This window comes from Pelobates fuscus, chromosome 2, assembly GCF_036172605.1.
Source record: "Pelobates fuscus isolate aPelFus1 chromosome 2, aPelFus1.pri, whole genome shotgun sequence".
NCBI classification, from domain to species: Eukaryota; Metazoa; Chordata; class Amphibia; order Anura; family Pelobatidae; genus Pelobates; species Pelobates fuscus.
In genome coordinates, this window is record NC_086318.1 from 154585783 (window position 1) to 154821328 (window position 235546).

A 235546-nucleotide genomic window follows, 5' to 3' on the forward strand; every position below is an offset into this window, starting at 1 on the left:
CATTACTGGGATTATTATTGCTAGAACGCTCTGGAGTACCCTTATACACATCACAAATTACTAGGAACTTTGCTTTGGAGCGTTTCAATATGTGTAAACATTAAATATAACCCCTTTCATCCTCAGATGCAGTATTTTATGGTTCATCTCCATGCCATATTTTAATGTCCTCTACCTAACACATTTTGTCACTCACTTTGCATATTCACATTTTACGTCCACAGACATTATCCTGCCATAGCTTACCTCCTATATGACCCTTTCCTAAACCCATACATCTTCTCCATTACACACCTCACTACTTGCTTTTTCTAGTCCAAATACAGTCCTTGGACGAGAATTATGGCTTCCTACACAGATCTCCGGTAAGGAAAGGGTTACTGAATAAAGGAACACTATAGAGTTGGAGTAACAGTTAGGTATCTCAGAGTAGAGTTAAAATGAGCTCAAATTTACCTTTTCTCCATCGCTACGCCTGTTTTGAAGTGGCTGGTCCCTCCTCCATGGCTGAGATCGTCAGTCTTGACAATCTTAGCCAATTCTATTGCACATGCGTGGCAAAATGCCAGTTTGAGCCAATCAGCATTTCCTCATAGAGTTGCATTGAAATGCATCTCTCAGGGCTGTGTTCAACTTCCCCATGCAGAAAGTGGAGATGTTGAACATAGGTAAATAGGAAACACCTCTAGTGGTCGTATGAGTGACTGCACCTAAAGGTGTTACTAGGCAGAAATGTAAACCCTGCATTTTCTCTAAAAAGGCAGTGTTTTCATTGAAAAGCATGAAGAGACATGCTATAGACACCAGACCCACTACAATAAGCTGTAGTGGATCTTGTGACTATAATCTCCATTTATGGGTGGATTTAATGAGGGCATAGAATAAAAGGAGAGGACATGGGAGGGCAGAATGTTTGTTACATATGGATTCTGTACCAAATACTATAGCCAGTGCATACAATTAGAGTTGTGATGGCCATTGTTGCCATATATTCACAGGTCTGTTCAACTATGCCTCTGCTTTGAGTTATTGCCACAGATCATTCAAGGTGCTTAAGTAGAAGATAATTGTGTGTGAGCCCCCATGACCACATCCTTATGTGTTGCATATTCAGAAGTAAATGCTCTCCCATGACCAGCCAGGGTAGGTGTCACAATCCAGCAACATTCAGGACCAGATCTTAGACATTCACCAATGATGCCTTTTAGGTAATCTGGTTCTCCTTAATCCACACGTAAAACTCACAGAGTACCTGCAAGTCTTTTTCAGTCTATATGCACCAGTCTATGTATACCCACAGAGTACCAACAAGTCTTTGCTCTGTATGTACATTCCCACAGAGTACTTACATGGTAATGTTTTGTGCAAGTATTGAGATTTGCCTGTTTATGAAGATAGACTTGTGATTAAAATTAATCAGAACCTGACAAGCAGGTTTTTTAGTTAACTGAGTGCGTGCCCTAAACAAAACAATTTTAATATCATTATCTGCAAATACAAATGCAGTCTGTCATCAGTTTGTCTAAGGAGAGGCTTGATATTATCATCATTATTTACAAAATGCCAACATGCTCTGCTGTGCCGTACAACTAAGTAACTGCCAAAGCAGTTTAGAGGTGTTACTTGCCCTGCCCAAATAAGCTTACAATTTAAAGGAAGTAGGGTTTATTTAGAGAAAAGGTGGGGTCCCCTGTAACTTTAGCTTGCTGGCTCAACATCAGAACAAGTGGGTCTCTGTCTGGTGTCCAGAAGAGGTATCCCAATTTCTCCAGTGCTTAGAGCTACCACCAATGGTATCCTAGTTTTCCCAGTTTCCATGAGATATTGCAAGGGAACTTTTTATTTTTCTTTATATAACATTTCTCAAGAAGGAAAAATATAAAATATTTATGCATATTTATAATTCATGTCTTGTGAGTGGTTGTAGACACTGGGAAAGTCGCACTTACTAATCTTTTTAGCACCTTTTCACCTTGTTTCGCACTTGTGTGCATTATTTTGCATTCCTCAAGATGAGTTTGATGCATCAAGTACAGGTAGGACGCAGAGAATTGCACTTGCTGAGTTTCTGCCTGCAGTAGTCTCGGCCAAAGAGGCTGAGGTGCTGGAGTCTTCTTTTACTGAAGAGGAAATCCAGGCGGTGATTAAGGCAGCAAAAATGTGGAAAGGCAGCTTCACACTAGGCTACTACAAAAATTAGGACACTTGCTTGTTCCTAAATTGACAAGAGGTCTTAACGGATTGACACGGAGGGGAAGTTAAACCCGGAATCGCTGGCAGCAACAATCACTATCATCCCTAAGCTGGGTAAAGACCAAGATGTCTGTGGGAGCTATAGATCAATCTTTCTTCTCACTGTCGATATCAGGCTTTTCTTCAAAAGTCCTATCGAGTAGACTACAGTCACTTCTGCTAAAACTGGTCCACCCGGATCAATAGGTTTATCCTAGGGAGGGAGGTTAAAGATAGTACTCTCAGAGTATTCTCACTCTAACATATATTCATATATTGCTTGGAAGGTTGGGTACTCTTTGCTCCTCCTCTCGTCTGACGCTGAAAAAGCTTTTGACCAGGTGGATTGGTCTTTCATGCTTGCCACAATTCAGAAAATGGTATTCAGTCAAAAACTGTTAAAATGGATTTAGGCACTGTACGGTTGTCTGAATGCTTGTGTCAGAGTGGACCGGAATTAACAGAAACATTCACAATGTACAACGGTATGAGACAATGGTGCCCTCTTTCGTGCCTACTTTTCGCCTTACCATTGGAGCCATTCTTAAAAGCTGTCAGATGTAACACGGATATCACAGGTTACTGCTGGAAAGGGCCTGAGCACATGTTTGCAGCATATGCGGATGACCTGTCATTTTTGTAGTGAACCTGAAGATCACTCTGCCATGTTTGATGAGAGAATTGGGGTTTATGGAGCCTTATCTCATCTCAAACTAAATCTCTTTAAATGTGAAGTGTTGAACATATCAGTGCCCAAAGAGGAATGTGCTGCACTCCAGTCTCAAGTCCCCTTTAGCTGGTGCAGGGAACAAATGTGGCACCTAGAGTATTTGGCACCCGGGGCAGATGCTGTGATTGGCATCATCGCTTCCCCTTTAAAATGTAAAGAAAAAGCTGACATTGTATTTTGATATTAATATATATATATATTAGGGATGCACCGATATTTCCAGACGAAAATGGGCCTATCCCATTTCGGCACAGAGACTCTTTCAAAGAGAGCCGAAAGAGTGGGAGGGGCTTCTGCCTCGTCACGTGACTTGAGTGCGCCGGATCCAGAGCTGCTTTGGTGCCAGCCAGCGGGGTTGAAGGCTGTGCAGGGAGTCTGGTCAGGAGAATCCAGTCATGTGTCTGACGGTCGGTGCTTCAATTTAGACGAACGCCGCTCAATTTGGACGAACGTAATTGTCTGCACGAACGGTATGGAAGTCCAGCAGTGTTCGCGAGGTCGAGTAGCCGATTTTAGTTCCATGCACTCGATGACCAAACACAGCTGGGCGTTCGTGCGCCAAGATGGCCAACGCCACATGTTCATTCATACGAACGTCGACCACCCTATGTTGCCAATTCTTAAATGGAGACACACGACTCCGTTGTGTGGTCCTCCATTCGGTACTTTGTTCGGCTCTACGAACTGTATGTTCATGTTCTGTTCGTGGAGCCAAATTAAATGAATGGACATAGTCTTTACAGATGGAATTAAACGAATGAACAGTTCTTGGTACAATGAAGTGGCTAGTTTTGCCACAGGAGGCATTTTACTCCATTGTCTAATATTGTGTATTTTGTGCAGGAATGGCCCTTCTCTGACAACCATATTCATTAAGGGAGAACATATGCTATTTACCATGGTAACAGACTGGGGGTTCTGTAAAAAAAAAAAATATTCTGAGGCAAACGTCTAAAGATTAAAAATCAGCATCAGGGACATTAATTTAAATTACATAGTGACAGCTCCATTTTCTGAACTCTTCCCTGGAATTGCTTTTCCACAACTCCCAGTGTACATAGAACATTCTGCCTCAGAATATTAGTAACGTTGTGTGAAGTTCTATGTCAGAATGTTCAACATGTCTGCCTGTTGAATACACCTGTATAGACAGAGCATGTGCCATGCATTTTGAATGAGAAATGCATTTTGTTTAACGTCATTCCGGCCGCCGGCATACTAAACAGCGGGTGGGAGGAGTGAGGAGCTGCTCCACACTGGACCCCAGGAAGGTGTTTGTCAGTGAGTGAGTTTCTGTGAGTGTATATCTGTCAGTATGTGTCTGTGTGTGTGTGCGTGTCTGTCAGTGAGTGTCTGTGTGTGTGTGTGTGTGTGTGTGTCAGTGAGTATGTCAGTGAATTTGTGTGTGTCTGTCTGTCATTGAGTGTATGTCTGTCAGTGAGTGTGAATGGGTGTATCTGTCAGTCAGTGAGTGTCTGTGTGAGTGTATGTATGTGTGTGTATGTCTCAGTGAATGTGTGTCTGTCTGTCATTGAGTAAGTGTATGTCTGTCAGTGAGTGTGAGTGAGTGTATGTCTCTCAGTGAGTGTATGTGTGTGTGTGTGTGTCAGTGAGTGTCTGTGTGTGTGTATCTGTCAGTGATTGAGTGTATGTCTGTCAGTGAGTTTCTGTGTGTATGTGTGTCAGCATTTGTGTGTCTGTCAGTGAGTGAGTGAGTGAGATGAAGTGGCAGCAAAATGGTTCTTTGCCTAGGGCGTCAAAAATCCTTGCACCGGCCCTGCTCATAAGTATATTATTACTGTGTGTTATTTTATTTTGTTATAAAATAATTAATGAAAAAGTCTAATATTAATAAAATTATAGAAAAAATATATTTTTAAATCATTTGGGGAAAATAGTCATTTTCGGTTTCGGTTTTCGGCCAAGGGCATCCTGAATTTTCAGTTTCGGCCCAGAATTTTCATTTCAATGCATCCCTAATATATATGTATATATATCTCAAAATACATGAAGAATGAAAATCTGCTGACCCCCTGCCCCGTCTCTAAAAACACCCCTCCCCACAAAACCCCTGTGCAGTGTGGGTGGTGGCTGAACAGATAGCACTCCACCAAAGAAATGTCATGCCCTTGTTAAGTCCAATTCAGGCAGATCTGAAGCAGTGGAACTACCTGCATATATTCTGGCATGGCCGCATAGCCGTTGTGAAGATAGATATCCTACCCAAGCTCCTATATTTATTTCAGACAATCCCTCTGGCCTGCCGAAAGTGTTTTTTACTTTGAGAACTTCAGTGCTTCAATATCTCTGGAAGGTGGAGAGGTCTCGGTTAGGATATGATTTATTGTGATTACCAAGGCAATTGGGAGGACTGGCTTTGCCAGACTTCCTTAAGTACCATCAAGCGGCGGCACTCCAGAGGTTATGGAATAGCATATTGCTCCTGCACATTAACAATGGGTCACCTTATATAGAGAGGGACTTGAGACATCTTGGCCCTTGGTGGTTTGGAACTCAGTGAACAATATGTTCGATAAAAGCAGGAGAGATTCCTCGGTGGCCCAGATGTTACGGGTGTGGTGGCAATTTGTGTGGTGGCACATCTCTCCCCAATGCTGAGCCCACTGTTACCATTGAAACACTGTGTGAGTTTAGGGCAGGGACTTCCACCGCAAGCTTGGGTCTTCCTTTGAGGGGAGGAGTTAATTCTGCTCCACAAAGTGCTGGGGAAGGCAGGACCACAGGGACTGAGCGAGCTGTTGGGTAACGTTGCTCCATTCCCCATACATGTATATCGCTACACATAATTGCAACACTTTTATAACCACTTGCCAAACAGATTGTCCATGCATCGAGAATTAAAGGATCACTATAGGGTCAGGAACACAAACATGTATTTCTGACCCTATAGTGATAAACCCACCATATAGGTGGCTTGCCCCCCTTTAGCCCCCCTATAGCCCCCCTATAAAAGTTTAAAACTCACTTTATTTCCAGCGCCCAGCGGGTCTGCTGGCGCTGGCTCCTCCCCCTTTGGACCAGGTGCTTCAGGCCTATTCTAAGCCTCTTGATTTCTAAATACAAGACTAAATTAAAAAATATACTTAATGCCACAAAGTCACTGATGCCTGCGCTCTGGAAGCAAACTGGTCTGGAACCCCCAACGATGAAACAGTAGTTTAGTAGAGTGGAGGAAATTTAGGCTGCGGAGGAGTTATGCAGTGGAACAATAGTATCCCTGGATAGAGTGGGTGGTACACAGAACATCAGAGTAATGAACATCTATGTGTAATCATGGAAGTATGTGTTTTCCAAAGCCACCCTGTCTCTAAAGCAGTCTAGACCTACTCCTAACCTATCCACCCTAACTGGTCACTTCTTACAGAATGTTCTGGTATAGCTAGGGGGATGAGATCATAGGAAAACAAGCTTGTTTAAAGACAATACAGTTCTGGAAAAGGGGGGTTGGGATGAACCACTTTTTGAGAGGAATTCTGGGATATATAGTCAGGGCTGCAAAATAATTAGTCTTGTTTTGGGGAGAGGAGCGCAGCAAGCCGAAATGCCTTGGAGATACTGGTGTCCCAAGTGAAATCGGAAGGAGAAAATCTTAATTTAAATGTTGCTCTTTTTTTGTATATCTATTTATTATGGATTGGATACGTTTATATGGGGCTCCCTATTAGTGGGCCACTGTAATTTTAAAAATGTCCAGGCCGAATTTTCTTCCCAATACGGCCCTGTGTATGATGATACCGTCATGGTGTAATCTAGTTAATTGTTCACTACTGTGGGATGGGAAGTGTGGTTGTCACCTATTGCACCCCTTCTGGGGAAGCTCTCATATAGCTTGGGAAGCACCCAGAGACCAGAGTTAGTGTATATATTGATATAAGTTCCCATTAATATGTGGCATTACAAGGAAGAATCAAAAATGTATGTACAACAATGTACAATATTGACTGCATAACTAATTATGTTGCCTCTGGTATATGTAGCACTATTTGTTTGTGAACGTTAGGATAACCATTTTCAAACCCATTTTTCATTGTTAACTTCCATACAAAGGATATGACTGCTGTAACAATACATATAAAAGCTGGAACAGAAACATACTGTTGCCCATGTTTAATGGGTTTTTCGAGTCACGTGACAATTTTATTTTGTTTTTTGGGTCCTGGGCGAGTCCAGATATACTTCCCATACTCAGAGACCTGTGTGTCTCACTGTGTTCCAAATAGACATCTTTTGAAAAAAGAAAACTCCAATAAAAACAGATTTACTAAAATAGATATATCAGGAGAAGCATGGCACATCCAAATGTCAGCTTAAAGGTAATACTAGAAGCCAATGGTAATAGTTCAGTAGGACAGAAGGTATAAATTAAACGGGATGTGGATAGAATTTTGGGGTTCTGTCCACACAGAGGATGTGAAAGAACACAAGGGAGAACCATGAAAACACAGAATCACATAAAATGAGGTTATGAAGGGTGAGAAGAATGCCAAGAACTGAAACCAGTATGACGTGGGTCTAGTAGAGTTGCATTAGAAATAGTTAATCTTGAATTCACAAGTCTTCCAAAAAGAATGCAAATATTTCAAAAACTGTAACTGATGTTATGAGTTAGGAAATGGCTAATAGACAGTCAGTAGAGTTAAATAATAGTGCAAAACTGGGGCACTCTTGTATTGTAGTTAAAAAGCTGTACTTTTCTGTCAGATAACACCCAATGGGGTCGTGGGGGGGAGGGGAGGGGGGCATTTCTAATCAAAAACATTTACATGGTTCAATTTAAATTATAATGAAGTAAATCTTGCACTGGCCCACTGTGCTGTAATGACAATTACATTACAGCACAGACAGAGAAGGATGATCTACCTCATGTGTTTCGTGCCTGTAATGCTAATCGTAGACTACTCTGTGATACTACTGCTGTGGAGATAAAATTTTTGGGAATAATATTTTCTAATACTGTTATAGTTAGCGTTTCCAAAATCAAGATCTTGGGGTTTTTTTCCATTGGAATGTACAAGAGCACATAGGTAGGACTGAGACTAACTGGAAGGAGGCTTTTAATCATAAGGTTAGAAGAGTTGTTTGCATTGTGAATTTGTTAGCGATTCTTTTTGATTTAACTTATGCAAAACACTAAGGGTGCTGGAACATCATTCACTGTAATGATGGTTAGTGTGAAACAAAAATGTATTTTAAAATCTATTACATATGTTGCCTTGAGGTATACTTCACTAGGGAACCTGCCCATTTCTCTGGATTTAAACATTGTATAAAAAACAAGATTCGGAGAGATGAGGAGTGTTACTGCTAAATTACTCTCCTTATTGTTTACCGTAACCCTGTTTTTCTATAACACAAGTTGTGCCTTTTTCCCGGAAATGATCTTGGTTTATGTCTACACTGATTTCTACTATCTTGGCTTGGGCAAGTTACAAGTTCACATCGACCTCTATAACCTTGGCCTGGGTTAGCCACCTTTTGGTGCGCTTTGGAGAACAGGCAATATATCTATTGCTTTCCCTTTCTTTTTTTCTGTACTTCTTGATAGCTTTTTAGCACATTCCAAGAAAATAGAATTTCAAAGTAGTGCATTAAACAGTGAACTAAACAATACTATACATTATATGTGACACCCATCTCTTTTCAACATTATTATAAATATACAAGTGTACATCATTCACCTATGATAAACATATGTTAATAAGCCTGCTCTCTGAATATAAGCTCAAAAAGATTGTATTTCTAATAATGAGAGTGTAATGCAAAATATGTAAATAATCAACACAGCATTGTTGCTCTTTGATATCAAGCCCATGTTTCTGAAGTTTATCGTAGCAACAGTTGCTATGCTACAGACAGTATGCAAACATTGTGGTTGTGCCAATACACTGTTTAGGAACTAAACTGATCAATGTGTAGCTATTGTAACTTGGTCCACTGCTGGAAATCTCTCTGAGATGAAGTTGAACATTAACTCTTTAAGAACCAAATGCAACAACCAGGTTCCTGAAAAAACTATGTTAGTTTTGTTTACCCTGCTTATTTAGCTTTATACGCCAGGTCAAGGATGGAAAAAGGAGGATTAAAGGACCACTATAAGCACCCAGACCACTTCAGCTTAATGAAGTGGTCTGGGTGCCAGGTCCATCTAGGATTAACCCTGCCTGCTGTAAACATAGCAGTTTCAGAGAAACTGCTATGTTTACAAATGGGTTAATCCAGCCTCTAGTGGCTGTCTCATTGACAGCCGCTAGAGGCGCTTCAGCACTTCTCACTGTGATTTTCACAGTGAGAAGACGCCAGCATCCATAGAAAAGCATTGAGCCGATGACGGGAAAGGAGGAGGAGAGCCCCCAGTGCCGAGGGAGCCTGGGCGCTGGAAAAAAGGTAAGGGATTAACCCCTTCCTCCCCCTTAAGCCCGGCGAGTATATTTTCCTGGCACTATAGTGGTCCTTTAAGGAAAGAATTGATGAGAATAGGGGGGTGGTTTCGAATTATTTCAAAACACAATTTTTCAATGCACTATGTCAAAGTTTCCAGATGGGTTGAACTATACCAAGCTGCTGCTGCATCATCACAGTTATCAGAAAAACAATATTCGCAATTAAAAAGGTCCTTGAATGTTATAGTGTCATGAAGATATGGTAATTACACACATTTCTGATTATACACCTATTTGATTTAAGGAGTGTATGCTTATAAATAACTCCCTAGTAATAAAACTAGTTGAAGAGACAACTATTTACATGCATATTTGGCTTTTTCTAATACATTATCCCTTTGGGATGAAAAGAGCTTTAGCTATCTAAAATCATAGTGACATTGCCATTCGCTATTCACATTGCTCTACAACAGGGGTGTCCAAAAGGTAGATCCACAGATGTTTTAAACCAATAACTTTCATGATGCCTTGCCATTCTCAAGTCATGCAAAGACACACAAAGCATCATGGGAGTTGTAGTTCTACAACATCTGAGGATCTACCTTGTGGGTACCCCAGCTCAAGTAGTTCCAAGAAAAATCAGAAAAGGGTTTATGTTTACTTTACTGTGAACCATCGACACATGAGATTAATTCTCTAAGTAGATAAATCTGCAAAGATAAAATCTGACCACTGAGCATGGATAGATCTATTATCTACTATTGCAACTCGTTAAATTCCATGCTAATCCATGCTACATTGATCGTGCCTGCTAAACATTACAGGCTTTTTAGTCCAGACAAAAATTAAACACCTCTGATTTTTAAAAGCAAGACATAAAACACAATGGTGAAAATTCTAAAATTGATATTTATTAAATGTATCAGTACAAAAATCAGTGTGATCTATATACATTCATGCAAGCCTATTTCACAGCACCCCAACAAATAAATAAATACATAAATAAACACCTCCCACCAAACCAGAGACGCCGTTTATGGCATATTAACGAGGCAACAAACCTAAAAATCTTGCGTTCTCCAGTACCATCCTGCAAGCGCTGGAAGGATCTATTCAGCTGTTCTGTGTACACGGGATTTTGGAAGTATCCACATAAAAATGATGCAACAGTCACAGACATTCAGAAACCTTTCTTAATTCTATTCAGGAACCCTATAGAGTATTTATAAATCCTGTGTCACATAATAACAAATGGTTTACCAATGTTCAGTCTCCTTTTGCAGGATATTTGATTTGTACAGAGAGGGTGAGACAAACCAATTAGGTGAAATAAAAAGAATCTACAAAAATCTTACGCAGCCATACTATATGCCATCATACCATACCACCAACTATATTGGTAGATTAGGAAGGTGTGTTGGCTGCAACTGTGATTTAATTAAAGAAATGAACTGCCACAGTAAGGGATTGATCATGTGAGAAGAACTGCTAAAATGCAGCAAAGAAAGAAATAAAATGAAACAACTATGGCACATAACAAAAGGAATTATTTGTAGAGAGAGAGTGTGCATCAACAGGAACGGTAGTGAACAGATCCATACAATATATTAAGAGATCAGATTAGCATTAGAAGTTATGTAAAGGAGGAACGCTCGGGAGGTGCAGAGGCACACTTATACTGATTAAAGGAAAGAGGAGTTATGAAGAATGGTAGCATGACCCCCACATAGCAGGTGAATGGAACAACAAGATTATTGTCGGGCTTTTGTTTTATAAATAAATTATATAAGAGGATTTACTGGAAAGTGATTATGAATCCACTGAAAATATCTATCATGATTGTGCTATTTCTGTAAAATGATCCAAAAATCATGATGTATGAGTTGCAAAATGTTTAAATTTATATTCATAATTTAAAATTGTCTCCACCAACCAAGATGATCAGAAAAACCTGCACAACAGATAACTGAAATGTTTCATTTTAGTGCATATACTAATTTTCCAGTCTTTATTGTGCTGGCATAGATTTTGGTCCAACGAGAGGCAGACAGGTCAGGGTATATTCTAGGTGAGCTTGATTAGGTTAAAGATCCAACTGGATCACTCTGCTGTTTTAGCCAGTGCATCGGACACAGAGGGTGTGCTTACAGGGAGCCTTCCAGGCTGCTGATCCTAGGGAGATGACCTGTCCTCATTTTCTAAAGGACTGGCTGCCTGCAAGAGAAAAGAATTCAGGGATGAACAGAAATGGAAATAATAAGAACATAGTTTATACACTGGTCCCTGGTGCTAGAAAGAGCTTGAAGTAATGTCACAGTGAATGAATTAGCAGGATCTCCTTGCACTTACAAGCCAATGTTTACAATGAACACATAGTGCATGCAATATCAGTTATACCACTGTCTCCCCTAAAGCAATCAAAACAGGAGTATATTATGCATAACATGGCTATCAGTGAAATATACTTTTTTTTTTTAAATTAACATTATATATGAAAATTAACATAATACATATTTAACACTTTGTAATTTTTTTTACAGTAAGCCGAAAAAGACACACATAGATATTCACTAAAGTGGGAATTCAAAGTGGATTTCAAATTTAAAGTCAAAGGAACCAAAGTGGAAAAATTCTTTTTATCACCTATGCTTTCATTTCGGTTACTTTGGCCTTACATTTTAGATTCAATTAGAATTCACTCAGAATTCCCAACAATCCTCACTTTATTGACTAACCCGGTCACTAGTAATGCAATGGCATATTTTGGTACTGTTGAAGGAAGAGCCTATTGATCTTGTCCACCAAGATTGAGATGTCCAAGGATTCTTGCATTGATATTGTATATGACTGAATTAGTGGTACATGGGCTGTACTGTCATGCACAACCAGCTTCAAAGGTGTTTGCTTTACCCATTACCATGTTGTGATTGTATTATAACTTTTTGGCTTGGGCTTTGATTTTTACCACTTTATGTACAGGAACACTCAAAGAACTAAAGATGACATAAAAGGAAAGCAGTCCTTACACAACTCAATTTCTTTGAAAGATTATGCCAAATTAAGGCCAAATCATATCACAAAGGCCTAATCACTATGTTATATTCCCATCTATGCTCCACCATAACAGACTGGGTAGACTACACTATACCGATCAGTGGGAAGAAAAGTTGAATAAGTTACTTGAAGGTACAGACTGGCGGGCTTTATGAGAGGCAAATAGCCAAAATTCCATTTGCATAACAAGGCAGGAACAATCTTACGAAACAATGTTTAGATGGTACACCACACCTTTTAAATTGTATCATATGCACACAAAAAAAACTGACACATTTGTGTTGGAGAATATGTGGGACTAGGGGAATGCATAGCCACATGTGGTGGAGTTGCACGCAGGTGACTGTATTTTGGAGGTAAATTAGGGATCTCGCTTCCTAGTTTTTTCATAAACAGATAGACCTACACCCATGGGTTTTTCTATTATCTAAGCCTCTAGATAACAGGATGAAGACAGAATGGCTTTTCTCCACAAACTAGCCCTAGCGGCCAGAAGGCCACTCGCTCAGTTCTGGATTCAGCATAGCATGCCTCTCATAGCAAATATTCTACTAAAATTAAAATATACCTATTTAATGGATAGGTATAAAACATAGCAAATCACACAAACATGTATAGGTATAAAAACATAGCAAACCACTCAAAAAACATCCTAACATCTAGTTCATAAAATAAATAAATAATATATAAGAATTATTTGTGCAAGTGAGTGGAAGCACTTGCCTTTTTCCAATTAATTGTACAGGCACATTTGACAAGTGGAGAGCAGTCTATTAGTTACTCTACTGCATGCTGTACATATCATGTGTAGGGGAGAGGTAGTATAATCCACAGTATCTCCGCTGGGTAACAGGAACAACATAAAATAATCCAGGCAAATAAATACAGCATACAATAAGTCCGGTAGCGTTGTAAGAATCCTTCCTTCCCAAGAACTAGATGACACATAGGCTGGGAGTCAACTAAGCTTTCAATCACAGGTCACAGTATTTGCAAGGGGTTTCCCTACTGACATTACAGGGGTTGTACAGTAGGGGACTACATGGGGAACTTAACAACCTGGACATTTCCCCCATCATGCACTGCTGTACGTGAGGGATACTCCCACTAGAATATAAAGTTAAGTGGATTATCCCACCGTACAGCAGAACTGACATTTTACATGAAAATACATAACTTTTACAATATTCATTATATTTAAACAAATGGAGGTCGGGTAGATAGCTGGGGTCTGAGCGCACATTTCGTGAAAGTATCGCTCAGATCCCAGCACAACTAACTGAACGCCGACGAAATACACATTATTTTCAAGGTACCTTCAAACTACCGATTGACCTTAGGGAAACCAACTACCGAAGGACCGGGGCTCCCGAACGGCTTGGAAGTCCAGCGGTATTCGTGCCGTCGAGTAGACGACCAAATACCGCTGGGCTAACAAAGGATCCAAGATGGCCGACCGCCGCGTGGTCGGTAGCCGAACGGCGGCCACCCTGAATCTCGCTAATTGCCGATGGAAACATTGTTGCAATATTTAATGGGAGCCACACAACCTCCTGTGTGTGGTCTCCCATTCGGTAGTTTGTTTGTTTCACGAACAGTGTTGAAATTCACTGTTCGTGAAACTACTGTATAAATGCTGGTGGCTTTCATACCGCCAGCATACGAATGCTTTTGTTCGCATGAAATACATATATATGAATACACTTGGTTCTAACAACCTTAAAGCTACAGAAACACATTATGCAAAGACATGTCTCAAGTGGCTAGTTTTGCCACATCATGTATTTAAACCCTGGTGTATAGCTGTGGTTTCTAACTCAGTCCTCAATGCACACCAACAGTCCTGGATATAGCCAATTCACATTTATTGCCCACTGGGGCTACTGACAAAAATTGGACCTTCAATGTTCCCTGAAGACTGGATTGGGTGCAGCTTTCCGAGAGGTATTGTGGCACTATGATTAATGTAATTTATTAAATATAATATAATCCATTTCTTGCAGAAGCAGCAGATCCTGGGTATTTATTGAGCAGCCACCTGTCATTGTAGTTGCTCAGTTAAACACAGGGAATACATTACATTAAATGACCCACGCCTGTATTTTGTCTGTACTTACTTTGTCTGCTACGAGTGGAAGATCCGGCTGAGGTAGGACGACTGGTTTGCTGCGGGCCAGACTGAGAAAACTGTGGAGCAATGGTAGGGGTCTTGGCTTTTCGAGGGCTGTTACTGTGTACCTCTGGGCTGCGTGCTTGCCAGGTTCTGCTGTTTAAGGGAAGAAAGAGCTATGGTTATCAATGTGACCTGAAGACATACGTTTGCTAAATAATTGACCAGACAAAACTGTTTCCCAGGATCACTGTCAGCATTTCAGCAACTCAAATCTATACTACACAAACATTTTGTCACACTCTCCATGCTTTCAAAACATTTGTAGAAACATGGAAACTTGGTGGCTCCAGAGAAATAGACCATGGTAGTTCTCATAAAATGTTGTATTGTGGTAGAATGCCATTCATATTAAGTATTTTTCAACATGTGATAGGACTTTGCATATCCTCTAAAGAGTGACATGTGTTTTCTTCTACACTGCGATCAGCTGTACAAGAGCATGTTACGTGGTATATGGAAATATATTAAGTAGTAGAGCCTTGACCTGCTGGCATGTCCATTACTCTTCTCCAAGCCTAAGTCCAAGATGCGAGGTGAAGATGGGGACATTGTCCCACGCTGGTCTGACCGACTTGTTGGTGAGAAGAGCTGAGATGATTCTGATTCAACAGCTTTGAAGAAAAGGAGAAAGAGTGTGGTAATCAAATTTAATGTATCAAAATCACAAGTTTATACGTCACTACTCAAGAAGGAACTAGATCACAAGCATGACTTCAGAACGTAAGCTTGCAGGTAGAAATATCAGTAGCTAATACTAGTTTGTATGTGTAGAGCTTAGTTTTGCTATGCCCTTCACTCAATGTATTTAAGTCTGAAGAATATGTTGGTTTATACATATAATCCAATGATGGCATATGTAAGAAAAATAAGTGGAAATGTGGAATAGAACGAACACACACACAAAAACACACACACACACACACACACACACACACATTGGCGATGGCCTTGGCTATTTTTGCAATCTGATTTTCAATTCAAGGTTTACTTAATATGTGCATTTCCCACAATCAGAGGCTCTTTTAGAATTGGACAACTGAAGTATAGCAGCATTGTGCAAAGAATATAAATAGGGATGCATCGAAATTTCCGTCCGAAAACGGGCCTATTTTATTTCGTCCGAAAAAGGGTCAAATCTTCCAAAAATTATACCCCCTTCTTCCCCTGCCTGTGCAGACATCCCATCTCTCCCGGCACGTTTGTCTCGCCAAATGCTCCTCTCTAATGTGGAAGTAAAACTCGGGAGTTATGGAAGACGCGGATGGTGGAGTCACGAAGAGAAGAAGCGCTGCGTGTGCGTGTGTCAGGGAGGACGCGGAACCGGGAGCTTTACCCAGTTGCGCGTGTTGCTGTCTGGCGAGTGAGGTAGGACTGCGTGTGAGGGATCGGCATGGCAGGGTGTCCGTGGTGAGCTTTGCCCGGGTTTGTCCAGCTTACAGGCGGGTTCGAAGGTAGTACAGGGTCCCTGGGCCCTGTGTGTGGGATGTATTGGGCTGTGAAGAATTATTCTCTAGAAATCCATCCTGATGTATCTGGAGAGGTCAGAATATATTTTACAGGAGACGAGAGATGTACCAGAATCGGCTATGTCAGCTGAGGACTCCCATAGACCGGGGATTGATTGTACTAAAGCTGGAGTATCTTTATACTGTGAACATATTCATGAGGAAGGACAACTAGAACCAGAGCAGTGTAGGGCAATCTGTAAATAATATTATATATGTGAGATGTAAAAAGTGTTCTGTAGTGGAGACATTGATTTATTAATTAATTTTACACCGGCTGTGTGTTGCCACCATGGCTCATTAGGTACTGTCCTCAAGTTGCCACTTTGCCACTGTACCACTTTTGGTCAACATCAGCAGGTTGCCACCCTTCCCCTTTGCCACCTGCATGTTTGCCACCCTGCCCCTTTGCCGGCCGCAGGTTGCCACCCTGCCCTTTTCACGCACTACCTGTGGGTTGCCACTCTACTGCTGTCGCACAGTATTAGTGTTTGTTTTGGTCTGCATTTGGCATGATGCTCAGGCAAGGGACCAATTGAAACTTATTGGCCCACAGCAATAGAGTTACATATGTAAAATGAATAAAATTATAGAAAAACTATTTTAAAATCATTTGGGGAAAAAAGTTATTTTCGGTTTTCGGCCAAGGGCAACCTGAATTTTCGGTTTCGGCCCAGAATTTTCATTTCGGTGCATCCCTAAATATAAATGCAGTTTTCTTGTAATGTTTTTGAATCCTTTCCCTAATTTTTTTTAAACTTTCAACAAACTTCAATATGAAATAAAAAAAAAAAAAAAAAAAAAAAGATTCCATCATGCAAATTAGAACAAAGTCTCAGAGGTGTGATACAGAATCTTCTACATATATGTGCCAATATGTTTGTATGCTTTAAAATGTTAACATGCCTCTTGACAGTTGACAAAAGATTAAAAAAAAAAACTCCCCATATTAAGGGATTTTGTTTTTCTAATAGAAAAATATCATAAGAATAATAAAGTTAAATCAAGCTGTTCCCTTTCCTTACACAAAGCGTTTTGACACTACATCTATTTGAAGAGTAATTCCCACATAGATTTGATACAATGAAGAAAAAGTTACCATTTTGCTACAGTATTTGTTCTATGGATATTACCCAGTTTCCTGCTAAAGATACAGGAAGCATGATTTCCTGTCTGATCAAGAGCATATTTTGTCAAACTGAAATTTCTCCTAGTTAAGTGCCACCTGTTCCAAGGTCACAGTGCGGACACTATAATATTGGACAGTTGACTTTCAAAATTTTACACCAGCACAAGAGGGAAACTGGAATATATGCCACGTGAAAGCCTGGAGAAAGCTCCTTTTTCTTTCAACATTGTGCAATAAAACAGAAAAAGAGAACTCGTATTCAGATTCATCAGCATGGAAAACTAAGTCCCCTGAACCGCTTTGGAATAGGAGTCATGACTGCTAGCCAATGATAGCAATGTTACTAAACAAGAAGTTGGAGTGTTTATCCATATCCAAATTTCAGTGTCCACCTCTGTGTCCGTAATAGAATTCAAGCTCTTGGGCAATAAGCGTTTATTGCTTTAGTTCAACAAGGCAGCAGATTGTAACAAGGGTGTCTTTTAGATATTGAGCCCGCATTTAAAGGACAATCTCATGTGTTGCATTGTATAGATATAGCACAGACTGTATACCTTTTTTTTTTACCAGGCAGTTAATGTCCTAACGTTTAATAAAGCTGTGCCCATCAATCTTTGCCAAAATTAATATTTTATGTGTGCAACAGGGGCCCCTTTTGTATTTTACTGTTGAGATGGAATTCAGTAGTTTAGTCGCTTTAAGAGAGGCCGTATTTGGAGAAAATGTACCCTGTCTTTCCTCCTACAGAGATATATGTTTTAACGGTGCTTGTAATTACTGCCAAATGACTCTTCTGCAGAATACATATAACAATCCTCATAAGAGGGTCCAAAGTTCCACAAAAGGATCAAGTGCATATTTTTCAACAGTTGATTTATACTGACCCTGGCTATGAATAAGTGACACCAAGAATTTGTTCAAAACTACATAAGATAAGTGGCAACTTTGCTTGTCCCGCTCTTAGCATTTCAGTTAGCCTGTAGCATTCAACTTTACAATTTTGAATTATGCTACACTTTGTCTTGTCTGAGCAACAGAACAGTGCTACAAACAAAAACTAAGTTATGCAAACCTATAAATTAATTTGTTTATAGTTCTTTGTTCATTAGCAGGACATTAGGAGCAAGTGCAATACATCATGGTAAACACACAGTGGTACAATCATAACGGGCCTGCAATCTTAGAAGTGAAACCTGGCTGTGTGCCCAGAAAAAAAATAAGAATGAAACAAAAAAGGGCATACTATAAAGGGGTGCCTGCCAAGGGATATTATGAGAACTCATTATACAATAGGCAATAGTAAGGAATGAATAAGTCATCAATGTTAATATTCCTCATTTAATCTCCACACTTTAGAACAGCTTTCTGTTGTGTTTTTGGCCTCAGCAGTTACTTGGTACATTAGTTGGCTGTCTGATCTTCATTTTGACCTCATCCAAAAAAGGGATAAAGTCTCTCAGCCATTTCACAGCTTTTGTGAATTTATTAATTTCATTTTGATCTGTGTTGTCACAGTCCACAGTAGGGGAATTGTATCCCTGAGATAGAAAGGTAGAACTGGTCCCAGAAAGCCTAGACACCACCACCTCCTTCCAGCTCCTCCTATCAGGAACACCCCGGTTAGATATTTACCCTACACCCTAAGAAAAAATAATACCAGGGATGGACCTTCCTGCACTAACGCTGAAAAAGCACTTGCGGGGTATGTCCTTGGACCAAAGACCTTGCTTAAAGTGAAACAATTAAAAATGCTACATAAAGTTCAACCACCTCAGAAAAAAGAGGAACAATAATAGGGGAATTTCTAAGGGAAGGATAAGATGTCTACAATACTTTCTCGGACCGGTTCTATATCTCCAGTTGTTTGATGCAATATTCCACAAGTAACACATTTTAGCAGACTGAAACCACAATAAAATTAAAAGTATCAAATAAACTTAGATTTCTAACTTAAAGGGACTCTCCAGGCAGAGTTTTTTACTCACTCATTTTAATACGTCTGACGTGTATAGGGCCTTTTTAGGGCCCTGCATGATAGGAAGTCCCTCTGGTGGCCGTCTGAGTGACGGCCACTGGAGGTATTCCTATCAATCAATGTAAACACTGTATTTTCTCTGAAAATACAGTGTTTACATTAGATTGCCTGCAGGGAGCTATAGATCTTACCTGAACAACTACATTAAGCTGTAGTTGTTCAGGTGACTATAGTGTCCCTTTAAGCAAGAGAAACTCAATATGTTCCTTAAAATAACGTGCCATTCAAAGCAGATCCACAGGAGCGTTAGGACAAAGTATGTTCTGCACGTAGTTCATGCTATGTGTGTTACATAAGCACATTATTCACAAATTGTTTGCTTAAGTATGGTGGCAGCTCACCAAACCTGTATTTATTATGTGTACAGATCAATGGTAGAAGGTATGTGTCTTTCAGGATGAATGGCAGAGATATATGTGAGTATGTTCACGGTGCCGCAACAAAGCACCAACTTAAAAGTTGCAAAGATAAATGGCTTTGCTTCATAATGCAACCCTTGCTTACAGGATGATGAGACACAGTAATCAGAGCTGCTAGGTCGACTGCCGCTGCGGGTTGGAGGTCTTGGGCTGGAACCAGAAGAATTTTTACTAATTCTGAAGGAACTTGAAGGAATTAAAGGTAAAATTACATTTTCTGACCTGGAAATAAAACAGAAAATGATAATAATAAAACATGGAAGCTGAAACAGATAAAATCTGATACATGTAAAAATATTAAAGTGCAACCACATCACTTTGAAAAAACAACAACACATGGCAAAATAATGAAAATCCCAAAGATCCTGTGTTAAAGTTTTCACATAAAGCTAAAATTTCTTTTAACTGTATATCAAAGATTCAGTGAGTTACATCACAATCAAATGACACGTTGCATTGGAGGTGAAAAACAGTAATATTTCTCTGTCTCTCTCAATGATGACTGGCAGCTCTAAAGAACAGAGCTTATTAGCAGTGAGCCAGAGTAGAGCAGCTGGGCGCCACAGCACAGTCAAATACATTGGTGTGGACTTCTCCAATTCATTTTACAGACCTCACAAACACATAATTGTTAAATATAGCAGGAAAGTAAAACAATTACATGTAAGAGCAACTAACCTAAAACAACATATTGCCTCTTTTCTAAAACAGATCATTCAGTACTGGTATCTACTGCCAATGATAGCTATAGTTCCAAGGGTAGCTATTAGTTTATTAACAGTGTTGGATCAGAGTGCACATTCACACAAAATCAATGGCAAAACACTTCTAGCATTATAAAGAGGGGCTGTCAAGGGATATTATTAGAACTAATTAAACAATAGGCAATAGTAAAGAATGAATAAGTCATCAATGTTAATATTCCTCCTTTAATCTCCACACTTTAGAACAGCTTTCTGTGGCGTTTTTGGCCTCAGCAGTTACTTTGTACATTAGTTGGCTTTCTGATCTTCAATTTTACCTAATTTAAAAAAAGGGATAAAGTCTCTCAGCCATTTCACAGGTTTTGTGAATTTATCAATTTCATTTTGATTTGTGTTGTCACAGTCCACAGTGGGGGAATGGTATCCCCGAGATAGAAAATGTAGAACTGGTCCCAGAAAGCCTAGACAACACCGCCTCCTTCCAGCTACTCCCACCGGGAACACCCCAGTTAGAGATTTGTTTGCAAATATGTGTAGCAAACAATGATATGGCCAAAAGGGAGAAAACCAGCTGTAGAAAAACACCCATGATGCTTTGCCAGTTTTAAAGAGTTAATCTATTTATCAAAATACTGTTCATGCACAGTGTACTTATCACCATGTTACTTGTATGGAATCAGTTCTGCACCCACAGGCCTAATACTGCATGCTGGAAGTGAGCTCTACACTATTACCCGTGCTGTGTATACAACTTCAAGTGCACAGAATATGGACACAAACACTGGATGTGCTGTTAGACATATAACAAACATGGCCCACATTCTGATTACAGGACATATTAACAGAGTACTCCATGGATCATGTGTCTGCATTTTACAACAATTATTAATATTATGTACAGGCACAGGCACAGAGAGAGACAAACACTCACATTGTATGCACAGTTCTGTGACTGCTGGGTGTTACAGGTCTCTGTAAGGGTTCATCAACACTTTGCAAAACTGCAGGGAACATCTTCTTCTTTACCTTTAGTGTATGAGTCAATATCTGCAAGAGAAGAAAAATGTAATCCTCAATCAATCATTACTCTGCATATCATCTAAAATCTGAACAATGTATCCATTTAAAACAGGGATGTAAGATCACAGACAAAAAGGTAATAAAGATAATCATTATGTGGATTCACAGAGAGGATGATTATAATATGGGATTGCAGGTAGAATGTTTATAATATAGCTTGGTTGCTTCATCTAAGTGTTGCTTCTAAGTGTGTGGTTGGAGATATTCTGGAGAGTTTTACAGAAGCTTCAACTGTCTAAGAGTTGTGCTAAGAGTTTTCTTTTTTACTGTTACAGGTAAGATTCATCTGTAGGAAAGGGTTACTGACTGCACAAGGTTTGATTTCCTGTTGGTAATTATAAGGCATTTGATTTGATTAGTTAGCTACTTGCTATTGATTGCTGTTCAAATTAGCTATTGTTTGCAAATAAGCAGAGGCCTACCCAGGTGTTAAACATTCCTAGTGGGTGGTGATTTTAGGAGTTATATAAGGGTTGTTGTAATTAGCTTGGCTAATAGAGCTTGGTTGCTTCATCTAAGTGTGTGGTTGGAGATATTCTGGAGAGAACCTGGAGGTAATCTGAGGTATTCAGGAGGATAAATAAAAAGTTAAGATTTGTTTGATTTAAATTAGTCACCTCATTGGAATGGCAGACTTAGTTCAATGTAATAGTTGCTATGCATTTGTTTCACGTTCCACTTTTTGGAGGTTTGGTTGTTGTCTAATCTGTAGACAGTTCTCTATCTTGCGTCAGGAGATTGTATTTTTGAAGACTGAGATTTGTAAATTATCTGGTAAACAAACTCAGGCTGGAACTGCTGCAAAGCCACTGCCGCAGAGACATACTAGAAATGGCAGATGGATCACTGTAGGATCTGGTAGACTTAGAGTTGTGGATAAAAGGCATATTGCACAGTCTGTTGCTCTACATAATTCATTTTCTGCACTTTCAGAGTGTAATGGTGTGTTGGAGAGAGGCATTGAGGCTAGTGGTGTTGTGGAGAGAGGCACTGAGGCTAGTGGTGTTGTGGAGAGAGGCACTGAGGCTAGTGGTGTTGTGGAGAGAGGCATTGAGGCTAGTGGTGTTGTGGAGAGAGGCATTGAGGCTAGTGGTGTTGTGTGGAGAGAGGCATTGAGGCTAGTGGTGTTGTGGAGAGAGGCACTGAGGCTAGTGGTGTTGTGGAGAGAGGCACTGAGGCTAGTGGTGTTGTGGAGAGAGGCATTGAGGCTAGTGGTGTTGTGGAGAGAGGCATTGAGGCTAGTGGTGTTGTGGAGAGAGGCATTGAGGCTAGTGGTGTTGTGGAGAGAGGCACTGAGGCTAGTGGTGTTGTGGCTTGGAGACTATGGTGAGGCCTAATAGAAAGCAGTTGTTGTTAGGGGATTCCATCATAAGAGGTGTGGAGATGGACAATGGTGGTCTTGTGAGGTGTCTTCCCGGAGACGTATCTGTAATATTGTTAAGCGAGCAAAGCAGGAAGGCGAATTGGATGTACTTGTCCATCTAGGGACAAATTACTTGGCTTGCAATGAGGTTTCAGAGGTTAAGGAAGTTTTTAGTGTTTTTGCCAGTGATATACGGCAGGTTGCTTCCACACTGTCATTCTCTGAAGTTCTGCCTGTGCATAACACTCAGAAGGACAGGCGGATGCGTATTAGGGACTTTAACTTGTGGCTTGGTGAATGGTGTCGGGAGCAAGGATTTGGCTTTATTTCTCATGGTAGCTCTGTTTGGAATGGAAATAAACTGTACAAAAAAGATGGTTTGCATCTTTCTCAAAAGGGAACAAATGTTCTCAGTGAGCAGTTCAGAGGTTTTGCTAGGATGTATTTAAACTAGATGGGGGGGGGGGGGGGGCAAAAGGGTGATAAAACATCAATCCAATTGTTCCCCAAAACAAGGACAGAAGGTGCCTGTAGCAAGTGTGTTAAAAAAATGATAAGCTTAGAGTCATGTCTACAAATGCTCGCAGTTTAGGGAATAATATCCATGAACTTGTGGCAATAATGGCAACTGATAGTGTAGATTTAGTCGCTGTTACTGAGACATGGTATAATGAGAAAAATGACTGGGACATAGCAATACCAGGGTACTCTTTATATAGAAAAGACGGGGAAGGCAGGAAAGGGGGAGGGGTGGCCCTGTATGTGAAGGATAGCATAAAATCTAGCCTAATAAAAGTTAGTGAGGCTAACATAGAGTCCGTTTGGGTTACGTTAGCTTTTGGTAATCACACAGTAACTCGTGTAGGTGTGATAGGTGTGATTTATAGGCCCCCAGGACAAATGGAAGAGTTAGATAATCTACTAGTTGAGGAAATAGCTAAAATGACAATGAAGGGGGAAGTTATCATCATGGGTGACTTTAATCTTCCTGATGTGAATTGGAAAACAAAAATAGCTGCTTGTGCCAGGAGCACACATATTCTAAACTTCCTACTGGGATTGTCTCTAAAACAAGTCGCTGAGGAGCCAACTCGTAAAGAGGCCATACTAGATTTAGTGTTAACAAATGGAGATTTGGTATCCGATATTACTGTAGGTGAAAGTTTAGGATGCGGTGATCATCAGTCCGTGTGGTTTAATATAAGAACAGTGACTGAGTCACACCACACAAAAACAAAAGTTTTAGACTTTAGAAAAACAGACTTTTCTAAAATTAGAATATGTGTAAAGAATAAAAAAAAAAAACAAAAAAAAAAAAAGAATATGTGTAAAGGAGTCATTATCAGACTGGAGCAATTGAAATTGAGTCCAAGAGAAATGGGATTATTTAAAAGTTGCACTACTGAAGGCAACAGAAAATTGCATTAGGCTTGTCAGTAAAAGCAAAAAATTCAAGAAACCACTGTGGTACTCCGCAGATGTGGCCAAAATAGTAAAAAACAAAAAGTTAGCATTTAGTAATTATAAAAAAAAAACCAGAGTGAGGAAGACAGAATGATCTATAAGATTAGGCAGAAAGAGGCTAAGCAAGTTATAAGAGCTTCCAAATCACACACAGAAGAGAAAATAGCACAGTCAGTAAAATAGGGGGACAAAAAACTTTTTTTAGATACATAGATGAGAAGAGAAAAGTAAAACAAGGATTAGTTAGCTTAAAAACAAAAGAAGGAAGGTATGTAGAAGAGGATAAAGGTCTAGCTGACTGCCTCAATGAATATTTTTGTTCGGTATTTACAGATGAAAATGAAGGAAAGGGACCTCAGTTAAGAAAAAGGATAAATGAGTCATTTATTACACGTGAGTTTACAGAGGAAGAGGTTCTATTTCAACTGTCAAAAGTAAAGACAAATAAGTCAATGAGACCTGATGGAATACACCCAAAGCTATTAAAAGAGCTTAGTGGTGTACTAGCAAAACCATTAACAGATTTATTTAACCAATCATTGATAACAGGAGTAGTCCCAGAAGATTGGAAGTTAGCGAATGTTGTGCCCATTCACAAGAAAGGTAATAGGGAGGAGTCGGGCAACTATAGGCCAGTAAGCCTTACTTCAGTAGTGGGGAAAGTGATGGAAACCATGTTAAAGGATAGGATGGTTGAACATCTAAAAACACATGGATTTCAAGATCAGAGACAACATGGATTTACTTCAGGGAGATCATGCCAAACTAATCTTATTGATTTTTTTGATTGGGTAACTAAAATTATAGATCAGGGTGGTGCAGTAGATATTGCTTACCTAGATTTCAGTAAGGCTTCTGACACTGTTGCACATAGAAGGCTTATCAATAAACTGCAATATTTAAGTTTGGATTCCAATATTGTTTAATGGGTAAGGCAGGCAACAGAGGGTTGTAGTCAATGGAGTATATTCGAAGCTTGGGCTTGTCACCAGTGGGGTACCTCTGGGATCTGTACTTGGACCCATTCTCTTTAATATTTTTATTAGTGATATTGCAGAAGGTCTTGATGGTAAGGTATGTCTTTTTGCTGATGATACTAAGCTATGTAACAGGGTTGATGTTCCAGGAGGGATAAGCCAAATGGCCAATGATTTAGGTAAACTAGAAAAATGGTCAGAGTTGTGGCAACTGACATTTAATGTGGATAAGTGCAAGATAATGCATCTTGGACGTAAAAACCCAAGGGCATATTACAGAATATTTGATAAAGTCCTAACCTCAACATCTGAGGAAATGGATTTAGGGGTGATTATTTCTGATGACTTAAAGGTAGGCAGACAATATAATAGAGCAGCAGGAAATGCTAGCAGAATGCTTGGTTGTATAGGGAGAGGATTTAGCAGTAGAAAGGGGGAAGTGCTCATGCCATTGTACAGAACACTGGTGAGACCTCACTTGGAGTATTGTACGCAGTACTGGAAACGTATCTTCAGAAAGATATTGATACCTTAGAGAGTTCAGAGAAGGGCTACTAAACTGGTTCATGGATTGCAGGATAAAACTTACCAGGAAAGGTTAAAGGATCTTAACATGTATAGCTTGGAGGAAAGACAAGACAGGGGGGATATGATAGAAACATTTAAATACATAAAGGGAATCAACACAGTAAAAGAGGAGACTATATTTAAAAGAAGAAAAACTACCACAACAAGAGGACATAGTCTTAAATTAGAGGGACAAAGGTTTAAAAATACTATCAGGAAGTATTACTTTACTGAGAGGGTAGTGGATGCATTGAATAGCCTTCCAGCTGAAGTGGTAGAGGTTAACACAGTAAAGGAGTTTAAGCATGCATGGGATAGGCATAAGGCTATCCTAACTATAAGATAAGGCCAGGGACTAATGAAAGTATTTAGAAAACTGGGCAGACTAGATGGGCCGAATGGTTCTTATCTGCCGTCACATTCTATGTTTCTATGTGGAATTATGGGTTGCAGGCAGTTCTGTTGAAGGGGAGTTGTAGATGCTGACAGACATGTAGTGTGGATACAGTAGCAGTAGGAGAAAATAATTTGTTCTAATTGGATGATAAGATTACATGGGGTAGATTTAGGTAGGGGTGGTAAAGAAAAGTATGAAATATCACTGAAATATTGAGATAGATGACTGTTCCCTGTGACATTAGGTCTATGAAGAATTAGACATACTGCCAGGTATTCTGTAGTCAGAAGCTTTTCTCCAGAAAGCTCTCCAGCTTGAGAAACGATCACTTCATCCTTGTCCAGATCAGCTTCCAGGACATCATCCCCATCCTAAACAGGAAGAAATGGCATGGACATACTGTAATTGTTGCTTTGTATTCAGTAAATACAAACAAGGTAGGTGTGGCTAAAGCTGCATAAAAAAGTGACCTAAATCCTAACTGGCAGATAATTGAGCAGCAAAACTGCAGAGGCATGATCTATACACCAAAGATGCTTCATTAAGCTAACGTTTTGTTGGTGTTTAAAGTGTACGTTACAATTACGAAATTATCATAGTGAAAAATAAATATATATTTTTATTCTGCAATTTGTTCAGGAGGCTCCTTCAGTCCTAAAAAAACTAAACAAAAACAAAATGTGTGGTTGCATAAAATGAGAGAGACAGAAAGAATATACAAAATGATTCTGGTTCTTAACATATCAACACTAAAAATCTCTAAGTGAGGGTGTGGCTTGGAGGGAGCAGAGAGCGGTTGCATACACACGGAGCTAAAGCAATATCTCGACTTACACAAGCTAAATACTGCAACTCAGCATCCCGACCTTGCGATTATCCCGGATATTGGAGAAAACCATGGGGAAGCGCTCCAAAAAGCTTAAAACTCAGTCTGATAAGAGAAATAAGAGCATCGGGGAATTTTTCACCATGCGGCCTAAATCTAAATTGCTGCTGCTGCTGCCGACATTTCCTGCTCCTCCTGCTCCTTAATGGATGCCCCTGACCCCATACCAGAGGCAATAGGGCCGGCACCTAACATGCAGAATGAGGACCGTGGTGCACCGTTGATATAATGGACCTCATGGTCAATATCAGGGTCTTCTTCTGCAAAGATCTGGCGGTGGTCCAGGAGGAGGTGTCAGCCGTTACAGATAGAGTCAAGGTGACGGAGGAAGACATATCCACCCTCTACGTGCACCAAGCTGACTCAACTGATCAGATAGAACGCTTACAGACCTCACACACAGCCATGCAGACACGGCTAGACGCACTGGACGATGCCCGCCGGCCTACTAATCTAAGGGTCAGGGGCATAGTGGAATCCTTTAAGGAGGGTGAATTACCCAACGGCGCACAAAACATGCTCTCTCTAATGGTTTCATTGACTCCCTAAGTCCCCAAGGGCACCGGTTGCAGCTCCCTGAGACAAACTGCTCTGCTTTTTAACATTCCAGGACAAGCAGGTGATACAAGACATGCTCAAATCCAGCTGCCTTCCTACAGGACCTATGTAGGGCCACATTGGAGTGGAGGCGCTTAGTCCAAGGAGTCAAGCAAGAATTAACTACAGATGGGGACCATCACATACTTTAATTGCCACCAAAGAGGGCACTACACACCGGCTTACAACATTGGAGGCTTCCACCTCATTCCTCACGGAGCAGGGCCTCATACAGCACCAGGCTCCCATGCCTGCTACACACACACACACACCACCTGGGACGTACAGAACATCGCCTCCTTTGTACATCAACCAATAGTGGACACTGGCTGAAAGGCATGTTCCAGGGTGGATCCCTCTCCCGAGACTAAGTGCAGTTCCCTGGACTCCACAGTCATCTGCAAGTTTTAAGTGTCTCCAATAGTTGCTTGAATTACGTTTATCAGTATATGTGCTGGCATTCTCCTTTTTATCTATTTAAGTTTATGTTATCTTACTTTATCTAATTTTACAAAATTCTGGTGTATATGTCATATATTTGACTCCTGTTTCCCACTAAGACTAAATTGTAACTCAGTAAATCTGTCAATCCCACCCCCTCTTCCCCCGGGGTGCCCAGGGGATATTGGGCACTGCAGCTGTAACTACTGTGGCCCCAAGAGTAATACCGCACACTGATGCACCACATTCTGACATGCATTTACTATTCATGCCCTTAACCCCTTAAGGACCAAACTTCTGGAATAAAATGGAATCATGACATGTCACACATGTCATGTGTCCTTAAGGGGTTAAGGGCGCATCCACTCCGCAAAGTCGGGTCAATGGCCAGTACCATGACGACCACCACTAAAAAGCTATTACAGCCAGAGGGGTCCTAAGCACCTGTTTTCAGGTAGTTACACTCTAGCTATATTTCTGTTTTACGGTTATAAACAGTCTATTATTTGTAATATTCATTTTATTTACGATGTAATATCACTGACTCTGACATGTTATAACCCGTCCACTCTATTAATGCGCTATCATACCAATGTAATTGTCCATTGGTAAAACTGTGCCAGATCATCACGATGCTGACCAAGTTTTTCAAAATGCTGTCTTATTTGCCTGTATATGCTGTTGGGGCATTGCATGCTACCTTGTCATGGTTCTATGCACACCAAAAATAAGCTCGAAAGTGGTTAAAGGAAACACTCCAGTCATACTCTGAGCACAAACATAACTTAAAAAGTCACTCCAACCACTGTGACCACTTCAGTGATTTGAAGTGATCATAGTGGTAGGAATCTGTACGTGCAGTATTTCTGTTTGAAATGTTGCACATTCAGAGATATATTACCTTTGGTGCCAAGAGCTTGTTATACACCCAGCACAGATGGTGGCTTATGTTTTGCAATTGTAGAACCACGTAAAGATCTAAAGTGAAAAAATAAATGGCTACATGAACAATGCATAAGGAAATAGTCCCTCATTATATTGGTCCCTATGCATTAGAAAATTATTCCTTTCCTTATGAGTCTGGAGACCTGTTATAATTCTTGCCCTACAGGAGATTATATCCACCGAAAAGGTGCTATAAATTAACCAACCAATTATAGTGCTTAGTATTATTACCAACAAGTCTTGTGAGAGCGGAGACTTGCCTGTCAGAGCCCGGCCTGCCTAGTTCCAAGTTGTAGTAGCAGTGAGCAGCTTAAGGCTGCACACTGTTTAGTTTATATGCCCCACCAGGTGAGGTATAAGACAGATTTAGAAACTGCTCTATAATTAGATCAGGGTCATATTGACCTTAACAGGCATTTAAAAACAAACAAACATTTTTTACACTTTTTACTGTGTGTTTACTGTGCCACATCAGCAGGCAAAACGTTCTGACATTTAAAATACAGGTTCAGAGTTTAGCAATCTAGACCTGTATTTTAATGTTTGAATCAGGATTTCAGCCATTAAGTCAGGCTAATTATGGACATTGAGACCATTCAGACAGCAAAATCGAAACATTGTTGATGCTATTTAACAAAAAGAAATGGATGGTTTTGCCCCACTCAAACTCTAAATAGAACTGTTTATGTGTCAGTTTCAGTTATGGAAAGGATTGCCTATATGTACACTGAACAAAATTATCAACGCAACACTTTTGTTTTTGCCCTCATTTTTCATGAGCTGAACTAAAAGATCTAAGACTTTTTCCATGTACACAAAGGGCCTATTTCTCTCAAATATTGTTCACAAATCTGTCTAAGTCTGTGTTAGTGAGCACTTCTCCTTTGCTGAGATAATCAATCCACCTCACAGGTGTGGCACATCAAGATGCTGATTAGACAGCATGATTATAGCACAGGTGAGCCTTAAGCTAGCCACAATAAAAGGCCACTCTAAAATGTGCAGTTTTATCATACAGCACAATGCCACAGATGTCGCAAGTTTTGAGGGAGCGTGCACTTGGCATGCTGACTGCAGGAATGTCCACCAGAACTGTTGTCCGTGAATTTAATGTTAATTTCTCTACCAAAAGACGTCTCCAAAGGCGTTTCAGAGAATTTGGCAGTACATCCAACCAGCCTCACAACCACAGACCACGTGTAACCACACAAGCCCAGGACCTCCACATACAGCATCTTTCTTTCCAAGACAGTCTGAGACCAGCCACCCGGACAGCTGCTGCAACAATCGGTTTGCATAACCAAAGAATTTTTGCACAAACTGTCAGAAACCGTCTCAGGAAAGCTCATCTGCATGCTCGTCGTTCATCTGCATGCTCGTTGGCCTGAGTGCAGTTCGTCGTCATAATCGACTTGAGTGGGCAAATGCTCAGATTCGATGGCATCTGGCACTTTGGAGAGGTTCTCTTCACGGATAAATCCCGGTTTTCACTGTACAGGGCAGATGGCAAACAGTGTGTTTGGTATCGTGTGGCTGTGCGGTTTGCGGATGTCAATGTTGTGGATCGAGTGGCCCATGGTGGCGGTGGTGTTATGGTATGGGCAGGCGTATGTTATGGACAACGAACACAAGTGCATTTTATTGATGGTATTTTGAATGCGCAGAGATACCGATACAGAGATGAAGATTTCCTGAGGCCCATTGTTGTGCCATTCATCCACGACCATCACCTCATGTTGCAGCCTGATAATGCATGGCCCCATGTTGCAAGAATCTGTACACAATTAGTGGAAGCTGAAAACATCCCAGTTTTTGCATGGCCAGCATATTCACCGGACATGTCACCCATTGAGCATGTTTGGGACGCTCTGGATCAGCATATACGACAGCGTGTTCCAGGTCCTGCCAATATCCAGCAACTTTGCACAGCCATTGAAAAGGAGTGGATCAACATTCCACAGGCCACAATCAACAACCTGATCAACTCTATGCGAAGGAGATGTGTAGCACTGCATGAGGCAAATGGTGGTCACACCAGATACTGACTGGTTTTCAGACCTCCCTAATACAGTAAAAATGCACATTTGAGAGTGGACGTTCATTGTGGCCAGCCTAAGGCACAGATTTAGGCAGATTTGTGAACAATATTTGTAAAAAATATTGTAAATAGGAAAAATCTTAGAGTTTTGAGTTCAGCTCATGAAAAATGGGGGCAAAAACAAAAGTGTTGCGTTTATAATTTTGTTCAGTGTATATATGCCAGTTTTTCACTAGAGTAAATGTGGTGTTTTGTGTCTCATTTATTAAGTTTCTTTTTTCTAACAAAAGTTTCTTTAGAGAATAAAAAGAAAAATACTTGGAGTTTCTTTGATGCATAACAATAAACATTGTAACTGAATTTTCAAAAGCCTATTATTAAAAAAGAAAATGAAACCTGGGGTGCACATACCTGTTTAAGGTAACACATCTAATGTATGTAATATATCACCCACAAACACAATGCAAATATGAAAGTATAACGTATAAACAAATAATAGATTATGATATTTCTGTCTAAATACTAATGAAGCCTTTTAAATATATATAATATGAATTCAGCTTGATTAAATCTATACTATTTCTTGTTCTCCTTGTATTCACTAAGGTTCCGTAAAGAATAATGTGCAAGAAAGGTATGTGTCACCCCTCCTCGTTCCTAATCTCACTGCCTCAGGTATGCAAAGGCCACAGGAGTTGCTTTGTTCCAAACAAATAATCCCCAAAACCAATACCCCACTCAGGTGGCACACATGAAGGGGGTGGGGAACCAAATTGACCATAATACACAAAGGTTTTTTATGTGTCTACAAACACTGTATAGATGGGAACATTTGGAACAAGACCTAAATTAGTAGATTTGGAACATTTCCATTAACCCCCACCCCACCCCTCTCTCTCTTTTCAATTCCTTTTCCTAGAGATACAAAATACACTATTGCCTACATATATGTTACATATATACATATCAGTACAGTGATGGAAAGTACACAGAGAAAGGGTCACTAAACATCAATCTTAGTGAATAAAAGCGGCACGGTTTTTATGGCTGAAATTCCAACACAGCAAAAGATATACTAAGGCATAGAAGGGACTACTTTGTATTTGCATTTTTCCTATGCTTGACAAAATGCAGGGCTACCTTTGCCAAGTTTTGTCATATCCCCCGAGCCGTCACTAGTGATGGCTAAAGGGGAAAAAAGGCTTTGTCTATGGAGGGTCCTTCTGTCTTGCAGCATCCTCCATAGACCTTATTGTTATACTGTTGCACGTTAGCAATAGTACAACACTGACATGCGCTTCTGGCAGATGATGCACCAGGAGCTCACCGGCAGGAAGACCATGGCTGCAGCCGCGAGGGACATGTTCAGGAAGCATCTTACCCTGCACCAAGTGATCACTGGACATTGAGTAGAGGAATCACAGTCAGGGGTTTCTGCAAATTATGCTAAAGACTCAGATGGCGACAGGGCAGATTTAAAAATGAATCCCAAAATAGGCTAAAAAAATTACGGACATGAAAAAATCCTCCAATTTAGCCATTATTGTTACAGTTTACTATCTTAGCCTCAATTTTGCCATTAAGGTATTATTTTTCTTTTCACGTATACTAACGTCATCACAGCTAGATAGGATTTTGAAGGAGAGATTAGGAAACGCAGGTCATCATCCATGAATTAGCTATACCATAGATGATTAAAAGGTAAATCATTTCCTGTTTTACGACTACATATCCCATAATACTCTGCCAGCCCTAAAGGGGAACCGTTACTTCTCCAGAATTTATACCATTAAATAAAACATTAAAAATCACGTTTTCCATGAGAAGCTCTGTTTTCTTTTAAATTTTTATTAAACATTTAGCAAATGACACCATAATCTATTTCAGACAAGCCAAAGCCAGGGCAAACATTGCAACATCTTCTTTCTGTACTTTCTCTCTGCTAACTACCAGGCGTAAAAGACATATCATATAACAATAGCTGACAGAGAGCTAAGATGGAGGCACCAGGTGCAGAATAAACTAGTGAGGATTTCTACATTTTTTCTTCCACTTCATAAATACATGTGTTAAATGCATAGATAAGTAAACTTTATAGTATAAAAATAGTGGGAGACACTGGAAGCATGATTACTACTTCATTTAATTAAAGTGGTTATGGTGTCTGGAATATCCAGACGCTGTCCTTCTATTCAGCATTATACATTTTTCTATGTTTTAATGCTAAACAAGATCCCCCATCCACCCTGTGCTGCCTAGTTTAACAAGGAAGCACTACTCTGAGCAACACTGGGCAGCTGTGATTGGCTGAATGCAGTCAGCTGACACACAGCCAATCACAGTGCCATTGTTAGTATAAATCAGTAAGTAATCTCTACCTTAGCTACTCCTCCAGGTGGCGAGAGCTCAGTAAGAAGCTAAAATTCCTGCTTTGAAAGTCTCTAACTCAATGATACAATATTAATTATCTGTTAAAGAAAAAAGGCTATTTTAACATTTACGTAAAATATATACGCTTTAGCAACACCACAAGTCAACAGCAGTCAGAACTTACTTCTTCATCTTCTAATTCATCATCATCTTCCTTATCATCAAACTTTTCTTCTGTAATAGAGTATAACAAAGAATTAATTTGTCTTAATTTCTGGCTTAATGTCTTAATTTCTGGCTGCTTTAGAAATTTAGGTAAGTGTGTCAGTTCCAATGGAACACAGACAGGTTCAGCTTCTAAAACACACAGTTTTGCAATATATGGGTTGATTTAACATATTATTCTAAAAACCTAGCTGAAAATTTGGCTGGTCAAATTAGTATTCAAACTTTATTGGACACAGCCTAAATATATATATCAGAATCAGGAATAGGTGCAATATTTGGCTATCAAGACATTGGGCATTCCTTCTCTTGTGTAGAAACCCCTCTTCACCGTATGCCAGCTTTCATTGATCGAGAAAAATAAAATTTACATCTGACAGTGAACCCAAAGGGCAGATAGGAAAAGTCCAAGCAAACCGGAAAAGGTGGACTGAAATAAACGATTCACAACACCCTCAGTCCTTTGGAAACTAACAGAAACAAGGAAATGTATTTAACTTAACATCTGCATCAACCCTGGTACTGCCCTATGCGTCTGGGACAATAGTTCAAAGTCATCCTTGAGAATGCAATACAATCTCAGGTAACATGTATGGGTTAAGTGATACCTCTCCACTATTTCCACATCTCTCAAGAATCCCAATAAAACTTTTTGGAGTATGATGTTAAGTGCCCTCCGTAGCAAGTCAGCCATGTCTTGCTGTCTCTGATGCTACTGAGGTTGCATGATAAAATAGCTTCTCTCCTCAATAAAATGTCAAAAATTAATTCCTTAACCCCTTAAGGACCAAACTTCTGGAATAAAAGGGAATCATGACATGTCACGCATGTCATGTGTCCTTAAGGGGTTAAATTGGGTATTGGTGATCTCAACGAGTGACGTGTGTGTTTCAATAAGACAAATTTGTAGTTTTCTTTTGTGTATATGGGCAGTTATTGTATGAATTAGTATTTTTATGTTACCAATTAACGTCCTTGGGCAAGACACTCAACGATATAAATCATCCTATCTCAAATCCTCTTAGACTGTAAACTCGTTTGAACAGGGCCTTCAAATATCCTCTTTCTTTAATTTAAGGTACTGTAAAATATGTTGGTGAAATATAAATGTTAATAATAATTCTCGCAATTATGAATGTGTAGATTTTTTATTTTTAGTTGTTTTTCAGTTAAAAAGACACTATAGGCGGTTTTATCTCAATTAAGTGGTTTGAGTGCTATGTCCCTGTCTGCTTAATCGTGCAATGTAAACATCGCTGTTCTGCAGGAATATCAATCCTTACATTGCAGGGTTTAATTGCCTCTGCAGTCTCTCTGACAGCCACACTTGATGTATCTTCCAACATAGGCCAAGTAAAACTCTTTTTCTGTCGGAGGGTCTGATACAGTCCATTTGATAGGCATAGCAATGCATTTTGCTGCGCATGCGCACTAGCCTCATAACACTTTCCAATGGGAAAGCATTGGATTGACGGAGATAATCAGTCTTGATGATTGGCAAAGATAAAATGTCACCATTAACATATATTGCACCTGCCATGGTCTGCACCACGTTTATTTAGATTACTGAGCATGCTGGGGGATCTCTGTGCAGCAATGGCTGCCTAGTCACTAGTTTTTAATTACTGCAGCTGCTGGCTGCTCATTGTTTAGTAGACACGATTTAAAGGGACACTCCAGGCACCCAGACCACTTCTGCTCATTGGAGTGGTCTGGGTGCCAACTCCCACTACTCCTAACCCTGCAAGTGTAATTATTGCAGTTTTTTCATAAACTGCAATAATTACCTTGCAGGGTTAACTCCACCTCTAGTGGCTGTCTACTAGACAGCCACTAGAGGGAACTTCCTGCTCTATAGCACAGGAAACCTGTGCTAGAGCGTCGCTGGACGTCCTCACGCTGTGTGAGGACCTCCAGCGTCGCTCAAATCCCCATAGGAAAGCATTGAAATTCGTTTTCAATGCTTTCCTATGGGGAGCGCTAATGCGCATGCGCGGCCTTGCTGCGCATGCGCATTAGGTCTCCTCGGCCGGTGGGCGGGATCAGTCTCTCCCACCGGCCGACGGAAGCACAGGGAGAAGCGGCGCAGAGGAGGAGGCAGCGACGAGGGACATCGCCGCTGCCTCAGGTAAGTGACTGAAGGGGTTTTCACCCATTCAGTAACTGGGGATTGGTGGGTGGGAGGGAGAGGGACCCTCCAGTGCCAGGAAAACTGATTGTTTTCCTGGCACTGGAGTTTCCCTTTAACACGGTTGAACACACAATTTAGTAGACATGCCCTCACTGTTTTGTAGACATGCATTAAATGTTTGGTAGACATGCTCCCACTGTTTAGTGGAGTTTTTATGTATGACATCCCCATTTATCAATGTTTTTTGCTATTGAATTTGATAAGCATTTCAGAGTCAGTAAAAGCTTGATGAATGATATTGAATCTCCGAATTCAATATTTTAAATGGATAAGAAACGAGAGATTTAGAAAATTTTCAAAATGTTATTAAAGTTGAAGTTACTCGAACCAAAATTTATTGGCTCCTGATAAGCCTTAAATTGCTTATATTAAATCGTTCTAAATGGTTAAAGGACCACTATAGGCACCCAGACCACTTCAGCTTAATGAAGTGGTCTGGGTGTTAGGTCCATATAGGATTAACCCTTTCTGCTGTTTCTCTGAAACTGCTATGTTTACCTATGGGTTAATCCAGTCTCTAGTGGCTGTCTCATTGACAGCCGCTAGAGGCGCTTCTGCGTTTTTCACTGATTTTCACAGTGAGAAGACGCCAGCGTCCGTAGGAAAGCATTGAGAATGCTTTCCTATGGACTGGCTGAATGCGCGCGTGGCTCTTGCCGCACATGCGCATTCAGCTGATGACGGGGAAAGGAGGCGGAGAGTCCCCACAGCCGAGGGAGCCCGGCGGTGGAGAAAAGGTATGTGTTTAACCCCTTCCTCACCCTAGAGCCCGGTGGGAGGGGGACCCTAAGGGTGGGGGGACCTAGAGACCCTATAGTGCCAGGAAAACAAGTATGTTTTCCTGGCACTATAGTGGTCCTTTAAAGGGCTTATTGGGAGCTGTAAAGCAGTCATTTTCAGCTATCAATTAATGCAAAATCAAACCCATAGCATTCAAATGTAATTAAAACTGTATTTTTTTATTTTTTTGTATTTTTCGAAAAGCATTTGTGTAAAAACGGCTACACAAAGAGCTGCATTTGTGTAAAAACTGCTACACAGAGAGCTAACTCTTGCTTTATGGCTTATATTTGACACATGGAAACAGAGGACTGAATTTTTCAAGCGGACTCATAGTCCTGAAATAGTTACTTCAACCATCATAACCACTACAGCCCACTGCAGTGGTTATAGCGAAAGGAGTATCCTGGTGTCATTTCTCTCTAATGGGGCAAATGGTTTTACAGCGGTTTGCCCTCTTATCTGGTCTTGCTGGGCATAGAGGGTCCTATGAAGTAGGGTTTATGACATTTGGCTTTTTTTTTTCAGCTGCAGAAGCTTGATGACGATCCTACATCGTCATCCTGTACATTTTGAGATTCTAGAAAGAGGATTTATCTGTCGGTCACCAAAATATGGTGGCAAACTGTATTTTAGATATACCCCTAATATGAGCAAACGCTGCACTTTTCTTGTCTGGCTCTTCTCTAACAGAGCTCACACTATATGTGGCTGTCCAATCACAGTCTTCCCAATGCAGCTCAATGAGAAGTATTTGCAAGGTCTAGGTAATAGCCTGCCTCCTGAGTTTAGCTCCACTGAGCTAAACTGCCAGGGTATAACAGTATGTCTGCTTGAAAGTCAGTTGGTTGTAACAAGGTTCCTTTATAAAAGTGCCAGTTTCTACTGAAATCTGCACTTTTTGTCAAATGGAAAAAAAAAAGAGGTCACAGCTGACATTCTTACACTTTGTGTACATGTTCAAAACAATCCATTCCAGTTAGTGATACAGTACCTGAACGACCTTGTTCCGGTTTTATTTCACATAGTCATGAGTCCTAAAGTGCTTCCATGTTACAGCAATTAGCAACAAAGGCTCAAAAGTTTTAAAACCCCCAGGGTTCAACCTTGACTGTTGTGGGTGAAAAATTCACACCTATTTCACAATCCTTTCAATGTAGATCAAGTTTTTCCAGGTGGATTTTATTTCTAACAGATACACAAGTATGCGACTTTGGTGACACACCAGGTAAACTTAATTGTGTTTTGGCTAAAACCATTTTTTGCAAAGGTTAAATAGCTGAGCATACAGACGGAAGAAAAATACCAGTATTGTGCAATGCATATAGAAGATAAATATATGTCCAACTACATTGCTACTGCCTGGTAAAAACAAACTCTCTCAAAGTGCTCACGGTGTACACAACAAAGGATAAAATAAACAATAGATGCTGAAATACATCAGGAGTTTGTATGGTATCACAATGGTTTTCCTCTTAATAAAAAAAGAGAGGCATTTAGTGTAATATATCTTCTTTTTAATTGTATGGGGACAGGTGATTACTGCCAATAACATGTAATGCAAACCTATAGCCATTCTGTTAGAAAACACTTGAATGCACTTAACAGCTAAAACACTTGCAAAACAGTTGGCTTAGCGACAAAACCAAGTGTACGTGCATATGTTAATTAAAAAAAGAAATGCTTGTTGAAAGTCCAGCAACAAATCCTGAAATTGCAGAAAGTCGTCTTAACCATGTTTGACCTTTTACGTGCTTTTCCTGGTTGCAATGGTTTTGTAAGTATTTTACACAGAATTACACTATAGATTTTGTCTTTGTTTTTTAGTACCACGTTGTCATTAATTACTTGACACTTTATTTTATTTCTGTACGTAGTTTACTTATTTCATATACAAATATTTATACTATTTATGTGTGTTTTATTTGATTGCTTGTTTAGTTTTGACAATGGTTTATCAGTCATTATATATATATGCCAATGTTTTATGATATATTATATTATTTTACAGCATTAATAAAAAATATTTGACCAGATTTTGCCTTATGTGCTTCTAAATAAGAAAGATTTTGAGTACCACTGCAATGGCTATTAGATGGTAAACTCAGATGCCAACGTCTAGGCAAATCTCGTAAACCCTATGCCAATATACTTTGCTGCTTTTGGCTTCAAGAAAAAAATTGCTAATGAGACAGACATTGTATTAGAGATGGCATACCTGAAACCTTAAAAAGGAACACAGTGCCCTGGTGTCATCCCACAGTTCGAGGTCAAACAGTTCTAGTATGGTTTGCACACTCACGGGGTTCCTCGCTGGGTGCCCATGCCAACAGGAGAACCTGGTTGCCAATGCTTCGAGCTAAGTGAGCTAAATGCCCTCAGCCAATGTGTGTCTTCCTGCATCAGAACTCTTTCCTCTACACAGCTACCTAGTTTCTCTTTTTCAAAAAGGAGACAGCACCTGGACAATGAAGGCACAATAATCACTACAGCTGACTTGTGCTTGGAATGTTCCTTTAAATTAAGCTCCTACATAATTTGCCACACGCTTATTGTGAGAAACTCCCCTTTTCCTGTGAGTTTGCCACGGGATTTTGGAGGGGCCTGTTTGCCAGCCTCCGACCCTGTGACTATGGCCCCTGCAATAGACCTGGCTAAAATACTTTAAAATGCTCTGTTCATGTGAAGTATGTACTTTTGTACTCCAGACAGAAAGACCGACCGTTAGCACTAATTCTCTGGAACTGTTTTGGGCACTGGACCATGTGCACGGTCGGTCAAAAATAAGGCTTCCAGGAATTTCCTGAACCCCTGCTCTGATCTGTTTTTTTTTTTCTTTTTTTGATTTTTGAATATGTTGTTCACCCAGATCAGGGCTATCAGGGGATGTAATTTATGGGGATAAGTTGTGTTTTGGGGTACTTATGAGACTTTATAAAATATGTGGTTTTTCTGCCTAGGGATAATCGAGTTACATAATGTACATTACTCAATTATTTCCCATGCAGAGGGGAGGGATTGTGTGCTGTGTGTGGGAGTGTCATACATTTAATTACGGTTTGTAGAGGAATGCAGTAAGCCTGTCCTGTAACATGCCTGTGTGATTGTATTCGGTATATTTTTCCTGTGTTAATTTTCCTATTCGTATGTTTTCTGTGTGAATTGTATGCTATTCGGTAGTTTCCATCCGTACCATATGCATATGGAAACTACCGAACGGAGGGACCACCCCAGAGAGAAGTGTGTTAGCAATTAAGGTTCACATATTTCCTAAACCGCAAGTTAACAAGCTCGTTAGAATTGTATCTGGGTGGCCGCCATTCGGCATGCGTACACGTGGCGGCGGCCATCTTACGCATGAAAATCTCAGCGGTGTTTGGTCGTCGAGTGTCTGGAACTCAAATCGGACACTCAAACAACCGAACACCGCTGAGACCTCCAGAGCTCCGTAACTACCGAACGGAGAGTCCTAACGAATCCCCATTCGGTAGAAACAAAGTACCGAATGAGGGAACCAATATCTAGGCGGATGGAAGTATGGATGGCAATTGTAAGAGTATGTTTTAACTGCCGAACGGAGACCGACCGCAGGGCCCAATCTTATGGAACCCTTTTCGGATACCAACTCGTGTGCGGTCGGTCAAACTTCACCTCCACGTAACTACCGAACCACTGGTCCGATCTGGGTGAATTTTTGATATAATAGTCACCCAGATCAGGGCTACCTAGCGGTACCCTAATATTAATGTTATGTGATGGTTTAGGGGTACATCCAGGTTTGGGGTAAATTACTGTGCAAGTTAAGGGGATTATGAGTCACTCTGAGGGGAGGAGATGTGTGGGAGGTAACAAGCACTGTATTGGTTACTGTCCTAATTAATGTGAATCCCTCCCTTGCATGGGAGCAGGCTTTATAAGAAACCCTGGAATAAACGATTGTGAGTTCTACTCCTGAAACTGTGTGTCGTCCAGTTATTGGGAGTGCTGTGGGGATATTGCTGTACCTTTTTACCTGCTGGAAACTCTGCTGTGGATTTACTAATGACTTGTTCCTGAGCCTCCCGAGGATCTTAAGTGGAGAATAGCTGCGAGAACTCAGCTCTCCGCTACACTGTTCTTATTAGTTTGTAAGCTTTGAGTCCCTGTCCCACACAAGGTACATGTGGGCATATACCTTGCTTGGGGACTTGCATAAAAGGCCAGCTGTGGCTTCCATTAAACACACTTGTTTTACCCTTCATGAAGTCTAGGCTCATGTTTGGGTGATTGGATAACTATATACACTCTGGGGATTGCTAGATCACAATACTCCCCTGAGTATAATCACTAGCTGTTTTAAGAGCTGTTCCTGCTACGCTCTCTGGACTAGGAGAGGTCTACCCACTGGAAGCTGGATCCTGGTCTTTGGTCCAGGGTGGGTGGAGGACGGCGGTTCGTGGGGTTTACGGTGGTTATGGTGTTCCAGTGCCGTTCTTATGGTACTCGCAAGTACTAGGAAGCAGCGATTGATGGAGGTACCCGGTCGGGGTGCAAGGCGGTCCGTCACACTTATAAATTGCAGATTTAACCAACTTCTCAGTGTACCAGAACACATTAACAAAATCAATCTAAAAATAAAAGGTTAAGAAATAATAGTTCATCCGGTATCTGACCTGAATTGAGTTGTCGTATGATAAACTCAAACTGGCGATTCATATATGAATTTCCTTCTTTGATATAGCATTTCAAAACTTCCTGCATTCCCTGAAGGTAAGAAATACATATCACAACAGTGTACAGCAGATATACAGGACATGCCATGATCATAATAACCACAGAAACATTTTTGAATTTTTTTTTTTACCGATATGGAAGATCTAGGTTTTTTAGTTCAATCGGCTTTTATTTGTGTCATCGAAAATGTACAACAGTACGATGGGATATCAAAATAGGAGACACGCAGGTCTCGCAAAATCGGGAACAGCAATATGATTATAAATTAATGTAAACCTAAACAATATTAACAGTTAGAAGGTATTACAGTATCAGTATCGGTAAACTCGTCATGTTACGTGCATTCAGTATGCAGACTTCTGCATCCTATGGTCGTACAGTAAGGGGTGAGTGTGTCACCTCTGGGTGAGCCAGGTAGTGACTGTGTAGTACGTGGCCAAGATTTGCCTGTTATCATAATGATTGCATATAGCCTAGGAGTATCTTCTAGGCGGGTAGGGGCCACTATAGCGTATGTGGTGTAGCTAACCTGAAAGTTTAATTCGTAGGGGGGACTCGTCGTCCCACACAATATTGATAAATAGTGGGTTTCCATTGGGTCTTATTTCCTTTGACCGTGCAGGCCCTGTTTTGTCGTACGGGTGGTATAATCAGTTGGGTCAGTCTATAATAGTGGGCAGTAGCGAGTTAGCAGAGCATCTGTATAACACCTGAGGCCCAAGCCTGCCATACCCTCCTGTTTGGCTGCGGTTGAGACTAGTGCGCATGGTCAGTGAGGTCAGACTCTTGCGCGAGGGCAGGGAAAGAGAGCAAGCGGTGTAGAAAGGAGAACACAAAGGCAGAAGAGGATGGGGAACAGAGAGGAAAGATAAGAGCGAAAAATAAAAAGGGGGAGGGAGGGGGGTCTCGAGGAGCACCAGCGTTGTGCCCGTGGTATTCTTGGATCTGTGGTGTTCCGTGCAGTTTAGTGTCACCAGCCCTGGGGGGGGAAGATCTAGGTTTTAACCATAACCAAGAGAGGCAGTTGGTATGGGGAGGTGCTGTCCAATAAATATGCAATATTATGATAATACATGGAGAGATCTGTATCTTGAGTGGTCTGTTAATAATCCTTTTTGCGAAATTAGATTTTACTGCTGAACACTGAACACATGGTTTCTGCTCCTATGAAGAACTTACAATCTTTATACGCTATTATGAACAGGACAATAGATTCTTAAGCTGCAGTTAACAACAAACATATATTCCTCATACATGGTATTTGGTTTTGAATGAAGCAATTCATTAATATAGGTAATTTACATCCATCAATTCCATTCAGAGTTGCTATATGATCTGGGTGATACAAGTTATATATTTGTGAAAGAGCAACAAAAGACTAAATATTGAGAATTATTTCAACACAATGAATAGCGATAAATGGAATGACTCACCATGGCTCTGGCCTCTTCACGTATGGAAGGCACCGAAAGGACGCTATAGAGAGCTCCATTAACATAGGAGCGGATCTATGATAAATAAAGACATGATACTTCAGTGGAGACCACTAAATGTTTGGGAACTAAGCGTTTTTCATGCTCTGCCACCACTTTAAAATATTTATTAAATAGTTATGTTTGAATTTCACTGAAATTTAAAAAGCAATCAAAAGATATCATAAGACATACCAAGCACTCAATAAACCCTTCTCTAACAAACTATTTAATTCCCCTACTTAACCCTTTGTGTCACTATACCCCACTCCCTCTAGCATGTAAGCTCATCGAGCAGGGCCCTCAACCCTCTCTGTTCCTGTACGTCCAGTGGTCTGATCTCAATTATGTGTCTGTTAGTCCACCCATTGTACAGCGCTAAGGAATTTGTTGACGCTATATAAATAATAATAATAATAATAATAATAATAATAAGACAAAGTATGGTTTGTCCAGGTTGACAAGAATTGACAAAAGACAGAGTTTCAGCTACCAACTTTTGTCAATTCCTACAGCCATTGTTGGTGATGGCTGTGGAAAAGAGGCATCTTCTTGCGTATTGTACGACTTGTTGCAAGGAGTATCCTGCAATCTTGTAGGATCCTCCATAACCTCGGTGTTATACTCTTGAGAATGCAACATCATCCCAAAATGCCACATACAAACGCATCTTATGAATTTAGCAGGGGAAACTATCAGTGGGATAGAAGTTGACAAGAAAAGCAAGCGCCACAGTACGATTACACTAGAAAGAATGGAACAGGTGAGTGGAAAGAGACAATACTGCAAACATCGTTATTTAACGAATATATATTTATATAGATTGGTTAAAATGTAATCAATATACAGCATCATGAAATGTGTTTCCAATTCTGAATAAAATAATAATGTATCAGTTTGCTGTGTGTTGCAGTAATATCCAACACACACACTTCAGAATATAGAGAGTTTTAAAGGTTAAATACACACCTCATGGTTCTCATGGCCAAGCAAGTCAGAAAGGACTCTCAGCACAAGACCTGGAGCCTTAGCACACATTCTCTTTCCTGGGAAAAAAAGCACATTGCCAGTTCTTTATCTTATTACTTTAAAGAGGCAAAGCACATGCAATATATATCAACCCATACGGACACCAACCCAAAGCCACTGACAACAGTTTATGTATTTGGATGATAAACAAATAGATCTATAACATTCAGGTAATTTTGCCCAGCAACATCTGAGGGCGCCAAATGAATTTCTACAGATCTTCAAAAAAAAAAAATATTAAAAAATAATAATAATAATAATGACAAAACACATATATACAAAAAAAAATCTGTAATTTTTATGAGATGGAAAGGAAAAACCCTGTTCTAGACTTGAACATCATACAGTCTCTGCCAAATGTGACAAATCTATAATATGTAAAGTTAGCAGCAAATATGTGAAATTAGCAGCAACAATATTACTTCGTTTGCATAATTAGCCAAAATTATAACAACATTGGCAGTATATTCACCTATACGATATTTATAATATTTTTTTGTTTTATTTTTTATGCTTATTGTACATTATATACCAATAAAAACAATATATATATATATATATATATATATATATATATGAGAATCAAATCATTTCACTATGTGAGATTTGTATTTTATGACACACTTTTTTTCTATTTACATATCGGGAAACTTGTATATGAATATTTAAACATATCAAAACAACTTTAGCTTAATGAAGCAGTTTTAGTGTAGATCATGCCCCTGCAGTCTACAATTCTCTGCAGTTTAGTAGTTAAATCATTTTTGATTATGTTTAGCCAGCCCTAGCCACGCCTCCCTTGGCTGTGAATGGCAGTCTGCATGCCAAAAATGGTTACAACTTGTTTTAGAATGGTTTATCTCCAGCTTTGTAAATTGAACTTTAATCACATACAGTAAGCTCCTTTAGGGTCTAGAAGGCTACCAACAGAGCAGGAGATAAGAAAGGTTCTATTAAGCAGAATGTACAAAAAATGAGTTTTAAGGGCTACTCCAAACTAAATTTTTATTTTATATTTAAAAATCGTTGTTTAGTAGTTGGTTTTCATGCATGCATTCCTTGGAGTAGATTTTTAAAGAGTTTGTAAAAGCTGCAGTTCTTATGAACCTCACCTTTGCACGCCATCCCCTTTTTTGATGGAAGCAGCTAACACTCTTCTTGAGGAAAGAGCCAAAGGCTTCTCATTTGGAAGCCTCTGAATCTGTAAGCAAGGGTGTGCTGTGAAGGAGGTAGTTTGAAGCCTGAAGTTCCGAAAAGGCTGGTTTGAAGTCTATGGGGACGGAGGCAGGTGCGCTCAAGTAGGGCACGCCTGTAACTTCTGTTCGCTCAGGGGAGCTAACAGAAGGAGGCAGCAAACCTCCCTGGCTGTTTGACAGCCTGGGGGATGTTCCATAGTTAAGGGCTCAACAAATCCTAAGGGACAGATCGCTATGGTAAATAGCAATTTTGTCCTGACACTTGGGTATTTGTCAGCCCATTCTTTCAGGCTCAGCTATTTTTGTTGTTTCAATTAGTATTGTGCCCAATCTGGCTTCACATAGAAATCAAATTATTTGTTGTATTGTGCTGTCCTTTAGATTAGTGCCTAATCTGGCATCTGAAGGTAGCTTTTTTCCTTTTTTTCTCAAAGTCAGACTGTGCTGGGTAAACGTGTGCTGCTGAAAATATATGTATATCTCACTTTTGCCCTAACTTAGTTGTTTATTTTGCTCCTAAGTACTACAATCGGTTTTCTATCTGTAGAAATCAATGTATGTATCACAAAAAACACACCCAAAAAATCCCCATTACATTAAAAGGTTTGTGCTATGGCGCAAAGAAAATATTTTGGGGTTCCACGTTGTTGGTACATTATGTCAAAGAGTTCCACAGGAAAAAATAATTGGGAACCAAAGATCTTCATGCAACAATGTGTACAATCCCACACACCTGCATTTCGAAGGCAAAGATTCATGAGCAGTGCTACTGCATACTCCACAGTGTAGTCGGAGAGGGAGTCTATATCTTCTAACTCTTGAACCAGCCAATAGATGAGGCCATCCTGGATCATGGCAGATTGCATACAGCTTCTGAAAAGAGGACATACCAAAGTTAGCTGTGGTTGTTGATTATCTGCTTTATACTGCAAGTATATTCTATTCCATGACACACTGTCCGACTTGGTGAAACCATTACTCTAGGAGTAGGTAGGAATGGTCAAAAGGTATAAAAGACTGTTGTATGTGTGAATTTACATGTAGCCATACTTGCTGGAAGTCTTCACCAAACTTAAACACCACTTCAGCGGTTTATTTATTAAATAAACATTGGAAGTGTACAGGACAACTAGAACTCATATTATCCCATCACTGTATGCATATTAACTGCATCCAATAACATTTCTTATTATTTTACAATTTTTAAGTACATTATATATAAAACCCATGGCTTGATGTAGCTCAGCTTTAATGTATTGTACATGCTGATTTCTCCATAGATTTAGATAACTACACAAATACTTTAACCCCTTAAGGACCAAACTTCTGGAATAAAATGGAATCATGACATGTCACACATGTCATGTGTCCTTAAGGGGTTAAAGTAAATGTACGACAGAAATACCTGGATAAAAAGGATGCCATGCTCCCATTTACCAATTGGTTATTTTACACAGACCTCCGAGCAGGATTTGTACACTAAAAAGGATCAAAGCGGGGAAAGTACCCAGCCAAGCTCTCCTTTAATATATTTTTAAACCATCAGAGAAAGATAGGGCTGCAGGGAGTGTTCAGTACTGTGCTGTTCTCCTGTACACCCCTGATATAACAAGAATACCTGGCTGTATTTGCAACTATTCCACTCTTATCTATATACCAGAATTTCTGACCATATGGAATAGTAATTGAGAGACAACTGATTTCACCAGACAAGAGACATTGCTCTCATAAGATTAGCCCCACCTTTCTAGTCTTATATTAAAATAACAGAATGATACATTTAGGCACAAAACTCTAGTACTCTGGACTGTCTTGAAAAAAGCCTGCCTGTGCCAATTGAGGAGTAGTCTACTCAATCAGATATGGTATAGTCCTACTCAATCAGCTAAAGGAGAGTCTTGCTCAATGAAATATGGGATAGTCCTACTTAATGAGATATGGGATACTCTTACTCAATCAGATAAGAGACAGCCCTACTTAATGAGATTTAGGATAGTCCTACTCAATCAGAAAAGGGGTAGTCCTACTAAATCAGGTAAGTGATAGTACTAATAAATCATGACCTACTGGCCTAGCAGCTTATCTTAAGGCATCAGGATTTTATGGGATTTAAGAATTACAAGTATCTTGTTTTGTTCACATTTAGTGCAGTAGAAGCAGTCGTGTTGTGTCGGCATTTTATTTTATGGGGCTATAAGAAAGAAGGAAACAAAAAAAAAAGGAAATGGTAAAAGAGAAAACCAGATGACTTTACATGGAGAAAAAAAAAAACGTTTTCTAGAATGCCAAGTAATTATTTTCATATTTTGTTATTTTTTGTTTGATCCTCAGACTTGGTTTAAAATAAAGTATAAAGCATAAGCAGCTGTCAGGCATATTCTTCTGGGTGTCTTAGGTTTTAGGAGTCTGCTATGAAATAAAACCTTGAAGACATATGAAAGGGACATGACTGTTGAGCAGTTGCTCTTGAAGGGTTAGTCCAAGATCCAAGACCCCAAAAAGTAATCTGAAGTGGCCATGGTGCTGGGAGTCTGTATGTGCAGCATTTTGCAATGCTGCATTTAGAAGCTGCTGGAGGTATAACACCACTTTCAACAAAGTCATTAGCCTTAGTTCTGGGATGACTAATGTCCATTCTGTGAAAACAAAACTGGCATCTGACGCCAGCAAGCATAGTATACTGTCGCCAGACAGCCAATGATGGCACAGTCCCACCCTTCGTGCCACCCCTGTCCTTCCCTCAGTCCATCCTTCTCGCCCCCTGAGTGACATCAGACAAGGAGGATCAGGCAGAGGGGAGAATTTGGACTTGGCAATGCAGGTGCACTAGTAGACATATGAGCTAGAATATAAAGAAAGCAACACCTAAAAAATGGAGACCTCGGTGAGAGAAAGAAAAGAAAAAACAAACTTTATTTATAACTCAGTTAAGGACAGACAAATGTTGCAAGAAGCCAAATCACAGATAATTTTATATGCACCAGACCATCTACAAAGCCAGAAATAAGTGTCAGGACTTTTGTTCTTTGCTTTGTAACACTGGAGCCTGGTTGTAAGGAGAAGGCTAATACAAACAGGTGGAATGCAGAACAAAACAACAAGGTTTGGAGATCTGGAACTAGGACTGGAGATTCATATTAGACAGAGAACACGCCAACAATCATATCAGGCTTAGTCTGATGACTGGTACAAATCAGAGAAGAATAGCAGTCTAAGAGGTCCAGCATTAACTCAGATATCTGAAGGTATACACAGTACAACAGAAGAAAGGACACAGGAACAAAAAAGCAAAAATTGTCAGACAAAAAAGATTGCTAGGTTTAGTATCCCAAGAAACACAACCTCCCTATTCCACCTCATTATTTATTTATTTATTTTTAAAGGGCCTGTTTCAGTGTCTCTAATAATCAGTAGTCACAGTTGGAAAGAAATTCTTAATACAGGAATCAGAAAATGATAACTTAACTGGACATGTATTTAAACAATTTTATCATGCATTCAATCCGATATGTAGAACCTTATAATTCTAGGAAACCATGTAATACAGTTAAGCAATACTCAATCCAGCTTGATATGTTTTTCCCCACATTTCCAGTTCAATGTATTCAGTAATTTATTACAATTCTTAATTTATCAAAACTTCAAAAGAGGTTTATTTATACAAGTGTTTGTGCATCTATACATTTATTTTATGCTATTTATGACAAATGCTATTATCTTAAGGATTCCAACTGCAAATATGTACTTTATAACTGTGTCACTTTAACGTAATTTATTTTTTTCCACAACAAAACTGTGAACTTACCATTTCATTAAATATTTCTGTGTGGTCATTCCATTGAACATTAAATATTTATGTTCAGCATTTCATCATATGATCAAAAATAGCTACATGTTTAATGAGCAGCACCTATTAACCTGGCTTCTCCCATCAAATAAATTAAATATCAATAGCAGTAACCTAAAGATTGACTGCAGCCAACACCTATTTGCTTAAGAGTGTAAAGCCATTCCAGATTTAGTGTTAAAAGTGCAATGAGCTAGGAAAAAATAAAACATTAAGACAAAGGTTATCAATCCATACACAACATTTTTTTAAGGTAAATAGAGAAAATCGGTTTCATGGATTGATCTAGAATGTACGTCATAGATTATATTGTGGACATGAACATGTGCTAAAAATAAGCAGGGTTTGATTACGGAAAATTGCGCATTAAGGAGAGAACAAATGATGCCACAACCAGCTTCTGTTTAAAAGAATTCCTTGGGCATTTTTGCTTTAGCATCAAGTGTAAATTGGTTTGTCCTACCTGAGGCTAAGTTTCTGAAGAGTGCCCAGAACATTTTCTCTTGTAGCAGAATCTTTCTCTTCAGATTTAAGGGAGTCTTCTAAAGTGTGCAGAAGACGAGGATTCTGGGAGAGGTAAATCCGCCCTGCAACACAAAATGGATTTACAAAAAGCATAGTTTAGTATAGAGTATAGATGTAATTAGCAAACACATGTGGACATATTTATTAAAATGTTCAAATTGGTGACTCCTTCCTTTTACATCTTTGCACCACATTTCTAAAAACAACATTTGTTAAAGGTTTAATCCAAATGCCATGACCACTTCAGTGATTTGAAGTGGTCATGGTGCCTGGAGTCTGTATGAGCATGGCTTTGTTGTTAAACGTCCAATGATAAACATCCAATGGTGGTACGCCCACTCTCTGTGCCGCTACAAGTCTTCCATTGCATTGAATGAAGGTACATTTCAGCTTTATTTAAAAAAAAAAAAAAAATTAATTAGGGAGGCGGGGGGGGGAGCCAACGCAACAAGGGTTGCTCTAACTAAAAACATTGCTTTTTGGTTGCAGTTACTCTTTAAATAGCTTGAAATATAAAGATGGTGCAGGCACTCCAAGGATCAGAAATGGCAAATTTATTGAAATCCAAAGTAACACAACGTTTCGACCTTGCGGTCTGTGTCACAAAAAAAGCCTTAAGATTATGCCAATTTTTTTATAGTTCAAATCAATTTGCCATTTCTGGAGTGCCTGAACCATCTCTATATTTCACGCTGTTGCCATTGGAACTTGGTGCTTAGTCCTGGTTTGGTTGCACGCTGGTTTAAATTGATGGGATTGAGTGCAGTTCCTTTTTGGGGTTTTTGGAAACTCTTTAAATCTCAGAAGTTTTTGGATAATACATTCTTCATCCCACAATAAAACTTTAAAAATACCATTATCATTGTCGTCCCTCAAGAATTTCATATGATAACTGCGCAAGCACATTAATGGAGAGTCAATGGCACTTTCAGGTTTTATTTTTGGATAATGTGTGGTGCAAGTTATTACATCTGTTTTTCTCCACCCATCCATTGAGCTTTTTGCTCCCTAACAATCATTTTTGAATATACACTAATTTTTAAACAACTGTTTTCTCTGCAATATGTTTCAAAGAAAACAGCATGTGTAAAAAAAATAAATAAAAAAAAAATACAATTTTAAATTGTCATCTGTCTCAGATAACATGTAGTGTTAAAAATAGCAATGTGGATATAAGTTCATACAACATAGCCTATTCATATCAGCAAGAAAATGTCATTCTAAAACACACACATTGATTTATAGCTTTGACAGATATGATTTATACCATAGAAAAGGCTTCCAATAGTCTCAACAAAAATCTATACATGACGGATAGTGCATTGGCATCATAACAAATGTGTGTAATACAACGTCAAGGAAAGTAAGTATTCTACATCTGGGAAAAAATCGTGGTAATTTTGGTGTGAGCAACTTGGATGTGGAAATGGATTTTCAGAACTCGGTACCAATTAGCACTTTTTACATATGTCCTGGATTTAGCATTAGGGTTAGCAAAGGGCAAATCTTTACAATACAAAGTAGAAGAGTCAGTCGAAGCATCATTACCACTAAATTCTCATTGTAATAGTTAAGGTGATAGGAGTCACCTGGTGTCATCCCACAGTAAGTAGTTCAACCATTTTTGAATGGTTTGACATTTACTTGGATCTTTTAGGCACCTCCGGTCAAGCCCCCTTCTGATATATCTGAAGCAGAGGTTTTACTTCCGCTAAAGATATATAAATATTGTCGCGATCTGTAAATAATTTATTGGCTGAGTGTTTCACATAATTAAGGCCTCACAGTAAAAACACGGTTTGTTATTTTAAACCACTTTGTGTTTTGTAATATCCATAATAAATTGAGCCTATGGTCTGCTTTTTACTGTATCGTGCGAGGGAATAATAGTACCTGCTCATGTAGCTTATTTTGATTTAATATTTTCCCGAGTGCAATACTACCTCCTGTATTTTGGATCATTTGTATAATTGATAACTACATTTTGTGATCAACGTTTTGGCTTCACCTTGGGCCTTTCAAAAGAACCTGAGAAATGCCCAAAGATGGGCCGAAACTATCTCAAAATGTAATTATCAAGATCTGCCAATTAAAAAAAAAAATGTAGTTTTTTCACAAAAAAAACCTTAAGATCACGCCAAATTTGTATAGCTCAAATTAAATACACACACAAACATACTGCATCCACTATACACACACACACCAGATGCCCTGTGCACATACACTACATTCCCTAAACACACACTACATACCCTATCTCAGTTCTAAGTGCCTGCCAAACGGCAGTGGAATGTGGAGGCGAGCAGGCCCCATGGGTGGAGTTGGGGGAAGGCCCTGTGGCCAGGTTTAGGGCAGCCCTCCCACCCACATCATCATACAAAGCTACACACATACATGCCCCACACCGCCTCCCACAATCTTTAACCCACATATATTCCAGACCAAGCACACTGCTAGTAAGAAAAAGACTACTTAAGAGGGAAATAGCAAATAAGAGACAGAAAAGTTGAAAAGCACGAATCTGAAGGTAGATGCAGGATAGTCAAGAAGAAAGGAGGCGGAACAATCTATTTTGCCTATGGTACCTACATTGCTTTTAATTAACCCTAAATGTGATGCATTCACCTGGAACCTGCAGACACACACACAAAGACAGTCACTCACAGATACACACGTATAGAAACAAATTATCAAAAAACCATCGCATAATCACACGCACATAGATACAAACATATAGGCACACAGTCACAAAGGCTGACCCAGAGATACAAGCACAGAGAGGTAAAGTCCGTGAGGCTATATACGCAAGTTGACTCTCCACCTTCTTTGCACTTCTTCAGCCTCATCTCCTCTTCCTCCTCCCCCCAAGGTAGCAATGGTGTTTTGAGAGTGAAGGCTTTTCATTTGACAGGAGGCTTCAGTTTGGTGCAAAGTGTGTAAACATGGAGCAGGGACATGATTTTGCCCTTTGTTCTCACCCACTTCACTCTTACAAGGTTATTCACTAAACTCAATATTGTAACAAACTGAAATCTGAATGGCAAGATTTAGGTACAGGAAGCTGATCTTGAAAGATTATCCAACTCTGCTATTTTAGCCTGGATTTTGCCATTCAGATTCTAATTCTCTACAATTTAATGAATAAATCCCATAATAATCAATACCAGGACACTGGATTATCAGTGCTATATTAAAAGGGTGGAGTGGGAGCTTCCTAGAGCTGGGTCAAGTCAGACATTAGACACCTTACAGCCTACATGCAGACAGGGTAATCAGGGGACAGGATATGGGCCCGCAAGAAGGCAGTTTGACACCCCTGCATTATTGCAATATATTTGATTGAAAGCACAAGCCCCCTATTTGATCAATATCTATCACTTACCATTGGTTAAGGATGCAAACGCATTTATCAGACGAGCTGTGTACTGTCTGACCACCTCATTGCTGGAGCTCAGAAGTTTCAGGACATTTCTCTTTGGGAGTCAAAAAAAAAAAATAGTAAGAAAATGTATATGAAAGTACAATGCATAACAGATTAGTCACAATTCATTTGCAATGCAAGCAGTAAACTATAAGAGAACACTTGAAGTTTATTTATTCTGCTTTTCAATCCACAGATTTACACAAACAATACCAAAATACAAATGTCTTTTTACAGCTGCTTACCTGTTCATTGTGACTGCAGTCCAGCAGGTCATTGCTAATGTATGCCTGGAGAATGGTGTCCCTTTGCTCTCCAGACTGTGAGCGAGTAAGACGCTGAAAATGAATTAAAATACTTGTGATCGACTTTCTGAAGTAGAGTAATAACTGAATTGAGTAAAACAGGGTTACAGGGAAAGCAATCTTATTTTGTAGCAGAATAGAGAGTTCATGGTACCTTTAAAGGATTACTCCAAGCACTGTGACCAATTCAGTAATTTGAAGTGGTTATGGTGCTTTAATTCTGTAAACGCTGCACATACAGAGATATATCCTTTTGCGTCCAGAGGTGTAACTCCATCACTGGTGGCGTCATTAAAGTATTAACAATTATTGTCAATAAGTAGTATTGAGCTACCTGGACAACTTGGCCTCAGAACTGTATTACTGGTAAATTTGATCTATAGTCTCATTGTTTTTTTGCCCACTTTTAAGGGTTAACCAGGACAGTAAGGGTTACTCCGGTCAAAAACAGTATTTTATTAAAACACATTTTTTTAGGTCACTAATCGACCAGCTATAAAAGATACTCCTGGGGAGTATTGAGTAATTAAAAAGTCATAGTTATTAAGTTATTTATTAATAATCAATTAGTTTGCGATGCTACATAGACTCTCCCGATTTTCTGTAAAATGGAAAACCAGGAAATTTTCGCTAAAGAGCAGTTCTAGTTATAAAACGATTTTATTGGTTTGATTTGTTTTAGTTAGTGGTGTCAAATTTCCTGGCTTAACACTACGACTCATGAAAATGCTTTGAGTTTGAGACAAGTAAAGTAATCAGATTATCCCTCAGGTATTACAAATCTTCTATATTATCTCAGATATGCAAAAAGCTGCTGCTTTGCCCATGAACCTGAAGAACAGGTTAGTTCTCAATACCGGTCAATGATAAATGTTTAGGTAGGCAGCAAGTAAATTTCTGACACATACTGTGTTCCTTTGAAACTTGAAATAGAAAACAGAAATCTAGGTGTTGGTGAGGATTATAATAGCATTTAGACCTCGGAGCACTGTACCTAGGGCTGGCAAACCCCTATTCCATACAGTGAAGACAATGTAGTCCAGGCACGGTGGAAAAACACGTCAAACACAGCAATGTTTCGATCCACACTCGGATCAATGTTTACATTGCAATGTCAATTTCATTGCATATTAATGTTTACATTGCAGGGCTAAGACAACTTCTAGTGGCTGTCATTCAGTATCTTCCCATAGGAAAGCACTGATTTAATGGTTCCGTTTCGGTAGGATATTATGTGCGCGGCGCTTGTTGTGCACGCGGTTCCTCCATCGGAGGGACGTCGCTGGACCAGTCCAGCGCCAAGCAACCTCGGTGCTGGAAAGAGGTAAATTAAAAAGGGTTTTAGCCCTTTAATTACTGGGTGGGCTGGCCTCGGAGGCAGGGGGATACTATTGGGTTAGGAATACAGTTTTGTATTCCTAACACTAAAAGTATTCTATTAATTGCATTGAAATGCACCAGGAAGAAATGCATATATTCTGCTTAGTTTGTGGAACATGCAGGGCTAATAAAGATGATGTGTAATATCAGTGCAAGAAACAGTTATAGTTTTATATTGCAAAAGTAAAGAAAATTAAAAACCCACACACAACATTATTTAATAAATAAAATATTGTCTGTGCAGCTTACAGAATACTGGTAGGCTCATTAAAGAAATCTAAATATATAACTGCATATAATGTGAGTTAGTAGCCCTTCATTAGTGACATAGGAATTTTCTATACATTTCTAAATCTTACCTCCCAATTTATGGAGCATTGTTCTTGCTCTGTAACATCTACTTTTTAAGGCAGATCTACTGCACCCCTGTTTGCTTTGCTTTTGCTTTGTTTGCTTTGTTATCTGGTCCTCACATACACTGTAGATAATAGGTTCTGGACACAAAACATGTATTTAAACACATTTAAATGTAAAAATTTACATTTACAATTAAAACTTGTGTAACTAATCATATGTACACACGTTATACCATTTCTCAGGTGCAAAACAAGTTTCTGCATTCAGTAGCTCTTATATCTGGTATTCCTAACACTAGTGTTAAATTAACTATTTAGGTCTCCAGTCCCCCTCCGATCGCATGAGAAAGATGAGTTTACTCACCTTTTTCCCCACACTGCGCCTAGCCACGCCTCCATGATCTCAGCCAATCCAATGCTTTTGTATAGAAAAGCATTAGGAAGCTATTCGCTGTGTCAATCAGCATCTCCTGAACTCCTTGAACCAATAAATCTCTGTGGGGAACGTTCAGTGCCTCCATGCTGAGCGTTGAGATGCTGAGTATACGTGCTGCATACTGTGCAGCACTGAGAAAGGAGGCATCTCTAGAGACCGTCTGAGTGACTCCCTCTAGAGGTGTTACTAGGCAGCAATGTAAACATTGCCTCTTCTCTTAAAATGCAGTGTTTACATAAAAAGCCTGTAGTTACAGGCTACAGACACAAGAACCACTACATTAAGCTGTAGTGGTTTTGGTGACCAAAGTGTGCTTTTAAGCGGTCCTCTTCGTTTTTCCCCACAACTCACTATGCGTTACTGTTGCCGGCTAACATTGGATATCAATCAAAATTCCCAGTACTGTATACTAAATACTACACCAGAAAGAAAAGCAGAACAAAGCACTGCGGGCTTCTTACCCAACGCAAGGCTTGTAGGAGCAGTGCTTTACGACGATCATTACCAAATAACAGGTCCTTTTTTAGCTTTTCATAATCCAAAGAAGGCAATAAAGGTACTTCTAGCAGCTTCCTAGGACAGAGCAAAACAGATAATATGAAAATGAAAGATGACAACAATAAGAAGAATAAGTAGAGATACTCCGTCGTATTCACTAAAGTGAGAATGTTGGGGAATTCAAAGTAAATTTCAGATGCAAGTCCAAAACAGAAAAACTGGAAACGTTCACCAAGTCAGCTTTGCTTACAGTTTGTTTTTTTGTCCTTAAAAATGTAAAAGTCACTTTGAATTCCTGACAAGTCTCCTTTAACGAGCAGCCCTTATAGTAAGCATTCCTCCATAATAATATAAGTACAACCCATTACACTGATTTTGTAATATGACAGATCAATCAAGATGACATATGCTTTTATTTCATATTTCAACGTATAAGTTAAGATAATGGATGACTCCAGAGGGTGTAAGAAGTAAGGTGATGTTGAAATTACCTATGCCATGGCAGCCAAGATTGTACATGAAAAAAAAGTGATAATTTCTTGAGAATCAGATGAACATAACCATGTGCAATATTTCTTGTTGGGGGCCTAAGGACAAAACAGTAGCATTGTAGGGGTTTGAGAATACCGCTTGTTATCAGAGATCTTCAAATCAGTGCTGTCAGAGGGGGTGTTGTCTCGTCTTGTAGTTGTCAGTATGCCCCTCCTGGCTGGCATCCCCTAGAGTATTTATAGCCATTCCACTTGTAGATCTGGTCCTTTTTGTAATCATCCGCATCCCTTATAAATATCCTGGTTTCAATATTTGCTTTAAGTGTTTCCATCAGTATATTTAGATCAGCGTTCAGTTTGTTTAGGTTTTCCAACGTCATGGCAGTTTTGAATGTAATTTTCAATTTTCAGCAGTTCAGTTTCCTGAGTGCAACACTACCTTTGGATTTTGATAACCATGCATTTCTTAATTGAGCCAATATTATTTTTCTGCTACAATCTCATGTTGATAATGGCAAGGTAATAGCTTGATAAAGGCCCTGTTGGGGGCCAAAATGTTGCTTTTGATCTGCTCCAATAAACCTGCTCACTGGATTTACATTGAGTGTCTGGACCATCATTTATTTTCTTTACTACAGATAGACATATAAATAAAATAAATATAAACCTGTACTTGAAGAGAATATTCATTTTGAACCTTTTCTCCCTTAATAATATGTATTTTAAATAATGTAAAAAAATTTGGTTAAAAAAATGTAAAATGCTAAATGGAAATTGTAACGGATCACCTGGCACCCCGACTGGGTACCTCCGTTGAAGGATGCTCCTAGCGCTTCCTGAGGACTCCAAGCACTACAGCAGACACCACAACCACCGCAGACTCCACAACCGCCGTAGCTTAACTGGAGTCTCGCCGTCTTCCTTCCACCCTGGATCAGCTTCTGTCCTCCAGGACCGTGTGGGGAAGACCTCTCCTCCAAGAAGAGCGTAACAGGAACAGCTCTTAAAAGAGCTAAGTGATTAAGGCTCAGGAGAGTAGGCAGAGCATAGCAATCCCCTGTGTGAATATAGCTGTCCCCTCCAATCACGAGACAAGACTACGTGTTGAGGGTCAAGAAGAACTGAGGTTTAATGACACACACTCTGCTTTTATGCAATTCTCCCATGCAAGGGAGACGACCACAGACAATTATGAATTACCAAATCACACAATGGTTACATCCCACACATCTCCTCCCCTTAGCCTGAGAGGTAACCCAATTATCCGTACCGTTTAAAGCATACTTTTTACCCAACTTTCATAACTAAAACTATACATACAATATTAATAAAAGTCACATATTATTAATCTACATACAATATAAGGTGGATTATCTTCTTATTTAAAACAAATAGTAGTATTGCCAATAAATATTATTGTGTATCATCCAACATATCAATCACACTGTGCAGTCTTAGTCCTGTTTCTGATTTTGTCTTGGTATTTTTGCCCTGCATACAGCCAACACCAAGCCTAGGGCCTAGCCGCATGGAATAAGTCCTCTATACGCCTTTCAGTTATTCTCTTTTCTAAATGTGTAGAGATGTGAGGTGTCCTAGTTTAAGTCAGCAGCCACATCGATATTTACTAAAGTGACGACTTTTCTCGCGAACGCTTATAGAGGACTTATTCCATGCGGCTAGGCCCTAGGCTTGATGTTGGCTGTATGCAGGGCAAAAATACCAAGACAAAATCAGAAACAGGACTAAGACTGCACAGTGTGATTGATATGTTGGATAATACACAATAATATTTATTGGCAATACTACTATTTGTTTTAAATAAGAAGATACTCCACCTTATATTGTATGTATATTCTGTTTTATGTGAGGGTAAAGGGTACTCACTAAGGTGTCTTAGAGCATCTCTTATTTATACTTTTTTTGAGTGTGTTTCACTGGTAATACTGTACTTTCTTTCACATATTATTAATCAGCACATTCCAAATACAAACATTCGAATCCGTTCAGCCAGGAGATAGGTATAAGTCACTTTTGACCTACCGCAAGCACATTTTCATGCCCAAAACAGTTCCATGGATTTGTGCTGTGCGGTCGGTCTATTTTACACCGAGAAAATGACTAAGTCCCATTCGAACAAGCGTTCGAATCTTTGAACGGGACTTAGCCTCCAGCCGCGGTGTCGAAGTAGAGTAGAAGGTACCGGCCAGCGGTGTTCGTGCAATTGGGTAGCCGAAAACAGTTCCATAGATTTGGCTGCACACACCGCTGACCGCGTTCAAATAAATTAAAATGCCCGCCACCACGTGTTCGGTATTTGAATGTCGGCCACTTCGACGACTTCGGCACTTCGACTGCATCCGAAGTGCCAGTTCAAACGTACCCATTCTTTGTACAACACAGTTAAAGGGCCAGAAACAGCATAATATAAGTCCATAAGCCCCAACTCAGTTCCTTAAAGGGCTATACATCCCAGGGCCATAGTCGCAGGGCAGGAGGCTGGCAGTCAGTCCTCTCCAATGCACAGTGGCAAATGGCAGTTTGTCACAGAAATTAAAGAACACATCAGCTTATTGTAGGAATTATGGTGCCAGGAGTATCCTAAATCACCCTATTATAAGTAATCCGTTTATTTTTTTATTTTTTTTTATTTAAAATGGGGTCCACCAGATATGGCTCCCTAAGTCCACTACTTCAGACAGAGGTTCTGCCTCGCTGTCTGAGCAAAGCACAGCTGTGCATGGCTTAGATCATTGGTTAAGAGACAATGTACAATGAAGGGGGTTCTTGGAGTGTTCCTTTAAAAACAGACCATACATTAACTATGCAACTGACAGAAAAAAAAAGTTTCAGTACACAAACATCTAACTAGTGAAAAAATAAGAATTTACTCTCTTGCTACCGTGGCTTTATTTTAAATTAATAATTTATGACAGCTGCAGAATACGTATTGTATTTTATTTGAATACTAAACTTATCACAAGTGATATAGAAGGGTGTATGCACTGTATTAATCCAGCTGTCAAATGCAGACCTCTAAAATTTTATTTCTCCTTATCTCAGTCTAGCTGGCACGGCAAACACAACATTGTTTTTACGTACGTGGGGGCGATTGACGCTCTCAGCATAGAAGAAGCCTGCAAAACATGAAAAAAAATTTAAAAAATTAAACAAACAATAAAAAAAGTAATTTTTTTCACATTTCAAAGAAAATATCAGAAATAGGTGAGCATATATTCTCTTGTGGTTAGAAAGCAACAGAGGGAATGTTCGTTATGCATGTAAATCGGTAAGGACAGAACAGTCTACTCAATAACTTGTTATAACCAGTCTTCCACCTACTGGAAAACCAAACAAACAATAGTGCTTTATATGGCTCTTATCACAGTTATTGTGGATCTGTCATCCATAAAATGTATGTTAGACAAAATTAGCTTAATTTAAAGGGATTATATAGTGTTAGGAATACAAAGTTTTATTACAAAGTTGTATTTCTCATACTATAGTACCCTCTAGTCCCCCCATTGATGACCAGCGCTGGGTTGTTGCTCCGTCTCCTCCAACATCAAACAAGGGGTGGGGGAGGAACTAAGGTGCATTAGGCCCTCCCCATAGAAGAGCATTGCCTCAATGCTTTGCAAATGGGATTTTACCAATGCTGGATGTCCTCATACAGAGCGTGAGGACGTCCAGCGTTGTTTAAGGGACCCAAAGTCTGGTAAACTCCCGGAAGCGCCTCTAGTGGCTGTCTGGTAGGCAGAAGCAAATGATCTATTACTTCCCACTGTCCAATGTACAGCTAGATTAGGACCCACCAATTTTAGGGTATTGCTAAACCCTAGGGTAAAAACAAATAGTTGTTGTTTTTGTTCTTCCTTTCTTGATACAGGTGATGTTTAATAGCCTTGAAAGATCTGAAACCGTGCCTTTTTTTGTACAATGTGATTGAGTGGGGTGCCTGTGACCAGCTGCTTTGTAGTGTTTTATGTAGGTGTCTGTATGCACCATGTGAAATGCCCTGGGGTATTCACATTTCAAATAATATCATTTTGTGGGGCTAATTTGAAAAGAGGAAGTTACACAAAATACAATCTGAGTTTAGCCAAGTTTGAAAACAGTAATACACATGTCGCAAATGGCATTGTGAGTGTGAAACCCCCTCCCCCACAACCAAATCTTAGAAACTACATTTAAATGAACCATGGACACAGCTAATCAATAATCTGTAACTACGAATTTGTTTGGTGATGAAATTGGCTACACAAAAAGTGTCAAATACAGTCATATTCCCTTGTGAACCAATGCATAAAAAGAAATAATCATAAATAATATATTTCCTGGCTAATCATGGCAGCATATACACATGGGTTAGCTCCTCCCCTACAGCCGATAGGACAGGAAAACCACCAAGGTTTTAAAAGGAGGCTCCATCCCTAAGGTCCTCAGTCTTTTTCCTGTCCTACAGCTCTTAGGATGTGAGCGATTTGCTCCCTTTACTTACGGACATGTATGTTTTTTTCATCTTCATTACTTTATTTGCCTGTTTTACTGTAGTACATTATGCAGTTGTGCTTTTATGCTGTGATGCATTTAAGCATTGATATCTTTAAACTAGTGCATTATACAGCTGTACCTTATTTTTAAGATTGTGGTACATTATGCGGTTGTGCTTTTGCTAGGAAGCATTTAAGCTGTGTGGCATTTAAAACAGTTTCATTTAAATTTGCATTTAATACTGTTGCATGTAATACCGCAAGTCATTGGAAACTGCAGTACATTTGGAAAACTGCAGTGCATTTGAAGACTGATATATTTTAAAAACTGTGATACATTTTGGAAACTGTGTTACCTTTTATACCTTGAGGCCTTTAGACTGTGGTGCCTTTAAACTTTGACTTTTTGCACCTGGTTGCCTTTTAAACTTCCTTGCACGCACTTTTGTTATCTATTGTGCTTCCCCTCGGTCCCAGTGATTTATTCCTGGTTCCCTGGGTGTTTAGGGGCCATGTAGGCTTCAGACAGAGTCCTTTCCCTGGTCTCTAAACAGCAAACACCCTCGGATTAGGCCCACATGTGTGCAGTTTGTGCCTTATTGGGCCTAATATAGATGACTTGTATTATGGGAATACAAGTTGTGGCAGCCATCTTAGATAAGGGTGATTGCCAGAAAGTTCCTAAAATAAAGGGAAAATTACAGTAAACATCCCAAACTTATTTGGTAAGTATTTGCAGGGTCTCCAGACATGGATAAGTGCTGTCTTCAGCCTGTTTTAAAGCTGTTTCGCTACACCACCTAAGTTGCACACTTATGGATCATTGGTGGACGCAGACCTGTCCAAAATTTTACGCCTACCATTGGAGGAGGCCAGCCAGCTGTGACTTCCGCTGCTGTTTCTACAAACATGAAATATGTGATTAAAGATCTAAAGGCTACTATGGAGAGAGATATTAAAAGCCAAGATTGAAGAGGCAGTCTGAAGTCTTCAGGTTACAACTGACTTCTTCACAGAAACTTCCCTAGATGTAAATAGGATATTCTATGGATCAAATGGCTTTATCTATAGCAGCTAAGAAAGCACTATGGTTCTGTTTCTGGGATGATGACTCACCCTCCAAGTCTGCCCTCTACACCATTCTATTTGAAGGGGTGGTGCTGTTTGGGAAAACTTTAGATAATTCCATTGAAAAGGCGAATGAGGGCAGCAAGATATTGGTACCTCAGGATGGAAGTTCAAAGGATCCCAGCTCCTCATAGTCTGACCGGAGAACCTCCAGTGACCAGTATTTCTGAGTTACATGGAGCTACTGGCCCTGCAGAAATACCCCAGAGTTCTCCAGGCCCTGCAGGGAATACGCATGTCAGTTGGTAAACCTGCCTTTCAAGGTTTCAATGGAGCTATAAAGCAGTTGTTTGCTCTTCAGCAATGAACATATCTCGTCTAGTACTAGGAGCCTCATTTTTCTGATCACACATACCTGGGCTCATCATACTCTGGAGGCTTGAGTGGTATCCATGGTCCAGATTGATATAGACTTGAGTTTTTTCTTCAGGCATAGGAGTCTCCATACCAACAGGAGTATTAAGGCCAATGAATCAAAAGGTAAAGCACTGAAGGAAGAAGCCTTCTGGACGAATAGGTGATTTTTTTTTTAGGTCCCCGAACAAGAGCAGTTCCAGGGACAAGTTTTGCCTCTCTTCTGGTGCCAAGAGGAAAAGCACATGAAAGCCTACACTGGACCTAAGAGGGTCCAACAAGAGGCTGAATGTCAGAGGATATCTCAAGCAATCTGGAAGGATAATTTCCTTACCTCTATATATCTCAAGGATGCTTACTTTCAGTCTAATCTGCAGAAGAAATCTTCGGCATTAGCTCAGAAGAGAACTTCCATGTTAGTGCCCTACCATTTGGCCTCAATGCGGCCCCAAGAATCTTTATTTGTGCTCATAGTGTTATTGAGAGTCCAGAACTCCACCTGGTTCCATTATCTGTAGGATCTACTTCTGATAGCCTTAGACCCTCAGAAGGCAGGCACACAGAGGTATATAGTTCTTTCATAACTCCTAAAGTTTGGCTGCTTGATGAATATCAAGAAAAGCAGTTTCAGACGACCTCCGTGGTTGACATTCCCGAATGGAAATTTCTATGCTCTGCTTTTCCCTATCTCGGGTACAGTTCCACAGATTGTAAAGGTTTTCTCTCCCAGATTCTTCATTTCTGCTTGGTAACAGCAAGAAAATAGATGCAACTACTAGGAATCCTGACTTCCACCAGCAGACTTGTCAGACGGGCCCAATGGCATCTCTGGATTCCTTACAGATCCTTCCTATCTTGGTCTAACAAGAGAGAGATTATTGGAGCCAGCCACTCACTATGTCCCCATCAGTGGAGTTACATCTCACCCTGGCAGCTGAAAGAGGGATTAGATCTCTGAGTTTCCAGTGAACAGAACCTCATTGGTCAATTATTAGCTCGAATTCCACTTTTTATAAGATTGGTTGCACAGTGTTTGGACCATGTTGCACAATATTTCCATTCATTTGTATGGAATTAAGAGTCATTTTCAAGGCTCTTCTTCACTTCAGATGCTTGCTGAAGAACGAGTGGGTCCAAATTTGCTCAAATATCAATGCACCTGCATCCTATATCTATCAAGATGGGTCTCACAGATACGTATTGTTGGAATTCCAGCCCATAATGATCAGGGCACAGAAGAACAAACAGTGGCTCAGAATACAATGGCTGTTTGCTGGAGCCAAATAACTGTGGACAAGGTGGATTGGCAACCATGTCCTGAGGTATCCTCAGGGTTGACGCAGATTGTCTGATACCCTACATAGATCTGATGGCCATTTCCTGGAACTACCAGGTCCAGAAGTATTTTTTACATGCTAGGACCAGAATGCTCAGGTTCAGGATACACTGACTCAAATTTAGAATTTTCGACTTTCCTAAAAAGGCAATGCAAAAGGTGACAGTGGAAGACCGTGTCGACTCTAATTTCTATGATGAATAAGATGATTCTGGAACCTCCAAGGGAAATTCCAGTACGTCCAGACCTATTACAAGGCCCCATGACACACCAGAATCCTCAAGTTCTGGTGTTGCTGTGGGAGTCCATATTAGTATGGGCATCCCTGAGACGGTCATTGAGATCCTCTTACAATCCTATACAGGCTTTACTAAGCTTGACATACTTTTGTCTGTTGGAATTACTCCTTGTTCAGGCCTTGAAAGGCCTTGTTATAACACTCTAGAGGAGCACTTAGCTGCACTTTGCTTCATATAGGCATTGATTGAAATCATGCCTCCACTGAGTGTGGTGAAGCAAATATGTGACGTACCACTGGTCTCACAGGCCCTGACTGAACTATTATTCGAACCTCTAGAAGGAGCTTCCATGGTGGTAGCACAGAAAGTGCTGGTGGCTGGTACCCCAGTTAGGAGAATGGGTGAACTCCGGGCTTGATCCTGTGAACCCCCTTTCACTACTTTTCAACAGATATGGTCGTCTTGCATTTGGCACCTGAAGATCCTGCCTATGGTGAATGCTTATCTATGTCATTCTCTACCTGTACTGAAGGGTACCGATTGAGCGTTGATGCCCCTGGTGCTTTGCTTCATGTAAGCAACAAATGAACTCAAGCCTCCGCTGAGGTTGTTGAAACCAATATGTGACGTACCACTGGTCTCACGGACTCTGACTGAACCTCTAGCAGGGGCTTCCATGATGTTGGCACAGACGTTGCTGGTGACTGGTACCTCAGAAAGGTGAATGTGTGAACTCCAGGCTTGATCCTGTGTACCCCCATTCACCCATTTCACATTTTATTAAATTAAAAAAAAAAAACATTAAAAAAGCCCCACATCCTTATCACACACATACCCTACAAACACACACATACACTGCCCCCCACACACTGTCCCCCAACTACATAGACTGCCCCCATACACACATATTGCCCCACATACATACACTGCCCCCATACACACATTGCCCACCATACACATACACTACTGATCCCACACACATACACTGCCCACATACACACACATACACTTCCACCATACACACACATTGCCCACATACACTGCCCCCAATACACACACACACACACACCCTACACACACATTGACCCCCCACACACATACACTGCCTCATACACACAAACTTCCCCCCCATACACACATTGTCCCCCCACTCACACTGCAACGCACACACACACACTGCCGTCCTCATGTACACACTGCAACTTTCACACACACACCCTGCTCACACAGTCCTTCTTACACAAACACACACACACTGCATCTCTATGGGGAACCTTCAGCGTCTCCAAAGCGTGGAGGACCTGAATGTAGGTGCTGCACACTGTGCAGCACTGACACAGGAAGCACCTCTAGTGACTGTCTGAGTGGCTGTCACTAGAGGTGTCACTTGGAAGCAATGTGAACACTGCCTTTTCTCTGAAAAGTCAGTGTTTACATTGAAAAGCCTGCAGGAACAGGCTATAGACACCAGAACCACTACATTAAGCTGTGTGTGTGTGTGTGTGTGTGTGTGCGCGCGCCTGCTAGTGAGCTTGCTTGCTTGCATGTGTGTGTGTGTCTGCTACTGAGTGAGCTTGTGTTTTTATGTCAATGAGCTTATGTATATCAGTGAGATTGTTTGTCTATGAGGCTGTGTATCAATGAATGTGTGTGTGTCAGTGACATTGTCTGTGTCTGCATGTGAGTATGCTTACTGTATAATTAAACGTTTTACTATGAAAGGACCAATATTTTATATTAGAAAAAGCAATATATATATTTACTCAATCATCTGGGGTGGCAAGACATAGCCTTACATATTACATGCGACAATATATGGCGCATTGACTTATGGGGCTGGCATATATTTTTTTTCCAGGGCTGCTTTGTATTCCCAGTCCGGCCCTGCCTACATGCCATTGCTTAACAGATAAATTAATTGTATAGTTTATATTATGACACTTAGGTCATACTAAATGTTTATTTTTTATTTTTTGAATTCTTTATTTTTGTGGTGCGACCATTCCTAAATGTTGTAATATATTTAAATATAACAGATAAAGTAAAAACCATCAGATGGAATACAAAAAATGTAATACATAAAATCAGAGGGGGATGTATATAATTCCTAAACCTATAACTGCTCAGCACCATGAGGTAATATGTTATATATTTTTTTTTTTTTTATAAAGCAACAGTATCATAAATATTTGCTGGATAGGTATTTATTGATAGAAAATGGTTTTACACAATCAGAAGAAAAAAAAACACTGTGGAGAAAGCAATTTAACATAAATGTGTGTGTGGATGGGTGTTCATAATTTGTAACAGGGACATAAAGGGTTAGAGAAAGTTGTGGGCGTGTTAAAGGACCACTATAGTGCCAGGAAAACATACTTGTTTTCCTGGCACTATAGTGCCTTTAGGGTGCCCCCACCCTCAGAGTCCCACTCCCGTGGCGCTGAGGGGGGAGGAAGGGGTTAAACACTCACCTTTCTCCAGCGCCAGGCTACCTCGGCGCTGGGGACTCTCCTCCCTCTTCTTCCATCATTGGCTGAATGCGCATGCGCGGCAAGAGCCACGCGCGCATTCAGCCCGTCCATAGGAAAGCATTCTCAATGCTTTCCTATGGACGCTGGCGTCTTCTCACTGTGAAAATCACAGTGGGAAGCGCCTCTAGTGGCTGTCAATGAGACAGCCACTAGAGGCTGGATTAACCCATAGGTAAACATAGCAGTTTCTCTGAAACTGCTATGTTTACAGCAAAAAGGGTGAAACCTAGATGGACCTGGCACCCAGACCACTTCATTAAGCTGAAGTGGTCTGGGTGCCTATAGTGGTCCTTTAAGGAGCATGTAGTCTAGCTATACAAACAATTTGCCAATGTCATAGCAACCAAATCAGATAGATTGAAATGCACAGGTTATAAAATTAAATAACAGTTTGTATTGTTTCCCGGTGGGGTTACCCAACAAATACTAAAGAGTGGGTTTACATCAGGTAGATATACAGAGTGGGTCTACATCAGGGAGCTCTACAAAAGGTAGATCCCAGGGATATATTAAAACTACAGCTTCCATGATGCTTTGTCATTCTAAAAGCATTCAAAGCATCACAGGAGATCTACAACATCTGGGGATCTACCTTTTGAGCACCCCTGGTCTACATGTTAAAGGACAATTTAACAGGCAGCAAGGAAGACCCTAGGTTTCTGGGCTGTCGGATTTCCAGGGGAGGTAGAGATCAGCAATAGGGGTCTAACTGTGATGATCGCTCAGGGCTACATAGCATATTCTATTGAGCTTCAGACGCTAATTTAAAGCTCTAGCTCTCTCATTTGATTATGTTCCAAAGAGAAGTGGTGGAAGGTTGTAGGATAGGACCTAGTGAGCAACAAGTTGTAAATATATGGGAAATATTAGGCAGTGATAAGGTGATTATTATTTCAAGAACTATGATAATATTCTGGTAAAGAAAAAAAAAAGCAGAGGTTACAATACTGTTTTTTTTATCCTTTAAATATTAGCCATAAGTTTTGGACACAAAATATTAATTACGCAAGAATTACTTGCTTAAGCAAGGAGAACTCTATATCTTTTATTTCTAATTCATTGATAGAAACAAAGCATCATTCAAGTTAATATTTAAACAGGATGAATTAAACACACACACTTTTTTTTTTTTTTTTTTAAATACTTAGTCAATATTACAGGAAACAGAGGAATGCGCTTTATCTCATTGGCATTAGCTGGGCAATTTAAACAGTACTGCTGACGTAGTATGCATATGAAAAATATTGAATGATTATGACATGAAGATAAATAGTCTATTCTTTACATAAAGTCCTTATATAAACAGATTTTAATACTACAAACACTCTGTATTTCTAACAAATCATCATTTAACACCTTAACCCCTTCAGGACGGAGTCAATAGTGCACGTTCTGATCAAAACAAAACGTAAACAAAAACTAGAATTTACGCTATATGTCTGTTCACCCGTAGTTCCCCTCTTTCAAATGATATGCACCCACACTTATTATATATCATTCTGTTCAGGGGAAACAGGGCTTTAATTTATCATTAACTATTCATATATGGAACATAATTTATTATGAATACAATTTTAAAAAAATGTGAGAAAATAAGATTTTTTTTTTTTCAATTTGCATTTCCGTCTGACATTTTAACTGTGAATGTCATAATACTGAAAAAAGCAAAAAACTAATATTTGGCTAGTGTTTGTGACTAAGTGGCTACTAAGAAAGACTGGACATACCCCACTTGCAATACCTCGGGTTGTCTACTTTTGCAAATGGTATGCCATCATGGGGGTAATTCTCATTCCTGGGCTAGCATACGCTCTCAAAGGCAACATAACCAATCTGGCAAATTTCAATGTCAAAAAAATGAAATGCAAGCCTTATATGTGACTCTCTAACTTTCCAAAACACCATAAAACCTGTACATGGGGGGTACTGTTTTTCTCGGGAGACTTCACTAAACACAAATATTAGTGTTTTAAAACAGTAAAACATATTACAACAATAATATAGACCATAAAAGTGCTGTTCGTTTGTAAAAAAAATGCGAAAAACGTCACTTTTACTTAAAATATCATCGTTGTAATACAATTTACCAGTTTGAAACACTAATATTTGAGTTCAGCGAAGTCTCCCGAGTAAAACAGTACCCCCTATGTACAGGTTTTATGGTGTCTTGGAGAGTTACAGGGTCAAATATAGTGCTTGCAAATTAAATTCTCTGCACTTTCTCCCTGTGTTGTCAGGCATGTCAATCAAATTTTAATTAATCAAATCACATAATTATGTTAAAAGATTATTTAAATATACACGTAGAATTTTAATATATATGCATTTATAGGTATTTAAATTCTACGTGTATACTAATGTAATCTTTTATGTAATTATATGTATTTATCTATATATATATATTTGCGGTTATTTGTATTTTATATATAGATAGATATATATAGAATGTCATTCTAAGCGTATTTTGTTACCGATATATATATATATATATATAAATAACAAAATACAGTTAGAATGAAATTACATATGCATATATAATTTATATAAAATTTTGGAGCAACCGGGGCAGATACACCATGTGAGAAAAGAACCTCAGGAAGAGCGCACCAGCGGAGCAGCCCGACTAAAAAACACGTACCTATCGTCAGGGACAGTTTGGACACTCCATAGCGATTTCTACTAGACAGACTATAAGCTAATTCGGATGACCTATATGGTAAATCGCTACACCTAACCTATGGACCAATGCTATTGTTTTTGACCGACGCCTTCCATTTGTCCTTTGTCCCTTTCATTTGTCCCTTGTCCATGTTCTTCATCTCTTGCTGGCATTAATGTGTTTGCTGGACCATATTGAACCTTATACTCTCTATTTGTTTATTCCTCGCATATAATGGCACAGAGATATACATGCATATAACTCTCTAATAAAATAGAAATAAATAATAAAAAAAATAGTTAGAACGAATTTACACATACATATATATTTTTTTTTACGTATTTACATATTTATTTTATATTATATATAAATATATATAATGAAAATTATATATATTTAATCAATATCATTGTACGTGTATTTTGATTATATATTTAGAATTATATATAAATATTAAAATACACTTAGTGTATGTGTATATAAATACTTAGATCATATATGTAATAAATATATACATGATCTAAGTATATATTTTATTTTATACTGTAACTTTAACTTTTTTTTTTTTACTATTTTCAGGCAGCAGGGGGAGCACCTGTCATTACAGGCACTCCCCCCTGCTGGCATTGCTAAGGACGGCTATGCCGAGAGGAAGGAGGGGGCCGAGAGGAAGGAGGTGAACTCCCTTGGCTCTCAGGTGAGTCCCCACACCGCGATCGCCGACGTGGGATCGCCGGCGACCGGGTATGCCTGACAGCATTTAGAGCCGAGTCCCCAAGGACGGCATAGAACGCCCACCGTCCTTAAGGAGTTAAATTCGGGTGTTATTTTTAAAACACAAATAATTTAAATATAAAAGGTTTGCTCACAACGAATTTCTCAAATTAATCGATTGAAAATGTCAGTTACATAGTTACATGGGTTGAAAAGAGACATGTGTAAATCAAGTTCAACTTCCCTCACATCTTTTTTTGCTGTTAATCCAAAAGAAGGCAAAAAAAACAGTTTGAAGCACTTACAATTTTGCAACAAACTATGAAAAAATTCCCTCTTGACCCAAGAATGGCAGTCAGATTTATCCTTGGATCAAGAAGTTATTACCAAACAATGTAAAAATTCTAATCTTGAATATGTGTTTGCAAGTATTCATCCAGTTAAATATCTGTACATGCTCTCATAAAACCACTTCTTCAGGCAGAGAATTCCACATCCAGTGGTGTACATACCGGGCCTGTCTCTCCAGGGGGCCTGGCCGCTCTGCAGACCCCTGCGATTGGGTGCCTGCCGCCATGTATTGCGGCACCAGCCCGTGCAGTGTGACCGCCAGGGCGCACATTGAAGGGGCTCATCGGGGGGCCCATGCTGCAGGTGTGCAGCTCCACTTTCACCGCGGGCAGAGCCATTTTAGTCCTCTTAATTAGGTTAGTTAAAGATATGCAAGATGCAAAATAAGTTCACAGTTTTAAGTGAATCACTGGAGTGAAACCCCCCCTTCACATACCCCTTTTGTTTCTATTAAACCTTTCTATCTTAGCGGTTAACCAGAGCTGAGGTACAAATTACACCTCCTTAGGAGAAGGACGAAAGCAGGGGTGTGCAGGCCTTTCATGGCACAAATCCTAAAATTGTAGTATTAAATGGAGCTACACCTAAAACGCAGTTAAACCTGATATATCTACTACATGCACAATGAATACACAATGTAAAATAATAACACATAAGCTAAATACGCAATGTGTACTAAAAATTGTACCCTGCTAATGTGGTGGAATCTCGGTAAAAATAAATTTAGTAGGCCGAGATTACCACGTGGCATGTGTACGTGCATATGCTGACGTATCGATCAGTTGGTTGCACGAGGCAAGATACGATCAGTAGTGTACGGAGCATGTGCAAGAAACAGGATGTAGTATTCCCCCTCCTCCATTGTGCTGGACAAGCCATGCGGTCAAGCAGGAAGTTAATTCTTATTTGTATTGATTGGTCAAGAGAATGTGCGGGTGGAGCTTAATATGGGAGGAGTTATGTGCCTATATAAGGAGCCTGCACTATTGTCCGGGGCTCAGAACTTGTGGTATTTTGGTGACGCTAGTCCCTCTGAGTCCCGATCGGTGATCCAATAAAGAATCTCTTCCTTCCTGAAGCAACCTGTGTCCATCTCTCTGTGCTTCGCTTCCGTCAGTTTCTCCGGTATCATTTGGTGCATTGGCCGGGAAACTCATCGTTCAACGGTAGCTGAGAGGCAGAGGCGTGAGACGGTCTATCTTTGCCCACGTTCTCTACGGCTGCACCCCTGAACTTCTGCGTGGACCTCCCTTCGTCTCGGCGCCACTGGTCTGTTGTCCAGGAGATCATCGGCCTCTACGTGAGAAGTGCTGGGGTGTCCCCGTCGATGAGTGTGAACTCAGGTTCAGGAACGAGGAGGTAAGACAACTGCTGTTTTAGACGGCAGACCCACTAGGGGTATACCGATTGTGCGGTAGGCCCATAAGGGGTTATTTGTGTATGGAATCTGCCCCCTCTGTCGGAGGGAAGGAGCGAAGGCGCACCGCTCAATCGAACGCTCTTTAGTCAGACCGTTTGATTTGGTTAGTCAGGCGGGGTCCTGTGTAAATAGCCCTAGCCGGACACCGGTGTCTTGTCTAGACTAGCGTTCTAGGGTGTATATTACATTCGCTAGGTCGGAGGGACCGGGAGACTAAGCGGCGCCTGTGTAAATTCGGTTCGCTAGCTCTCAACCTATCTTGGCTAAGTGGGAAGGCGTGTAAATTTGGAACCCACTAGATTTTTGATAGTAATCGACTAAGAGGCGCCTGTGTAAATTCGGTCCTCTAGCTCGCTATATGTGGTGCTTGGGCAGTGTGGCTAACCAAAACGGGTGTATATAGTTTTAGGTAGTCCATCAAGGTACTGGCCAATAGTTTAGTTGGGAATTGTAAATGTGATAAAGATTGTTTAGTAAAGTGTATATCTTGTTAGATAGCGCAAGCTCAGCCGTCTAGCGAGAGTGTTAATAGTGTGTTGCTGTATTATAGTGCACGGTACCATAACCCTGTATATTTACTGACACTGTATATAAGTACTAATCATTGTCGTCCATTGCATGTTTAACACCATAACCACTAATAATTGTATTGTGACCTTAACTTGTGCTTTGACCTATGCTAACCGTACTGTAACCGCTATTTGTAAAAGACGATGTTACTGGGGTGTGTTATAGACGGGTAATTCATATATAGAGAATTATAGCGTGGGTGACTGTATAGTTACGCCAAAGGGCATAATATTGATTATTTAGTGACTGGTGTAACAGCTGTGTGTGTACGGGAATTCCCTGAGTGTTTATTGTGTTATTGTATACGTTTCACTTGGTAATCGTACCACGTGGTGCTGTTGCCAGAGGAAACGGGTGTGACTGTTGAATAGTACGCGTGCATAGTATTCGTTGTCAACGACGTTCCATTGATAAGTATGGGCGCGTCGCAGTCAACGATTCCGGATCCCTTAGGTTGTATGGTGAAGAATTTTAAAAAGGGATTCAAGACATGTGATTTTGGGGTTAAAATGTCTCCTGTACGTTTGGTCACTTTGTGTACTAGGGAGTGGCCTACTTTGGTTGCGGCATGGCCGCCACGTGGCAGTTTGGATCCAACTCTGGTACAGCGCTTACACGTGGCTGTATCGGGTAGGCCTGAACTTTACGGCCAGTTTCCTTATATTGATTGTTGGAGACAGGCCGTAAATGACTCGCCAAAATGGCTTCAGACATGCCACGAGGAGCAATGTCGCCTCATGGTAGCTAGGACTTGTTTGTCCACTAGGACTGGTGTTAGGCCCATTTTGGACACGCCCCCTGAGTCCGAGATCCCTTTGCCGCCCCCTTACTTTCCGTTAAGAGGAAGTGACGCAAATGCAGGAAGTCCTGCACCCCTTCCCTCATTACCCTCATCCACTTCCGCTTCCTCCTCCAGTACAGAATCCACCCCCTCTCGTACTAAATCTCCCCTTCCGGAATCAGAACCAACCCCCATTAAATCCGAATATCCTGATTTGGCGCCACTTCAGACTTCCGGTCAAGCTTCATCTAGCTCGACTCGAAGTGTTTTATTTACAACCTTTTCCCAAAACCAAGCTCCCACATCCCCATACCCTATTTCTCCCCGACTGGAACCTATGACTGACGCCCCTCAACGTAGCCCCATACAGACCCGACAACTGACCGGTGCCCAACAATTAAAACACTATCAGATGCCTCTTCGTCTGAATCCTGGGCCAGCCTATATCGATGCCGCAGGCCAAATGGCACATGCTGACCCAGTCTTCGTATATGTCCCGTTCACGACAACCGATCTCTTAAATTGGAAGACCCACAATTCCTCGTATACTGAGAAACCACAAGCTATGACTGATCTGTTCACCTCAATAGTACAGACACATAACCCGACATGGGCTGATTGCCAGCAGTTATTAATGACTTTATTCAACAATGAGGAAAGGACAAGAATTAATCAAGCGGCCATTAAAGCACTAGAGGATAAAGCCCGTACTTTAAACCAAGCCAATCCATCAGCATGGGCCGCAACACATTATCCCAACACCGATCCCGATTGGAATGTAAATGGTGCTGATATGGTTCAACTCAGAGCCTATAGAGACGCTATAATTGCTGGCATGAAAGCCGGAGGAAAGAAAGCCATTAATATGTCGAAGACAGTTGAGGTGATTCAGAAAAGTGATGAAGCGCCCAGTGTCTTTTATGACCGATTATTGGAGGCATACCGCTTGTATACCCCCTTTAATCCGGAAGACGCAGATAATTCCCGAATGGTGAACTCCGCCTTTGTCAGCCAAGCTTACGGAGATATTAAGCGCAAGCTACAGAAGTTAGAAGGGTTTGCGGGTATGTCCATCACCCAACTAATGGAGGTAGCGAATAAGGTATATATGAATAGGGAAACAGAAAGTAAGAAAGAGGAAGAGCGCAAGATGCGTAGAAAGGCAGACATGCTAGCGGTAGCGATCGCAGGCGTAGATAGACGGGGCCCAGATAGAGGCGATAGTAGATGGAGTAGGGAGCCCTTGAGTAGGAATCAGTGCGCGTATTGCAAGGAAGAAGGGCATTGGAGGAACGAATGTCCACAAAGAGAGCAGTACCAGAGAGACCAACCCAGGGCAGGTTACGGAAACTTTAGAGGCAGAGCGAGAGGTAGAGGAGGCCCCGGAGGGAGTAATGGTAATAGAGGGAGCAATGGGAGCAGAGGCAGTGTTAGGGAAGATAGGTATTTCCCAGCAGCGCAAAGGTCCCGCGATAGAGAAGGCAGGGACTTTGTGGGATTGGCTGACACGGTCATGGAGGACTATTGATACCGACCGGGCTCCATCCCCCTTGGTCGAGCGGAGCCTATGGTCGATGTATCAATAGGGGGAAAAAGGAGTGCGTTCATGATCGACACTGGTGCTGAACATTCAGTGGTGACAAATCTAGTTGCTCCTCCATCTGGAAGGACTATTACTGTAATAGGAGCAACTGGAAGAAGTGCTGAAAAACCGGTTCTTAAAAGTCGACTCTGTACATTGGGAGGCCACGTAGTAAAACATCAATTCCTTTATATGCCTGAATGTCCAGTCCAATTGCTGGGACGTGATACGCTATCAAAATTACAAGCGCAGATTACGTTCCTACCAAATGGAACAACATCCGTAAAGTTTAACGGACCTTCAGGTATTATGACATTATCCGTACCAAAGGAAGAAGAGTGGCGACTTTATACAGCGTTGACTAGCCAAAACCCTAGGAGTGATGAGTCCTTATTCAACATACCAGGAGTTTGGGCAGAGAACAACCCACCAGGACTGGCCCGCAATATTCCACCTATTAAAATTGAACTAAAACTTGGGGTTTATCCAGTGAGCCTGAGACAATATCACATCCCGCAGAAGGCTAAGAAGAACATACAATCTTATCTGGATAAGTTCATACGGTATGGTAACCAAAAATTCTGTACTTCCCCCTGGAACACCCCATTGCTGCCTGTTCAAAAGCCCGGTACAGATGAGTATCGACCTGTGCAGGACTTGAGAGCAGTCAATGATGCGGTTGTTAGTATACATCCAGTTGTACCCAATCCATATAACCTGCCTGCTTTAATTCCGGGCGGGGCTACTTACTTTACAGTCTTAGACCTCAAAGACGCCTTCTTTTGCCTCCGAATTGCCGCAGAAAGTCAATGTATTTTCGCTTTCCAATGGGAGAACGCTGTAACGGGCTCAAAACGCCAAATGACCTGGACAAGACTGCCCCAAGGGTTTAAAAATTCACCTACCCTATTTGGTTCAGCTCTAAGTCAAGATCTACTGGATTTCGAGTCCATCCCAGGAGAGTGTGTATTGTTACAGTATGTAGATGACTTGTTGATAGCAGCAGTTACAAAAGAAATCTGTCAGCAAGCAACGCACGATCTACTACACATTCTCTGGAAGGCAGGATACAAGGTGTCTAGAAAGAAGGCTCAGTTGTGTTTGCCAACTGTCAAATATCTGGGATTCCATATCTCTGAAGGTCAAAGAATTATGGGGCCAGAGAGAAAAGAAGCTGTGTGCCAAATACCGATACCCAAGAATAGAAGACAAGTGCGAGAATTCTTGGGGGCAGCAGGCTTCTGTAGGATATGGATTCCCAGCTACGCGATACTGGCAAAACCTCTGTATGCAGCTATCAAAGGTACAGAGCACGACCCCTTCTTATGGACCCAAGAACAGCAAACGGCATTTGAAGATGTGAAGAAGGCTTTGATGAGTGCCCCAGCATTAGGTCTACCTGATCACACACGACCATTCTACCTGTATGTACATGAGCAAAGAAGAATGGCTGTGGGAGTATTGACACAGTACTTGGGATCATGGCAAAGACCTGTTGCCTACATGTCTAAGCAATTGGATGCAGTGGCCAGCGGACTTCCACCTTGTCTAAGAGCCGTAGCTGCAGCCGCCCTGCTAGTAGCTGAAGCTGATAAACTCACTCTGGGTCAAGAACTTTATGTACGAGTCCCACATGCAGTACAGACGTTGTTGGATTACAAAGGAAATCATTGGTTTAGTAACAGCCATATGACCAAGTATCAAGCAATGTTGTGTGAAAACCCAAGAGTGCATTTAGAGACTGTAAACACCTTAAATCCAGCTACCCTTTTGCCACAACCTACTGAAAGTCAACATGATTGTTTGGAAGTAATGGATGAAGTATTCTCAAGTAGACCAGATCTTCGTGATTTTCCCATCCAGAACCCCGATGTTCAATATTATACAGACGGCAGTAGTTATGTGAAAGAAGGGATCCGCTATGCAGGATATGCAGTAACAACAATAGACAAGGTGATAGAAGCTCGGCCACTGGCGAAAGGAACATCAGCACAAAAGGCAGAATTGATAGCACTGACACGAGCGTTACAATTGGCTGAAGGTTTAAGAGTGAACATCTACACGGACTCCAAATATGCGTTTTTAACCACTCATGCCCACGGAGCTTTGTATAAAGAAAGAGGACTACTGAATTCAGAAGGCAAAGAAATCAAGTACGCAGCTGAAATCCTACAACTATTGGAAGCAGTGTGGGAGCCGAAAGAAGTCGGTATCATACATTGTCGAGCGCATCTGAGAGGAGATGGTGATGTAACCAAGGGAAATCGGATGGCAGATAGTGCAGCTAAGCGTGCTGCTGAATCAGGAAGACAGGAATATGTGGGGCATATAGCTGCTCTTATACCAACTCCACTGTCCCAATGGACTCCAGTTTATACAGCTCAAGAAGAGGAGTGGTTAAAGACTGAACCAGGAAAGTATTTGGAGAACAAGTGGTATCAGCTAGAAGATGGAAGAATAGTCATACCAGCATCACTAGCGGTAGAAATTGTCCAAAATTATCACAACGGGACACATTCTGGGAGAGACAGCACAGAAGAATCTCTCAGAAAACATTTCTACATACCAAGATTGTCCAACTTGACTCAGGCCATTGTACGAAGATGTGTAACGTGTGCTAAAAATAATGCAAGACAAGGACCAGTAAAGCCACCAGGAGTCCAGTTTATGGGGGGACTCCCCATGTCCGATTTACAAATTGACTTTACAGTGATGCCTAAATCGGGTGGACATCGTTACCTGCTGGTAATTGTGTGCACCTATTCAGGCTGGGTAGAAGCATGTCCTACTCGTACAGAGAAAGCAGGAGAAGTTGTGAGATTCCTGCTACGAGAAATAATACCCCGATATGGACTACCCTGTTCTATAGGATCGGACAATGGTCCAGCTTTTGTTCATCAGTGCCTACAACAACTGACTCATATGCTTGGTATAAAGTGGAGGCTTCATACAGCATATAGACCCCAGAGTTCTGGTAAGGTAGAGAGAATGAATAGAACTATTAAGAATCAGTTGGCTAAAATGTGTCAGGAAACCCAACTTAAGTGGAACGTTCTCTTACCCATAGCTTTATTGCGAATCCGCAGTACCCCTACCAGAAGGATGGGCCTCTCTCCTTTTGAAATCATGTATGGGCGACCACCTCCCGTACTTGGTAACTTAAGGGGGGACTTGAGTCAGTTGGGAGAAGGAATTACCCGGCAGCAGGTTGTAGAGTTGGGTAAGACTATGGAGGAGGTACAGAAATGGGTACAAGATAGATTACCTGTGAATATTTATCCCCCAGTTCATAGTTACCATCCAGGAGACCAAGTGTGGATTAAAGAGTGGAATAATGTACCGTTAGGGCCCAAGTGGAGAGGTCCTTATGTTGTTCTTTTGTCTACCCCTACAGCGATAAAAGTAGCCGAAGTGACTCCGTGGATACATCACTCCAGGGTTAAACCAGCAGCAGTCGATTCTTGGCAAGTTACAGCAGATCCAGAGAATCCCTGCAAGATCCGGTTAAACCGCACGACTCAGTCGGAGTAACGAGGAACTATTGTGGATTACAAATTTTATTATTTTTGGGATTTGGTGCGTGAGTGAGAAGGCCATAATAAAGCCTGTCCGCCCACCGACGTATAGTTTATAAGCCAGGGAAAGTCTCGAAGGGACTCCTGTGAAGACGAGCAGAACTCCATTCCCTGCAGCCCTTACATCCTGGAAGCTGAGGTGCCTTCGCACGGACGAAGTCTGAGGATGACGGCGAAAGATGTGTTGATGATAATGTTTATTTATGTGTATTTTTATATTCAGGAAGGTAGAGGTACCGACACTCCTAGCTGTGAGGTATGCATTAAGACTACAAGAACAGGTAACCATATTTCCCAAACCCTAATTTGGCATTCACAATACGAGTGTAAAGGAGATGTATCAAGATGTAGATACCTAAATATAGACTATAGTGTGTGCCATTTAGGAATAGGAGAACCTAAGTGCTTCAGTCCAGAGTATCAACCCCGTACAATTTGGTTGACTCTCAGGAATGGAGATCCTCAGGGGACCCTAATTAATAAGACAGTGTTAGAATCCGTACATTCTTCGGGTGTTCTGCTATTTGATGCGTGTAAGGCGATATCAAGTGGTAGAAAGCCGTGGAATGTATGTGGGGATCTTAGATGGGAGAGGACGTATGGGTCTAATGATAAATATATTTGTCCCAGTAGTAAAAATAAATATGTGAGTCCTAGATGCCCAAATAAAGACTATAACTTTTGCCCATATTGGTCTTGTGTGGGGTGGGCGACTTGGGGACAGACAGTAGACAAAGACATGATAGTGACTAAGTTGCCTACCAGCCCATATTGTAAGTCTATGGAATGCAACCCAGTCCATATACTTATAAATAACCCCGATAAGTTCTTAGACAAATATGGCAATTTATTTGGGTTTCAAATATACGGGACGGGTTTAGATCCTGGGACAGTATTGTTTATAGGGATGGAGACTGATACGGTATCCTCCCAAACTCATCAAGTATACCATTCCTTTTATGAAGAGATGAGTATAGATAATAAGATCCCCCATAATGCTAAAAACCTGTTCATTGACTTAGCTGAAAGTATTGCCGGTAGTCTTAATGTTACCAACTGCTATGTGTGTGGAGGTACTAACATGGGAGACCAATGGCCTTGGGAAGCAAAGGAGGTAATGTCCGGTTCTGAGGCAGTTGACCAACTAATATCTACACAAGCCGATTATCATATGAGTGTTAGAGGTAAATCTGAGTGGAGATTAAAGACCTCCATCATAGGTTATGTTTGCATAGCAAGGAAATGAATAATGTATAACACTTCTGTAGGAGAATTAACTTGTCTAGGGCAAAAAGCTTATGATGATGATACAAAGAATACAACTTGGTGGTCGGCTTCAAATGTCTCAGAACCATCTAACCCGTTTGCTAGATACGCCAATTTAAAGGATGTGTGGTTTGATTTATCCATCACATCTACCTGGAGAGCCCCAGCAAATTTGTACTGGATCTGTGGTAAGAAAGCCTATTCGGAGTTGCCACAGGACTGGGAAGGGGCATGTGTGTTGGGTATGCTCAAACCATCCTTCTTCTTGTTACCGATTGAAACAGGTGAGACTTTAGGTGTTAAAGTGTATGATGTGAATCATAGGAAGAAAAGGGGACCCATAGAGATAGGCACCTGGGAAGATGATGAATGGCCTCCCCAGCGTATTATAGATTATTATGGGCCAGCCACGTGGGCAGAAGATGGTACCTTTGGTTATAGAACCCCTATTTATATGCTCAACCGTATTATAAGATTACAGGCGGTGGTTGAGATTATTACTAACGAGACATCACAAGCGCTCAATCTTCTAGCGAAGCATAATACCAGGATGAGGACAGCAGTCTACCAAAATAGATTAGCCTTGGATTACCTTTTGGCAGTAGAGGGAGGTGTATGTGGGAAGTTTAACCTGAGCAATTGCTGTCTTCAAATAGATGACGAAGGGCAAGCAATAGCTGAGCTTACTAGCCATATGGTTAAACTAGCGCATGTGCCTACTCAGGTATGGAAAGGGTATAATCCAAGTAGTTGGTTTGGTAGCTGGTATGAGTGGTTTGGAGGGCTTAAGGCAGTGGTAGGTGGAGTCCTACTGATTTTAATGTTGTGTCTACTCCTGCCGTGTCTTATACCCTTAGTAGTTAGGTCTGTGCAAAGCCTGATAGAAAATATAGCAGAGAGGAAGGCTGCTGCACAGATAATGGCAATTTATAAGTATAAGGCTCTAGATCAGGGAGAACCAATGCAGGAAGATGAGTGTTGAAGATTCACATCATAAGTTAAGTCTGGTCTGGTTCAAGGTAACTTGCGGTGTATGCAAACCAAGGTTAAGTGATGCCTCAAGTAATTGTGAAATATCAAGAGGCATCAAAGGGGGGAATGTGGTGGAATCTCGGTAAAAATAAATTTAGTAGGCCGAGATTACCACGTGGCATGTGTACGTGCATATGCTGACGTATCGATCAGTTGGTTGCACGAGGCAAGATACGATCAGTAGTGTACGGAGCATGTGCAAGAATACAGGATGTAGTATTCCCCCTCCTCCATTGTGCTGGACAAGCCATGCGGTCAAGCAGGAAGTTAATTCTTACTTGTATTGATTGGTCAAGAGAATGTGCGGGTGGAGCTTAATATGGGAGGAGTTATGTGCCTATATAAGGAGCCTGCACTATTGTCCGGGGCTCAGAACTTGGGGTATTTTGGTGACGCTAGTCCCTCTGAGTCCCGATCAGTGATCCAATAAAGAATCTCTTCCTTCCTGAAGCAACCTGTGTCCATCTCTCTGTGCTTCGCTTCCGTCAGTTTCTCCGGTATCACTATAACTTGTAATCATTGTTGTACCTTTACCATGCAAAATATTGCACTTGCTGGTACTAAATGTGTACGATGTTTAGCACATGTGATACTTACTAACATGTACCTTGCTTTTCTGTAACCGCTACGCTTTTTTTAACAAAGAATTCAATATCAAAACGTATTTTAATGGCTTTCACTTCCCACATACTGTCACCCTCACCTCCCACATACTGTCACCATCACCTCCCACATACTGTCACCCTAACCTAACTCCCACACTGTAACCCTCACCTCTCTCCCACATACTGTCACCCTAACCCCCCTCACCTCCACCCCCAATGTCACACTCATCTCCCTCCCACACTGTCACCCTCACCCCTCCCCGCCCCCCCACTGTCACCCTCATCTACCTCCCACACTGTAACCCTTACATCCCCCCACACTGTCAACCTCACCTCCGTCCCAATCCTGCAACGGTGCGCAAATGGTAGATCCCCAGCTGGTATAGCACTGTTGGAGTTCTCCGACAGATAAGGATCTACCACTGGGATACTCAACGTGAGAAAGAGAGGGGCACAGCACTTCGGAGTCTGTGAGTAACCAGTTGTATGCCTATAAAAATGATTCCCATGATGTGCCAAGTTTATGCCTCTAAACTGCCATGACATAATAAAAATCATGCCTCAAAAACTGCCATGAGGTCCCAGAATTATGACTCTAAAACGGTCATAATATGCCAAGTTTCTGCCTCTAAAAATGCCACGATATACCAAAATGATGCCTCTAAATTTTCCATGATATGCCTCTTTCATGCATCTAAAACTGGCTGCCATAAAGTGCCAAGTTTAGGCATCTAAAACGGATTGCCTTGATGTGCCAATTTTATGCCTCTAAAACAGATTGCCATGGTGTGCCAATTTTATCCATCTAAAGCGGATTGCAATGGTGTGCCAAATGTATGCCTCTAAAGCGGATTGCCATGGTGTGCCAATTTTATGCATTTAAAACTGGTTGCGTTGTTGTGCCAATTGTATGCCTCTATAGCTGTGTGCCAATTGTAAGCTGATTGCCATGGTGACAATTTTATGCTTCTATAACTGATAGCCATTGTGTGCCAATGTTATGTATCTAAAGCTGATTACCATGGTCTGCCAATTGTATGCCTCTAGAACTGCTTGCCATGCTGTGCCAATTTTATGCATCTAAAAATGATTGCCATGGTTTGCCAATTTTGTGCCTCTAAAGCTGATTTTGGTGATGTGACAATTTTATGCATCTAAAATGGATTGCCATGGTGTCAATTTATGCCTCTAAAGTAGATTGCCATGTTGTGCCATTTTTTTGCCTCTAAAGCTGCCATGGTGTGCCAAGTTTGTTCATTTTGAAAATAAGCATTAAAAGCGAGTGGGTCTCGAAAAATTATCGTTTTCAAAAGTGGGAAGCCCTGCCTTAGACTAAATCTCCTTTCTTCCAAGTCTAAACGCGTCCTATGTATAGCCTTATTTGTGAATAGATTTCCATGGGCCCTTTGGGGCACCATTTCTCTAAACTGAAAGAGGTTTAAATTTGTTAACCTTTCTTTATAACTAAAATGTTCTATATAGTCTTTGCACTTTTAGTGCCATAATATCCTTCTTTAGAACAGTTGCCCAAAATTGCACAGCATATTCAAGATGTGGTATTACCAGTGAGGCAGTTAAGGCAAGTCATTACTGTGACTGGCTACCAGGGCGATCAATCAACCTGGGGGACAATCTACTAATCCTACACAGTTAGGGTTAATGTTCAGGTTATGGTTACTATTACAGTTAGGGTTAGGTTTAAGGGAGGGTATAAGTAGCATAGTGTGATGTGAGTCAGTAGGGGGATACAGATAATGTTGCTACCAAATAGTGTATCTGGCCAACTCAAGGCATTTTAAAATTAGGGCACCTCTGTAATGGGACCCTAAAAATTGCCTCAAAACCTAGCTAAATATTGCTGTGCTTGGCGTTGACAGAATAGTGGTGTTCTTGGTAGTGACAGAATAGTCACTGCCTTAACAGTAGTGGGACATACATGGTTTGCGAAATCAATGGTATGTAAAAATGGTTTTGTAAAATCCACCCAAAAAATTAAATATACCCAGCTTGGTCGGTGACATTATAGTTAAATGAAAGGTTATAGTTATAGTTACAAAATACCCTACTGGGGCTACTTTCTACAAACACATACTTTTGTGTTCTGCAACTGATATTAAAGTTATAGTTTCAGCAAGGTTTAGTTTTATTATTTATCTTTTAACATGTGATTGTGGTCTACAATACGTGGGAAGAACCAGAAGGCCACTGAAAATAAGATTAGGCGAACATATTCGTAACATTAGAAACAAAGTTTTAAATCACAGTGTCGGCTCATAAGGGTAGAATTTGTACCCTTATAGAGGCTGATTGATGGTGGTCACAAATTCCCAAATATCCTGGCTTGCGACTCTACCAGCTTTACATACATTGGCATTCACCTTCAAACATAAGCATGCTAAATGGCTTGTTAGCAAAAACACTGCAAAACAGAACTGAAGTGGAATTACATGGACCTCTTGCAGAGAAAATATGACACAAAAGCCACCAACCCTGGGGAGAAAATGCCAGTCCAGAAACAGTCATCATTCTGTAATGAAGTACCAATTTGCACCCAGTGTCCTAAATCAGCACCTTGCTACTCAAAACACGTCAGTTTTCTACCTTGATCTGTTTGATCTGACTGGTAATGCCACGTGTGCCATAATAATAATACGGTTCCAGGTTTACTATAAATCCTGCTTTCAATTTTCAGAACAATAACTTTATAAAGTATAAATATATACCGGTAGTAATTTCTTGTGGTGCTACGTGGTAGTACAAATATAGTTTCTTATGACAGAGCCACTAAGATTAAATTCAGGATAATGTAATCTGGCAGAGCCAGAACAGGTTCCAGCGACCTATTGTGTACTATGAATAAGAGACCGTGATTAAGCAACAGTCTGTATTTCAAACATGAAACATTTAAAGTGCACTGCCTCAGAATGTGATGGTGAAGTAGGTAAATTAACCCTCCAACCTCTGTCTTTTACGGTGTAAAACTGTAAGATGTGGTGTGAATAAAAGGTTTACCTGCTGAATCCCTGCCAAACGTAAACGAATAGGGTGAATTGGCAGGTAAAAAACAATTTAGTATTAAACCTGTTCTGTGTAATCATGTGTGACTCACAGGCTGACTCCATTGTTTCATAGAAACAATTTATGGCCAACACAAAAGAAAGATTTGTCTGAAAGATCTGGGCTACTAAAGTTTCCAGGTGTTGCCCAATAATTAGATATTTTACAAAAAAAAGATACATCAGTAAAGCATACTGGGTGAGACTACTGGAATGCCCATATCCAAAACATCACCACGCAAATAAAATAATAAACAGTTTTTTTGCTTAAAATACCAAATAAATCAAACGTTACAATTGCAGCCCATGAGGATCTCATCAAAGTTTATGTAAAACTAGGCTTTTTTTCATGCTATGAGCAAGTACCAGTATTTTTACAGTTAAAGGGACACTATAGTCACCTGAACAACTACAGCTTAATGTATTTGTTCAGGTGAGATCTATAGCTCCCTGCAGGCAATCTAATGTAAACACTGTATTTTCAGAGAAAATACAGTGTTTACATTGGTTGATAGGAATACCTCCAGTGGCCGTCACTCAGACAGCCACCCGAGGGACTTCCTATCATGCAGGGCCCTAAAAAGGCCCTGTACACGTCAGACGTATTAAGATACGTCTGACGTGTGCAGGAGAGAGAAGGCACTGTGTGGGCGCCTTCTCTCTCCAGCCTGTCCGCAGAGGAGAGGGGACGGGCAAAGACCGCGAGCTGAGCTGTCACTTAGCTCAGCTCGCGCACACCGCGCGCATGCGCGGTAGTGCGCTCAGGACTTCAGAGTATGTGCACAAGGGAGCAATGACGCTTCCAAATGGAAGCGTCTGATTGCTCCCTGCTCGCGCCCGCCTATTTCGTCATTTTGACGAAATAGGGGGCACGGCTTCACGAGGCTCCCGGCGCTGGAACCAGGTGAGTAAAAGACTCTGCCTGGAGAGTCCCTTTAATATTAGCATTCTTTGTACACGACCTAGAGCAGGCATACCTTTGGCATGCCAGATGTTTTGGACTACACCTCCCATAATGCCAGCATTATGGGGGATGTAGTTCACAACATCTGCAGTGCCGAAGGTTGCCTATCCCTGACCTAGAGTCTAGACCTATAAACATACTCTGTGCTAAGTATTTAATATTTTTTTTTTAACAAAAACCTTTATATTAAGTCATGAAAATGTGCTGCTCTTTGTACACTGTACATTCCTACTGCCAAATATACATAAATAATAAAAGTTTAAAAAATATGCTGTCAATCACCAGGGCTTTGGTGTTACTTCCATAAGCTCTGCCTAGACAATGAAGTCGGAAACATTTGTTGTTCATCATGTACAACAGAAAACATTTTATAAAAAACGTTTTTTGATAAAAGTTTCATTATTTGAGCACAAAAAAACCCTTACATTTGCAAAGGAGAGGCAAAAAGGGTGTAGTTATGATTTTAAACAAATTATTTTTTAACCCCTTAAAGGACCACTCTAGTGCCAGGAAAGCATACTCGTTTTCCTGGCACTAGAGTGCCCTGAGGGTGCCCCCACCCTCAGGGACCCCCTCCCGCCCGGCTCTGGAAAGGGGAAAGGGGTTAAATCTTACCTTTTTCCAGCGCTGGGCGGAGAGATTTCCTCCTGCTCTCCTCCTCCGATCCGCCTCTTCTCCTCCCCGTCGGCTGAATGCTCACGCGCGGCAAGAGCTGCGCGCGCATTCAGCCGGTCACATAGGAAAGCATTCATAATGCTTTCCTATGGACGCTGGCGTGCTCTCACTGTGAAAATCACAGTGAGAAGCACGCAAGCGCCTCTAGCGGCTGTCAATGAGACAGCCACTAGAGGACATAGGGGGAAGGCTTAACCCATTCATAAACATAGCAGTTTCTCTGAAACTGCTATGTTTATGAAAAAATGGGTTAACCCTAGAAGGACCTGGCACCCAGACCACCTCATTAAGCTGAAGTGGTCTGGGTGCCTAGAGTGGTCCTTTAAGGACTGGACTGTTTTTGCGATGTTGTACATTTGCGACCAGGCCAGACAGTCGCATCCCGTGTGAGCTCAGGCACTTAAGCAGTGGCGTACATATAGGGAGAAAAGGCAGTGTTTACATTGCCTCCAGGGACACCTCCAAGTGGCCACTCCTTAGATGGCCACTGGAGGTGCTTCCTGGGTCAGTGCTGCCAAAAAAGCAGCCCCGACGTTCAGTGTACCCGCACTCTGCATGGAGACGCTGGATTTTACTCATAGAGATGCATTGATTCTGCTATGTTTACATCGCAGGGTTAATCCAGCCTTCAGTGGCTGTATTCCTGACAGCTGCTAGAGGCACTTCTGCGACACTGGATGCGAAAATCGCATTCGGCATGCAGAACGTCCATAGGAAACCATTGAGAAATGCTCTCCTATTAACTGTTTGAATGCGCACGCAGCTCTTGCCACGCATGCGCATTCCGCTCCATTCGGGGAGGAGAGGTCACCAGCGCCGAGTGAGCCCGGCACTGGATTAAGGTAAGCGGCTGAAGTGGCTTTAACCCCTTCAGCCCAGCGGGAGGGGGACCTGGAGGGTGGGGGGACCTAAGGGTTATATAGTGTCAGGAAAATGAGTGTTTTCCTGACACTATATTAATCCTTTAATAATAATTATTAAATTTTATATTTTGTGTGTCAAGTTTACTAAAGATTTTATTAATTAGGACAGATTATGTTCGTCTGTTTTTTCTATTCATGTTTGTGTTCCTGGCCCTATAGTGTTCCTTTAAATCGGAAAACATTTTTGTGGTATAGATTAGATTCGAAAATGTGTTTTTAAAGGGACAGTATAGTCACCAAATCAACTTTAGCTTAATGAAACAGTTTTGGTGTATAGATCATGCCCCTGCAGTTTTACTGCTCAAATCTCTGCCATTAAGGAGTTAAATCACTTTGTTTATTCAGCCCTAGTTATACCTCCCTGCATGTGACTTGCACAGCCTTCCTAAAAACGTCCTGTAAAGAGAGATCTAATGTTTATACTTCCTTTATTGGAAATTCTGTTAAATTTAAAATATCTTACCTCCTGCTCTGTTAATAGCTTACTAGACATTACATTACATGACCTTCTTGTGTGTGATTAAAGTTCAATTTACAGAACAGGAGATAAAAACTTTTACATCTGATTAAAAACGAAACAATTTTTTTCATGTAGACTGTCAGTCAGGGGAGGTGTGGTTAGGGCTTTCATAAACAGAAACAAAAGTGATTTAACTCTTAAATTGCAGTGAATTGAACAGTGAAACTTAAGAGGTATGAGCTATACACCAAAACTGCTTCATTAAGTAAGGTTGTTTTGGTGACTATTGTGTTCCTTTAAGTCATTTGGGTGTTTTAAAGTTAATAGGGTTAAGAAGTATGAATTCTCATGAATTTCAAATTAATTCAATGCGAATTTTACATTTAAAGTCAAATTAGATGAACTGAAAAAAAAATGCTCCCAGTCAGCTATGCTTCCAGATTGTATATTTTTGCCTTAAATTTGAAATTCACTTTGAACTTCATAAATAACCCTGTAACTGTTGGTGGCTCCATTACTCCTCAAGGACACAGCTTCAATTTGCTTGTTTTGTACGCAAAGGGACACTACACCCAGACCACTTCAATGAGATGAAGTGGTCTGGGTGCCTATGGTGTCCATGTCCCCTTAACCCTGCAAAGTAAAGAATTGCAGTTTCAGAGAAAATGCAATGTTTCCATTGCAGGATTAAGACAACTTCAAGTGGCTGTCTTTCGAGGTCTTCAAAATCCCCATAGGAAAGCACTGATTTAATGCTTTGCTATGTGGAATGTCTTATGCGTGCTTAGGCTCTGGGGAGAGGGTTTTGTTTTCATTATCCTGCCAAGTTAGTTTCTCGGGTAGAGAGGGCTACCATTATCCTGTTTATCAACTTGCTAACTGCAAGTTTGGTGTTATATCGGTAACGGTGGAATGTAGTCTTTGTTACCGTTTACAGGAACTTTGTATATATGTTACTCATATTACTGCTGCTAGTTACTTGTTTTCAAATACTAAAAACTATACCATATTAGTGACTTTGTAGTTTTATACAGAGACCTTTTATAAGATATCCAAGTGGTTAGCCCTGCTCCCTATGTCAGATTGCCCATGCTTTATGTGGGGTGCAGTGACCTGAGCTAATAAAGAACCATCTATGTTGCGCACCCACTTTATTACATTTTAGGTTAGAATATGACCAAAGGAGATTGTTCAGGATAATGGTTAGAACTCACTGAACAATTGCAGTTTTAAGATAGTTTTGCTTTGTTCTTTAACCCCTTAAGGACACATGTGTGACATGTCATGATTCCCTTTTATTCCAGAAGTTTGGTCCTTAAGGGGTTAAACATTTGGAGTACATATCTATGGATCCAATTTTCTATCTGCTTTTAAAAAGAGCTAATTTACTTCCAGGGCAGCACTTTACCACTAAATGTGGGATAGTGCTTACTTATTTTATGATTACACTTTTTCAGGGTTAAGCCCATGGACTATCCTGGTGTGTGCTACTAGTGTCCTGATTCTAGTACCTGTCCATTTTAGCTAGAATGCTAACTCTTCCTGTAACACTAACTATTGACACAAACTAATTAAAATAGTTAACATGGAACGTGGAAGTTCACTAACGGCAATTAAAAAGCGGAGTGCTGGGGGGGCGTGGCCTGGACGAGCATGGTGCAGGACGCTCAGTAAATCAGCTCCGCACCCCTGGCCGAAATTAAGCTCAAAAACAGCATTAACACGGGTACTAATGGTCCGAACAAAGAAGCACCTAGCCCCGGAGACATCGGGGACCAACTCCCCGAGGAGATACACAGGCCCGATGGACGATTTTGTAGCTACACCGTCGGATTCCAGGGAACCGCAGCATGCGGCCAAGATGGCGCCCACATCGCCAAGCTCAGTGAGCACAGGAGAAATGCTGACGGGAGACACCCAGGCAAGTGATTTTGCCCTCATCAGAACTGAACTTACCCGGATCTCTGCCAACATGCTCTCCAAAGCTGACAAGGGAGCCATAGTTCAGGAACTGCGCACAGCGCTTCGAGAGGAACTGGCTGGCCTCCGCACGGACCTTACCACGCTGGAACACCGCGTAGACGAAATGGAGACGGCGGTACAAGGTAGTGAGGACCAACACAGGGCCACGGAAGTAGCTGTGACAAGGCAAGGAAACATGCTCCTCGCCATCCGCAGGCAGGTGGAAGACCTAGAGAACAGAAGCAGACGCAATAACATCAGGGTCCGCGGCCTGCCTGAGGAGGGTAATGTACCGCTTCACACCTCGCTGACCGATCTCTTCCGGCAGATCCTGGGAACACAAGCCCCAGCCACCATACATTTTGAGCGGGCGCATAGAGCCCTGGGTCCAGCAAGGCAAGACGGGAACCCACGAGACGTGGTCTGCTGCATAGCCACGCCAGGACTCCGAGATAACATAATGGCGGCCGCGAGAGCGCTCCCTGCCATCAACTACCAGGGAGCGGAAATTTCCCTATATCAAGACTTATCCAGCCTGACGCTCGATGCCAGGAGAGCCCTCCGCCCTGTGACGAATGCACTAAGGGAAAAGAGAATCCAATATCGCTGGGGGTTCCCCTTTAGCCTGCAGGCGAGGCATGGCAACGCTTGGCTTACGGCCCGCTGGCCGGAAGATGTTCCGAGACTCCAACGGACGCTAGGCCTCCCTCAAGTAAGGGTTCGAAACTGGATCCTCGACGAAGCCGCTGCCACCAGGAGAGACCCGCTGGCTCCTGTCAGACCACCCGACACCGCGCCTGGCCGCATAGGGCAACCACAACGGAGAGGAGGCCCTGAGGGCCCTGAAGAGTAAAGTAGTCGGACCCTGACCTGGACATGGGGACTGGTGAGTGCTTACAGTGTTTTGGGGGATTAAGGGGTCCTACCGTGAATGGAGTTTGCAGAGGATTATTGAGGGGTGGGGAGACTCTTTGCAGGTTTATTGGGGAGGGGGACGGGACCTGTGAGGCAGAACCCAGAGACTCAAAGCAGGGACATAGCAGGCAGGGGAAGGGTCTGAGTTTGGAGCGACCTTGTCCGCAGGCTGTACCCCTCAACCCAGGCCGAAGCCAGCAGCCGTATTGTGTAGCTCCAATCCCCGGGGCAGGCAGTTTGGGTGGGGGGCTGCAGGGGGGAGGGGGGACAATCAATGTTTTATGAGACTAGGGATTGGGGCATGTAAGACGCACAGACCCCCAGGCTTCACAGAGATAAACACGGCTGTGTGAACGAGAAGAACTGACAGCTGCCCCGACCACCTTTATTACGGGATGGGCGTCCCCTCACCTCCCGGGCTGGCCGGGGTCATTTATCCGCATGAGGACCTCTACTTATAACGGATGCTCTGGGGGAGCAAAGTGTGGGACACGGGGCCCTGGGGGGTGGGGGCGGGGGGAGCTAAGTTTACTAATGTTGTTGCTAGTTTGAATGTTTTTGGTATAACGTGCAGAACCGCCCAGTCCCCCGCTTAAGCAGTCTTTGGATGTCTATAGGACCCCCTACCACACATGGACGGTTATGGAGAGGAGGTGACGTAGATGAGGGAATGTGTTACCGAACCAGGCCCTGTCATCTAGGGATACCCCGGAAGTTGCCCCCGTGAGACCCCCGGACGATGGCTGCCCCTGACACCCCCCCCCCAGGCGACAACTTGGAAATGCACCCCACCCCCGCCAGGGGACATACTAATAAGGGAGACGGGCCACACTGTGAGGGCAGGCTGACAGGGTTTGCTAAAGCAAGTAATAGATACACTGACCGTCCCCCTCGCCGACTCCGGGCGGAGGGCACTCCCCCCCCAGCCAAACGACAACCTGGTGGATGGACCCGACCCCTGGGACACTGTTAGTCGCCCACCATCACCCGACAAATCCGACTATAAAATGTCTATACGGACCACATGCCTCCCGTGTCACTTACGCTCCCTCGGCCAGGGGGGAGGAACATTGATCACTTCCCCTAGGGACACGACACTAGTGATAATTACACCCTGATAGAAAGGGCTTAATACCCTGTAGTAGGATCTCTTAGTCCGCAGACAGGTATCATAACCACACCTAAGAGATCTCTGCAAACACATACCATACTCGTATACTGAACACTGTACCAGAGCCTAAAGGGCTACGTACCCCACTGACGGGCACCCCCTACCACTGGTGGGTGCAAGCCGGACTCTACCCACATAGAGACCCTGCACGACACCACCACCACAGGTGCCAAGTCTTTGTGAACCTGCTTCGAGCAGCTCACACTCCTTCCCTCTCTTCCCCTCCCTGACCCCCCTCCCCCCCCAACCCCACCCCGGGAATGGTGGGGACGGGGTTCGCTCCCGCTCCCCTCCGTGTCTGGTCGAACAATGCCCGGGGCCTGAACATCCCGGAAAGGAGGTCTCATCTCCTACGCTCCCTATGGACAGAACGGGTGTCTGTGGCGTTCCTCCAAGAGACCCACTTTCGAGGCACAGATGGACCAAGCCTGAAGGACGCGAGATACCCGGTGGGATTCTTCGCTAATCACCACACTGCCAAGAAGGCTGGGGTAGCGATCCTGTTTGCTAGTACGATTCCGTTTGAATGCACAGCGACCAAAGCGGACGAAATGGGGAGATATCTCTTCATAAAGGGCAAAATTGCGGACAACACCTACACCTTCGCTAGCCTATATGCACCAAACGCCCGACAATCTGGTTTCCTCCGCAAAACGTTGCGCAAACTTGAACTGTTCAGGGAAGGTTTCCTTATTGTAGCAGGTGATCTGAATGCCGCCCTGGAACCGAGAATAGATACCTCAAAGGGAACGAGCTCCCTCCCGTCTCGGGACCTCCACGAGATCCGTAGAGCGCTCCAGGACTCGGGACTCATGGACAGCTGGAGGGTCCTACACCCGGACGAGAGGGATTTCACCTATTACTCGACGGCCCATAAGTCGTATAGCAGACTGGACTACATCTGCGTTGCCAGAGAACTACTGCCTCTGCTGCTAACGGCTGAGATCCGGCCCATGGGATGGTCGGACCACTCCCCAATAACGGCGACAATCAAGTCCCCTCTATTTCGACCCAGAGAGCGACACTGGCGGATGAACAAGTCCATCCTTACTGATGATCTGGTTACAGCCGAACTCCGTTCGACACTGACAAGATTCTTCGAGGAGAATGAAACCCCGGAAATCCCAGCACTGACAATATGGGAATCTCATAAATGTGTGATCCGAGGAGAGCTGATCAGAATATGTACTCATAGACAGAAACAACAGCGAATGCGAATCGAGGACCTAACGTCCCGGATCGCGGCCCTGGAAACTGCACACAAAAACACCCAATCAGAGGAAAACTATAAGGCACTACTAGACGCCAGAGGCGCACTGAGGGACATCCTACAACAGAAACTCCAATTTACGATACGCAAATCGCAGCGCTTTTTTTATGAATACTCAAATAAATGCGATCGACTCCTGGCCAGGATGCTGCAAAAGCAACGTCGTAAGTACCAAATTACGAAAATACAGCATAGAACCCATGGGGTAACTCAGCTCCCAGATAGGATCACAGAAGCATTCCATAGCTTCTACAGTGACCTGTATAACTTACCACCTAAGGACGGAGATAGAGACCACCATCGGCAAGAGGAACGAATAAGTAGCTACCTACAACGCCACGTCACGGAAACCTTAAGCGAGGAGGTGGCAGACAGTCTGGAAGCCCCGATCACTCTCGAGGAACTTCAGGCGGCATTAAAGGGCTGTAAACTGAATAAGGCTCCTGGGCCGGACGGTCTACCGCTCCGTTACTTCAAAGAATTTGGAGAAGTGCTCTTACCCAAGCTTCTCATTGGCCTCAATTCCATATTAGACGGCGCAACCCTACCCAGAGATGCCCTTACGGCAACAATTGCGATAATCCACAAGGAGGGTAAGGACCCCACTAATTGCGCAAGTTACCGGCCAATCTCGCTCCTGAATGCTGATTTAAAACTATTCACGAAAATCCTGGCGACTCGAATGAAAGGAGTGGTGCCTGCTTTGGTCCACCCGGACCAGGTGGGGTTCATTCCAGGTCGGGAGGCGAGAGACAACACCACAAGGGCCCTAAATGTCATCCATGCGGCACGGAGCTCCAGGCTGAGGGTCCTCCTCCTTTCCACAGACGCGGAGAAGGCCTTTGATCGGGTGGATTGGCGATTCATGTTGGCAACTCTCCGTGCGATGGGTTTTGGACCCCACCTCATAACGTGGATAGCGTCGCTATATACGATTCCTTCCGCTAGGATCCGAGTTAATGGAGCTCTGTCGGACCCAGTGCGGATCCACAACGGTACGAGACAGGGATGCCCACTGTCCCCCCTCCTGTTTGCCCTCTCCCTGGAGCCGTTCCTGGGGGCGGTCAGACGGGATGGGGGTATCAGGGGGTTTACCCTGGGAGGCCAGGAGCATAAGGTGGCCGCATATGCAGATGATATGTTATTCTTCGTCAGCGAACCCCTGGCCACTCTACCGAACCTCCTGAGGGCCTTCGATGAATACGGGCAGGTCTCCAATATGAAGTTGAACACTGATAAATCGGAAGCCCTACCCGTTACAACTGGAGAGGAGATGACAACTCATCTCAAGACCCAATATGCATTCAAGTGGTGCCCCGTTAAAATCAAGTATCTGGGGATCTGGCTGTCCACCGACCTAACTCGGATGTATGCCCACAACTTCGAACCCATGATCCACAGACTACGGTCGGACATGATGCACTGGTCGGGTCTATGTGTCTCCTGGTTTGGCAGGATGAACGCAATAAAAATGAATCTCCTGCCACGACTATTGTACCTGTTCCAGGCCATCCCCATAGGCATACCTCAGACTTTCTTCAAATCTATGGACACAGCCATTACCAAGTTTGTGTGGCAATCTAGGACCCCCAGACTGAAAAAGCAACACCTGCGCCTACCCAAGGCCCAAGGGGGAGTGGGGCTCCCCTCACTCTTAGACTACTACAGGGCAACCCACCTCCAACGCATAGTGGATTGGCACGTACCCAAATCCGATAAGAGATGGATACAAATGGAGAAGACTCAGATGGCTGGAACGCTACCGGCTGCGGTTTGGCTTGGGGACCCCCTAAGGAGCGTACACCTACGTGGCCACCCGCTCATTGGGGCAACCCTACGAACCTGGTATCGCATCAGGATCACCCTCACGCTTACCACCACACCAGGCCCACTAACGCCGATAACGCATAATCCGGAACTGGCGGGCGGCCTATCACCACAGGACATCGCGACCTTCGGCCTCTCGGAGTGGACGTATATGCGACAATGGTGTGGAGAGGACGGGATGAAACAACTCCAGGATCTGATGCCGGAACGTACCCCTACGGGACTAGACAGGTTCAGGTACTTCCAAACCAAAACATACTACCTAGCCCAACAGGGGAGGCGACTATTCCATAGAGCCCTCACGGAATTTGAACAAATATGTAAGAAATGTGCACATCTATGTAGAGGAATCTCGATCCTCTATGCAATGCTTCTGTCACCACAACAGCCGATACGCCTCACTCATGTGACGCGCTGGGAGGAGAGCACGGGTGTACAGTTGTCGGACCCCCAATGGACTAAAATCCACATCCTAACGCACCAGAGCTCCCTCTGCTCCAAACAGCAGGAGCTCAATTTTAAACTACTGACCAACTGGTACAGAACTCCTGCAAGGATCCACAGGATGATACCATCGGTTCCTGCAACCTGCTGGCGCTGCGGTGGAGAAGACGGCACGGACCTACACATCTGGTGGTCCTGCAGAAGCGTAGCCCCGTACTGGCAACAGATACACCAGCGGATCACAGACATCATAGACCCGGATCTACCGTTCCAACCACTACCGATACTCCTGCACCACACGCCGGTATCCGTATCGAAGTACAAAAAATCGCTGACTAAACATCTGTTGAACGCCGCCAAATCTCTCATCCCTATGAAATGGAAGACAGTGACGGTGCCTTCTGCACAAGAATGGATGGCCAAAGTGGAGGAGATCCGCGGGATGGAACAGCTGACAGCATCACTACACGGAACCACAGAACGCTATCTTCAAACCTGGACACCCTGGCTAATGTACATATCTGGAAGGTAGCCGGGGTAAATGCCACCCTACGGCGAACAGTGTAGATAGGTTGAGCGACAATAGGAGATATTAAGCTCCTCCGAACGGAATGGGAAACCCGGGCTCGCTTGGCTGACTGGACGGGGAGAACTGGGGATGTAGCCCCGACCGCCATCACCCCGAGTGGAGAACCCCCCCCCTTTCCCAACCACCCCCCCCTTTCTTTCATTTCCCACCCTTACTTATGTACATAGAAACCCACATACACCACGGTTAACCAGACCTATGGTAACCAACAATTGTATGCATAGCTGAGTTCCACGCACAACATAGTCCACAATGCATATGACTAAGGATGCGCAAATATCTCAGGCGCCAGGAAACCGCACACAGATGGACGAGGGCGCACAGGCTGAAACGGAGAGGCATGTCGAGTTCTTAGACCCCTAGGTCCGCAGAAATTTGGTAAACCAATATTTGTGCCGCACCAAATGGGCACTAGACGCCCGAGACATAGACAGTGACCCATCAGAAGCAGGACTACACCCACAGATACTAACACCTGACAAATAAGACCCCTTGTGACGCACTGAATTAGACTCCCATACCCCGGGAACAAAATCCCCACCCCGTGGATAGAGTACAGAGACTGAAGGCGAGGTGGCAGGACCTGACTTACCCAGAACAACTTCACTGTTTGTAGAAAAGGTACTCTCCAAACCCATGAGTAATGGATCCTCTTTTTCAATATAGAAATGTGTGGAGGTATTAACACCAATACGGACTAGAGTTGTTTGCCGAATGATTGCTATGTTCCAGTACACCACGATAAAGGGCTCACTCCCCATGCTCACACCATAATCTAGCAGTAGTATACAGGTTCCATACCACACTGGGGGGTAATGGGCTCATTCCAGCACACACATGAGACATAGAAACAAACTCACAAAAGGTAGATACGCCTGCTGACCGAAGACAGGGAATCACGATACATACTCTGAATGTACACCTTATCCCAGAGAGGGAGAACGGACACGGGAAGTGGGCCCGGTAAACTGGAACCTTAGGGGATTGATGTATGACTTTTCTTGTGGGGATGTCCCAACTCCAGCTAGTAATGTCGAGCGGTGATAGAAAAGGATACGAATGACGGCTGTACAAAAGTATTATTATCATAGTTGCATACAGTGTAACATGTTGTATATTGAGATTGCATAATTACCTGTTCACTATGTAGAATTTGAACAAGCATAATTTAAAACGTGAAATTTCATGTATTCCCCCCTCCTCCTTTTTCTTTTATTCTGTACCCCTTGAAAACTTCTTAATAAAGAAAGATTGACTATAAAAAGCGGAGTGCTGAGTTCATTTGTAGCCCAAGCTGAGAGAGGGCAGCTCCAGGTATCAATACCTAGGATTTTCCAGTAACCAGCAGAAAAATGATCATTACTGGTAAAGCTCTGGATGATGGAATTATTCTGTCACTTGTTTTTAAGAGGCTAGAATTCCTCTTTAACAGGATTGTAATCACCAAAACAAGTGTTTAACATAAGGTACAGGACCCTTTTCCAACTAATCAATAATGATAATTATGCTGCTACAAAGTGTTAAAGACTGTGATTGAGATCAAATCAAAATTGTTAAAGGTCTCATAGACAGCATTTAGCATGATAATAAACACAGAATATGCTGTAATTTTCATACACGTCTCTCATTTTGAGAACATTAGAATAGGTGTAGTATGTAGTAGAGGATGATGTCAATGCATGACCATAAATGGCATGCATCAGTTAATGAAGCGTCTTCGGCTTAAAGGAAAAATGTCCCTTCTCAGGAATTTACTGCATTTTATCTCTTTGTAAATGTGATCACCATCCTGATAGACATACTAATTATTAACAATCCTCTACATTTCAACACAGATTAATTAAATATATATGATGCAATCATATTTACCCAAGATAAGCTGGGTAAATGAACTAAAGGATAAATCTGCTGCTGAAAATTCATGTTCCAAAAACCCCCCAAAAAATAACATTTCATTCAATTATTTTTCAGAGGGCATCTTAAACATTAATTGCTACACAAATCATAAGTGCTGACAAAAGCTCACATTGTACAAGAGGAATTGTCATTTTAATAAAAGGCTATTGTATTGTATTTAAATCTGACATACAATTAGTACAAGCCAGCAATATTTTTCTAGCTATTTAGTTATAGAGAACTACGAAAGTAAAAGGCTTTCAATTCTCAAAGGTCAGTCACATGATAAAGTATGTGTTCCTTTAAATTAAACTATTCATCTGATAACATGTGCACGTTCATGATCAGTTCATGGAGAAGAAAAAAAAAAAAATCATTCTGTGGATAAATCTGCATTGACTGTTCAACTCCAACATATTCTCAAGTTCTTGTACAGAACTTCTTTCATGATAAAGAGGCAGATATTACCATTTGCCTACTGGAACAGAGAAGCATGGCCTGACACTCATATCCTTTCTGTCCATGGAATGCACTGCCCGCAGGCAGCGGCTAGTGAACAGACACACTGGGAGAGTAGAACTTCATCTGGGATGCATGGCCTATAGAGAGCCTACAGGAGGAATTCATTTATTTTCCTAAAATAAGCAATCTTTCATTGCAAAATTTCAAGGTACAAACGGACTAGAAATAATACTGTAAAAAAAAAAAACTTAATAGTTTTAAAAAAAAATAAAGCTAATTTTAGAAAACTGCCATATCGTCTTAACATTAACCCCTTAATGACACAACTTGTGGAATAAAGGGGAATCATGACGGAATATATCCGTCGTCTGTCCTTAGGGGGTTAAAGGTAAACTGTAAGCACTATAGCCATTACATCTCATTGAAATCGGTATAGTGCCTGGAGTTCCCTCTCACTGTCCCTCCATTCAGTTCTAAACCATTTTCATGCAGTTTATCACTAAGTAAGGGCCCTTGGCCACCCCACCCCCTACTGGAGGTTTACACCCTTCCTTCAAGCCATAGCACACATGGGTACTGTGACAGGTTTAAAGCAGTCAGAAGACATTCTTAGCCAATCACAGTTCCCCATTGCTAGTCAGGCTAATGCTTTCTTGTTCACCCAAGTAGCACATAACGGAGTGACTGCTGGGAACAAAAAAACTGTTTTGAAGGAAGTGCAGATCCAGAGGACTTCAGACACTATAAACATTTCAGTGAGATGGAGCAGTTAATGTCTACAGTGTCCCTTTAAGGATATAAAAGAGCAGTAACAAAGAGACTCTAAACCCTGCTATTTTGCCAGAATAAAGGTAAAATATTAAGCTGAGGTTGTCTGGGGCTGTCAGTGTTCCAAACAGATAGTTCAATTGCAGCCTGACCTCTAACAGTTTAGTTACCATTGCATCCAAGTAAGGAAGGCTTCCACATAAACTGTATAAAAACAACTGGACAGTGGAGCCGAGTTTGGCAGTCATGCCGAATAGAAGAAGGCAGTAAGACGTGTTTTCAAGCTATTTTAACAAACGTTTTTGTATTTTAGCCTCAATCTTAACCTAGGCTGAATGGGACTCCGAGATGGAATCTTACCTTCTGTCTGGGCCTTCATATGACTAGCAGAACCCAGGGCCTAGCTGACTAGGCTGACAGGAGAAACATCCAATGTCCTGCTTGATTTCAGTACTTGTTGCTGCACAGATATATCCATAGTTCCCATTTCCCCCGCCCCTCACGGATCGTCAAGGGTTATCTCAGTCCTCACCAATGTGAACTTCAAGCCTATACAGCTCACTTAAAAAATTAAAGAGTGTACAGTGTTGTTGAAGATGGCTGTGTTTTGTATCACAGACGAGTCAGTAAGGAGTTGGAACACTGAAGAGACACTTGACATTTGACAACTATTTGCATTTTTCTGGGCAAGAATATGCATAGAGGAGAAAACATTTCCTTAGCCACCCACCCATTAGGCGACCCGCTCATTCCGCTCAGAGACCTAACCAAGCAACATTATGTTTATTTTTGTTTATCTTTAAAAAAAACAAAGAGCGCATTTGATTCAATGCTCAAATCTTCCTGTATATGGTGTTCTATGTACTATACACTTAATTTAAAAAATATGGACATCACAAGCTACTTTTAAATCTCGCAAGTGCTCTGAAACAGTCAGCTGAAGAGGAACAAGATGTAAATCAGTTTAAACTTTGATGGTGCAATGAGCATGCATGTATGTTTACAACACCATGAAGGGAATACTCAAGTATGCATGCACACATGTGCTATTCCAGTAAGAGATGTCCTATTATGTAGGCATGGGCAAAATCGAGGCAACAGGATCTGGAAGCGATGCAAAGCTTATAGCTACAGCATTACAGCTACCACTGCCTCACTTAAATGAAAAGATATCTGCTCAGTAGTTACATGAAGATCAATCTTAATGACCATAATAAACGTTAAACTAATACAAATATGTTTATTAAATATTTATTAAATGTCTTAAAGAAACACGCCGGGCACCATTACTACTTCCTCTGTATTACCGGTCAGTGTTAAACGGTTTCACTTCAGTGAAGTAGCAAAATATATAAAAGGCAATAATGTATGCAATGTGATCTAATCTCACGTTACGATTTTAAATAGGCATGATAAGAAAAATAAATTAAATACGGTATGTTTTTCTTATTTAAAAGATACATTTAAAATATGTTGATTCTGATTTGATTTCTCCAGTTTAGCAGCCACTTTAGCCACATGCATTGTATATGATGTAGAAATTGCAGCAGTAAGACAGAATGGACAGAACAAGAAAAAATACATAACTTTCTCTCAATGTTTTTGTATGAAACCCATATACATCTACTGAGTACAGCAATACATTACATATTTTTTTGGAAGTTAGAGAGAAGAACATGGGTCATCTACATGACAGTTTCCAGAATTGCATTTGCTCACTTAAGACACAAAATAGGATTCATATATGTAAATACTGTATACCTGGTGTTTCATTCACAGAATGTTCAACAATTGACAATGTTAATTTTGCAATTTTGCATAGAAAGAGAATTGAGGTTATGCTCAGCATTGACAACACTAATGTTATGGTGGTGGACAGATGATTTGTACACAGATTAAGCAGCCACAAACTAATGTAAGCATTCAGGATCCCTCAGATCTCATCTTCATGCATGTTATGGTGTGGTTAAGCAAAGAAAAGCAACACAGTTTCGTTGTTTTATAGGTGCCCAAAAGGGAAACTACAACTTCTATTGCAGTTAGCGATTCTAACGGTTAGCGCATCATGGAAGCTGAAGTTCTACAATATCTGACAATCTTCCTTTGGGCTACTACATGCCCTCCACAAGGGGTAATCAACCTTTTATTACCTACCGCCCACATGTGTCTTTTTTGATGGTAAGATTTCCTTACAGCTCACCGGTGCCACATTGACTCAATTTTGTAGTGCAGGTGCAAATTTTTTTTTTTTTTTTTTTAAAAAGGATGGTTTCTTAAAAAATATGTACTTAAATGAATCCTTTTATTTCTTTTCTGAAACATGGGTTCTAAATTTGTTGCACAATTTAACAACTGCTTTTACTCTTGCCACGTTCTGCCCTCCACTCCACTGCAAACAGCGCTTTATTTTTTAAAATTTTTACTTTTATTGCAAACACCCACAACAACACTGTATTAGGTGGACATTTTTATTATGTGTCACCATAAAAAGACATTCCCCTTTTCTATTTTTTTTTCATTGTTCTATTCTCTTTTTTCCTTTCCCTTCCTTCTTATCTTTTCTTCATCCTTATTGCAATCACCAACAGGAAGGCTGAACAAGAACTAGTCCACTTTATTATTGGCAAAAAAAATTCTATTCTATTCTCTCCTCCTTCCTTTACTTATTTTTCTTCTCCCCCCCCCCCCCCTTTCTTTTATTTTATGTTAAGTAAAGCATGTAAACAGATTTAACAGAACTAAGCTTGTCAATGGAAAATAACAGAACTTAGTTTGCTAAAGTTCAATATCAGCCGCTCTAAATGCCACGCTTCTTTCTGTCCCTGCTTTCACATCATGTGCATCAGCTCCCCTCCTCTTCTGACACGTTACATCATCAAGCCCTCATCCGTCCCTAACAGGAGTGCAGCCGCACGTGCCCTTCCTTTTAGCCACCGAGAGAGATTTAGTAAACAGAGGAGTTCATGCATTGCAGGTTGGACATTTTTGTGAGGTCTCTCTCAATGGCTGGAGGCCGGGACGAGCCTGAGCTGAGCACGTGGTTGTGGGGTAGAACTAAGGGTTGTGGATAAAACCCACCACCACGAAAGCTTGAATCGCCCACGAGTTGACTTACACTGCCCTACACGATTAGGTTCCCCCATGGTACTGCTCTTTACCTATACCATCAAAACTCGAAAAAGTGAATTATTGCATGCTGCAACACCATACACAAAGGACAATTTACATGCAGATTTCTGACCAAAGACTGGCAGTCTTGAACAATTTCTCGGTATGGAAAATGTTATAAGACAAAAGGCACTTTAGGATGTAAATGATTGGGTTTTAACCAGTGTTTCTAAGACCAGGCTTATGGGATGGAAAACTGGATGATAGCAGGATGCAGCAAGCAAAGGATGCAGATACATCACCACTTACATTTTCTGCATTGCACGGGCTTACACTGTGGCATCCCTGCATTGGGACACAGGTACACCAGGAAATAAAAATAAAGAACAGAGGTTAGGCAAACTTAAAGAGAGGAAATAGATAACGGGGGGGGGGGGGGAATAAAGAATAAAATCAGTACAGCAAAAACAACATTGTGTCTCCAGTCTGTAACCCTTTGTTACAGGTTGCTGGCAGGATAAATACATACAATCATGGAATAAAGATAGTACACCCACTTTGACTTCTATGGTTTTACATATCGGGGTATAGTAACAATCATCTGCTCTTTTACAGGTCTTGATTAAGAAAATACAATGTCAGATGAACAACTACAACACATGACCTATTTGACCTATTACACCGTTAAAAAAAACAAAATGACAAAGCCATGTGTGGAAAAACTAAATACACCTTAACCCTTAAGGACTTGTCTTTCACTTAATGACAACAGCATTTTTTGCTGTTTGTGTTCAACTGCAATTTGCATTTTACTAATTTATTGCACCGACGCATATTATATACCGTTTTTTAAAGGACAGAAAGGGCTTTAATTTGATGTAACACATATATATATAAATGCTTATTTACTATAGAAAAAATACAGAAAAATGCAAAAAAAAAAGGAATTTTTTTTTTTTTACAGTTTTTGCAATAATAATGTGTGCACAATTAGTGCAGGTTAAGGAAAGTAATTAAAAATAAATTAATTTAGTTGTTCTGATTTACAGAATATATAATGTGTCTGGGATTTTAAGTTTTTTTTGGTAGTTACAGGTCACAAAGCACAAGGAGTAAAATAAACTTTTAATGTGGAGCGATTTTAGAATTTGGTATGTTTGTCTTGTAAGCTTAATAGCCATAAAAGAAAACAAAATTGCCACACAAAAGTATATATTTATATAAATTAGACATCACAGGCTATTTACCTAAGGTTGTTTTGACACTTTCTACGTAGCCATTTCACGCCAACCTCTGCTAAATATTGGAGTAAAATTTTTTTGGGGGGGGGGTTTTGGCACACAAACTTATAACAAAGAACTTCTGTGTAGATGTGTATTTTGTAAAGTTGCCCAGACTTTTTGATAAGTGGTTGTGGTGTTTCGGACCTGGGCCGTCAATTTGGCTTATTAATTTTTTTAAACTTTCTTAAAACATTTTTTTTTACAGATTTAACATTTTTCTAAGCTTTTTTTTTTTACCGTTAAACCCTAACTAGCAGTAAGCAGCACGAACAGTAAATTCCCCATTTTCCCATAACTCCCACCCACCCCAGCTAGCAAAATATTTAATTATACAATATTTAAATTAGTTAATGAAACAAATTGAACCCCTGAGGGTTAAAAAATAAATAAAAGTTTATAGTCAGGGGTTAAAAAAAAAAAAAATTACATCACAGTATAATACTGTGATCTGTATTTTGATCACTGAAGGCAGTGATCGACTGGCAGGGAAGGGGTTAATTTTTATTTGGACTGGGTAAAAGGGGGTGTGTTTTTTTATTTTTTACTTAAACGTTATTAAAACTTTTTTTTTTTTTTTTTTTTAAACTTTATTTTTGTATGAAAGATCATTTTGAAAAAATTACAATACCATACGTGTCAGAGTAGTGGCATTTGACATACAGGATGAGTTAGTCTCAATGATAACAACATGTCGTTTTACATTCGGTATGACAATTTGTTACTAGTTGGAACGGTGATCTTTCAGTTTCGTTATTATATAACTCGGAGAAAAAATACCAGCGGTGAGCATTTCAACAAACTTTCTATAATGAACAGCCTGTGGTGGCTTATGGTCATGTAGAGTATGTGGGATGGGACTTTTTTGCTAAGCACGTTAATGTGATCCCCGTCTAGTGTCGGAGGTCTGTTGTGTGATCCCTTGTGGTGAGTTCTGCGTTCGTGTCCCTTCCCGTGTACGGAAAGAAGAAAGAGTAGAGAACAGTGGTGAGAAGAGGATAGTAAGAGGGGGGGGGAGTATTTAAGAGGAAGATGAAGGGATAGAGGGAGGTATAGAAGGGGGGGGGGGGTGCGCCGGTGTGGTACAGAGTGCGGCTATGCCTCGAGTCCTTTTCCTGTTTCTCAGTGGGGTGGTCTGGGGTGGGTCAGGCGTACTCGCTATTTACCCAAGGTTCCCACATCCTTTCAAATTTGGACGTGGTACCCCGAACTCTAGCTGTGAGGTTGTCCATCAGGTAGACTTCTTCAATATTGGATATGACCCGTTTAATTGGCGGCATATCTATCTTAAGCCACGATTGAGCTAAGGCTCTCCTAGCTGCTAACGTCAGTTTTTGTATTAACCTCAGTTCCCTATTTGTCCAGTTGTCTATTTGTCTGTTTAATAAGTATGTCCAAGGGTTGAGCTCCGGGGCTCTCTGAAATATTTTCTCAATAATGTTGTATATTTGCTTCCAAAAAATTTGTACCTTAGGGCATTCCCACCACATGTGGAGGTAGGTGCCCCTGTGGCCACACCCCCTCCAACAGTCATCAGATGGAGTTTGTTTCATGTGGAATAGTTTGACCGGGGTGGTGTACCATCTAAGCATTGTTTTGAGGGATTGTTCTTGAAGAGTTACGCTGATGGATACTGAGTTGTTGGCCTCCCATATGTCCCTCCATTCCACCCCCTCCAGTACTTCTCCTAATTCCCTTTCCCATGTGTCTGTGTATGTCAATGTGCCCCATTCCTCAGTTTCGGAGCTAATGTGCCCATATAACGTGGATATTAGGCTCTGTGGAGTTGCTTCGCGAAGGCACATCCTCTCAAAAAAGGTCAGAGGACCCTTGCCCGCTTTTTGTATTTGGGGGTGCTGTATGTAGTCCCGTAGTTGTAGGTAGCGGAAAAAATCCGCTGGTGTAAGGTGTGCTTTCTGTTTGAGGTGTTCGAATGATATGACCTCGTTATTTTTAAACATATGACATATTCTTTGTAGTCCCACGTTTTCGAGATTTGCGAACTCTCTGGGTGCCATACCAGGGGGGAAGGCCCTATTTCTCAACAGGGGTGTTAATGGGGATGGTGATGATGCCAATTTGTATTTGTGTGCCGATAGGTCCCAGATTCGTAGGGAGTTCAGTATTGCGGGGCAGTCGGTTCTCAGGATGGGTCTATCATCCCTAGATACCCACATGTGATATTGGGGCAGGTCGGGGCCAGTAAGGAGGGACTCCAGATCTACCCATCTCCTCATGTCTAGGGGCGCGTGCCACATAGCCACCTGTGCGAGCTGTGCCGCCAAATAATAAAAATATAAATGTGGCAATCCTAACCCCCCCCCCTCTGTTTCTGCCTGTATAATATATTTCGGGATATTCTATGGCGTCGGTTTTGCCACACGAATTCCCCTATGGCCTTTTGCAGTGGGGCTAAATCTGATTTAAGGAGTTTAACAGGTAGTGCTTGGAAAAGGAACAGGATACGGGGTAGTATGTTCATTTTGATAGCATGAATACAGCCTATCCAGGATATGGGTTTATCTATCCATTTCTCCATGTCCCGCCTCAGGGTGTGCATGAGTGGTGTGTAATTTTGTTGGAATAATTTGGTCAGGTCTCGGGTTAGGTGAATCCCCAGATACTTTATTTGGTCTCTTTCTATGGGGATATTAAAGGTTGCTCCTAGTGCCGCCGTGTCCTCCGCAGACAGGCCCATCGGCATGGCGCTAGATTTCCCTAGGTTGGCCTTGAATCCCGAGAACGCTCCGAATTTAGTTAGGACCTCTTGCAGGGCTCGCATGGAGTCAAGTGGGTTTGTAAGTGTCAGCAGGACGTCGTCGGCGTATGCATTAAAACTTTTTTTAACTTAATTTTTAACTTTTTAAAGCTTATTTGAAAACTTTTTTTAACATTAACCCCTAGTTAGCCTAACACCAAATCCCCCAATTCCCCACTAACTTCCACCACCCCCAGCTAGTTAAATATATAATTTAAAAATACTTAAATTAATAAAAATTAATTTAACCCCTGAGGGTTAAAAAAAAAATATATAAGGATTAACCCTCAGGGGTTATTAAAAAAAAAAAAAAAAAAAAAAAAAAATCGGATCATAGTAAAATGCAATCCCTGCCAATTGATCACTGTAGTCAGTGAGCAATTGGCAGGGAAGGGGTTAATTTTTTATTAAAAGGGGTAAAGGGGGGTGGGATTTTAAACCAACTTTATATTTTTTTTCTAACAGGAACAAGATCAGTGAAGATCCGTCTCCCTGCACTTCACAGTGAACCCGGAAGTGCAGGGAGGCGGAAGGTGAGTATACTAAGCACATGTGCTCGCTCTGACATGCTGTCAGAGCAAGCACATGTGCTGGGGCAGCGCGATCCGGTGCTCCCGTTCTGCCTTTAATACAGAGGCAGACCGGAGCACCATTAACCCCGCGATCGCCGCAATTGCGATGATCTGGGGTTCATTTTACCGCGTGACGGACGAGGTCCGACACTCGTCGTTAAGGGTTTCCCCTGAGTGACGGACCTCATCTGTCACTCGTCATTAGGGGGTTAAGATTCAATAGCTTGTAGAACTACCTTGAAGTAATTGTTTTCTGTATGAATTTATCGGTCTCTCACATTGTTGTGGAGAAATTTTGGCCCATTCTTCTTTACAATGTTGCTTCAGTTCATAGAGGTTCACTGGCATTTGTTTATGCACAGCTCTCTAAAGGTCCTGCTACAGCATTTCAATCGGGTTGAGGTCTAAATTTTGCATGGGTGATTGCAACACCTGGATTATTTTCTTTTTTCAGCCATTCTGTTGTAGATTTGCTGATGTGCTTGGGGTCATTGTCCTGTTGCGTGAGCCAATTTTGACCAAGCTTTAGCTGTCAATGGTCTCACATTTGAGTCTAGAATACTTTGGTACACAGAAGAGTTCAGACTCGACTCAATGACTGCAAGGCTCCCAGGTCTTGTGGCTGCAAAACAAGCCCAAATCATCACCCCCTCCACCACTGTGCTTGACAGTTGATGTGAGGTCTTTGTGCTGATATGCTGTGTTTGGCTTTCACACTGTGAATTATGGCCAAACATCTCCATTTTGATCTTGTTTGTCCAAAGGACATTGTTCCAAAAGTCCAGTGGTTTGTTCAGATGCAACTTTGCAAACCTAAGCTGTGCTGCAATGTTCTTGTTAGAGAGAAGAGGCTTTCTCCTGGCAACCCTTTCCAAACAAACCATACTTGTTCATTCTTTTTCCAATTGTACTGTCATGAACTTTAACATTTAACATGTTAACTGAGGCCTGTAGAGTCTGAAATGTAACTCTTGGGTTTTTTGCAATTTCTCTCAGCATTGCACAGAACCTTGACGTGAATTTTCTGTGACAAGAAAGAGGGATAGTGTACCAAAAGGGGGAGGCTGGGCTATGTAACTAATGTATAGGTACACCTAATCAATCCTGATAAAGATAAATAATCAATGTAATATTATAAACATATTTTCATATCAAATATAATGTGTGCTGTGTACAAACAAAAAAGTGAGAAACTCTAACGAAGAAGATAAGAAGAAAAAAATATATCTAATAAGTCCTAAATAGGAAAATAATTGATCTAGATATATGATCGTTACCATGTGGGGTAATTGATCATGATAACTAATAGGGTGATTTTCCTATAAAAGGATCAAATAAAATTGTATCACAGATATCACGAGTGTATTAAGGGCACACGTCTATGCCGAATATATTACTCAATAGATATGTGCCTGGGAATAGTAGATCCTGTTGGGATCGGTATAAAGTCGCTATGAACTCACAGCAACTTACAGCCCTAAATAATGCTTACTGCCTATAACAAATTAGTTAGATAAAGAGGTGATATCACTAGCAAAAGTAGGATACAGTTTCGGCCAAGTTCCACAATGGACTCCAACTCCCATGGGCGGCAGACATAGGTCTATTAACCCCTTCAGGACGGAGTCAGTAGTAAACGTTCTGATCAAAACAAAATGTAAACAAAAACTGGAATTTGCGCTATATGCCTGTCCAACCGTAATTCACCACTTTCATATTAAGTGCACCCACACTTATTATATATCATTTTGTTCAGGAGAGACAGGGCTTTACTTTCTCATGGACTATTCATATATGAAACAGAATTTATTATGAATAAAATGAAAAAAAACTGTGAGAAATTAAGTTTTTGTTTTTTTTAAATTGTGGTTCTGTCTGACATTTTCGCTGTAAATGTTATAATACTGTTAGCTTTTACTGCAATAAAATGCACATATTTGTATTCAGCAAAGTCTCACAAGTACAACAGCAGCTCCCATTAACAGGTTTTACAGTGTTTTGGAAAGTTACAGGGTCAAATATAGCACATTCCATTTTTCACATTGAAATTTGCCAGACTGGTTAAGTTACATTTGATACCGTGTGGTAGCCCAGGAATGAGAATTATCCCCATGATGGCATACTAAGTGGCTACTAAAAAAAAGACTGGGTTGTCTACTTTTACAAATGGTATGCCATCATGGGGGTAATTCTCATTCCTGGGCTACCATACGATCTCAAAGGCAACATTACATCTATTTCTGTTAGAAATAGGAGTGGTGTTCCAGGTTAAGACCTATTTGAATCCATGGTTTACCATATCAAGTGAGACCCTATTCAGTTGTTTATATATCCTTTACCCTCCTTTCCTTTTGGCACTATTCCCAAGCATTTATCACATTTGGCAGTCAGTCTTATTAATAGACCTATGTCTGCCACTCATGGGAGTTGGAGTCCATTGTGGAACTTGGCCGAAACTGTATCCTACTTTTGCAAGTGATATCACCTCTTTATCTAACTAATTAGTTATAGGCAGTAAGCATTATTTAGGGCTGTGATTTGCTGTGAGTTCCTGCGTTAATAGCGACTTTATACCGATCCCAACAGGTTCTACTATTACCAGGCACATATCTATGGAGTAATATATTCGGCATAGACGTGTGCCCTTTATACACTCATGATATTTGTGATACAATTTTATTTGATCCTTTTATAGGAAAATCAACCTATTAGTTATCATGATCAGTTACCACATGGTAACGATCATATATCTAGATCAATTATTTTCCTATTTAGGACTTATTAGATATATTTTTTCTTCTTATCTTTTTTTATTTGAGTTTTTCACATTTTTATTTTTACACAGCACACATTATATTTGCCAGTGGGTATTTAAATATTTGTTTATTAATAAAGTTTTCTCTCTCTCTCTTGTTACAGTTTGTCTGGGATACCCACTTCTGCAAAGATTGTCAACTTTCTTAAATGTTTTCCACTTTTTAATAATCTTTCTCACTGTAGAATGATGGACTTTAAATTGTTTGGAAATGCCTTATAACCCTTCCCAGTTTGATGGGCAGCAACAATTGCTTCTCTAAGATCATTGCTGGCGTCTTTCCTACTTGGCATTGTGTTAACACACACCTGAATGCTCCAGACCAGAAAACAGGTAGAAACCTTGGCTTTTAAAGAGGTCACCCTTGCTGAAATCAATTAATCAAGGGCTTTTAATTAGCAGCACCTGCCAGCTACTTAGCCTCTTACTTCCTATGCAAGAAGTTTGGATGTACTTAGTTTTTCCACACATGGCTTTACCATTTTGGCTTTTTTTGTTGTTAAATAGATCATGCCACGGTGCAATATGTCATGTGTTGATGTTCATCTAATTTTAAGACCTGCTAAGGAACAGATGATTGGTATTACATCTGGATATGTAAAACCATAGAATTCAAAGAGAGTATACTTTCTTTTTCCCTTGACTGTATGTCCCAATATCTTATTTTTATATACATATAGTCTATCAGTTAGACAGATGTTAGAGGCATTTGTTGTGCATTACATTAGAAGCTACCTTTATGAGTGATTGATGATGGGGTGGGGGAGGGGGGTAGAGGGGAGAGAACAGAATACAGGAATACTAATAAAGTAAGAGCTAATGTAAAAAAGTCCTTGTGTGAGAAAAGGTTTGGGTCCCCATGTAGCACAAGGGTGGCCAAAAGGTAGTTCCTTATCTGTCGTACAACTAATACAACACTTTGCCAGCAGGGGATCTACTATTTGCCCTTTTTTGATGTATTCGTAGGCAGTGTTTGCGTGTAAGAAAGTTTTTGTATGTAGTACGTGTGTATATGTAGGAATGTATTTGTATGTGTTGTTGTTGTTGTCGTTTAAATGCAGGTGTGCGTTTGCATGTATTGTGTTTGTATATAATGTTGCCATTTGAATGCAGGGGTGTGTTTGTATGTAGTGTTAATATTTAATTGCAGGGGTGTGTTTGTATGTAGCATTGGCGTTTGAGTGTAAGGTTGTATTTGTGCGTACTGTGGGCAACTGAATGCTGGGATGTATGCACATATACACACACTGCAAAACTCACACACTGACACAGAGATCCAAATACACAATTAACACACAAAAGTCATAATTGACTAACTTTTAGTTACTCATCAGTTTCCCTGGGGTCCATTGGGTTCGAGCTGCAGGAGGTGATGACTGAGGCTAGTGGGAGTCTGAGATTGGCCCAGGCTAACCTGAACTTACATCCTCCCAGCAAAGCAGCCGGACAGCAGATCTGACAGGGGCCTAGTTATGCTGCAGATCTGACCTGGCCCCTGATTAGAAATGCTCATCCCTGGTGCAGCCGCACTCCCAGTAGTCCCATGGTGCCTGGAACCATTGTGACACTCGGGGCAAAAGTCGCAATCTTAACCTTTGCGACCCTGGGTGTTGCGCCACTAATACTAATCTTGTTTTACAGGAATAAACAGGTAGAGACGTGGAATAGATTTGCCTTCCTCTCACCTTAATCAACACCACCTACACTGTAACCTATCTTCCAGGAAATTACACAATTGTAATAAATATGGAACTCTTGTTAAAATGGCATATTACTCCATTAAAAGAATGCTCCAAGCACCATAACCGCTACAGTCCGGGTGCCATCCAACTGTAAGCAGTCAAACATTTTAAAATGTTTTTACTTCCTACCGGCGGTCAACCAGGCATGACTCCTCACTCTGTGAGCTAAGCCCAGGGGTGCAGAGCTTAGCCCATTGGCTGAAAACAATCAGCTTGCACATCAGCCACTGAAACTCTCTTGCTACTGTTTTTTCTCTCCTTAAGTTTAAAGGGTAATCCAGACGTGGACCCCTTGCTCACGATGCCTAGAAGGATATTGCCTATACCTCACTGATGATACCATACAAGGTTGAAACGATCGTCTGGGGTTGCCGTATCTCTCGTGCAGAGGGAACTTGCTGGCATTTGGATCTGGACTGCCCGTATGGGTGGTTAACAGTCTGAAATGCTTCAGATATGTTCTCTCTGTAATAGCACAAGTTGAGCTAAAACCAGCTTGAGATCTAAGCGGGGACCCACCGAAGGGCAGCTATTTTCCGTTCTCACCTCTCTTGCTACTTGTTTTTCTAGCGAATTAACTAACCCTGCACTGCAGGGCTCAGCTCAGGAGAGACTACTGAATATACTGAATTGAGTATAAGCATGGAGCAGCACCAGGTGGATTCAGGTCAAACTGTTTCACTACTCACTAGAGGGTGGGGGGCTGTAGTGATTATGGTTTTAAGTTTTCCATTACATCTTGAACAACTAGATTGCGATGCTGAAGATTATTAACGTAGCAATTGTTGAAGAAGGTACAATATTGTACGCACGCATACAAGGAACTACACCGAGTCAATGTATAATTTCTGGAAAGTTTACACAAGGTATTTATACAGTCTCCATAATGGAACAATCAAATTAACCTAGTAAAGACTTGTAAAACAAAGCACTGCCTTTGTTCCTTTAGATTTGTATTAGACGTCATGTCCTGACAATTTTCAGAGAAACACTAGTCTTCTTTTAACCATTTCTATATCTTGTGTGAAGATATTCGTTGCAATGTGTACATATAACTTATCTTGGCCATGTAAAGCAAAGTATAAGCCTACGTAAAATATCTGTACTTCGTATTACAAGGAAAAATGAAATCACATAAATAGTATAATTGTGTCTTTATTACAATTTATGCATGATTTTTGAGTCAGTGGCTTACTGTAATAGATTGTGCAAAACAGAAATCTGAAAAAGTATGAACCCCACAGACCTCTAGAAATCTGCAGATCTCCTAACTGCCCCCATGTTCCGAGCTATAGATAAGGGTGACTATTTCCCAAACATGGCTTTTTTGCCCTCATATAGCAGGCTTTTTGTCTTCATGAAATTGAACCATATATCTTTTAAGAGCATCTATTAATTAACTGCTGGTTTTGGCAAGGTATGAAAAACAGTTGCTTATAGCCAGGGCATGGCTGTGGTAATAATAAGGGGCTAAGTGTACCCAGGACATATCTTGTACGATATCCCAGGGTAGGATAATGCATGGAGTTGGTAGATTTGCTGTAATTACAGCACAATGTGGGATTATCTTTCCTGTAGGAATATGGTGCCTACTTCTAACTCCTACCTAGTAATCCAACATCAACAGTACTGAAAGTATAAAGTGCTGAAATACTGATACCATCCCAAATCCAACATTACCCTTGGCTGTTTCAGAAGAACCATTCTAATAGGTTACTAATAAACACATTCCACATCGATTTTTAATAGCTGTTTAATAAGTTAAAAACGTAAAAGTTCACCGACACTCGTGGCGTTATTTACTTTTTATTTCGTTTGCATTTTCGCTAAGCGTTATTATGCTTATTACTTTGTGAACGTTAACCCAGAGGCAGACTCCGAGGCATAGGCATTTTTACACACATAGTTTGCCATATATTTTGCTTTACCTGCTTTTAGGCTACATACTAATTCTCTTGCAAATACTACGTGAAGATGATAGAGCAATTGTTCTCAGCAAATGTTAAGAGCAGATGTTATTTGCAAATGTAGGATTTCCAGCTACTTAAGTGACTACAGCGATGACCCAGCTAGCATGTACCTAGTCAGGTGGATCTAACTACCTACCATAACCAATCTAGCAACGTCAAGCATAAAATGTTATACACTTGTTTAATTTCACTCTGACGATACACTCGGTTAGTTAAACTAGATAAAAATGTCTTAAAACTGTGCGATTTTTCATGCCACTGCTAAACGTGTATTAATCCTGCAATACGCTGTTGTGGCGTCTGATGAAACCTTGTACCCACCCGCACAACAAAAATAAAGAATTTAGGGGGGCGTGGCCTGACCGCGGCGAGAGATGGCCGCTTAAGCAGAGAGCTCTGCACCCTGACCGGCACAAAACGCCCAGCAACACGCAACAAACCCGACCAAATCCCCCAAAAAATACCTGGGGCACCAGCGGGAACGATCCGGAGATGGCACAGCAAAAAAAGACCGGCAAAAAACAAAGGGAAAGCACCCCATCTGTGGCCGACCTCCTCCAAACGCCAAGACCCAAAGATGGCGGCGGACACGTGAGCGCGGACTCCCCGAGCTCCCCGGGTAACAGAGACCGAGCAACCCAGCCACATCAGGCCACTACAGCGGATATTATGCAATCACTAGCTGAAGTTAAACATTACCTCGCTGGAGAGATAGAACGGTCGGCGAGGGAAGTTAAAGCAGAAATCCAGACAGTGGGGCAGCGTACAGAGGCACTAGAATGGAGGATGGATCATGTGGTTGCGGCCCACAACGAAACTGCCTCTGCCACCAACACCCTAATTACAAAAGTGGCTGAACTAGAAGCAGAATTAGAAGATGCCTCCAACAGATCACGTAGAAACAACCTGAGAATAAAGGGCCTGCCAGAAAGGGTAAGAGACACAGACATCCAAAAGGTGCTCACAGATCTGTTCAGGGCACACCTACCAGCTATCCCTGATTACCTGTGGACTATAGATAGGGCACACAGGGCGCTTAGAGCCCGGGGTCCCCCCAATGGCCCACCCAGAGACGTAATCATGCGGTGGCATTTCTTCTCCACCAAGGAAGCCGTTATTAAGAGTGCCAGACATCACACATACTCTTTTGAAGGTGCCACGCTGCAATTATACCAAGATATAGCGCCTGCCACACTAGCTAGGCGCAGGGAATGGAGGCCCATTGCAGACCTCGTCCGAGCCAAAGGCCTCAACTTCGCCTGGGGGCACCCCTTTAAGATGCTTGTATTCAACGGGCCGCGGCCAGCCGTTCTACTACCCTCGGCGGACCCCAAGGCCTTCCTTCGGGAGTTAGGCATCGAGGTCCCGGTGGACTTCCACATCCCCCAGAGGGGCACCCAAGCAATGGGCTTGATACCCGGAGACGGCGCAGCTCTAGAAGGCAACGCACCCTAACAGTCGCGCAGCTCAACCCTCTTTCCACTGTGCGACAACATCGTGCAATAGTGGGGACTACAAAACCCCTAACATAGAATCTCTTGGAGATCCACCTGACAAAAAGTTAAAGTAAAGTTATACGACAGCTCCCCTGGACATTCCACACTGCCACACCAAGAACTAGATAGGAATAAATAGACACTGCACTTGACGTCCCTTCAACGAAACAACAAAGAAACGAAAGCAACGCAAACCCCCCCCCCCAAAAAAATTTTTAATTAGATTAAATTAAATTAAATAAAAATAAATAAATAAATAAATAAACAAAAATAAAAAAATAAAAAAAACAAAAAAAAAAACGGAGAGAAACGTACAAAAACAACAAATATGAATGACAACTCCACCCAATACAATCCAAGGCATAAAGGCAATCACAGAATGGACTAGCGCGACCGGCTACGACAAACGCGCAAAAACCCGACAGCCAGACCGAAAGATAAGGAACACCGAAAGCTGAATTAACGGCGAAAGGCAGAAAAGGGCAACCGACGATCCAGAAGAGATCCATCGCCGGAGAGAGAACACAGCCGCAGTAAAATCTATACACTCGACAGGACTTTGCCACCCACCCTGAGCGCAAAGACCCATCAGTCCTATGGACTTAGGTCACCTGTTACACTGCCGGGGCGGAACCTAGAACGCGGTACCCACCATCTACCTGACCAGATACGCAAGTTTTATACCTTATGTCGTATACTGCAAATTTCACTGTTGTGGGCCAATCGGGATTTAGATAAGGTTAGAAAGTACACAGAAGGGGGCACACAGGCATATACATCCCATCTCATAACCGAACCGAAAAGGGACTCTGACACCAACACACACATTAAGTTACACGACACTACAGCCTCACTGGGAGAGAGACAGAGGAAGACGACACTAGTAGGCACACGATAGACCACATGAATCACCCCCTCCCTCCTTAGGGGTGTACGGGAACACACGGGCCCTAGGGCCCAAATGGCAGTAAGATGGAAGGCTGGGACAGGAATTTAATCCTTCATGTAAATTACACAGTGGAGATAGCTGGGAAATTGTAGACTCTGTAGACAGAAAGAGGTTTAACTAAATGTTTTTATGGCACCTATGTTTTATTCTATGTCTGGATTACTACTGTATATAATGTTGTTGGATAAAAATGTATATGTCTGAACACACACACACGACCTGAAACACAGACGTTCTTGGGATTTGAGTCAAGGGTAAAGATAACCCTGCTCATAGTGCCGATGTCGGGGTGCTCGGCGACTGACCACCCCCTCCGTGCCCAAATATTTTGCCGCGGAGCGGGTGGCCATCCCCCGAGATACCCGGCAAAGTTAGATAAGACCGGGGAATTCCCCAGCACCCCCTAACCAAGGTAGTTCTCCCTACTACCTCCCCCTGACTGCACCTCTCCACTGCCCCCCCCCTTTTTCCCACCAAATCCTATCCCCCCTCCCTCCCCCCTCACCGGCCCAGCCCGGCACAAAGCCCAGGGCCCCAGAAACCCAAGGGACCTCCAGGAGGTCACCCTAACACCAAGGCTCGAAGGGGCGCACGGCGGGTAGGTATCGGAACCAAAGCATCAAGGCCAATAGAGACCTAACAGTAACATATAACATGGCGACACTGAAAATTACTTCCCTGAACGTTAATGGCCTAAACACACCAACTAAACGACGTCTGCTAATGAGGGAATTAAAAAGACAAAAAACTGACATAGCATTTGTCCAAGAGTCACACCTCCTGCGCTCAGCCCGGATCCAACTAACGGACCACCTATACACTAGGGCATACTCCTCCAGGGCATTGGTAAAGAAAAACGGAGTAGAAATACTCATGCATAAAAAATGCCCCTTCGTCACCCAGACGACGAGCACAGACACTATGGGCAGGTACATCATCCTCACGGGGACGATACACGCCACCACATACCACCTGATCAACGTATACGCACCCAACCAGCCAGACCCAGATTTTTGGGAGCGACTTCACACGATAGTCCACGCTTTACCGTACGGAATCATAGTCATGGGGGGAGACCTAAACGCTACACCCTGCCCCACAGTAGACCGTAGTACCCCGACTGGCGGACAAAGGACGCAGAACACGAGGGGCCAAGACAAACTCCTCACCCAATTTATACAGAAGACGAAACTACTCGACTCCTGGAGGCTGCGCAACCCGGGACAGAGGGACTACACCTTCTTCTCGGCAGCGCACTCCACATACTCCCGTATAGACATGTTCCTGGTCAATCAGACCGGGATACCATGGGTACAGTCTGCGCGCATCAATCTTATTACATGGTCGGACCACGCAGATGTAGAAATTACTCTCAGACTCCCAGGTCCTAAACCTCCATGGAAGTGGCGACTGAATAGCTCGCTCATAAAAGATCCAGAGATTGAGACACTTATACAGGGCGAACTCTCGACCTATTTCGACGACAACGACGACCCGGACTTGACGCAATCCACGATATGGGCCGCTCATAAGGCGGTGCTAAGGGGCATCTTCATCAAACTTGCAACCCGTCGGAAGAAGCAAAGGGCAGAAACCCTCTTTAGGCTCCAAAAGGAGCTGAGAAGGGCAGAAGCCAGACATAAACAATCCCCTACGACACAGGGACTACAAGACCTTAGGGATCTCCGACATCAAATTAGAGCCGCAGCAGTAGAGGACCTGGGGCGAGACCTAGTCCGTAAGAAACGCCTCTACTACGAACGCTCCAACAAGATGGACACCCTACTAGCCAGGGCACTAAACCCCAAGCCCCACTTCCAAACCATAACAGCGATTAGAGACAAAAGGGGGCAGATCACCCAGAACCCTACGGAGATTAACCAGATCTTCACGGAATTCCTCGCGCACATCTACAACCACTCCCCAGACCAAAACAGCAACAATAGGGATTACACACAGGCGGTAGCCGATTACGTAGCAAACACACACATGCCGGAACTGAACCCGGAGGCCCTACACACCTTGGGGGCGCCCATAGAGGAGGAGGAGATAGATAAGGCGATTACGGCCCTCAAAGGTAACAAAGCCCCAGGACCGGACGGTTTCGACGGCTCCTACTATAAACTGTTTAGGGAAACGCTGACGCCAAAACTGGCGAAAGTGTACGCCGAATGGATGGAAGGTGGACACCCCAACCCGGAAATGCTCACAGCAGATATAGCACTGATACCCAAACCAGGAAGGGACCCGACAGAAGCGGCAAACTACAGACCCATTTCCCTAATCAACTTTGACGTAAAAATCTTTGCAAAAATACTGGCGACGCGATTGAACCCCCTACTGGGCACTCTGGTCCACCCGGACCAGGTTGGCTTTGTGCCGTCACGACAGCTGTATGAAAACACCAGGAGAGGGGCGGACGTCATATGGTGGGCGGTGAGGACCCGGACGCCTTCTCTGATCCTATCTTTGGACGCGGAGAAGGCGTTCGATAGGGTGCAATGGCACTACCTCTTCGCATTGCTCGACCGACTACACATGCCAGAAACATTTGTTAAAGGAGTGAGAGCCCTGTACACTGAACCGAGGGCACAGACTAATGTACCGGGAACGGCCCCGACCCCATTTGCGCCCGCTAACGGCACCAGACAAGGCTGCCCCCTTTCCCCCCTGTTGTTCGTCCTCTCGTTGGAACCTCTCCTGCAGAGAATAAGGGAGGACAGGCACATATCAGGCATACAAGCAGGGGGGGAAGAATTCAAAGTCTCCGCATACGCGGACGATGTCCTGGTCACTCTCACCAATCCAAGGGAGTCCCTGCCCCGACTGGTGGCACTCCTGGAGGATTACGGGAGTGTCTCGGGTTACAAGATTAACCTAGACAAATCTGTGGCCATGCCTATAGAAATGGACACGGAGGGGATTAACTACATCAAAAACACCCACCCCCTCTCAGATTCACTAGAACAGACATTAAATACCTTGGAGTCAAACTCACTGCGGACCCGGAGAAACTATATAGCGCCAATTACACGCCCGCTATCCAGGCACTCAGCCGTGATCTGGACAAATGGCATGAAAAGCCCATATCGTGGATTGGAAGATTGCACGCAATCAAAATGACACTGCTCCCACGACTGTTGTTTCTATTCCAGGCCCTACCGACTAAAGTGACTAAACAAGACCTACAGACGCTTCAGAGGCATATAGATGACTTTATCTGGGCACGGAAGAGGCACAGGATCGCTCGACTAGTCCTGTACAGACCAAAAACGAGGGGCGGGCTGGGACTCCCAAACCTATACCTATACTACCTGGCGGCTCAACTGGCCCAAATAATAGCATGGCACACACCGGAGGGTTCACATAGGTGGGTAGACCTGGAGACGAAACTAATGAGTACAGACCTCCCACAGTTCTGGATATGGGTGCCCAAAAAAGACAGACCTCCACTACGCACCACTTGCCCGGCAATCCTTAACTCCATAAGGATCTGGGATCTCACGGCCATTAAATATGCATTAAAACACACACCCTCACCGCTAACTCCGTATCTACGGAACAAAGCATTTGAGCCCGGGCTGAGCGCACGAGACTTTAGGGGGATAGAAAACACAGGTATACAAAGATACGGGCATATGTACGACGGAGACTCCTTTAAAACCTTCGACACTTTAAAAACCATGGCACCCTTAACAACTAGGGACTTCTTCCGATACGTACAACTACGTGACTTCGCCAAAAACCCTGTTGTAAAAAAAGCAGCCCAGACCCCAATGACATTTTACGAACAACTATGTAATACGGAAAGGATTCAAAAGGGTCTGATCACGGCCATTTATGCGCAACTCAGCGCCCCGGAAAGGGGAGCTACTGACCCCAGTTACATACACCAATGGGAAGCAGACCTGGGGGGGGCCATAGAGGGAGAGGACTGGGTAGATATATGGGAGGCGACGGCTAAAACGTCGATCTGTGTAACGCAACAAGAACAATCCTACAAAATGCTTATGAGGTGGTACACCACACCTGTTCAGCTGCAAAAAATGGGGAAAACCTCAACAGACACATGCTGGAAGGGATGCGGAGGTAAAGGTACCTTCCTTCACATGTGGTGGGAATGCCCTGAAGTAACCAATTACTGGAAGAGAATCCAGTCGCTGATGACAGATGTTCTCACACGCCCCATTGACTTAGACCCATGGGCGATCCTATTGTCCCGACCAACAGACGGCCTCCTTAGGAAAGAACAACAACTGCTGAACAAACTCACCCTGGCAGCAAGGAGAGCCCTTGCACAGGTATGGCTGAAACCCACGGTCCCCACTGACAATGACGTAATAGTTAAAATCAAAGACACATACCTGATGGACAAACTTACAGCCCAAATACGAAACACAGAAAAAACATTCCAAAAAATCTGGCAACCATGGGAGGCATACACTTCAGACTGAGACCACTCAGATTGATCAGGGGACCAGACGAGAGCTGAGACCAGTGCCCGCCGGGCGCCCCGACGACTCATAACCCTATCCCTCTTCCCCCCCTCACTCCATCCCACAGTCCCGTCCAACACCCCCCCCTTCTCCCATCTCACCAGATACGAGATACACTAGAACAGACAGACAAACCGACCTTCACGACTACCTGAATGCTAAAGGGAGTCACCCAGAGCAACCCAATTGGGCAATAAACTAAGGTTATCTAGCGCAGAACACTTAAGGCTATGATAGCCCACGATGGCACTTAGACAAACTCAAGCACAGGACCCGACAGGCGGTCCTCCGGGGACCCACCCCACGTCAGAGACGAACACCACAAACAGGCTGCTGACACCTCCAAGGTGATCGCCCCCTCAGGGGAGATCGCCTGACGAGGACACAGCTGCACATGACCAAAGGGGTCTGACCCACGAGGCGTCCGCTGCCAAGACAAATTGAAGCCAAGCTAGACGCTCTAACACACACAACCGGTACACACCAATGAGAACCGCTCTGAGTGAGACACACACGACCACAACAATGTTGACCCTGAAGCGCGGACACCCGAACCGCACAAAACTTGTAAGGTTTTAAAAGAAAAGTTAATTTGCCAAGTATTGCATTGACTGGACTCAATTTATGTTCATGTTCGAACACAGGGCCTAAAGTGCCCTACAATTTTAAAATTTAAAAACAACACCGAACGGCGCTAAGAAATTATATATGCTGTACACACTTATTTGTTTCTATGTAAAAAAGAAATGTACTATATGTCAATGATCGGCCCCTGCGTGGGCCTTCTACTGTTTTTGAGCCGCATTCGGTGTTGACACAAAAATAAAGAATTTAAAAAAAATAAAATAAAGAATTTAAAAAAAAAAAACTTAAAAGTTTAATATTTAACCAAGGGTGAAAATGGCGTTTGTTTTGGATAACACAGAAATGTAGTTAAAAGAAAATATAGATATATTTTTTTTTTAAACAGGCAACTATTAATATCAAAAAATGGAAATTGTGACAAATATTTTGGAAATTCTATAAATAGGGCACAATCCAAGCTCAATACTCACTATGATGCTAGGAAGCTATGTTATGGTCAAATCATTTTTCAAATGGTTTGACATGAAGCAGAGGATTTCCCAAAAGCCAAAGCCCAAACTATTGAGACTTTATAATGGACTATCAAACCATGTTCTTTTATTTATTTTTTGTGCTCAAAGAGGCTCAGAATTGCTGGGAATCTCCAATTACCCTCTGGCAAAGCTGAATTGAGGCAGGGACTTTAATAAAATGGGCAAGAAGCAATTCAGCCATACAAAAACAGGAGAGACGATTTGACAAGCCTACATTATCCTATGCCCCAATGTTTAATATAAACCTAAGTGAATAATAAAGAAGAAGCTTAGCGTAAAATAAACCCTCCGGTTCTGATAAATAAACGGAAAAAAGCTATCTAGGGCTATATCAATTACAATAAGCTATAAAGATTATGGCGCTTGGGTTATTACTTTAACAAAAATGTGTTGGTTTTTTTCTTTACTAATTTCCTTATCTTGATTATATGAGGTTTTAAAATGTCTTTATTACCCAAGAGATTGTTTTGTCATATTATAAAGACCTGTCCATGCACTGTATGCTGGGCTAGAAAATGTTGTATACTCAAAAGGGCTTGCTCACTCAACAGTAATTTTGGTGAATTAAAAATGTAAATTGAAAAACCCCAGCTATGTTTTCAGCTCAAATATATTTGTAGAACATTTGCAATTGCTTTTCAGTTCTATGCAATTTCCATGTTAGTCCATAAATCGATGTATTACTTGCTGTATCCTTTGGTTTAAAATGATATGGGCAAATGACTATATGAGACATGAAGCATTTTACTGCTTCCTGCTCAATGGAATATTCTAGAAATTCACAGTCACGGTCTAGGGACCTGTACTCACAACAGCTCACATTAAACACCCCTGGAGTTTTAAGGTGTTTTAAGTTTAGCTTTTATTTGGCTTACTGGCACAGTAACATTTGGTCCACATGTAGAGTGAACGCCAATATAGCAGGGAGCAAACATGAATTAAATTGAAGAAATAATTACTATCTGCAGCTGATATTTTACAGAGAAGAATGGAAGGTGCTATGGACAAGACACGGATGACCTACATTATGTGAAGGAGGAACAGGGAAGGGAACTAACATTTACCTGCACACGAAAGAGGGACCTAAAAAGAAGAGGAGGATTGATATAGGGTTTGAAGGGTGAGAAGGTGGCTTTTTATATAGCAGGACTGGCAGAGAGGACATTCACAGTAATGGGGGGAGGGGAAGAATGGAAGGAGGAGAAGCAAATGGGGCAAGAGAGAAACTGAAATGAGGGGAAATAAAATTACAAACATGAGAGGAGCATTAGAAGATCTTTGTATTTCTATTTTTCATGCGTGATTGTATGTATTGTATGTACTCACAGTTCCAGGCCGGGTGAAATCAATGCTCTGAGCTGCACTCTGTCGCAACTGGCTATTGAATAGTCTCATACAGACATTTTGAAGGTATTCTGGAGTGATCTACAAATACATAGGGGACATCAAATGTTATTCATCAAGTTCTACCAATATGAAGACAGCACAAACTTTTGGCTAGAGAAAATAAGATTATTACAAATGAAAAATGTTGGAAGGTTAAAAATGGCTAATTATTTGTGTAAACCCTAACGTTTCCACCTGCTTGAAACTATATAGTTGTTATATTAACTTGTGTATACTTTAGTCTTAATTATATCTCCACCTACTGGACACTAAGAAGAATTTTAATTTGCCTGAAAAAACAATTGGATCCTGGAACAAACGGTCCTTGCATTTTATTTTTTGATTATGCTCCTGTGATTATTACATTACTAGTAGAAGCCGCAGAGTCATTTTACTCATAACACAGTTTCTTCTCTTTCAACAAATATAAAATTATGAACAGTTCAGTGTATTATGCAGTGTAAGTTGTTATGGTGTCCTGGATCCATGTCATTGTCCAGCGTGAAACCATTTTCAAATGGTTCATCACTGAGTAATGATCCCCAGCTGCCCACAGCCCAGCCCTTCTCTGTTTATTGGGCTAATGCTTATAGATCAAGATTGGTTTGACACTGAACAGTGCGATGGCACCAGGGCATCACATAATGAGATAAAGTATTTATGGTATACAGAGTGTTCCTTCAAGGTATCTGTCACCTCCTGGGGTGTTTGCATATTTCACATGATATAGCGAAAATGCCACTTCCTTTTTGTCACTGCTACCGCCCCCTCTCTACAACCCTGGCCCCACTAAATCTCTGTTGCTCCAACTTTCCCATTTTACACTCCAATTTTTGTATTATTATGAGGACCCCATTCATACAATTAGCTTTACAAGGAATAGCAATCCACTATCTCTCTGCACATGTGTTAACGAAGGCACTATTTAATAGACAACACTTTTCTAATACTTTGCCTACTCAAGAGTATCAGAAACTTTGAGTTCATTAAAGAGCCTTTTTATAATCATTATGGTTTATTTATTTTTAAATATCGGGATTAATTTCACAAATCTGTTCTGTGAATAGGATACTCTAATGGCAGCATACAAAGATTATGTTTTTTTTATATGGTAGTTCCTCTCAAACTCACACTTGTTCATTTTATTAACTAGACTGTTCACCTGATTATTGGATTGATTATTGCAAGCCTTTTTAAAGCACTAACTAGACAAAATCATAAGAAAAATAGTGCTCTAGTGCTATAAACTTAATGTGATGTAGTACATTTTCTTCACTAGTTACATTTTTTTCACCAGTTACCTTGTATGCCAGCAGAATATTCTAAAATATTCTATTCTCAATACAAAGCAAATGAGAGATTGACATATATATCTGGCGTGGCTCTATTGCAAATAAGACTACAGGTCTGGGATGCCCTTGTCATTAGAAACATTTAATCTGAGGGGCGTGGCCGGACCGTGCATGAGAGCAGACGTGTAGTCTCAGAGCTCCGTGCCCTCGGCCTATACTAACAGCTAACAAAGCCTGCAAAAGAGCCCTCAATGGTCCGAACAAAGAGGCACCTGCTCCTGGGTACCCCTCACACCGGTTCTCCGAGGAACAGTAGAGGTACCTTAGACGATTTCGTGTCCACTCCGTCGGACTCTCGCTCCGCCGGGCCTACTGCAAAGATGGCGTTGGCTTCCCCTGATGCAAAAAGCGCGGGAGCCCCCTCCGAAGACGGAGACCAGACAGATGCGCTGACACTGATCCGGCAAGAACTCTCCCGGATCTCGTCCAGCATGCTCACGAAAGCAGACTCTACCGGGATGCTGAAAGAGTTCCGAGCAGCTATGCGAGAAGAGATCGCCTCCATGCGCACCGAGCTGACGGCAGTGGAGGTGAGGGTGGAGGCCCTGGAGACAGAAGCGGAGGCGAGTCGGTCCCAACACAGGTCTGCTGAGGTTGCCACCACAAGACAGGGGAACCTCTTACTTACACTGAGACGGCAGGTTGAGGACTTAGAGAACCGGAGCCGCCGCCAGAACATTCGCATCCGCGGCCTACCTGAACCGGACTCAACCCCGCTGTCTGAGAAGGTACAGGCCCTGTTCAGGCAGATCCTAGGCCGCAACTGCCCAGAGACAATCCAATTCGACCGGATCCACAGAGCCCTGGGCCCCCCGAGGCAAGATGGGAAACCCAGGGATGTGCTATGCTGCCTACACGCCTATAGCCTGAAGGACGCACTAATGGCGGCCACCAGGGGCTCAGACACCATATTGTTCCAGGGCGCAAATGTGGCACTGTTCCAGGACCTCTCCGGCCTGACCTTAGACGCTAGGAGAGCACTACGGCCCATAACGGCTATACTACGGGAGAAAAATGTGCCCTACCGCTGGGGCTTCCCGTTCAGCCTGCAGATTCGACAGGGCAATACCTGGCTGCACATCCGATGGCCGGACGATGTGGCCCCCACACTGCGAGCGCTACACATCCCCTTCGTACGCACCCGTAACTGGCTTCTGGAGACACCACTGGCACCCAACCGAAGGCGAGATACGGGCAGCCCACCGCCGGACACGCGGAGAGTGAGAGACTCCCCTGCTCGGATGCTTGGAGGCCCGGCGGGATCTGAGGAGTGACCTCCTACTAGAGCCCAGAAGAGGACTACTACTGAGGTACCTGGGGTGGGCATCACGGTTGACCATAGTGGGCAATAGTCAGTAGGTTGGGAGGTGGGGCTGAACCTCGGACACTGGCCTAAGGTGACTCTGCTGCTGCCCTCCCCCCCCGTGCTGATCTGCATTACCATGAACTTGGGACGCTATCCAGTAACTAAGCTCACCCCCCCATTGATCCCTTTGGGTTAGCGTATTTATCAAGCGTTAGCCCCTCCCTGGGATTTGGGTGGGGGACTGGTATCCAGAAAACACCACCCGGATGGGACTCGGGTGAACTGGCTAAACGACCTAACTTGGATGTTGCTTTTGGGGTGGCTTGGGCTGGGGAAGTGAATGAGAGTAAGAGGTAGCAATGGGGTCAGTCACATAAGGTGTGCTTCGAAGCCCGGGGGGTTGGGCGATGAGGATTGGTCAGTTAGCCGTGAGTTAGGCCCCCTACCTTGTAAAGTGTCAACCGAACCCAGATTAGTACCTAGACCTTAGTTTTAGTTTTGCTCATATCAGAACGGCCGAGGGCCGGACGTTGTAGTTTACGACACACTAATTTTTTCTTCACACTGTACCACATTTACACTGAGTGTACTGAATATACCTGTACGGTTTCTGTGTACGACCCCGAGGACAGACTGCGGGTTACAGACGGGAGGACCGCGGGCGACTGAGTTACTTAAAGGGATTGGGGACTCAGACCTGTCGGACGCCTTCCACACAGTCAAGTCCAATCACTTTTGATAGCGGTTAATCTGCTATTTCCTGACCTCCCTTCCTACCTCACGGACCCCCCCCTTCTTCCCCCCCCCCCCAGACAGTTTTCCCACCCTTCCCCCCCCCCCCTCCCCTGACTACATTCCTCCCTCCCTCCCCACTCTCAGAACCTATCCCCCTCCCCCCCTTGTCGGCTATGGCGGGGAGCCCGGGCGGGGGTTTCGGCCTGGCCCCCCTGCGCCTCTGGACCAACAATGTGAGGGGCCTGAACACCCCGGAAAGGAGGTCTCATCTGCTCCGGTCCCTGTGGACGGCTCGGGCCTCTATAGCGTTCCTCCAGGAGACCCACTTTGAGGGTGCTGCTCCCCCCCCCCTGGGGGACTCGAGGTTCCCAACTGGGTATTTCGCAAACCACCAGTCAGCGAAGAGAGCAGGTGTGGCAATTCTTTTCGCCCGACACATCCCGTTCTGCTGCCTGGATACGAAAATAGATCCGAACGGGCGCTACTTATTTCTAAAGGGTACAATTGCCGATAAGAAATATACGCTGGCTACGATCTACGCCCCGAACTCGGGACAACACCGATTTCTCTCAAAGACCCTCCAACTCCTAGACCAGTTCCGAGATGGACTACTCATTGTAGCTGGGGACACCAATGTCCCATTAGACCCACGTCTCGACACCTCTAGAGGTTGCAGCTCGCACTCCGGTCTTTGTATCCGGACGGTCGGGAAGGCCCTGCGAGAATCGGGCTTGGCTGACACCTGGAGAGTGCTCCATCCTGAAGACAAAGACTACTCGTTTTACTCACAGGTCCACCACGGTCACAGCCGCATGGACTATATCCTGATTGCTCAGGAATACCTGCACCTCCTTCTGACCTGCGACATCCAGACGACAATTTGGTCAGACCATGCCCCGGTTCTAGCCACGCTGCGCTCACCCTTGTTTAAACCAAGTGACAGACAATGGAGACTGAATGAACAGGTGCTTGGGGATCCAGTTGTGTGCACAGACACGAGAGAGGTCATTCGGCGCTACTTCCTAGAGAACCCGGCTACGGACACCTCTCCACAAGTTCGATGGGAAGCTCACAAATGTGTCCTCCGCGGCCACTTTATTAAGACCTGCACAAGACGCAAACGGGAACAAAATCACGCACTGAAGGACCTACACAAACATACAGCGCAGCTGGAAATAGTACACAGAGCCGAACCGACTGAAGACAATCTCCGCCCCCTGCTAGAGGCGAGGAGGAACCTACGTTCCCTCTTGTCCCGGAACCTGACGCACACACTCCGCAAGTCCCGGAGATTCTTCTATGAGAACTCAAACAAATGCGGTCACCTGTTGGCCCGCATGCTTCGCAAGAAACGGAGGCAGTCCCGCATTACTCTCCTGCAAAAGGCTAATTCGCCCCCCGAGCGGAGGCCACAAGCCATTATGAAAGAATTTGGAGAGTTCTATGCGAAACTGTACAACCTACCGAAGGAGGTAGGAGCGGAGGCAAAACTACAGAGACGTGCCGACATTCAAGAATACCTGGAACAACATCTCACCCAGAAACTCACGCAGACCCAAGCCGAGGACCTAGACGCCCCCATCACCCTAGAGGAGCTCAAAGGAGCCCTTAAGGCGGCAAAAGCAAACAAGGCCCCGGGCCCCGACGGCTTCCCGGTGGGATATCTGCGGACATTTGAGGAGCTGCTCATGCCCGAACTACTGACAAGCCTTAATTCGGTGCTGGATGGTGGGAGGTTCCCGGAGGACACTTTGATGGCCACAGTAGCGGTGGTCCCCAAAGAGGGTAAGGACCCCACGTCCTGCGCCAGCTATCGACCTATCTCCCTCCTTAATGCGGACCTTAAGCTTTTCACAAAGATCCTGGCCCGCCGTGTGGGGGAGGTTGCACCAGATCTGGTGCACCCGGACCAAACAGGTTTCATCCCAGGACGCGAGGCGAAAGATAATACGACCAGAGCCCTCAATATCATCCATTCCGCTAAAACCACCTCCCGAGGGGGCCTCCTGCTCTCCACCGACGCCGAGAAGGCTTTTGACAGAGTCGACTGGCAGTTCATGGAAGAAACCCTCCGGGCTATGGGTTTCGGACCCAACATCCGATCATGGATAGCAGCCCTATATACGTCCCCGAAGGCCCGCCTGAGGATTAACGGAGCACTATCCCCTGCTTTCCCCATCAGCAATGGCACGCGGCAGGGGTGCCCCCTGTCCCCCCTCCTGTTTGCCCTCACGCTAGAGCCCTTTCTGGCGGCGGTCAGACAGGATGGGGGTATTACGGGAATAAAAGTAGCCAAAACGGAACACAAAGTGGCCGCTTATGCGGATGACCTGCTCTTCTTTATCGGCAATCCGATAGTCACGCTTCCCAACCTGCTACGGTCCTTTCAAACGTATGGAGCACTCTCCAACCTGCGCCTGAATACAGAGAAATCCGAGGCTCTGCCCTTGGAGCTCCCCCCCGGCCTAACAACCCACCTGAAAGCTAACTTCCCATTTCGTTGGTGCACGCAACGCATTAAATACCTCGGCATCTGGCTGATGAGTGATCTGGCAAAGATGTACACAGAAAACTTCCTTCCCCTCCTACGGACACTGGCCGCGGACATGAAAAGATGGGGGGGATCCTGTATATCATGGTTCGGGAGGATAAACGCGGTGAAGATGAACCTCCTACCGCGCCTCCTATACTTATTTCAGACGATCCCCATCAAAATCCCCAAAACCTTCTTCAACGAGATGTCCACGGCCATCAACCGCTTCGTCTGGGCTTCGGGAGTAGCCAGACTCCGATACACGCACCTGATTAGACCAAAACGCCAGGGTGGGGTGGCACTTCCCTCGATTCAAACATACTACCAGGCAGCTCACCTCCTTAGGGTGATAGAATGGCACGTGCCGGACACTGATAAACAATGGGTTAGTCTAGAGCGAGCTGCTTCCAAGGAGCGCTTGCCCTGGATTACCTGGTTACCGAAGCCCGCACAGACTAAAGAAATCCGGTCTCACCCACTCATTGGAGCTACCTTACAGATCTGGGCGACTCTACGGTACAAGCTCGACCTCACCACCAACCCTAACCCGCTGACCCCAGTGATCTATAATCCAGAGATTGCAGGCGGTTTGGCCCCCGGGGACATCATCGGCTTGGGTAACCCGAACGCCCCATGTCTTGGCGACTGGTGTGCAGACACACGTCTGAAACCTTTCGAGACACTAACCTCCTCAACACCTCCAACGGGGCTAGCCCGTTTCCGATACCAACAGATCCGACACTACCACAGCTCCCTCCAGGGAAAGCAACTACTACTCAGGAAAAAGACGGGCTTTGAGACCCTCTGTACGGAGGGACGACATCTACCACGGGGTATCTCCACGCTGTACTCCATGATAATACAGGCTACCAGACTCCCCCCTGCGAGATACCAATCTAAATGGGAACAAGTCACGGGGACTACCCTCTCTGAAATGGAATGGGAGAAAATACACGTCCTCGCTCATCAGGGTACGACCAGTGCGAAGCTTCAAGAAACCAATTACAAGCTCATGACGAACTGGTATCGGACCCCCCATAGGCTTTTCCAGATGGGGTTGCTGCCATCGGCTAGGTGCTGGAGATGTGGAGCGGACGACGGCACGGACCTACACATCTGGTGGTCTTGCCCCCCCATCGAGGCATTCTGGCGACAAGTACACGAGAAACTACGCGAGATCCTTGACTCCGACATACCACTGCAACCCCTGCCGATGCTACTCCACCACTCCACGATGCCCCTTGGAGCCTACAAGAGATCTCTTACGCGACACTTCCTAAACGCAGCCAAGAGCCTAATTCCCAACCGCTGGAAATCCACAACAACCCCCACCATAGCTAACTGGATGGAAGCAGTAGAAGAGATATACAGTATGGAGAGCCTCACAGCTGACCTACAGGGGACGGCGGAAAAGTGCGCCCGGCTTTGGGCCCCCTGGATCGAATACATGGCTCGCGTACCGGCGGGTTCCCGGAGACGTGGGTCCGAGTAGACGGGAGTGTAGGTGGACTCAGGTTGTTGGGCTATGGGCCGGGGTGTCGCTGGCGGGCCCTCCCCCTGGCTTCCTCCCTGCTGCTGCCGACCCTCTCTCCCCCCCCCCCTGTAATCCCTCCCCATCTGCCCTATATTGCCTTGCCCATGCAACAGTCCCCCCACTGTATGGCCCTCTGACCTAGCTACGGTTACGGACGTAACATACTGTATATAGACAACGAATTTACCCGCCTTCACTTGAGTTGTATGGATCGAGGTGCCTACCCACACCGCCGGGCACCTAATTGACGTTGACAAGTCCTGACTAGGGACCCTTGACCACTCAGACTTACTCCCGACCTGTTTCTCTCTCTCTCCCCCCCCCCCCCATAGGGGGAAGGACAGAGACCGACTAGGGACGATATAGTTGCGCAGTTGCGCCTGTTCAGGGCATCTCCAATAAGGGTTTCAGTAGGGTGACAGTTCCAACATTGACCTAAGCGATTAGACAACCAAGCTAACATACACCTGGGCTTAAGTTTGAAATTATGTAATAAAGCCGAGTTGGGTGGCATATAAGATCTATCAGGCATTCTCCGTGTTATAAGCACGACCCCCTAAGCTGAAAAAGGTCCTATACATCCCACCTGGCTCTTGGTGACTAAGCTGAGCCTCCCCTTTACAAGACGGGGCTGAAATTCCCTGGTTGAGACTCCTGTTCCCTCGATGTAGAGGAGAACACCCAACCCGCTTTGTTCACCTATGTCGATATACTACTCCCACTCTGTATGTTTACTCATTTTCCCTTATAACTGCTTATATGTTTGTTATGTTATAATGTCTTGATAAAATCTAAATAAACACTCAGATTGTCAAAAAAAGAAACATTTAATCTGTCATGGCACAACTAAGCTGAAGTGTATTAATGCGTTCTTGAGTATGTACCTCCCGACATGACAAGCTAATACACTCATCTATCTTCCTAATGAGTGTACATTTTAAACGCATACTCTAAGCCAATATTTCCCAATCGGTGTTCTGTGGAACCCTAGGGTTCTGCGAGAACCAAATTGGGGTTCCACTGCATTTCGCCACATCCAAGAAGGCCGCTGCTACCTGCTATTCCAGGAAAGTCGGAACCAGCAGATATTGCGCAACCACGATCTCATAATACTGGGGATATGCATGACATTGTCCACCCCCCATATAGTAGTATGTCTCCTCAGAATTGGAAACCCCAAGCTACCCTCTTAAAATTAATTAAAGTCCCTACCCTCCCTCACCCTAATAATAGTGATAAGGGAGCCAAATTAAGGGGATCCAGAGGGAGACTATAAGGACCCCACTAGTCATGGGTTGGAGCCAAGGGAAGCGACTCTAGAATCCATTTATTCTTTTATGATCCCTATCAGTTGTCCAAGGGACAAGCCAGGGTAGGGGACAATAGGTCCCCCCCCTAATTACTAATATTGAGGCCCCATCCGCCGCCCATGTGTGGGGAGCCAGGAGTGACACAATGCCATCCCCAAAAGAAAAATTTATAGCAGTCTCCACCAGATGCCCATGTTTCGCAGGCCCCATCCCCAGTTGCTATTTTTAAACATTTAGTAGACATGCCAGCAGTTGGGGAACGGGGTAATATACATCCAATATAGTATGGGAGTCTTACTGAACATCATAGGATTTCTATTCATTTTAATTATTATTATTGTATTTTATTTATTTATTTATTTTTATGTGAGGGCTGCAAGCACCTGCCATGCCTCCACATAATTAATCTTAATGCCACCGAGGGTTATTTAACTATTTCCACACAGGATCATACTGCGGCAAGCGGGCAAATAATTCTACAAATTATCAATTCACTTGCAAAAAGCAAGTGAATGATTATTTGTGAACATGAATCCTGTTCGGCTTGCAAAAACAGAATATTTAATTATATAATTTTTCAACTGTAGGGTAATAGCTTCTTGATCAAAGGATAAATCTGACTGGCATTCTGTGGTTAAAAGGGGTCTTTTTTCCTAGTTTGTTGCAAAATTGGAAGTACTTCAAACTGTTTTTTTTGCCTTCTATTGGATCGTCAGCAAAAAACAAATGTAAGGAAGACTGAACTTGATGGACACATGTCTCTTTTCAGCCTATGTAACGATGTTGGATGCATTCGATTTATCTCGGTCCCCTCTGACTCCTGGAGGCGGGGCCCAACTGCCATGGTAGAGAGATGTGTATCAGTAGAGATCCTCTCCTATACTGGATATAAACGCAATCCTTTGCCCCATCAAGAAAGATTTGAGCCGAATCCAGCTACTTACCCAAGTCCAGACCTTCACCGCAGGGTTCAAAGAACAGATAGGGTCTCACCTGCGGCATGTCTTGAATCATGCAGTTTAGAGTGCACTGCACAGGAGAGGTGGCTGATCTCTGGGGCCAGGAGCCCATTAGCACTCATCACTAGGCAGGTGCCCAGTTATCCAGCTCTTGGACCCTGGTCCACCCCCAGAAAGCTGCCTTAACCTAGTAGGACCTCCAGGTGAAACCACGAAGGCGAACGAGAAAGCGAGCGACTCACCAAAGATGGCGGAAACCACGTGGTCCCCGACAACACTGGAGGAATCGCAACATCTTGTCCAGGCTGGACTGAATTTTAGATGATTTCTGGCGCAAGTTGCAAAGTAAGCTGCAGCAAGCGGTCCCAAAGCAGTAGAGTAGTCACTCACCTCACAGGCAAAGCCTTAATTTGCAACAGAGACTGGTGAGACCGGCAGTGAGAGGAGCTCCAACATGGCAGCAGAGTGGGAAGTTCTCCCTACTCCTACAGCAGCACCTGCATGTACGAGTGGGAGCTGTTGAGATCCAGCAATGGGACTCTCAATCTGTTGGAGGCCCTTGTGGAAGCCTTGCTCATTAGGTATGGCTCAGCCTGCTGGTACTCACCGAGGCTCGGAGGCCTGACGTTTTCCTATACAATGCTCTGCCCCTGTCCGGAGTAGGGAGATATGACTTTCAAGGCTTAACTAGGGCGAACATATGGCCATTTAATTTACCTTCTCACCAATGAATAAGCGGGGTAATGCCTATGCCATACCTGTGTAACTACTCCTCACTTATACCTCCTTTTCCACCTTTCTGTGTTATTCATGTTATTTCCTTTTCTTGACATACAGCCAAGCTTGAAGCATCCTGGGGAAATCACTCTGTTAGGTATATTTTAACGTGAGATCTATCTTTAATACTAACATTTGTGCAGATTGCTAGTCATGTTTATATTGAAATATGGAATACTTCTCTAGTCATTACACAATGTCTTGATTGCTTATATATTGTTCTTCTCATGCACAACAAAAATAAAGAATTTTAAAAATAATAATAATAATCTGATTCCTGTGCTGTATTTGTTTGGGTGCAGGTATTCATGATTTTACAAATGTTTCCAAACACATTTACATAAATTATGTAAGTATGTATGCATGTATGGCCTTGATTCCCATTGAAGAATTTATATCAAACGTGCTAGCTCTTCTGCCTTCCAGGATATGCATAGCATCAATTTACCCACCAGATGGGGCTATTTGCAAGCCAATAGATTATCTAGACACAAATTATTTTTCTCTCTCAAAACGACTACAAAGCTAATTAGTAAATATTGCCAATATCTAAATGTAACAATCCATGAATAATAAATAGTTATTTACAATATTATTTTCACAATAATTTCTGCATAACAAGATACTAAAAGAAAACGTATTTTAGCCATACACACACACGTTATTTGACATGGACAGTAATCAGTGTAATGTCAAATTCTTGTTATAACATATCTGTGAACAAAAACTGAATTATGTCTAAGTCTAAATTGCTCAATTGACACCAAAGACCAGACGGAGAGGCTTCTGATTGCTGGAGGTGCAATCTAAGCTGTGCAGCTAAACTGGTACAAAACAAACAAACAAAACAAAAATCTGTTTATTTTCAAAAAATATTTTCTAAAAAATAAATCAAATTTCTAAATTTCTCCTAAACAGAGAGAGCTAAAGGTAGTCGCAACACATTTTTTAGTTTGATATATTGCAAATAAGATAGTAAACAAAAAGCAAAACCATAAAAAAACGAGTGTAATTGAGCTGTCACAAATCTCAGTAAGTGTCCCCACATAGTATTTTTGTGCAATGAGTGACCTCTGCTGTTTCTTTGAAATCAGACCAAAATAAGCTTTAGATTCCCAGAAGACATCAATGGTTTTGACTTGGATGGAACATACAATGTGATATCTGAAATGAGCAAATAATATTTTTATGATAACATTGTGGGAGTCTTGCACAGTAACAGAAGCTTATGTCAGTTTCTCTTTTATGCTGTGTTTGCCTAATTATCCCAGGCCAATCTACTTAATAAGAAGACTTAACTCTCATTAAGTTGAAAGGGAAACTGTTTCTTTCACTGGCACCTCTTACCAGTCTTAATATGGGATCTATTTTTATAAACAGGAATGCAATCATATTTACATTAATAATATTAAAAACAGACGATGATTCCAAGCTTAAATTTAATTTAAGTGGATCTGTAAGAGGAGACTTTTGACCCCAGTATAGTAAATATAAATTCTGAAATGGAACATATTTTGTACACACTACAGCTCGTTATTTTGGGCAAGAGATCCAAGGTAGTACTACTTTAAAGGGACACTGTAGGCCCCCAGACCACTTCAGCTCATTGAAGTTGTCTGTGTGCTTTGTCCCTTTTGCACTTAGTGCTGCAATGTTAAACATTGTAGTTCCAGAGAAACTGCAATGTTTGCATTGCAGCTCTAAGTCTGCCCTCAGTGGCTGTCTACCTGACAGCCACTTGAGGTCTTCCTGAATTGAAACGGACCTTTTGTCCGGTATAGGAAGCTGGATATCCTCTCGCTCTATATGAGCACCTCCAGCGCCAGATTTTTCATTTGTCGTGCATGCGCATTAGAGCCCACTCATTGCAGGATGTCAAGGGGGGCGGAGCTTCGACCCAGCGCCGATGTGGCTGGGATCAGGTAAGTAAATAAAGGGTTAGGGTGTGGGGGGGCACGAGAGAGGGGGAAGGGGCACGAGAGAGGGGGGAGCGATAGTGCCAGGAATACAGCTGTATTCCTGGCACTATAGTATCCCTTTAAGATAATCTATCCCTCTAAAATCAATTAAAAAGAAAAGAAGGAAGTTCTTCTAAAAAGTCAAGTGGTTTTTATTTTTATTTATTTAAGGGCACTAATTGATTTAATTTTAATGTATTAAAAATACTCAAATTCAAACTGTATATTTAGTTGTTTTAGACTACGATGATCAGTATGGTTGTGGAGATCACATTACTACTACTAAAAGCCATTTGGAAAAAAGGAAAAAGCTTTCTCTAAGATTTGTTAAAGTATTATGTTCTCTAAGATCTTAGGGATAATTTAGACTTGGTACAAAAGTGACTAATTTATTTTGACTATAATAGGAGGCACAAAATGCATCGGCATCTGTCCATGCTGCTTCGTCCCATCCTGATGTTACAGTTTTAATCATTATTCAGTAAAAGTATTATACATTTTTACATGTTCCTTAAAAGGTGCAAGTCAGCATATTTTTTTATTTTTATTTTGTGTTTTATCCAAGTATATTCACGTGCTATACATTGTTTCCATTATATGTAAGTATAAAGAAGAGAAAATAATAGCAATAAAGTCAACTGATTACTGATTAGAGGTATATGCATTGTGTGCTTAAGTGTGTAATGATAACAAAAAACAAGAATGAGAACATCTTTGTGTGAGTGTATGGTATCAGGGAGAGATACATTGGCCAGGTACAACCATATCGGCCATGTTAAGAGAAGGTCATATATTTGTTTGGGTAGGTGAGCTTGGAGGGAAAGTGAAGACGGAGTCTTCTGGGTCTGGTTCACCACCAATGGGCTGTGCCCTGTGTTAAAGTCATTAGCATTGAAGTGCCTGTGGAGTGTTCTTGTTTCTGTAGTGGGGCCCTGTCCTCTGTTAGTGGTGCGGCCGGCAGGCTAAATCTCTTTAGAAATGTATCTGGGTCATCTGACAAAGTCAAGGTCAGAAATCAGTCTCCCAGTGCTGCTTGAAGGGATCCCTTCACTCCCCAGCGGTATTTAACAGAGTTGTCTCTCAGCCTCCTGGCCACCAGTGCCAATTTCCTCTTCTCCGTCTGAACGACAAACGGGATGTCCGTGTAGATCGCCAGTGTGCAGCCATCAAACTGTATGTTTTTAATTGCACTGGAGCGGTTCATTATCACAGCTCTCAATGTTATGTCTATCGTGATTGCGATGCTGTCTCACGGAGCCACGCTGGGCACTGTGGCAGACTTGTGCACCCTGAATGTTGAGGTGGTTTGCGGTTGGTCAGTGCCCCCCTTAACCTCCATAGAGGTGATTAGACTTCTGGCAAACTGCAGTAGATTCTTTGATCTGTATATTTTGGCACCTATCGCGAGTCTCTAGCAAGGTCACCACTTGGCTTAGCTATTGAACTTGTTAGGAGAGTCCTTTTATTTGGCTCTCTGATAGCTACTCTCTTTTCCACTGCTTTGACTTTTTGGTGTATCAAACCCATCGCCGTCTGCACCTCCAAAAGGTCTGCCTTCCAGACCTCTGTCAGATCGATTAGCAGCTTTGTTATGTCCCCCTTGGTTGAAGAGGACGAGTCCTCATCAGATTCCGGTGTTTGGTACACTCCCCCAGACCTCTGTGAGGCAAGAGATTCCTCTTCCTCCAGTAAGTTCTTAGAAACCTCTGGTTCGGTGTGAGCCATCTTTGGAGTTAGCTGAGGCCCGGGTCTCTCAAAAGAGAGCCGAATATCTCTCACATGAGGGATTTCTGGGGGATGATGCCTTCTGTTTTTGCACCCCATCTTATCATCAGGGGGATACAGGTAAATAGCCTTTCTGGAAATTATTTTTATTGCGGCCAGGGTCTCTTTATTGTGGGGCCTGATCGGAGCTCCACTGTGAGACGTCTGCTTAGTTCCTCTGTGGGCCTGGGTCCACGTCCCTGTTTTTTTACTATTTAAGAAACACACATACATATATATCTTCCCAACTCTATCTCACCCTTGCTAGCCTGTTAGTCATTAGACAGCAAATAGGTCACCTGAAAAACTTATTTTAAAAAATATATATACAAATAAAAAAGTAATTAAAAATTAACAATTTGTTAGGTGTAGTTTTTGGTTCCTGACATTCACTTTATCTACATTATCACAGATGCAGTTAGGTCCAGAAATACTTGGACACTGGCACAAGTTTTGTTATTTCGGCTTTTTACCAAAGTACATCCACGTTACAGTTAAATAATGAATATGGGCTTCAAGTGCAGTTTCTCAGCTTTAATTTGAGGGTATCCACAACCAAATTGGAGGAAGGGTTTAGGAATTACATATCTTTAATATGTAGTACCCTCTTTTTCCAAGGACCAAAAGTAGTTGGACGATTGACTCAAAAGCTGTTTCATGGACAGGTGTGCGCTATTCATGACATAGTTACATAGCTGAAAAGAGACTTGCGTCCATCAAGTTCAGCCTTCCTCACAATTGTTTTTTGCGGTTGATCCAAAAGAAGGCAAAAAACCCAGTTTTAAGCACAATTTTGCAACAAGCTAGGAAAAAAAATCCTTCTTGACCCCAGAATGGCAATCAGATTTATCCTTGGATCAAGCAGTTATTACCCTACATTGAAGGATTATATCATTGAATATTCTGTTTTTGCGAGTATGCATCTAGTAGCTGTTTGAACATCTGTATGGACTCTGATAAAACCACTTCTTCAGGCAGAGAATTCACCATCCTTATTGTTCTTACAGTAAAAAAACCTTTCCTTTGCCTTAGACGAAATCTTCTTTCTTCCAGTCTAAACGCATGACCTCATGTCCTATGTAAAGTCCGGTTTGTGAATAGATTTCCACGCAATGGTTTGTATTGGCCCCGAATATATTTGTATAATGTTATCATATCCCCTCTCAGGCGACGTTTTTCTAAACTAAATAGGTTTAAATTTGTTCACCTTTCTTCATAGCTGATATGTTCCATTCCTTTTATCAATTTTGTAGCCCTCCTCTGCACTTTTTCTAGTGCCATAATATCCTTCTTTAGAACAGGTGTCCAAAATTGCACAGCATATTCAATATGTGGTCTTACCAGTGATTTATAAAGAGGCAAAATGATATTCTCGTCCTGAGAATGAATGCACGACAATACCTTACTGGCCTTGGCCACTGCTGATTGACATTGCACATTGTTGCATAGTTTGTTGTCTATAACAATTCCCAAGTCCTTTTCGTGTGTTGTTATCCCTAATTCGCTTCCATTAAGGGTATACGTTGCTTGTGTATTCTTTACGCCGAAGTACATAACTTTGCATTTTTCAACATTAAATTTAATCTGCCATTTGAGTGCCCAGTCCCCCAGTCTATCTAAATCCCTCTGCAGCAAAGTAATATCTTGCTCACATTGTATTATTTTATTATTTTTTGTGTTATCTGCAAACACTGAAACATGACTTTCAATCCTGTCTTCAAGATCATTTATAAACATGTTAAATAGAAGGGGTCCCAGAATAGACCCCTGAGGGACACCATTTGCCACCTTTGTCCAGCTTGAAAATTTACCATTAATGACAACTCTTTGTACTGTTTTTAAGCCAATGTTCTACCCAAGAACAAGCATTTTCATCTAGACTGATTTCCTTGAGTTTGAGCCCTAATCTATTGTTTGGAACTGTATCAAATGCCTTGGCAAAATCCAAATAGATCACATCCACTGTAACACCCTGATCTATACTTCTACTTACTTCTTCGTAGAACTCAATCAAGTTAGTTTGACATGACCTGTGCTTCATAAAACCGTGCTAATGTTCCTTTGTTATATTTTCATCAAGTAAGCAGGCAAAAGGCCTGGAAATGATTCCAGGTGTGGCATTCGCATTAAGAAGCTGTTGCTGTGAACCCACAACATGCAGTCAAATGTGTTCTCAATGCAAGTTAAACAGGCTGCATAAAAAAAATCCATCAGAGAGAAAGCAGGAACATTAAAAGTGGCCAAATCAACAGTTTGGTATATTCGGAGAAAAAATAAATAAAAAATAATCAATGCACTGGTGAGATCTGCAACACAAAAAGGTCTGGACTTCCACACTCGACAGCAATGATGGATGATAGTAGGATCCTTTCATTGGTAAAGAAAAATCCCTTCCCAAAATCCAGCCAAATAAAGAACACTCTCCAGGAGGTAGGCATCATCATTATCCATATCTAAAGATATAAAGAGAAGATTTCACGAGATCAAATACAGAGGGTTCACCACAAGGTGCAAACCATTCACATGCCTCATTCTATTCATAAGAATAGAAAGGCCAGATTAGACTTTGCCAAAAATCATCATAAACCAACCAGCCCAGTTCTTTGGACAGATGAAACTAAGATCAACCTGCACCAGAATGATAGGAAAATAAATAGATAAATAATATCTAGGAACGGCTCATGATCCGAAGCATACCATCATCTGCAAAACACTGTGGAAGCAGTGTGATGGCATGGGCATGCATGGCTTCCAATGGCACTGGGTCACTACTGTTTATTGATGATGTGACAGAAGACAGAAGCAGCCGGAGGAATTCTGATGCGCTTTAGCATATTTTGTCTGCTCAAATTCAGCCACATTCAGAAAAGCTGATTGGACAGTGCTCCACTTTACTGATGGACAATTACCCAAAACATACTGTAAAAGCAACCCAGGAGTTTTTTTTAAGGCAAAGGATATTCTGCAAAGTTTGAGTCAATCTCCTGATCTCAACCCAATCAAGCATGCATTTCACTTGCTGAAGACAAAATTTAAGACAGAAAAACCCACTAACAAAGGAGAAAACCCAGCGTTTGGTGATGTACATGCGTTCCAGACTTCAAGCAGTAATTGTCGGCAAAGGATTCTTGACAAAGTACTAAATATGATAATGTTATTTATGATTGTGTTAATTTTTCCAATTACATTTTAAACCCCTGAAATGAGGGGACTGTGTATGAAAATGGTTGCAATTCCTAAACATTTCTTATAAAAGTGTAAATTTCTATTGAAATCTGCACTTTTTGCAAAAAAAAAAAAAAAAAGGACACACTCTTTACACATGCAACTTTTCAGCAAGTTAAAGTGCTTTAGGGGTCTGGAGTGTCTCTTTACAGTTGAAATCCACTTTGAATTACCTCCAATGCTAACTTTTGCAAATAACCCTGTATGACTAGCAATAAAATCAGTTTCCATTTTTTCAGGAGACGGGTGGCTTCCTATAAAATTGTTAGGAATGTCCTACCTCCTTACACACCTTAAATACCGAAACTTTAGACCCTTACTATGTAATAGCATTATGATAAAAAGGAAATATGGACTCGAACATATGCCAAAGTATCGAAAGATTTATTAAATACGAGATGGAATAATGTACTGCCACTAATTTTAATAATTTATGGTGAGTAAAGCATTTCTATTTTTTCTTACATACAGCGGCAGAACAGGATAGGAAATAACAAGAACTACAAATCAGAGTGGGTATGGTTTAAATGACAGTTGAATGCAACACCTTGTTCCTAAATGAAGTTTCCACTGAGGCCAAGATGTCTAGCCTATAGTGTTGTATAAAAGTGTTAAAAATAAACCAGGTCACTGCTTTAATTTTTCCTGCAAGCATCTTCCCTGTAATCCCTGTAATGGGGTTTGGCAGTTAAAAAGTTTCTGTTACCCAGCATGCAAGAGAGGATTTGGAAGTCTTTTTTATTTCTTAGACTTTCCTTTAAAATTGATCAGATGATAGTCAGAAAGTCTCCATTCTGTAGTTCGTCTAAAGTAAATTTCTGGAGCGCTCATTAACTTTAAGGCAGTGTAATCATTCTTTCTTAGAAGATGAAGGATGGTATGATCTGGGCAGGATGATGAATTGATTTCCATTCTCCTTACACAGTACTTAAGCACGGAATGAAGGTTTAAGATCGAACACCACCTTATTCAGATGAAACAATGAACTCTGGTGAAGCTGACAGGGCACGAATCTCCTTAATCCTCTTAGCTGAGGTGATGGCAATCAAAAATGTTGTCTTGCGGAACAACCTCTTCAAGGAGCAGTCTTTCATTTGTTCGAATGGTGATTCACAAAGTGCTTCCAACACTAAGGATAAATCCCAGGTAGGAAATATGTTACTCTTTTGAGGACAAATATGCCAAGTGGACTTAAAGGGACACTTCAGACACCTAAAGTGCCTCCTCTGTGAAGATTGAATCGTCTCCCTCTTCCTATTTTATAAAAAAAAAGTGCAGATTTCAAAAGAAATATGCACTTTTATAAGTTAACCTTGTAACTCCCTCCTTGCTGTCAGACAACCAGTCTAGTTGAGCACTTTTATGAATTAAACAGCCAGGGAGGTTTGCAGCCTGAGCTGGCGCGGGCGTGCACGTAGGCACCAATTCAGAGGTTTCACAATGAGAAACCTCTGATTAGTTATTACTCCGTGAAGAGACTGAAAGTGTCTTCCAGAAACAAAGGGGACGGCTTTGCAAGCTCTTTTAAGATACATTCATGCACGTATTCATTAACCCCTTAAGGAACAAACTTCTGGAATAAAAGGGAATCACGACATGTCACACATGTCGTGTGTCCTTAAGGGGTTAAGAGTATATCTACAAAACAGTGAATTTTTAGATTTTGTTTTGCCCATTTGGGCAGTGGAGTGTTTCTTTAAAGTATCTGAAGCTAGATCTTTCTAGAGAAAATGGCTGCAACTTGCACTTTTAGGGAAGATGCACACAGTCTCTTAACCATCCTAGAGGAACTCCAATATCACTGAAACAGTCAGATTTGTATACAGAGGTATATCTTCAGGGTAGACTTGTTGGTTGATTTCATATGCAGGTCTACCATCTCTTCTTTGATTCCTTTGTGGTTTAGAACCTTTCTGAATTGGTGCAATAGCCACTTCTGGAGTCTGAACTTTCTCAGTGTCATTAATGAAACAGTCTTGTTACCCCAGAGTGTTCTTTGTTACAGGAATTCTTCTTGGCGTCTGCAACAGTTCTGAAAACCAAGAGAGGTTTGGCCAACAAGGATTAATGGCTATCAATTCTGAGCAAATCTTCTGAAGTACCATTGGTATTATTGATAGAGGTGGGAATATATACGCAAACTGGAATTACCAAACTGCTGAAAAACAGCCAAGAAAGTCTAGATAATCCTGTCTGGAAAGGGGAGTGAATCAAGCAACTTTTCTGTTTTTTTCTTGTAGCTATATGTCCTTTAAGACTTGAGTGGCCATAACATCTCCTTATTCTAAAATATGTGTTACGGATAGAATTGCTTCTATTCTGAAACTCTGGTATTATTTCTAAGTATTAATTTACCCTCTTAATGTCTGATTTTCCCACCAGAAACAACCTGGAATATACTCTTTGGAACTTTTGTATGCTTGGAAACTTTTCGATTACCACTGAAGTATCTTCATATGAGAAAAGGGCTAGTTCTTTCGGTTGGGAAACATAAGTGGAACAAAGGAAGTGAGGAGCTGGCTTTGCGGTAAATCTTATCTTGTACTCTTTTTTTATTATGTCTAGAACAAACAAATTTTGACTGGTGTGTGTCCAACGACGGGCAAATTTGTGAAGCCTTCCACAACCTTTAGTTTGACATCAGAATAGCCAGCTTTTTTTGTGTCTTGGATTATTGTCTATAGGTTTCCGAAAGGAGTGGAATCTGATGTCTGTATAAAGACCTCTAATTGTGTGAAAAGAAGTGTCTGTTTCGTTTGGTTCAGACATCTGTTTTAGGAGTTTTTCCAAAGCAGTTTTTCTCTTTCAAACGGTAGTTCACAAAGTTCTGTTTTTAAAGCAGTATCCATTGGCAATGCTTTAAGCTATATAGCATAGCAACTGAAGACAAACCATTCTCATGGATGCCAATTGTATGGATTTGTCTGTTAGTTCACAGAAGAAAATAGTCAATTTAATGTTTTTAAATAAACATACTGGATCTTCTGTAGAATTCCCTGATAGAGCATCTTCCAAAGACTGCCTCCAAACAATCAGAGTTCTGGTTACTGATGCTCCAAAAATATCTCTACTTAGACAAGCAGAGGGCTAAAAATAGGTCTACAGGATGTTTCTGAATGCTTGTCCATGAGATCTCTTCGGTCAGCGGCTTCACCAAATCGGAATCATAATATATATAGTTTTTACCAAAAACTATATATATTTAGGAAAAATATTCCATACATCTATATACTTTATATAGGACATGGATTACATATATGTATACTTTTTCCAATGTGATTATCGGTTTTCTCTTAAGTGGTGTAGTGGTGCATTTAATAAAATAATAATAATATATATGTAAACTTGTTAAATGTCAAGACCTATAACGGTTTGCATTAATCAAGTACACAAGTAGAGTATTTTATTTCTCAGAATTAATGTGTGGACATCCAAAACGTTTTAATTTTGTCGATGAAAAGCAGGACTCAGAACAAAAATACTAATTACTGAAGACAAAAAAAAAAGACAAAGCTCCTAAGTGATTTGGCAGCCGTGGGTTTATACAACAAGAAGAAGCAAAAATCAATTTGGCCCATGGATTGTGCATCCTAATGACCAAAATTGTGCAGAATGCACATTGCACTCAGATCTGTCAGCGATAGTTACTCTTGAAACCCCAGATGTTTCAGAACTACATTTTCCATGATGCTCAGCCAGCTCTTGAACTTTATGAACTTCATGGGAAATGAATATTTTAGTTAGTGAGAATAATAACTTTTACTTCAGCTCCTAAGCCTTGGGTGGAAATCGTGGAGGACTTCTTTCATTCATTGAGCATATCTGAAGATTACCTCTGTTTTCACTGTTAAAGTATACCACTACAAATGTGGCTTAACATTTAATTAACTAAATGTAAAATAGAAGGTTCCTTACCAGCTTTCCATTTACTGTAGCCTCTAGAGAGTCCACCAGTTCAGCTGTAACACCGATTAGATTGTGGTAGTCAGCTTGCATCTTGTTGAAGCGTTTCATATAGGTGATTGCCCTTCGCTCAGACTCCATTAATTGCTGCTGCAATAGCTGCTGTGACTCTGAACCAATTTTTAAAATAAACAAATTCAATCAGGGGCACCATAGGCAAACACTCTGCTTAATGAGCTGGGTTCTTAATTTATCTTTCCTAACCTGTATGAAACAATACTGAACAGCATACCATTTGTAGTATAAGTTAACACAGGAAATGAATTCAAGAACATTTAAAACTATGCATACAGCTATCCTGAAGTACACAAAAATAAGTTCAGAGTGAGATTTCATAATGAGAAGACTATATGAACAGTGGCTCTTAAAATGCTATTCCAACCAAATCTCAACAACTTTTCAGCACCAGACCGGACTGGTCATTGGGCACTCACAGGCACAAATATATACACATACATTTTTTACATAAATCACTATTCTGTGATAGCAACGATTTTCTGGTTTATACATTCCTTTACAAGGAAGGTGATCACTAGAGTTTGTGTAGTATGGTAGAAAGGCAACATGGCTGCTCTGCTTTTGAGATACATTTACTTTTCCCCTTAACTTAACGTAGTTCTAGTGCAATGAAGTTTAGCAATTACAAATGGGTTTAGTTAATGATGATCTCCAAGTAGAATACACATCAAAGCATTCTGACATGATTTGACGTAATTACTCACATCACATCTGATATACAAGTGATTCTATGCATATCGTTCCTGGTAAATAAAATGTGTATATTATACTATTAATGGGCACTCCTAAAACAATAGCTACTACAGCTCATTGTAGTATTTACAGTGCTATGAGTCTATGAGCGCTATCCTATGTATTTTTGACAAACCCATAGTCACACAAGCTTAATTTAAAAAAAAAATCATCACATGAATGAATGCTTCAACAGGCATTTATGAATTTGACAGTTTTGCTTAACAGCTCCACAAATATTTGTGAGTGCTCTAGTAATTTACTAGAGACCTTTGTTCTGTGAACAGCCTATACAAGTAAGAAGCGTAGTCTCCCGTGAGATTATAACTGCAAAAGTTTAGCAAAAAATTGCATCTTTAATTATTATTATTATTATTGCCATTTATATAGCGCCAACAGATTCCGTAGCGCTTTACAATATTATGAGTGGGAGGATGTAACTATAAATAGGACAATTACAAGAAAACTTACAGGAACAATAGGTTGAAGAGGACCCTGCTCAAACGAGCTAACAGTCTATAGGTTAATAAACTATATGTGGGAGAGAGGGACCAGGGAGCAACTTGCACCATTGCCTACCACAGGTTTAAGGTTTCAGTAGTTAACGTGAAATGGTTTTAATTTCATTGACCAATTATATGTCTGGTTTGTTGGAATTTTAAACGAGATTACAAGAATATAATCGGGTGCCACTTCCTAAGTGCACAGATTATGGTTTTAAATTTAATTTCTAAGTATTTTATATTAATATAGTTTATTGAAATGCATGTGTAATAAACATAAAACACCAAAGAAAAATTATTACCTACATTTATATCAAACCTCTCAAAATTACTTTACTGTATGATGGAAAAATATACTGTTCATTTTATATGTATTATCGACTTAAGCTGGGCGCAAGAAAAGCCACTCTGCTTACAGTATGCTTACAGTACAGTATGTAAGCAGATATTCATAAAAAAAAAAAGTAATCATAATAGGTTCTAGCAGATGTATATTACAAATGCAAGCAAGCAATGTAGATATACAGATTACATCTGTGTCCTCAAAACACTATAAGAGTTAAGTACGCAATTGCTTCATCTTTTGAATGTGGAGTATAGAGGAGGAGGGAGACAGGAAAGGTCAGACAATTTGATGTGATCACAATCTCCCTCGCTTACCACACTCCGTGATAACCATCATTTTTTTTAATGCTCCAAATATGATGTTTTACTTTGACTGTGCCAAACTTCCCATTAATGTTTTATTAAAATATCTGGAAAGTTGTGTTAACTCATTCCATTCTCAGGGCTCAAAAGCAATTATTAATTTGTTTAGCAAACAAAGGGTTAACACCTCCTTTTGCAAAAGGTGCCAACTTGAATAAAACCTCTCTAGTATCAAATAGACCAGTCTCAATTACAGAAATCAGAGATCAGCAATGTTAGCAAAATAAATGTTAACATGCAATAAATGTATGGTACAATATTAATAGAGTAATTTAATTAGAAACAGATTGACCTTTACCTCGGCTGTTTTGAGTACTGTCTCTCTGTATAATGAAGAAAAGGTTAAGGAAAGATGTAACAATCTTAAAACTAACCAATGAACGTTTTGGCACATCAAAGATATAGAAAAAAATAAATAAATCACAAAAGATGTAATGCAGATCTGCATATGTATCCTAGATTAAACCTATTCGTTGGTACGAAGCAATGGCACTCACATAGAAGACATTCTGACTCCTATGTAGTTCAACACAGTTGTAAAACAAACCATTAAATGGAAAATATTACATTAGTTTAAGAGGGTAGACCTGCATATGATATAAATCAGAGGGAAAGTGTGTCAGATTTTAAGACATTCGGAAGTCAGCTAGTAGGACAATTCAAAGAGTGTTTTAGCAAGTCAGTGGGTAACTTAAAGTGACACTACAGTCACCAGAACAACTATGGCTTATTTTATTTGTTCTGGTGATTATATATTGACTGTCTCAGCCAAACCTATGGTAAACCATTGTGATTGAATCAGATAATCACTTCTGATGATGACAGGCAGACAAGCTGGCAGGTTTGGGGCAGCAGCTGCAGACTTGAATATAAGTAAGATTTTACTATATTTAGGGAGGCAAGGGGAGGCCATGGGGGACTAGATGGTGATTTTAGTACTATAGGATCCGAAATACAGGTTCGTGTTCCATTAACTCTATTTTGTTTAATCTAACAATGTCCATGCAACAGTAAATGGGCTGAATGCAAAAACATGATGCACAAAGCAAGTATGCAACTCTCAGGAAAATGAGACAGAAAAAAAAATGAAAAAAAAATACAGAGATAGGGAGCGTTAGGAAACAGTCTCTGTAGCGGAGAGTAGAAAGCAGTAGGTAACCGATTGTGTAGATTAAAAAAAGAGAAACATTAATGAGCTGATTGTGTAGATGAGAGAGAGAGGAGCTGTTTGGAATCAGCTGTGCATAGAATAAAGTGTAGACCAGTAATTGCCAGACTGTGCAGATGAGAGATATAGTAAGTAACTTGCTCTCTGTAAATTAAAAATGAGCATTATACAATTGACTCTGAAGATAAGAGAGTTAGTAACTTGATCCATGTTGATGAGAAGGGGCATTACATGAAAGACAGTGTAGATAATATAAAAGAACAGAAAGTAACTTGCTATCTGAATGAGACAGAGCCTCAATAAGTAGCTGAAGCTATGTATACAGCAGAAATGAACGGTAAATGGCTCTGTGTATACAAAAGAGAGAAGTATTAAGTAGTTGACTGTGCATATGACAGAGAGGAGCAATAATTAACTAACTGATAATATAAGTGACAAGAAGTTAGTTATGAAATGGGAGAAGCAGTAAGTAACGGACTAAATAAAGAATACTTGGCTATACAACAATATACTTAAAATGTATGATATTTATGGTAATATAATGAATACATTGAATAAACTACTCAATATTAGAATCTGAATATTAACTACATTTGCCTATTGTTACTCATCGGCAATGTGTTAATATGTAAACAGAAATTTTACTTTGTCTAGAAAATTAAGTGTTAATCTTTTGTTGCATTTTCCAACTCTGCAGGCCTTTTTAAGGGTACAGAGGTCTAACTCTGAGTTCAAGGCTATTTCTAATTAGGAAGGGTTGAACCTCTATCTCGTGGGTGGAAAAGAAATTAAGATATGTGCTGTGTATCTGTTTCAAATAAAAAATTAAAATCTTGAAAAAACATCCAGTGGCAGAGACAGATTTAATTCCCACTTTGCTTTGCTGGGAAACAATAAATGTTCTGCAGAACTAACTGTAAGACAAATAGTGTCAAGTTTGGATGCATGAATTTTATGTGAATTATTTGCAGCATTTGGGTACCTATAGATGTTATGGAAGAGGAAAGTCCATCAAAAAGGAATGTAGACATTGAAGAGGCAGTAAGTAACTAAAAGATCTAAGTGGGGTAGGGGACCTCCAGGCAATATAGTAAGAAGGATACATGTTTAAAAAGTTTTAGCCACATATATTTTTTCATTTCATTCCATTAACACAGTAAAGGAGTTTAAGCATGTGTGGGATAGGCATAATGCTATCCTAGCTATAAGACAAGGCCAGGGACTAATGAAAGTATTTAGAAAATTGGTCAGACTAGATGGGCCGAATGGTTCCTATCTGCCGTCACATTCTATGTTTCTATTAAAGAACAGTATAGTGTCAAGAATTCAATGTGGGTTTTTTTGTTTGTTTTTTGAGGATGACCAATGTTTTTGAAATAGAATAAAAAAAAAAACAGTAGTTCCCCAACTAATTTTCATTTATTTTTCCCCTTTTCACATGACTCTTTTTCTTACAAGTCTTCCCTTTCTTTCCACTTGACATATTTTGATAACTAATTTGTTGTGTTAATCAAATTTCTTTAGAAGGCAACATCTTTCTGCATTGTATTTGGTTCATTCACACTTACTAATCAGTGTGATCACTGCCTATCATCTTGTTTGTGTTGTAGGATTGTTTGCTCCTTTACAATTTCTTAAAAACTTCAATAAACTTTAATTTAAAAAAAAGAGGTTGTCAAGTTTTTAAATGTATAGAACTAATAAATGGGCAATTTCCAGGAAGATTGCAAGTGGAAGAATAGAAGAATTATGGAAAGAAAATGCAAATTAAGAATACATATTAACCTTCCCAACATAGGGCGTGCTATACTGTCTTGATTTTATTACTTGTATATTGTGGGACCTGCCTGACAACCCAGACAGAAAGTCCAGAGAATTTAATTTGCAAACCCTATATTTGACCATGTACCTTTCCAGAGTTATTCTTTTTTATATTTAAATATTTCAAAAAAATCGTTTTAAAAAAAAATGCTCATCCAAAAATCACAAGGTCTACATTAGATCTCTGCTGCTTAGATTTAAATACAACTAAATTTTTGGCATTCATTAAAATAGGTTAAAAACAAAAGTTTGCATTTCTATTAAAAACTTTAGAGCTAATTTTCTGCAAACTACCTAAATCTGTGTAAAAAAAAAAAAGAAATAAGATAATGTCTTCCAATAATTTACAAAAGGTGTATGTATACAGGCAGCTGTGACCCTTGGTTAAATACATATGACCACAATCACCCAGTAACATCAATTGCAAGCTCAAAGGATACATATAATGCTACAAGTCGAGGGGTGGAAGCTGCTTTCAGTGACAGAGCAAGAAACTTCTCCAGCCTCATTTTCAGTTCTGGTTCCCATGATTCCTAAAGAGAAAAAAATTAAACACATACTTGCCCATAAAACAGACATTACAATGCAATATATACCATTGAAACAGACATGGCAGAGCAATACACCCTTCAGTGCATCCACCACTAGGATATGAGAGGATATTTTAACAAGTACCTTAGGGGTGTATTGCTAATCTAACATACACTAATATTATAGAGCAGCTGAAACATGAGGGAAAAAACACAAAATATATTTACTAGTAGGTTTTCCCATGAGTTAAGAGTTTTATGGCTGGGTCTTAATGGGTCAAGTGACTCTACAAACTGAACAAGCAACATGAAAAGTGAACTTCCTGCACTGCTCTCATGTCTCTGTTAAACAATTTCCATATGCAGACGTCTGTGACCCTTGTCAGCACTTTTTTAAATGGGTTAGAAAAGTCATTAATTACCGTACCAATCAAGTAAATACAGCCTGGAGAACTTTGATCACTGGACATTTAACTTTATATTGAAACTAGCATTAACAATTAATTATTCATATGTTACCATATTTGCCACCATTAATAAGCTACTCTGCAAAGTGTAATAACCATAGCCATTTGGTTTCAAAAGACATTTAGGTTTTTGGTATATAGGGTAACACAACCAATTTTTGAAAGGTTAGCACTATTTGTTGTTGCAATTACTTAAAGGGCTATGCACACCTTTTATCACAGCGCAATTATTCTGCTGCGATTTTTTTTAATGGAAAGTGCAATTTGCTGCTGCAATTACATACGCGGGTATATACACATTTTTACTACAATTCACATATTTCTGATCATACTTTGCGTACTTTATTTTCTCTGTAGGGCAGTCAGCAGTCAGTGTTCAATAGCAGGTAATATTATACATGCGTCAGTGAATACCTGGAAAATCTCTTTAAATGACGGATGAGCAGCTGGATTAGGGACGAACGGCAAGGCATAGAAAGGGAGAAATTCTGTGGTCTGACTAAGAGCTGCACCACTGGTTTCTAAGTACATTTTGAAATAAGAGATTCTAGCTTCACAGTCAGCCCGATCCTGTGAAAACAGATTTTAAATGCATACATATCAAAACATAAAATATACACTTGTTAGCTCATCTATTTGGTATACATAAACCAGATCAAAAACTGGGATTGTGCAATAAAGACTCAGAATCACACAATGTTTCCAGCACAGGCATACACTGAGAACACTTCCTGTCATTGACTAGCTTACATCCAACTAATGCACAGATCCAATCAAAGACTTTAAAATAAGAGGGTAAATTAATTTTACTTATAAGAAGGAAGAAAATAAAACCATGGCCGTGCCCTTTCTTAGATTCTTGTGAGTGACTCAGCCTCTTTAAACTGTATACCAGGAAAGATAGCCTAACTAAAGCTCAAAATACAAATTGGTCAGACTAAGCACTGTAAGCACTTTGCACTATTACAAAGTAATAAATACATTCAAAATATTTGGTCATAAATTACATAGACAACACCTTTAAAATAAACAATGTAAGCTTTTTCTAAAAAAAAAAAAAAAACAGCTTTGTTACTGGTAGTGACCACGAATAATCTAAAGAGATATAAAAATAAGCCTCACATTTCATGTAAATCAAAAAACAATAAAAAATAAAGAAACAGATAAAACACTAGAGGCCCAGTGGGCTGCCTAAACACTCTGAACTGGTCAGTGATCTGAACGGCCAATACAGCTCATGCAAGCTAGGGAGAATAACTTCATGCTAACATTGTACAATTACCTGGACATCTCAAGACTTTCTCATATTATATGAACAGGAAGGAGAGTAAAGTACAGAAAACAGAAGCTAAAACATTGAAAACGGAGGCTGTAAAAAAGGTAATAAGCTTCCAATAACCATAACCTATAGAAAAAGCTGCAGAGGTTATTGTGCTTGGAATGTGTCTTTAACTTATATGGATTGGACAGTTTCCTTTTAAACCTTAAAGTGGGTCTATAAGTTAATATGAGTATAGTATAATATTTTGTTTTGTTCTATATTACTTATTGAAATAATCGGAATAAGTAATAGTTTTTAATCGAAGGATGTTCGGAATATTAAGTCCCGAGCTTATCATTTGAAATTTGCAGACACGTCCTAGTGTTTATTGCAGAAACTTTGGGGCTGCTCGATGTTGTAAAACTCAGGGACACAAGAGTCCCAGAAATTGGATGAGATAGATAGGATAGATAGATAGATAGATATAGTTGTTTTATTTATAGTTTTGCCACTTGGCATAACATAGGTCAGCCAGTATCTTGATGTTATACAATATCTCCCACTAACAAATTTTCTCTTTCAGGTATTATAAATGCTGATAAAAAGTAAAGTATTAATTACGTAATGTAGACACGTATTAAAGTAGTTACTTTTTTGCCCTGTTTTTATAGGCCTACCCGAATGTCGGTTTCGACACACCACAACTAACTTGCAGCACTAACATAACTCAGCTGATTGTCCCCGACTGCAAATAGAAAGACTGAGCCTGTGGACGGAGAGGGGATATTCCTACAAATACACAGGCCGCCCCTTTCTCTGGACTGAGACTGTCTGGTTCAGCTCACCCACCACTCCCTTTATTAAGCTATTTAAATTGGTGGGCCCTCTTTTTACAGGCTTACCCGAATGTCAGTTTTGTCACACCACAACCGACTTGCACCACTAACATAACTCGGCTAATTGTCCCTGACCACAAATAGATTAGATGGATAGACACACAGACAGACAGACAGACAGACAGAGAACAAGTATAAGTGTGCAGAGCTTTGGATTTGGAGAAGTCTAACCAAAAATGAAATAAGAATAAATGCAATTAAAGATAAATAAATAAATCTAACGTATAATCTAATACAGCAGGAAGGAGAATACATACAATTTGTCCAACACTGTGTTTCAAGGGAAAGATGGCAAAGTGAATGTGCAGGTAAAACTCCAGTTTCTGAGAAAGAGGTTCATTATTCCGCGTCTCAGCAGGGATGTGCTCCTCCCAAAGCTCAAAGAAGCTTTTCCTATCTCCATCTTCAAACGTGGCAAGGAGATCCTTCTGTGAAATACAAGAAATCTTTTAACGTGTCTGTACCCAGTAACCTGGATCATTATACCATATTAGTTTCAATAAACCTTATACAATTGTCTTGCAATAAAGACATAAATAACTTTTGAGACTGGTTTCAGGTTCTTATGCAAAGTATTTTCACATTCACCAGTTTGTCTCTTTTTTTTTTCCTTTAATGTATTGGGGGTTTAAAGGTTATTCTTGAAACAGTTGGTCTGCACGTGACAATGGTAGCATATCACTTAAAGGACCACTATAGTGCCAGGAAAACATACTCGTTTTCCTGGCACTATAGTGCCTCTGATCCTCCTCCGTTCCGCCCCGTCGGCTGAATGCGCACGCGCGGCAAGAGCTGCGCGCGCATTCAGCCGGTCGCATAGGAAAGCATTATCAATGCTTTCCTATGGACGCTTGCGTGCTCTCACTGTGATTTTCACAGTGAGAATCACGCAAGCGCCTCTAGCGGCTGTCAGTGAGACAGCCACTAGAGGATTTGGGGGAAGGCTTAACCAATTGATAAACATAGCAGTTTCTCTGAAACTGCTATGTTTATAAAAAAAAATGGGTTAACCCTAGCTGGACCTGGCACCCAGACCACTTCATTAAGCTGAAGTGGTCTGGGTGCCTAGAGTGGTCCTTTAACATTGCATTTGAATACCATGCAATTTGTTTCTCTTTTACCGAAAAGCACTTTATGGATCTCGTATTACTGCAGTATTTTTTATTTTTTTTTAAGAGAAGGTGGATTGCAATGTATAAGACCTTCAAGTTAGAGCCAAACTTATTCCTAGATTTGTTTTATAAAGTAATATGGCTATAAAATAATGTTAGCTATCTGTTTCTCTTCTCCATTATATTCTATGGGGAGCATGACATGTCTCATTCCAGACAATAATATTGCCCTGAACACTAAGGGTAATCTGCTGAATTCTAACTGAATTCTACTTGACACAGGACAATGTTCAGATTTGTAGCGGTTAAAGTACCAAACGTTTTAGCTACCTAACTTGGTATAATATTAATTAATAACATCTGAGATGCAATGCAGCCTTTATTAGTATTTATTTCAATGGAGTATCTATCAAAACGTTACTTTAGCTCAGGGGTGCCCAAAAAGTACATCCCCTGATGTTGTAGAGCTACAACTCCCATGATGCTTTGCATTACTTTTGAATGACAAATCAGCATTGAAGTTGTGGTTTTAAAGCATCTGGAGATCTACCTTTTGGCCACCCCTCCTTTAGATCAAGAGTTATACTGGGACAGACAAGAACAGGGACTGATGATTTATCTATACATAACAAGAGTCACAGACATTCACTGTACAGAACAGTTGCTTTTAAACACCAGCAGCCTAATCTCTGTACTGTATTTAAGCTCTCACACCCTACTCCTAAGAATATTATATCCATTGAGTATTCATGTATTCACATGCCTCCCCCCAATATTATTTTTGTCTACTTATGTTGCAGTCTAATGTACAACATAACAGCAGATAAAGAGATGTAACATTATAATGGGATTCGTGGACTACAAAGCATTGGAAGTGTAATAGTATAGTACAGTAATGACACCTCAGTATAAAGTGATTCTATATATTTAGAACGGGTGTATTCCTATGATTTCCTGTAAAACCTATATAATTGAAGGATCACTAACGGTTCTGGGATAGAAAGGATGACCTTATCCTGATTTACCCTGTCTGGCCTTGAAAGAAGAAGAATTAAGCAATATATCCTGACAGACAAGATATTTCCGGCCATTCAACACCCAGTCCCAGTCTGCAGGAGGTGACTAAGCAAGGTGAAGAACAGATCTCTAACCCAGACAGGGCGTTGTTGGTTGCTACCACAAATGCATCCCCCAGTGTTAGCATTCCACACATTGCACATCTATCTGCATCAGAGTCAGCATTACTAAATCTTTAACTCCATCAGACTCACACGGCAGTCAAACTGTCAATCACCAAAATAAATAATACGGCTTCCAGACAGCAAACTGGTGTAAAGGCCCAATCATTTCATTTGGTTTACCCTACCCATAAAAGTATTGAAAAAACATGAGCATTTTAGACGAGCCAAGAAAAAGAGTTAATATACATAATTAAGATTTTTTATTTATTTTTTAGATAAAATGTTTACTAAAAGCTAATTGTCAATTCTTCCCCAAATTATTTTTTAGCGAACAAGCCCCACGACCCTGTCAATGTATTACATCTATTATTTTTAAAAAGAGATTGGCATATACTTGTGGCCTATGACCAATTCTGATTGGACTTAATGAATTCATAGAAGATAAAAAAAAAATAAAAAAATAAAACCATTAAATAGCAGGGGGGTGAGAAACAACCTTAATATTATGTTCATATCAGACCATATTCAAACAGTGTTACATTGCTTTTTTGCCCTATAGATAGATCTCTCACGGGTATATCTTTCAAGCTCCCTTTAACATTACCTGTACGAGCAAAGTCTTTGAGTCCCTTACGGCAGATCCAGAGCTTCTAGGTAGAGGTTTCCCTTTCGATTTACACTCGTTTGAAAAACTTTTCAGTGTCTCCTGGAACTCACCGAAGTTTAAGAACTGAGGAAAAAGCAACAAACTAATCAACAAAATCTGATGTTCCATACTGTAGAATGTACAGCAGCCATGCTACTGAGAGAGTTTGGTATTTAATACATAATCTATAGAAACATTGCAAATTCACTTTCCTCCCTCGTACTATCCTGGCCGATTGCCCAAGTGTAGTTGAGCACAACTTAATTGAGACTAATTAGACTCACACAGGGATGTATATGTGTAAATATATCCACCAGAGGAGCGGTGTAAGCACAATCTGTAGAATAGAAGCAAGAGTTTGACGGAGTTTGAGGGGCCCTTTGCAGGTCATGGGAAAAATGTAGTGGATCTCTATTTCAATCAAAAATATTTGCATTGAGCAAATTCGCATGCACCCGTATTCAACTAACTACATCCACAAATCTGCTAAGTGTGTGGTACAGGAAAAAAAAAATGGGCCATTTATGAGAGTAAGAATAGCAAGTGGAGAACATCAACCTGTTTTAAATAAGAAGTGTATATAAAAAAACATATATATATATAGTGCACAATTAACATTTATAAAATAAAAATTAGGCTCTTACCTCTTTCACTAAACCAAGTATATCTGCTTCATACGCCAAAATATCCCCCATTTTCACACACTTCTCAGAGCATCAAAATCTAATATTAACAAAAAAATGTTAAAAAAAACATATACATGTTACTTTGCAGTAGTTGATTATAATTATTTTTAATAGATTATTTAAATGACACTATTTTCGTAAATCTAATTTCACATCAGAAGGTGCTAAATCACCAAGTACTTTTCGGGCACTGGATCCCAATCTTGCCCAGACGTGTAGAAGAAAGTTTCTATGTTCTGATGGAGTGCGCTTGCTACCAATGTGATAAATGCAAGCTACAAAGCAGGAGTGTGTATAAACGGTCAATAAAACATTTTAAATGTGAGCAAGATCTATAGAAAATAATGAAATTCTAACCAGAATAAATAAATATTCATGTATTTTGCTTCCAATCCAGACAGTAACTATTCAACATTCAAGCTATACAGGTATAGGTGGTAAAATAAATATTTTTAATTATTTATCCAAATACAGGTCAACTTTGTAGTCATATGTTAAACCTTAAAGAAGTCAACCATTGACTATCAGATCAACATTCATGGTATTCTTCCATTCAGCCAATCAGAAACTAGCATGCTGATAGCTAAATAAAGGTTCACCCAAAAGTAGACCTGCACAACATATGGGAAACCAAAGAGGCTCTTAAACCCCTTAAGGACACATGACATGTGTCACATGTCATGATTCCCTTTTATTCCAGAAGTTTGGTCCTTAAGGGGTTAAAAGCGTCATGCAATCTTACCTTTAAAGTAGGGACTACTTTATCTCATGTCTTTTTCCTACGCTTGACTTTGACCAAAGGAGGAGCTGGAGTCAACTCCATTTCCTGTGTTAGATAAAGTACTCACCCTCCTCCTTGACACAGGAAATTAATCTGAATTAAGCTCCTCATTTGGTCAAAGAGAGTCAAGCGTAGGAAAAATACAGAAGACAATGTTGACCCTGCTTGCTCTTATGTTTAAAAGAAAACTAAATCAGAAATAGATTTTAAAAAAAGAACAGATTCTGAGAGAGGAAAATAAAAGGAAACAATAGAAGAAAGGAAAGTTTAACGTGACAGTGCTGCTTAAAATATCGTTCATCTGCCTTATCCAACAATCGGAAAATATAAAGGAATCTTCTGCCTATATTAGGCTTCGTTTTCCCCTCAATCAGTACTCAAATATAAATGCTGCTGTAGGGTCTCATCATTTGCTACTTTGTAAATTTGTGTTCACAGAAAAAGTGAACCCAACCGGCTAAAGTAGGTTCTTCATTTAAAGGTGCCCATGCCTATATTCCAATTAGTAGCGCAAAGTATCTTGGAGCTGTACAGATTTTGAATATTTTTTTTTAATGCATTATCTATAGAACACAATAAAGGAGTGGGGCATTTTGTGATCATTGTTTCCCTTTATATTTTGAAAAACTGGCAAGTCTTTTCACATTATGTCAAACAGGCAGCTGGATGAAGAAACTGGTCATTTTATTTTGAGACATCAGTAGTAAATGTTAACACAATTGAAGAAATAAATAGATTGAAGAAAATTTGTATATTTATTTCTGGACAAAATAGCTTAACATTATTACGCTTACTAACAGGCCACTACAGAAAAAATCCTAAGGCTTATTTTACATAAATTTTCAGAGAAAAGGCAGGGTCAACATGCTGCCTAGGAATACCTCCAGTGGCAGTCACTCAGACGCTCCACATGGAGACGCTGAACTTTCCTCAGAGATGTACTGATTCAATGCATCTCTATGAGGAGATGTGGATTGGCCAGAGCGGTGTTTGGCTGCACCCCTGTCCCGCCTCCTTGGCTGAGATCATCAGAATTGATGATCTTCGCCAATCCAAAGCTTTCATCAAAAATTTACTCCTAACGCAATAGTGTCCCTAAGTTAGGCAACCTTCAGCACTCCAGATGTTGTGGACTACTTCTCCCCTGATGCTTTGCCAGCATTATGGATGAAACAGCATTATGGGAGATGAAGTCCAACATCTGAAGTGCCGAAGGTTGCCTACCCCTGCACTAGGGTTGTCTTAACCCTGCAATGTAAACATTGCAGTTTCTCTGAAACTACATTGTTTTACATTGCAGGGTTTAGAGGACTGGGACACTGCACCCAGACCACATCAAAAAGATGAAGTGTTCTAGAGACCACCCGCAGTAAGCTAATACAACTGTTGATACACGGGACCTGCGTGTCCGACTTGTTGAGGGGCCTGCGTGCCCGCACTATGAATGTTATTACTAACCAGTTGACTTAAGAATAGACCTGCGAGTCTACAAGTTACATGCTTTTCTTTCCCAGACACAGGAAATAAAAAGTATATTTAAAAAAAAAAAAAAAAAAAAAAAGGATGAAGTGTTCTGGGTGCCTACAGTACCTATTGTATTGGTTATGATACCAGCAGTACCCTGGCCTAGTTACCCAGTAATGAGGCAAACCACTTGGTAATGGTTTTCCCACTTACCTGGGTTCCTGTCTGGCCCTGAGACGCTTCTCCTGCTCTGTCACGCACTTCTGACCTCTATAGAGCTTCAGAAATAAGAAACCGATCCAGTTGCCAATCATTGGCTTAGCGTGTCAGCTGACCACTCTCAGCCAATGAATGTAACTTTGTCCATAGACATATGCACAGAAATGACATTTGCCATCCAAGCCCTCTTGTACCAGACAGGCTAATGACATCCCAATGATACTGCAGGAGGTGTTTCTTTAAACCCCTGTGCATTAAACTAAGAAAACGGAAAAATATGTGGACTGCCTAACAATGAATTTATCAGTAAAACCTGAACTTTTCAGAGAAACTCAAATAAGAAATTAGAACATTTATGGAAATTGTTCAACTAGAACTTAATCGCGTTTATAAAAAAAGGTATTTATTTTTCTGTAGAATGCCTAACTAGTATTAAAGAGCTTCTATGACAAACACAAGTAGATTTTAAGTAAATTATATACAAGGACCATCACAGCACTGTTAGAAAAGTTGCATACATAAATGGATAAAAATTAAAATCAGATAAAGATAGAGTTTTACAGGAACACTCCAGGGTCCCTTTGTATCCTCCCCCTATTATCTCATTTTCCATATAACCACGCAGTGTCTAACTAGGAGGCCTAATAAACATCCATCTCTTGTTAGGCACGGTGTATTCTAAACAGCACGTTCAGGAGCAGGATCTTCAACTATTTTTAGATCAATAGGTTAATCATGAACTACCTTTCATCTGGCTCACGGGTTGACAAGCATTTGTAAACTTCAGACATATTTCATAGTGAAACAGAATATTTAGGAGAGAGGAAACGGATAAAATGTCTATATACAGTAGCATTTTTTTGGATCCAAAGCCCCATGAAGTATATTTTAGTTGAATACCCTTGCATTGTTCACAGATAATAAACCTTTCCTCCTCCTCCCATAGAGCAAATGTCTAAGAGAGAGTCTGGACAAGCAAATGTAATTTTCATTTTAGCAGATTTATGCATTAGAACGGCTTGTACCCTTTCCTTGCTATTTTCTTTGTTGGCTGGTGATAAAAGACACAAAGCTATATAACTTGATTACATCTCAAGGTAAGTTTATTAAGTCTTGTCTGCCACTTTTCATATAATTACATAGCAAATGGATCTATGAGAACAAACCTTTAAAAGAAAAAAAAAATTTTTTTTTAAAAACACCATGTAAAAATGAGAAATAAACCATTATTATAGTTTGGGGGTAAATTAATATACACACTTAAGTTACTAATGTAGAAATGTCGAGAGCCACTAAAATTCTAAATCACCTATTTGTAAAGTACGTTTATTTATTTATTGGAACATTTCATCTGTGCAATTTGTTTGTTTGTATTTCATTGATTATTTACAATTTTTAAATAATGTAATCATGCATCAAAAAATAAAAAGTGATCATATGGATAACACTTGTTTACAGCAAATACCCAAAATGTGCTGCTTTTGCAGAGACCCGCAATTGATCTATCAGGCAATCCCAATTTCCCTATTTCAGCTCTCAGTGAGACAGTGCCTACTTCAGGTAGCCTAATTTATGAATGGTGCTCAAACTTTGTGTCAAACTAATCAAGGAAGCTAAAACATTTTCTGTGTGAGATTTAAAACGCTGAAAAACACACAGCCATGTGCGTGTCACAGTGTGCGCCACCAGCCAGAGATGCCAGAAGGGAATTCTTGCAATGCCACTACCCATGATCCCCCCAACCTAAAAAAAATAAACTGTTTCCACAAGTTAACAGGAGTAGCTTTCATTAAAGATGGTCTGGGTGTCAACTCCTGTAACGGACCGTTTCAGCAGACAAGGGGTTAAAAACCGTTTAGGCGATAATCCCCTTTGCAGAGACAGGCACAGCTACTGTAGAAACACCAAAACTCACGAATTGGATATAAGTGAATGCACCAAACTCCCGAACTGCATACAAGGGAATAAGGTAGCACTCCAAACTCCCGAACTGGAACCTCACGAATAGCTGCTAGCAGACGAACAGGAAAAGCTCCCAATCGGCTTACACTCCTGGCAATCAGTCCCTATCAGCATACAGTGAATCCCCCCAAGAACGAAACAAGGCTCCGTGTTGAGGGTCAAGCAGTGGTCTGTTTATTGAGGGCTACCTGCCCCTGTATTTATGCAGGTCTCCCACCTGGTGGACACTCCCCTAGGGGACCAGATGGAAGACTGTAACAACGGACAGACAAGTACCAATTACAGACATACAGCAGTAAAACATCCCCACAATGCATCCTGGCTTCCTCCCCTCTGCCCTGGAGAAGTAATTCAATTATCTCCCAGGACAAAGGCAAAACTTCATTACACAAGTGGGGACACAAAGACAGACTATCACTTTAAAATACACAAAGTTACTTTTTGCACATAAAACACAGACATGTAACATATCCCCAGATAGCTCAGGTCTGAGTGCACATTATTAGGTGAATGGCACTCAGACCACACGAATACAGTTTAATTGCCATGGAGCCAAAGTCTTTAATTACACTAATATGCTCCATGGCATGGCTATCTGGGTTAAAACATTCCTCCAACATAAAATACCGAATTTACATGCATTCGCCAAATCCGTACGAATTAGAACCAGGGGCTGGAGGTTCAGCGGTGCCTGCACGTAAAAGTGTCCGGGTTTGGTGCATGAAAGCCGGGCAAAAAAGCGCTGGCTGCCCGGGGAGCTCCAGAACACCGCCATCTAGCGGCCGCTAAGTGTAACCGTGGCCACCCAGTAACAATCAATTAAGCTGCGGTTAACCGCAGCTTCAGGGAGGTAAATGGAGGGCACACTCCAGCTTCTGGGTGGCCAATTAACGGCGCCTGCCGTCTCCCCACGGCTCTGGGGAGGCTGAAAAACGGCTGTTTGTTCGGTAGATAGCATCTACCGAACGGCTGTGCAGAAAGGGAGAAATAAGTCCTTCTGCACAGTAAAATTAACCCTTTAACTGCCAGTCCATAATCCAAAGGCAGCAGGCGGGCAACCAGGCTCCTCCAATGCAATGTGGCGAGATTGGTCTCGTCACAACTCCCATCAACCTTAACCCTGCAAGTGTAATTATTGCAGTTTTTATAAACTGCAATAATTAACTTGCAGGGTTAAGTCCTCCTCTAGTGGCTGTCTGCCAGATAGCCACTAGAGGGACTTTTCGGCTTTTTAGAAGACTTTTGGTAGTCTAAACGTTGCTGGACGTCCTCACGCTATGCTTGAGGACCTCCAGCGTCGCCGGAATCCTCATAAGAAAGCATTGAATAATGCTTTCCAATGGGGAGGTCTGCCGCGCATGTGCATTAGGACTCCCCCGCACCAAGGAACAATCGGCGCTGGATTCAAGTAGGTCACTGAAGTGGTTTTAACCCCTTCAGCAACGTGAGATGGGGGCACTCCAGGATTCTGCAGTGCCAGGAAAACGGGTTTGTTTTCCTGGCACTAGAGATTACCTTTAACCCCTAAAGGACCAAACTTCTGGAATAAGAGGACATCATGACATTTCACACATGTCATGTGTCCTTAAGGGGTTAAACAGGCACCCCCAAGGACCATAGGCACTATAGCTGCCCTAATGGTAACAATGCCAATATGTCCCTGGAGCTGACCTCCAGTTTGGTGTAAATCTGATTTTAAGCATATATCTTTTCGCCAAACAAAATCAAAATTGCAACCTCCTGCCCATGAAGATGAATGGTGAACACATTTTTATATTTGTTCATACAATTGCACAAATGCCCCCACCACTTAATTTTCATAGATTAGACTGGTACAGCCAAACCCAGAATTTCTAACATTACTTAGATTCATGCTGTGGTAAATAAAGGAACAGTCAGAGTATGCCACAGAATGAATATCTAGTAAATATTTAGCAATATTGCTGTTGCACAGTCTGGGATCTCTGCCAAACTGAATGTTGCAAAACCATGCATATGTTATATTCCATTTGACTATTTCAAGATGTAAACTTGCACTCATATTTGTTAAAGTGAAGTGTTCTAGTCATGTTAAAACAAACAACTGTAGTGTAAATGGCAGGGTATCAATCAGGGCTGGATTTCCCATTAGGCAGAGTAGGTACCTGTCTACAGCACTTATAAGGTGACGTTTTGGAACTTATGTATGCTGGTGGGGAGATGAGTCCAGGAGCCTTAGGAAGTGTCTTTTGAAGTCCAGCCATCCTCCAATGCTTGATTGCAAAGCAGCAGGAGCAATTTCAAAGAGTGTAAACTCAGTTCTGCCCCAGCACTTGCACTGTCTGTGTTTCATGAGTTTGTGTGTCATCTCCCATCTACTCACTAACAGCCTCTAACACAGAAAATGCCTTCCACATGGTGCACTCAGCTGGGAAAGCATTGAGTGATGCATACTGTATTACAGCCACTGTAGCTCTTCTATTATGGTATATACTTTCCAAATAACACATGTCCTTAAAGGGACACTATAGCCAGAGAAACAACTACAGCTTATTGTATTTGTTCTGGTGAGTAGAATCATTACCTTCAGGCTTTTTGCTGTAAACACTGTCTTTTCAGGGAAAATGCAGTGTTTACATTACAACCTAGTGATAACTTCACTGGCCACTCCTCAGATAGCTGTTAGAGATCCTTCCTGGGTCATGGCTGCCTAAAATGCATCCAAACATTCAGTGTCTCCTCCCTCTGCATGCAGACACTGAACTTTCCTCATAGAGATTCATTGATTCAATGTATCTATATGAGGAGATGCTGATTGGCCAGGGCTGTGTTTGACTTGTGCTGGCTTTGCCCCTGATCTGCCTCTTTGTCAGTCTCGGCCAATCCTATGGGGAAGCATTGTGATTGGATCAGGCCACCACTTCTGACGATGTCAGCAGACAGCTTGTTTTTTTTTTTAGGCAAACATCATGAGTTACAGCTTTAGGCTTGAATACAGTAAGATTTTGCTATATTTATGGAGGCACGAGGGGCCCAGTGGGGCTAGATGGTGTATTTAACACTATAGGGTCAGGAATACATGTTTGTGTTCCTGACCCTATAGTGATCGTTTAACATGCTTTTCACCAACCCAAAGTTAAAGGGAAACCGAAGTGGCCAAAACGACTTTTGCTCTTTTTAAAGAACATAAAATTCCAGCTATATATTGTGCAAGCAATTTATAAAAATAGGGTTTTCGGGGGGCGGAGCCAGCGGCCATACTGACAAGTCGCACATTCCTGGACCTCCGAGTGCATCTGCACCAAAAAGAGCCTGAAAAGCAAGAAAAAAAAAAAATCGGCAAGTCATTGGCAAAAACTGAAGCTGCCACATATCTGCAGTCATGGGGCGTCGGAGCAAGAAGTGCAAGCCAGATTGACCCCCTACAATGGTCGATATTGGCAATTTATTGTGGAGGCCTGTCATGCCAGCTCATTTTGAGGTTTCCATGCCAGCTTATTTTTGAGTCTCGGATGCGCCATTCCGCACTACAAGTGAGGAATCCCTGTGTGGAGAGTTACCCTTCGAGGCCCGGCCGGACAACCCAAAGCCGCGCTCACCAGAGAAGCCTACCGGAAAGCCTCCGGTCACGGAGGACACTCTGCGGGGCCTGTTGGACAAACTGAGCCCCAACATCGCGGCCGACATCGGGCAGGTCAGAGAGAAGGTAAACAGGTTCTTGGCTCGTCTCCACAATTCAGAGCTTATCACGGCAGCCCACGAGACCCGCATCGCCAACCTGGAGTAGATCATAGCAAAACTCAAACACTCACAAAGGCAAACTAATGACCGCATGGCGGTTCTAGAAGACAAGCAGAGATGAAAGAACACCAAAGTCAACGGCCTACCTGATACTATGGAGGCAGCAGAATTCCCGCACCTCTTCCGCAGATTAATATCTACGCTTTTCTCATCCAACAAGCCAAGGCTATGACCCTGGATGAATGGTAGTGCATTCCGGGACCCACCACAGGCACACAGAAGACGGGCAGAGACAAGATTCTCTGCTTCCAACAAGAGCAGGACTGCACGGCCTTATGGCAGCCGTCCGCAACAAGACACCACTCAAGTTTGAAGAGCATACCTCACCTTCTTCCTGGACTTATCTAAGGCCACAATAGACTGGCCCAGATCCTTGAGATTGCTCACACAGGCACTAGCCAATAACAAAGTGCCATATAAATGGGGTACACCTCGCTGTCTGCTAATCAACCGGGACACAGGGACCCTCAAAGTTCTGAAGGCTTCGGAGACAACTGGTATCCTGCTCCAGCTCGGACTATCTCTACAGTCCCCTGAGGCCGCACCTCAGCCGACTTCAGCAACCTGGGACCCGGAGAGGGTCATGTCGTTTATACCAGCCAGTTCCCTGATGGCGCCTAGGATCTCACTATTGTGCCTTTTGCATACACTCATGTGTGCTTCTCAGTTATTATGCCTTATGTTTCCTGTGTTGATTAATATTAATATAGTTTTGCTTGCAAGAGTATATAGCACAAGTTTAAATCTCAAATTGCTTTGACACTGCCTAACTGGCACCCTAAATGGTCACAAGGACCCAATGATATCCCTCCACCCTCCCCCCCCCCCCTCCACTACTCAATAACATCACACTAATTATTCCACCACCGATTAAGTGGGGTCTCTAGCCCCCTCAAGCAACCTGAAGGTACAACTCCTATTGATTAGAATATTTTATGCTGGAGGCATACTCTGCACCATGCCCTTAAGTATCCCTTCTACTATCTACCATTTTATCAGCTTACAGAGCATGCAGCGGATGTAGAATGTAGCGGATGCAGTATCCAACTTACTACACTATTTCTTATATACAGTGGGACCTCGGTTTACAAATTTAATGCGTTCTCAGGGACGTTTCTTATTGCGAAAAATTTGAAAACCGAAACGCGGTGTCCCATAGGAATGCATTGAAAACCAATTAATCCGTTCTGGAGGTCAAAAAAAAAGTCAAAATTAGCTGGCATGGAAACCAACCCACAATGCAGAACACACAATAAAAGGCATGCAAATGACGAAGCTCAGCTCCCTACCTTTCCACAGCTTGAGAAATGCACCAAAAAGTCCCAAAACTGCAAACAATTTCCAGAATGGCTCCAAAACTCGATGCAAAAGTCGCTCCAACACCTCCACACTCAACGCCACGTGCTACCCACAGGCTCCAGCATGCAGGGGGCGGTGCCATAAACCTCCCAGGTGCAATGCATCCTGGGAAAACTTGCCTTGTATTGCAAAGAAAAATTGTAAACCGAGGCATTATTTTCAATGGATTTTCATTTATAAACCGAAAATTATGTTAACCGAGGCGTTTGTAAACCGAGGTCCCACTGTAATACAAAACCCCAAGGCCTAGAATGCCTAATACCTATACATGTTACATGCAGTACTGGTGTTTCTGTCTATATTGATTTTATCTCACCATTTCTCTACTCACTGTATTGTACTGAATTATTGACCGTGAATAAAGAAAGAATAAAATTTAAAAGAATTTAAAAACAGGGTTTTCTCCCACCTTTCAAATCAATTTTTTGGCATAGGCCGTATGCCAAATAATTAATTTCGAAAGGGAAGCAAAAGAGACCACCTACAGGCAGCCCAAGAGAAATATAGGATAGTGGCCTTTTATCCAAAACTTCTTCACCAGAATGAAGTGGCTTTGTTGCATTGATGCTGTCCCATTTTTCAAACAATGTAAAATATTGCTGTTTCAGAGAAGCCACTAGAAGTGCTTCCTCATGTTTAGCTTCATCATGACGTGAACAATCTTAAAGGATACTATAGTGCCAGGAATACAAAGCTGTTTTCCTGGCACAAAAGATCCCTCTACGTCCCCCTTGCTCATGCCCTCCTGTCTGGGTAAAGGTAAAAAATAAGTTAAAAAACCCTTAGATTCATGGTGTGCTTTTAGTAATAGAATTTTCATCAGTGAGATGAAAACCCCTTTCATCCCTCTAAACCGTACTTTAACCCTTTCCTGCCCTTTGATAACTGCTTGCAGTGATCAGAATACAGATCACAGTACTTTTTTGTTGTTTTTTTTACCATGAGGGTTTAACTTTGATTATTTTTTTTAACCCTCAGTGGTTAAATGTTTTTATTGGTGGTTTAGTTAGCTGGGTGGATGGAAATTAGTGGGAAATTGAGAGATTCCGGAAGTATTAGGTTAGTTAGGGGTTAAACGAAAAAATAATACGTTTTAAAGAATGTTTAGTTTTAGTTAAAGTTCAATCCGAAAATGCTTAAAATGTTTACTGCCGAGGAGGCTTATACAATTTTAACGACTGATTCAGAGAGGCAAAGGATGACTGCAAATATGTGCCTGACTAAGAGGCAAGCATGGATTCCCCAGACGCTGCACAAGACGCATATGACTGGGTACCCCCCAATGATTTTACCAATTATTATCATTATTACCCATTATTCATATATTTACTGCTACTCCAGATATACAGGCTGATGTGTCCCAGTGGAGGTTATGAAGTTGTTTCTGGGAGAAGATATTTTAGGGAAGATTGTAATGCAAACCAATCTCTATGCTGATCAGTATCTTTGCCACAGCCCTATGTCCCTGATATAATGAAATTCTGGACACTCACAATGTTAATGGCGATCATGAAAAAGCCTATTATTCGCTTGATTTGGACAAATAATCCAATCTGTTGCACCTGAATCTTTTCATAAACTATGAAGAGATGCAGATATGAGACATTACTGCGGTTTATGCATTTTAACGATAATAGTGAGAATACAAAGATGTAGTCCACAGTATGACAACTTGTTTAAAATTCGCCTCTTAATTGCCCACTTAAATCAGAAGTTTGTCAGCCAACTACCCAGAAAAAAAGCCCCACAGAAGACATGCAGTCTGTGACCAAAGTGCTGGAAGAATGGAAATCAGCTTCTACTGCCCCTCTCCATCCTGCTTTTGCATAGGTAACTATTTTAAGATTTACCACACACAGGGCAAATAAAAGAGCAGATTTCTGTGAGCAGGCATGCGCAATCACATGAGCCAACGCGCACACTGAAGAAAGTGTCGCACTGAGACTGAAAGTCACTTCTGGGGGACAAAAAATGAGGGCTTGCAAAGGCATCAGTTCATAAGAACTGCAGCTTTTGCAATCTCTTTTAAGGTTTACCTCCAATGAATACTTGCATGAATTCATTGGAGGGGTATATATACTAAACAGCTATTTATTCTATGTTTTTGACTGTGGAGCGGTCCTTTAATGTTATTGTGTAAAATATTAAAAATGCTTAGGAAGTTCACTGCAGAGAAGGCTTACAGAAGAATTTAGACAGTGACAGTGCCTCAGAGTTTGACCAGCTGAATTTACCTGAACCTGCAAAGCACACAGCAGAAAAACAGGATTCCCTTAGAGCTGCCAATGACGCTGATAATTTTATGCCAAAAATAGTCCCCCTTTCACTGGAAATAGTATGCCCTTGTTCATAATTTGAATTAATGACCTGCTTATATTTCAAAATAGATGTAGGCTTTGTGGGGTAATTTGCAACAATGGGCTCCTCAAATACTCTAAAATGTTACAAAAACACTTATTCCCACTACACTTGGTACAAACTAGATAAAATATTGTTATACAATTAGGATGAAAATATGCTATTTGAGATACCATGAGATGTTATCTTTAACAAACATTGTAGGCCATAGCGGGGTAGTTTGAAAAATAACCCGCTAGAACTTCCCTTAAGTTGGGGGCATGGACCCAATAACAAAATTGAAAGATAGAAAAAAAAGGAAATGGACACGTCTCATATTTGCCCCTTAGAACATCCACATATCCACATGGGGGTGTTGCTGTACTCAGAACACATAGCTTGGAGACACAATAATAGGTGTGTCTTCCTTAAGAAATGGTACACGGGGGGCGGGGCGCACCGCCAAGCTGGACGGTCGCATTCACGTCCAGCTCCTGCTGAGCACACCTAATTAAACACCAAAAACATGGTAAACGACCCAAGAACAAACCGAAAGCATGGGTGTTTGGTGACACGGAGACACCGGATCCAGGGAGAGGCTGGCCCACGGAGCTGCAGTCCCCTGGAGGCGCAGCCCTCGACGACAGAGTGGGGGCCTAAGCTGGCGGTGAGAGGGGTGGACGGCCGCTGCCCCTCTATCCTGCCTAAAGGTGCCGACTTGGAAGCTGAGACACGGGTGGACCTGGCCCCGTCCCCCCCCCTATGGACCGGCGGGGGTTATCCCGGTCACCACCTGTGCATTCAAGGCCCGACAACAAGGCCACCCTGCTCGAGCGCCAGAACACACCACCCAAGATGGCGGATGCCATGTGTGCCAAGATCGGCGGAGGTGACTGCTCCATGACGGTGAACGGAGCGACTAATAAAGCCTCCAAGAAAGAGCCCAGGAGGCAGAAAGAGTCCAGGCCCACCATACCAAGCACCGCAGCCTGCACACGACTACTCACCCACCAACACCTCGGGCCAGATCACAGGCACATAACGGAGGAGGCCTAGCCAGACCCATAATGGCGGCCGCACGGGTTCCCGACGCACACCACTTCTCTATACCAGCGACTGCCATCCACACGTTACCAAACGTCCTCCAAGCACACTCCCTAAGAGACACTCACCTCAGAGAAAGCACTCCTGGCTACTTGAGGAGAAAGCCCCTGGGACACTCACAAGGCACACAGAAACACCCCTGGAGTAGCACCGCCAGAACAGCGACGGACACCCGCACCCGGTCGTACCGACATGGTGGATTGGGCATCGGCTGAGCACAGGCCCGCGACTACTAACAAGGCCTCGGACCTACCAAGTCACAGACCCCTGGAACATACATCGACTTAAGAACTCTAGACCAACCAGGGTGACAAGCGACTACTATAATACTTGTAGAATATAATTACTTGATAATGTGTCTATGCCTCGATCTTTTAAGCATAATATAGTGTTTAACGTGTATAAGCATGCCTTCACTCACTTCTCTTACTCGTGTGCCCATGCTCAAATAGACGTGTAATCTTGTATAGGATAATAGTCAATCCCTTGCTTTGAAACCCCTCATGTGATAATATTACTACTATACCTACAGAATTGCATGTTATGTTCTCTGTTAACTTCCTCGACCTGTAACTAGATGCATATGTTTAGCGTTTTGATATCTACACTTAATAAAAAAAAAGTGCCACCACCTTATTACCATATATGTATACTGCTAGGATATTATTGTGCTTGCTTATGCTGATATGGTACTGCAAGCTCTTTTGTTATCTTGTGCACAACAAAAATAAAGAATTATAAAAAAAAAAAAAAAAAGAAATGGTACACCTCTGTGAGAAAGTTTGAACTAGCAAATGCTAGAATACTACAAAATGAGACACAGCTCCATTAAAAAATTTAAAGTGAAAAAAGAAATAGTATACAAGCTAATTACAGATAATAAATCTGCTAAATTGAAAGGGTCCCAGGTGAACCTCACTAACACCCAAAGTAGTAAAACAAGAGACAACAAAGTGGAAACCACATTCAATAAGCATACAATGTGAAATACAACCTCCACGTGTAAATACCAAAAAAGAAAAATAACTAGTTTTGTTGGTACTCAAACAAAGAAAACATACTTAATCAGAAAACATATCCAGTGTTCCACTACTTTTGTGGTTCATTTGCTTCAATGTGGTTGTGGAGCCCAATATGTGGGCCGCACCACTCGAAAACTCCACATTAGGCTCCTAGAACATTTTAATAACATCAAAAAAAGGCAAATTTGATCATAGTGTTCCTAGACACTGCAATACATGTCCCCTCTTTTGTTGGGAAAATGTTCAAGCCTTTGGTATAGAACACATCATATTGGGCTGTAGAGGAGGGGATAAACTTCAAGAATTAATTTGTCAAGAAGCATTCTGGATATATACTCTTAAAACATTACATCATGGCCTTAATGCTGAAATAGACTTACAAGGTCTGATTTAATATATCTCTCAGAACACTGGATGTGTTGTTTGGAATTTGTATGTATAAATTCTCCTTTTTCTCCCATTTTTTCTGCATTCCCATTTATGTATCTGTACATTGGTGGCTTTTGGTATTTTTACATATTATTATTCTTATTTTTACTTTAACCATTTAGATAGATGGTGTTTATATATGAGTTAATTGATTGGTGTATTGATACATCCACTCTAAACTATTTTCCAATGGATTAATTGATTCAATATTTATTTGTACATTTAATATATTTTATATGCTCTTAATTCATTTATATTTAATTTATCTTTTGATTTCACGTTATTCTATTTTATTTTTGTTCTTTCATGTCTGTATGGCGACATATTGCTGGTTGTGTATATTTTTCTTTAGTATTTAGACCTCTATAGCATGCGTTATGACGCGACCGATGTTCGAGCGTCTGGAACTCTGATTTTCTATACGCATGCGCATAATACCGGATGGACGTCATAGGAAGTGCGTCTTTGCGCTCCAGTTTTGAACGCACGCTGCCGGTGAACGGCATTAAGAAGAATTACTATGGGTATAAGAAGTCCTTCTACACAAGACTTTCAACATATCCCTGAAGAAGTCCTTTACATATTATTTCGGACGAAACGCGTTGGATATTGGACTCAATTGTTTTTATTGTTTTCTTTATTTTTAATATTTTATTCATTTCCTCTGCTTGCTCTGCTGCCCAAATTGGAATTGTGGGCACCCTCAGGGCACTATAGTGGTCCTTTAATATGCTGAAACTATCACATCTATAAATTGCACAGTAATATGACAAAATAGTGAAAACGACATACATTGGGTGTATTGCTGTACTCAGAAGATATAGCTGAGCATAATTTGTGTTTTTTTGTCACAATGGAACACATCAGATTTACAATATATCCAGCAAAAATGCAATGTGCATGTCAAAATACACAAAAACAAAACAAAAACACATTTTCTACAAAAGTTGGCATCAACTGGTGAAAATAATGCAACACATTAAAACATAATATACACACTATGAGGTATCCTGGAGTAATGTGAATAGTCAACTGCTAAAATGCTTCATAATGAGACATAGATGGAGTGAAGCTGGCAGCCGAACGGAGCAAAGGTGTTGCAGTGGAGCTCTGAGACCAAAAGCTTGTTTTAGCCTACTTGAAAGCTTTATGTTTGCACCTAAAAGCAATAAAAGCCACTGACTATTATGGGGGGAAGTCCAGCACGTCAGGGACCTATACAATTTTCAGGTACCCAGGATATAGGAGATCTAATGTTCCAATCTGCAAAGGCCCCTGAAACCTTCCCACCAAATGAAAATGGTGACTCGTCGTCAGTCTCCTCAAAGGAACAGGCCCTAGACACATCGGATGAGATCCCTACTGAAGGAGACATCTAGGCTCTACTCTGCACCACTCACCAGCTTTTTTATCACAGTGGAATACATCAGATTTACAAAATACATGGCAAAAATGCAACGTACATGTAAAAAAAAAAAAAAGCAAAAAGCAAAACATTATTTTCCTACAAACTTTGGCATAAACTGTTGAGAAAATGTATAAAGCACAATATAAGGCACATTAAGGCATAATATACACCACATGAGATGGCCTGGAATGTCTTCTTTCCCAAATGGTAGGACTTCAAGGGATAATTTCAACAGTCAAACTACTACAATGCCCCAAAATGAGACAGACTCATCAAATCCATCTATGAAATTTTCTAACTGTAAAAACTGAAATGATGTATCTTATATTGACAGGATAGCATCTCATATAGCACAGGATAGTGTCTACGGCAGGGCTTGACACATTTGCTTGGAATCTAGGAGACAGCTTAAAAAAAAGTTTTATTTTCAACAACAAAAATACAATTCTTAACCCCTTAAGGACACATGACATGTGTGACATGTCATGATTCCCTTTTATTCCAGAAGTTTGGTCCTTAAGGGCTTAAAGGGGTTAAAGGGACATTATAGTCACCAGAACCAACTTAATGTAGTGGTTCTGGTGTCTATATCCTGTCCCTGTAGGCTTTTTAATGTAAACACTTACATTGCAGTCTAGTAAGACCTCTAGGGACAGTCACTCAAACGGCCACTTGAGGCGATTCCTAGTCCAGAGCTGTACAGTGTTCAGCACCTACATTCAGAGTCTCCACGTTCTGCATGGAGGCGCTGAATGTTAGCCATATACATAGATTCATGCGTTATAGCCTCTCAATGCTTTCCTGTGGCAAAGATTGATGATCCAAGCCGGGAAAGATTGATGATCCAAGCCAGGAAAGTGGGGCAGTCATGGTGAGACCGGCATGGAGTGGGTAAAAACACCTTCCCCATGCGATAGAAGGGGGCCAATAACCTAAACAGATACACACACACACTCACTGAAAATTGCATAAATTAATCAATCTCTGTCAGATAAATCTTACACCAAAATCCTTCTGCATATGTCAATAGTATTATGACAAACAACACTATAACCAATATTGAGGACTTTCTATGGGTAAATTAGAATGATCTCCAACCATTTTAATGCAATGCGAATTACAAACAAAATACATACATAAAAGTGAATTTGAAACTTTATGCTAAAATAGCCAAAATGCAAAAACTGCTTAAATATAGACTTTTTACAAACTGACAATTAATGTATTTTAGCCCCAAAAAAATGAAAATCACTTTCCTGACAATTCAAGTATTCAATGAAGTTCAAAATCATCAATTGATGATCTGAGCTGCTTTATAAAGTGACTGTCATGACAGATTCACGTTAATAGAAATCATAAAAATTACATATTCATTTAAAATATTTTGAATATTAAAGGTAAAATATAGTGCCAGGAAAACAAACTTATTTTGCTAGTCCCCCTCCTTCGAACAAAAGTCGAACAACAGCCCGGAAGTCCGTCTAGTGACAGCCATTAGAGTTAACCCTGAAAGGGTTAATAATTACTTTTGCATTGTTAAGGGACATGGGACACTGCACCCAAACCACTTCAATGAGTTGAAGTGGTCTGTGTGCCTATAGTGTCTCTTTAACCATACTTACTTTCAATGTAGCACCACCATGTCTGAAGTTCTGTGAGTGCCACATTACTGTAACACCCCTCTTCAGTCAAATTCCCTGTGCAATGTCTGAGTAGATTGGACTGTGCGTAGGTGTCAAAATGAAATGACATATTATCCTCAACTTAGCAGGGCTGACTGGCAGGAGGTAACCATTGCACTGGTGTGCTAAAGAGCAGGAATTCTGTCTGCAGGAGGGTTCTCCTTTCTTTGTCAGGCAATTCTTTGACAGAGGGGTCTATGGCAAAGAATTAATTAACAATTGTAGGTGCAATCTGTTTATAAATAGGCCTTTCTCCTAATTGCTAACAAATTGATAAATTATTTGTTTTTATTTTCTTTAATATAAAGTGTCCTGTACCATGACAGGTACATTTTAAACTGATATCAGCCAACCCACAGCTGCTGTCATTTTACATTCAGCCCAATTCACTGTTTAAGTCATGCTCAGCCTCTGGATTGGCTCACCCTCCTGGGTGTGTGGCATTCTCAGCAGCATGCACAAACAGTGCCAGAACAGAACATTAGTAACCCTGAACTAAGTCCCCAAGGCTGCTTGAATGACATCCCTTGTTGTGCTGTGTTTAGCAGCAGTAATGTATTGTACAAAGTACCATTACAGCTCAGTCTGAGATATCAAAGTGGACTCAAGGTACTATAAGCAACAAACTTTTTGCAACAAAGCAACATGCTTATGGTGCTTAGACCGGCCCTGTAACTAAACTTAGGAATTGATGGAAAGTGATTTATTAGTATTAAGTTATTTTTTAATATTATTTTTATTAGCATTTACATAGTTGGCTGAATATCATGGTAACCATATACTCCAGCAGCTGGTGTGCAAGAGGTTAGTAGCCATTCATGCTATTAGATTACTCTCTAGAAGAGAAACCCCTCTGCAGCAGCTGTATACTTTACCAGGCTTCCCCAAATTCCGGCCCTCCACATGTTGCTGAACTACAACTCCCATGATTCTCAGCCCATTTCATTCATAGAATCATGGGAGTTGTAGTTCAGCAACCTGTGGAGGGCCGGAGTTTCGGGAAGCCTGGTAAAACAACATAACCGGGTTTGTTCTTTCCAAAATGTGGTGCACCATGAAGGATAAAGGCAGTAAATGCGCCTGTACGCGGTGACTTTATATAAACAGACCGGAGCTGAGCCAATTGTTCTGCCAGCTGGCTGCCATCCCGCTATTAGAAGGAAAACTAACATCTGCCTTGATGAACTGCTAACGCTGTGATGGAGGACTGACCTGCTCGCACGGTAGGTTCCCGGTCGCTCCTGCAGGCCCAACAGACGGTTACTGCGAGGTACGACAGCTATGGTAACCACGGCAACGGACTACTTCCGGACGCTGCGCTGCGGAGACCAATGAAACGCTTTGTAATAAGCTGGGTGTTACTCGGCAGCCAATCACAACCGGCGACACAAACTGCAGCATCCCGACTGAGGCTAGGCTGCGCAGGGAGAGCGCTGTGTGAGGCGGTTAGAGCAAGCGTCCATTGGAGAAACCTGTGGGATAGTGCGAGGTGTCCAAAATCACGAACTGGCCGGGGCAGAGCGCTATTTCTCTCTCTCTCTACCCCTCTGGGTGATGGTGTGTGTGAAATATAACATGCCAAGCCTCGCTGCACATGTATGCCTGGTTCATCCTGTGGGGCTTTGCATGAATAGTGCTCCAGGCAGCATGTCGCCTCTATTGGGTGCAGAGTTAAACTGGGCACCATAACCACTGTAGCAGTATTGCCAAATGTCTGTCAAACAGCTTTGGAGGCATCTGTGCTGAGCTAGAGATGAAAATGTAAGAGGGTAGTTGTTATACCTCCCAACTGTCCCTATTCTGGGCCCAAATCCCTCCGTCCCTCTTTCATGTTCCAATGTCCCTGGTGTCTAGGAGCTCCATATTGCTGGTTTGTATGAATGTTTAACAGGGCTCCACGGCAATAATACTTTCTGCCCTTTCCCTTGACAAGCGAGTGTTTTACCGCTCTCCTCCTCGGCACCTACTCTTGTGATCCCAAACGCCTCTTTCATACCTTTAACTCCCTTCTTCGTCACACTGCGATCCCACCATTAACTAACCACACCACTAATGATTTTGAATTTCAGTTGGCTTGCAAATTTTTAGATTGCATTCAATCAAATTAGAAATGCAATCGCCCCTTCAGTACTTGCCTACCTTTCTTTACCTTCTTCTACCTTTAACTCCGTTTCCCCTGTCTCTGAGCTAGAGGTCTCTAAACTTCTCCTGCCCTCTCGCCCCACTACTTGCTTGCTCTCTAGATCCCATCCCCTCGTCCAATCTTCTACCATGGTCTTAATGCATATTTTCGACCTCTCTTTGTCTGCTAGCATTTTTCCCTCTTCCCTCAGTTTTTAACCCCATCCTAAGAAGCCATCTATTAATTCTACCTCTCCTTCTAGCTACTGTCCCATTGTCACAGGTTCATACACCAACTTACAGGAAATGGCAAATCCCGGCAACAGAGGTCCTTAAATGGCCACTGTTGCAATAAAAAACACAAATAAAATGTAAATTTTGTTATTTTGTATTATTCCTTTTCTCCTTATATTTTATTAGTTCATTTCTGTCCTCATTTGTAACTTCATTTTACGCTCTTTCTAGTAATGTATCTTGGTAACCTTTATCTTTATAGTCGTTAATTATTCTCATTGATCCTGGAATTTACAGTTATCAGTACAATTACGCTTGATCCTTTAAAAGCTGTGCTTTAGGAGCGTTAAACAGCTGGTTTAAATCTGAATCAGCAGCAGGAACTGTACCAATTGAGAGCCAAATTTGATCGGCGAAACGCGTTTTGGACATTACATCACCAGGACTTTTATGTATGTACTAATATTGTTTTTATTTTTACCTAAAAAAAAATTAATTGTACTTAACCATATAGTCTGGTGGACCATCGCTGCTGTCAATGAAGGGTAGTGTCACCCTGAATAGACACATTCATCTGCAAACTTAGAGCCAAGTCAGAGGCTCATAATAAGGTGAGAAGCAACCTGCACTTTACAATTTTAATCTCAACTCACTACTCATCAGCCTTCCAAGTACCTGCATTTCCCTTTTTAGACTGATAGGAATGCTGCCGCCAGGCTTATTACCTGACTGACCGCTACTCCCACACTTCACCCCTTTGCCAATCATTACATTAGCTTCCTGTATCTTTCAGGATCCAATTCAAACTGCTAACACTACAAAGCCTTTACTAACCTCACTCCTCACTACATTTCCTCCTTACTCAACAAATATAATTTTTTTTCATTCACTTCGCTCTAAAATTTACCTTCTCCTGACATATGCTCGCTGCCTCGCTCTCACATTGCCAACTCATCTGCAGTATTTTAAATGGACTGCCCTGTTTCTTTGGAATTTGTTACCCTGTACTAGGAATCGACCGATTATCGGTCTGGCCGATATTCAGTATTTTCGGCAATATCGGTATCGGACAATAAAGATACCGATATTGCCGATCAGGACCGCCGGAACCATGACAAGCCCAGCAGTCCTTGGGGGCCCAGCAAGCTCTTACTTACCTTCTCAGCAGCTCCATTCACCTCGCCTGTCTAAATCTTGCGAGTCCCGCGGCCGTCAAAACGTTGCTGCAGGTTACCATGGCAACGCTACGCACGGCACGCACGCTGCAAATCTCTGCTTAACGAGTTTCCATATCAACCAGAGCACATGCCTTGTGTTTGCTATGGGTCTTCTCTCCCTTGTCAGTCAGTGCCGTGGCACACAGGCATTGACTCTTAAATATTTTTATATTTACATTTGTTAGCAAAACTGCTAACACAATGTATAGAAAAAAAATCTTATGCTTAATCTAATGAGCATACATTGTGGGGCACGACAGGTGTTTTTTAATGGGTAAGCCCCTTTTTGCTATAACAAGTTACTTTGTGTTGGTTTTGTGCTTCCAGGTTTCTCAAAGATTACCCTTTTCTGTATTTGATTCAGTACTAGTCCATTATGTGTGTAACTATGCTGTCCCATGGTTGTGCCCAAAGCATCTTATTTGTTACATTGTGGGGTGTTTTTTTATAGTCAATATATAATAATGGTAGCTCTGTGCATGTATATGTCTGCAAATTGTAAAAGTGTTAACATTCCATAAAACAAAAAGGAAAAACACCAACATGAAGATAATATATTTGCTTTTATATGCAGAATATTCTAATAGGTATTGAACAGTATCGGTCATTGTTCACATTAGCTCTAAACCTGTTTGCTGTTTACAGAATGAGGGCATATGTGAAGGTATTATAATAGCACATTGCTCGTTGGTGTATAGAGCCTGAAGACAGAGCTCTGAGCATCCTCGAACAATGATGTGATCACGTAGCAAAGGTAGCAGCAGTAATATACCATCCAGCACGGGTAAGAAATGGTGTACAATCCATGTACCAACTATATAACCAGAAACATATTATGATGACGCCATGGAACCTCAGTGATCCTTAACAAGTTAAGTTAAGCATCAAAAGTGAATTCTCACATTTTCCAGGGAAACATATGTGAATCAATTCTTAAAACAGAGAAACCTTTTCTAGCATATTTTGGACACAACTTTGCAATTTAATTAGGTGTGGAGGGCCTTTGATCCAAGGTATTCCGTTCATAACTGTACTTGATTCATTTTATTTGAAATCAAAAGCATTGAACAGAGCAGTACCAGTGTTTATGCTACAAGGATATTCAGTAAAAACCTTGTCAAAAATCTGCTTGTGCCTTCCTTGTCCATATTCAGGTGCCTTAAAATCCCCATAGGAACATATGCAGCGCTGAACTGCACATTTTTTTTGTCTGTATATTTTTCAAACTTTTTTATGGTCAGAAAAACCAAGTTTTGTTTTCCCAATTGGAAACATTTCCACAGCTATTCAATATGTGTCAAACATATCTTTATAATATAAAACATCTGCCAAATAAGAGACTAAATTACTAATCACTCTAAACATACCTAGAATTAACTCTTGTGCCACATTTGTAGAAGTGTAAAGAATTTGGTTTGATGCATTTTTTTACTCACAATCATAAGAGGAATGTTTGAGTGGGTGTGTAAACTGACCCCCTTCTTCAGTATTTTTTGCTATAACATTTTTAAGTACAGAGGTATAACATACAATAAGTGTGAGAAGTGAAGAAAACAACATAAAACAAATGAATATATAGAGGTAAACAATTGTACAGAAAACAAAACCTAAAGGGTATGAAAGGTAAAAAATGTGAAAAGTAAAGTGGTGGGGTGAGGAAAAGGGATCGAGAGTGGGGATGGAGGGAAAGAGGGAAGAAAGTCAAACTGACATTAAAGAGGATCTGTCACTTTTGGTTGTGTTTACCTATTTTGCAAAGACTCCCGAGAGTAACATCTCTGGTCTGGTGGCTGAGAGTAGGATTGCCACCTGGCCGATATTTTACTGTCTGGTCGATGCTGGTATTCCAAAAATACTAGAAATGCAATGGCCTGTATTTTTCTCTGACTAGACTCTGGGAGAGAGGTGAAAGAAATGGAGTCAGAACATCCACTTCTGTTGTACATGGCATATACACACATTGATGCACACTCACAGTATACACACACTGACACACTCAAACACAATATGCACACACAATATGCACAGACAGTATTCATACAATGACACACGCTGCTATGCACAGTAGAGTATAGTACACAGTATACAACATACAAGATGCCCGCACTCTGAGTGAAACACTAAATAGCAACTTCAAAGGTCACAAAAGTTAGGTGGTTTTTTTTTGTTTTTGTTTTTTTTGTTTTGTTTTTTTAAACACCTAAGGGGGAAATTTGGTTACAGTATATGGTCGTGCATTGCATGAACCTGCCACAAAGCAAATTTATCCCATTTTTGGCAGGTCCTATCCTACTCACCTGCGAAAGCTTTCAAGGTTAAATATGGTGCTGGAATAAGGCACCTGTGACAAGGAGGGGTGCAAATCCGCAGGAATTATCCTGAACTGCCAAATATATTTATATATGAAACAAAGAGGGCTACACTCACCTGAATATGCATACCTTATAAGGGTGCTGCTGGGGCCAATTCATAAAACATACACGATCCAGTGCACTCACTCACTAAACAGCACTTTCAATAGTACACACACAGTATATATACAGTGACACAAACACACAATATACACAATGCTATGCATACACACTCAGGGCCGGTGCAAGGATTTTTGCCACCCTAGGCAAAAGTAAAGTTTGCCGCCCCCCCCACCCCCATGTGACATCACAATGCCCCACCCAAATGATCTGCCATGTTAACTAACGCCAGTGCTGCAGTGCCGCCGTGTTTACATTAAAAGGCCTGCAGGGACAGGCTATAGACACCAGAACCACTACATTAACCCCTTAAGGACACATGACATGTCTGACACGTCATAATTCCCTTTTATTCCAGAAGTTTGGTCCTTAAGGGGTTAAGCTGCAGTGGTTCTGGGGACTATAGTGTTTCTTTAATGTGAGGTAAATTAGAGATTAGTGCCACGAATAATATACTAGATTGCCTACTTACAACCAGATGAGGATGATGATGGGCTCTAGCTGCAGTCTGGCACGACTGGTCTGGTGTAGAACAGGATCTCTGGAGGCTGTTTGTAACTGTGGTCACAAAAATCAATGTTCTGGGAGAACGGGAAGCAGCTCCCTTTTTGCGGGGCCCTTTACACAGCTCAGGGTCCACCTTCATGTTCCACCAATGAGTTTGTTCACAGGGGGTGGAGTGTGTAGGGGATGTCCTGATATGTGTGTAAGGAATTGTGTGAATCTGTGTTTGTATGTGTAAGGGCTGCAAGGTGTGTTTTTGTGTATGTACGGGATGCAGTGTGTGCGTCTGTAAGCGGTGCATTGAGTGTGTGTAAGGAATGCATTGTGTGTTTCTGTGTGTGTAAGGGTTGCATGATTGTGTGTGTGTGTGTGATGGATGTCAATCTCTTTCTCCCTCTCCCTCCCTTGTCACTCTCTTTCTCCCCCCTCCCTCCCTTGTCACTCTCTTTCTCCCCCGTCCCTCCCTTGTCACTCTCTTTCTCCCCCGTCCCTCCCTTGTCACTCTCTTTCTCCCCCTCCCTCCCTTGTCACTCTCTTCCCCCTCTCCCTCCCTTGTCACTCTCTTTCTCCCCCTCCCTCCCTTGTCACTCTCTCCCCCCCTCCCTTGTCACTCTCTTTCCTCCCTCCCTCCCTTGTCACTCTTTCCCCCTCCCTCCCTTGTCACTCTCTTTCTCCCCCCTCCCTCCCTTGTCACTCTCTTTCTCCCCCTCCCCACTCTCTACTCTCTTTCTCCCCCCCTCCCTCCCCACTCTTTTTCTCCCCCTCCCCAGTGGCGTAGCGTGGGTTGTCAGCACCCGGGGCAAGGCAAGTAATTTGCGCCCCCTAACCCGTGGATTTTTAGACACACACACTAACAGACACACACACACACACTAACAGACACACACACACACTAACAGACACACACACACACATACACTAACAGACACACACACACACATACACTAACAGACACACACACACACACTAACAGACACACACACACACTAACAGACACACACACACACACACACACACACACTAACAGACACACACACACACACACACACTAACAGACACATACACACACTAACAGACATGCATACACATACTAACAGACACGCACACTAACAGACATACATACACACTAACAGACATACACACACACTCACATTTTTAACACATGTTTTTTTTTTAAATGTAACCTCCCCAGCATCCTTATCTTTGGAAATGCTGGGGGGGGGGTTCTCTTCCTCCCTGGTGGTCCAGTGGCTGCTGGGCGGGCGGCATTGGCGGGCGGCAGGCTGGCGAGGGAGCACTTCCCCTGAGCTGTCTGCTCAGCTCCCTCGCGCGTCGCAGAGTGAGGCTGGGAGCCGGAATATGACGTCATATTCCGGCTCCCAGCCTCACTCTGTGGCGCGCGAGGGAGCTGAGTAGACAGCTCAGAGGAAGTGCTCCCTCGCCGGCCGCCCACCAATGCCGCCCGCCCAGCCTAGCAGCCCGCCGGCATGTCTGTTAGCCGCAAGGCTAACAAGACATTTGCCTTGGGCATTTGGGGGCAGCTTTTTTTGCCGCCCCCTGGAAAATGCCGCCTTGTTTGCCTCGCGGCTAATACACCCCTGGCGCCCCCCCAGATGTTGCGGCCGGCCCCCCCTGCAGCCCCCACGCTACGCCTCTGCCCCTCCCCACTCTCTTTCTCCCCCCACCTCTATTGTAGCGTGGCCGAGCTCTGTATGGTCCGCGGGTACAGGGAGCTTTTGTTTCCTGTACCCGGCCAGACTAACACGAAGTGCACACTCAGTGTGCACTTCCTGTTAGTCCGGCCGGGTACAGGAGACAGATGCTCCCTGTACCCGCGGACCATACAGCGCTCGGCCACGCTACAGTGAGGGAGTGACAGGAGGGAGCGCTGAGCGCTTCCCTCCTGTCAGCCCCTCTCCTCATGGACGCACCAGCCTGGGCAAAGCTGCAGCTGCCTGAGGCTCTCTACAGAGCACTCGGGCGGCTGCAGCATGAGGGGGGCCGGCGCTCCTGGCGGCGCCCCTTCCCAAGGGGCGCCCTAGGCGGCTGCCTAGTCCGCCTAACAGGTAGGGCCGGCCCTGTAGACACTCTGCTACACACAATGTTACATGTACAGTCAGACATTGTACACACATTGTAATCTTTAATTGCATTTTATTTATCTAGGGATTATTCCCCTTCCAGTTGTATTTCTCTTTCTCTAATGCTACTCCCTGTGATGTTACATAAAATCTGATAATGTCGTGTCCTGTGATGTTACGCATATATACACTGAACAAAATTATAAACACAACACTTTTGTTTTTGCCCCCATTTTACATGAGCTGAACTCAAAGATCTAAGACTTTTTCTATGTACACAAAATACATATTTCTCTCAAATATTGTTCACAAATCTGTCTAAATCTGTGTTAGTGAGAACTTCTCCTTTGCTGAGATAATCCATCCACCTCACAGGTGTGGCACATCAGGATGCTGATTAGACAGCATGATTATTGCAATAGTGTTCCTTAGGCTAGCCACAATAAAAGGCCACTCTAAAATGTGCAGTTTTATCACACAGCACAATGCCACAGGTCTGGGACCAGCCACCCGGACAGCTGCTGCAACAATCGGTTTGCATAACCAAAGAATCTCTGCACAAACTGTTAGAAACCGAAACTCAGGGAAGCTCATCTGCATGCTTGTCGTCATAACCGACTTAAGTGGGAAAATGCTCAGATTCGATTGCAGCTGGCACTTTGGAGAGGTGTTCTCTTCACAGATGAATCCTGGTTTTCACTGTACAGGGCAGATGGCAGACAGTGTGTATAGCGTCGTGTGGGTGAGCTGTTTGCTGATGTCAACGTTGTGAATCGAGTGGCCCATGGTGGGGTTATGGTATGGACAATGAACACAGGTGCATTTTATTGATGGCATTTTGAATGCACAGAGATACCGTGAAGAGATCCTGAGGCCCATTGTTGTGCCATTCATCCACGACCATCACCTCATGTTGCAACATGATAATACATGGCCCCATGTTGCAAGGATCTGCATACAATTCCTGGAAGCTGAAAACATCCCAGTTCTTGCATGGCCAGCATACTCACCGGACATGTCACCCATTAAGCATGTTTGGGATGCTCTGGGTCGGCGTATACAGGAACAACCTCTATCTGGCCCTAACTCACCCTCAGCCTAACCCTCACCATACCCTAAGAGCTCTCTCTACCCTAACCCTGCCTTTATTTCGGTGACAAAAATATTCCCTACTCCTTATCAGAGCCCTACCTCCTTACCCTATCTGACTCTCTCCATGTCCCTTCTTTGCCTAATCTATTTTAAAAAAAAATCAAAAGAAAGTGAGAAGGGAAGCCCAAAATGAGTTTGAGTCTTCTACTTATTACCTAACTTAGATCACCATGATCCTTCTATGCACAAAGATCTTTTAAAAGAAGGGGAAAAAAAGGCCCAGTCTTTCACCTCCCCTCCCATCCCACCTTGGTCTCCCCAACCCATATCTGAATGCTATCTACCTTCCCTCCAGGTTAAGAAGAAAAAAATGAGTACGAAACACAAAAAAAATATGTATCCCACAGACCCAAATCTGACTTCTAACCTTCTTGATCCAAGGCATCAGAACCAAATTTGGAACCAATAAGGTATCTCTCCTGAGGTTCCCATCTCTTAATATGGTCTCCTACTCTATTTCCCCTACAAGCTAATTGTTCAATCTGTCTGACATTATTAACTCTATGAAGCCATTCTTTCAGTGGTGGAGTAATCTTTATTTTCCAAAAAGCTGGGATAATTTCTTTTGCAACATTAATTAGTCTTGTCTCAAGAGAACCCACAAATACCTACCAGTTCTTACTTATCAATATGAAACAACAAAATAAGTTCAGGTGACAATTCGATCTGAAAGCTACTTACTTTTTTATGGAAACCAGCCACCTGTGTCCAAAATAATTGTATATAGGACATGTCCACTATATATGATATAAACTACCTTCCTCATTTAAACTTTGCCAACATTTATTGGAAAAAGATGGATAGAATCTATGCATGTCAGCTGGGACTCTAAACCATCTAAAGATGATTTTATACCCAAGTTCCTGAAATCTGCAAGCAAAGAACAGTATTTATTTATTTTAAAGATTTTACACAATTCTATGTTCGTAAAGTTATGCCCCAAACTCTTCTCCCAAAGTATAATGGAAGATCGGATGTTAATGGGAAATTATTTTTTTTTATAGATTTTAGATAAAGCATGGGGTACTTGGCTCTTCTGATCACACAGCGCTTCAAAGGGGGTTAAAACATAAGGTTTTACTTATTACTTATTTTTGCAAAAAAATAAAGTATTTGTAAATCCAAAAAAAGGAGCCCTTTCAGATGTTTCATTTGCAAAGATCTTCTCAAAGGGTAACATCATACCAAAGGTAACATCTAAAATACTCTTTAATTTAATGTACACGTCCTCTTTGTTAATAGAAATGATTAAATTACAATTGTAAAGGCCAGGCTGAAAATCTAAATTATGATATAGTCAACAGCAAGCTAGGAAATTTACTAGCATTACCTATGCCTCGTTTCTACTGAGCGGATCGATTCGGTACGGTACGCTATTTTGAGTGTTTCCTTTATGAAAGTGGCCCATACAACCGAACCAAAATGCACCATTCATGGTCCCCCTTCAGATGTAGGGCCATAGGAAATGGTACAGTACGGTTAGGGCGGAGCTACTGGCATCACACGATACATTCCACTGATTGGCGGACAGAAAAACGTCAATGCTCACGTCAAAGGCAAGCGCAAAACAAACACCACGTCGCCGTTTAGTCCAGATAATAGGAGAAGGATGCCTGCAAACAACAGCAAGGTCTGGTCAGCTCAGGAACTATCCACTTTCCTAACTATAATTAGCGATAGTGTTATTCAGAGTGAGCTTGATGGATCAGTGAGAAATGAAAAGGTGTGTAAAGATATTTCTCAGCGGATGGCAGCCGAGGGATTTGAACGGACGTCGGGTCAGTGTAGCTGAAAGGCTTTAAAAAAATTAAGGATGCCAACATCCATAGTGGAAACAGTCGAAGTACTTGGAAGTGGTACGACGCCATGGATGCCATTTACGGTTATAGGCCGGCAAACCAAGGCAGGGAGGGAGGTCTGGACTCTGCATCTGCAGTTCTCGAATCCATGATAGAACCCGTTGGTAAGTTGTTGTTTTTCCTACTTGGCATTGACTTTTGCTCTGCTAACCATTTATAAATTCACTGCACAAAACCATTAACTATTTCCACAAAAAACATTTTATTTGTACAGCGGACTGAACTAGTGATCTGTGCATTTTCTTTTTTTTTTTATTCTTTATTTTTTTCCGTGCATGAGTTAATATAGCAAGCTTTTATGCCATGCCCCAACAGCAGTAGCATGTTTCAACATAGACAGAGTATAACAGTTGTGGCATATGAAATAGATGCACATTTTTTGTATGATGGTTATCAAGAGAAAACAAGCTTAGTATAAGTATTTTAGTATGCGTTTGTTGCAGTAGCGTGTTACAAGATAGTGTTTTATGGTAGGCAGGCTAGGTACTAGCTATGCATTAATATTCTGCTCGGCTATCCCATAGTATAGGCAAGAGTACAGCACATCTAATATGGTGTCTCGTGTAGCATACTAGCGTGGTTTGTGTATATATAGTGTGCTTGTGAGAGAGATTTTTAAGGTGAGCTGTGGCAGTGGTGCTAGTGTGACAAGCTAGGTCGTCTGATTATGCTAGAGTGGAAAGGAAGAGGGCAAGTAGTACAACATAGCGATGCAGGCTTAATTTGAAAACCACTGGGGTCGAGCAGTCCGTGCCAGTACATGTGTCCTTGTGAGACCCGGAGGGGAGATGGGGGAGGGAAAAAGGTATGGCTGCATGCTCCTTCCAATGGTGTCAGTTCTTAGGTGGCATGTGTTGAGCTATATAGCCAGGGCTATTTCTGGACATGGAAGTCTCAGGGTTTGTGTAGTTTGTTCTGGTGCTGTCGATTGAGTTCTTGGGGTAGTTCGGCATGGTGCCAGGCGATAAGGAGTTGTTCCAGGTGCCACCAGGTCGTCTTTAGGTAGTGACAGATTTGGTCAGTTTCCCCCCCCCTTTGGTTGGTAGCCAGATGGGTAATATATTTGGCCGGCTGTGACATGCTGCAATGGGCCCATAATTTCCCTCCAGCTCCGTTATTCTGTCGGGATGCTTGCGTTGCTGGCGGAGGGTGTGGCTGCTCTTTTGGTCTCGTGCTCTCCCCGGTTGGGGTCAGCGGTGGGGTTGTCGCTGTGTTCTCTGCACAATCCTCCGTTTCGGCATTCAGTGTGGCTCCATATCGCCAGAGCGGTGAGTAGGATGCGCCCGCCATCTTACCCTGCAGGCCTTGAGAGTTTGGCGCCCTTTAGTCTGCCCAATTTCACTTTTACCAAAATATTGACTGCATCACTTTAGATTCATTACCTGTCTAGTTCAGCTATATTTATCTAAATGTATTATATTAACTTTTGTATTGGTATGCCTTTTTCCTATCCCCCTTCACAGTATACCGAGCTACTGAGGGTTAACTGCGAGGAAGGATAGGCTCCACCCCCCCTCTCTTTACCTGGCTAGACCAACAGCCAATCTGGAGAGAGGGCGGGCTATTTAAACGACGGTTGAACACTAATCCGGTTCCCCTTGAAGAGCCGATTCTCGTCGAAACGCGCGTCGGGACATATGTTGTAGAGGGTGTGGGAGGTAGACAGGGGTGATGCTGCAGCTGTTATTTTGTTATTTTAACCCCTTAAGGACACATGACGTGTGAGACACGTCATGATTGCCTTTTATTCCAGAAGTTTGGTCCTTAAGGGGTTAAAACAGCCACCCTCTCCACTAGACTCTAATTGGATTCTAGACGTTTAGTTACAATTTACTTTTCTAACGTCAGATTTTTATTCGGATAGCGTTAGGAGTTGGGGGAATTGAGTAATTTGAGATATTGGGAGATAGAAGTGGGGTGATAACATTGGGCTATTTGGCTCCAGTTACTATTTAACCCTATTTTTCCCTAATCACCTGTGCCATTACTTGATTTAATTGGCACGGTCTGACTTTTTTCTCTATTATACTCTCTCTCTCTCCTTTTGCTACTTTATTTCGGATATATAGTGATTGTGCCACTTTGGTTTTAAATTTGTTAATTAAAAGTTACATTTTATTTCTAATATGGATTCCTACTAATGTACTAGTACTCTGTGGGTATACTACTTGGAATCTATGTATCCCACAGATGTACCTGTACTTTCTTTCTGTAATTGTTATTCAGTATGGGTTACCTCCCATTTTCATTTGAGCAATCTGACACACTCTCTCTATCTGTTTCCTTTACTATTCATACTGCTATTTAAATTTCATTGTGTTTTGAGCTTATCTTATATGTATATTGTGTTTATTGAGTTTATTTTAATTTGTGCTTATACTGTTCTTATGTGTTACATCTGTTCTTTATTTACATTGTTAGATAATTTATATCCACCTATTTTTTGTACCAGTTGCTAAAAACAACACTATTCTGGTCTTTTGTATATTCCAAGTGATAGGAGACGGTTGCAGCTGGATTTGCGCACGGTCATGGAGAATATGTGGGCAGCAGGAAAGGATGGAGAACCTTTCTGAGCGGTGGTTTCAGGCACTGCGTCAGGATGCCAAGGAAGCGAGGCGCCAGGAGGCAGAAATCGCCCGGCAGCAGATGGAGCAGTTGGCTACCTTCAACCAAGCCTTCCTTGGGCAGCTTGTTCAAGTGCTGGGAGGCAGTCATGATCCCAGGTCACCGCCCAGGCAGTAGTGCCTTTCAGCCAGCACAGGACCTGTACACTTTCTTATTTTATTTTTTTGGTAAAAATATTTATTTTTGGCTTTTGTAAAAAAGGTTTATTTGTAAATATATTTTTTTACTTTGTACTTGTAAGTATATTTTGAAAGATCACTTTTTTTGTTGAATACAAAACAGGAGAGACTTTGCGTGTGTCTGATTAAATGTAAAACTTTAATAAAACGTTAATAAAATCAGGGTAAGAAATTAAATGTTGAGGTGCCGCATCAGATCCTGGCGTATTTCACTGCACTCTTCTTCGCTATCCTGTGTGATTAGCCATCCTGGCTCCTCTGCATACGTATTCCAATCCCGGTGGAAGTCTTCTCCATGTCTTTCACAAAGACTGTGAAGAGCACAGCAAGTAAGCACCATGGATTTGACAAGTGCAATGTCACTGTCATTCCTCTTCATAAGACAACTCCAACTACCTTTAAGTCTTCCGAATACATTTTCAACTATAACCCGTGCCCTAGATGTTTTCTTGTTGTAGGTTTGTTGTTCTGGTGTCAGAAAAAATGGTTTCAGGAGCCAATTTTGTAAAGGGTAGGCAGAGTCCCTGAGCACATAATAGCCAATATTCTTAGTGCAAACAGGATACAGGCCTCCATGGCCAACCCAATCCCAAAATGTGGACATTTTGTGGTCGTAGAACCCAAGCATCATGCAAACTCCCAGGCTTTCCTACATTCACACTCCAGAATAGTCCTTTTCCATCCACTACTCCTTGGAGGATGATGGAATGCCAGCCTTTTCTGTTGAAGTAGTCAGTGTGGTATTCTTGTGGTGCCCATCAATAGCACCAACACACTGTGGAAGGCCCCATCTGTTCTCAAAGTAGTCAGCCATGTCTTTAAGCTTTTGCCAGTCCGGAAAATGAATAATTTCAGGAGTTAGCAATGTGTATACAGCCTTACAGAAGTCCTGCACACACCGGCACACTGATGATTTACTCAGAGGCGGCTCTAGACTTTATGAGGCCTTAGGCGAAATGCAAACATGAGGCCCCACTAACAAAAAAGTGTCACATATACACATTGATGCACTGTCTACCTGTGTATGTGCCTGAGAGTGTGTCTGACAGAGAGTATCCTTGTGTGGGTGAATGTATGTCTCTGTGAGCGTGTTTGCGTTTTTGTCTTTTTGTCTATGTGTATGGGGTAGCTGCTTGAAGTGTGTTGGGTGATGGTGTGGGGGTGATGGTGAGGGTGGTGGGGGGGTGATGGTGAGGCTGAGGGTGGTGGGGGGTGATGGTGAGGCTGAGGGTGGTGGGGGGTGATGGTGAGGCTGAGGGGGTGATGGTGAGGCTGAGGGGGGGTGATGGTGAGGGTGGGGGGGTGATGGTGAGGCTGAGGGTGATGGTGATGGTGGTGGGGGGTGATGGTGAGGGTGGTGGGGGTGGGGGTGATGGTGAGGCTGAGGGTGGTGGGGGGTGATGGTGAGGGTGGCGGGGGGTGAGGCTGAGGGGGGTGGGGGTGATGGTGAGGCTGAGGGTGATGGTGAGGCTGAGGGGGGTGGGGGGTGATGGTGAGGCTGAGGGTGGTGGGGGGTGATGGTGAGGGTGGTGGGGGTGATGGTGAGGCTGAGGGTGGTGGGGGTGAGGCTGAGGGTGGTGGGGGGTGATGGTGAGGCTGAGGGTGGTGGGGGGTGAGGCTGAGGGTGGTGGGGGGTGATGGTGAGGCTGAGGGTGGTGTGGGGTGAGGCTGAGAAGGGTGGTGGGGGTGAGGCTGAGAAGGGTGGGGGGTGATGGTGAGACTGAGGGGGGTGGGGGTGATGGTGAGGGTGGTGGGGGGTGATGGTGAGGCTGAGGGTGGTGGGGGTGAGGCTGAGGGTGGCGGGGGTGATGGTGAGGCTGAGGGTGGTGGGGGGTGATGGTGAGGGTGGTGAGGGTGGTGGGGGGTGATGGGGAGGGAGAGCCTACCTTTCCCTGGTGGTCCAGTGGGCTCCCTGGTGGTCCGGTGGCCACTGCTCCGCAGAGCTGCAGACCGTGTAGTCTCGCAAGATCTCAGAGCGTTGCCGTGGTAACCCGCGGCAATGCTCTGATTGGCCAATTCTCGCGAGTCACATGGTCTGCAGCTCTGCTCACTGCGGAGCTGCAGACCAGTGTCTGCGATGGTGGCCGGGCAGCCAGGAGGGGCCTCGCACCCGGCGGCATACCGGGCAAGCCGCCGGGCCCCCTCCTGGTGTCAGGTCCTCGGTCAGTGACCGAGGACCTGACACACTCTGCCAATAGGCAAAAAATTTATTGAACAAATTTGTAAACTTTTTAAAACCCCTACCCCCTTCTACAAAATCCCTGCACCCCCTCACACACAGTTACAGGCAGACAGTCACACACAGTTACAAGCAGATAGTCACAAGCAGTCATACACACAGTTACAGGTAGAGAGTTACACACACACACAGTCAGTTACAAGCAGTTACACACAGTCACGCACACTGTTACAGGCAGACAGTCACATATACAGTCACACACACGGTCACATGCAGACAGTCACACATATAGTCACAGGCAGTCATACACACAGTTACAGGTAGAGAGTTACACACACACACAGTCAGTTACAAGCAGTTACACACAGTCACCCACACTGTTACAGGCAGACAGTCACATATACAGTCACACACACGGTCACAGGCAGACAGTCATACACATAGTTACAGCCACACACACACACACACAGTTGCAGGCAGTTACACATACAGTCAGTTACAGGCAGTCACACACAAAGTTACATGCAGACAGTCTGCACACACACACACAGTCATAGGCAGACTGTCAACCACAGTCACAGGCAGTCACACACACACACAGTTACAGGTAGACAGTCACACACACACAGTTACAGGTAGACAGTTACACACACACAGTTACTGGCAGACCGTTACACACACACACACACACACAGTTACCGGTAGACAGTTACGCACACACACACAGTTACAGGCAGACAGTTACACACACACACACAAACATATTTACAGGCAGACAGTTATACACACACACAGTTATAGACACACAAACAAGACAGACAGTCACACACACACACAGTTACAGGCAGACAGTCACACACACACATACACACACAGTTACAGGCAGACAGTCACACACACACACACACAGTTACAGGCAAACAGTTACACACACACACACACACACACACACAGTTACAGGCAAACAGTTACACACACACACACACACAGTTACAGGCAGACAGTTACACACACACACACACACCCACCATTACAGGCAGACAGTTACACACACACACACACACACACAGTTACAGGCAGACAGTTACACACACACACACACACACACACACACAGTTACAGGCAGACAGTTACACACACACACACACACAGTTACAGGCAGACAGTTACACACACACACACACACATACACAGTTACAGGCAGACAGTTACACACACACACACAGTTACAGGCAGACAGTTACACACACACACAGTTACAGGCAGACAGTTACACACACACACACACACAGTTACAGGCAGACAGTTATACACACACACACACACACACAGTTACAGGCAGACAGTTATACACACACACACACACACACAGTTACAGGCAAACAGTTACACGCAAACTGTCATGCCTTAATTATGATATCCTCTTACTTCCTGGTTCCACGGAGCTTAGCCACACCTCTTCATGACACGGTCTCCCTATTTAATCTGACCGCACCAGCTGATCGACGCTGGATTATTGAACTACGTTCCGTACTCACGAACCGGCTGCAACATCCTTGTGAAAGCCCTCTGTTACCGGACCGGACTGGAAGACTTCAAGTTCCCTTCACCTTTCCTCATCCACGACCAAAGCTGAACTCTCACCATTCAGGATAAACCGCCTCTGAGGAGATCTTGGGAACCAGTGTTCTATGTGCCGGAAGCTAAGTAAAACCTCTGTGATAAGCGTTGCATCTCAAAGCTGTTATTTCCTGTCTCCAAAGTCCTTTGTTAAAACAAACCCGATACAGCTAACTTCAACTCATACTTTGTCTCAGTTAGCTGCATCTATTTTACTTCAGTTAAAGTCTATGGAACAGCTAACGTAACTTCTTATCACCTAATTAATTACTACTTCTAAAGGACTCTATCTGATTCAGTTATCGTTTACTACTTAAAGCTACAGTGCCTATAATTGTGGACTTCAGTTATCGTTTACTACCTAAAGCTACAGTGCCTATAATTGTGGACTTCAGTTATCGTTTACTACTTAAAGCTACAGTGCCTATAATTGTGGACTTCAGTTATCGTTTATTACTTAAAGCCACAGTACCTGTAAATTGGAATTAAAGTCAATACCTTTTACTTTTTATAATAAATATTCAAACTATACGAAATCTGCAGTTGTGTTCCTTCATAACAAATGTTTAGACGTGACAGAATAATCCAGCCATTGTAATGGATCCAGCAGATTTCGATTCTACTATAACTACGCTGAATCAACGAGTCAATACACTAGCCCAAGGTTTGCAAGACCTTCAAGTTACCAATGAAAGACTTCTCACTTATATCAAAGACTTACAGACACATCCTCCTCATACTGTTCTGCAATCACTTAGCGATCCTGCTGTATGTAACCCTGAAAAATTCTATGGTGATCGTTCCAAATATAAGGAGTTTTTTTATTCCTGCAAATTATTGATTGCTTTAAAACCTAGATCTTATCCCACAGAAAGATCTAAGGTTTATTCAGTTATCTCGTTTCTGAGAGGTGAACCTATGTCCTGGGCCCATTCCTTTTTGGACTATGATGACCCCATCTTAGATTCACTGGAGGAATTCCTTAAAGCCATGTCTCTTCTCTATGAAGATCCATACAAACAAAATACTGCTGAATTAACAATTAGAACCTTGCTACAAAACCATAGACCCGTTGAAGATTATATTGCTGAATTTAAAAGATGGGCAGCAGAAACGCAATGGAATGACATCGCATTGCGCAACCAGTTTCGAATCGGCTTATCTGAAGCTGTTAAAGATGAACTATCCAGAATAGAACTCCCTACTACTTTGAATGCTCTGATTCATTTATCGATCAGCATTGACAGAAGGCTTAGAGAAAGAAAGACCGAAAAGGCTCTCTCAACTTCAACTGGGAAAAAATCATTTCATCCTCCAAAGCTTCCTGACAACCCATCCGAACCAATCGAACCTATGGAAATAGGGATAATAAGAAGTCCCCTCACTCCTGAAGAGAAAAATCGAAGACGTACATTAAACCTCTGCATGTATTGTGCCTCTCAAGTTCATTTAGTCTCTGATTGTCCTTCATTGAAACGGATGAAAGGCAGTAGGCAGTCTCATGCCTCTTCCATCCTAAGTGTACTTCCCTCTACAGCAAATACTCAAATGTCCCCTATCGTTCTTGTATTACAGTGGGACAATAAAAGAATTATGACTGAAGCTATCATCGATTCTGGTGCAAATGGAGTATTCATCGACTCAGCCTTTGTAACCAAGAATAAAATTCCTTGTGTCCGTAAAAGAACTTCTGTACCTGTTAAAGTGATTGACGGGTCCCTCATTTCATCGGGACCTATACTTCATGAATCCATCCCTCTAAAAGTAACCATCAATCATACTCATACTGAAAGTCTTATATTTGATGTTGTCTCATCACCATTTTTTCCTATTATATTAGGGATCAACTGGTTAAGGAACCACAACCCTCAAATCTCATGGTTTCCCTTCTCTCTTGCCTTTAATTCAGATTATTGCAAGAAAACATGCTTGCAACGTATTCCAATTCTTCAGTCTACTAAAGAACCAGCTAAAAACTCATGTTGTTCTGACACCGAATTGGAGTTTCCTCCTCCTACAGTCATTGGAATCTTATCTTCTCTTATTGATGACATTAAAGATCTCAGTGAAGATGCTCTCGAACTTCCTAAATCAATGAAATTATCCAAGAAAAACGGTCTCTACTATTTCAAAGACCGGATTTACGTACCTCCCTCTTTCAGAATTAAAGTACTCGAATTTATTCATGATTCTCCTCTGGCAGGTCATCCGGGTATAAAAAAGACCCTTGAACTGTCTAAGAGATACTATTGGTGGCCTCGTCAAGACCAAACTATTGAATCTTATGTCAAATCTTGTTCTGAATGCCAAAGATCCAATCATATGTCCTCTTTATTCAAGAAATTACATGAAAATCTGGAATCGGCCTCCTTCAATCAAAAGAAGTTTTTTGATACAAAAAGACAACCTTCACCCTCTTATAAAATCGGTGATCTTGTCTGGCTTTCCTCAAAGAACATCTCTACAAATCGTCCATCAAAGAAGTTAAGTTCTCTTTTTCTTGGTCCTTTTCTAATAATATCGGTTATCAACCGTAATGTTGTTAAATTGAAACTTCCACCAACTTTAAAGCTACATCCTGTTTTTCATGTGTCCTTGTTGAAGCCTCATCATCCTGACCCTTTCCAAAGAAATGTCACTACTTCTCCTGATCCCATATTGGTCCAGGGTGAAGAAGAATACGAAATTCAAAGTATACTGAATTCAAGGATCCATCGTGGCTCCTTACAATACCTCATCAGATGGAAAGGATATGGAATTGATGAAGATACATGGGAAAACTCCTCTGTCGTTCATGCTGACAAATTAATTTCCAAATTTCACAAACGTTACCCTTCTAAGCCAAGTCAATAGCACCCAGAGGTTGCTCATTAAGGAGGGGATACTGTCATGCCTTAATTATGATATCCTCTTACTTCCTGGTTCCACGGAGCTTAGCCACACCTCTTCATGACACGGTCTCCCTATTTAATCTGACTGCACCAGCTGATCGACGCTGGATTATTGAACTACGTTCCGTACTCACGAACCGGCTGCAACATCGTTGTGAAAGCCCTCTGTTACCGGACCGGACTGGAAGACTTCAAGTTCCCTTCACCTTTTCTCATCCACGACCAAAGCTGAACTCTCACCATTCAGGAAAACCGCCTCTGAGGAGATCTCGGGAACCAGTGTTCTATGTGCCGAAAGCTAAGTAAAACCTCTGTGATAAGCGTTGCATCTCAAAGCTGTTATTTCCTGTCTCCAAAGTCCTTCGTTAAAACAAACCCGATACAGCTAACTTCAACTCATACTTTGTCTCAGTTAGCTGCATCTATTTTACTTCAGTTAAAGTCTATGGAACAGCTAACGTAACTTCTTATCACCTAATTAATTACTACTTCTAAAGGACTCTATCTGATTCAGTTATCGTTTACTACTTAAAGCTACAGTGCCTATATTTGTGGACTTCAGTTATCGTTTACTACTTAAAGCTACAGTGCCTATAATTGTGGACTTCAGTTATCGTTTACTACTTAAAGCTACAGTGCCTATAATTGTGGACTTCAGTTATCGTTTATTACTTAAAGCTACAGTACCTGTAAATTGGAATTAAAGTCAATACCTTTTACTTTTTATAATAAATATTCAAACTATACGAAATCTGCAGTTGTGTTCCTTCATAACAAATGTTTAGACGTGACACATACACACACACACACGGAGTTACAGGCAGACAGTTACACGCATACACACACACACGGAGTTACAGGCAGACAGTTACACACACACACAGTTACAGGCAGACAGTTACACACACACACACACGCTTATACTTACAGACAGTGTGAGCTGGAGGAGTGGATTCATTGAAGTCCTTCCCTGGCTGGAGCCTGTTAGGTGGAGAGGCAGGGATTTCTTCTTGCTGCACCTCCAGTTACAGCAACTTGTAAGTGCCATGTTAAGCCCCGCCCCCGCTCATGGATAGGCTCCGCCCCAAAATGTCAGTAGCTCCGCCCCCTTCTTCCTCCCTGCGGCCGGTTAAGCTTGCTGGTCTCTCCGTGTGAGCTGTGTGACACCCCAGCTGCCATGGGGCACAGCTCACACAGCCCCCTCCAGTCCCAAGACCAGGGTCAGAGCTAACGTCGGAGCCGAGCAGACGCCATTTCAGACTGCTCCTCATCTACTCCCTAAATCTCACTGAAAATCTAAAAACCACACAGACCAACACATGAACAAAACAGCAGCACCTTTATCTGGGCGAGGGACTGCACCGATCGATGCCTTTTTCTTTTACATAGAGGCACACAAAACGGAAACACAAAACTGGGGCCTACTATGCCTCACAACCACGAGGCCTGGACAAAGGCCTACTGCAGGCACGCGGCACAAGAGTCGGACTACTTTCTAATGACACCGCAGCCACACACACAATTAATAGGGCGCCGCTCCCAAAAGCCCGAGAGGGACATCAGTGTCATGCTTCAGCGACCGGCAGCATCAAAAACACGGCCGGTGGAGACCGATGAACCACCGGCACCCGCCCCCAGGCTGCTTTTTATGTTTCAGGCTGTCCAGATATGGGGCATACCGGCGGACACAAAGGCAGAGGAACTGCCCCATTACATCAGGAGGCTGCTGGCGTCCATCATGTCACCCGCTGTCGCTAAGAAAATTGCATTAACTATCATATACCGCCTAACTAACACACTCAATTCCTCTTCCACCACGCCAAGAGATGTCATAATTCGATGCTCCTCTACCACAGACAAAGCCCAAATAATGGCGGTGATCCGAGGCAAGACACCCCTGCAGTTCGAAGGCACACACCTGAACTTTTTTCAAGATCTTTCCAAAACGACCCTGCAGTGGCGCATATGCCTGGGAACAGTAACAGCCCACCTCCGGTCCGCAGGGATACCCTACAGATGGGGAACGACGGGCTCCATAGGGGTGACCCATAACGGAGCAACACACACACTCCACTCAATGGCCGACTCACAGACATTCCTAGCAGCTCTGGGACTAACACAACCAGACACTAAAGCACCGACAGAAGAAGCCAGTAGCAGCTGGGATCCAACCAACATCGAATCCTTTGTGCCCAGAGGCCAAAACCAGCAAGGGACTTGACTAGCTAGATCTCAAACAGAACTCGTACCGACACACAGGTCTTGAGAACTGAGAAAAGAGCCAAGAATGGCAACTACATTGTTGTTTTATTTTACTCATGTCCAGTTACCAGTTTGTCATTATGATTTTGTATCCACAGATAAAATACGACACACACAGCAGACCAAGTCTGACAGATTGACATCATACACCTTTATGCCAACTCAAGTGAGATTTTAAAAAACCCTCCCCCTCCCCCGCCACCCCCTAGGTAAGGGGTACACTACCAAGCAGAGAGAGGGGCCACAACCCAGTTCACACAACACTAAAATGAGACAGACGTTTGATAAACAACACATAACATGGCACCCCGATCTCACAGCAAGCCTGACCAAACCTGCACTCTCACAACTGTTGCGGAACAACCCCACTCACATCGCGACAACACAGCCCGCACAACAGCATCCCCATCCGGGCCCCTCGGACCAAAGCACAATCACACAGATACCAACAATTAGGACACTTCAACCCGACAACCCTGAGAGACCCATCCACGTAAATAACACACATAAAATGATGCGGACACGCTGTCTTCCAGAACACTTAACGTTGTTTAAGAGCCTTGTATAACTATGATGTTTAATGCAGACAAATGTTCATGATAAATTGCTCTGGGGAGGATATTCATTGATAACACCGCCACCCAACCATACCATGATTTCTGTGGTAGTGACCAAATTCTCAAGTCTTTAGTAATTTGTTTAATCAAAGGAGAAAAGTTCAAATCATATAAATCCTTAAGCTTGTATGGTAATTTAATCCCCAAGTACTTTAAAACTACCTCAACCCTCTCTTCAGACGAAAGGTTCCCAAAGGCTCCTCCCTATCATCCTCTCCTATATTAAAAATTATCGCTTCACATTTAGATGAATTGACCTTAAAAATAGACAACTTACTATACCTACTGTTCTTGAAAAAGGTCCTTTCCTAAGATCTCTCCAGATTTGCTAGCCTCAATAAGATATAATCCGCATATGTTGCCAGTTTGTACTATTTCCTTTGGATCTCAATGCCTTGTATCTTATTACTGTTTCTTATTGCATTCAGGAGTGGTTTCAAAGACAAAATAAACAGTAGTGGAAAAAGTGGACAGCCTTGTCCTGTTCCATTAGACATATTAATCAAATTAGAAGTTATTCCATACCTTTTCACTCTTGCCTTACGATAATCATAAATAGCCTTTACCCAGCTAATAAAATTCCATCCTAGGCCAACCGATTCTAATGTCTCAAACAAAAATAGCCAATGCACGCATTCGAATGCTTTCTCTGCGTCGACTCCTATCAGAACTGCTGGAATATTTTCTCTTTGGATAAAAGCCGTTATATCTATTACTTTAGTGGTATTATCTTTGAGTTCTCTACCTGGTATCAAACCGGAATTGAACTGGGTGCACAATACTAGAAACCATATTTTTTTAATCTATCTGCCAAAACTTTGGTCATCAACTTTAAATCAAAATATTTAATAGGGGGCGTGGCTTGGCGCCGACGGAGAATGGCCGCCTAATCCCAACACCCGCGCCCTGCTGCCTCAATCTGCTACCATCCGCACGAACTACCACAACATGGGTCGCACAAAACGGACCCAGATGACCCCCTCGACACCACGGACGCAGGGAGAAGCCTCCTCGTCCATCCGCGCCTACCTCCGCACTCCAGAGATCCTCGCCTCGCAACACGAGGAATCCAAAATGGCGCCGGTCTCCCCCAGCTCCTCGATCTCCGAGGACAGCCAGCAGCAGACTGACCCCCGGGAAAGTAACCCGCCGGACTGGTATGCCCTGTTTGCCTCCCTGCCGAAAAAGGAAGACCTGCAACAGATTCTGGCGGAGGTAAGAACAACACTCCGCACGGAGATCACCACACTCCGCTCCTTCTTGTCAGCACTAGAGGGGAGGGTAGAGGCCCTGGAAAATGCAGGCCCACCTGCCCCAAGCAACTCTCAGCACTCCCATGACACACAGTCACAGCAAATCACTGACCTGCGGCTCCATGTTGAAGACCTGGATAACAGGAGCCGCAGGCACAACATTAGGGTGAGGGGGCTGCAGGAAGCACAGGGTCCTGAAGACCTAAGGGACACGCTAATCCCCATCTTCAATTATATTCTGAACAGGCCCCCTGAGGCACGGCTGCATATAGACCGAGCACACCGTGCCCTCCGCCCCAAACCACCACCATCAGCACCCCCGAGAGACGTCATATGCCACATCCAAGACTTCCAATTGAAAGAAGCAATCATGAGGGCGAGTAGGGCGGAGAGGACCTGGAGGATTGGAAGGCACAGGGTGGAGCTCTATAATGATCTCTCCCATATCGCCCTACAAACAAGACGGGCCCTCCGGCCAGTCACCACTGCGCTACAAGACCAACAAATCCGTTACCGCTGGCAGTTCCCATTCGCCCTAGTAGCACACAAAGGCACGATGGAAGCCACCATACGGACACCAGAAGATGTTCCAATCTTCCTAGAAGCACTTGGGCTCCCACCCATCCAGATACGGGATTGGTCGAACTGCCCCCTCAACGACAGACTCACGGGCAGGCCGGTAACGCACACATTATCTCCCGGCTAACAAGACGCGGGCACGGCCCCACCGCACCAAGCTGCACCCGAGGAGTAAAAGCTGCCTGAAGCCGGAGACTACACCCGAACCTCTTCCACAACTGAAGGCCAAGGGAAGGATGCACGGACTTATGGACAGGACGCGACCTACCCCACCCCCCTCGTGATTTTGGACTTGTACCCATACCGCAAGCAAGAAAGACCAGACCAGAAGAACACCTGCCCTTGGGACCAGAAGAAAGACTTGGACAGAATTAATTTTTTATTTTATTTTTATTTATTTATTTATTTATTTATTTATTTTAGTATTATTTCTGCATTTTAGAAAGAAAGGAGAAAATCTCAGATTTTTATTTATTTATTTTTAGTATTATTTCTGAATTTTAGAAAGAAAGACGGAGAAAATCTCAGATTTTTATTTATTTATTTATCTATTTTTATTTATTTATTTATTTATTTATTTGAATTTTTTTATTTTTTTATTTATTTATTTATTCTTTCTTTTTCTTTCTTTCTTTATTTAAAATCTTCTTTATAGGTTTATGTACCTATGCAAATGTATTTTAATTAATCTATTAATTCTCTCCCCGTGTACGAGCTGGGCCCACCCTGCCCACTATTTCATATTGCCCCTCGCTGAAGGCTGAGGACCCGGATGCCAACCCCTGAAAGCCGGTAACACGATGCCTAGAACGCACTTGGGGCAGGCAATGGGGAGGGGGGGATTCAGGAGATCTGACTCACACGACCGGGGTGGGGGGGGGAGGGACTGAAATATGAAGTTGCACGTAGGGAATACGGACGCCAGAACACCTGCCCGACACGGGGGGGAGAGACTAGGGAACTCCAAGACTTGCACGGCGCATCTACCCCTGGCTGCGGCCCCCGACAACCCTCTGACCATTGGACTGAGACCCACCACTACAGACTACTACCGCAGGAAACCACCCTGACTAGAGCCGGCAACAGATGACCCCAGAAGACCGGCACCTCACAAACCACACAATTCACCGCGGGGGGACGGGATGACTGGGGCCCCCATCCGGACCTTCCTCCCTGGCCTCTGATCCAACTGAAGGTTGGTGGGGGACGGGGGGTGATTCCACAACCCCCCCTCCTGCATGGCCTGGGCTCCCCCGGACTCCCCTGGCCACTGACACGATGGTGCGGACGGGCGATCCCGGGGGACCCCGCTGGACCCCTATTATGGCTTAGACCAGGCGTCGCACTCCAGACAGAACCCGACGGACACATGTACTGACACCCGTTTGATAACTGGACTGGGAACTGGGACGGGAGGGTCTCATACTACTGACAGCTTCAGAAGACGGTAACTGATTGCTTACTATAGTTCACCCACTGGTCATACTGGGACGTTATCTAAAGTTGAAGTGTTATACTTGTTATACCTTGATGTTTCACCCATCCTAATGGTTTATTTACTTGCTCACTGGCAGCAGGGCTCGGAGGACCCCATGCAGTGCTGATCCAGACCTACTACCACGGTAGCCCCAACGGTCAGAGGCACGCCACCCACGCTCCACCGGGTTTACTGCCATACAACAGGACCGGGACGCAGGGTTACGCTCCCTGGCGGACACCGCTCCTGAGGCAAACTACCCCTCTCTCACGCCACCACCCAGGAACGGCGGACAAGACACAGGTACCAACACACCACATACTAGACAAAGGGCCCCAGGCCTGCAGTATCTACCCTTCCTACACCCCCACCACACACCTACACCCTTGTGGGTGAGACACCACACCGGCGGGCCGGGTGCGCTCCCCCGCGTGCCCCCGACTGGAAACCAGCAGCAGCGTCGGGCGTACCCTTGGGACCTCCCCCGGCTGCGTCGCCCCCCTCTACATAGGAGGACACCACCTTTTCTCTGTCTGCTCCCTCTCCCTCCTTCCCTCCTCATTCCCTGTTCCCTGGGCGGACCGCCTCCCCCCCCCGCCCCCGGGATGCCCGGGGCTCCGCACCGCTCTGGAGTTGAGCCACGGCCGGCACCCACCCTCTCGCTCTATTCGATCAATGCGAAAGGACTCAATTCCCCACAGAAACGGGCGAGAGCCCTACGGGAGCTGAGAGCACTACGTATCTCTATCGCCTTTTTCCAGGAAACGCACTTCAAGACGCGCAACCATCCACAATTTTCCTCTAAATACTACCCACTGGGCTTTCATGCCACGAACCTGGAGTCAAAAACCAAAGGAACATCAATCCTCTTTTCCTCCGACACCCCTTTCAGGAAGGAGGCAGAGATAGCGGACCCAGAGGGAAGGTACCTCTTCCTGAAGGGCACCATACACCACACCCGCTTCACACTGGCGAACGTGTACCTACCCAACAAGGGCCAGAAACCCTTCCTCAACAAAATCCTAGCAGCCCTAGAACCCTTCAGTGAAGGTACCCTGATACTTGGGGGAGACCTCAACGCCCCCTTGGACCCGAGACTGGACACCTCTACGGGCACCTCAAACCTCCCGGACCACGTGCTCCGAGGCATGAGGGAGACTTTGCACGAATTTCAACTATCAGACTGCTGGCGGGTTCTACACCACGATGACAAAGATTACTCATACTACTCCCCGGCCCACAAATCCTACTCCCGAATAGATTACTTTTTCCTTACCCACCGCCACCTCGATGACTTGCACTCGGCCATGATTGCGCCAATGACTTGGTCGGACCATGCTCCGAACATTATCACGCTCACGTCACCCACGCCCTTCCACAAACAATGGGTGTGGAGAATCAATGAATCGCTATTGGAGGACCCGCTGCTCAAAGCAGAAATAGAAGATCAACTAGAACATTTCTTCCTCACAAACACGCCAAGAGACTCCACACCGGAGACCATCTGGGAAGCGCATAAATGCGCAATACGAGGCACCTTAATTCGCCAGGGAGCGCAGCGCAAGAAACTACGCGCCGAAACTATCATGGACCTCATCCAGACGGTCGCCGAACTGGAAAAAAGACACAAAACCACACTGGACGAGCAGGTACATACAGAACTGGTCGTGGCCCGGGCCGCCTTAAACTCGCACCTATCCCACAAGATAGCATTCCAACTACGCAAGGCACAAACTAATTACTACGAATATGGCAACAAAAGCAGCAAAATGCTAGCTAGAGCCCTCAGGAAGAGCAGACAAAAAAGCGTCATAAACAAAATAGTCCACAACCGCACGACTCATGCCACGCCAAAGTCCATAGCCGAAGGTTTCCGGACTTATTACGAAACACTGTACAACATCTCTCCGCGGGGCACACACTCAGAGGAAAGAGAACTCCACAACCACGCCTTAAGACGACAGGCTTACCTAGACACCCATATCCACCAAAAATTAGATGATGACACAGCACACTCTATGGAAGAGCCAATCACGGCAGAGGAACTGTCCTTAGCCCTGAAACTGGCCAAAAATGGGAAGAGCCCAGGACCGGACGGCTTTGCCACCAAATACTACAAGACATTCTTTAAGACCTTGGCCACACCCTTCCTTAATATGCTAAACAACCTGAAAGACGGTGGCACACTAGACCGGAACACGTTACTAGCGCATATTGTCGTATTACCAAAGGAAGGGAAGGACCCGACCGCATGTCCCAGTTACAGGCCAATCTCCCTGTTGAATGTGGACATAAAACTGCTCGCAAAGATCATAGCGCTACGTATTCAACCAACCCTACCACAACTGATCCATCCAGACCAGGTAGGGTTTATCAGAAACAGGGAAGCACGAGACAACACTACCAAAGTGATCAACCTGATACACGCAGCCAGAAAGACCATGGAGCCTTCGCTTCTGATATCTACAGATGCGGAGAAGGCATTCGACAGGGTGGATTGGCCTTTTCTGTTTGACACGCTGAAACAAGTGGGACTAGGACCCAACATGCGGGCATGGATCGGAGCTCTATACAGCAACCCAACCGCACGGGTCTACGTCAACAACACTCTGTCAAAACCGTTCGAGATACGTAATGGCACCAGACAAGGGTGCCCCCTCTCACCCCTATTGTTTGTCTTGAGCCTGGAACCATTTCTTAATGCCATAAGGGAAAGGCCGGATATTAAGGGCATACGCGGCGGATGGGGAGAGAGCAAAATATCAGCGTATGCAGATGACCTACTATTCACAGTGCAGAACCCATTAGCATCACTCCCGGCCATCATGCAGGAATTCGAACAGTACAACGCCCTCACAAATCTCCAAATCAACTATACAAAATCGGAAATTCTCCACATCGGCTGTGACCGCACACTGATAGCATCACTTAAAACACGCTTCCCCAATAACAAGCTGAGCTTTATCAAATGAGGCACTGGGGACTGGCGGGCCGGGGTTACTGGGTGAAGTTGTGCTTCTGCATCCCCCACCAGCAACCGTCTGAAATTACCTGTCGAGCCACACCACAATATACTTACTCGGACAGAGCAGGAACACACAGAGCTGTGACCTACCAGTGATGAGAGTTGGTGCACTCTACATGAGGACTGGGGCTGTCCACTCTCTGCCTCCAGAACAACTTCAAGCAAGATCAAGTCCCCCTCTCCTCTGGGAGAGGAATCTCTGTTTAGAACCCAGGGTTATCTGTTACTCACGGTGGCATAATTTTTTATTTTTTATATTTTAAGCAAACGCCAACCGTGCCATATTGCCTAGCATATTTGTCTTCCTCACCTAACCTACTATAACCAAGCTTTAAGTTTTTGCCTTTGTTCCATCTCTCAGGCATGTTATCAGGCAGCGAAGCGCAGATCCAATATAAGTAACCTAACAGCTAAGCGAGAATAGCCTGCAAAAGAATATGTGTTATACACAGATTACAATGCAAATGTGATTAAACTGCATGTATACATTCAGGTAACTCATGACACAGCAAGCCAATTCTAAGTTTAGATAGAACAGCAATGTTACCATATGTAGTGTACCAAGCAAGCACCAGAAATGTTAATCCCTAGGCTGTAAGATTAATCAATATACTGTATTACTAAGCTCTGAGACAGGCAGAATTTATGTGTAACTATGACCCATTGTTTAACATTGAACTTGTCTCCTATCTTGAATATAAAAAAAAAACTGTGCTAAGTATTTCAATGCCATACCTATGTTAATGTATGTTTTCCAACCTGCTTGCACCGGCTATTGTGGCGGTACAAACATGATTGTTCAAGCCATGCACAAATAAAATAAAGAATTAAAAAAAAAAAAAACACGCTTCCCACTCCGCTGGTGCAAGGACGCAATCAAGTACCTAGGAGTTTGGATAACCTCTGATATCTCGCACCTCTTCCGACGCAACTTCCCTCCCCTACTGGAGACGGTGACCGCAAACCTCAAAACGTGGACGGTGCCTCACATCACCTGGCTGGGGCGGGTGAGTGTCCTCAAAATGAACGTGCTCCCAAGGTTCCTGTACCTTCTGCAGACACTGCCAATACCAATCCCTCAGACATTCTTCGCTCAGGTGCGCAGAGCCTTCACAACATACATACCGGATGGCAAGAATTAAATACGAGATCCTGATCAAACCCATACCGCAGGGCGGCCTTGGGCTCCCTGACCTAGCCACCTACCACCGAGTGATCCATTTACTACGGGTGATCGAATGGACAACAACACTCCCGGATAAACTCTGGACGAACATAGAAGCCAGCTTCACGACTTTTCCTCTGCAAACACTCCCGTGGCAACCCAAAACACCAGTGACCAGGGGAGACCGGAGCCACCCCACAATAGCCGCCACCCTCCACATCTGGAAAAAAATACAGGCAGGGGCGGACCTCTCCCCACCGACCTCTCCCCTTTACCCCATCACAGGAAATCCGGTATTTAGGGGCCTGGACACCGCCCGGACAATGACCAGCCTGGGACTGCCGCCACAATGTAACCTACATCACCTGCTCACAAACGGAGCCATCACACCACTCCCTGAACTGACCACACCGGAACCTCCAGATCTATTGACCAAATTTAGACACCACCAGCTCACACTCAGACTCAAACAAGTACCTAACATAAACTCAGCTGACAGACCGCTAACCACGTTCGAGACACTTTGCACCCAACCGCTCCCCCCACCACATGCCATTTCGCTGCTTTATCGACTACTGCAGACACCACCAACGAACCAGAAATTTCCGTATTTCACCAAACACTGGGAACGAGACCTAGGCCACCCTTTGACAACAGAACAATGGACCAACGCCTTTACGCTAACGCATAAGTCGTCAATCAGCACGAAATACCAGGAATCCGGGTACAAACTAATCTCTCACTGGTACAAAACCCCAGAGAAACTCGCTTCTATTAGCACCACATGCGCACCGGAATGCTGGAGATGTGGCAAGGAGCTGGGCACGCTATTCCACATATGGTGGACGTGCACCAAGATCCAGCCATATTGGCAAGAGATACACCGGATCGTATCGGCGCTCACAGACGACTCCGTAGAATACACCCCAGAAACCTACCTGCTCCACATGACCCCCATACCGCTGAAGACCTACAAGAAAACCGTCATTCCATATTTGATAAACGCGGCACGCAGCCTCGTCCCGACCTTCTGGAGGCAGAGCTCAGCCCCCTCCACCAAAGACTGGATCGCGAGAGTGGAAGACATCAGGAACATAGAGAAAAGCCAAACCTACCAGAAAATCTGGTACCACTGGATGCATTGGCTAACAACAATCTACCCGACCCGGAACGGAAACACACAACTTTCCACGGCGACGGAACAACCCCCACAGTGCACGAGGACACCTGGAGTGGTGGGGCCGCCTCCGGATGCTTCCCGGGGGAGGGGGGGGGCGGGGCCGACCCGCTGACACCCCCTTTCCTACTAGACCCCATCCTCTACCTCCGGACCGGGCCTCCCCCTCCTCCCCCTCCTCCCCCTCCTCCCCCCCACCCCTTGCCCTTGGGCACTTCCGTCACTCCGGGCTGCTGGACGCAAGTCCCCTCCACTCTAGAGGAACATTCCACACACATAGACTGCCTAGGCCGAACAACCACACAGTGGCAAAGCTCCCCCATAACACAACCCCGATACCCCTGACCCACCCTCCACGATCCTTCACCTGCCAATGAGCAACCAACAGGTCGGAAACAAACAAAGGGCTAACATGACAAGATCCCCTCAGACTCACGGCTAGTAATAGTCCACGGAGGGGGTTTATCTCAGCACAGGGATGCCAATAACAAATGACGGAGCGGCCCCCCTACTCTGTTGGCCTACCTGGGATCAGTGTATGGATAGGCAGGGATGGCTCTGTATTGGCTTACTAGGATGCATTGCAAATTCTCACCTTGGTTTCACTTAATAGTAATATTAGACAGAGGGAGGAATGGGGCTGCCTGTTCCCAACCCTCCCAACCCCCGCACCCAATACCGAAGCTCTGCCCTGATCGATTCCTGTGGTGGGCCGTGAGAGGATGAGATACCTCAAATCTGTAGCACCTTGGGGAATACAGAAAGGCCGTTTTCACTCCTGTACGAGGTACCATTTCTGGGCTTGTTTGTTTATGGTTTTGTTATAGTTTTTGTTTTGTTTTCTTTGGTATGCCAGTATTTTTATCCGTACACACATAAGCTCGGGTTAAATCTGAATGTATATTTCAAAATGCTGCGCAAGTTACAGCTCTGATCCCCTGCCTGCTGGTTACATTAGGTACTTGTACCTTGCTTAAATCAAGGAAGGAGGGGAAAGGGGGAAAGGGAAAAGAAAAAGAAGAAAAAAAGAGGAAAGGAAAGATCTTTATAAACACATATATTAACCAAGGACAAGTCTAATGCAATCAGAACTTGCATACCTGTTGACTCATACTGCAAATGTAGGGGTACTAACCTATGCAACGATCCCTTTTTGTAATGATTAACGCTATGTCAAAAATACCAAACCGATAAACACAGAATGTAAAAAAAAAAAAAGTTAACCCATGAGTAACGAAGCATTTGAAACGGTGCAGATAGCTTGCAATATATGACTAAATCTAGCACTATGATTTCAAGCAAAACTGTTTTAGACAGCATGTATAACCTGATTGTTACTGGTATTCTGTTATGCCTGTCTATGTTTACTCTTGAATTTCTTATAAAAGAAAAATTGCAATATATCTTAAATCTGACACCAAAATGTCACCAATTGTCGACTACTACAACATTCTCTGTCAGTATTGAAACTTGTAATCATCTATGCACTTTCAAAAATAAAGAATTATAAAAAAAAAAAATAATTATTATTTAATAAGGAAATTGGTCGATAACTTTCACAAAGATCTGAATCTTTCCCCTCCTTTAAAATCAAAGAAATCTTATGCCCTCTACTATAGGGAACAATTCAGGGACTATGCAAGCATACTTGTAATTCTTATAAGAATACTACTAAGAAGACTGTCTTAGCTCACTATGATACTGCAAACTTTTTAAAGATACTTTGACATACTTTGTGTCTAATATATGTTTCTGTTAAAATGTGCAATTTTATCATGCCATGTATACAATGTATTTGTGCATTGATGTAATATATGTCGAGTCTGTTCCGGCTACTTATGCCTACAAATGCTGTCTGCACAATGAAAATATAGAATGTTAAAAAACAATCTAAGAAAAAGCCTCTAACATGCTATTTTCCAATCCTTCCCCTATGAGTATATCATTGAACATCTCAGCTAAGAATGTAGAAAGTTCTTTCTTAAATGATTTATAGTATAAGATGGAAAAACCATCAGGGCCTGGACTTTTCTCTACTGGAGAGGTTTTTTTTTTTTTAAATTCTTTATTTTATATAGTGCACAAAGGAAATACAAACAGGCAAGCAATGCCACAACAGCTATTGCCAGCTTTTAGATCAACATTTAGTACCGTGATAGGCATATCAGAACAATGCACTTTTTTATATTTTTATGTAGGTACATCAAGGATTAGATCAACAGGTCAGTTATGTGAGAAGGCAGACAAGATACTATTTTGGGTAATATACTGACTTTCGTAAATTAAGAGGATCACAAGCTTAACTGAGGTGAGGGCGTTAGGGTCATGTAATGGCTTACGCACACCTGGTCTTTATATTATGCAAGCAATGAATAGCAGGTACAAATATCGTGAGGTAGCGGCTGCTGCGGTAAGACGAGTCGATTAGACCGTGAGTTACACACGTGATGTGGGTAGCAGTAACATTGGCCAGTGACATCCTCAATCTAGGTACACAGGGTCTACCTTAACAGCTGGCACATATACCAATCGTGTTCCCTTCAGGATAGGTGTTACACTAATCGTGTATAAAATCCGTTAGGAGGAGTTACATCAGTAGGTAGGTAAAAAATTTACGGTGTTTAGAGCAGGTTAGGACCCCCGTCAAGGTACACGTAAGAGAAATATGTACATTGTAATCAGGGCACGCGGGTATGCTTCGCCTATAATTAAACAAAGTGCCCACATAAAAAGTATGCATTGCCGTAGTTAAATGGTATGCAGTGGGGAACTAGCGAAAGGGGAAACTAAACATAAGGAAAACAACAAAACCAGCATGAACATTTTGTCGCGGTTAAGCCGCTCGATCAGGAGCCTACAGCATTTCGGTCAACCAGAGGAAACCTTGACACCTTTGGAAGAGTGGGGGTTTCGTAGAACCAGGTGGGCCCATCTAGCGTACAGTCAACCAGTATCCACTCTAGGCTTGAGTCCGTAAGGGCCGTATGGGCAGAGTTCTTTCTGCTCACAGTGGAGAGCGGGGGCGTTGGGGCCTTCCATTCCAGAGGTCCGTCCAACTGACGTCTCCATTGGGCAGAGTCAGAAGGCAAGTCTGTAGGGTAAAAGAGCTGAAGGGAGCAATTGTTCATGTCGAGGGGCAGGGGTTGTCTGCTTCCCGGTGGGTACCATATCCTCATAGAAAGCGTGTGCAGCAGCCTGGTGCGGGTAGGTCCTAGTGTCTTTGCGGCTGGAGAGTTTGTCCTGTGTCTCTGTTTAGGTGGTGACAGAGGCATAAGTGATTGGTGTGGTGCTCTGTGGTATAAACGGGGTGATTCTCGCTGGGTCCCAGCTGTGGGCCGGGGAGGTGAGAGTTTGGGGTCCCAATTGGGGTAGTGAGTCTTGTGGTACGCCTAAGGTGTTCAGAAGTTCCGCCGCGTCCTGCATGCCCTGGAGTTGATGCGTTTTCCCTCCGTGTTGCACAAGCAGCGTATGGGAGGGCCCCCAGCGGTATCGTATATTGTGTTGCCGAAGGGTGGAGGTGAGCGGTCGGAGTGTTCTGCGCCACGCTAGAGTTCCGCTGGACAGGTCGGCATAGAAGGTTAGTTCTGTGTTTTCGAACCGCATGGGTGTTTTACCCCGGAGGGCAGTGAGGATCGTCTCCTTGTCCAATCCATTTCTGAAGGTAAGTATAGTGTCCCTTGTGGCCGTGGCTGGGGCCTTAGCGGGTTTCGGGATCCGGAAGATGCCCGTAGGTGTAATAGCTTTGGATTGGCCTGGGGGTAGCACTGAAGTGAGCATACGCTTGATCGTTTGTGGCAGCTCTGCCTCTGGTAGCCCCTCCGGTATCCCCCTAACCTTTAAATGGAGTCGTCGCCTCGCGTCCTCCTGGATCGCGAACCGCCTTTCAACAATATGTTTTGTTGGCGCAGGTGTTGTATTTCCCGCTGCAGCGAGGCTATAGTCCGCTGTTGTTCTTGGTTGGAATCCTCCAGTTTTGTTATGCGGCCCGATAGGCCTTTCAGTTCACTCCTGAGTGCTGTGACATCTGAGAGGATATTCTTCTGTAGTTCCGCAAGCAGGTTTTTTAACACTCCGGTAGTGACCAGATCGGCATCGGGGTCTGTTCTAGGTTTATTGGGCTTTGGCCTCGGTTTTGGGTCTGGGGCTGGGAGGTAATCCTCTTCGTCTCCTCCTGTGCCGTCATCTGAGAAGTCAGAGCAACCTCCGTGGAGCGCCGCCATATTGACTCCGCTCTGGCCTCGTGCTTGCTGCCACATTTCCCCTATCGTGAGCCCTGGGGCTGCTTTGTCCGGCAACAACTTCTTGTGCTTACGTCCCATGGGGCTTGGGGCAGTTCTCCGTGCGGTATAGCGGTCAGTGGGGGTAGTATCAGCGGTATAGTTGCTTATATTCTCAATTCTATCACGGAGCTCCGAGATTGTGCGTCCGTTCACTTCGCTGCTAGGCTCCGCCCCCTACTGGAGAGGTTTTGATTGCTTTTTCTATATCCTGAGCTATAAATAAATCATCAAAATCCCTCCTTTGTTCTTCTGTCAGTCTTAATTATTGGTATTTCCCCAATAAGCTCTCTGTTGTCTTTAATACTTTCCTCTTTCCCCTTCATATTATCATTATGGATATTATATAGATTTTGATAAAATATCTGAAAAACTCAAGCAATATCACTTGAAGAATTCCAGTACTGTCCCATTTTATCATTAATTCTAGGGATAAATGATCGTTTTTGATCTTTAAGATCTTGAGCTAGTAATTTACTTGGCTGTTTGGCTTGGAGAAAGCAAGCTTTTCTTGTAAACGTGTATTTCTTATAAGATTCATGTTGCATCAAGTCTTCGTATTCAGATCAAAGACATTTTAAATCTACCAGTAGTTCGTGCTTAAAGGACCACTATAGTGCCAGTAAAACAAACTTGTTTTTCTGGCACCATAGGGTCATTAGGTCCCCCCCTACCCTCAGGGCCCCCCTCCCGCTGGGCTGGCCCATTTTTTACTTCTATATTCTAATTGGATCTTACTAATTACTGGGGCATGGTCACTTCATGTCTTATTTGCCAATCTCTTTGCTCTTAAAGGACCACTTTAGGCACCCAGACCACTTCAGCTTAATAAAGTGGTCTGGGTGCCAGGTCCACCTAGGATTAACCCTTTCTGCTGTAAACATAGCAGTTTCAGAGAAACTGCTATGTTTACTTTACGGTTAATCCAGCCTCTAGTGGCTGTCTCATTGACAGCCGCTAGAGGCGCTTCCGCGCTTTTCACAGTGAGAAGATGCCAGCGTCCATAGGAAAGCATTGAGAGTGCTTTCCTATGAGATTGGCTGAATGCGCGCGCGGCTCTTGCCGCGCATGCGCATTCAGCTGATGACGGGTAAGGAGGAGAAGAGTCTCCAGCACCGAGGGAGCCTGGCGCTGGAGAAAGGTAAGTGTTTAACCCCTTCCTCTCCATCCAGCCTGGCGGGAGTGGGACCCTGAGGGTGGGGGCACCCTCAGGGCACTATAGTGCCAGGAAAACATGTAAATGGGATATCCACATCAAATTAATCGCAAATATTTCTAATGTAAATGAGAGAAGTATGTGTAATCCCTCTGTCCTCCCATTAAGGCACGCCATAGATCCACTAATTGATTAGAATTCAGAGCTTGTCCAACTTTTTTAATGTTCTTATACAAAACATTTGCATAGCTATCTGAGGTATCTACCTTTGGATCCAATACCTAATTAAAATCTTCTGCCAGGGGGCGGAGCCTGACCGCATAGCTGTATAGACGTGGGGGACAAGAGCTCCTGCTAGGCAAGCAGAATAACGGGCATAATCGACGGCTACATAGCCCCAAGACTCATCGGGGTGCACTACCCACGTCGGGGGTGCACTCCTGAATCGAGGGATACCTTTCTGGAGCCCGTCGGGGCCGGGCGAGCGAAACGCCAGGTGCGGCCTACTGGAGTTGGAGCAGGGGAGAGGCGGCCGCTCTCTCCAGCACCAGATCCCCCCCAGCGAATTTGCCGATTTACCATTCCTCCTCCCCCCCCCCCAGACCGAAGGGGGTTATCTCGGTCCCCCATTAAACAGGCGGAACGAGTTAGCGGACGGGCTGCGGAGCCTGCATAGGCACTGAACTGCTATGGCACATTCAAGATGGCCGCTCTACAGAGACCAAGGGGAAAGAGCACAGGCACTCATGCACCCACTTACCCCCTGGAGGCCCTCGACAGGCTCTGTCTGAGCCTCTGCTCAGTACTGTGTGATCGGGGAATACCCTACAATCGAGCAGCTAGAGTGGTGGCCTCGTGGATCCGCCCTGCAACCCGCCGACGCCATTATGGGCTTTCGCTTCAGGCATTCAAAGCGACCATCCGACCACGCAGGCACCAAAACCCGCTATGGCGGGAAACCAAACCATGCTACCTGGGCGCACGCACCCGCTCCCACACACACAGGAGCCAGGACACCAAGCAACCCCTAAACCCCAGCGGATCACCTGAGCGAGGAACCTCGGACCAGCGCGGCACTGCTCTGTTTCTCTCCGGGGTGATAGCTGAACGCCGTGCTGTTACACAGGAGACAGCCTCACTGAAACATGCCCAGAAGAGCTCCGGTCATGCAGTGATACATCTGATCGGATCAGACTCGGCTGAGGACCGGCACCTGTTACAGAGTACCACGCTGGGTCATAGAATGGACTACCCACTAAAGCACACCAGTGGTATTGGGTGAAGGACGACAGCTACCTGCGTTCCGGCTACCAGCCTGGTCACAGCAGGATTTCAGGCGTTCTCACAGTGCGGCAATTAGCTGAACGCCAAGAGACACAAATGCTTCTTTCATTTGATTTGTTTTCATGCCTATCTCGTGTCCTGTATGCACAGTATACTCCTATCGCAATTTTTACGACCTACTACCATAGCATAGCATGTTTACCTAGAAATCAGATTGCATAAACGCTACCTACTCTTGCACAAAAACTAAAACTAACATGTATTACTCTGCTCGAAAATTACTTTTTCATAATGCGCAGCTGGATGTAAGAATATGTTATATTTTCATAATGGAACCCAAATGTTAGCCAATCTGCCCATATGCCCGGGGGAAGATGCACGTCAGTTTATGACAATACTTACTCGTCTATTGTGTTATCAGTTTATGTTACTTTACTCCATAGTGCATAATAGTGCCTAAATGACGCATAAAACATACCCGCATGCTCTATGTATTTCCCACTGCATTTATCCAGCTAGTTCATTTATCTGTAGAAAACTCTAGACAGCATGATGTACGTATCTATTCACTGGTTATTGTTTTAGCTAGACGTGAAACATATGCAAAGAAAAGTGAGGGACTGAATATAATAGCCTATACCGGATATAACATGAATCGTATTGTATTCCTGCAACAAAATCACGCAGCAGTCTATTTTTCACTATAACGTTAAGCGCGTTTGGATATGTTCAATACTTAACATATAGACAAAAGCAGGCAACAGTCTTTTTATTTATTTATTTATTTATTTTTTTTATTTTTTTTTCCTTTTTATTTTTTTTCTCTCACTGTAACGTTAAGCTTGAATGAATATGTTTAAGGTTTAACCCATAGATTCAGAACACGAAACTCTACTATATACGTTAAAAATTTAAAAAGTGAACAACGGAATAGAATAGCCTATGCTGGAAATAACATGAATAATATTGTATTCCTACAACGAAAGCATGCAAAAGTTTATTTTTCAATGTGACGTTAAGATAGATTGATTTTGTTTACTATTTAATCTATAGACAACAGCCAGCAACAGTCAATTTTTTCACTGTAACGGTAAACACTCGATTGAATTTGTTTAATGATGTTTAACCTATAGCAACATAACGTTAACTCTTATTATACTCGTTAAAAATGTGCAAAGAACTCATGCCACTACCTAATCTGTAAAGTTCTGCATATACTACGCTGTTGTGGCGTCATGACAAAGATTCTGTACCTACCTGCACAAAAAAATAAAGAATTTAAAAAAAAAAAAAAAAAATCTTCTGCCAAAAAAACAATGCCCTCCTGAAAAAAACAGTCGGGTTACCCGGGATCCACTACAACCTGGATCAGGGGGGCAGAGATGGGATAGGAAAGAGCGCTGGGTAAAAAGAAAAAGAAAAAAAGGGGAGGGGGGAATTCCCCAAGTAAAATGACAAAACAAACATAGAGAGGAACCTCTAATATAAGGTTGATATAAGGTTCCGAATGGGTAAATCAGCACTGGATTCGGCTGAAAATACAAAGAGGAGAACATTCTGCTACCCTCTTCATATACCCTGTAGAGGTGCCAGCCTTAACTAGCCCCTAAGACAACAATCGATGCTAACTACTTAATCTGCATAATTTAAGTATTCCCTCTCCCCTCACTCCACTGCTATCTTATAAAAACCTTTTTGCCAGGTCTTATATTACTTAAATAATGATAATATTATTTATAGAAGGAAAAAAAAAAAAAAAGAATAGACTGACATGGTATCAGAACAACTTTCATTCCTTCTGGGGTGCACTTAACAAAGGTTTCAAAAGGACCTAACTGAAAAATGTTCAAAATTCAATTCTACCTATAAAAGGTCTATTACCTTAAAGGGACTCTCCAGTGCCAGGAACACAAATCCGTTTTCCTGGCACTGCAGAATCCTGCAGTGCCCCCCTCCCTCCCACCTCCCATCCCATGTTAAAACCCCTTCAGTCACTTACCTGAATCCAGCGCCGATGTCCCTTGGCGGGGGAGATCTAATGCGCATGCATGGCAATGGTCACGCGCATTAGACCTCCCCATAGAAAAGGATTATTCACTGCTTTCCTATGGGGATTCCGGCAACGCTGGAGGTCCTCATGCATAGCTTTTCGTGTTTTTTCATGTTTTAAGAAGGCAGTAGTCCCTCTGTTAGACAGCCACTAGGGGAGGACTTAACCCTACAAGGTAATTATTGTAGTTTATAAAAACTGCAATAATTACACTTGAAGGGTTAAGGGTGATGGGAGTTGGCACCTAGACCACTCTAATGGGCAGAAGTGGTCTTGGTGTCTGGAGTGTCCTTTTAATAAACCCTACGTTTTTTTTCCTTAATTTTCCCCTTTCTTCTTTATCAAAAAATAAAAACACCAAAACTCCTAGTTCTAGGTCGTTATTACATCATTTTCAGATAAAAAACAACAACAAAAAATCAACATAAAAATAGATCTACCATAATCTAAAAAAAAAAGGGAAAGAGGGGCAGTTTCATTCAAAAATACTGTCTATGCTAATCAGTGCCTATAACATAAATTTTAATCATCCTCATAAATCCTTATAATCATTTTTCAGATAATCACAACCAATAAACCCTTTCCTGCTCCAATGTATAAACTAACATAATTTTTGTTTGGGGGGACGACTAAATTTCTTCCCTTCTCTTGCCCTTTTCCCCTACTCATAACATGTGATCCTAATACAGTCAGTATTTAGCAAACTCGAATCTCCTAAGAGAGAAAAGAAAGGGGAAAAAAAATGAGCTCTCTTTTTCATTTACTTTACCATATAATAAACAATGCATATAGCATAAATTCAGGACATCATTTTAACTCCTCATTTCCTACCCCAATGAGTAAACTGACATGATCTCAGAACAACTTTCATTCCTTCTGGGGTGGACTCTCCAGGGTTTCCAAAGGAACATTTTCCCTTTCTCATAAAATATGATCCTAATACAGTCAGCATTTAGCACGCTCAAATCTCTTAAGAAAGGAAAGAAGGGAAAATGAATTTAAAAAAATAAAATAAAAACATATTTTTTAAGAGACCTTTTCAGTCTCCCTTGCAGCACTATATTAAGCAGATCATATAACAGAGATATAAATACTCCTTTTTGACTTTCATGCCGGATATGTCATTTCTTAATACTAGTTATAGTAAGTAACCTTAGTACAAAGGCAAGAATAGTGTAACCTTAGTACAAGAAGCAAAAAATGTATTAAATTAAATTTAAAAACAAAAAAAGGTTCTATTTTACGTTTCTCTTTTATGTTCCAACAATCCTTTCCAATAAACCTTATCCTACCCCAAGGGGTTACTTAGATAGTGTTTAACCCCTTAAGGACCAAACTTCTGGAATAAAAGGGGATCATGACGTGTCACACATGTCATGTGTCCTTAAGGGGTTAAACATCTTTTTTGCACTTCCCAGGGATCTGGAAGGAAATGGGTTTGCACACTTCCGCATACCAATCTCCACTGGAGATACATCTAATGCCTTAATAAACCCTGGAATATCCTTATGAGAAAACACAGAATATTGATTGCCATCCTTAGTAACAGACAGGCTAAAGGCGAAGCCCCAACGGTATCTTGGCTGCTTTTCTTAAAGTTGAAGGGTAGTAGAGCGGAGTGCTCTCCACCAAGGATATCTTGCTTGAAAAAGAGTAATGTTGGACAACACCCAGCTGCTGCTCAGTGCCTTTCCCTATCCTGTTTTCTCAAACCATAGCCTATGCCAAAGCCTATGCTCATAGCCTATTACCTATGTCTGACCTAACATTCACCTCGATTAAGATGTAAGATGAAAGGGTTCCTAACCCTTTCTGCAGAAGTTTATTATAGCGTTTGCTAGGTGCTGTACGTAATTTTTTGGGTAGAAATGCTAAAACCGAATCTGACTCCTACTGGGGTAGATTGTTAAGCCTCCTGACTCCAAATAATGTTATCTGACATACTGATTAGGCCAGGACAGGCAAACTTCAGTGTTGTTGACTACATCTCCCATAATGCTCTAACAGCCATAATACTGGCAAAGCATTAGGGGAGTTTTAGTCCACAATATCTGAAGTGCCAATAGTTGCCTAATCTTGGGTTAGACAATAAATATAACTACCCAGTTGGGTGTGTCCAACAACACACCCATCTCCCCAAACCTTTCTCAATTACCTGTTGGGAATACTGAGAGACCCAACACACAGTGTGTGATAGGCAACTAGAAATAAACGCTACTGACTGTACCCCAATCCCTTTTTTCTTTCTGTACCCCCTGTTTGTTTTCTGTTTTTTTTTTTGTTGTTTTTTTTTCCCTCTTGAAACCTTTTGAAAAATAAAGTAAAAATACAAATTGTTAGAAATAAACGTAAACTGATCCTTAGAATGACCTGGCTTTACGTTAAAGAGACATAGAATGGTCAGGGCAAGGAAGCCAGAAATCAGGAATAGCGAGGTTCACTAGCCTAGTCAAGAACTATAGTAAGGAGAATAGTCAGATAGCCGAGATAAAAAAAAAACCCTGAAATACACAGAGAAAATATAACATGCTATTGGGAATGAAATACAGAACCACCAACAGGAGAATGACCTAAGCCTTAATCACTTTTTTATATTATTGCTCTTTAAAGTGAAAACAACGCCCCTAAAATGTTTGAACTCGAAAGTTTTGGCGGGCCATGACGTAATTGGCTTCATGATGTTGGTGTGCAGACGACATAAAAGGGGACTGAGCTACAGCAACCTGCATCGGAACACCTGAGAGGGACTGTAGCCTGGGCAACAAAAGGTACTGTGACATTACCCAATCCAAGTTTTTACTGCCTTACATAGCTGTAATTGATGTTGTGATTCCACTATGCCACACACTGAAGTTAGTCATGTGGAACCTAACGTTTCTTGGATGTGGTCATATTTTGGAAGCAAAAGACAGAACCCTGTTTGCAACAAGAGAGAGCAAAAGTTAGTCTATGCTACAGGTAAATGGCTTACACAGATGCAGTTAACCAATGAAATGAATACAACACTGTAGAATCTTCAGTGAATGACAGACAGGAAAAAATACAAAGTTCAATTCAGGGTTCTGTTCTGATGAGAAGGTGCACCTTGCTGCTGCTCGTGCTGGTAGCAGGATCAAAAGGTTTCCTTGGCCAGTCCTGCTCTCCCTACAGGATGTCTTGTGGTGATTACCCCATACTCTTTTCGTTTAAATTGTTTTGGTTATTTATAATTCTCTCTTTTTGTTGTGCTTTGCAAAAATCACAGAGTACCAAGACAACACAAAGACATTGCAGAGTAAGGCGTGAGAGATTAACAACAAGTGGACTCTATTTCTGTCAGAGATACTGCACATTTTTTATAATTATATGGAAAAATAACAAAGCATAATAGACAGTGGTCAAAATGCAGAACAGAGACCTAATACATGCTAGCTAGGGACCAGTGTTTGTTTTTAAAATAGAGAGATTAAACATGCTCGTTATGTATTGCTTGAAATAAGAGAAAAAGTATGCTGGAATATTAGGTATGACAAGGTAGGTATAACGGGTAGATACCATTCTTGGGGCTTTTTACATATATGTACCGCTGAGTAGTGAAGAAATAAACATAAATTACAACCATAATTTGAAGCATGGGAAACTGGTGAAGGGCAACATAGCTTACAGTCAGCCAACACCACATTTTGGTAAGGAGATAGAGTTCCTCGCCATGTCATACACTGGGCCTCCTCCTGCCCCCTCTGGACTGGTTAGGAAACAGTGGTCTTCCAGACTGCAATTAAGTTATAAACTGTGATTCTGCGTCAGAGTCGGTCTTTGAACCCAGGCCTGAGTGGTAGCCACATGCTTCTTTACATTCTGCAGACCCTTCTTTACATCCTTGCACAGCCTTCCTAAACACTTTCTGAAAAATAATATAGATATTTTAGGTTTCTGTATTGCACATTCAGTTTAATTTAGACTTTATCTCTGTAGCGGAATGGATGGCTGCCAGACACTTTTTATATTCTAGGCTGTCCGTATCCCCTGTAGCAGAACTTTCCCTGTTGTTTCATGTGGTTCCTCTTTGGCCGTTCGGGAGACTCTGTGAACAATTCCATACGAACGGAATGCCTTTGTCTCCCAAACGAGGACCACCCCTGTGCCTCATTAGAACTTTGACACCAACCACTTAAGTGCGAAATCGCAAGGGAAACAATTAATGAGTGCTTCCCCTGGGTGTCGCCATTTCCTATAACCGAACACATGGCAGAGAGAATGGTGGCCATCTTGTCTCCCAAACGTGGGCAGCGGTACTTGGTCGTTGAGTGCCTGGAACTCTTTTCGGCTATGCACTCACGCGAACACCGGTAAACCTTAGACCTGCTTGTTCCAGTTCCCAACCACCTACACGAACGAGGCATGATATGAACTACCGAACAGAGGGAGCATACGTATCCTGAAAATAAGAGATTACATTGTATGGTGTTCGCACGGGAACTTCACAAACTGAGACCGTCCAGGACAACTATTTTTCTGGAACTGGTTCGGGCTAGCGTCTCATGTCTGGCCGATCAAAAGTTTACTATGGTGTCTTCCCGTTCTTCCAAACCGATCAAAGTGATTCTTGGATATGTTGGACACTCTGATCGGGGCTTTTTGGAAATGTAAATTTTGTGGGGTTCCTGAGTATGATTGAGGTACTTTTGGGGTACAGGATATTTTGTTGCATTTTCTGTACCTGGGAGATAATTAAATTAGAGGAGTTTTCTGAGGCAATTATCTCTCAGGCACAGAGGATCCTAGGATTGAAAACCCTGCATTATTGTATGTGAAACCCCTTGCATGGGACTTGGCATAAAAGCCGTGTATGTGACAATAAAGTTCAGTTGTACTCCCAGAACTGTGTATCGTCCAGTCTCTGGGCAGGAGGTGGGATATGCTTTGGCTGTTTTTATTGTTCCTTGTTATACTTTGGTGGATCCAGCGAAGAAGAGTCCCTGCTAGGACTAGGGCTCCGCTTCAATCTTCTGCTCTGTTAATAGTCTGCTTGAGCCTGCATGTACCTCCTGTGTGTGATTAAAGCTCAATTTACAGAGCAGGAGATTAAAAAAAAAAAAAACTTTGAAAGCAAGTTAATGTCTGGTTGAAAATTAAACCACTTTTTATGAGACAACTGCACAATTTTTAGCAAAGGAACTATGTTCAGGAAAAATATGTCAGTGGATGAGTAATCTTGTACAGTGTGTATGCAGACATTGTAAGCTGACAAGTTGGTTAGTCTGATAGTTATGGTAACAAGCTTAAAAACAAAAGTAAACTTCTCAAATGGTTAAACATGCTGAGCTGTCTCATTATGGAGTTATAAATGCTAACTAACCAGTTAACAAACTTGAGACATGCTAGGAGGCCGCTGGGGCCCCGTTCGTTATACTTGGATTATGCCAGTGGCCTGGGACTAGCTAACGGGCTAGAGAAAAATACAAAGGTGACATTTGTCAGTATCTGACAGAGGATAAGTGTGGAAAGGGTGTCAGATGCTGTGTGTAAATAGGGGATAAAGCAACAGCTAGAGGAATCACCTCAATGCTCTCTGACTCAGTGTCCCTGATCACCCTACGCACATTATGGGCAGAGCACTGTCCATGATTGTGAAATGATGTTTCAGGCCTGCTAGTGTAGGTGCCGGCGTTCCATGGCACATTCCAGGATCATCTCTCCCAATGCCACAGGCTCTTCCGGAGGCCCCTCCATTTGTTACAGAGTGAGTCCAAAGATTTCTAGATAAGACCTGTAGTACCAGAATCGCTCGTCGCCTCGAGCCCAGGCTTTAATGAGAACCACAGCCCTGCCTCCAGAGATTTCCTCATTCTCTCAGTCATACAGTGACTGTTCAGGTAAAAAATGAAATGATATTGCAGATAAATTAGCTAAGGAGTTCAAGCTGTGTGCAACCTATTCGGATTGCTGGCTGGCCCTGTCCCCCATAAAACCATTTTTAATGCATGCTGTGTCAGTCACAGCCAGGAAGTTGTGGCTAGGGCTGCATAAACAGAAAGAAAAGTGATTTAACTCCTAAATAGCAGGGAGTTAAACAGTAAGACTATATGGGCATGATCAATAAAACAAAACTGCTTCAGTAAGCTAAAGTTTTTTAATGCCTATAGTGTCCATAAAAGCATTAGCAAACAGTTGATCCAAGTAGGACAACGACCCGACCATTTCCATGCACTTTATTTTGTGTGAATTTGATATGGAGAAATTTTTGAAGATTTCTTTCCAATTTTGAGGTACAACTGAAACTTTTTTTTTCTTTTCCTTTTTGCCTACTTTTGGATTATCAACAAAAACAGATATATGGGAAAGACAAAACTTGATGGATTTAAGTGATTTTTCAATCTATATCACTTCTTACATGCTAATAGTCCTAGATATGGTGTACCTGTATTGCTGTCCCAGCTTGGTTTCCTGGTATCTGGCATCTGGGGCCAACAGGGAACTATTCTCAGGAAGCACAATGTGAGTGCTTCATTAGATGAGCTCCTGCTCTACCATATGGGGTCAGCATGGCAGGGCTAGGACAAAATTTCAGCCCAGGCATTTTGAGGAAATCAGCCTCAAAAGAGAGGCTAGAGAAGGGTCGTGTTGCCATCACTAAATCCTTGCAATGGTCCTGGTTCAATTCTGCCCATAGAATGGATTTTCCTATGCTTCCTGCTTTGTTTGTGTTCTTTTCCAACTTATATTTGTCAAAATCGTTAAAAACCTGTACAAACTTCCACCCTTTGTTATAGCTTAATATCAATAAACAAAACGAAAAAAAAATGTTACAAAGGAATGTTAACAAAACCTAATCTATTTACTAGTATGATTGATACCACACTTCTGGTAATCTGGCTTTATAACTTCATAAAATATTTACTGGAGTAAATGAGTCATGGGTACCCAAGGTCTGTGGCTGATTCATAAAGCTGCTGGTCATCCATTACCTCACTAGATCAGTATGCACTTAGAAACATAAGTTATCTGACTTAATACTGTGCATGTTAAAAAATACTATATATGTTATATACTACACCCCCGCCAACAATTTGGCCCAAAGCACACACACACCTCCTTAACGAGCAGGTATGTCTTCTATTAGGGTGTGTCTACTCATACCCATTGCCCATCTCTGTGATACAAGGTGTCCCACAGGTCCTGCTTTTGAAGAGATAAGCCAATTTTAGGGTTCCTTCATGCCATCTTAGCTGGGTTCCTCGTTGTTTCATGTGTGGAGACCCTAAAGAACTGACCCCAGGCAGAACAGTGTGAGCACAACATTGGGCTGTTATGAGGACACTAAGACCATACAGAGAAGGCTTCAGCAATGCTCTCTGCATGGTCATCTGTGTGTACTGTGTAGATACCAGGCTGACACAGCTCGTGTGGGCAGGCCTACCCACTTTTTGGACTGGCTCACCCATTTTGACCGGATATATCTCCTAATGTTTTTCTTTTTTTTAAATTTTTTTTTTTTGTAGTGCAAATAAATGGTACAAACAGGCTTGAGGTGCCCCGACAGCAATCCTCGGCATTTCCCTCGCTGAACATGCAGGGTTTTTGATTTACAGGCACAATTTTATAATATACGTAGGCAGAATCAGAAGCAGTACAGCATCGATTTAAAGTGTACAAGCTGCAAACAGGCTAGGTCTGTTCGTCAGACCATCTGGTGATAACACGAATTGTACAAGCTTAAATTACTAGTAAGTTACACAGGCTAGTGCATGGTTACAGTAGTAATTTAGATGAGGCTTAGAGGCAACCCTTCATAGGGAGCCAGATGTTTACGACCGAGCGTATAAAATAAACTTATGTCTTAATGTCTAAACTATGCAGGTAAGTAGGGGGCGTGGCTAGCTGAGCTACTGAGCGGTCGCATACTTGCAGAGCTCCCGCTCCAGAGACCTAAAATCAGACTTTTAACACCGCAAAAGGGCTCAAATACTTACCTCCTACACACTCGGAACACCCCTCAGAGTGAAATGGGCAGAAAGCACCGAAAAACGGCCCAAGCGGAGGGTCAGAAACACACCGACATCAGGCTGTCCTTCTGTAGGCCGCCACGGCAAACCCAAACAGACATGGCGCCTGCGGAGCCATGCGGCTCGAGTGACTCAGAGCTTTCGGGGGAGGATGAGGCAACTCACTCACACAAGACCCACAGCGGAGTGCACCAGAGAGCGGACTCGGACTCAGATCAATCTCCATCCACTAAGGGAGATATAAAGAATCTCCTGCGGGATCTAAGAGCAGTGTGGAAGGCGGATCTCGCAGGGGTCCAAGTGGAAATAGGAGGCCTTAACCGCCACATGAGCGCAATAGAGGCCCGAGAAGAGGAGAGGGGGAAAAAGGTCGATGACACCGACTCTCGGATCACTGCTCTTTCCCACCAGGTGCAACACCGTTCACGCACGGTGACCTCCCTAGAGACGCGCCACCGAAGAAAAAATTTCAGAATCCGAGGGGCCCCAGAAACAGTAGGACAAGACGCCCTGCTGGGGTTTGCCACTGGAGTCCTGCAAACACTGGGAGTCCGGATAGAAGGCGAACGGCCACCACTGACGTCGGCCTTCAGGGTCAGGAAGGCCCCCACTGCACCCGTGGACGCACCACTCGAGAGACATCACTGTGAAAACAGCCGTCATGGCACGATCAAGACAAAGCCCAAACCTGGTGATCGACAACAATAGGATAACGATTTACGATGACCTGCCTTTCGCGGTTCTTCTTGAACGGCGCAAGTTCGCGCCCATTACCCGGGCCCTCCGAGATCAGGGCATCAAATACCGCTGGGGGCTGTCGGGAACACTGGTGGTAACGCAAGGGGATACAATCCACACCCTGTCGGCCACTGAAGACCACACAAAGTTCCTAAACGGACTCCTTATGCAAGTACCGACGCCCTCGGAGCAGCCCACCACAGGGGTCCAGAACTCGGTGAACACCAACGCGAAGCAGAACCGGGGAAGCAGAACCGTGAGAGACACGCACCTGAAAGGGAGGGAGGACCCCACATAAAGAGACTCTCTGGCCTACACGACCCACGCTTTACCGAGGCTTCGGAGCCCCGCAAGGCCGCAAGAAGGCACAGAGGCCTAACCGGGACAATATAAGTTCTCCAGCTACCGAAACCGCATGTTGATTTTTCTATTCTTGCTACCTTTTATTTTCCTTTTTGGTTCTGTTGAACTTTCCCCAAAAGTGACTCTAACAAGCCCTATCAATGGGTCGATGCTGAATTACCTGCTGAATTACCAGTTGTGCTACAGCCAAGGTGTTGCTATTCACCCCACAGGAATCACTGACACAAATAGTCACTCAGCTTAGCCTCACCTAATGATACTCACTCACACACCTCGCTGAAAGCGAGCTAAGCATATGTACACACACTGTACTTTATCACACACATAATGGCCTACTGCTCACTCAGGCATAGCTTATACGACTTAACAGACATCCTGATCTGCAGGCAGATATAAATGGGCAGAATTTTCCTATTTCCTTATGTTAGTTTACTATTTTATTATATTTTACCTAAAGACAAGTAACTTATTTGACTCATTGAGATGTCTCTTGCATGTCCACCTTAACATACACAACTTTGTATTCTCATATATCGCATACTTTAAAAATGTGCATTGCGTTATCATGCCATGTCTTGGTAAATCGCTGTTTTCTGTTAAATTGGGAACATATGCTCTTGGGGCATGATGATCTCACATGTAAATGCTTTATCTATATGCACTTCAAAATAAAGAATTTAAAAAAAAAAAAACTATGCAGGTAAGTAGCCTCAGTGTGTGAATGCTAAGCTGATATAGGTGGGTAAGCTTCCCAAGCAAGCTTAGAAATGAGATGTAGTAGTTATCTGGTACACAGGCTCAAACATGCTTAAACTTAAACTTAGACACAAAAATAAAAAAAATAAAATAAAAAGGAAAAGAGAGAGGGATTTAAGACTAATATGGTACACCAGCTTGGTAAAGGATGTTTAAACCTGGAGTGTCAGATTATTATGAGTCACAGCACCGTTGATCAGGATGAGCTTCCCAGCAGGTAACCCCCGGTGGTGAGAGCAGAGGGGATGTGTGGCAGTATGGTTGCGGCTGGGTAAGAAGCATTTAGCGCTCTATTGGTAGGTATAGTCCCTGGATCAGTCCATGCCACTCAAGACCTCGTCATCCCCTGTGGTTGGGTCATGCAGTCCTGGGTCGAGGCTAGAGAGGGCCAGGACAATATGCATTGTTGTCATGCAGCAGCCGTTGCGTTCTGTGTGCCGGCGTGTAGTGCTGGAGGGAGTGGGTAAAGCTTCTCTCTACCGCTGTCGTGGGGCACTCTCCACTGCTTGCCGCTTTTGGTTGATAGCCACCGGCCTCTTTGGCTTCCGCTGCTCCATCGCTGCACAGAGCCTGTTAGCCTCCTGCTACTCTGATGTGTGGGGCGGCTCGTTTGTATGAGGCTTCGTGATGAGGACTGCCGCCATCTTAGATGTGTGGAGCGTTGTAGCATTCTCCCGCTTGCGTCTGTCCAGCAGGGTCCGCTTGTGCGATAACAGGCTTGTAGGGTGCCGTGGTGGACTGTGATAACCCCCAGCGGTCCAAGGGGTGGAGGGAGAGATCTGCGTCTTCACTGTTATGTGCTCCCCTCTGCTGACTCCGGCGCACGTGGCAGCCGCCATCTTATGTGATGCGGCCTGGCCCTCAAGAGTGACGGTGGCGCCCCTGTGTTCCGGCTGCCATGCCTCCGGGTGAGGTCCGGGATCACCCCCTCGGTCCATAGGGGGGGGGACAGGGCCGGGTCCGCACAGGTTCGAGCCCCAGGCTGGGCGCCGTGTGGCAGGATAGTGATGCGGCGGCCGTCCGCCTCACTCACCGCTGGAGAAGGCCCCAGTTGGGACAACAAGGTCCTCTTCTCCAGGGGACTGCAGCGTATCAAGCCAGCCTCTCCCTGGCACCGGTAGGCCTTCTGCTGTGGGCACTGTTGCTGTCGGTCAGCTGTTTGGCGAAAGATATGTTTTTTATTTGTCATATTTGGTGATGTGTAGCTCCTTTTGCCTGCGACCGTCCAGCTCGGCGGTCCAGCACCGCCCCCTCGATATATCTCCTAATGTTGAGAGGTATACAATACTGGGTAACAGAGTCCGTCTGTTGAGTGATCAGGAGAATTGAGGTTAAATTGAGGGTCTCGGACTTGACAGAGGTGAAAATTTAGCTATACATCAACGGAGTGCAAATAAAGTATTATGTGAGAAAACATTCTTATCAAAATGCTGCCCCCACATATTTTCTGGGGTTCCAATAAAAATATGTGTGGTTTAAAGCGGCACTATCATGCCGAACTTACCTTTCCCCAATCGATTCCTCTTCTCTCCCTCTCTCAGGATCTGTTCTTATTTTCTTCCTATCTGCTATAGTTTTCTTAAACTTAAGAAAAAGTAGGGACTATTTCTCTTCTGGAGGTTTCCTACGCAGTGACCAGCGGTGACCAGCAGAGGAGCAAAGTGTGCTTCGTTTCCGGTGGTCACAGCAATTTTCCCAGGATCCTTAGCTTTCCTCCCTGTTCCCACAATGCTTCCTGTCACTTAGACAGAACGCCGGCAAAACTGCCAAATTGCGTTCTAACAGTTTCTCCATTCGTGTTAGAACGCAATTCGGGACTTTGTTCGGATCGGAATTTCATTCGAATGAATGAAACTCCAATCCTATTCATTGCTGTGGCTGCATCTTGCAGCCGCTTAGTAGATAACGCCCTAATTCCCACGGTATTAGGGAGCTATCTACTAAAAGGCTGAAAGACCTAAATTGGTCTTTCAGACAAATTTACTAATACTAAGTAAAGATTACTTAGTATTAGTAAATAATATGCCCCTACTCGCTATACCGAGAGTAGGGGCATGTCTAGTAAGCAGTGAGCAGCCTGTGGCTGCTCACTGTAAAAAAAAAACACACACACACACACAAAAAAAAAACCTATTGGCCCCACCCCTGTGCGACGGGTGGGGGCCATAAATTACAATGGGGGGGACCTACTGTCCTGCCCCCACCCCTGCGCGGTGGGGGCTATAAATCACAATGGGGGGACCTATTGTCCACCCCCCCACACCTGCGCGGCGGGTGGGGGCCCTAACTAAGGATAAGGGGGGGGACCTACTGTCCTCCCCCCAGCCCCACCCCTGAGCCGTGGGTGGGGGCCCTATATAAGAATGGTGGGGGGGGACCTACTGTCCTCCCCCCCCTGGCCCCGCACCCCTGAGTGGTGGGTGGGGGCCCTAAAAAACAATAAAGGGGGGGAGCACTCTGATTGGGTGGCTTGAAATCCATGCAATCACAGTGCTCTGTGTAATTTTACACAGCGTGCGAAAGTTCTTTGGAATTTTCCCACTCTGTGTAAAATGACAAAGAGCACTCTGATTGGTAGGCTTGAAATCCATCCAATCAGAGTGCTCTGTGTCATTTTACACAACGTGGGAAAGTTCTTTGGAATTTTCCCACGCTATGTAAAATGACAACGAGCACTCTGATTGGCTTAAACCAGCCAATCAGAGTGTTCTTAGCCGAATTGCAGGGCGGGGCAAGGCTTTATAAGCCTTCTCCCGCCCTGCAGAGCTCAGTCTGCGCGGAGCCCTCCATGGGTGAAGATGGATTCATTTTTTTAGCGGCGGGTTTTTTATTTTTCGTCTGGATTTTTTTTTTGCGCTCAGGTTTTTTATTTTATTTTAAGTTCGACGGGTATGATGGTTTTTTATTTGGCCTTTTTAGGGGCTGAAAAATGAAGATTTTAGAAAAAAAGAAGACGTCAAATAGTTAGTTGAATTTTTCTTTACAGATTAGTTATTTTATTCCCCCCTCACTATTTTTAGGGTGAGGGGGGTGGGGGGTGGGTGACTAGGGGCTTGGGGACCCCTAGTCACCTTTGATTGGGGGAGGTTTGTTTTAGGGCCCCCACCCTCATTATTTTTATGGCCCCCTACCAACGCTCAACGCTCAAGGACAGTAGGTCCCCCTCCCATTGTGATTTATGGCCCCCACCCACCGCGCAGGGGTGGGGGCCGGGGGGGAGGACAGTAGGTCCCCCCCCTCATTATTTTTATGGCCCCCACCCAACGCTCACGGGTGGGGGTGGGGGGGAGGACAGTAGGTCACCCCATTGTGATTTATGGCCCCCCACCGCTCAAGGGTGGGGGTGGGGGGGGAGGACAGGTGGTCCCCCCTCCCCATTGTAATTTATGGCCCCCACCCACCGCGCAGGGGTGGGGCCGGGGGGGAGGACAGTAGGTCCTCCCCCCTCATTATCTTTATTGCCCCGACCCGCCGCGCAAGGGTGGGGGCCGGATAGTAGGTGGTGTTTTTTTTACAGTGAGCAGCCTCAGGCTGCTCACTGTTTAGTGGACATGCCCCTACTCGCGGTATAGAGAGTAGGGGCATTGGGGAGATTCTAATCTCCCTTATGCTATTATGGGGGTCATATTGACCCCCATAGAGTGAGGGGGGAGGACATGGGAGGGCTTAGGAAGTGGTGGGGAGCACAGCTCCCTGCCGCTTCTATCTTTACATATTACAAGGAGGGAGCTGCGTGCCGGTAGCTCCTTCCTTGTAATAAACTGAACAAACAAACGAACACTGATATTCGGTGTTAGTTTGTTCGTCTGATTTTTTTCTATTCATTCATTCGACTTTCTGATTAATGAATGAATAGATGAAATTCCCGTTCGCTTGTCCAAGTGTTTAACTGTGCATGTGCGGGAATCTCACAGTCTGTCTAGTGTGAGCAGATGATGTGTCCCACAGGGACTTCACCTACCCACACAAAGATGGCGGCGCCCTGAATATAGATTGGGGCAGAAAATGAAGATTAATAAATAGGTAGTAGGGGGGGCTTAGGGGCATTTGGGGGTGACTAAGGGGTCAATTACATGTAGTGGAGGCGGGAGGGGGGTTAAAAAAAATGGGATTCGGCAGTGCCGCTTTAAGTGTACATCTCTCTATCTAGAATTAGCAAGGGAGGTTTATTCTCCACATTACTTTAGTATGTCTCTGAGCTTGGGCATGTGCTCTAACTTTCTATTGAGCACACGTTGATATTATTTAACAAAAAAAAAACAGATTCTCTGCTTTTGATGGGTCTTGCGCATGGTGTTAGTGTAGATGAATTTAGACATCACTGTTTATATTATAAAGGTTCTGCTTGGCTGCATGTCCAGCTACGAAAAAATGCCCAGAATCTGACTTATAAAAGCTATTTTGGTCTTCCTGCTTCAGTGTGAAAAAAAGAAAAAGAAAAACTTTACTTGTTCCAACAAGAAATTAAGGAGGGGTGGAAAAAAGTTGAATATATTTTTTTTATACATTTCTCTCTTTTTGGCAAAAGTCAGTATTTTTAAGAGATCTTTGAACATACAACCTGTCTGCAGGCTTTGCCCAGATATAGATTGTAACAGTGATACTACAGCTTATTTTAGCCAATTATTCAGTTTTATGTGCAGCCATTGTAAATAGAGGCAGAACTGATTTTTTACTAGGCAAGCAAGATATCATCAAATTGCTATTTTCTATCAGAAATGGCATATTAAAATGCATACTTAACTCCTTCAGGACTATGGTTATACAAATCCCTTGTTATTAAAACAGTTCTCACATTTAATTGGTGTTTTGCATGAAATTAAGATTGCTGGGGTGGGCCCAACTGCTATGCAAGCCGGATGTGTCTTGAAAGCACTCTGGGCTAATTTCTCAATATTAGAGGTTTTGTGGCAGTTGTCGCCTTTTTACAATTCCTATGGGCACTTATCTTCTCCTAGTTTCAATTAGGCTTTCTTAAGGAATATTCGATCACTCTACAAAGAGGTGATCACGGATAACCGGACAATCACCTTGAACCCTTCTGCAACCTGTGTAGGGGAAAGGCAGTCAATCTCACGGCCTGGATAAACCTAAGCCTTTGTGAAAGCTAGTTTGTGTCCTGTTTCTCCCCTTTTTAACCGGTTGGTGTTATCCTGGTCTATACAGTGGAGGCTTCCCTGGTGCAACAGTGCCTTACTACTGTGAGAGGGAAGTCAGCAAGGCCATTTTCAACATGACTAACCCCACATGCTTTTCCTATTCCTGAAGCCAGTGGTCTCTTACTCTGTCTAGGCTAGACTGACTGCAACCTCCTGTACTGAGGATGCCAAGCCGCAACTTACCTCAAATTCCACCGCACCATGTCCAACGTGCATCAATGACTCCTACTTCTTATCGGGCTTGATCACAGCACACCTTACTTCTGAGAGTATTAAGTACCAACCAGGACCCAGTTCACACCCTAGAGGGCTACATTTTAAGACCAACCGGAGACTGGTGTCTAAATAGGGCCATTACTACCCTGCACTCACTTAACCTACCTCACTGCTTCTGCTGGCTTGTGAAAACTGGGTGCTAGCTCCCTTTTAAGGTTAGGGATGGTGTGGTGTTAATCCTTGGCTTTGCTACCGTGGACTCTGCAAGAACGCCCTCACCTTACCTAGCATTGCAGTTGGTTAAGTGTAAGAATCCACAACTTGATGGTCCTATCTCTGCCCTTCTTTGTGTGCTCCCAGCTTTGTACCATGTGAGCATTCACCTACAATATGTGGCCTCCATACACCCTGTTCCAAATTATTATGCAAATTCTATTTAAGTGTCACAAAGATTAAATATTTTGTTTTTCAGTTTAACTCATGGATGGCATTGTATCTCAGGGCTCTTTTGATCACTGAAAACAATCTCGGACACCCGTGATAATTAGATTGCCAGGTGAGCCCAATTTAAGGAAAAACTACTAAAGGAGGGTGTTTGACATTATTAAGCAGAGCACCATTTTCATGCAATATGGGGAAGAAAAAGGATCTCTCTGCTGCCGAAAAGAGTGAAATAGTTCAATGCCTTGGATGAGGTATGAAAACATTAGCTATTTCACGAAAACATAAGCGTGATCATCGCACTATTAAGAGATTTGTGGCTGATTCAGAGCACAGACGGGTTCGTGCAGATAAAGGCACATTGAGGAAGATTTCTGCCAGATCCATGCATCGGATCAAGAGAGCAACTGCTAAAATACCATTACATAGCAGTAAACAGATATTTGAAGCTGCTGGTGCCTTTGGAGTCCCACGGACATCAAGGTGTAGAATCCTCCAGAGTCTTGCAACTGTGCTTGCTGCTCACAAGCAGAAACGGCTGCATTGGGCCGAAAAATACATGAAGGCTCATTTTCAAACAGTCCTGTTCACTGATGAATGCCGTGCAACCCTGAATGGTCCAGATGGATGGATGGAGTAGTGGATGGTTGGTGGACGGCCACCATGTTCCAACAAGGCTGCGACGTCAGTAAGGCGGTGGTGGAGTCATGTTTTGGGCCGGAATCATGGGAAGAGAGCTGGTCGGCCCCTTTAGGGTCCCCAAAGGTGCAAAGATGACCTCTGCAAAGTGTGTGGAGTTTCTGACTGACCACTTTCTTCCCTGGTACAGAAGGAAGAACTGTGCTTTCCATAATAAAATCATCTTAATGCATGCCAATGCACCATCTCATGCTGCAAAGAATACCTCTGCATCAATGGCTGCTATTGGGATAAAAGGAGAGAAAGTCATGGTGTGGCCTCCATCCTCCCCTGACCTCAATCCTATTGAGAACCTTTGGAGCATCCTCAAGCAAAGGATCTATGAGGGTGGGAGGCAGTTTACATCCAAACAGCAGCTCTGGGAGGCTATTCTGACATCTTGCAAACACATTCAAGCAGAAACTGTCCAAAAACTCGCAAGTTCAATGGATGCAAGACTTGTGAAGCTGCTATCAAATAAGGGGTCCCATGTTAAAATGTAACGTGACCTGTTAAAATGTTTAAACTGTTAAAATGTTGTTATAAGTTTGATTGAAATAGCTTTTGATTTCAGTAAATATGCTGCAAACACAACAAATTAAAATTTTCAGTTCTTTACATCCAATAAAGTGTTTTGAAACTTACTGTGTGTAATAATTTGGAACAGTGCATTGTAAGTTTTTTATGTTTAAAAGAAATTACTGTTATCATTAGGAGGTTTGTTCAATTTGAATTGTACTCTTAATAGTTGATAACATGAGAATTATGCTGACTGTTATTTACATAAATTATTTAGGTAAATGAGAAAAATATAATTTGCATAATAATTTGGAACAGGGTGTATAGCTTACATCAATTCTCAAGTTGTATCCTGTGTTTTGCCACCTCCTTTTTATTTCTTACTTAAAAGTGCAGCTAAATGCTAGCAATACTTCTTGCTTGATATTGATCTACACTAAGCTAATCAACTATTTTCTTCATAACTGTAAATGTGGTATTGCTTTTGTTTGTATAACGCTATAACAGTATCTTTCTTTGTATCCACTCTTTAATAAAGAAAGAGTGACAAAAAAAAATCGGATTGCAGAGAGCCATTTTGATATTCCCAATTACATTATACATTAATTTACTCACAGCTACTTTAGAGATAGCATCATCTAATAGCTTACCAAAGAGTCCAGGTCCGATGTTGGCAAAAGCTGACGTGGAAGAGGCATTCCGCCTGTTGCCCATTCATCCCGCGTGTCACCATTTATTAGATTGCTTCTTCGAAGGCAAATACTACGTTGATCTCTGTCTGCCCATGGGCTGTTCAATCTCATGTGCATACTTTGAAAAATATAGCACCTTCCTAGAAGGGGTTGTCAAGATGGAGGCGGGCACTAAGTTTGTGGTCCATTACTTGGACGCCTTTTTATGCGTCGGTTCCTCCAATTCCGATGCCTGCAGGATCGGTTTAAGAACACTGGAATGTGTGGCTAATGTTTGCGGGGTGCCTTTGGCAGGTGACAAAACTGTAAGGCCATCAATGTGTTTGAGTTTCTTGGGGCTAGAGATCGACACCGTGGCAGGCGAATGCCGTTTACCGCAGGACAAATTGAGTGTTCTTAGGGAATGCATTGCGGTTGTTCGGGGGTCTAAGAAAGTGACCTTATGCACACTGCAGTAGTTAATTGGGCACTTGAATTTTGCGTGCGGTGTGATCCCGGTGGGGAGGGTGTACAATAAATTCTTGGCTAAAGCCACCTGTGGTGTATGGTCGCCACAACATTTCATCAGGATGTCAGGACCCATGAAGGAGTACTTGGGCATTTGGGAGCGTTTCTTTCGTGAGTTTACTGGCTGGGTTTTCTTTCGGGACAAGGCAGTTTCGTCACCTGACTTAGAATTGTTCACAGATGCTTCGGGTACTGTTGGTTTCGGCGCCTACTTTGTCAGCCAATGGTGCGCAGAGCAGTGGCCTTCATCTTGGTCTGCCAGCGCGCTCATTCAGAATTTTACGTTTTTAGAAATGTTTCCATTACTGGTGGCCTTGTCACTATGGGGTCCCATTTTGCGGGACAGAAAAGTAGTCATCTTTTCCAATAATATGTCGGTAGTGGAGGAGGTAAATAATTTGTCGGCTTCTTCAGTCCCAGTGGTTCGGCTGCTCCGTCGATTTGTCCGACATTGCATGCAATTTAACATTGTTTTTCATGCACATCATGTACCGGGCTTCTTGAACGTAATCGCTGATTTGCTTTCTCGTTTCCAGTGGGCGAAATTCTGAGCAGAGGCTCCGGAAGTGCAGGCGGAAAGTTTATCTTGCTCGGCCGATCTGTGACATGTGGGGACATCATGCTCGGAAGACTAATCAGAGAGTTATTGGCGCCAAGCACTTGGGCAGCGCACAGTAAAGTATAGGATACATGGGATGCGGCGTTGGGCTGTATTGAAGGGATTCACTCTGAGGAGGTACGTCTAGATGTTCTGTTATGGTTTCTGTGTCGGTTGTTTGGTTAGGGTGCTTCCAAGTCAGTTGTTGACCGTAAGCTAGCCGCATTGGGATTTCTCTTCTCTTTCAAATTAAATGGGTGGGAAGACTTGACAAAGCACTTTCTTGTCTGTCAGGCTCTTAAAGGATTCCGTAAAGGGAAGAAAGCTCCTGATACCAGGAGACCTGTCTCCTTTTACTTGCTCCTCCGGCTGATTGGGACATTGCAAGGTCTTTGTTTTTCTCAATATGAAGTTCTATTGTTTTCGGGGGCATTCTTTGGAGCTTTCCGTATTAGTGAATTGGTGAGTAAGAGCCGGTGTCAGGCAGGGGGCATTCTGGTTTCGGACATGGAGGTTGGAGAAACACGGTGTCCGTGTTTAATTGGGGGGTGGTCTTACGGTGGGTTTATTGTGAATATGCCTATGGGACGACTATGCGCATGTCAAGTTCTTTCTAAGAGCTTTATAAAAAAAAACAAAAAAAAACAGCATCCTTTGCAGTTAGGCAGCAAGATCTGTATTTTTCCAAGTTTTTTTTTTTTTTTTTTTACCAAAAAGCAACCATGAATTTGGAAAGCTGGTTAAGGCAGGGAACTATTCAGAGGAAAAATATTACTACTTCTAGCTGTTCTGCACTTAAAGCAACTGAGAAAAAAGATACAACAAGAAATCCAGAAAACATGCCCGAAATAGCTGTACCTACTGTTCCTCAAATAGCAAGTGACAAGTCAAATAAAAAAAAGAAAAGCACACAATGCTACTCAATCTTTTTCTCAAACAAAGAAAATAAAATATGATGACAGCAACATGTCATTTGGATTCACAAGGGCTAGAAATGAAGATTGTCTTTGCAAGAAAATATTGTCAAACAGTTTGTTAGCACCTACTAAATTACATCGACATTTTTAGCAAAACCACCCGGAGTACAAAGGTAAAGACTTTGCCTTTTTTAAGCAAAAGCTTGAGCAGTATCAGAAGACTAAATAAATAGTTTATGAGCAAAATACCTCTGCAGTTTCAAAATCGACTTGATGCATCTGCCGACATGCAAATACAATTGTCAACAATTAAACCAGATATAAAAAAAGAATTTGCCAACAGAAGAGAACATTACACTCTGCTCATTGAAAGGAGAGGAGTGAACAAGTGAGTGCTTGGGAACAGTCCCTAGAAAGCGCATCATAAGATGCATTTGCGCCAAGCTCAGGGCAATGTCTACATAGTATGATCCTAGGTGGCCAGCATGTATGATTGGCAGGCAGCCTGACATTCATTCACACCTGGCTGACCTTCCAATTCTTCGGACAGACCTACCCCTTTTTTGGGCAAGATTCTGTAATCTGGCCCATCATAATTGTCAGCACCAGGCCCAATGAGCTCTTAATTTGGCCCTGGGGACATGGGCAAAGTGCATCACCGTTGATTGCATTAGCATTGACGTCATATCCTGTTTGCCCTCAATCATCTGGGATTTAGAACCATTCACCAACTTGCATGGCAAACATGTTTTCTCTGTTCTCTCTCTCATTACTGATAATTTCCTCAATATTCCTTTTAGTGAAGCTATTTCCAAAAAAATGAATCAACTAGCTTACTACATAAATGTGACGGATTCCCCTACCTCTGGATTATTTATTGTTAATTTTCGTTTATTTAATACACTGTATAGTTTGGTATAGAACTCTCCGAACACCTGAGACATATCTATTTTGTATACTGAACCAAGTACTGAACAGCCAGACCACCCAGGGCAGGCATGTGCTGCTCATTGACCCTTTTCACCTTTGTTCGCACCTCAATAACCGCAATTACACCAACATTCTGAGCGGTCGGCTGGGTGGCCGCAGTTTGTATTGCCGAACACGTGGGGGCGGCCATCTTTAGCCGTGAACACATACAGCGGTGTTTGGTCGTCGAGTGGATGGAACTCAAGTTGGGCACTCGACGGCGTGAACACCGCTAGAACTTCCACCTCCATAGAAGTTCGGTAAAATACGTGAGAACCTAATGGTGTTCGGTGGGAGCAAGGAATAAAGACTGATTATGCTCACGGACCGTTACGTTCGGTACTTTTATTCTATTTGTCACTCCCAAAAGAGACCGACAGTACAGCCTGATTACATGGAACTCTTTTGGGGCAGGAGCCTCGTGTCAGGCTTACCTTGCTGGGAGTCCAATATGCAGAGATATGCTCACCCTTGCAATTAGACACAGGCCAAGGTGGTCAAGGAAGAACTCACCTGGCCTGTGAATCTGTGCACGGGGGCTGTGCACGTTAATGCTTGAAGTCGCAGTACAGAAAAGGAATATCCAGGAGAATAGTCGTGGGTAAGCCAATGGTCAGAGGATGCCAGAAATCAGGAGATACGAGTAGCGAGCCGAGGTCAGGGGATGCCAGAGGTCAGGGTACAAACGAGTAGCAATCCAAGGTCAGGAGAATACTGGAACATGGAATAGCAATACTCTAACCAGAGTCATTGAACTGACACTGCCCTTACGGAGGGG

The 235546-nt window shown here is 42.5% G+C and overlaps 1 protein-coding gene across 3 annotated transcripts; it reads right to left on the minus strand.

Moving 5' to 3' along the window:
* Positions 1–10252: 10252 nt before the first annotated feature.
* ARMC9 (armadillo repeat containing 9) lies at positions 10253–174074 on the minus strand. Of its 3 annotated transcripts, none has more exons than XM_063442855.1 (26): positions 173985–174074; positions 155184–155262; positions 154498–154623; positions 151858–152028; positions 149858–150013; positions 148887–148979; positions 145756–145780; positions 143449–143606; positions 122021–122119; positions 101808–101843; positions 59475–59509; positions 55845–55956; positions 53152–53244; positions 52868–52958; positions 49424–49547; positions 45847–45986; positions 43858–43934; positions 42850–42924; positions 41356–41446; positions 33692–33741; positions 26497–26601; positions 21314–21429; positions 19764–19900; positions 15075–15201; positions 14535–14680; positions 10253–11577 (listed from the first exon to the last, which is right to left on the minus strand). In XM_063442855.1, the coding sequence occupies exons 2-26, from the start codon at positions 155232–155234 to the stop codon at positions 11555–11557; spliced, it is 2457 nt and encodes an 818-aa protein (XP_063298925.1). In that variant the 5' UTR covers positions 155235–155262; positions 173985–174074; the 3' UTR covers positions 10253–11554. The 3 variants fall into 3 exon arrangements, with proteins under 3 accessions (XP_063298925.1, XP_063298924.1, XP_063298926.1); XM_063442854.1 differs by having other exon boundaries at positions 14535–14683; XM_063442856.1 differs by lacking the exon at positions 101808–101843 and having other exon boundaries at positions 14535–14683.
* Between the last annotated feature and the right edge of the window lie 61472 nt (positions 174075–235546).

Excerpts from the sequence above, each read along its gene's own strand:
- ARMC9 (XM_063442854.1), bottom strand. The coding sequence starts at position 155,234 with ATGGGGGATATTTTGGCGTATGAAGCAGATATACTTGGTTTAGTGAAA. Across the intron at positions 152,029-154,497 it reads CAAAGACTTTGCTCGTACAG|AAGGATCTCCTTGCCACGTT; the intron begins GTAATGTTAAAG and ends TGTATTTCACAG. Across the intron at positions 49,548-52,867 it reads GTTTGCATCCTTAACCAATG|GGCGGATTTACCTCTCCCAG; the intron begins GTAAGTGATAGA and ends TTTGTGTTGCAG.